General features: G+C 45.5%; 2 protein-coding genes and 1 non-coding gene across 3 annotated transcripts; 2 read left to right on the plus strand and 1 right to left on the minus strand.

The window, feature by feature from the left end:
- Positions 1-1,622: 1,622 nt before the first annotated feature.
- Positions 1,623-169,059, minus strand: RCOR1 (REST corepressor 1). Its single transcript, XM_056851418.1, has 12 exons — positions 168,827-169,059; positions 168,637-168,696; positions 98,302-98,385; positions 54,199-54,251; positions 46,578-46,739; positions 39,547-39,665; positions 29,205-29,283; positions 15,154-15,351; positions 12,844-12,921; positions 9,779-9,836; positions 7,262-7,491; positions 1,623-1,797 (listed from the first exon to the last, which is right to left on the minus strand). Exons 1-12 carry the CDS (start codon positions 169,056-169,058, stop codon positions 1,756-1,758), a joined length of 1,395 nt encoding a protein of 464 aa, XP_056707396.1. The 5' UTR covers position 169,059; the 3' UTR covers positions 1,623-1,755.
- Positions 46,814-46,885, plus strand: TRNAA-CGC (transfer RNA alanine (anticodon CGC)). Its single transcript has one exon. It is a non-coding gene; the product is annotated as a tRNA-Ala (tRNA).
- Positions 169,060-272,402: 103,343 nt separating the features above from the next.
- ANKRD9 (ankyrin repeat domain 9) lies at positions 272,403-273,360 on the plus strand. The gene has a single exon (XM_056851532.1). The coding sequence runs from the start codon at positions 272,461-272,463 to the stop codon at positions 273,346-273,348; it is 888 nt and encodes a 295-aa protein (XP_056707510.1). The 5' UTR covers positions 272,403-272,460; the 3' UTR covers positions 273,349-273,360.
- The last annotated feature ends 14,998 nt before the right edge of the window (positions 273,361-288,358 follow it).

Here is a 288,358-nt window from a genome sequence, read left to right on the forward strand (position 1 = left end):
TTGCTGAAGGCAAATTTTAATTAGAGGGATTGCAAGCTGAGATCGCACACTCACATATTTGCAAGTTATTGCCACAGGACATGATAAAGAGAACACTAAAGATGGGCCCTTTCTAACGGTTTTGTTTATTAAGCTGTAAGTTAACCTTATACTTCCCTTCAGTATCTAAAGAAGGCCCTTGGCATTGAGGTTTTGGGAGACATTTAGATTTATTCCACTTTGATTGCCACGCTAAAAACAACCAGATCGGTCAATTTAAAAAAAATATAAAATCTTAGCTCAATTTACATTGTGAATGCAAGGTGACTGATGAAAACATTTAAGAATACCACCTCAGACAAAAGGCCCTTTTGGACAAGTGATGCAGGCATCTCCCATGCTGCTGAGGCGAGGCATCTGATGTCACATAGGAGAAATCCTTGACTTTCCCCACAGCATTACCCGGTTCCTAGAAACAGTAATGACTATTTAGCCATGGCAGCCCTTCCCGAGGGACTAGGCTGCTGACTTTCCCTCAGTGCTGTGGTGTTCCTGAAGCTGTCTGTATGTTGCTGGAAGAACATCAGGAAAAGTTTCTTGGTACTGGTGGATAAAAACAGGGCTAGAGATTTTGGTTCCTCCTCTGGGCAGTCCTATGGTAAGGACTAAAAATCCCTATTCAAAATGTGTGCTGCGATGTCATGGCTGAACTCCCACTGAGGTAAGCCATCTACCAAAACAGAGAACCTGTGCAGCCACCATTCACTTCAACGGGGCATGAACCCTATATATATTTTTAAAAAGAGGCATACATGGTGTTCTTTTTTTAAAAAAAAGAGAGAGAGAGAGAGAAAGCTGAATTTTTGTCTTAATCCCCTTGATGTTCTGGTCAAAGATTCAACTGGGCTGGCATTCAGAGATTACACCGCAAGTTCAATGAATGCCATGGGGAGGGGGTGTCTGTGTGCAGATTGTTTCAAAGCAGATTACAGGCTACGCATTCCTTTTTGCACTAAATAAAAAGCCATTACAAGAATCATAACAACCATAAAAATCACAACCAATTGGTGAGCTTTCTAAAAGTAAGAGAAGACAGCCACAAGAACAGAATTGGACATGCCAGAAATCAAAATGGGCAATAGCTCTGAATCCTCGTTCCCCAACCATATTCTCCCTGTTCTGACTTCAGACTCTGCCATACCAACCTGGCACCCACACAATGCTTTTCTGGACAGAGAACTCATTTATCAAAAAGAGGGTCACCTTAGAAGTAAAGGTTACATTAGAAAATAAGCAGAAACCACACGCCATGAATATACTAACATCCTATTTGGGAGTCGCTGTTGGAAATACCCGCTGTAAGCAGGTAACTACTTGGCATGGGGAGGTGGCAAAGGAGGAAGAGGGTTGTCTGAACAAGTCCTGTACACCCGAGCGTAGATGGTTCGAAGAGCAGCCGATGCTTCAGGCAGGATGTCGGCGAAAACGGAGAACCCATCCCAGAAAATGCAGAAGCGTAAAATAGAGGCAGTGCGGAGGAGTGAGGAGAAAATTAAGGCAAATGTAGCGCAGGACCGGGGTCTGTGTGTGGGGGTGTTTGCCTTTAGTTCAAAATCTGTTCTTTCTCTCTCACTCTCGCTCTCTTTTTTGGTAATAGCTGCTTGTCCACAGAGATACGACGCAGATGGCCATCTGAGGTTTTGCTAATACCTGATATTGTGGATAACACAGTAGTCAAAACAAAAACAAAAAAATTGTTCTCGGCTACCTGAGTTTTCATGACGCAGATGCATATCTGACATCCAAGACAGGAGTAGCCTGGAAGAGAAAAGAAGAAGAGTGTACATGCGCGTAGAGGGGGCATATGGTTTCACAGTGACATGTTTTCCTATTCCCAAGATTCTTTGACCATCCCTGAGGATACAAACATACCAAACACCAAAAAAAAAAAAAAGACAAAACCATGGGAGAACTGATGGGGGATGGAATGGCTTGACACTTCCTTCTGCTCATTTATTATTATTTTATTTTTAAAAAACTCTGTTGCACTTACCTATAACTGTTGTTCATCGTGTTGTCTTCTGTGTAGGCACATGTTGGGACTAGGCAGCCCAGCCACTGGAGGATTTTTCCAGCTTTTCTTGAATGTTCTAGAAAGTTCAGGGGGAGCCCCTTCCCTTTGGAGTGCATCTGCAGCAGTTTTCCCACTCAAACGGTCAAGTGCTCAAAAGGGGGGCACGTGCCCCCTTTCCCTCCATTCTCCTGAGCAGCTGCAAGCTGAACAAACAAGTGTATTGTTACCAAGGAGAACTCACAACGAGGCAGGAGGGAGGGAATGTGCGCCTGCACAGAAGACAACTCGATGAACAACAGTTACAGGTAACTGCAACACTGTTTTCATTGTTGTTCTTCTTTGCAGTCCCACATTGGGAGATTACTGAGCTACTCACCATGGAGGTGAGGTAATGCTCTCGTTGGAAAAGAGAGCGCAGTATCGTTTTGCCGAATGACATCTCCTTTATCACATTAACATCCACAGTCATCCACAATCAACCAGTCATCAAAGTATGTGTAAATAGAGCAGCCTTAAGACCTGAGGTGTATTACGACAACCACAGTACACTTTGTGAATACCCTGAGAACTGCGGCAAGACCAAAAGGCAGCGCAGTGTACTGACAGATCCTTCCCGCATACTTGAAACGTAAGTTTTTACAGTGTTGTGGATGGATGGCCACGTGAAAATAAACATCCTGTAAATCCTGCACAATGAACCAACAATTTAATCTTAAAAATGGTAACAGAGAAGAGAAAGTCAACGTTTTGAACTTTTTAACTGCAAGCAAAAGGTTGAGATCCCTCAGGTCCAAGATCTTTTATAAACCCTAGGGGGAAAAAACTAGATTAGAAACCTCTACAAGAATCAGATGGGGGAAGCTACTCCTCTAATTATGGTCCCAGTTCCGGAAACAGATTATCAATTGCACCAGAGGGAAGTGCTACAGGAGGCAACTCATGGAATTCTAAACAATACCCTAATTTGAACAACAGATAACACTCAGGCATTCGATGTAATCTGGAGCCACTGGGCAGACAAATGGGACAGTCTGTCCAAAAAAGTAGGCCCAGATGTCCTCACAGGGGCCACTAGTCAGAAGTAGCCTTTTTGCCTCAGTGGTGCTTCTTTCAAGGACTGCTGATGCTGTTGACCCATAGATCTAGATCTATGAGATGTCCTGTGCCTCATCTGAGGCTGTGAAGGAGGGAATGATCTCTGATGAGGCTACTGTGGATGCTGCTGTGAAGGTTGGTAATTGTCATATGGCTGTTGGTAGTACTTGTAAAAGTACCTGGGGATATATGGGTTGCTAGGAGCAGTGGAAATACCAAAGGAATGGGCGGTCTGAGACAGTACATTGTCAGTCTTTGAAGAAAATAACATAGATCATTCAAAAAAGGAAGGTCCTTGACCTTTTGTCACATTTCAAGAGGAAGAGCAGTTGAGTGAAGCCATTATGGCCAAGGCCATGGCCCTAGCTGAGAAGTCTGCTGGATGCCGTCCTGTGATAATTTGCTGCTTCAACAGATGGACACAGCCTACAAGCGAAGAAGCTTGGCTAGGGGCTTTTTGTCCTCTGCGAGTAGGCCAATATGCAAAGTCATCTTTTGTCATAAAAATAGTTGATAGCCCCATAGTTAGAAATCCTCAAATTCAAAGCCAAGGAAGAATATACTTTCCTACTGACATCCGCAATCTTGTGGCCTTCCTTATCGGTTGGTGATGAGTGGGATTCCAGATGCTGCTTGGCCTGCATCTGATGGGGTGGTTTGCATGAAGAGGTAAGGACACCCATCCTGCTGCACTCTAAAAAGATTTTCAACCTTTTTAGATGATGGGGATGCTAGTGGGTTTTTCCCAAATAGCCACAGATATGTCCAAGACCCCCTCCAACATGGGGAAGGTGATGGTACCTGGCAAGTCAGAATAAATCCTGCCTAAGTTAAATCCTTAGGCTTAGGCACTGAGGTAACTTGAATGTCCAGTGACTTGGTCACACACATCATTTGTTCTGCATATCAGCGGAGGTCGTTGTTAGGCAATGCAGGATCAACATTGCCCTCTGTGTTGCCCGGGAAAGGATCCGAAGACAAACCTGAACTCTGCTCAGAATGTGAGGCTGCCTCTTCCTCCTCAGATTTAGAGAAGGTAAGCTGTTGATCTTGCGCAGGTGGAGGTGGATAGATGGCCCAGGTTGGAAAAGATTATTGGATCCCAGACTTTGAGGGATGTTTAGGTTCAGTACTAGGATATCTGGAATAATCTCCCCACTCTTGAGGAAATGGGAGACAAAAATAAAAAGGATATTGCTGCCATGGTGGAGCCAGTGCAGCATAAGCCCATGGAACTGACTGTGATGGTTCTGACGACATGGGCGGTTCAAGAGCAGCAGATGAGCTGTGGCTCAGTGGTAGAGCATCTGCTTGGCATGCAGAAGGTCTCAGGTTCAGGATCCGGCATCTTCAGTTAAAGGGATTAGGCAGATAGGAGATGTGAAAGATCCCTGCTTGAGACCATGGTGAGCTGCTGCCAGTCTGAGCAGACAAGACTGTCTTTGATGGACCAAGGGTCTGATTCAGTATAAGGCAGCTTCATGTGTTCATGGGTGACATTCCAAACCCATTTCCACTTCCTCTTCCGACAGTGATGGAACTGGGGATGGTGAGTGCAAGTACAGCATCCTCAGAGGAGGCCATTCGTCTTGTTTAGGTGTGGGGGGGGGAATGGAAATTAATCCAATCCCTTCTGTGGGGCAATATCCCAGCACTCATTTGGTGCAGGATATTCCACCTGTTTCAAGCAGCAGAGTTCAAAACAGCCAATACTATATATATGGAGGAATATGAACAGCACCCGTATTAAAATGGAAGAAAACTGTTTTTAATAAATGTCTATAAAGTCTTTTAAAATAAACATTTTCCTTTGGAGGTTTCTATAACATTTACCTCCTCTTAACTGAAACATTGTTACATCTTAAGATTGTGTGAGGCAGAGAGAGAAAGAGACAGTTGCCAGCATCAGCTGGTTACAAGCACCTGTCACCAGAAGGGAGGGGCTGATTCCAGAGAAGCACAGAGCCCTCTGTCAATCAAATTAGGCTCCAGCGTTTAATCCAACATCAGGTGCTAGATTCACAGCGATTGAAACCAAAGAGGTAGGTCTGGGAGGAAAGGCCTTGGAACTGGGCAATGTTTTTCTTGGTGCTTGGTCTTCGTCTTGGCCTTTTTGGGTTGGGGGTTCAGATGGACTCCGTGAGCAGTTCAGGGACCAAGAAAAGTGCCAAGTTGGAACCAATGTCATGCCAGATGGAACCGATGAAGGACCTGATGGCTCATCAATACGAGCGGGAGACTTTTCTGGCAACGTCTGAGTACACTCCGCCAAGGCTGATAACTTACCTGCTGGGCTTTCAAAGCAAGACAAGGCCTTTCCCCACTGACTAGCCTTTAACTAGGCTGCTCTGTCAGAGCGGAGTTTAGGGGTAAACTGAAGGCAATACTTACGATTGCTGGAGTTGTGCCCCTTGTCCAGACATAATAAACATAAAGAATACTCATCCAATCGGGTCATTTTTGTTCCACATTGGGAACATTTTTAAAACAGCGTCTTCTGCGATATGGTAAAGAGAAGGGCTGAATAGACAAATTCTTGAAGGCAAAGAGCCAAGGAAGAGCAGAGTTCACTGGAAATTCATCTTCACACAGCAATGGGAAAGCGGGAGTGCCCTTTTGGAGCACGTAACCATTTGAGTGGGAAAACGGCTGCAAATACACTCCAAAGGGAGGGGCTTCCCCCTTGAGCTTTCTAGAACTTTAAAGCAAAGCTGGAAAAATCCTCCCATGGTTGGCCTGCGTAGTCCCAATGTGGGACTGCACAGAAGACTGACAATGAATATTTGTTGGCTGCCTTTCTTCCTATGGAGCTCAGTTCATGGATTTCTCAGAAAGTTTCATACACAGAAGCTGAAGCGCCCAGCTATGATGCGACTTATCAGTGGTGTAACATTTGATAACCTAGGGTTGCCAGCTCTGAGTTGGGAAATAACTGGAGATTTTAGGGGACAGTTAGGGGACAGACCTCAGTAGGGTCTCTAGGCCTTGCTTGTTGGCCCTCCAGAGCAACTGGTAGGCTGCTATGTGAACCAGGATACTGGACTAAAGGGAAGTCTTGTACACTCCAGTGTGTACATCTTCAATGAGTATGGGATGACCTTTTTTTTGGAATAAATTCGGCAAGCCCTAATACAGAAGGCAATCCATGTAACAAATGGAGCCTTGCTGTGGCGGGTGGGGGAGGCATCCACAGACTCTTCTCCCACTATTAAGGGCAGTACATGGTGTCATAATGAGCATGTAACTAGCAAAACGGGATTGTTACAGGACTGGATATGTACTCATTTTATAGATAGGGATATACATAATCTGTGCATAAGAATGCATGAGTAATAAAAAATGTAATAAATAATTACTAAAAAAAAGAGCTCCCAAGACAAAGTTGTCTTCTAAATGCTATTATAATAAGCAGGCTGCAGGCCAGCTTTTGGAACCACCTGGCCATGTAGCTAAACAGTTTCCTGTTTAAAAAGTTAAAGGAGTTCAAAACTTCATTACCTTGCTGGCAAAGGACAACTCTTGGCTCTACTCAGTATGTGACCATTATCACACACAGTCACGTAACATAAAACTGGTTAATTTCCTATAAGCATAACTAAGTACTTAGCTAAAGAAGATTAAAAGCAGATTCCTCCATCAATAAGGAAATAACCATTCATGTTTGGATAAGTAAATAACAGGTTGGATTGAGCAATCTGCAGGTGCAAGGGTCACAAATCTTTCCTGCCTTCTCTCCAGCAGCCCTTCCTGATCCCAGGAAGGTTTGTTCCTGGGCTTGCAGGACCCCACGTGGACTATTATTTATTATATTTATTTAAAATATATCCTGCTTCTCTCCTAACCAATGGGAATCAACGTGGGTCTGCCTGGCAGTCTTCAAGCAGCAGCTGGATGAATACTCGTCAGGGATGCTCTAGGCTGATCCTGCAGGATTGAGCAGGAGGTTGGACTAGATGGCCCGTGTGGCCCCTGGAGGCTGAAATGGGGGAAAAGAAGCGTGCAAAATCACCCTCTCCTCTCTCTTGCATTAACAAAGCTACTGCAGGGAGGGGAATGTGACCAAGGACAGATCTCTGGATTCAACCTGAAGTTGGGGGGGGGGGGGAGACCTACCTCATCTTCCTCTTCAGACACTTTAATGGTAGTATCTGGTGATTTTACAGGTTTCTGGTTGTTCGTTCCGTTTGTCTCCTCTTTCCCATGCTCTGCTTCCCACTCCTGCAGGACTTCGTCTATGTTGAAGCGTCGCCGATAGTTTACAAAAAAGTTTTTCACTTGCACCACGGACTTGTTCCCAATCACATCGGAAATTGCCTGGAAGTCACGGCCGTATTTCCTGATTGCTAGAAAACGGGGAAAGGTGGTGAAGCGCGACACCCCAGCCAGGGACGCTTCAAAGATAACACAGCAGCAGAATGACACCAAGCCTGGATTTGTTTTGCCGGGACTCTTATCAGAATGAAAGGAGATGGGATGGCCTGGATCAATACAAAATTAAGCATGGGAGCAGTTTGCCCCAAGGGATCTACAATGGTGTAAATGGAACATACCAACTTCATCACAATTCTCGAACCACGGTACACAACTCAACATTTCTTTATAACCACTCTTATAACTGAAAGATTTTACTGTTTTACCTGTTTTATAGTCTGTTTTATGGGGATTTTCACCGATGCTTACTCAATGGTTGTTTTACACTGTTTTTATAAGCCCTGTTTGTTTTTAATGGCTTGCTTTGTTTTTATATTGACAAATTATTTTTATGGTATTGCTTTTATTTCTCATCTGCCTTGTGCAGGACTTTGGAAAGGCGGCATATAAACCCCCTAAATAATAAAAGCAGATTCATCATGAAAATGTTCTGCACTAAGAAAATTGGATGTTGCACAAATCATGCAAATTCAGCAAACTCTATATGGTTTGCATAATGCATTCTGCTTTTGCTCAGAGAAGATTAAAAAGAAACCTTGTGGTACACTGAAACTCTACTAATCTTCTCATTATTTCACTCCTTTATCCTACTCCTTTCTTAGAGAGCTCACATCAGCAATGCATGTTTCTCCCTTCCTCCTCCTTATTCTCATAAGCCCTCTGCAAGTGGGTTAGGTTGAGTGAGTTTGGTCAGCTCCAAGGTCACTCTTTGTTGCAGAGTGAAAAATTGAACTTGGGTCTCTCTGAGTCCTCTCTGGCTATACCACCACCCCGGCTCAGTGCGGACGCACGCCTAAAAAAAGATGCTTTGGGGGGGGGGGAGTCAAACCCCACTGAATAACATGGAACTTATTTCTCAAAGGATCTACTTAGGACTGCTCCTTCAGTCTCCTCTCCAGAAACTGAGATTTCACCAGGTTGCTGCCCATACCCTCAAGACCATCTTCACAGGTATAATGACAATACACTTGCCTTTTTTCTAAACAAAAACCAATATGGTTGGAATGTTGAACGTTCCATGTTGCATCCCTATGACCATCCCTCCAATATCTTACAAAACGACACTGCCCCAATATAGCTATGACTGCTTGCAAACCTGGCTTTATGCAACATTCGTATTTAAATTGTGGGTGGAAATGTACCGGATGGATATTAGGAAAAACTTTTTTTTACAGTAAGAGTTGTTCGACAGTGGAATCAGCTACTTAGGGAGTTGGTGAGCTCCCCCTCACTGGCAGTCTTTAGGCAGAGGCTGGACAAGCACTTGTCAGGGATGCTCCAGGCTGATCCTGCATTGAGCAGGGGATTGGACTAGATGGCCTGTATAGCCCTTTCTATCTCTATGATTCTATTTGTCGCTGGAAGTCTTCACAGAAGGGGTGGCTCATGGGTGGGTCTACCACTTCCAGCAAAACACCTTCCATCTTACTGGCTGACAAATGAAAGATGTTTGAAACTGCATGTGACATTTCACCAGTTACAGATATTCTAGATGACTCCGGTAAAACCCCTAGTTATCTAGTTCGCTTTCCTATATTGGATCATTTAATTCCCGACAAGAGATATACCTCAGTAATGTCTTATGTTTATTCCGGGTACAATACACTAAGTGAGAATCTCTGCTTCCACTTTACCCTTTTATTAAAATTGCATAATTGCATTTTTAACAATTAACTAAATTGCATTTTTAACATTAACTAAATCAACAAAATTAAACCTTCCATCATTGTTACATAGATAATTAAAGGAGAGCAATTACATGAGTCCATAAAAAGTATCTTATCCCAAAGATAAGTCGATCACAGTCAAGAAGCCCCTTCTGAGAAGAAGCTCTCAGTTAGTTCAGCTTCCCATATTTAAAGTTTTTTTAAATCATCTAACAATATCTACCTGTTGTCACTTGATAAGGGAGCACATTTTTTGTCTAATTAATTCACTTCTGTGAAGGTGGTCATTCTTGCCGCTCTCAGATGTTTCTGCAACTTGGTCTCAACATATAGTATTTATTTACATATAATATCTATTTCTGAGGGTTAGGTGGCTTCTAATTTACACCAGACCATACAACAGTGTTACTTCTTTGCTTCTTGCCCTTCTCTGAGGCTGTTCTGTTCTGGGTCTCTGGGAATTTCTCTATCATGAAGCAACAAAGGGTCACCCCTCTTTGCACCCAGTGGGAATCAATTTGGAACTCCATACCTTGTACAGCAAGAAGCTGTTCATCCGTGGTCCATCGTGCGTTAAACTTCTGCGTAACCTAAGAGCCACCAAAAACAAAAGGAATCGTCTATTTAGGCAACAGGCCTGGTCTCAAATCCCGGCCTGGCGACCGCATACAAATTAACAAATTGATTATGCTGTAAGAGGGAGAAGAGTAATTTGTTAAACAAAGCCTGCATTAATCGGTCTCAGCAAAGAGAACAGTTAAATGGCAGAATCAATTAACGATATAGCCAACTGCGTACTGGCTTCGGGAAAGGAAGGAGTGGGTGAGCGGCCAGTCAATCCAAGACGAGAGGCAGATGTCAGGATCATCCTAGTTTATCTGCTAAGTTCCAACCTGCTTATGACAACAATGGGTTACAACCTAGGAATCCCTTCTGCTAATTCAGGTGCCTTCCTCTAGTGCAGTGGTTCCCAAATGGGCAGTACCACCCCCTGGGTGGCAGTGGGATTACCTAGGGAGGCACTAAGAGGCAGCAAGGGGGTGCTAGAGGTAGGTCCCTTCAACTGTGCTGTTCACTAATTTACAATAGATCAAGCTTTGGCACCATGCTGGCAAATTTGGTAGAAACTATTAGAATTTTTTTCCAGACTTTGAAGAGCTGGTACCACTGGATCAAGTTCATCAGTTTTGCTGAATAAATTTCAACTAAAAAGTAGTAATTTGATTTTGAATAGATGTGCAATTAATTGTTACTGTTTTGAATTTTTATTGTTATTACCTTCTTTAGTGAGTTATGCAAACCTCTATTATGAATAATGCTTTTTAAAGGATACGATAGGATAGGATAGGATAGAATAGGATAGGGGGCATGGGGTTGAATTTGTGGAACGAAGGGGGTGGTGTCCTGAAAAGTTTGGGAACCACTTATCTAGTGTAAGTAGCGTGCTGCAATGGTGAAGAAGGTAAACTCTATGTTAGGGATTATTAGGAAAGGGATTGAAAATAAAACTGCCAATGTTATAATGCCTCTGTATAGATTCTATGGTGCGGGCCTCATTTGGAATGCTATACGCAGTTCTGGTTACCGAATTCTCCAAAAGGACAGTGCAAAGCTGGAAAAAGTCCAGAAAAGGGCTACCGAGATGATTAGGGGGTTGGACCACGTTCCTTATGAGGAAAGGCTGAAGATCCTGTGACTTTTCAGTTTAGAAAAAAGATGAGTAAAGGGGCCATGATAGAAGTTTATACAATTATGGATGGGATGAAAAGAGCTGACAGAGAGAACTTTTCTCCCTCCCTTAACATACTAAAACTCAAAGGCATCCAGTGAAGCTGATGGGCAGTAGATTCAGGATGGACAATAAGTCTTTACACAGAGGCACTACTTCTTTACGCAGGGAGTAATTAAGTGTGGAATTTGCTGCCAGAGGATGTAGTGATGGTCACATGCAAAGACAGCTTTAAAAGGGGATTAGATAGATTCATGGAGGATAGGTCTATCAGTGGCTCCCAGCCATGGTGACTAAAGGGAACCTCCACATTCAGAGGCAGTCAAGCTCTGAATACCAGGGCCTGGAGGCAACATCAGGGGAAGGCCTTGGCCAGAAAAACTGGTTGGCCACTGTGTTAGACAGGATGCTGGACTAGATGGACCACAGGTCTGATGCAGCAGGGCTCTTAAGTTCTTTAGGAGAGGTACCAGCTGGATATTAGGATTTTTTTTTACAGTAAGAGTTGTTTGACAGTGAAATCAGCTACCTAGGGAGGTGGTGAGCTCCCTCTCACTGGCAGTCTTTAAGCAGAGGCTGGACAAGCACTTGTCAGGGATGCTCTAGGCTGATCCTGCATTAAGCAGGGGGTTGGACTATTCAATCTTTATTTTACGATCATTTGACCAAAAGTAGAACATCTAATCAACAGCAACAAGGGGGTTGGACTAGATGGCCTGTATGACCCGAACTCTATGATTCTATGAGAGTGTTTCATCAGTTGAAGTCTCCTTGAGCCACAACAGGAAGGCAACACCACTAGTGGAATGGAGTCACCCAAACCATTTACAGAATCAGAACCACACACATTCACACATGAATCTGCCTTATATTGAATCAGACCAAAGGTCCATCAAGGTCAGTATTGTCCATTCAGACTGGCAATGGCTCTCCAAGGTTTCAGGCAGAGGCCTTTCACACTGGAGATGCTGGGGATTGAACCTGGGACCTTTGCATGCAAAGCACAGGTTCTTCTACTGAGCCACAGCTCCTCCCCACTGATATTTGGTATTCAACATTTATATTAAATGCAATATTAAACAACATTTATATTAAAAAAAAACCACTCCCAAGTGCTCAAATTGCTTTGCATACATTCTCTGTACAATACTTGAAATGGTGCATGAAGGAAGAGAACTTGTTCAAGTTCAAGCCACCAATTCTGAGAGAAGTCACCAATTAGTAGAAGACGAAGAGTTGGTTTTTATATGCTGACTTTCTCTACCACTTAAGGAAGAATCAAACCGGCTTACAATCAATCACCTTCCCTTCCCCTCCCCACAACAGACACCCTGTGAGGTAGGTGGGGCTAAGAGAGCTCTAAGAGCTGTGACTAGCCCAAGGTCACCCAGCTGGCTTCACGTGTAGGAGTGGGGAAACCAACCTGGTTCACCAGATTAGCCTCCGCCGCTCATGTGGAGGAGTGGGGAATCAAACCCGGTTCTCCAGATCAGAGCCCACCACTCCAAACCACCGCTCTTAACCACTACACCACGCTGAAATTAATTAATTAAGTACTTTAATCGATCATGCTGACGGCATCGCATTTCATAAGACATCCCATCCTTCCTCTTCTACGGATGCTACAGGGTTGCCCAATTCAGGAGCACAGTGATTATGGGGTTATAAGACTTACTCAATCATGGTTAGGTTCTTAGCAGCCGCTCTCTCTCACACAAAAAGAGTTTCACAAGCTCTTCGGGCACAATCATTGATCTTGGTGGAGCCCAGGGCCACTGGCCAGTAAGTTAGAACTTGTAAAGCTTCCTGCGCCCCCTGTCCCTTTATTGAAGATAAAAGCACAGCACTCCACTTGTAAGTAAACTTACCTCTGGCAACCGATATTCTTCAATCCCCCCTTCAAGTTTCTCTTTCAGAGCGCTGTTTGTTTGCTTGATATTTTGAATCTGAAAAGAAAGGTTTTCTATCAGCATGGATAAAAGCAACGAAAGAAAGAAAGAAAGAAAGAAAGAAAGAAAGAAAGAAAGAAAGAAAGAAAGAAAGAAAGAAAGAAAGAAAGAAAGAAAGAAAGAAAGAAAGAAAGAAAGAAAGACCTTTTCCATCAAAAAAAAAAAAAAAGCCGCCTGCAAGCTCTGATCAACAATTTTCTGTAGCACTCTTTCCTTCTGGGGGTAGGGTGGGTGGAGAAGCAAACCTGGATGTTAAATTTGTCACTACTATTCCCCACAGAGCTGAAACACTATTATTTGTAACCATAGTTGAAACAGACTCAAAATCTAACATACAAATATCATGAAATGAGCATACAATACTGATGATGTTTCCAGAAAGTATAGTAGAAACGGCATCCGCTCTGGCTTCAACTTAGACTGGACTCCTTAATGTTTTTTGCTATACTAAAAGGTAAAGGTAAGTACTGCAAGCAGAGTCATTTCTGACCCATGGGGTGACATTACATCCCAACATTTACTAGCCAGACTATGTTTACGGGGTGATTTGCCATTGCCTTCCCCAGTCATCTACACTTTACCTCCAGCAAATTGGGTACTCATTGTACCGACCTCGGAAGAATGGAAGGAGTCAACCTTGAGCCAGCTACCTGAAACAGACTTCCGTCAGGATTGAACTCAGGTTGTGAGCAGAGCTGCAGTTTACCACTCTGTATATACTACCAGCCCTTAATATTGAATTTTTGACTAAATTCTATTACCTGAACATATGAAGTTGCCTTATACTGAATCAGACACTGGTCCATCAAGGTCAGTCTTGTCTACTCAGACTGGCAGCGGCTCTCCAGGGATTCAGATTGAGGTCTCCTACCTGATCTTTTTAACTGGAGGTGTTGGAGATTAAAGATAGGACCTTCTGCATGCCAAGCAGAGTGGAAGAGCATCTGCTTGGCATGCAGAAGTTCCCTTCCTCTAAGGAGCTTAGGATTGTATACATCATTCCCTTGTACTCTGATTTATCTTTACACCCACACTTTGAGGTACATTACGCTGAGAGTGACTGGCTCAAGGTCACCCAACAAGCTTCACCACAAAGCAGGGATTTGAACCTGGATCTCCTAGATACTAGTCTGACACACTAATCACTACACTGCACTGGTATTGATCCTCAAATTGTATCACTAGTAGCGTGAATAGTTTATTCAGATCTAGAAACTGGTTCAAAAGAAAAGGAAGCAACACTATAAAATATCTGTAAGAAGAGGTTTAAGTGAAATGTGCCATCCACTCATGGTGACCCCACGAAGTTCCACTTCATGGGTTTTCAAGACAAGAGGTGGTTTGCCTTTCTCTGTACAACAACCCCAGCCCTTCCTTGCTGGTTTCCAAATACTAACTGTGGCCAACCCTACTTTGCTTCTGAGCAAATGAGATCGGGCTAGCCTGGGCTATTAGGCTGCTTCAAAAAGAGACACACTCTAATTAAAACAGAAATAATCTGATTCGTTTAAAAGAAAAAAATGTGCACATAATTACCAACATGACCAGATTAATGCTGGAAAAGAAATGCATCCTTTTTCATAACACCAACTGGGAGGGAAAACAATGGGCAACGAGGCATGCTAGGAGGGGCTTACGTCTCCCTTGGCAACACGCCTGCCACTGGGAAAGTCAATCCCACATTTGGAGAATTCCCTTGACGAGACACGTGAAGGGGAAGAGGAAATCCCCCTTCGCTGCACAAGAGCAGTATGGCAAAAACCATGGCATACCCCCCACGTGGAAGTCTGCTGCACAAGTCTGGGGTGGGATGGGGACACTGACCAAACACCAATGCAAAATAATTGCCTGATATGAATGCCCTCCAAAAACAAAACAAAAAAGAGGCAAACTCAGTCCAAAGTACATAGCTTGTAGGCTCTAATTTATGGCAGCCCACAGTAGCATCTTGGGGAAAGAGACAGGAATCTGGCGAGCCCCGCTCTGTTCCCTTCTGCACTGTAAATAGAAAGCCAAGCTGAAAAATAATTCTGTTCCAGCACACGCTGCTCAGTTGACAGCTTCTTAATCAAGTCTCATCCTGATGCAAAACATCTCGTCCAACTATAAATCCCCCAGGGAGCCACAAAATTGAGACCGATGGCAGTTCCTCTCTCATTCTCTCTTTTTTTTTTAATGTATTGGATGATTAAAAATAAGCCTCACTTTGTCACAGGAAAATACTCATACCTGTCGCTTGATGGAGACCAATTCCATATCCAGTTGTCTCAGCAAGGTGGTGGCAGCTGTTGCATTGGCAGAAACCGCCTCCACGTCCTCTTGAGATAGGAACATGCCTTTGGGAGGTTTCCTCTTGGCTCTATTCTTCGCAGCCTGGCTACTGTGCTTTTCCTTCTTTACCTGAGGGATGGTTTCGGCTGGCGGTGCCTGCAAAACAGAAACCTACCACACATAAGCCCGGGTGTTGCGTTGCGTGTAGCGGAAGAAAACTTCCTGCAATTAATCGGTCGTATTGATAGCCAGTAAAAAATTCTTGCAGGACTAAAATGGCAGTTTCCCCCCACGCCAATTAATTAATACATTGGGTTTTTTTAAAATAATAATAATAACTTATAAAAATAACTGTACGCAGAATCATTTTTAGAAGAGGATTTCCCTCTTTGCATGCACACAGGATGAAAGGGGTAACTTGCTGAGACGTGTGTGTGTGTGTGTGTGTGTGTGTTAAGTGCCGTAAAGTCGCCTCTGACTCATGGCGACCCTATGAATCAATGGCCTCCAAAATGTCCTATCTTTGACAGCCTTGCTTAGGTCTTGCAAATTGAGGGCCATGGCTTCCTTTATTGAGTCCATCCATCTCTTGTTGGGTCTTCCTCTTTTCCTGCTGCCCTCAGCTTTTCCTAACATGACTGTCTTCTCTAGTGACTGTCGCCTTCTCATAATGTGACCAAAATACAATAGCCTCAGTTTAGTCATTTTAGCTTCTAGGGTCAGAAGCTGAGTAGGGTATGATGCTGAGTCTAGGGTATGATGCTGAGACATACACAAGCATAATCTAAAAAACCCAAAGAATTATGCTTTCTCCCCTCCCCTTCAAGACTTCTGTTTTATTCACATGCAAATTTTTGCAGATTTTGGTTAATTAAAAATTCATATGCTCGGTCAACTAAGACTCCTAATTTTAAAATTAGCCACATGTACAACTTTGAAAAGGATCTGCCAGTTTCAGGTTGCAGGGGTTACATGTACGAGCCCCCACATGCCAATAGTAGCTCATACTACTCCCACAGCTGAGGCTGAGGGAGAGGGAGGGAGGGAGAGAGAGAGGGAGAGGGAGGGAGGGAGGGAGGGAGGGGGAGGGAGGGGAGAGAGAGAGGGAGGGAGGGAGAGAGAGAGAGAGAGAGAGAGAGAGAGGGAGAGAGGGAGAGAGAGAGAGAGAGAGAGAGAGAGAGAGAGAGAGGGAGGGAGGGAGAGAGAGAGAGAGAGAGAGAGAGAGAGGGAGAGAGGGAGAGAGAGAGAGAGAGAGAGAGGGAGGGAGAGAGAGAGAGAGAGAGAGAGAGAGAGAGAGAGAGAGAGAGAGAGGGAGGAGATCCCATCTTGCTGACTGCTTGGGATTCATTTGTACACTACTCCACAAGCAAAACCTGTTTCATGCAAATCAACAGATCTGAACTAGCACCACTGAAACCTGACCCAAACATCTCTAATCCAAAAAGTCAGCTCGCTTTTGAAACATTCACACTGGGGTTAAGATAAATTTTAAAAAGAGGCTCCCCCAGCATATTCTGTTTTTGCATTAAGAAGAAGAGTTGGTTTTCATATGCCGACTTTCTCTACCGCTTAAGGGAGACTCAAACTGGCTTACAATCACCTTCCCTTCCTCTCCCCACAACAGACCCCCTGTGAGGTAGGTAAGGCTGAGAGCTGTGACTAGCTCAAGGTCACCCAGCTGGATTCATCTGTAGGAGTGGGGAAACCAACCCGGTTCAGCAGATTTGCCTCTGCCGCTCACGTGGAGGAGTGGGGAATCAAACCCGGTTCTCCAGATCAAAGTCCTCCTCTCCAAACCACCGCTCTTAACCACTACACCATGCTGGGTAGTTTTCAAACTCTGGGGAATGACATCCCCTCTGAGATCATGAGTACCTAGGGAAAGGGATACGATCCTAAGGAAGGTGGGTGTCTTCTTCGCCCACTAGTCAAATATGAGATGGACTGAAAGCCTCCCCACCCCCAGCAATGGGCATTCAGGCAATCTACACTGGATTTGTGGATGGGACTGCACCCACTGTTCACCATCCCAATGCAATCTGTGTGTGTGAGGGGGGAGGTGTCCAGAAAGAGATGCTGTTTTGCTCTTAGGTTTTCCTGTTCGTGGGTTTAAGAGGGAGGTCATACATCCTGTTCTATCGGTCTTCTAATAATACCAGAGCGCAGCAGTGGGCTGTGTGTGTGTACGAACAGCACACTAGGATCTCGGTGCATTTTGCTTGTGGAACAGATGGCTGTTGATGGATCGGGGAGTCCCAGAAGGCAGTAGAAGCTTGGAAGGGCAAAACAAACGCAAAAGGTTTGAGAAACACTGTTGGAAAGCTCCCCCAATTAGGAAAAAAGAAGAAGAAAAGAGCACCCTACTCGGGCACCAGTGCTGAAAAACTCAGAGCTTTCCGTGTAATTCAAAGCTGCCTAATGATTTTGCAAAACCCAGCTTCCCAACGCCAGGACACGGAGTGTCAGTTTAATTCTGTACCAGAAACAAAAAGGAAATCCAGCTTGTTGAGTGTGTGGGTGGGAGAGAGAGAAAGAGAGAGAGTAAGTGAGAGAAAGAGAATAGAAGAGTGAAGTTTTAAGTTTGATATGCAATTTCCTACGTGTCAGCCAGAGGGGAAAAAGCAGAAACTAATTTAAAACAAAACACGAGGGGTCAGATGACTGCCGTCTAATCCTTAAAGCTCACCCAGTTTTAGATGCAGCACAGCCATAAAGAAAGATAAAGGTTTTTTTGCCCGGATATGAAACTGGCCCGGAAAGAGGTCTTTTAGGGACAAGGGATGGGATGTGGTTTTCTGAACATGAACCTGGGATATTCATTTCTGCCAAGGAATAGTCAGATTTGTCTGCAGTTATAACACAAATCTTCTATTTAAAAGAAAGGCTAAATTATATTACTCTCCTACTTTGTTAAGCACAGCAAGAGGAGTTCCAAGTATACACAGGGGAGAAGGCAAAGAGACCGGCAAAAATATTTGCACAACTGCACCATCTAGGGTTGCCAATCCCAAGGTGATACCTGGATATCTCCCAGAACTACAACTGCTCTTCAGATAACAGATATCAGTTCCCCTGCAGAAAACGTCTGCCTTGGAGGGTGTACTGTATGGCATTATACCCTGCTAAGGTCCCTTCCTTCTCGAAACCCTGCCAGCCCCAAGTTCCACCTCTAAATCTCCAGGAATGTTCCCAACCAGAGGTGGCAACCCTACTCCCATCACTATCAATTCATTTTCACAGCTGCGGGCTATAGAAAGACCGTATTGATTTCCTTAAGCCCCTTAAACAGATAACATGCACAGAGCTATGGGGACTGGTTACCTCCCCCAGACAAATCCTAAGACTACACAGGATGAAAGCTAAGTGATCACCGCAACTTGGCTGAATGAAATGGCTACCAATGAAACAGCCACATTAGCTATAGCTGCAGCACTATTTAATTTTAGTTATTTACTTTACACTCTCCCATTTTTCATCCAAACTTGGAGTGGGGAAGGGGGAGTTAGTCCCAGTTACGTACGGTGGGATAAGTAGAAAGAGATGGCTGAACAAATGAAGCAGCCTTAGACTTAATCTTGGTCACCTTTGTTTACTCAGACTGACAGTGGTTCTCTGGGGTGGGGGGCAGGCTTAGGCAGAAGTCTTTCACATCACCTTCTACCTGATCCTTTAAACTGGAGATGCCAGGAACTGAACCTGGGACCTTCTGCATTCCAAACAGATGCTCTACCACTGGGCTACAGCAGCTCCCCTACATCATCCCAACACCCCACTACCTGATTAGGAATTCTCAGCAGGTTCACCCATTTTTTCCTCTCTCCCCAACCATCCAGCCTCGCAGTTATGGTTTACCGAGCTATGTAAACTGGTGAAGCCCATAGCTAACCATAGTTTCAAGCCAGCGACTAAAAACAAGCTTCTAAATCCTAGTATCAAGCTGTTGTTTGAGAGTAAACTGTAGTTAAACGGGTTCAGGCATTAATTTACCACAAAGCAGGAAAAAAAGAGGAAATTTGTGGGAGTAAAAGGACAACCTGCAGGTTTAATTCAGAGAGAGTTGTTAAGACAGAAGCAAAGAGGGGGAAATTTCGTCAAGGTGGTGGGGCTCTGAACTTCAGCCAAATTATACAGGCCTTCTTTAGACATCTCTGGCCTACAGATCCTGTATGTGTAGCAGGGGATATCCCCCTCTTTCCAATCCTTGGCTGTATGCTCAAGGTAACACAGATAGTGTGCATGTAGGCCCAGTTTACGTTGCCCTAAAAGAGGAAGGGGAACTGCATTTTTCAAGTGACCAAAAGTGTGTTGGTTCTTGAAAGGTGTGAAAATACAATGTCCACTTGTATGAGAAAAGAGTCTCTTCTGAGCAGCAGGATGGACTCTTAGCCTCACCCCCACACGTGCGAGAAGACGGCCCAAAGTCCTCTACAAATAGGGTTGCCAACTCAAGGAGATTTAGAAGGGAACCTGGGGAGGAGAGGGTTTGGGGAGGGACCTCAGTGGAGCTCCGAAGCAACCATTTCCTCCAAGGGAACTCATCTGCGTAGTCTAGAAAGCAGTTGTAATTCTGGGAGATCTCCAGGCCCCATCTGGAGGTTGGCCGTGGTATCTACAAATGTAAAAGAGTGCAGGAGAGATCTAGGGGTTGCTACAAATAATCACTGGCTAGGAAGCTGTCAAAGATAGGACATTTTGGAGGACTTTCATTCATAGGGTCGCCATGAGTTGGAAGCGACTTGACGGCGCTTAACACACACACACAGGAAGCTAAAGACAACATTTGTGGATCCCTGGGAATATGCCTGCAACAGAAGGACTCCCACCAATACTTCAGCCAAATTATAAAGACCTCGCTCAAACATCTCTGGGCTGAGACAACTAGGAACCTAAGGAAGCTAAGATAACATTGGTGGGCTAAGACAACTAGGAAGCTAAGACAACACTTGTGGATCCCTGGCAATATGCCTGCAACAGAAGGACTCCCATCAATACGCGTCACGGCTGAGCTTTGAAGAATGTTCAGGCTCAGATGAAAGATTGTCGAACATACTGGTGGCTCCCTCATAGTTCAGGGAGCAGTTGGAGAGCCAACCAGTTTTCTCCCACGGGTCCAGAGAACACTCGAAAGATGGAGCAGCGGGTTTCCCCAGCAATTGTGGGATGAACAGATGAAAAGGATTCCAAGAGGGCAGAAAACAGCAGGGGGAAAGAGATGAAAGTAATAATCCACTCTTCTGGAAAAAACAAAAACAAAAACCATGCTTTTAACAAAACTGATTGCAACCCGAACACCACGGAGGGGATGGCATCTTCCATTTCTTCCTTTACCCATATCAATTTTTAATATGAGCTAACCAAATGATAAAGTGAGGCACTCTGAGCTCATCAAGTTTTTAATTAAAGAGGGAGAAGAGGGAGGGGGAGAGAAACCCGGCCTGAAAAATATGACAGTGAAGGAAAAATGGACACCCCTCACCCATTGATTAATCTCGCAGGATAATTTTGGACTGAATCCACCAAAGACTTCAGATACAAAGACTGATGAATACTGCAGCGGCTGCCTGCTTCATCTTTATTCGTCAGTTAAGGATGCTTACATTTGGCTAACTTACTCCGAAAAGGCCTACAAACAATTTGCTAGTTTCCAGTCTCCAAATCACCCAGTTCCTCATAACTTGGTAACTCCGAACTATCTCCGAACTACAGCCATTCTGTCTTAGAGTTAAGAGTTCCCACTATCCAATAACAGACAACGAGTCAGTGTAATGTAGTGTTAAAGCTTCAGACTAGGATCTGGGAGGCCCGGGTTTGAATCCCATGGAAGCTCTCTGGGCAGCCTTGGGCCAGTCACTCTCTCTCAGCCTAGCCTACCTCACACGGTTGTTGTGAGGACAAAACAGAAGATGGGAGAATGATGTTGTAAAAGCTCTATATAGTGGGAGATTCCAGCATTTGCCTTTGGAGGCCAGACTGGCCCTTGTAACTCTGATGTAATTGAGACAATTTCCCATATCTTATTGTGAATTTTATTGGGATGCCAGAAATAGGCTGATTTGTTGACTGGAGTTTTTAGACACTTGGGATGATTTTATTGTTAACTTTTTACTAGAGGACAAAGATGTCCAGAAGGTCGAACCAGAACCAACAGGCTGAAGTTAAATCAAAAGAGTTTCCGTCTAAACATTAGGAAAAATTTTCTAACAGAGCGGTTCCTCAGTGGAACAGGCTTCTTTGGGAGGTGGTAAGCTCTCCTTGCCTGGAGGTTTTTAAGCAGAGGGTAGATGGCCATCTGTCAGCAATGCTGATTCTATGACCTTAGGCAGATCATGAGAGGGAGGGCACCTTGGCCATCTTCTGGGCATGGAGTATGGGTCACTGGGGGTGTGGGGGGGGGAGGTAGTTGTGAATTTCCTGCATTGTGCCGGGGTTGGACGAGATGACCCTGGTGGTCCCTTCCAACTCTGTGATTCTATGTTAGTATTTCTTTCACAGTGGCAAAGTTTTGTTATATAGACAGTGGAGGGTGGGAATCTCTGGTTAGTGTAACAAAACTGCAATCTTTTTAAAGTTGCAAGTCAAATGACTGTAAATAAATTAATTAATGGGGGGAAAACTGCTGCTTTGGGACCCCACTGGGGAGAAAATTAATTACCCAGCACAGTGTGTGCACACATGCACCCACATACTGCTTTGGAGGTCGCCTATCACATAACGCATAGTGTCTGAACGCGTTGTGGCAATTCTGGGGGTAAGGTGGGTATCAGAAAACGGCACAAATTAGTTCTGTTAAAAGTATGAAAAATGAGGGCGTGCAATCCAAAGCACGCTGCTTGGCTGCAAAGACAACTTGAACTCAAACATCGCAACCATCTGTTTCCTTTTGGAAAGCACAGCAGATACAAATTAACTTTGACTTTCACTATGCATGGCTACATCCCCTGTTCTCCCCTGCACGGCAGGGAGCCAATGGCTATCAAAAGGCTTGGGGGGGGAGAGGCAGAACTGAAGTCTATGGTGCCTGCATTTGTCATAACCAAAGCCTTGTCAAAGACATTATGAACTTTAGCTAATTACATACCTATCCCATATTATCGTTTGAACAGGACAGTTGCGGTCTTCCTAATGCCAGCAGAGGTGTCATCTTTTACTGAACTACCGACATTGGCTTGGGGAGCCTCAAAACATCTGTGTGCTTCTACACAGTGCCCTCCCCTCCAACTTCCCTTCCCACACCGATTATAAAGCACGAAGCGGCCCCCTTCACATAAACACTTTATTGCAACTTCCCTCATTTTGCCATTTCATGCCGTTGCCACATGCACGTGAGCACTGGAACCACCAACCACGTGACAATCATGAGGGAAACGGCCACACAATTCGTGTCCCTGCCTACCAGGCTCCTGAAATCACCATACCATAGCTGAATAACTACTGAGAAATGAACACATGAAGCTGCCTTATACTGAATCAGACCCTTGGTCCATTGAAGTCAGTATTGTCTACTCAGACTGGCAGCAGCTCTCCAGGGTCTCAGGCAGGGGTCTTTCACGTCACCTACTTGCCCAGTCCCTTTAACTGGAGATGCTGGGGATTGAACCTGGGACCTTCTGCATGCCAAGCAGATCATAGACTCAAAGTTGGAAGGGACCACCAGGGTCATCTAGTTCGACCTCCTGCACAATGCAGGAAATTCACAATTACCTCCACACACACACACACACACACACACACACACACTCCATGCCCAGAAGATAGCCAAGGTGCCCTCCCTCTCATGATCTGCTAAGGTCATAGAATCAGCATTGCTGACAAATGGCCATCTAGCCTCTTCTTAAAAACCTCCAGGCAAGGAGAGCTTACCACCTCCCGAGGAAGCCTGTTCCACTGAGGAACCCTTCTGTTAGAAAATTCTTCCTAATATCTAGATGGAAACCCTTTTTTTTATTTAATTTCACCCCATTGGTTCTGGTCCGACCTTCTGGGGCAACAGAAAACAACTCAGCACCCTCCTCTATGTGACAGCCCATCAAGTACTTGAAGATGGTTATCATATCCCCTCTCACCCTTCTCCTCTTCAGGCCAAACATACTCAGCTCCATCAACCTTTCCTCAGAGGAATTGGTCTCCAGACCCCTCACCATCTTTGTTGCCCTCCTCTGGACACGTTCCAGCTTGTCTACATCTTTCTTAAATTGCGGTGCCCAAAACTGAACACAGTACTCTAGGTGAGGTCTAACCAGTGCAGAGTAAAGTGATACCATCTACCACTGAGCCACGGCCCCTCCGCAAGAGTCACTGCAACTCCCCAATTCTCTCTTTGTGCCCCTCACGCTACCCACACTCATCCCAAACATGAAAATAAATCAATGACTGGCCTGGTTCCATGAGCCCTGCCAGTAAGTACCCGGGCCCCTTCCTCTGCCAGCCACTGTGCCCCCCTGCCCCGCCCACCAGCCTGCCCCTCTCCCACCACTCACCCATGATGCTCCCTGTCAACTTGTGACTCCTCCCACTGCCTGCATTCCCAGCTTCACACCCCTTACATATGCCCTTCCCCTAATGGCACCAGGCAGTGCATGCAGCCGGGAATGTGGGTGACAGGACAGCTCCCAACCAAGTGGGCAGGTGGCAGCAGAAGGCCCTGCCAGAAGCCCTGGGCAGCTGCCCCACATTGGGGAATGCTGATGCCAGGCCTGACCATGGGTCCCTAGAATCATCAGGGTACCTAAAATGTTGCCCCTCTAGTCTTTGAGAGGAAAAGAAGGTGGCATGGTATAGCCTGATCTCATTCGATCTCAGAAGCTGAGATCTCAGAAGATTGGCACCTGGATGGGAGACTTAGGGCTTCGAAAGAAGGCGGCTAAGGGGAGACATGATAGAGGTCTATAAAATTATGCATGGTGTGGAGAGAGTGGACAGGGAGAAGGTTTTCTCCCTCTCTCACAATACTAGAACGCAGGGTCAACTGCTGAAGCTGGAGGGTGAGAGATTCAAAACAGAAAAAAGAAGTATTTCTTCACACAACGCATAGTTAAATTGTGGCACTCCCTGCCCCAGGATGTGGTGATGGCTGCCAACTTGGAAGGCTTTAAGAGGGGAGTGGACATGCTCATGGAGGAGTATCCATGGCTATTAGTCAAAATGTATACTAGTCATGATGCATACCTATTTTTCGGTTCTTGTAGGTTATCCGGGCTGTGTGACCGTGGTCTTGATATTTTCTTTCCTGACGTTTCGCCAGCAGCTGTGGCAGGCATCTTCAGAGGAGTAACTCTCCTTCAGTGTTACTCCTCTGAAGATGCCTGCCACAGCTGCTGGCGAAACGTCAGGAAAGAAAATATCAAGACCACGGTCACACAGCCCAGATAACCTACAAGAACCGATGAACTCTGACCGTGAAAGCCTTCGACAACATACCTATTCTCTCCAGGATCAGAGGAACATGCCTATTATATTAGGTGCTTTGGAACACAGAGAAGACAATGCTGCTGCAGTCGTCTTGTTTGTGGGCTTCCTGGAGGCACCTGGTTGGCCACTGTGTGAACAGATTCTTGGATAATGAAGAAAATTAGGTCTGGTTGTGACCATGTTTTCCTTGCTCAGAGATTCTCCATGTTGTATAAAGGATGGTGGTACATGGAAGGAGAAAGAACAAGTGCCAATGGGGCCAACCTTCAGCTGGACTTGATGGGCCTTGGTCTGATCCAGCATGGCTTTTCTTATGTTCTTATGAGACCTCTACAGGGGAAGGCAATGGCAAATCACCTCTGCTTCTCGCTTGCTTTCAAAGCCCCTTTGCTGGGGTCACCATACATCAACTGCAATTTGATGGCACTTTACGCACATGCAATCTTTGAGACCCTGTTCCCATGCCCTGATGGGGGTAAAGTTTCTTTCTCATGCCGACAGGAGGATTCTGCTCCCCACACCCACGAGGATAAAATTCCCCCTGCCCACCTTGCCTTCGGGCACATCAGGAACCAACCTATCTAGAGACAAAAATCAGGTTCGGGGATCTGAATTTCCCTTTGGGATGCCCCTACAGATGTGACTCTGTTCACATGGGGAGTTTGGTTTGCCACATCTGAGCTCCAGAAAGACTCCTTACAGCCCCTCACGGCAGGACAAATTTGAAGAGCTTAGCATTTCTTTGCTTATCTGAAACTCTGGACTCATCTTGCTGTGGTGCAACTGTGGTTTCTGTACCCTGTCGAAAAGGCCTGACGTACGAAAGCTAATCTTGGGACTAGAGGGAGAAAGTGGATGATGCAAAACCTATCCTGGGTTATACAGGGAGACAGGATTTGCTGGCATTCAGGGAGCTGCTATGTGAGAGGCTCTAGAAAAAGCATTATTGCTACACACCTCAGCTTCCCGGGTTGTAGAGTTGGCAGGGAGACAATTTTAACTGAATTTAAACTATATTAAATTTATGTTTAATTACTACTCAATGTCACACTATACTCCCAAAGTGGAAGTTTACCTCAGCAGAACTTCATTAGGTATATCAAATGAATTTATCCATCTGTCATTTAAGCAGGGTTTTGTGTGTGTGTGTGTGTGTGTGTGTGTGTGTATGTGTTTTAACTGCAAAAATAATGAAGAGGTTCTATCAAGAAGGAATGCAAAAAAAAGGCACAGAAGGAAAACATAATTCCAGAATTCAGCACTGAGATGGGGTTTTGCCAATAAAAGGCTTGATGCATAAATTTAAGCCAAACAGCATGACCTCAAACAGCCTGAGACTATATCTACATCACCTCTTCCCACCTAGCTAGGTCAGACCACACAATTATGTGTTTATTTATTTACGTCCCAGGTTCAAATCCCCATTCCGCCAGGAAGCTCGCAGGGTGACCAGGGGCCAGTCTCTCTGTCATCCTAAACTACCTCACAGGGTTGCTGTCAAGGGCAAATAGAGGAGGGGTGTACCCTGTTCACTGTCCTGAATTCCTTGGAAGAAGGGTGAAACAGCAACGGGACAGATAGACAGGTTGATATTAATTTCTATAGATATTCAAAATTTGAGGAATACCACATCTGCCACTCAAGGGTCCCTTGAGATTATTTTTGTTTATTTATAAAAACATACCTTTCCTTTCTTCAGATAGTAGCTACCACTGACTGCACTCAAACCCACACAACTCCTGCTTTCTCATTTTATAAAAGTTTCTAGTCCTAATGACAAGCAGATAAAGCTCGGAAACATGACGAGAAGACAAAAGATTAAAGTCAACCGACCAAAATGTCTGTTTCTCCTCTCCCCAAGTGACATTAGTTGTTCCACATTCAATGACACACATTTCCCCTCTGAGAGTTAGCTATGGCCTTCCAGCAACTGATGCATTTTCATCATGGCCTTGGGCAACAAACAGATGCCTTCAGTGCTGATCAGATGACAACCGTACTTGTAAAACACAGTTTGTCGAGATTTAAGGGAAGTGTCTTGATTGTCTTTTGCATCCCAGCCCGACTCCAGCTGAACTAAATGAGATCAGTGCTTACCCCCATCTTGGTACTGAGAGGAGACCAAAGTTTTATTGACCGCAATAAGCATTATTACTGGGGGAGGGGGCATTGCAACTTGCCTACTGTTACGATTTAGGGAGAATTAAACTACTGTTTGAGGGGGGCTCTGCTCTCCTAGCTTCTCCAAGGAATCTACCTATATGAGGCTGAATTCAGGCCCAGAGATCATGTTATTGCCTCATTCTCTGAATTGCCTGAAACACTAAAATAGACCAGCATTGTACATTGTTTTGGGTGTTTTGTTTGGGGTGTTTTGTTACACTAAGTGGATCAACACAATTATAAATAAATTACAGACTCTCCCTGAGGTAAACTGCAGGATCTCCCTGAGGCAACACCCTGGCATGACATCCAAACACCACCTCAGCCAGCAGGGTCAGTTCCCCCCTAAGATGAGCCACTGAGGTACCCGACAGCACTCGTATCTCTTCTCATTTTGATATGCCAGCACGCCAACGTCACAGGCAGACAGTGAAGGGTCTTTTGTGCTCTCAAGCCAAAAAAGGTTGCCTACTCTTGGCCTATAGTGTAGTCATTCCAACAGCCTGAGGGCCAAAGTAGACATGGCAGCATTCTTGTGGTCACCGTGGGAACACTGCTGCCATTTTAAAGTCATTTAAAAATGCCACAAGGACCTCATCCTAGTCAGGCCTACACCTGAGCACTCTTGTTTTCCTCACCTGTGCCTTTTCAAATGGCAAAACAGGCATAGGGGGAGGGGTGTGTGCAGCCGTTTTTTGAGGGGAGAAGAGTACCTTAGCCCGCCCCTCTGTGGGTCTCATCAGTACTGGGCCCTCACAGCCCAATCCCTTTAAAATGGTGCAGGTGTCCCCATGGAAACCACAAGGATGCCGTCTCATCTAGTTTGGCCCTGTGAAGTATTCTAGTAGCTCCAACAACTTTATAAAGCTTAAAAAATGTTGAGAACATCCATGATTCTCAACATTCAAGAAGCTAATAGAGACTTGGGGTGTCTTTGGCAGCTGGAACTGCCATATCAAACAGACTGGGCTTTGTGAAATGTATTCATCAACTTTGTGTGACCTGTGATACACCAAGCCAAGTGTAGCTCGCCTGCCGGGCATGAAAGCCTACTGAGGATATGCATAGTTAAATTGTGGAACTCCCTGCCCCAGGATGTGTTGATGGCTGCCAACTTGGAAGGCTTTAAGAGGGGAGTGGACATGTTCATGGAGGAGATGGATATTCATGGCTACTAGTAAAAATGGATACTAGTCATGATGCATAGCTGTTCTCTCCAGGATCAGAGGAGCATGCCTATTTTATTAGGTGCTGTGGAACACAGGCAGGATAACGATGCTGCAGTAGTCCTGTTTGTGGGCTTCTTAGAGGCACCTGGTTGGCCACTGTGTGAACAAACAGCTGGACTTGATGGGCCTTGGTCTGATCCACATGACTTTTCTTATGTTCTTAAGAGGGTTTAAAATGGCTCATGCTGACGGCCTGCCTAGGACTACAAGCCACAGCAAAAACGGTCAAGTTTCCAGCAGCCATAATACGTGGCTGGTGTGCTGCATTCAGGTTGGTGGGTCCCAAGATTGCACAAGGCTGATTCAGGGAGGATAGTATGTATTCAGCTGGCCCTCCAGTTTAAATCAACAAGAGTCCTGAGAATAAAAAAGAAGCTTGCCCTGGGGAAGTAAAGATGTGTTGTGTGCAGAGATGCCAATGCTGTTTAGATTTAGACTCTAAATACCAAGCAAGGGATTGATGGAATAGAAGATCCTGGGAAGCACATGATGCTGAATAGTGTGATGATTCGATCAGCTGCCATCTTAACTCAATCGTATACTTTTTCAATAAATCCCAAAGTACACTACAAAGATTAGAAGCAGTGTAGGGTATTGCTTAGCACATCAGACAAGGATCTGGGAGAGCCGAGTTCAAACACCCACACTGCCATGAAGTTACTGGGTGAACGTGAAACCAGCTACACTGTCAGCCTAACCCACCTCACAAGAAGAAGAAGAGTTGGTTTTTATATGCCGACTTTCTCTACCACTTAAAGAAGAATCAAACCAGCTTACAGTCACCTTCCCTTCCCCTCCCCACAAAAAGACACCCTGTGAAGTAGGTGGAGCTGAGAGAGTGTGACTAGCCCAAGGTCACCCAACTAGCTTCATGTGGAGGAGTGGGGAAACAAATCCAGTTCACCAGATTAGCGTCTGCCACTCATGAGGAGTGGGGAATCAAACCCGGTTCTCCAGATCAGAGTCCTCCTCTCCAAACCACTGCTCTTAACCACTATACCATGCTGGCAAGGTTGTTGTGAGGCTAAAACGGGGAAGGAGGAAACCATTTATACCACCCTGAGTTCTTTAGCTAACAGGCAGGAATGTGTAATGGGAACCAAATCCTTACATACAACAGCTAAATAAAGCATTAAGAAAACCAATAATTATTTATACAAGTTGATAGTATATTCTTAATACATTATATAACATTCTTTGGGAAAATACCTCTTTTTTGCTCTCCTTGTTTTGTTCAACCTCAATATCTATAGGGTTAGTTCCATTTGCTTCTTCCATTTCATCCTCACTAGAAAATAAAGAGGAAGGCAATGCCATATTATTTGTTCATAATTTTGTATATATCTTTGAAGCATGTACCATAAAACCCATACACACAGATAGCTTTTCAGTCAGTTTCCCCCCCACACACACACACACACATTATGACAGACACCGGTACAAAAGTAAAGGGAAATCACAAACATTTAACACAGTACATTTAAAGGAAATAGTTTTTTTTAAAAAAATTAGAAACTATTGATCTCCAATTTGAGGACACAATTCCATAAAGATTAAGTATAAAATAGCAAGATTGATACCAATAATTAAAGGGATCAGATCACCTTTCATTTTTTTTAGAAGACCTCCTTCTATGCCTTTGTTGTCCTTTTCTCAATAGGTATCACAAAGGCACCAAACCACAAAGTATGGAGAAAGCACTGTAAGAACATTCTCTCTCCCCAACCCCACACTAGCACTCAGGGCACCAAACAACGCTGAGAAGCAAAACAGACAAAAGGAAGTCCTTCATGCAATGTGCAATTAACTTGTGGAACTCACCACAGGATGGGGTTGCCATCCGCCAAGTACTAGCTGGAGATCTCCTGCTATTACAACTGGTCTCCAGCCGACAGAGATCAGTTCACCTGGAGAAAATGGCTGCTTTGGAAGGTGGACTCCATGTAGGGTTGCCAGGTCCCTCTTTGCCACCAGCGGGAGGTTTTTGGGGTGGAGCCTGAGGAGGGCAGGGTTTGGGGAGGGGAGGGATTTCAGTACCAGTTGCCAAAGTGGTCATTTTCTCCAGGTGAACTGATCTCTATCGGCTAGAGATCAGTTGTAATAGCAGGAGATCTCCAGCCTAGTACCTGGAGGTTAGAACTCAAAGCAAACCTTGTGCTATAATACTGAAGAAGTAAATAACACTGTAGCACTGATGGCTAAATAAAGATGATATATTGATACAATTGTTCTAGATACTAGTAGATGGCTCAATGCCAACCTCCACCTTATGAGGGAGTATGCTTCTGCATACAATGAGAGTCAACAGGAACAGAGGGGAGGGCTTTGGCTTCTGGGCCTCAATTTGTAGGCGTCATGGGCACCTGGGCCGGCCTATGTGGGGAACAGAAATCCAGACTAGGTTGACTAAAGACAACCTCCTCCTCCTCCAAACTTAGCAAGACTTTTGTACGTTAGGATGATACCATTGTTGTTAGTGAATTTCTGTTTACCATAGCTTGGATCCCCCCCCAATATTTACAGAATAATAACTACAAACACAACAAAAACAAACAACCATATCAATCAAATCAAGACCCCCCCCCCCAAAAAAAAAGAAGGGGGAAAAAAGAAAGAAAATAAAGTTCCCTTTTCCTTACCCATGTGTCTCCCCCTCCTTCACCCCTGTGTGACTTCCGTGATGTACTTTCTGGCTTTCTTCGTCTATCTTTGTTTACCTATGTTGTCTTTTACACAATATACTCCCTTTGCTGCTATTTTGAAGTCTATCTTTGTCTTTCTCTGTATATATACAAATGCCAATTTCCATTTATTTTCAAAATCATCATTACTTTTACCTTGCATCCCATTAGTCAATTTGGCCATCTGTGTATAATCAATATAGGAGCCCCGTGGCGCAGAGCGTTAAGCTGCAGTACTGCAGTCAAAAGCTCTGCGCACGACCTGAGTTCGATCCCAATGGAAGTTGGTTTCAGGTGGCCGGCTCAAGGTTGACTCATCCTTCCATCCTTCCGAGGTCGGTGAAATGAGTACCCAGCTCGCTGGGGGTAAAGGGAAGATGACTGGGGGAGGCGCTGGCAAACCACCCCGCAAACAAAGTCTGCCTAGAAAACGGGATGTGACGTCACCCCATGGGTCAGGAATGACCCGGTGCTTGCACACGGGACCTTTATCTATATAATCAATAATTTTTTCTCTCCAGTCTGTCTTAGATAAATCTTTATCTCTCTTCCAAGATTTAGCTATTGTTAATCTCGCTGCTGCATAACGCTCGGGGTTACCGCACTTGTATTCCCAGCAATGTATTAAGAGTTTGAAAATGTTATAAAAAATACTGTTCGCACTTTCTATGTATTCCCACCGATGTATTAAGAGTTTGAAAACGTTATAAAAAATACTGTTCGCACTTTGTTTGGCCCCTTTAGCTGTGAAGACGTCTTCCAACCATTTATAAGCCGTGGTATCCAAAAACCCTTTTAAAGCGATGTTTTTTATAACATTTTCAAACTCTTAATACATCGCTGGGAATACAAAGTGTGGTAACCCCCGCTATTGACAAATTTCTTTCTCCTCTTGTTTTACTTCTGCTTTGAATAGTTCCAGTAAACACATTTTTGGGGACTTTTTAACTTTCATATTTAATATTTTATTTGTCTCCCTTACTACACTCTTTCAAAAGTTTTGTACAATCTGACATGTCCACCAAACATGAAAGAATGTACCCCTTTGTTCTTTACATCTCCAGCACTCTCCTCCTTTTGACTTATCTATTCTTGCTACTATCACAGGTATTATAACTTCTATAGAACATTTTATACATATTTTCTCGTATACTTCCTGCAATTGTAAATTTGAATTCTTTTATCCAAAGTTGTTCCCACCTCTCTAATTCTATATTTCTCCCCAGGTCTTTAGCCCAAGAAATCATTACAGGTTTTATTCTGTTGTCTTCTAGATTGTACTCTAAATATATTTGTACAATCTAGAAATTAAACCTTTATTTCTCTTATCTGGTATGTTTTCTAATTCTGAACTTCTATTAGAGAATCCAGCTTGTTTATTTTTTATATATAGGGCGTAAAGTTGACGATATTTAAACCAGTCATTGATACCTAGTTCTTCCCTTCTTTTTAACTTCCATTGATCTGCTTCTTTAACCAAATATTCTCTATATTATCTTATTTCACTATCACTATTTGATTTCTGTCTTGATACCGCCTCCAGAGGGCGTAACCATAAAGTTTTAAACTCCACCCCTCTCTTATATCTCTTCCATATATCTAGCAAATTGGACTTTATTATATGTCGATTGAAATCTTGTACCCTTTCTTTATTGTACCATAAGTAAGCATGCCAATCAAATCTCAAATTGGTCCCTTCTAATTCTAACATTTTGTGGTTCTCTAGTTTGATCCAATCTTTCAGCCAGGTAAATCCAGCTGCTTCACAATAAAACCTTAAATCCAGTAATGCTACACCTCCTCTTTCTTTTGCATCAATCAAATTTCTATATGCAATTCTATGTTTCTTACCTGCCCAAATAAATTTCACTAGATCTTTCTTCCACCTCTGAAATTTTTTTGTGCCCTTAATAATTGGCAAATTTTGGAATAGAAACAATATTCTAGGTAATATCATCATCTTCACCACCGCAATCCTTCCCATCCAAGTTAGCTGAACTCTCTGCCATCTGTCCATACCTTGGAGAAGGATACCTCACAAAAAGCTTACTTTGCTTAAAAGCTTTGGTACAAGCTACAGCACATGCATGTGCTTCAGATAAAGTCAGCCAGCCCCAAGTCCAATTGGTTTTTAAATCTGCATGGCAACCAAATCACATTTTCCTATTAAAACCCCAATGGATTCTCCCACTTCCTTCCCCTCAGGAAAGAACCACGGTGATGGATTATATCCACCAGGCACATCCAAGCATATATTCAGCAATCTGTGGTTTGGTTTATTTTGTTTTATTTTCTGTTTCATTTCTTGGCTGGGCAAAATACATTCCATCAATATTAATAATGGGTATCAAATTGAAATTAAGTCCAATTGTGATCAAACAATTACGGATGTTGAAACATGTAAAAAATTAGTTTGTAGGGTTTTTTTAACTCAACATATTGAAATATCTATCTCATCACATTAAAACAAAGCCCATTATAAAATACAGTGGTGTTTTATACATTATGGACTAAGGAATTTTACATTAACCTATTGTTGCCATTTGCGATAGCGGCCACACAGGCAAAGTTCCTTTCCAAGATGAAAACTGCTGGGATAATGGTATTCCCAGCCTGTGTTCGTGATATGTACGTAGTTCGCCCTGAGGCATGACAGCCAACAATGGAGCCTCCACACTCACAAGCAGTATACCTTATTACTCGATGTGAGGAATTTTAACAACAGTAGATGGCTGATCTCCATCACGAGAGCTTCCTAGTGGCATCTGGCGGGTTGGAGGTGCCCCTTAGGGTGAAAACTGAAAAAGTGTGCCATCTTTACAATTGTCAGTCTTTTCTTTCATAACAGCTACGTATGAATGATGAAAAACATTGCAAGCTAGTCCCCCCACCAGCATGTTACCAAATTTGGTTCTGTCTGAGAAACAGAACACGGACTAGGAAAAGCACCAGAGATGAAGCCATCAGCCACAGACAAAAGTCCTATGAAATAACAGCTTTGTCCTTTTAACAAAAAACTTGAAGAATAGATCTTGGATCTTTTACTAGGTCTTTGCTTGGATCGATTACTATGGGTTGCAGAAGCTACTCGGCAGTGGTCTAATGCAAAGGTTTGGGCCCTACAGTGGTAATCTATCATCGTAATGATTCCTCCTCTCAATGTGGACCACCCAGTTTCTCCCCCCTCACTGTTTCTAAGGGATTCCCCATAAAGCAGAATTTCAGGGGCTCAGTGCGCTTCAGCAGGAGGGGGGGAAATCATGTTCCACAGGCTGCTCAGGATCCCACCAAACATTATTAAAGGTAACTGTGGGAGAGGGCAGCCTATTTATCCAGCATGTGTCTATTGGCCTCTTTCTTCTGCAGCATCAAAGAAACACTGAGACGAGAGCCAGTCACCAGTATAAGTCATGGTGAGAAAAATGTAGGTGCAAAGGAGATTGGAAGAGGGAAAAATTGGAACAGGCTTGATTTCGTTCCCTGGGCTCCCTATTCATTTCATTCATGTCATCAGTTAATTACCCTGTTTTTCGCCCATGTGAATTACAGAAATGACCAAATTTAAATTTAAGCAGTTTATAAATTTAAACATACAGTTTGAACAAAACGAAACAAAACGGGGATAAAAAACAGAAAGATGTATCTTGAACAGATTCTGAATCTTGTAGGGCAGCTCACACAATGGCTGTCTTTCAGAAACTAAGAATCCTTCGTCTTATGCCTTTACCCCCAGGATTTAAGCACCAACACGATCTTACACTTTCTGTGATATGCTAGTTTTCTGGGCAAATTTTGCCCAACCCTATGCTACCCTCCCTTCCCTATTGAGGAATTAAGTTCTTAAGTATCTTTTTAAAAGTACAAAATGAAGGAAGCCCTTTAACCAACCAAAGTAGCTAATCTAATCCCTGGAAGTGACTGCCTCTAACCTCAAAAGCTTGAACACCGTTTTGTGTCATTTCGTGGTTCAATATAATAAAAAATAGATCACGATGGGTAGCCATGTCTGCACCAGTAGAAAAGAGAAAGAGTTCTGAAGAAGTAGAAGCAGAACAAAAAGAGTTGGTTTTTATATGCTGACTTTCTCTACCACTTAAAGAAGAATCAAACCGGCTTACAATCACCTGCCCTTCCCCTCCCCACAACAGACACCCTGTGAGGTAGGTGGGGCTGAGAGAGTGTGACTAGCCCAAGGTTACCCAGCTGGCTTCATGTGTAAGAAACAAATCCAGTTCACCAGATTAGCCTCCGCCGCTCATGTGGAGGAGTGGGGAATCAAACCCGGTTCTCCATATCAGAGTCCACCTGGTTCTCCAGATCATAGTCTACTGCTCCAAACCACAGCTACAACACACTGGCTCTCTCTATGACTCACAAAAGCTCATACCCTACCAGAAATTTTGTTGGTCTTTAAGGTGCTTCTAGATTCTTTCTCTTTTCTACTATAACAAAAAATGGTATTTCACGGCTTTTTTTTTCTGGGTCCTCCATATCTATCACAGCCTGACAGCAAGAAATGCTGTTTCCATTTTTAGAAACAGCATTCCTCGACTACCAAACCAATAAGAAGGCCTGGCTACTGCTGACTTGTGGATCCACCTAGAGCACTATGTAGGACACCGGCAGGTAGACTGAATTCTCCACAGAAGGACCAAGGCTTCAATCCAGCAAGCTAATTTGAGTTCTTGCGCTCCACTCATTTCCAACGGAATATTAGGCCAGAGTTCAAATTAACATTCCCATCCCATCTACAGCTCTGAACTACTGTACCGGATGTGGCTGAAATGGCTTGCGCTGCATAAGAAGCGTTATGAGAGTACATATATTTATTGGATTGGCTTTTAATATACATGTAGGCTTCAGATCCAATGGAAAAGAACAGTACACTTTCCCCAACAATCCATGAAATTAAAAACATACTGCAGAAGCCGGGGTGACAGAAACCAATGTTATTTTCCCCTAATCTTGTTTAGAATTCCTTCCAGAGAGGCCTGAGTCTGCATCTGTTCATTGCAGAATATTATTTACTTTCCAACTCCAGTTTACACAAATTAAGGTGAAAATAACTTAATAACGTGTGCAGCTTATTTTGCAGAGTGAACTGGTTCCCAGGCAAGCTTAACTAATGTGTTACTTTACAAATGAGCAGTAAGGATATGCAACTGCTTTTTTAAAAAAAAGATGCTCGGTTTTTGCATCTAGAGTCAGTGTTTGCATATCTTTGCCTCTTATGAAAAGCCAGGCATCATAGACTCCTTTTTGAATTTATTTATTTTTGGCCCTGCAAGGAAAATTAATTGAGGTGCGAAACAACAAGCAACCCATATGTAGATCACCACATTTGAGGACAAGGCAGTAGTCTACGTACAACTGGCATAGACACGCATGTGAGATTATAATAAACTGCAGCAAAAAGCCTATCATTGGGGAACCCATAGGAAACGGCAGAATAGAATGCACCTAGGATGAGGACCAATCAGACATGACGAAGGCAATGGATTTCTACCATTTGTGTGTAAAGTGCTGTCAAGTTGCAGACAACTTAATGGCAAACCAGTAGGGTTCTCGAGGCAAGAGACTTAACAGAGGTGGTTGTTTGCCATTGCCTTCCTCTGCATGGCGAGTCTGGTATTCCTTGGTGATCTCCTATCCATGGGGTTGCCAGGTCCCTCTTGGCCACTGACGGGAGGTTTTTGGGACGGAGCCTGAGGAGGGTGGGGTTGGGTAGGGAAGGGACTTCAATGCCATAGAGTCCAATTGCCAAAGCTGCCATCTTCTCCAGGGGAACTGATTTCTATCAGCTGGAGATCAGTTGTAATAGCAGGAGATCTCCAGCTGGTACCTGGTGGTTGGCAACCCTACTCATCCAACTACTAACATGGGCCGACCAGGCTCAGCTTCTGAGATTTGATGAGATCAGGCTAGCCTAGGCCATCCAGTTCAGGGCAGTCTACCAGTCTATAAAGGGCGAATTGAATGTACAGCCACAATTCTGAATGCAGCTACATGGAAAAGGGAGAGATGACATCCTTCCTTTTCCCTCCTTGGTTTCCCTCCTTGATTCATAACCAGGCTCCCCCATATTTTTGTTAGCATTTTAAAGAAAGACAGCATTTTAAAGGAAGATTTCCCCCTTTAAAATGGTAACAGTGTGGGGGAGTCGAAACCTGAGCAGAGGCTGAAACGTTAAATCTTCTCTCTCCTCCATCCAGATTGGTCATAAAAAAGGGGGCTGGAAGTTTGTGCTGGGGGGGGGAGTGCTTAGTTTCGTTCCACAAATCCTTATTGCAATTCGGTTTGAACCACACCTCTCCCATTTCAAGATCTGGTATCTGAAGGAGGCGCACCTGATGTAAGTGGCAGGGTTGCCAACTCTATGTTGGGAAATTCCTGGAGATGGGGGGGGTGGAGTCTAGAGAGGGCAGGGTGGGAACTTAGCGAGGTATAATGCCATAAAGGTAGGTAAAGGTCCCCTGTGCAAGTACCAGGTCATTTCTGACCCATGGGGTGACATCACATCCCGACGTTTCCATAGAGCCCTCCAAAGCAGCCATTTTCTCCAGGGGAACTGGTTTCCGTTGTCTGGAGACCAGCCGTAATTCCGGGAGATCTACAGGCCCTGCCTGGGGGTTGGCAACAACATCTGGAAAAAGCACCTAGAAGGCCAACTTATTTCCCAGTACACCTGTTTGGGAAACAAACATCCTTTGCTTCAAGATGCATGATGATTGGGAATAAAACCCTCATACAATGATTTATTAAATTAAGCAAATGTTTCTTTCTTCAGGGACCTGCGCCGGTCTGGGTTGAGACCTGCCATGGTCCTAAGCCATCTCCAATTTAAGAGCCCCCACAACCTGGTGTAGTGGCTACGGAGCGGCAAACTTTAATCTGGAGAACTGGGTTCGATTCCCCTCCCCTCCACATGAAGCCTGCTGAGTGGTCTTGGGCCAGGCACAGTTCTCTCTGAACTCTCTCAGCCCACACAGAGGCAGGCAATGGCAAACCACCTCCGAGAGCTTCTTGCCTTGAAAACCCTACGGGGTCGCCATAGGTCAGCTGGGATTTGATGGCACTTTCCAACATCACCACAGCATTACAAAAAAAAGGAAGAGGCAATTTAGTATTTTTTTTTAATTCAGAGGCTCCTTATAACCTGCAGCCCTAAACTGTAGCTTACTTAAGCTTGTGCATAAATCCATCTCTGGACCCGCTCAAGTAAAACGGTACCATAAAACCCACAAACAGCACAAACACGAGCAATAAAAACTATGCACACATTCGACATTGCGTCCTTCCCCACCTCCCAACACTAACAGTGAAGCATGTGAAACACTCTTTAAAAAGAAAGAAAAAAAGAGACCTAACAAAACCCGCTCAGGCTTGGCTGTGACAGTTTTGAGGCGATCATGTTAAAGACAGCAAAGTGTCAATCCAACACCCTGCAAAGTCACTTATTAAATAAGGATCTGCAGCTGCCTGAGCCATACAGATCTCTACTCCAATTACCATAAGCAGGCTCTGCAGACTGTACCCCTTAAGGGCACCAGGTCTGCTTTTATCGTATCTGTATATTCAGACATTGCTTGTCTGCAGAAACTATTTTTTAAAAAGGAAGCACCAGCTGTAAAGGATCTCAGCGTCCAGAGATCATGAGCTTATTTTGATGATATATTTAATACATATGCATGCACACCCTTCCAAATTTGCACGCGCATTTTATAGGCAAAGCTCACAATTATTAAACCCAACATGTTCTAGACCTGCAGTTTCGGTGTTACTGGTGAAACGACTGCAAAGCTGGCAAAATTAACACAAAACTAACATGTGCCAGCCGGGCCCCCTTCCCGAATTATAGCAGTGGAATCACCATCTCCATAGCAACAGCCTCTCAGACTATTTCAAATCAATATTCCTGCATTGCAAGAACGGTGAATTAATGCAAAATCTAGACTCAAATATATCTTCAAAGAACCTTTCCAGGGACCAGACCTAAGGAAACGAACCCCTGGCCCCACAGAATAAGGGAAGCACAAACAGACTGCAAAACCAGTGGTTGCAACCACTTCTGAGCCTGCTTTCCATTGGGAGCTATCTTTTGCTTTCTGGTTGCCTGTCCATAGAATAAGCAATACAGAGCTGGGGAGCTGACCCCTTCCAAAAAGACCAAAACATTTCCAATCCACTGTACATGGTAGGCCTTCACCTGAAAAAAAAAAACTGCCTGATGACTGTAATGTGATATTTACTCAAAAGTATGATCTTTTATAGACTCTAACAGCCCATTCCTGAAGAAGGGGGGCAGATAGACGGTGGGCAGAGGTGGTACAGCCGCACCACCTCCACAGCGGCTTGCTGCCAGCTCAGCAAGCCAAAAAAATAAATTAGAAAGTATTTTTGGAGAAAAACCCATGGAACTCCCCACAGAGTTGCATGGGGCTATGCCTCAATTTTTATTATTGTTATTATTTTGTTTTATACCCTGCCTTCCCCTGGCCAAAATGGCTCCTTCCCAGCCCGAAAGGGGTTAGAAAGCTGCCTAAAGGCAGCTCCTTCTCAGGGAATGCCCCGGGAATGCCCCCCCCCCCCAGGATGCTGGCATGAGTGCTGGACATACGCCACCGGGAAGGCAGCGTGGGTGCAGGAGGCTCGCACTGCTGCACAGCGCCCCAGCGCCAGCATAAGTTGCCCTGCACCCGCATCCATGCCAGTTTGCACGGCGCAAGTGGCACAGACGCCGGTATAGGGGTCAAGCCGGTTGAGAAAGGCAGGCTACAAATGAAAATAAATATTTATCTGCACAACAGAAAAATTAAGCGGGCCCTAATCTCCACATTCTTAACCTCGTAAAGTCCCGCTTACACGCTTACCTTTCCTCTCGCTCTCTTTTCTGTTTCCGAGCGTGACGGTCCATGACGCTCGTTTTACTTCGTGTTTTTTTCCAGGAGTAGTAGAACTTCACCAAGCTTGCTATCGACTTGTCTGGAAGCTGAGAAACACAGAAGATTGGAGCCACTGAGACCCTTGCGCGTTCCAGTTTTGAACCAGAGAGCGACGCCTGTCTGGGAAAGGGCCACAATCCCATGGTGAGCAGATGCTGCCTGTCAACACATTGTAGCAGTGTGTTTCCCTAGCATTGCCAACCTCCAAGTGGGGCCCAGAGATCTCCTGGAATTCAAAGTAATGGCCAGATGACAGAGATCAGTTCCCCTGGAGAACATGGCTGCTTTGGAGGGTGGACTCTATGGCGTTAATATTCTGCTGAGGTGCCTCCTCCTCCCCAAACCCCACCGCCAATCCAGAGCTGGCAACCCTATGTTATCCTCAGAGGCACAAGTCAGATACAGTCTGGAATGGTCTGCAATTCTGTTTATGCCTGATCTCAGAATGAGGAGGAGAGTTGGTTTTTATATGCCGACTTTCTCTACCACTTAAGGAAGAATCAAACCGGCTTGCAATCACCTTCCCTTCCCCTCCCCACAACAGGCACCCTGTGAGGTAGGTGGGGCTGAGAGTGTGTGACTATCCCAAGGTCACCCAGCTGGTTTCATGTGCAGGAGTGGGGAAACCAACCCAGTTCACCAGATTAGTGTCTGCCGCTCATGTGGCGCAGTGGGGAATCAAACCCGGTTCTCCAGATGAGAGTCCACCGCTCCAAACAACCGCTCTTAGCCACGACACCACGCTGGCTTCTCAGTGCCAAACACGCAAATGCCCAGCAGTGCCACAACTTGGCGCCATTCCAGAAACTGGGTACAGATTAATTGCCATCTTGGATGCCTTTTCAGAAACGGTGTGGCTTTCGTGCCAACAGCCAGTGACTTCAGCCACAAAACAGGAAGCATGATTCAAAAGACAACACTTCTGAAATGCTGGACACAGCTTCCAGCTTTTGCATTTGTTTCCTTTCCCTTGGCCTTCAATGGCCAACCTCCCATTTCACAATGAAGCACCTTTTCCCCCCCGCTTTCATGTTTCCTTTGCTCTCAACACCACACTGCTTTAGTTAGGCTGCATTCTCACTTACTTAACTACTAATTACATTATCAATTGTTCTGCTTTTGCTTCTAGTCAAGCCTGCTTCAGAAAGCGCAATTTGCAATTAAGGAGCTGTCTCTCTGTTTTCGCTTCTTTGTTGTTGTTGTCGTTTAAAAAATGAAAAAGAGCGCTTACAGCCTGAAACATATTTGAATTTTGCAAACTATGTTCTTCTGCACAAAAGCCTCCTCCCTGTTATGAATACAGATTCCCATTTCGCAAACTTGCAAAAATGGATATAGGGTAAGACAGGCAACCCTGGCCTCTCTAACCCCATCTCAGCATTTATCAACTATTGGTTGCTATTATGGATGTCAGCCTACAGGTGGACCTCGGGAACTCCTGGAATTACAGCCCATCTCCAGACTATGGAGATCGGTTCTCCTGGAGAAAATGGATGCTTTGGAGGATTAACTCTGTGGCATTGTACCCCACTAAGGTCCCTGTCCTCCCCATGTTCCACCCCCAAATCTCTAGGAGTTTCCTAACCCGCATCTGGCATCCCTACGCCTCCACCCCCCGCCGGTGGTCGGGGAGACCCGGCAACCCTACTTGTTATGTTCTCAGTGGGATGGCTTCCATTTCTTCTTCCCAGTAAGCCAGAGGTACAGTTTGATACCAGCTATTCATATCTTGGGTCCAGAAAAGTAAGCAAATCATCTTAAGCAGGATGCAGAGGAAGAGGTCTTAAGGTCATGGCCTAGAAGATTTGTTCCCCCCCCCCCAACACACATACATTTGGGGGTTTGTTTTTTCAAATATCCAGTCTGATGAAGCCTTCAGAAGGACTGAAGAAGCTTACACTACATGTTGTGCTATTTTTTTGGCCTTAAAAAAAGCAATTTCTTGTGTTTGGGTAACTACTAAGTGTGTGTCATTGTTATCCTCCCCCCCCCTCCACAAACACACACACTGAAATGCATGCTTAATTTTGAAGGATAAGGGCTGCTCTAATTATCAGGTTTTATGGCTAGATTTTAACTGGTTATGCAGAGCAGTTTATTCTTTGTTGCTCAGGAAATCCATGCTGGATTGATTTTCGCAAGACGCGAATGTAAATCAAGGAGGTACGAACATCAGACTATATGTGCCTCTTTACATCATGCTTTCCTCCAAGGAAGCCAGGGCCCATCCCCCCCTCTCCAGTTTACCCTTACACCAACCCTGTAAGGCCATTTAAGCTGGCCAAGGTCATTCACTGAGCTTTGTAACAGAATGGGGATTTGAACTCGAGCCTCACTGACACCAGCTTGACAATCTGCTCACTATGCCACTCTAGCAGTAATGGGGGCAAGGAACAAAGTCAATCTCATAAAGCCAGGGTATTGGGTTTGCACTGATGTGCAACGAAAGCAGGTTTGGCGCGCCTCTTACTAAGAGCAGCAAGAGAAATTCGGCTAAACCAGAGGTGGGCAACTGCCGCCGTGCGTATCAGACAGCGGTGTCCCAATTTATTTCGCTCCACATGGCAGTGCCCTTCCTACACTTCCAAAGGAGGGGTGTAGTTGAGCTGGGATAGGCTCAAGTATCATCTGGGACTCAGAAGGGCAGGCTGGAAGCCAGTAGGACACTGGAGCGGGGGGTGCCCCCTCCTGTAAAGTTGCAATTGTTAAAATAACAATTAGAAGCATGGACCTTCTGTGAAAATGTGTGTGTAAACCCTTCCACTCTCATGTGCCCTCATGTTCCCTTGGAATCTTGCTCAAAAAGTGTTTTTCCCCCTTCTATTTCAATAACATGCATAATTTCCCCATCCATTACACCGGCATGCATCATGATATATACAACCAAACAGTCAACATCTCTTGCCATGTGCAATCCTCATATCGCTACCCCTCCCAGGACACAGGTAATGTTGAATTGGGGTGGGGGGAGTCTACTCAGGCCAAACAATCATAGAATCTTACAGTTGGAAGGGGCCATACAGGCCATCTAGTCCAACCCCCTGCTTAATGCAGGATCAGCCTAGAGCTTCCCTGGCAAGTGCTTGTCCAGCCTCTGTTTAAATACTGCCAGTGAGGTGGAGCTCAACACCTCCCTAGGTAGCTGATTCCACCGTCGAACAACTCTTACTGTAAAGAAGTCTGCCTTCCCCTGTCTTAAGTTCTCAACCCCAACTGAAATGATGCCTAAGCAAATTTTCTTCCATTCTTCTTTTGTTATCCCCATTCCTATCATACGTTCCTCAGTGTCAATATCTAGATTGTAGACTCCTCAAGGCAGGGAGCCGAGTCTTTTTTCCTACATTATTTAGCATTGATGGAGCACTACAGGAATTATCTGAAGTGACAGGTAGATACCACAGATATCCTCATGGTAGGCTTCCAACTGTCAGAAGAGTGAACTTCTGAGGAGGATTAGGAAAGCCATTTCTTCTGACAAACTTTATGAGAAACCCTAACCATGCTGACATCTTTGGAACGGTCTACCCAATTTCTTTCACTATTGGCTGCAAATCAATGGAGCGCACAGGAGATTCCAGCTTCCCATCTTGTTCCAATCTCTAAATATGCCAAGAAATCATCTGGCCGAGAAGCACGCACATTTCAGAGTCAAAGGTTCACAAATGCAAAACAAGGGCACCTTTAAATCCCACATGTACGGATAAAGATGCCACATGCGGAGTCAGATCATTAGTCTACCAAGGTCACTCTTTGTCTACTCTGCCTGGAATTGGCTCTGAGGTCTTTCGGATTACCTACTACTTGATCCTTCGAACTGGAGATGCCAGTGAGTGAACCTGGGACCATAAGATTGCAAAGCAGATGCTCTGAGCCACGCCCCCCACTCCAAAATCCAGACTTCTCTGCAACCTTCTGCCTGCCAGAAAGTTCCACTTGATGAGTACTTGAAGGCATCATCAGGAAATTCTGGTACGGTATACTTCAGCTCTTAAAATTTCTTCCTCTTCAAAATACAAATCAACGTTTACTTGTAGCGAAAAGGCAAAAGTTGGATAGGATTAAGACACAGCTCAGCAGTGGCTACCGTAGAGAAAACACTTAGGCAGGTCTACCCCATGCTGTGACAATCATTTTTTCACCCAACTGTGCTCTATATCATTGGCTGCCACGGGCAGATAATCAATACAGATGTCAGCCTAAACTTTATGGGGAAAGGTGGGGGGAGGGAAGAGAGAAGGAAGAATTCAACACAGGGCAGGAATTTTTAATTTTGGCAACAGCCCCTCATCCAGCAGCACATCTAGTTGAGTGGAAATAAAGATTAACAGTTAGAGCGGTTCCTCAGTGGAACAGCCTTCCTCAGAAGGTGGTAAACGTTCCTTTCCTGGAGGTTTTTAAGCAGAGGCGAGATGGCCACCTGTCAGCAATGCTGATTCTATTACCTTAGGCAGATTACGAGAGGGAGGGCACCTTGGCCATTTTCTGGCAATAGAGTAGGGGTCACTGGGGGTATGGGAAGGGGAGGTAGTTGAGCATGTCCTGCATTGTGCAGGGGGTTGGACTAGATGACCCTGGTGGTCCCTTCCAACTTGATGATTCTATGATCCTAGTTCCTCACTTTTAAAAAGTCAGGTGCGCAGAACTGAGAACAGCTGGGAAGAATGGAAAGGGAGCGACTTAAGACAGCAGAGCATGCCAGAAGCTCTAGCAAACCCAAATTAGTTACAGCTGTTGCTTCCGCTAATTAACCACACACAGCTTTTACAGTGACCCCCAGTCTCTGGTGGATATAAATATTAAGAAAGCTTCTGCTCTTATGAAAAGCACCTGAGAAAAAAAGCAAGTGGATGGAGATCATGGGCAAAGTCAGTGGCTTGCATTAGAGTGCTCCCTCACACAGCCAATACCAAATTATTATGGCTTAGATCAGTGGGGGCAATGGTATTACCTAGGGGGGCACTAAGAGGCAAGGGGGCAGCAGGGGGGCACTAGAGGTGGACCCCTTAAACTGTGTTGTTCACTAATTTACAATAGATCAAGCTATGGCACCATGCTGGCAAATTTGGTGGAAACTCTCAGAATTTTTTTCCAGACTTTGAAGAGCTGGTACCACTGGATCAAGTTCATCAATTCTGTTGAATACATTTCAGCTAAAAAGTTCTAATTGGATTTTTAACAAATGTGCAATTAATTGTTACTGTTTTGAAATTTTATTGTTATTATCTTCTTTAGTGAGTCATGCAAACCCCTATTTTAAATAATGCTTTTTATAGGATAGGGTAGGGGGCGCTGAGGTTGAGTTTGTGGAACCAAGGAGGCAGTGGCCCAAAACGTTTGGGAACCTCTGGCTTAGATCCTAAGCAAGGCAAGCAGAATCACGCTAGCAGTGGTTCCCAACATTTTTTTGACCAGGGACCACTAGGACTTTTTTTGTTTGGTGCAGGGACCCCAAGGTTCAAAATAAAAATTCCGAGAATTTGAAAATAATCAATAACTGTTAGTTAAACATTAAACTTAGAATAATATTTGAATATATATATTTTTATAATAGAGAACTTTTAATTGAAAATATTAATTTATTATGGGTTTATAACTTTGTTTTGCAGACCTTAATTTAGTTCTCGCGGACCCCTGGGGGTCCACGGACCCCTGGTTGGGAACCAGTGCGCTAGAGGAAGGCAACTTCTCTGCCTCTCCCTCTCACTGCAGCTTTCTGCACCCCCCCCCAAAGTTGTGCCCCTGCAGGTCAGCGGCTTGAATAACCCTGACTGGCCTTCTCTCATCAGAACTTGGTACATGGATGGGAGATTACCAAGGAAAAGTGGGATTGCTATGCAGAGGAAGACAATGGCAAACCACTTCTGCTGATCTCTTGCCCTGAAAAACCCCTGGTCCTGGGGGTCGCCATGAATCAGTTGCAGCTTGATGGCACACAATTATAATAGGTCAGCAGGACTGCAAGAACTGCGTGGGGAAGGGCCATGGCTCAGTGACAGAGCATCTGCTTGGCATCCAGAAGGTTCTAGGTTCCATCCCCAGCATGACAACCCAAAAAAAGGGGGGGGGGAAATAACAAAAAAATTCAGGGAACCTAAGGATTGAGCTGAAAACTAAAAATTCTTTAAAAGTATTATATGTATTAGGTGTACACAAATGGACAAAAACACTGGGCCTGGACTACAGGCTACATCATAGGCCTAATAGATTTTTTCACTTAGTGATGTTACAACACGTCTGGAGACATAATTTTTTTTCACACCAGTTACTTGTGTGAGCAAATTAAAATACTGAAAGACCTATGATAGGTGTTATTAATTCACATCTAGCCACACAGGATATAAGGTATACAAATTTCAGATAAAATACCTTGTACAGTGCATTTCCGGATATGTTTTTGAATAATAATGTTTTGTATAATTTGACCACTGAGGAAGGCCCCAAGAGGCCAAAACGCGTATGGTCTAGTGGTCACTTATATTTTACATATCATCAATAGTGCTGATTAATTTTGTAATAATTTATACTGGTGGTTTTAAACATGGCCTGTAGTCCAGGCCCAGTGCTTTTATCCATTTTATTGTGTACACCTAATAAATATAATACTTTTAAAAGATTTTTAGTTTTCAGCTCAACCCTTAGGTTCCCTCCATCCCCAGCATCTCTAACTAAAAGCATCAGGTGGTAGGTGACCTGAAAGACCTCTGCCTGAGACCCTGAAGAGCTACCCCCAGTCTGCACAAACAACTCTGACCTTGATAAACCAATGCTTTGACTCAGTAAAGCAGCTTCATGGGTTCAAACTGGAAATCTACAACAGGATGGGGGGAATTGGATTTCCATGCCTTTCTAAACAAATTGGCCAAACCACGGAAGAATCCAGTCTCGCATGGGCCCCTCTTGCTTTTATGCCAGGATTCCCACACCCGACATGTGTAACTGTGGCCTCCAGGATTCCTTACCATCTGTTGAATTCGGTGGAACGTTTTCCCATGGAAACTGAAAGCCTGTTCAAACAAGACCTTGTCTTCAACCGTCCATTCGTCCGGGAAAGGGGTAAAGTTAGGCAGGTCGGCCAGAGACTTCTCAATGTTATGCTTATGCCAGAAGAGCATCCCCAGGGCCTGCAGGAGAGAAGGGTGAAATGAGACTACAATCGATGTAAAGAAAAATGAGGACTGCAATGAAAAGAAGGGGAGGGGCTGTGGCTCAGTGGTACAGCGTCTGCTTCGCATGCAGAAAGTCCCAGGTTCAATCCCTGGCATCTCCAGTTAAAGGGACTAGGCAAGTAGGTGATGTGAAAGACCTCTTCCTGAGACCCTGGAGAGCCGCTGCCGGTCTGAGTAGACAATACTGACTTTGATGGACCAAGGGTCTGATTCAGTATAAGGCATCTTCATGTGTTCATGTGAAGGTAACAATGCTGATAGCTTTCATGTTTGAAGAGGGCATCCTTCTGCTCTCAAGTCTAGGCTAAGGTTGCCTCGAGAAGGTCTTAGTGGATGAATTCATGGCAGACACTCTCTGATGCACATGTGCTCTATGGAGATATATACCTCATTGCATTCTTACTAAAAAAAATAGCTTCAGTAACTGTCACAAAGAGCATGCAAGTGATCCATTAACACAACGTTGACCTCTACTCCATGTACTTGTTTGAAAGGAACCATTCGGCTGGACTACAGCTCCTCCAGCTGAAAAGAAAGAATACAATAATGGTCCACCACCAGAGGCTCCAGGAAAACTACAGTATTGATCCCTCTTTCCTACACAACACTGCTTGTATGAAGAAGAGTTGATTTTATACCCTGCTTCTTGCTACCAAAAGGAGTCTCAAATCAGTTTACAAATTCCTTCCCTCCCCCCCTTCCACAACAGGCACCTTGTGAGGTAGGTGAGGTTGAGAGAATTCAGAGAGGACTGTGATTAGCCCAAAGTCACCCAGAAGGCTGCATGTGGAGGAGTGGGGAATCCAATCTGAGTAGAACACTCACATGAATCATTAAACATGCTTTAGTAAAGGGATAGGGTCTGTGGACTGTAACACTGTCTACTGTCTGTTGCCATAAATATGTTCCTACTATTTGATTTCTACACCATTTAATGTGTCATATTTAAATGCTCTAGCTTTTTTTCAGCTCCTTGCAATCCAATCCTCATTGCACAGTTTATTGGATATCCCATTCTGTTGAGAAGGAGGAGAAGAGGAAGAAGAGGTAGTTTTTATACACCAATTTTCTGTGTCTTTAAGGAATCTCAAACCAGTTTACAACCACCTTCCCTTCCTCTCCCCACAACAGACACCTTGTGAGGTAAGAGGGGCTGAGAGAGTTCGCCACTCATGTGGAGGAGTGGGGAATCAAACCCGGTTCTCCAGATTAGAGTCCACCGCTCATGAGGAGGAGTGAGGAATCAAACCCGGTTCACCAGATTAGCCTCCACCTCTCATGAGGAGGAGTGGGGAATCAAACCCGGTTCTCCAGATTAGAGTCCACCGCTCATGTGGAGGAGTGGGGAATCAAACCCGGTTCACCAGATTAACCTCCACCGCTCATGAGGAGGAGTGGGGAATCAAACCCGGTTCTCCAGATTAGAGTCCACCGCTCTTAACCACTACACTATGCTGGCTCTCTACTTACACTACGTAATCTGCCTTGAACCTCAGTGAGAAAGGCAGATAATAAGTAACGTAAATAAATATATGCATGCACTGGAAGAAGAGGCACAAATTTGCATTTAAAAATGTATATGCCACCTTTCCAAGGAAGTTTACGAAGACACATAAGACACTCCATAGGAGTCACCAACACCTAATATGTAATTCAGTACACCTATAAGATCAAACAAAGCTCATTAAAAGCAACCAGACAGTAAATGACTGTTGGAAAAGAAATTTTGCATCCGTCACAGAAAGGCAATGAATAATTGTCGGACTTTCAGGGAAAGTTTCAGGGAAACTTGCAGAGTGTGAAAGCACACACTGAACAGCACAGGTTCTTCCTGACATCACAAGTACCTGACAGAAACAGCACATGGACTTGTACAGGGAGAAACAGACCTTCAGGGATGTGGATTGCACTCTAGAAAGGGCTTTAAAGTTCAAAGCCACCACCCGGAAATCAACCTGCAAGTAGTAGACTGACAAACAGTGCAAATTTTGTGGAGTAGGACATCTCATAGACACTGCTAATACCAAATAGAAGAACAGCTGCATTCTGCACCGGTGGAAGCTTCCAATACTTTTTCATGGGCCACCCCACATAGAACTACATTAGTCAACCCTGAAAGCTACAGAGGACTGGATTAGTACAGCAAGGTTAGAGAAATCAAGAAGGGATGAGAACCTACACACTAGGTGTAAATGAACAGACACTCCCAGTAATGGCTTTCAAAATGCAAGGCTAGATTCAGGAACATTCCTCACCTGAGCTATCATTGGTCAGGCCAATCTCAGTGCTATGGATGAGCACCAACTTCATATAGGTATTATGGTGACAGCGCTGGCCTCTGTGGTACTCCATACAAGAATTCCTGAAGGGGTGACTCAGCATCTCCAACTACATTCCACAGGCCAAATAACCAAAACAAATCATTGGAGGACCACCCTTAAGATCATGGGAGGGATGGCATCCTGGCCATCTTCTGGGCATGGAATAAGGGACACTGGGTGTGTGTGTGGGAGGTAGTTGTGAAATTCCTGCATTGTGCAGGAGGTTGGACTAGATGACCCTGGTGGTCCCTTCCAACTCTATGATTTTATGACCAGGTATTCTGAACAATCCAGATGGAATGAATCGTTGACTTCTTGGTATCAAAAGGTGCTGAATGATTTAACAAAATAGGTAGAAAAGAAGTCCCTTTACTGATCTTCAGACTTTGGGTCATTCTCCAGAATGACTAAAACTGGACTCTGTCCTGTAGTTTGGTCTGAAGATAGATTGAAAAGGGTCAAAGAACGATGCATCATGGAAAACTGCCCAAAGTTGCGCTGCCACCACATACTCAACTTCGCCAAGGAACAGGTTATAGACAGGAAGGAAGTCACCCGGATTATCATTCTCTAAGGAAGATTTAAAAAATATGGTACATCACTCCATCTCTTAACACCAATGACCCTCTTAAGTTCTTGTTGCAGTGGTCCACCAAGACAGTCAAGGATCCAATTTCCAAGTGGTGAAACATCAGCCACAATTAGCAAGCTAAAATGATCCCAGCAATTTTGGTAACTGATTTTTACCAACACTACAGGCACAACTAATATCTGTAATGTAATTAGCAAATAATGGAAGAGCAGCATTACAACATGCTACAGATGGCCCACCTTCCAGTGGCTTGGATCTCAGATTCAAAAAGTGTCACAAAACTATTCAGAAGTGCGGAGGGGTGTCAATGAGAAGAAGAGAGAAGACTCTGGGAAGCAATTTTATCAGTTGCCACAGTGAACCCCTCATTCTGTCACTGACAGAATCAACACTGGAATGCCTCAAATAGTGAGGTGGTGCAATTAAATACTATTAGATTCTGGCGTAATCATTTTACAGGAGCCCCCACGACCTTGATGCAGTAATGTACAGTTCAAATACAGCCTTTTTTTCAGAGGCTGCTGAACCCCAAACCCAGCCCTGAAAGCAAAAGTGAAACAATCCCTTGAGCATTTTGATACTCTACCAGTTCTATACGTCTATGAAGGTGGACTGACCAAAGCAGTCTACCATCCCTGTGAAAAGAAGTAGATACGTTCAAACATGCCTTTAAAAGCTGTGTGTGTATTAGGGTTACCAGGTCCCTCTTTGCCACTGGCAGGAGATTTTTGGGATGGAGCCTGAGGAGGGGAGGGTTTGGGGAGGAGAGGGACTTTAATGCCATAGAGGCCAATTGCCAAAGCGGCCATTTTCTCCAGGTGATCTCTATTGGCTGGAGATCAGTTGTAATAGCAGGAGATCTCCAGCTAGTACCTGGAGGTTGGCAACCCTAGTGTGTGTGGGTGGTCAAGTCACAGCTAACTTATGGGGACCCCCATAGGGTTTTCAAGGCAAGAGACATTCAGAGATGGTTTGCTATTGCCTGCCTCTGCATGAGATGAGAGAGTTCTGAGAGAACTGTGACTTGCCCAAGATCACCAAGCAGGCTTCATGTGGAGGAGTGGGGAATAGAACCCAGTTCTCCAGATTAGAGTCTGCCACTCTTAACCACTACACCAAGCTGGCTCTGTCTCATTAAAAGCTAGTAATTTGATTTATGTCAATGCTCCAGTCTCAATTCCACCAAATAGCAGATTACCATACTCCTTACTCAGGGCCAAAAAGTAGATCCAGCATCTGCCCTTGATCACAATCAGTGCTTATATTCCCCTCTGCTTCAAAATGATTGGGCAGCCCCTGACAACGCAGAAAACCCTCTTAAGAACTTGTGGAAAAGCAGTTAACACTGCCAAAAATCCTCAGAGCTGAAGGTTAGTGCTGTGTCCACACAAGCACCAAGTGAGGCGTAGACATGGAAAGGCCAGGCAAGTTCAACCACACTACTTTTGAGCGGTGATGCCCACAAAAAATGTGCAGAGGGATGGCATCACACCAGTAAATCCCTAACGCTATATAATCATTATCTTCTTCCTTCCACTCTAGATGCGTCAAAAGAGCCCGGCTCCCTTACGCTTGAAGTAAAGCTGGCAAAATTGCATTTCTCAAGTGACAAGTGAAATTATCGTCCCCAATCCCCCGGCTAAAAATATCACACAGCATACTCCCGTGCCAGGAGAAAGTCAGACCTGATTCTGCAAACCTGTAAAGACTATCCTCCCAACTACTGCCCATTCCAGGTTTCTCTCACCATTCAAACTGAGACTGCTAACTTGGCACTGGGGTTTCCCTCCTCCCCCATTCCCACTTTGCTATGCAAAAAAAAAAACACACCCTTTTCTTGGCACAAAGTTTTTACTTCAAAACCTACTGCCGCTCCGCGTCTGTGAATGAGCGCATCACTCCCACTGTTCTACAAGTCATTATGCTCTCATTGCTTAACATCTAGGGAGTTTTCCTTTTTGGAATTCCCTTAAACATGACTCAGTGCAAGAAAATCTTTAGACATAAAGGCAGTTCTTCAATCCTCCCAGAAGGGGTGTGCTTCACAGAGCCGTTGAAAAATGAAAGCTTAAATAATGCCATCTTCTACTTTCATCATTTTCAAGTGTTAAGCCTCTATTGTTCCAACCAGCCGTTAGTGTCAAGTTTTGCGCTTCTCCAAAAGCATCCTGCTTATATAGAATTGGGAATCGGGCATATAAGAAACACAAAGAAACCAAGAATTACCTGAGGCGCTGTTCCTGTCACAGGCATATATGGTACTTTCCATTCAACTGAGGAGACTCGGAAAAGCATGTGGCTGTACCCTTTTTGACTGAAATCTCCTGAAGTTTCTAGGTCACGGGTCGCAAAAGCGTGGCTCCCAAGCTGCATGTGGCTCTTTGAGCCCTTGAGTGTGGCTCTTTCCAGTCCCACCCAGCTGGCCGGCGGGGGTTTGAAGCGCTTCCCGCCCCTTCCACCTTCCCCGAACTTCCAAGGGCCCTCCCGGTTTCCAGCCCCGCCCCTTTCCTCTCCGGCAGGTGGTCTGGTCGGGGGGCTGTCTGGTGTCCGTCCGGGCCCGAGAGCTACCTCCACCCGGGGTCTCCTCTAGGCCGCCCCGCTTTGGCTCCCCTCTCCCTTGTTGTAAGGGCCGCCTGGTGCTGGAGCCGTCGGCGTCTGCGCACCGGCCCGCTGGGGCGTTGCCCTGCCCCGGGTCGCTCCTGGCCTCGCCTCTCAGCCCCGGCATGCTGGCCGGGAGAATGCCTTTCCGGCCCGCCCTCTTGTCGGGGCCCCCGTCGGTCGCCCCTCCCTGCTCGGCCCAGCATCGTGGCTTGGCTACGTCCACGCCGTCCTCACGCCGCGCTGCGCCGCCTGTTCCCCAGGCTCAGAGGTAAGTGGGGCACGGGGCCTGTCAGTGTCCGCCCGGGGCAGTCCTGGGTTGGGTCTTGAGGGAAGGTAGGAAGGAGCCCAGGCGGCGGCGAGGAGGAGGAGGTCTTGGATTTGCCACTCAGATGCACATTTTCCGCCTCCAGATTCTCAAAACTCTGCATGGGGGTTATTGGCCATTTATGAATGGCAGGTTTTGCACTGGATTTGCCACTCAGATGCACAACTCAACAATAAGCCCCCCTGCAGAGTTCTGAGAATGCAGATGGGGAAAATGTACAGTGTTTGTCAGTCATTGTCATGATTTAATTTTATGGATGCCTCACTTACTTTTTTCCCTCCTCAGAGGCCATGTCTACCCACTGGCTTTCTTGTCGGTAGACCTGGACTCCGAGGAGGGGAAAAAGTCCCCCTTCAGAGGCCAGGTCTACCAATTGGCTTCTATGGGCCTCCGGAGGCCAGGTCTACTGCCAAGAAAGCCAATGGGTAAACCTGGCCTCCCAATGGGACTCAGCCGGAGGCCAGGTCTACCAATAGGCTTTTATGGCTGTAGACCAGGCCTCCAGACGAGGACTCCGGACGGGGAGGGGGAAATGGCAGGGACTTACAATTTGATTTTTATCAATTAAAAAGATCATTATTAAGTATGATATCAAGTTTTATTCTGTGTACCTATAGTTTAATTAAGACTTAAAACTTTAATTAAAGTTTATTAAGTTAATAGTGTACCTACCTATTTAGTTTAAGTTTAAGAAATTTGGCTCTCAAAAGAAATCTCAATCGTTGTACTGTTGATATTTGGCTCTTTTGACTAATGAGTTTGCCGACCCCTGGACTAAAATAATCTGGCCTTGGTGGCCATGAGGGCAGAAAGGTGGGGTATACATTTTATAAATGATCACTCAATGAGCTTCTGGGGCAGAATGGGAATATGAACCCAAGTATCTCAGATACTACTCAGGCACTCTCTCAGCTATGAGGAGGAGAGAAACTGCCACGTTCTCAAGGTTTAGTAACAAGTTGCCAGAGGTAGTATTAGTAGCACATGCCTTTGTTGGCCACTTAGTAAAACTACAAAGCTTGCCTGTTTGGGCCTAGATCTGGGAGTTAGTTTTAGGCCATTATTCTACTGGTAGTCTGTGACTTTGCCTTATTCAGTCTTAAAAAGGTAAAGGTCCCCTGTGCAAGCACCAGGTCATTCCTGACCCATGGGGTGACGTCACATCCCAATGTTTCCTAGGCAGACTTAGCTTATGGGGTGGTTTGCCAGTGCCTTCCCCAGTCATCTTCCCTTTACCCCCAGCAAGCTGGTCAGTCTTAGGGATCATTAATTTATTCATAACATCTACATTATTAGCTCAATTTTTCTGGAGAGATAATGTAACTCCTCACAAATACCATTCACTAGCCATTTTTGTTGTGTGATATGTCACCCCATGGTGACTTAACAAAGCCCAATCAATCTTTATTGTTACAGTCCAAGACCAGCAAACATACAAAACTTAACCAAGCCCAAAGAGGCTATATGAGAACCTTCTCTCCCCAACCACACAAATACTAAAAAGAGAGAGACTGGGAGTATAGAAATCATATACCTATATGATTAATATGTTTAAACCCCATATTGTTTTGTTACCTGCTCCATGTTGTAGCCGTGCTTCTCTTTAGCAATGGCGATGTATTCATCCACTGAGGGGAAAAGAAAAGATAATTTGAAGATTAGACCTTGAACGAGATCTAAACAAACCATTTCCTTCCTGTGGTTAAGACCATGTCCACTTCAGTCCTGCTGTACATGGATCAGAAAAGAAATTACTACAACAGACACTGAACTCAGCACTGTAGAAAAATTCAAGCTCTATTCCACAGGTGGTGACATCTCAGAACTGACCGAAAAGCTTAGCCAAGAGAGAAGCTTGGTTCCTTGTGACGAGGAAGAACACCGAGACTTAGGGGTATAGTGCGCCTACTTTGCAAGCAGGAGATCTGAAATTAAATCCCTAGCATGTCCAACTGAAGGAACTAACAGCAGTTGGGAATGACCAAGCCAAAAAGCCTCCCCATGATAGAGTTAATTATACATCCTGTAATGCAAAAATACAGGAATTAGAGGAAGCCATTAAAATGCCATGAGGACTTGGTAGCTGCAGTGCGTATGGAGCCAATCTTCCCCAACCCAGATCCCATGCCTCTATGCTCCCCAGAGCCTTCACTAGCAATTCCTTCTACTCCCCAAGAGGAGGAAGTAGGATCTGAAATAAGTGCAGAAGGCCACCAGAGAGTAGCCATTATAGCCCCAGGGGCTCAAGTCTCCACACATCTCGCACTCCTGCCTTGGTTACCCCAGCCTTCTTACCCCCTACCCAGCAGGTAAAGGTAGTCCCCCATGCAAGCACCGGGTCATTACTGACCCAAGGGGTGATATCACACCACGATGTTTACTAGGCAGACTGTGTTTACAGGGTGGTTTGCCATCACTTTCCCCAGTTGTCTACACTTTACCCCCAGCAAGCTGGGTACTCATCTGACTGACCTCGGAAGGATGGAAGACTGAGTCAACCTTGAGACGGCTACTTGAAACCAACTTCCATTGGGATCGAACTCAGGTCGTGAGCAGAGCTTGGACAGCGGTACTGCAGCTTACCACCCTACCCCAACCTTCTCACACCCTGCCCAGAAGCACCCTGTAAATTATATTTCCTGGAATCCCAATCATTATAAAGCCATTGCAGATCAATTGGGACCCCTGACTAAAGAAACAGCGGTTGCTTGGATCACTCGAGTGCATCAATCCTACCCACGTGCTGCTGGTCCTGCATGTATACTCACGTGTTTGTGGGGGTGCGGTAACAACCTCTCTTCCCCTGAGACCTTGGAGGGCTGCTGCCAGTCACAGCAGACAATTCCAAGCTCGACACACCCACGACTTCTGCCTCAGCAGAAGGAAGCTTTGCATCTTCACGTGCTTCCCTACAACTGTGCATCTGTCATTTGCTCCGTTTGAAGGTGCCCTTTACATTTTAAAAAATTGCATGGTGGATGCTATTTTTTTTTTTTAAAGTAATGCATCTTTCTCTGGCTCTGCAGTAACGCACTGTGTGAGATGAAGACATGGAAATGCAGCGCCTGTGCGCCACGGCTGTAACTCATTCCAAAGCCAAATCAAGAAAGAAAAAATATTTGGATTTGGTTTTGCAGGTGACGAAGGAGAAAGAGCCAGCAATGCCTCTCCAGTTATGGTGTACTTTGGCTGTGGATACACAACATGCCTCCATGGGGGAGGAAGCATCCATAATTCAGTGATCTGTTGAACCCCGATTCCCAGAAGGGAAAAGGGGGGAGTCTCATTCAGGCGGGATTATATCATTACACATTTGTAACTATTCCGATAATTACAGCAAATTTTCATCTCCAAAGCACGCTTAAGAAAAATATTTTCCAACTAGCCTTATGGTACACCCACTGGAAGGCACAAGCCAAATCAGAATCAGTGATGCTGGCACTCCATGCATATGAAGTTGCCTACTGTTCAGTCAGACCACTGGTCTCTCCAGGACCAGTAGTGTCTGTTCTGACTGGCAGTGGCCCTCCAAGGTCTCAGGCAGAGGTCTTTCAGTTCACCTGCTATCTGATCCTTTTAGCTGGAGATGTTGGGGATTGAATCTAGGATCTTCTGCATGGCACTGAACCATGGCCCTCTCCCACATACCACACATCAGACAAACCCCATGTGCTACCATTTCCTGTTTACTGCTATGAGATCGGTAGACCCATCTACCAGCAGGTTAGGCTGCATTCCTAAGTATATCCAAATCACACTGCAGAATTTGGCTTTTCCACCTCATCCTAACTACTGCCTTGATGGTTGGGAAAGGCCTGAAAAGGCTGGACCCTCAGTTTTCTCTTCCATGTATTCATTGACTTCATACTCCCTCAAGAACTCTGTTCATAAAGGATCTTCAGGTTGAGTATCCCTTACCGGACATCCGATATCCAGAATGATCCGAAAACCAGACCTTTTGAGCCAGCATGCAGGCATTACTCACAGGCCCTCAGCATTGCCATTGATGGTTCAATGTACACAAAATTATTAAAAAATATTGTTTAAAATTACATTAATGATATGTGTACAAAGTATATATAAAATGTAAATGAATTTCATGTTTAGACTTGGGTCCCATCCCCAAGGTATCTCATTATGTATATGCCAGCAACGCCTCTCCAGTTACGCAAAAATCCCAAAATATTCCAAAATACGGAAAGATCCAAAATACAGACTACTTCTGGTCCCGAGCAGTCCAGATAAGGGATACTCAACCTGTACTATGTATAGGCAGACCAGGCTCCCCACCACCACCACTTAGGTACAGCACGGCTGCCATTAACTGGCTTTTAGCATGAAGCCAAGTTCACCTTCCAGATTGTATTTTAACCATTTTTATCATCTCTGAAGATCTATAAAGGAAGAGGGATTAGAAAGTTCCTCTTATAAATTAGACTCTTAACATCCTAATGTCTGCAGCAATTAAAGTCAGAGATTTTACTGTCCATTAAGGTCCTTCTCAGAGCTTACGACGTAACTCAAGAGTGCAGGAGAGATTTTTTTAAAAGGAGCATTCTCTTTCAGTAGAAAGGTTTAAGAGGCATTCGCTTGACTCCAGACTGAACTCTGCGTCAAAATAATTACTAACTGCAGCTGCATGGAGCGGCCATTGCAACATGCATAGGAGGAGGAACAGTGCAAAACCAGAAGAGCAACAAATCAGCTTTGCCAAACCGAGAGGCACATATCCAGGAGGAAAGTGGGGGCCGTGATAGATCGCTTCATTACCTTGAGAAATTATTGATAGCGGATGAGGCCGTTCTAGGGAGCCTGCTTGACATTCCATACACAAGCGCCATCCCACCCGGCTTCGTGGCTTACTGCTATTAGGTTTCATAAATAAAATGGAAATCCGTGCTTGAATCATCTTCCTTCTTTGAGAGGGAAGCAGAGGTGGGGTGGAGGGGACGTTTCGTACACCATGGATGGGTTGCTAAATATGTAGGAGACTCTGCAACCCACCGAAACACGTACCTTTCAATATGCAAGGGCATGTTTTTTTATACGGGGGGGAAGGTAGTATTTCAATATTCAATTCCTTCCACTACCTGAAGTGTGTGGTCACATAGCCCAGCAAGGACTGTACCACACACTGGTTCTAAAGATTTTCAGCTGGCTCACAGACAACCCCAACTCACAGAGCTTTGCCATTTCCAGACCAGGAGACAGAATCATAGAGGTGGGACCACCAGGGTCATAGAATCATAGAGTTGGAAGGGACCACCAGGGGCATCAAGTCCAACCCCCTGCACAATGCAGGAAATTCACAACTACCTCCCCCCTCCACACCCTTAGTGACCAGAAGATGGCCAAGATGCCCTCCCTCTCATCATCTGCCTAAGGTCACAGAATCAGCATTGCTGACAGATGGCCATCTAACCTCTTCTTAAAAACCTCCAGGGATGGAGAGCTTACCACTTCCCGAGGAAGCCTGTTCCACTGAAGAACCGCATCTAGTCTAACCCCCTGCACAATGCAGGAAATTCACAACTACCTCCCCCCCACACCCCCAGTGACCCCTACTCCATGCCCAGAAGATGGCCAAGATGCCCTCCCTCTCATCATCTGTTTTAGGTCATAGAATCTAGCCTCTTCTTTAAAACCTCCAGGGAAGGAGAGCTTACCACCTCCCAAGGAAGCCTGATCCACTGAGGAATCGCTCTGACTGTTAGAAAATTCTTCCTAATGTCTAGATGGAAACTCTTTTGATTTAATTTCAACCAGTTGGTTCTGGTCCAACCTTCTGGGGCAACAGAAAACAACTAGGCACCCTCCTCTATATGACAGCCCTTCAAGTACTTGAAGATGGTTATCATATCCCCTCTCAGTCTTCTCCTCTTCAGGCTAAACATACCCAGCTCCTTCAACCTTTTCTCACAGGACTTGGTCTCCAGACCCCTCACCATCTTGTTGCCCTCCTCTGGACACATTCCAGCTTCTCTACATATTTCTTAAATTGCGGTGCCCGAAACTGAACACAATACTCTAGGTGAGGTCTAGCCAGAGCAGAGTAAAGCGATACCATCACTTCGAGTAATCTGGACACTATACTTCTGTTGATGCAACCCAAGATCACATTTGAGATAAGGGTATATTGTTAACCGAGTCTAGCGAATAAATCCCCCAAAGTTATGAGCCCCCCAAAATAATGGAGAGTTTACCTGCCCCCACATATCTGTGCTTTGTCATTTGTGCCATAATGACAGCAAGAAGGGGTTACAGGAATCTTGCTGATGAGTTTATGAAAATTACTAGCCTGCCATATGGGAACTGGGAAAAAACAACTCCTTGAAGTTTCTCTAATCCTAGACTGTGCAAAAACACAGGTCTGTCAGAAAAGAAAGACAGCACATGATAGAGCTGCTTTGGGGTTACAATATTAATGTTCAGGGGTTTTCTTGCATTTTTGACTTTGATGCAACGTCAAAGGGGCACTTAGGAACATCTAGGGAAAAACCCTGTGTACTATGGTTGCTATGTAGTACGGGAGTACTATGTACTCCCCCATACCGATTTTAATAGCCCTGACAACAAAGCAAAAAAATGCTTTGTACAAGTAGGCCTCCTGCTTTATAAGAAAAGTGTGCAGGATTTTGTGGGTGAGCTTTGCATCTCCCCAACACTTTAGTTTCAGGCAGAGTCTGCTAGAACTCAGGCCAAATGCCTCTTACCGCTAGGGTTTAGCTGAAGACCACACAGAGATGGTTTCTGAGTACGGGTAGCTTTAGAAATCATCAAAAACTATGGTAAAATCATGGAGTTTCTGGTGACTCCTAGAGCTACCGAATGTCATTTCTTAGTTTTCCTCGGAACTGATGTCATGGTGGCCATGTTTGCACTGTCCTGATATGCTAACTGGATGCTTCTCTAAATGTTCTGATTTGGTGAAAAATAAGAAAGGTAAAAATGTGTGTGCTTTTTCAAAAGGCATTGTAGAAAGCTTCTGAGACTGAAACTCAACTATGTTCAGTTAATAGTTTTGTGTGTGTACGTGTAAGGGCCAGGCTCAGGCCAATGGGGAAAATGCCGCACATCAGGGGCTGTGAGTCATTGCCCGGGTCGCCAGTTTCTCAGTAGCCTGCAGGCAATTTCTAGTCCTCAATCACAACTTGGCTCCGCTAACCTACCCTGACCTCTTTACCAGAGCAAGGAAGAAATATAAATAAATGTCTCCATTTGAGGCTATAATGATGTCAGAAAGAAGCAGAAGGAAACCCCCTCAGTTCCCAAAACTATGCGACAGACCTCACTAGATATGGAAGGGGGAAATGAACTTTCCTCTGACTCCCTTGGAAGCCTGGTAAGGTTTTAATTGCACCACGAGGCCTAACTTCCCGCTTTTCAACTTACAGATCAGCGCTAAAACGGAGACCTTGAGTACTCTGCACTGGACTGTCAATGAGAACCAACAGAGTCACACCTGGTTTTGCGATCTTGTTTGGACCTCACTGGCTATAAAGGACCTGGTAGAAGGATTCCCAAACTTCAAACAACGAGTTATCACCCACTAATTTGTCGGCCATCGTGTTCTTCCTTCAGTCAACCGGTGATCTACAGAAGCCCAATTGTTTCGGAATGGCTGCTGAGCAGTCCACACCCGACAGTATGCCACCCCTTCCAAAAAGGTTGCTTGAGGGGATTAGTTCCGGACTAGCTGGAAGGCTGGGTGTGCACTTGAACTGATGCAGGGCACAACTTTTATTTTTATTTACTTACTTCATTTCTAATCCTCCTTTTTGCCAAAGACTCAAGGTGGATCATAAAAAAAACCCAACAACCCCAATTCAATAAAATGCACACATTAAAACCAAACTGGGAAAGGTAATAAACAGAAAAAACAACAAGAAGAGGTTTCTTAGAACACTGTCCCTTGAAGGAAAGGCCAAAAGTGTTTGGCACTTTTAAGATTAGAGGAAGGGGAAAGACAGCTAAAGGGAGCACAATAAAAGTGAGGAATAGGTAAAAATGTTCTCCCTCTCTCAGAATAATTAAGTTTGCGGTCACCCGCTGTACAAAAGAAGATTTAGTGATAACTAACTTCACACGTCGCTCATGAAACTCATTCATTAGCCGTGGACCACTGTAGAAACGCGGCAGAATTACGTGGCAGAGTGGATTGCACCTCTTCAGACTATATTTTGGGGAAATCACATTTTTAAAGCTAAAAACATCCTGCAAACAGAAAGTGAGTGTTGTAGGCAAAAAAGCTAGACCAGAATCTTTCCCCCTGATCTCTTAGTTCTCCATTAGTAGGGAGTTGGAGTTCCCCCAACACACACACGTAACATTGAATATGCTTTGTCCCAGGAGTTGTATGAACTGGTACAATCCATGTCATCTCACTTCATTCTACAAAATGTGTAGAGCTAGGAGGATCTGAAAAACCAAATGGCAAGGACTATCAGCAGATATTAGCTGTGAGAACTTAGTGGAGCCTCCACGGTAGGAAGAGGCATCTCCAAATCTCAGATGCTGGGGACAAAGAAAACAGCCAGTGTTGCGTAGTGGTCAGAGTGTTAGGCTAGTATCTGGGAGACCCAGGTTCGAATCCCTGTTTTGGTAACAGGTACAAGAGAGGCACCATCTTCCTCCATGACTAGAGCAAGGCCTAGTCTACACATATAGCAGAATGACATGATAGAATCCAGGGGAGGTAGAAATAAGGTTTACCACAAGGACTGTCAACTCTGGATTGAAAAATTCCTGGAGTTTTAGTGGCAAAGTCTGGGGAGGGGAGGCAGCTCAGTGGGGATGTGATACCATACAGGTCCACTAGGGTTAGCCACCAGCGGGAGGTTTTTGGGGTGGAGCCTGAAGAGAGCAGGGTTTGAGGAGGGGAGGGACTTCAATGGCATAGAGTCCAATTGCCAAAGTGGCCATTTTCTCCAGGTTAACTGATCTCTATCAGCTGGAGATCAACTGTAATAGCAGATTTCCAGCTATTACCTGGAGGTTGGCAATCCTAAGGTCCACCCTTTGAAGCTGCTGTTTCCTACAGGGTTCCTGCTGTTTCCTACAGAGCAGTTCCTCAGTGGAACAGGCTTATTTGGGAGGTGGTAAGCTCTCCTTCCCTGGAGGTTTTTAAGAAGAGGTTAGATGGCCATCTGTCAACAATGCTGATTCTATGACCTTAGGCAGATCATGAGAGGGAGGGCACCTTGGCCATCTTCTGGGCATGGAGTATGGGTCACTGGGGGTGTGGGGGGTAGTTGTGAATTTCCTGCATTGTGCTGGGGTTGGACTAGATGACCCTGATGGTCCCTTCCAACTCTATGATTTTATGGTTCTATGATTCATGCACTGGTCACTGGGCCCAAATGTGTGGGTCGTGAGTTGCCACCAGGACTGGCCCAGGTGAGACCTCCTCCATCAGGCAACAAGATGGGGAGGACAACCTCTCCCAGGACTGTTTTGGCCTCTCAGTGTACCTCTGCTCCCCTCCTCACAACTTTGTTTTACAGAAACCAAGGCTTGGAAGGTTTGACAAGATTGTTGTGGTAGCCTAGCAACCCACAAAATGGCCACCAAGCACTCAGTGGGCATTCTTTTCCCAAAGCTATAGATGTTATTTTGGAGTTTTAATCCTCTGATTCTCTTTTTTTTTAAGATTTCAGATTTTTCTGCAAACCTACGACTTTCTTCAGGTTATGGAGAAATTCTTTCTGTCTTTCCCTGCCTCCAATCTGTGGATTTTTTGATCCACACTCTATGGCCTGGTTCTGATGTAGATATAATAATGATACGGAATGCCAGATACAGATGCAACATTCCTGATTTCTGTTATCCTTCCACATTTTTTTTAAAGGTGGTGGTTGTATAGTACATGTGTGCACCCAATTCACATGTTGCTTCCTGCATGTGGTGCAAATGCTTTCTTCGACGAATGGTGTCAAAAATTTCCAGCATTTTCGAACGTGTGAATATGCCCACAGCGATTGTCTGAGCTCATTTGTTAGCAGCACGCTAAGGATGAACATCTTTTTTCACTCTAATCCTTTTAGCTCATTATGTTAATTATGAAAAATGGAAAGCTTAAGTAACCATCAGCAATTGAGATTAATTAAGGAATAATCAGTAATTTTTCATAAACACAAGTCCCCACTAATTTAAAAAGCTATTATACACTGCAAATTCCAGTGATAGAACTGGCTGTATAAAGACTAATTTCCAGGAGAAAACTGATTTGAAGGTGGAGAGGAGGGGACACAAAACAAAATGGAAGATAAATACTCCCTGCTTTTCCTTGGCAGCTGCTGTTTTTAAGCAGTTTTACTTCTTCCGCAGGGTGACATTTTTTTCCTGTGGTAAAGCAAGCACACAGTCTCAAGCATTTCGGTGCAGGAGCTGTTCAGAGTTCTTATAAATGGATTTTAAGGACAGTCTACCAATTCCACATTCCAATTCTTTTCTCTAACCTAAACACAAGCAGTGCGTTCATCCTCTGCTCCCACATGAACCTGCCTGTCATTTATGTTTATCAGCAGTGTGCCCTTGGAGGGGAGGTGGGCAACCTTTAGGAACAGGCCCTCTTTCACACATTTTTGGTCCATCAAAGTCAGTATTGTCTACACAGATCGGCAGTGGCTCTCCAGGGTCTCAGGCAGAGGTCTTTCACATCACCTGCTTGCCTAGTCCCTTTAACTGGAGATGCCGGGGATTGAACCTGGGACCTTCTGCATGCCAAGCAGATGCTCTACCACTGAGACACAGTCCCTCCCCATGAACCTGTCTTATACTGAATCAGACCACTGGGCCATCAAGGTCAGTACTGTCTACTCAGACTGGCAGCAGCTCTTCAGGGTCCCAGGCAGAGGTCTTTCTCTCAGCACCAATTACCCAATCATTTTAAGCTGAAGATGCCAGGGATTGAACCTGGGACTTCCTGCATGCTGTGCAGATGCTCTACCACTGAGCTACGAGCCCTCTTTGGTGGTAGCACTTCAGCTCTAGAACTCCCTCCCACAACTACGTGCTGGGTATCAAGTTTGTTTAACTTGACGCGCCAGGTGTAGGTCTCTCGCTGCACCCAGGCGTTCGGTTGATGCGCTGATTTCTCTCCTCCCCACCTTGCCTCTTGTTTCCTGTGATTGATGCTGGTTTTATTGCTGTGTCGATTTTCAAGGGATATTAAATTTTTGAAGGCGCTGCAGTTGCGCTACTGCTGGCTTCAATTGTTTCATTGATTATCATCTTGTAAACTGCCATTGTCTGGCAGTCTATAAACATGGTTTTAAATAAACAACCTGCCTTGTAGATCCTTTGTTATTGCTATGCTCTTCCCATAGATCCTTTCCAAAAGGGATGATGTGCTTGCTTGGGATGCAGCACTGTGAACTGGACCCAGCACTGAAGAGATCAGAAATGGAAACAGAAGCATAGAGCTGGAAGGGATCTCGAGGGTCATCTAGTCCAGCCCCCTGCAAGCACCATGCAAGAAATTAACAACTACCTCCCCCCACATTCCCCCAGTGACCCCTGCTCTACGCCCAGAGGAAGGCAAAAAAAAACCAAAAACCCTTCAGGATCTCTGGCCACTCTAGCCGGTCATCTAGTACAAAGCTTCTTAAACTGTGCGTTGCGAATAAATTGGCTGTTACTTGACGGCACTTTACACACACACACATATGCTATTTGCGGTTTTATCTGTATGCAAATTTATGCTGATGTGGCAAATCACCAAAGATTTCTTTTGCTGGGTAATCACCATAAAGCAATCCTATATTTGAAAAAAGATAATGTGGGGAAAAGTCTTTATATCTAGAAGAGATATTAGTTGGGGGAAAAACTAGTGCTTTAGGGAAGCCACCTGTATGGCTAACTGGGGTTGGGTCTACTTCTAGACCCATTAGTTACTGTGCAACCTGGTAACAACAGCTTAGCCACGACCAATTCCATTCAACAGAGTCCAGCCTCTGAAGCTTTAGCCCCTTTTCCGCATGTGTTTCCACTTCCCCCCCTCCACACACGCACACCACGGTCTTTAAATCTTGCTTCCTAGCCGTTCTGCTGGCTACGTACGGATTGCTGCACAAAGGACCCACACAGACCCTCTCCCCACATCATGCCATTCGGAGCAAGGGGAATCGTACAAGCTGAACCCAGAAAGCTCAAGAAATCCTACAGCAAAGCTACCCCGGCAAACTTTAATTCACCAGTACGTGACAAGGTACCGCAAGGAGGCTCTGAACACCTTGTCTGTTACGTGCCGAAATGCACTGAGAGAACAGGGTGACTCGAGGACACAGCGGCAGTTCCAAGCAGCATCCCCCGTATTAGTATGCCCGCTGCGGGTTCTAGCATTGATCAAACAACGAGAAGGCTAAGGCAGAAGCAAGCAAAAGACTTCTCGTCCCTCTCTTCCTGCCCCAAAATCCATTATCATATAGTGGACCCGGTGCCGATCTCTTGCATACAAATCTGAAAAAACCCTTCGAGCTCCGGAACGCGGATGACAGCCTAAACAAAATACCTGGAGCGGTTTTAACCTTTGCTATAAGAGAGAGAGAGAGAGAGAGAGAGAGAGAGAGAGAGAGAGAGAGAGAGAGAGAGAGAGAGAGAGAGAGAGAGAGAGAGAGAGAGAGAGAGAGAGAGAGAGAGAGAGAGAAATGAACCAGTGGTATTGCTTTGTGGGTAGCAGGTGGCTTGGCACAGAGGCCATTAGTAAAGCAATTCTGCCACCTTGTGGCATTCTTGTGCAGCTGCCGCAAGAAGACAACAAAAAAGGGATAGTCTGGTTCTGCACAATTTGGGAACTGCTGAGCTGAACCATAGTCTGCTATACCCATCCACTGTGGCCTGCTAAGAGGTTTAACCACTCCTCCATTTATAAAAGCCCAAGCAGGTTACACAACAGGGAAGACGATCAATTCTCTAAATATGCAACTGTAGTGTAGTGATTGCACAGTCTGGGATTATTTCCCAAACCAAGTTCTATTCATGATTCAACGTTTTTACATTTTAAATGAATTCGTGGTTTCAATTTCCCCCCCCCCTTAGGAGCTGCTTGAAATTGTATGAAAATAGAAAAATAATAAAAAATTTATTTTAAAAAAAAAGAAATTGTATGAAATTGGTTCTTGTAGGTTATTCGGGCTGTGTAACCGTGGTCTTGGAATTTTCTTTCCTGACGTTTCGCCAGCAACTGTGGCAGGCATCTTCAGAGTAGTAACACTGAAGGACAGTGTCTCTCAGTGTCAAGGGTGTAGAAAGAGTAATATATAGTCAGAAAGGGGTTGGGTTTGAGCTGAGTATTGTCCTGCAAAAGTATTGTCCTGTAAGTATCAAGATAATGTGCTAATGAGGGTATGGTATGTTAATATGGAACCATTGTATCCTGAAGTGATCTGTTAATGTGTGTAATCCAAAACTAATCTGTATGGCTATTGTTGAATGTTGTCTTTGTCTGGAGGTGTTTCAGGGCAGGAAACACCTCCAGACAAAGACAACATTCAACAATAGCCATACAGATTAGTTTTGGATTACACACATTAACAGATCACTTCAGGATACAATGGTTCCATATTAACATACCATACCCTCATTAGCACATTATCTTGATACTTACAGGACAATACTTTTGCAGGACAATACTCAGCTCAAACCCAACCCCTTTCTGACTATATATTACTCTTTCTACACCCTTGACACTGAGAGACACTGTCCTTCAGTGTTACTACTCTGAAGATGCCTGCCACAGTTGCTGGCGAAACGTCAGGAAAGAAAATTCCAAGACCACGGTTACACAGCCCGAATAACCTACAAGAACCAATGAACTCTGACCGTGAAAGCCTTCGACAATTGTATGAAAGTTCAGGGCAAATGGCATAATTTTTTTTAAAAGAAGATATCTTGGAAGAAAAAGATTCCAAATTGCACAAATACCTACAGCAAAAGACTCTTTAGTCTGGACTGGTAGAGCAGCAGACATGCTGGTACAGGGTTGTCATGTTCCCCCTGGGCACCAACAGGAGATGGGGGGGGGTAGTGTTGCAAGATCCAGGTTGGGAAACCTCTGGAGATTTGGGGATGGAGCCTGGGGAGGACGGGACCTCAGTGGGGTACAATGCCATATAGTCCACCCTCCAAAGCATCTATTTTCCACAGGGAAACTGATCTCTGTAAATCTGGTGACGAGCTGTAATTTCAGGGGATCTCCAGGTCCCACCTGGAGGCTGGCATCCCTATGCTGGAAGCAAGAATTAACGTCTGAGATGATACAGAGGCCAGCGTCTCACTTCTGGCGTTCAGGAACACTAGTGTGAATCAAGGATAAAGACACTGCTGACACTATAGGAAATAGCAAAAAAAAAATGCAGAAATCTTTTTGCTTGAGCACTGCAGATTAGGAGCAGAAAAAACACAGAGAAATCAGCTACCAATGTGCAGAGGGAGCATTAATGTTACTGTCGCTAGTCTCTTGGCAAATGTACCTCCGCCTTGCTCAGGACATGAAACGTGTGTTTTCCAGAAATTGGCAGCTTCACTATTGGTTTTAACGCGATGCCTCCACAACGGAAGAGCTCGCTAGATGACGTCGATGGCCCGGTTCAGTCATGGGCTTCAATCTACTGGATTTAACTGAAGCATCTGGAAGGCCTCCGAAATATTGCAACCAGCTACGAAGCTCTGGAGAGATGACAATGGGAAAGCAGTAATAGCTATTTGACTTTGCTTTCAACACAACCGCTCTCATTACCGATTTATTGTATCTCAATGCTGATTTGATTGGAGGATGTTTTTCTCAAGAATTTTTTTTTCACTTTTACTGGTAGCTGTGCAAGTTTTAGATGTGTTTCTGGTTGCTGCCAGCTATTCATTTGTTATTTGGGGGTCTCTGAAGTACTTATCAATGTTATGAGAGAAAGGTGAGGTACAGGTTCTCTGCATAAAGACAGGCTTAGAGCCATATAGTTCAAATGGTAGGATAAAAGGTAAAGGTCCCCTGTGCAAGCACCGGGTCATTACTGACCCCATGGGGTGACGTCACATCCCGACGTTTATTAGGCAGACTTTGTTTTACGGAGTGGTTTGCCAGTGCCTTCCCCAGTCATCTTCCCTTTACCCCCAGCAAGCTGGGGACTCATTTTACTGACCTCGGAAGGATGGAAGGCTGAGTCAACCTTGAGCCGGCTACCTGAAACCAACTTCCATCGGGATCGAACTCAGGTCGTGAGCAGAGCTTGGACTGCAGTACTGCAGCTTACCACTCTGCGCCACAGGGCTCTTCGGTTCACATGGTTTGTTTTTTTCCAGCACACAGGGGCTGTAATTGGACTTCTTTTGTCTTTTGAGGCTATGATCTCTTTTCTTCTGCCTCACACTGGTGCCTGAGTGGTGTAGTGGGTAAACAGCTGGATCTGTGAAGCCCAGGTTCAAATCCCACCTTGTCCACAGAAACTTGCTGGATGACCTTGGGCCAGTCTCTCTCTCCCACCCCCCACCCCCCGCCAAATCTACCTCACAGATAGGTGGGTATATAATACTTTAAAAAATAATAAAAAATAATAAAGTTCACATGGTAGCCCTTAATTATTATTTTTATTATTATTATTATAAGGTATTATATACCCACCTATCCAAAGCAACTTATAATATTATTCTCCCCTCTTTCATTTTATCCTCAAAACACCAATTCTGTGAGGTAGATTGGGGTGGGAGAGAGAGACTGGCCCAAGGTCATCCAGCAAGTTTCTGTGGACAAGGTGGGATTTGAACCTGGGCTTCACAGATCCTAGTCCAGCTGTCTAACCACTACACCACACGGGCGCCAGTGTGAGGCAGAAGAAGACAAGAGATCATAGCCTCAAAAGACAGAAGAAGTCCACTTACAGCCCCTGTGTGCTGGAAAAAACAAACCTTTCAAGTAACAGAACTTTTTGTTAAGAACAAAGAGAAGATGCACATTGCATTCTTAGGCTGGTATCTTCCTAGCCATCTTGGCATCTTCCCCCACATAAGAAAGAATGCAGTAATTAATGTGGATGCTGTTTTTAACTAGATTACAAAATAGATACTGCTGGAAGGATTCTGGTTGCAGTAAGTCCCTCAAGTAACAACGCAGGGAATTTTAAAAGCATGTGTTATGTCTGAAAGTCAGACTCCACGCCAAGTGTGGTGGGCCAACTTAACCAGCACAGACTTCTTGGAAGGCAACGTAGCGGTAAGGGTAAATCAGGACTGAACCTGGCCTGAAACTCCATGTGCCTCCACTCACCCCTGCCTGGAGTATTTTGTTCTCGTATTTCTCTCCCTTACCAGAGCATAAAGGTACAAATGGCATGAAATTAAGAAAAAAACAAAACCAATGCACAATCCACATACTACCCTTTATTAGGATCAACCAGAAGAACTCACAACAGTGTGCCAGCTTTCTAGTTCACCAGAACTCTTCCTCAGGCCAGACGTTTCAAAATCTGGAAATGGTGGGAATGGGAGGGGGGAGCTGTTTCAGGCCATGTTTTTAAGGCCTGTTCTTGCCCTCATTTCTGTTCTCAATGCTGGCAAGCAAGCAGATATAAAGTGGTACGATTGGTGTCGAGTGAATCTGGGAACAACCCAATAACTTTAGTGTGCATTTATTAAACTTGTATCTGACAAAGGGAGAAACGTGTATCTGACTACCGGCTTGTATCTCAAAAATACTGCTGGTCTCTAAGGTGCTACTGGATTCGAATCCAGCCTTTACATCCCCAGCCATTCATGCATCTCGTGAGAAACAAGCAGCACTGTCTTCTAACCATTCACCACAAAGTATCAAATGCTGGGCTCTATACATATGCAGCTGGGGGGTGGGGGGAGTAATTCAGTACCAAGAGAACTCAGCTTCTAAAACCCATATGCTTTATGCCAGAGATTCGCAAACTGTGCTCCAAGGAGCACTTGGTGCTCCGTGAAACATCTCCTAGTGCCCCATGAAGAGATTGGAAAGATTGGAAATACTACTGTCATTCGGTTTAGTATATAGGTGCTAGGTGAAAATTTAGTGCTCCATGACGAATTTCTCCCCTGAAAAGTGCTCCGTGACTCAAAAAATTTGGGAACCCCTGCTTTATGCAAATAAAGCTGTGGTCCACATATTGACTTTCTCTACCACTTAAGGAAGAACCAAACCAGCTTACAATCACCTTCCCTTCCCCTCCCCACAACAGACACCCGGGGAAGTAGGTGGGGCTGAGTGAGTATGACTTGCCCAAGGTCACCCAGCTGGCTTCGTGTGTAGGAGTGGGGAAACAAATCCAGTTCACCAGATTAGCCTCCCCCGCTCATGTGGAGGAGTGGGGAATCAAACCCGGTTCTCCAGATTAGAGTCCATCACTCCAAACCACCGCTCTTAACCACTACACCATGCTGGCTCCAAGGGGAATGTAGCTAGTTAGCAACTCAACAAATGACCTACCCTGCTGAGACTTAGAAGGACAGATGTTCTTATGGAAAGAAGAATCCGACTATACTGCAATTCCCTGCAGTGGGGGGTATACTAAGGGGGGGGGAGAGAAAACCACTTAAGCTAAGGGAAAAGTTACAAGCGCAATCCCTACCACTGCTGCAATGCCTCCCTCTTCACCAATTCAGTGATTGAAGGGATGTGGCCGCTTGCCGTCACTCATTTCCCTGAGCAAGATTGGGGGGGGGGGGTCGCTATGAGATTTTGCCCCTTTTTTCATTCTGTCACGGAGGAAAGGCAGCATGGTATAGCCCGATCTCATCAGCTCTCAGAAGCTAAGGAGGATCAGCCCTGGTTAGTACTTGGATGGGAGACCACCAAGGAATACCAGGGTTGCTATGCAGAGAAAGGCACTGGCAAACCACCTCTGTTAGTCTCTTGCCATGAAAACCCCAATAAGGGGTCGCCATAAGTTGGCTGCGACTTGACGGCATTTTATACACACACACACCAGCCAGTCACACCTACTGCACAACAAGATATAAGTTTGGGTACAAGTTTTTTTTTTAATTAAAAGCTGGGTAAAATGGTGAATATTTCCAAAATTCTGTGCCAAACGGGGTTCTTTCTGTGGAACCAAGAAATTATTTTCTACAGAGAACACAAAATCCATATGGAACTGGGGGTGGTGAAAAGAGAAACACTCTAACCGCCCAGAGTTAGCATGACATTCTCTCTTCGTTGGTAGATTGCCTGCTGCCAGACTGGCTTATTCAAAGGGAGCTACTGCTGTTACCATGCCATCAGGCACGTTTTCGCTTTGACTGGAAAAGGGAAAGAATTCAGTGTTCAAAACTTTTTTTTGTTAAAAAATGGTACTCGTACGTGAGGTTGCACTGGATTTCCACCAATTCCTCCCTCGGGATTTGGGAGAGCCCCCCAAAAGGTATGGGTACTCGGTACTAGCGAGTAGCACCACACACACACACACACACACACACACAAAGCCCTGCCTCTTTCACAAGAAAGGTATTTTTTTAACACTGTTATGCCTGAAGTCAAAGAAAACACCTCACAGTTCTCGAGGCGCACCACCGTTCTACTATGCAACACGGATGTGAAGGAGAAAAATTAAGAGACAAATTCAGCGTGGGGTTTTCTAGGGGAGAGGAGATAGAAAAGGGTTGTGGGGCAACATAAAGACTAATTGGTTTAACAATCGTAACATTGTGGGCCGCCTTGAGTTCCGCAAGGTAGAAAGGCAGCTAAGAAATGTTTTAATTAAATAGAATAAATACCAAGAGACAGAGTCCACAGACCAAGATATGGGATACCCAGGTTCAAATCCCCACTCTGCCATGGAAACTTTGCTGGGTGATCTTGTGCTAGTCACACAATCTCAGCTTAATTTACTTCACAGGGTTGCTGTAAGGATGCAATGGAGAACATGAGAACATAAGAAAGGCCATACTGGATCAGACCAAGGACCAACAAGTCCAGCAGTCTGTTCCCACAGTGGCCAACCAGGTGCCTCTAGGAAGCCCACAAACAAGACGACTGCAGCAGCACCATCCTGCCTGTGTTCCACAGCACCTGATAGAATAGGCATGCTCCTCTGATACTAGAGAGAATAGGGATGCATCATGACTAGTATCCATTTTTACTAGTAGCCATGAATACCCCTCTCCTCCATGAACATGTCCACTCCCCCTCTTAAAGTCTTCCAAGTTGGCAGCCATCACATTTTGGGGCAGGGAGTTCCACAATTTAACTATGTGTTGTGTAAAAAACTATGCATTGTGTGAAAATGGGGAATGACATGCACCATCCTGAACTCTTTGGAGGAAGGGCGAGATAAAAATATACTACTAACTGATCACCTCTCTGTGCCTGGTCTTTTATCTGCTGTGTTGTGGTTTTAAGGTTAACCTGATTTTATCTGCCATTATGTTTTATTGGAGCTGGCTGGTTTTGTATTTTGGAGACTGATGACGTGGTTACATTTGAAGAACTGCACACTGCCCCAGACACCATTAATGGAGGACTGGCATTGGAAATATTTTAAGTAAATAAATAATAATTAATGCCATAAATGGTCTTCTCTTATTTGGCGGGAGCAGGATTGCTCAGTAGAGCTCTTAGGCTGCTTTTGGAGATGGCCGTAGCTGCAGAACGAGGGAAATAAAGGATTAACGCAAGGCTTCCACCAAATAATCCTAGAAATCATTGGTTGGTAAGCATGCTGGTAATTAGCTATATCCAGTCTCGCCTTGCAGATCTCAGTTCTTAGGGCCTCCTATGGAGAGGGAAGTACTGCAGAGAAGATACCCGCTGTGTAATTAATAGGGCAAATTAGAACCAATTCACACATTACATTTTACAGGAACAGTAGCAGCCTGGCATGGAATCTCCGGGGCAGATTTTGCTGGCCAACAGACACAAACACAACATTTCAACAGGGATCCAAGTGTGTGACCCACAATCAGAAATTGGGGGGGGGGGACCACCTGATTCACTAATTATATTTTGTGGATCATGTCTAAGAGGTAGGCTTGCACGCATCATAAAGTGAGGTCCATTTTTGATTGTACACTGAAGGAAACAGGATACTAGGACCATTCAGCAGGGTTCTTAGGTTTTCTTATCAGAAAAGCTCTCTCTTCATAGAGAAAACAAAAGTTATACAAGTGTCAGCGGTGAGACCTTTTCAACCTCATCAAAAAGAAATGCCATCAAGCGTGTAGTGTCACCTTGGCAGGCAAGTAGTTGGATCCAAAAATACAGAATTGAACGCTCCTCTGCCCCCCACCCCCATTCCACCCACAGCCAGCTGCCCCAGAACAGTACTGGATGCAATGTGGAAGGAATCTGCAAAAATAAAAGTACCCCCCCTTAACCTACATGGAGGAAATCTGCAAAAATAAAAGTGCCCCCCCTTAACCTACATGCCATTTGGCCTAGAGAAGACAAGGTTCAGAGCCGTCCTTCGTTTTATTATGGTATCAGTCCACTTTGCCAAATACATAAAATGAATTTGGGAGATCTGGAAGATGAGAGCCAGTTTGGTGTTGTGGATAGAGTGTTGGGCTAGGATTTGGGAGACCCAGATTCGAATCCCCACTCTGCCATGGAAGCATAATATTTAAGGTGCCACAAGGCCCTTGGTTGTTTTGCGACAACAGATTAACAGGGCTAAGCCTCTGGAATCTACTTTACAGGGTTGCTGTAAAGATAAGGTAGGGACTGGAGGGAGCACGTGAGTGCCACCCATAACTCATTAGAAATGCCAGGGCAAAATTAACAGACATGTGAAAGTCAGGGGTATCAGAAAATTCAGGGACCCCCCCCACACACACACACACCTTGAAGAATCTCTTCCATCTAGACATTAGGAAGAATTTTCTAACAGTTAGTGCGGTTCCTCAGAGGAACAGGCTTCCTCAGGAGGTGGTAAGCTCTCCTTCCCTGGAGATTTTTAAGAAGAGGTTAGATGGCCATCTATCAGCAATGCTGATTCTATGACCTTAGGCATCTCATGAGAGGGAGGGCATCTTGGCCATCTTCTGGGCATGGATCACTGGGTCACTGGGGGTGTGGGGGGGAGGTAGTTGTGAATTTCATGCATTGTGCACGAGGTTGGACTAGATGACCCTGGTGGTCTCTTCCAACTCTATGATTCTTTTGGAATAAGTGAAATGCTTTCTCAAAAACATCCTGTTTAAATGTGACTAGTTTTCCACCCCACAAAATATGCTCTGCGCATCATACACACTAGTGAAGAGGTCAGTTTTCTCAGTGTTATAAATTTTAACATCCAGATACACTAGCAGTCCTGCCGTGACTATATGAGACCATTTCAGGTCAAATGCTTTCTTTTATTTGCTAGAAAATTGGTTTCAATTTTCTGCTTATTTTTTCGTATTTCTCCAATGGCAAAACTTCGGATAAATGCGCTAAGGTAGCACGGGTACAGCGGTATGTAGCAGGCACTTCTTTCTCTCTTATTGGGTATATTCACAGTTCTGCCTATAGAAATCTAAGTGATTTATACTTCCATAAATTCCATAAATTTAGGGAAGGGCTATGGCTCAGTGGTAGAGCATCTGCTTGGCATGCAGAAGGTCCCAGGTTCAATCCCCGGCATCTCCACTTAAAAGGGACTAGGCAAGTAGGTGATGTGAAAGACCTCTACCTGAGACCCTGGAGAGCTGCTGCCAGTCTGAGCAGACAATGCTGACTTTGATGGACCAAGGGTCTGATTCAGTATAAGAAAACTTCATGTGTTCATAAATATGCTGAATACTACAATTTCATATGCTAAATTGTAAGTTGCGTGTTTTTCTGTTGTTTAAAACACTAGAATAAGTTTTGTTTTGATAAAGAAGTATAGCACTTCTTTTATGCACCCCCAAGAATTTCTGTTTTTCAAACGTTTTTCTCCATGACTTCAAAATTCCTGGAAATTTTACATCTTTAACTATGAACAAACAAACAAAAACAAAAAGATGGCATAAAGGTGTCAGGTTATTATATATTTAAAGAGTAATCAACAAAAGAAAGATTCAATGAATATTCAACATAAAAGAACTTTAGCGGGCAACATTAGTATAAAAATACGCCCTGGATAAGGAATGAGGACGCGCTCTCACATACAGTCTTAACACATTCCAGATGTATGACCTCATGGGTTTCCAGCACATGTAACAGCATGACCTGGCCCTGCAAAATTCTTAGTGTTTACTAATCCTACCTCCCACCATAGGTTCAGAGTAACATCTTAACCAGAATTAGAACTGCTCCCCTATTACTTAACAGCTGCCTCTTCCAAACCTCGTTTGTGAACTGGAGTTGTGAATTAGCTTTATGGTTATTCTCAAGCTTTACGCAAAAGGAAAAGAAAAAACCCCACCAAACACATCCCTGACTCTGCAACTCTCCAATTATTACCCAGCTATAGCCAAAAGGCAAGCAATATCTTGGAAAGAGGGCATACTCTGAGAACTGCTCAAAGCCCTTCACATTCTCATAGAGTTAGTAACAATTGCGTATGGGCCGGCCCCAGTCGGCCACAGATAGGAGCTGTCATTGGGCTCCCAACGCTGAAGTCTTGCAGCTTTCACTGACTATCCGACCTGCCAGGACTGCTCCAGAACGCGCTTCAGGTTAAAAAACAGAGCCAAAAAGGTGCAAAATATATTTTAGTACTAGCCTGTAGAACAAACAGCCACTGGGTACCAAGAAGCTGGCCACAGCTCCCACCCCCACCTTCACAGCCCATTTTGGGATGTTTCGATAGAAGGCCCATAATTCAAGGAGGTAAAGCCATTCTTAAGAAAATTGTATCAATGCAATAATTATGAGTCATGGACTTGGAGTGGCTTCGGATGTTAGATGCACAGAGAAAAGGACGAATGCTTCAGCCCCCTAATGTCTGAACGGAAAGGTGAGGAGGGGGGAAATGGCCACTTTGGCAATTGGACTCTATGGCACTGAAGTCCCTCCCCTAATCAAACCACGCCCTCTTCAGGCTCCGCCCCAAAAACTTCCCGCCGGTGGCAAGGAGAGACCTGGCGACCCAACCTGCTCCTCGTATTTCATCACCCAAGAACCAAACCAAAAATCTATCTAGTACATTTTTCTCTCACCCTCCCTCCAAAAAGCTCAAGGCCACATAAATAATTCTCTTCTATATTTACCCCCACACAACCTCCCTGTGAGGTAGGCCATGCCTAGTGTGCAGAACCGATCCACGGTCACACAGAAAACTTAACGGCCCTGTGGGGATTTCAACTAACACTTCCCAGTCCAGCATCTTTATCACTCCGCCACTCTGCCTCTCTCAACACAATGAAATCCTATGCAATGCTTCTCCCCCAAATACCTCCATTATTTCTTACAGCATTTACAGTAGGCTTGTAAATAGTAATGTCCTTGTGATAACAGAGTCAAGAGAAAAGGCAGGGAACAAATGTTTTAATAAAATACAGTTACCTCCAGACACATCGGACAGGGAAGCAGGTTCTTTGTTTTATTTCAGACCAGTAATATGAAGGTGTATCGGAGGGCAGGCTGGTAACTTTTTCTTTCTTTAAACTAATAACTTCAATGCACTTGCAAGGGAGGAAATACCTTGCCATAAGCAAATTTCTTGCATCTAACTACTTACAAACCTCTTTTGTAATTTTTAGTTTTCGTTTCTTGAATAACTTGAGTTTCTATTTTTCCCAATCTGGGGGGTGGGGGGAGACCCTACACATTTATTCCAGTGAGATGCACAACAGCTCAGAAGAGGGCAACATTATGTTAAAAATACATATATTTATGTACAGTTAAATCAGAAACCTTCCTTTTTTTGTTTTAAAGCCTGCTCTATGTGCTTGAGGCACAAGCCAAGTAATCACTACAACAGTGTGGGGGAAAAAATCCACAAGTTCAAAACACAATGTCCATATATTTTAGAACAAAGGACAACTAAAGCATTTCATACACTGTAAACCTTACAAGTGTGACATAATAGCTAGAGAACCATACAAGGACCATGGAGACCCAGGTTCAAATTCCAGCTCTGTCGAGAAACTCGTCAGGTATCTTGGAGCCAGTCACTCTCTTTCAACCTACTCTACCTCATTGGGTTGTGGTAAAAATAAAATGTGAGCAGGGAAGAGAACCATGCATGCTGATCTGAGCTCTGTGGAAGGAGGGCAGGATAAACATGTGATAGAGCCCTAGGTCAGCATTATTATCCCCACGCTGCCCATTTGGAGATGGGAGGGAAGGAGACAAAGATAATCGCTTGCCAAAGACAACCTAGTCAATCCCCAGCACAGAAGTGACCTAAAGTGGAAGTTTCCTTGATTTTGATCGAGTTCTTAGTGACCACAGTGCATTAGATGTCACTGTACGGCTGGCACACTAAAACTTCGCATACTTAAATGCAAACAAGCTCAAAACTGCGCAGCTCGCACGTGGAAGCTGCTGTTTTGAAAAGCCCTGTTCTTGGCACGAAAGATCTGAGACAACTCGTTTGCAAAAAGGCAGATGGTAATTATATAGATGGAGTAAAAGAGCAGGCTTACCCCGCTCTCTATACATCGGCTTAGCCTCTCTCAGTGAGCGACTTGTTACCACAACTGCCGCTCTTTACTGTTAGCCTGCTTAAGGACAAAGAAAGCGGTGGCAACAGCAGCACCCAGGAAGAAAAAAATAAAATAAAATAAAAGGAGTATATATTTCTCATGCGCTTCATCCACCAGAAGCAGTGTTCCCCAAGCATGTATGATTTTGCCGGTCTCCCTTTCACGCAATCGCTTTTGCAGCGATGAGAAAAGACAGAGTTATAAATCTAGATCAGAAACCAGGCGTGCATTATGTTAGCTCATGAAGAAATGAGTCTTCGTGAATGTTTCCTTGGCTCCTGCAGCAGCTTGCTGGCACCACAGGGCGGCCAGACGAAAAGGAATCCCCTATGCTTCTGGGGAGAAAATGCAATCCACACACCAGGCCCTTTATTTTATTTTTGGTACAAACATTCGGGTTCAACTAGAGCACCTTGGAAAACATTTTTGCAAGGCCCATATCTGACAGTTCACGGCTTGCAGCTTATATGGAGCTGGCTGAAGACAAGAATCCCCTAAAAAATGCCACCCTGCCCTCCTACTTTATTTACATGTGGGATCAAGTGAGAATGCAGCAGTTGTGACCCCAAATGAACCTGTCAGAGGATCAAAGCAAACCTTACATGATCTGCACCAGATGGTATTTTTTCACTACACACACCAGTCGGGCAGAGGTTCCTCCTAAGCCAGAGGCTGAAGCATAATTTTTTTTTTCTGGTCTTGCTGGCGCTTAAAAAACACACAACAGTTTGCGCCAAACAGCACCTTGACTGTATTTAAAGAGAAACAAAAGTTTGTTTACTTCATTTATACTCTGCTTTTCTCCCCAATGGGGAACCACAGCAGGTTACATCATTCTCCTCTTCTCCATTTTATCATCACAACAACCCTGTGAGGTAGGTTAGGCTGGCAGTGTGTGACAGGCCCATGGTCACCCAGCAAGCTTCCATGGCAGGGTGGGGATTTAAATTTGGGTCTCCCGGTTGATTTTTGCATTATTCTTTCCCCCCATTTGTATCTAGAGACTGCCTTCTAGCAGTGTTCTCTTGCTCTTCAGCTATGTTTCAAGCACTCTCCCAAAATGTAAAATATTTTTCAGGGACCCTTACAACTGTTGTAACCACAGTCAGAATACATTAGATCAGCAAGGCAAAACCACATACATTTCTACAGGTCACCTGCAATTGCAAGTTTCCTGTTATTTAAAGTAATTCTTGCTTTCCCCAAAGGAGATGAATGAAAATGAACGCTTGAGGTGTAACTGTGATTGAGGTGGCAGGAACGCCCCCTTACACTTCAGTGGTGCTGCACCACATTTTTGCTGGTGCAGCATCGCTTACCTCTGTGGGGCTTCCCCCCCCTTTTAAAATTTTACTTTAAAATTGCCCCTTCCCCCCCCCTTCTGCAGAGGCTGCGAAACCTCCTTGGAGGCGCTGCGGCAGTGCCGTGGCCACACCGTCCCCGGCCATGCAGGGCTCAGCAATCAGCTGTCAGTCTTCTAGTCCAGTGGTTCTCAACCTGGGGCCATATGGCCCCCCGGGGGCACCAGGATATTCCAAGGGGGGCACAGGTGAAAACTGCGTAAATGGGGGCCCAAGGCACGAGACTAGTGGGCCACAGAGGGAAGCGAGAAGTGAAGAAAACAGAAACACATGAAAACCTAACACATGACTTTTGCAGCTGTCGCTTTTTGTACCACTGTACAACGGTAGTAGAGGCTTTGTCCTCCCTTGTATGTGAACGTTGTTGTTTATTAGTGTGCAACAGTGGTAGAGGCTTTGTCCTCCCTTGTATGTGAACATTGTTGTTTATTAGTGTGTTGTATTCCCTTTTTGTGGGGTATTTTTTGTAAATTTCAGTTTCCCAATAAGAATTGCATGTGTGCATTTTGTGTGGCTGTTTATGCTTCTTTGTTCCTTGGCTATTTACAAACAAAACATTTAAATAGCTACCTTGTAGGACAGGGGGGCCACAGGAAGGAAACAAGGTCAGAAGGGGGCCACAGTCGGAAAAAGGTTGAGAACCACTGTTTTAGTCTGTCACACAGTGGTATTCATTAAGAAATTAACAAAATGGGTAAAGAAAATAATCTTACGTATGGACTTTTCAGACATCAAACTGGATTGAAGCCAGCCAGTTTTTCAGTTCCGTGGGTTGTTCCCCCCTCTTATGTCTAGTTACTGGAGGGGTTCTCCCCATACAGTGGAGGGAACAGGAGAGAGGCAAAGGAATTTGCTACCCCCTTAAGGCTCAGCTGGTGCCTACTTCACTGTCTTTTAGGAGCCAGGCCAAAAGACATCTTTTTACCGAGGTTTTTAATTAGGGTTTTTTTCCTTGCCACCTTTTAAAAATGGTCAGGTCCTGATCTGAGGTCTGATTTACGGTCAGTTTTTATGCTGCTTATGTCCAATGTCTTGTTGTTTTATATTGTTATACTTTTTTAATTTTTAGGCGCCTCAAGCAGGAATGTAAGAAAAACGTGTGTGTAAAATGCTGTCAAGTAGTCCCAGCTGACTTATGACAACCCAGTAGGGTTTTCAAGGCAAGGGAATAACAAGAGGTGGTTTGTCATTGCCACAGAAATATTCTAAAAAAATAAATACTTATGCCATGGATATAGTTGTCCCCCTGATCTATTTCAACAGAATTTAACTACTCCCCCCCGACACACACAGCTCAGTTTCACTCACTCTTTCTAGTATCACTTTCATTACTTGTTCATTCTACATCAGATTGGCAACTGCAATAAGAACATAAGAAAAGCCATGCTGGATCAGACCAAGTCTCATCAAGTCCAGCAGTCTGTTCACATAGTGGCCAGCCAGGTGCCTAATGGAAGCCCACAAACAAGCCGACTGCAGCAGCAATATCCTGCCTGTGTTCCACAGTGCCTAATATAATAGACATGCTCCTCTGATCCTGGAGAGAATAGGTAGGCATCATGACTAGGATCCATTTTGACTAGTATCCATGAATAGCCCTCTCCTCCATGAACATGTCCACTCCCCTCTTAAAGTCTTCCAAGTTGGCAGCCATCACCACATCCTGGGGCAGGGAGTTCCACAATTTAACTACGCATTGTGTGAAGAAATATTCTTTCCACCATGTGAGAAGAGATATAAATTAGAATTGTGACATGACATGCAAACCAGGTAAATTTTATGATGAACATCGTGCCTCCTTCAGGCCTAACCCACTAGATTGTACTGAGCTCAGCATACATGGGACTTATTTGGTTTTAATCCTCAAAGACCCCTGTGAGGTCAAGCCTTCATTGGCCACTAGTTATGGTGACTAACGGGAGGGTCAAGCCTTCATTGGCCACTAGTTATGGTGACTAATGGGAGCCTCCACATCCAGATGCAGTAAACCTCTGAAGCTCAGTGGTAGGAGGCAACATCTAAGAAAGCCTCGCCCCCTACACCTTGTTGTTGGCCCTCCCGGGCACCTGCTTGGCCCCTGTGTGAAACAGGATGCTGGACTAGATGGACCCCTGGTCTGACCCAGCAGGCTGCTTCATATGGTCTTATGCTGTCTCCTGAGGAACCAGAAGAGAACCATTATTAGCTGTTTTGGTTCCTGGGCATTAATAATTGCACCGCAATTTAAGAAAGATGTAGACACACTAGAACATGTCCACAGGAGGGCAACAAAGATGGTGAGGGGTCTGGAGACCAAGTCCTATGAGGAAAGGCCAAGGAGCTGGGTATGTTTAGCCTGGAGACGACTGAGAGGTGATATGATAACCATCTTCAAGTACTCGAAGGGCTGTCATTTAGAGGAGAGGGCCAAGTTGATTTCTGTTGCTCCAGAAGGTTGAACCAGAACCAACGGGTTGAAATGAAATCAAAAGAGTTTCCATCTAGACATTAGGAAGAATTTTCTAGCAGTTAGAGAGGTTCCTCAGTGGAACAGGCTTCCTCGAGGGGTGATGACCTTCCTTCCCTGGAGGTTTTTAAGAAGAGGCTAGATGGCCATCTGTCAGCAATGATGATTCTATGATCTTAGGCAGATCATGAGAGGGAGGGCACCTTGGCCATCTTTTGGGCATGGAGCATGGGTCACTGGCTGTGTGTGTGTGGGGGGGGAGATAGTTTGGAATTTCCTGCATTGTGCAGGGGGTTGGACTAGGTGAACCTGGTGGTCCCTTCCAACTCTATGATTTTATAAAGACAGCAAGAGGCAGTGAGGAGGGGAAAGGGTGGCGACCCATGTTGAGCCACTTCTATAAACTTTCTGCACGCAGAGTGAATGGCAAACAAGCTCACACACATCAGCAAAAGTACTTCACATGCAGTGTGGCTGAAGTCACTCCCCATCTGCAAGTACAGGCAGCCAGAGCTGCGAGGAAAAAAAAGGCCCTGTGGCCACATGATACTCCTCCAAGTTACCTAACAAACACCATTTGTTTCATTAGGCAGTCTGCACAGGAGTGAAGAAAAGCCAGAGAGGTAAAGCTTCCCAGTCGCACATACCTTTTTTGCGTAGATACCACTATTCAGCCTACAGATGTCAAGGTCCAATTACACCGGACAGCATTTCCTACAACTAGATGCACATTCGACCACTTAATCTCCATTTAAAATCTTGCCTAATCTTCTGCTTCTCAGGTCACAAACGTGAAATATGTCTGACTTGTAGCCGAGGCACGTTTAATCCCAGATTTCCCCGACTGCCAGGTTCACTAAACACCATGGAAATTAGGTTACAGCCAGCCAACCTATTCATCCTTTTTTTTTTTTTTTTGCTTGTTGCAGGAAGAACATTGTTTGCATTTATAAAAAATAATGAAGATGACGAGAGGAGGTAATCCTACATACTAATTCTAGCACGGAAAATGCGTTGAGGCCACAGGTGAACTCACCTTACCCTTTGTTGACGTTTGATTCTTCCCTAGCTCATTCTATCAGCCAGCTTCCCAACCAACCTTTTCTCTTGTGCTGCCCCAACAGAAGCACCTTCCCTAGCTAAGGTCCAGGCCAGGGACATGTTTTCCAAAACAGTTGGTGTAAAAAGTGGACAGCTGAACATAAAGGAAAAGCAGCAAGTGGGTGAATGACAGAGGATTAGACACATATCCTAATTTAGCATTCTTCCTTGTCCTCTTCCCCGCCCATGCTTTTAGCAGACAGGAAGTAGACACAGTTCCCAGTCCCTCCTGGCTAAGCTTGCTGATCTGCAACTCCAACCACCAGTGTTTCTGCCCCACAGTATTTCTACAGACACCCAGAGAAGGTTGCAACAACTTTAGCTTTGTCCAGACAGGAGCCAGGGTTGGCCCTGTCTTGGTTCCAGTCAACTTCTATCACAAAGGAATGTGGGGAATTGACAGAAACAACCACTTTGCCCCTGAATGGCAGACTCAGAAGTCACACACACATTTCAACTTCAGGGCCAGTCCAAGGGTCTTTGGCACTTACGCAACTTTGTGCCCCCCCCCCCAATTTAACATACATACACAAACATAACAGAACATCAGTTGGTTCATTCCAAGGGCTGCAATCCTAAACAAGCTTGGTGGTGGAAAGCGCCAACAATTCACAGCTGACTTATGGTGACCCTGTAGGATTTTCAGTTCCGGATTACATCCCATTGACATAATGGGACTTCTGAGCGGGCATGGTAGACAGGTACAGGAGCGGGTTCTGCTCCCTCTCTACCCTGCTCCCCTGGGGCTGACTGTGACCCTCTAACTCTTCTGACACCACCACCACCCCCAGCACTGGCACCCTAGGCTTTTTATTTATTGGTCTTGTATCCCACTCTATTTCCCTGCCAAGGAATAGAGGACAGGCCAGCCATGTTCACCTTGAGGAACTTTTTTAAAAAACCCATACAGAATGGATACCGCCCATCAGAAAGTGACTCCAGATAGGCATGTTAGTCCAAAGAAAAATCCAAAACACAAAATCCATATAATATCCTTTTGTTAAGACCGAGAAAAAAATGACACAAAACCACATACAAGCCTTTCAAGCTCACCAGAACCCCTTATCAGGTTGGATGTTAAAAAGAAAACCCAATCAAATGCATATCTCACTTCTCTGCCTTGTAATGTAGTCACACAAAACTTCTAGGAAGGGGCTGTGTTGCTGTATGTGCATACAGCACCTAGCACACCATAAGGATATAAAGTGTTAAAGCACTTATATTCAGACACATCAATACTCCCAAATTTGAAGTAGGGATTGCAGATTTATAGGCTTTGTCTGTAGCTGAAGGATGTCTTGTTTATGTCTTCTCTGATTTCTGCTTCCAGTGCAGATTTTTGCTTCCAGTTACTATTTCTGGCAATGCCTCCATACCTAATATTTCTCTCCCCATCTCTTCCCTCTTTCCACAATGCTGGACTATGCGGGAGACAGGGTGGAGTATGCTGGTTTCCTCACTTTCTTAGATAGGATCATTACCAAATGTTCCAATATTAGAATGTGATGAGTAAAACAGAAGCAACAAGGGGGAAACCTATGAAAGATGCATTCGCCCTGAGACACAAATCTTTTGTACAGCAGGTTGGAGTCAAGGGAATAAGAACATAAGAAAGGCCATGCTGGATCAGACCAAAGCCCATCAAGTCCAGCAGTCTGTTCACACAGTGGCCAACCAGGTGCTTCTAGGAAGCCCACAAACAAGACAACTGCAGCAGCATTATCTTGCCTGTGTTCCACCGCACCCAAAATATTAGGAATGCTCATCTGATCCTGGAGAGGATAGGTATGCATCATGACTAGTAAATGACTAGCAAATAGAAATATCTATCAAGTACTGAGTTGCCATTAAGTTGGCTGTGACTTGATGGCACTTTACACACATACACCTTCATTCAAGGAGCTCAAACAAGTATACTCAGGGGTCCTCAACCTTTTTGACCTGGCAGAAACCTTTGGAAGTTTGAGAGGGGGTGGTAAATGCCACCTCAAAATGTCTGCCACAGGAGGCAGGACCAAACACAACACCCTTTACAAAACACTTTACAAACACTTTACAAAAGAATTGCAGAAGTGGAATAAAAAGAGACAGAGGAAAGCCCATGGGGAAGAAGGGAGAAAGAGAAGGGGGAACAAAAAGAAAGAAAACCTAAAGGGTGAATGGAACCACAAGCCTGGATTCTTACTATTAATACACCTGAGGAAAATTCCTTCATTTGAATGAGGGCAGCCAATAACAAGCCCTACTCCTTACAAAGGCGCCACCCACTTCCTGAAAAGCTAGGCAGGCCCAAGGGAAGTACTGGCAGGCACCATGTTGGGGAACCCTGGTATACATGTTACCCCTCTCAACAACCTTGAAAAATAGTTTACACTGAGGGAGGGCAGCTGTCTCAAGGTCGCCCAGCAACTTGCCTAACAGAGCGGGGATTAGGAAGCTGAGTCTCCCAGATCCTAGCCTGACCCTCAAACCACTGCACTCTACTGGCTCTCTAAGAGGAAGTATTTCTTCACACAACACACAGTTAAATTGTGGAACTCCCTGCCCCAGGATGTGGTGATGGCTGCCAACTTGGAAGGCTTTAAGAGGGGAGTGGAAATGTTCATGGAGGATAGGGGTATTCATGGCTACTAGTAAAAATGGATACTAGTCATGATGCACACCTATTCTCTGCAGCATCAGAGGAGCATGCCTAATATATTGGGTGCTGTGGAACACAGGCAGGACGGTGCTGCTGCAGTCGTCATGTTTGGGGGCTTCCTAGAGGCACCTGGTTAGCCACTGTGTGAACAGACTGCTGGACTTGATAGGCCTTGGTCTGATCCAGCATGGCTTTTCTTATGTTCTTAAGTGAAAAGGTACATACACAGAAACAAACCAATTCACAAACAGCCAGATAGATTAATCACTACGCCTTGATTTTTGGCGAAGGGAACATTCTGTTGGGACACTGCTCTTCTTCCATCTGAAACAATTTTTAATATGGTAGGCTCAGAAGCTACACCAATTATCCGCTGTACCTTATGCAGCAGGTAAGGTGTGAACTAAATTATAAATGAAGATAAGTGTATAGAAATGCAAAGGGGAGGAGGCGCGCCTTGGCTACTTCTCTTTTTCCTCAGTATATAAATGTTACTCTTAACTGATCTGCTGTGGACTTTCTACTTGAAAATTAGCAGATGTCCTCTCCACCAAGCATGACTTAACTGCAAATATTATTTTAGCACTTTAGGTATTTTCCCTCAATTGCTTAGGAAATAATATATGCTTTAGAAGCTTAGCAGAATGAAAGCAAGAGGTTAACAAAAATTGAAAATTTAGATTCAGATAGGCTCCCTCCTATTGGTCAAGCACTGGCAGGTCTTAGAAAAATGACAACTCCCATTTATCTTTCCCTCAAAAGAACCTGCAACTCAACAACAGAAATGCTGACACTGAAAATACATTTACACAAAAAATTAATACCAGCATATTAAGGATATTTTAAAACAGAGCTTCTTGGTTTCCGGCACTGCTTGCATCCTACTTCCACAATCCTATTTTCTGTCAACATGCCACATCAGAACATTTATGATAATCATAAGAATTTAAAAAATAAAAAAGGCTAGGTCCAATATGGCACAGGATACGGGCTGCTCAACTTTGACTAAGGGGACCTGGATTCAAATACTTGCTCAGCCATAAAGCTCAATAGGTTATCTTGGGCCAGTCTCTCAACCTAACTAAACTTCACAGGGTATGGCAATGATAGTGGGTGGAGAGACCAACTGTGTCTGCCAACTTGAGTGCCTTGGCAGAAGGGGGAATAAAAATATGATGAAAATTAATCTAACAAAATGCATTGTGTTTACAATTAATCTATCTATCTATTTAATTGATTTATTTATCCCTGCTTTTTCTCCCCAGTTGGGATGCAAAAAGCAGCGTAGGACATTGTTCTCCCCTCCTCCATTTTCTCACAACAACCACCATGTTAGGTAGGTGAAGCTGAGAGTCTGAGACAGGCCCAAAGTCACCCTGCGAACTTCCATGGTAGAAGCTGGGATTTGAACCCAGGTTTTCCAGGATCCTAGTCCGACACTCTATCCACTAAGCCACCCTGGCTCTCAATGACCCAGCACTATTTCATACATCACAGAAATTAAGAGAGAGAATGATAACACCCAAGCAAAAACCTTGGACGAGAAGTTGCATGTTATACTCTCATTTCTTCTTAGACGTTGGTTGAGTTACTGTGATGTCACAGAAGCCAGCAGTTCAGAGCACTGGCCCTTGTCTCAAGAAAGCAACACACTATACATGCTTCGATGTCCCTTCCCCTTGCCAAGTTCTCTGGCCTTGTAACAAATGCACTTTTTTTCAAAATAGGCTCTGGAAAATGGAATCATTCCATCACTAAAATAAGGGCATGAAGGTACTGAATAGCAAACAGCTCCTCAGAATCCATCATCATGCACCTGAAATTGAAATTAACTACATGAATAGTTATAATTAAAGCTGTTTTGCTGCTTTGCTTCCATTGGTGAAAGAAAAAACGTACATGTTAAATAAGCTGGAGAACGTGTCTTCTTCTCACTCTTTCTGTCGGAGTACAGTTATATGTTGTCAAAAATATTTTAAGTGGTAATTAAGCTCAATATTTTCCCCCTCCCCCCCAAAAAAATGCACGTGCGCAAAAAACCTCACTGCTTAGTCTCAATTCTATATATTAATTTGAACATGGTTAACAACATAGTTGGTTCAAAATTCGGTTTCTTCACACTGAAGAGGATGGGGGGGAAATCAATACTCCATCGCCATGGCAACTAGAGGCAGCCTAGGTTGGCTGGGGTTGATTTCCCTCTGTTGAATTACTTAGTCCTTCTCATAGACAGGTCTTTGCCTTTGGCCTGTGAAACTAACTTAGCCAGCTCTTCTTCACAACCATCTGCTTAGCAAGACAAAAACAGAATTCCTTTCTTCTTGGCCTGCCCTTCCACACACATACGAGATGGTTGCCTTGGTTTTTCCGCAAGGTAAAGCCATACCCTTCAACAATAAGCAAAGCTTTCCCATGGTGAGAGAAAGTTACTGAACGAAATATGTCTCATCCAATACGAATGAACACGGGTATATTTAAATTTATTCGCCCTGATATAATCAAGTCACCAATTTAAACAGAATTTGGGGGAAGGAAATCTTACAGAGATAATTAAACTTCATTTAATAATAAGCAAGGACGCTCATTATTCCTGGGTCATTTATCAAGAATTCAGAGACACCATAAAGGGGTATGAATATGTGTATCTAAAATGAGACGGTAAACAGACATTGAAGCGGATCTAGTTCAGCAACCATCCGTTACTTTCCAGATGCCCCCACAAAGCTCAACAGCAGGGCATCATCATAGCTACCTGCTTGTCACCTGGGGAATCAGTGGTATGCTGACTCTCATGTGGAGGCTCCATTTCTATCACAGCTTAAGAACCACTGACATATATATCCTGCATGAATTTGCTGCGCCCATTTTTAAAGCCATCTGTATTAGCCGCTCTGAGGCCGGCTTGATAAGAATGATAAAATAAATAAATAAATATTCATGGCAAGCATGACATTTCATGTCCATGAAACGCCCACCACAGAACTGCATTGTGTATGCTTCTAACAAATAATATTTTAAAACAATAAATACCAGATTTCATAGCTGAATCTATCCTACTTGTATCCTGCCAGTAATCATATCATAGACAGTATATTTGAGTCCCCGCCCCCCATCCACACAGTTTAGGCTGGCATACATGGGTTTTCGTATCCTGTGTTTTATTCTCACAAGGTTAGACTAAGAAAAAATTACTGGCCTCAGATCACCCAGTGCGTTTTATGATGGATGGAGATTTATACCTGCATCTCTATAATGTCTAGTCCAATACTAGTCAAAAGACTACACCACAATAGATTCAGTGTACACGGAGTTTACTTGATTGCAATTCCCATATACAGGCCTAGGCCCCCTATGTATATTAACTGGCTCAGTTACCTTTATTGGTGAATGTGGAATTGAACCTGGTCATTCCACCATCCAAGTCCAACGCTAACCACTAATTTATTTAGGTTGGGCAGGCAGTGGGAGTGGACAAATGTTTGGAGGATGGAGCTATCAATGGCTCCTAGTCAGGACAGATATCTACTGCCTCCAGTACCAAAGGCAGTATACCTCTTCATATCAGGTCGTTGGGGAGCATAGTCAGGAAGATGCAGTAGCGGTCATCCAGCTTGTGGGCTTCTTAAGGCAACTGGTTAGTCGCTGTGTGAACAGAATGCTGGACTTGATGGGCCCTTGGTCTGATCCAACATGGCTCTTCTTATGTTCATTTTCAGCATCTAGCCTGTGATTCACTTTCTCATGAGTCTTGCAAAAGCTTAAATTGAATCAGCATAAAATCTATTTCTGAAAGTGATTATACAGGGCTAAACAAACTTCTGATTTCTATGCAGATATTCCATACTTTAAAAAAAAAACAAGCACCACTTCAAAATTCAATTTTATAACACTATTCTAAACATTTGTTTAAATAGCTTTACCATCAGTTACAAATGCACATAATAAGCCACATTCATTCACAATATTTAACTCATAAAAATGTCTACCAGTTATTGTCATAAACGCATAGTAAATCTCCTTCACTCGCTCAGTAATTTTAATGAATAGTTTTATGCTGTTTATGTCCAATGGCTTATTTTAATGGCTTATAGTTTTTATATTGATATTATTTTAATTGTAAGCCGCCTCAAACAGCACTCTGATGAGGCAGCATGGAAGATCTTTAATAATTAAATCAAATTAATGTTCTTCACACTACTTGCTTAAACAACTACGTATATATTGATTTCAATTTTAATTTAACCATCTGTGCTCCTCTAGATTCAGCATAGGAAACAAATAGTGCCCAAGAACGTATGTGTTCATGCTCGTTCTCTCTTCTCTTTCTCTCAGGCAGGCAAATAGTTTCAGCAATATACAAGCTTTTGTATAGAAGGGCTGCACTGCGACCAAACATCTAACACCCTACAGGTAGCTAATGGGGTATGGCCTTCTTTGTGACAATGTCCCAGTGATGGAATACCCCACCCAGCGCCACCTGTTGAGACCTACCTCCCTATCCTTCAGTGAGTTACATCTAAACTATTTTATTATCTTGAACTTTCGGTGAGAGTTTGCTTCACGGGAGGTGCTAATGGCTGGCTACCTATTTCTCCAGCTGACTTGGTTGTTGGTTTAAATTTGTACTTATTTCAAGTCAGTGTGTTGAGGTGGTTCGAGGGTCAGAACAGGATGTGCGAAACCCTCGGCCACCTAAGGGGGTGCTGAGCTCTCTCTGGCAGTCTTCAAGCAGTAGCAGGACGAACCCTTGTCAGAGATGCTCTAGGCTGATCCTGCATTGAGCAGGGGCTGGACAAGATGGCCTATATGGACCCTTCCAACTCTAGGATTCTATTCTGTGAGTCAGGTTTGAATCCCTACTCTGCCATGAAAGCTCGCTGGGTGACCTTGGGCCGGTCACACACACTCAGATTAACCTACCTCACTTGGTTTTTGTGCAAATTAAATTGAGACAACAGCGTTGTAAGATGCTTTGGGTCCCCACTGGGGAGAAAGGCAGGGTATGTGAAGTAAACAAAGTTTTTACACCCCACCTTTACACTGCAAGGTCCTCAAGATGGTTTACAATCCAAGATAAAACAATATCTGATAGATTTAAACAAAGTGAAAAATCCCAAGTTTTAAAAAATTAAGTCAAGTTCTTATTTGTAACTGAATTTATATATTTATACCCTGTTTTTCTCCCCGACGGGGACCCCCATCAAATTACAACATTGTTCTCCCCTCTTGCATTTTATCTGAACAACCACTTTGTAAGGTGGATTCGGCTGAGAAAACAGGCCCAAGGTCACCCAGCGAGCTTCCACAGCAGAGAAGGGATTCGAACCCAGGTTTCCCAGATCCTACTCTGACACTCTCCCTGTCCCATTTTATCTCTTAATTAATGTGTGGTGTGTCAGTTACTTGCTAAAGGGGATAGTAAAAACCAATTAAGCAACTGCAGATCACATCAAAAGTTTAAATTTCAAACCTTTGTGGATAACAAGACAAAGACCATTGTTGTTTTTGAGCATGGAACCCACTTCCGGCAATGAAGAAAAATCATTGGAAGGAAGCTTGTACAAACAGGATAGGAAGCTGTGCTTACTACCAAAAAAAGCCATTTACAAAATTAGCCCCCCCTTTTTTTGCCTTGTAGTTGTTTATAGAGTGCTTTTCACGCAACGTGAAAGGATTTGAATATGCCATTCCAGAGGAACAAGATATTTACCTGCTATTTGCTCAGGGTAACCAAGGAATGCCTATTGTATTCCTCAGGGCCACAGCACTTTCCTTTGGCTAGGTACATACCAGAGCGAGCTTAGAAGAGGCTCTCTATTCAAATAATACCAACAAGGATCAAATTGAGTTGCCACCCTCACCCCTAGCTCCCATTCACACAATCGAATACTAGCAGCTGCGTTTTTCAACAGTGACCAAGTGTATATGCCACTGGAAGACACAGCCAATCCTGGCCACCTGTGAGTCTACCTGTATGATACAAAGGTTTTCAAAACATCTCGGTGGTCACATGTATATTTCCATTTTATTAAACGCACACACACCCTTTTGAGAAAATTACCGTATTTTTCGCTCCATTCGACGCACCTGACCATAAGACGCCCCCCCAGCTGGCTGTCGGGGCGGGGAAAGTCGACTTGCGCTGGAACGACGCGAGCTGGCTCTGTGCGCCCCGCCCGCCTCCCAGCCGGCTCTGTGCGCCCCCCCCCCCGCCTGGGAGGCGGGCAGGGCGCGCACAGAGCCGGCTCGCGTTGTTCCAGAGTGCCCAGCCTGCTCTGTGCGCCCCGCCCGCCGGCAGGGCGCACAGAGCCAGCTGGGCGCGCTGGAACGACGCAAGCTGGCTCTGTGCACCCCGACGGCCAACTGGGAGGCAGGCGGGGTGCACAGAGCCAGCTGGGCGCGCTGGAATGGCGCGAGCCGGCTTTCCCTGCCTTCCTCCCAGCGCGCCCAGCCGGCTCTGTGCGCACATTCACTCCATAAGACGCACAGACATTTCCCCTCATTTTTGAGGAGGAAAAAAGTGCGTCTTATGGAGCGAAAAATACGGTATACACTGAGGCTTCATTCAAAAGACAAACTAACTAACAACTATTTGCTGGTGGCATGAATGAGCTGGCTTAAGTGCCTGTAAGCTAGAAAGGCAGCTAATAAATGTTTTAAATAAATAAACAATACTAATAATAAATATCAGCCTTGTGCCTCCCTCTTCCCTTCATGAGCAGAGCTATAGCCTGATTCAATCTAAACAGAAATTGTTGCTAACATTCAAATGCTGGTCGGTACGACAATTTAGTCCTGGCTTAGAATCACGGTTCCTGGGAAAGAAACAAACCCCAATTTGTGAAAGTGCCAGACATCATCACAATAACATTGGTGTTAAAGAGAAGACTTCCTAAAGTAAGAACTCAATTGCATCTATGCATTCGCCTTAACCACAAACTGTGACTGGCTCATGACACTTGAGTAAAATCTTATACAACATATGGAAAAATCTACAGTTTAGAGGATCTTACGGCCCCAGTGGGACAACCAGGTATTTATAAAATGTTGCTAGAATGTTGCTCTCTTCTTCATTTCTGGAGCAAATCCTTGATCAGGACACTCACCCATGCATCCTATTAAAATTTCTGCTCCAAATGCTCCTAACAAGGATTTTTAAAGGAAGCAAGCCTATACCACTGGCGCTCTTAACTAAAGTGGAAATCCAGTTATTTACCATGATAAGCATACGCAGACTTCAGGAAAGCGTACATCTGTCATGAAAATTATATTACAGGAGTTCCTGATGAGGGTTTTTCCCTGGTTTGTTTAAACAGCATTGTAATTAAATGGTTTTTTAAAAATCACTGCAAACTCAGTCCCCCACGAGGCCAAAAATGTCTTACGCTGCTTCCACATGGCAAGGATTCTCTGAGTTGCTTACATGACCCTGTGAGTGCAGGGGCAGGGGCTCTGCCGATGGAGCTTCCATTCATGACAACTTTCTGGGCACTTTCCCCCCAACTTTCCCCTTCCATACATGCCCCACAACAACTCTGCATTGGCTCCAGAGGGCACGGTTGTCACAAATGCCCTGGAGATTCACCACCTGCTTTTTTTGTACTTTTCTCCACCTGTGTGCTAACTATTCTATTAGAAGTTGAAGTGCATAAGCGGCAATAGATCTTTATAGAACTATAAGCCAGCAAAATGCCTGCAATGAGTGAGGAGTGGGGAAACGATGCTGGGAAAATGGCACCCATAAGGGGCTGAGTATGGGGAAAATGACACTGATGTGGTCAAGACATGTTCTTTCCAGATGGCATGGGAATGCACCTAGATGCATACCTGACAGTGACTTGTGAGAAGTGTTTTACAGAAAAACACATGAATAATAACATCTTGTCCTACGGTTTTTTTTACTCTTTATTTCTCCAGTTTTTCTCCTTGAGGATACTTAGGCTATGCCCTTATTCCTACTTTTCACTTTGTGTTACTTTACCAGGGACCAAGGATGACAGAATCCTAAATGGATTTAGTTTTGTTTCTTCTTAAATTTTAACAAAAGGCAACTGCAGACACAGTTGTGTTCTTGTCACAGCAAGCGATCTTAACTCCAACACATTTTGGGAACATCGGCTCTACACTACTGCTGAGTTACTCAAATTAGCACATGTGCTAATTTAAAATTTCACAAGATCCCAGAAAAGTTCTGGGAACTTCTGCAAGAAAGCATAAAAAAAGGGAAGGGGCTGGATCCAAAGGTTGTATTTCCAGTAACAGTGGGTTCTTCCACTGTTGGAGAACTTCACAAAAGCAATAATTCACAGAACACAAATTTTGGATTCAGTTCACAGAATGTAAAAGAGATGGATCGTAAAAAAAACCCATGTCAAGCACACCCAGTACCATATTCTTGTTAAGTCCAAAAATTCTATCAGATTAGACGTCCTGAATCACTTTTTAAAAGGTTGCGACTATCCTGGCCTTGAAGAGGCCTGATCAGAATACATTTTAAAAGCATAGCTTATGAGCTTTCTGGATGCTATCAACAGGATGGCTTTTTTGTTCCCCAAAGGGATGCATATTTTGTGAAATCCAATTAATTTTAGAAGGTTCAGCAATTCAATTATTTGAAATATTTTCTGTTTGTGGAAAATGCCCCTTGCAGGACCTTGCAAGGAAAAGAATCCGAAGATGGAAGGAAGGTGCCTTCACTCCTCCAGATAGATATGTGGCCATATCTTCACCTTTTCTGCCATGCCACTCACCACAACTACAGGTATAGTCAAGTTGGCTTGCCTGTGCTGCTAACAAAAACCTCCACTGCTGGAATTCCAACTGATTTCATAGAATCATAGAGGAAGGGACCACCAGGATCATCTAGTCCAGTGGTTCCCAAAGTGGGCAATATCACCCCCTGGGGGGCAGTAAGATTACCTAGGGGGGCACTAAGAGGCAAGAGGGCAGCAGGGGGTGCTAGAGGGGGCCCCCTTCAACTGTGTTGTTCACTAATTTACAATAGATCAAGCTATGGCACCATGCTGGCAAATTTGGTGGAAACTATCAGAATTTTTTTCCAGACTTTGAAGAGCTGGTATCGCTGGATCAAGTTAATCAGTTTTGTTGAATAAATTTCAACTAAAAAGTTTTAATTTGATTTTGAACATATGTGCAATTAATGGTTACTGTTTTGAAATTTTATTGTTATTATCTTCTTTAATGAGTCAAAACCCCTATTTTGAATAATGCTTTTTATAGGATAGGGTAAGGGGGCGCTAGGGTTGAGTTTGTGGAACCAAGGGGGCGGTGGCTCGAAATGTTTGGGAACCACTGATCTAGTCCAACCCCCTGTACAATGCAGGAAATTCACAACAACCTCCCCCACACACATCCAGTAACCCCTACTCCATGCCCAGAAGATGGCTAAGATGCCCTCCCTCTCATGAACTGCCTAAGGTCATAGAATCTACAATGGCTATCTAGCCTCTGCTTAAAAACCTCCAGGGAAGGAGCACTTACCACCTCCTGAGGAAGCCTGTTCCACTGAGGAACCGCTCTGACTGTTAGAAAATTCTTCCTAATGTCTAGAGAGAAACTCTTTTGATTTAATTTCAACCCATTGGTTCTGGTCCGACCTTCTGGGGCAACAGAAAACAACTCGGCACCCTCCTCTATATTACAGCGCTTCAAGTACTTGAAGATGGTTATCATATCATCTCTCAGTCTTCTCCTCTTCAGGCTAAACATACACAGCTCCCTCAACCTTTCCTCATAGGACTTGGTCTCCAGACCCCTCACTATCTTTGTTGCCCTCCTCTGGACATATTTGAGCTTGTCTACATCCTTCTTAAATTGTGGTGCCCAAAACTGAACACAATACTCTAGGTGAGGTCTAACCAGAGCAGAGTAAAGGGATACCATCACTCTGAACACATTAACACACAAATGGAACGAGAGAAGATGCATAATATTTTCAGCAGCCACTGTCAGTCATCAACCATCCCCAAGCAAATAAATGTGAAAATTGGGATGCTTAAAATATTCACTGAAACCAGTGAGGGCTTCCAACATCGTTCTCTGTGCGAACATGCTGAAAAGAGGGGAAAGGTCAAAGCCTTACCCAATCTGTGTTCTTTCATTGTCTCCTTCTCCAAGCCCTTTACAAAACGTTGTTGCTAGAGTCTTTCAGATAAGCAGCAGAGGTAAGAGGAGACTGAACTGCAAGGATGCCCCAGTTGACTGGGGTCAGAACCCAACGCCAATTCCTTCTATTAAACTGCCATTGAAGTGAATGGGAGCTAAGAAACAGCAGTGGGATTTGCTTAGGAGGGGTTAGGCTGAGTCTCTGTTTTGCCAATGCACTACCAGGCTTCCCCTTCCATCACTCCAGCTTCACCCTCAAGGAGTTCAATATTTATTGCCAGCAGTTCAAACGGGCTGCTGCAGCAGCCTCTGCTTCCTTCCCCTAGAAACTGATGAGCAACAGTCCTTTGAGACAACACTGTTAAAAAACACCACCACCACAGTTTGAAGGCATCTGGTACAAGTAGTAAAGGACATATCTTTTCAAGGAAAAGAGAGAGCAAACCCCATAATCAGCGTTTGTTCTTCCTTGCGGAGCCAGTGCCACAGATTGGATCGTCAATGCACCTTTTAAAAAACCACTAGGAAAAGTGCCAATTATCCACTTTTAAATCACTCCAATATTTTTGTGATTAACAAAAGCATGGTAAGCAGTAACTAAACAGCATTAGTGCATACTTGGGAACCCATCTCTGACTAGTTACTGATGGATATCTACTCCCTCCAGTACCAGAGGCAGTATGCCTCTAGGTATCCGTTGCTGGGGAGCACAGGCAGGAGGATGCTGTTGCAGTCATCCTGCTTGTAGGCTTCCTAGGGGCAGCTGGTAAGCCACTGTGTGAACAGAGTGCTGGTCTTGATGGGCCTTTGGTCTGTTCCAGCATGGCTGTACTTATGTTCTCCTTAACACATTTCAGTGAGGAGTTTATACACACAAACTGAGCAGGGAAAGGGTGGGTTCCCCGCCCCCCATGCATGTTAACATAAGGAGTGAAAACTCCAACTCATATTGAGAACAGGAAAAAAATAGGGGGTACACTCACATATAGTCCTAAAAGGGTTTGAGAAACAAAGAACTTCAGTCACTAAAAGCTGTCTCTCTTTGGAAAGCAAGATGCGTCATTCACTTGAACGTCACACACTCAATACAAGTTATTTTAAGATAAACATGCAAGAGAACCTGTTGTAAAAACACAACAGTTTAGAAGCATGTGTAGGGTCTGCCTATGGTGGGGGAGCAAGATCATACATGCCCACCTCTGGATACCCTTATTGCAGACGTGAACATTTGAATAGGGCATGCATGAGAGAATTCCAATAGGGATAGACCTGAATTATGCAGTAATTCCCCATTTTTTAATGTAAGTTGACAATGGCTACACATGTTACACCAATGGACAGACATCTGGTGGGCTCAGAAATGAGACAAGGGCACCAAGCAAGCATGGCAATTGGTCTATCCAATTCATCCGTTTTACTGTAAAGCTCGAGCTTTGCATTCTAAAGCATTCGCCAAATTTGCCTGAATTTAACCCGGATTGCTCTATCCCTAACGAATGCCCCCGTGGCTCATGCAACTCTTTCCTATCCCATTAGGACATAAATGCAGTGCTCATCACAGCTGAATAAGGGTGTTCCCTCCCATTAATCTCTCAATGTAAAGGTTGATGCAGAATCATATTCCACGCAACTGCTGCCTAGATGCAAGCAACCCACCATAGAGTGCTATGTAATTAACACGGAGATGGATAATCACCTCCAGATTTCCTGGCTGGTGTTTATTAATTATATTAATAAGTAGATAATGATGTAAGCTTGGGTGAATTGTCAATTCCAAACACATCTGAAATTACGACTACCTAACTCTGCCTTATGAGCATATGGTAGCACATATGCTTTGCATACAGAAAAGTCCCTGATTCAGTTCCCAACATTCACAGTGCAAGAGAATCAGACAGCAGGCCAGGGGAGGAAGGAGAGAACTGCCAGAGACCTTTGAAGCCGCTTCCAGTCAGAGCGGACAGTAAAGTTGACACATGGTCTTGGATCAGAATAAAGCAGCTTCATATGTCCACCCAGCAACCTGATAGCCGAGACTAGAATGATCTTAGAATCATAGAGTTGGAAGGGACCACCAGGATCATCTAGTCCAACCCCCTGCACAATACAGGAAATTCACAACTACCTCCCCCACACACCCCAGTGACCCCTACTCCATGCCCAGAAGATGGCCAAGATGCCCCCCCCTCTCATCATCTGCCTATGGTCATAGAATCAGCATTGCTGACAGATGGCTGCTTAAAAACCTCTAGGGAAGGAGTGCTTACCACCTCTCAAGGAAGCCTGTTCCACTGAGGAACTGCTCTAACTGTTGGAAACTCTTTTGATTTAATTTCAACCCGTTGGTTCTGGTCCGACGTTCTGGGGCAACTTTTGTCAGAGTTTGGAAGCTAAGTAGGGTCAGCCACAGTAAGTACTTGAATGGGAGTACCAAGGAAGGCAGGGGTAGCTATGCAGAGAAAGGCAGGGGTAGCTGTGCACAGGAAGGCCACATCAAACCACCTCTGCTCATCTCTATCTTTAAAAACCCCATGGTCCTAGGGTGCGACTTGATGGCACACAATTATTATTATTATATGCCCACCTACTTTCCAGGATTTGAAGCATTCTTTTAGCATAACATACTGAAGTCAGGCTAGCTAGTGTGTGGCTAGGATTTATTATTTATTTTCGTATTTGTAATCTGCCCTCCCCAGCCAAGGCTGGGCTTAGAGAGGATAACAACAATTAAAAACAAGGTTCCTTGCAAGACAGAAAAGAGACCTGAAGCCATGCATTCTCTCTCTGCCGGAAGATTTCTCTCTTAGCATAAATCTACCACCCTACTTTCCTTCTATCCTATTCAGCAAGAGATTCAAATTCAAGTATTTATTGGAATGTATACCTCCAACCTCATTATTATTATTATTATTATTATTATTATTATTATTATTATTAGCCAAGAAGCAAGCATAATTTCTTTTCTCCTTTTAGCTAACTCAGTTCCAGTGCAAAAAGAGTGCCTGTATGCAGATGAGCATTTAGGTATAATTTCATTATAACTTTCAGCGTATCTTCAAGGAAGCTGTTAAGTAATATACTACAGATAGAGTAACAGCTAACCCAACAACTCTCTTCTTCGTGCATCAAAATTTTAATTGGCTGGGAATCAGGGAAACTTGAGTGTGAGCTCTTCAAAGATTCGTGGCCAGGAAGGACAATCCTTAGAGACCTCTAGCTCCTCTTCCTATGGGACCTGGAAATCTGGATAGCTGTCCACAAAGCCTTTGGGGAGGTTATGTTACTCCCAAATTGTTTTTTAAGGTATAATTAAAAAGTAGACTAGGTCACAAACTGCAGACACTCCCTGGTGAGAATGTAGGCAACTCCATTTTGACTTTGTTGAAATGGCTTGTTTAAAAAAAAATATTGAGAAAGAAAAGGAAAATTATCTAGTGACTTACACTTTGCCTCAGATATATTCTGATTCGGTGACCAGACGAGCATGCCAAGATTCTCTTTCTCCTGAGACCGCTTTGCAAGTTTAGCTGGGGGAAGAAGAAAAAAAACCCAGATGTACAGATTAAAACATAAGTAATGTTAAGTCATTCTTCAACTAAGGATTGAGGAAGGAAACTGGGGTGGTGAGCTGTTTTTCCCTGGCTTTGAGACCCTTGGAAAGCTGCTCCCAATTAGAAAAGGCAATATTAAACTCAGGAAAGACAAACTTTTATTTATTTATTTATTTATTTATTTATTTATTTATTTATTTATTTATTTGCCCCGCCCTCCCCAGCCAAAGCCAGGCTCAGAGCAGCTTGTAGTTACGGCTTGTAGGGATGCTTCATATATATCATACCTAGAGATAGGGCTATGTGTAAATTGCAAGGATTCTACCATTCACACTGGCAGTGGAGTATCCGTCCGCACAGAAGGTCTGCATACCCATCAGCCTCTGCTTTCCCTGCATTTCCCCCCACACCTCCCCACTAGAGGGCTTTTACAGCTATTCCGTTAGTGTGCAATAATGCTATAACAATCTGTGCAATAATGCTATAACAATCTATTATCACAGAACGCCCTGTTTTCAATTTTTTTAAAACTCAAAATCTCTAGCTCTTTTAAAAGTCAGCTGAAAATGTACAGGAACTAGCACACTGCGGCGACAGATTATAACATTAAAAGAAGAACGCACCATCGAGTTGCAATGGACTTACAGCGACCCTGATCCCAGGCAAGAGAGGAGCAAAGGTGGTTTTGCCAGTGCTTTGCTCCATGTACCAAAAGTTTTCCTTGGTGGTCTCCCATCCTAGTACTAACCAGGGCCAACCCTGCTTAGCTTCCAAACTCCAATAAGCTCAGTTAAACCAGGCTTTCCAGGCTGCTATAAATTAATGCTAGTGCAACAGCAATTACCAATTTTTCCAAAAAGCCCTCTGGTGGCACAGAAAGGAGAATGGCAGGTAAGGGGGGCTGATGGAAGGAAAATGATGCTGATGTGGGCAGGATTCTTTAAAAATGCACATTTGTCCTGTCTAGCTGTCCTGCCAATGCACTTGGACCATGTTCTTTCCATAAAGGTTGTACCAAACCAGGGTTTGAGAAAGAACATACCAAGGTCAGGAAAAGACTGGAAAACCTGGATCAGACGACAACGTCATGTGGATGCTCCAAAAATAAACTGCTGCAGCTTGGAAGCCAATGTGGAGAAAAGTCTGTGTGGCTACAGCCTGCCTACATGCAAAGAGCGTCTACCTCACATTTCGTTAGACCAAATGGAGATACAGTTCTCATTTTCAGACACCCTCTAGAAACCGACCATGACCAAAAATACCCTTACAATATGGTTAAATAGCAGATTTGCAGTGAAGGCTGTTATTTGATTCCCTGCAGTGTTAGCCAAGAGAAAAGAGCAAGCAGAGAGAAACGGGAAGTTGGCTGTGTTGTGTCATCATCAGTTACTTCCAGTGGCAATGCCAGTCAAATTATATATACTGTTCTAAACAAACTCTGGGCTTATTCAGGGTAAGAATGGGAGAGAGATGTGACCGTTACATTGCATATCCTTAAAAATGAAGTATGCAAATTATGCTAAACATACATAATCTCTATAGTAGTCAGTAGACAGGATGCTTATGCAGGATTTTGCAAAATAAAGGTATAGTGGTTTTGCTTTGTTTGTTTTTTAAACAGGGCTGGGACAGATATAGGAAGAAGTGGTTCAAAGTCTGAATGACAGGATGTTGTGCAGAATCCTGACCTAAATACTACCCTCCAGGTAGTGCTGGAACCATCACAAAATGGTGCCTCCCAATCCCTGCTCAGAAAGGCAGTAAAGAAGGACACCATGAACGGTGGTGTAAAAAGCCACTGAGAGTTTCAGGAGAATCAACAGAGTCTCACTCTCTCCGTCCATCACTTTGTACAGGTCATCCACCAGGGTGATCAAGGCTGTTTCTTCATCCAGTCGCTACTGCTGTACACACACGCACACGGGAGTGAAGGAACTTCTGTGTCTAGAATGAGCACACCTTTACATTCCCTTTGAGGTGGCTATTAAGAACATGAGAATGATATAAAATCCTGAAAGTTATTTTTACTTTAGTATATATTTGGGATTGCAACCACATGGGGAGGGGCTGTGGCTCAGTGGCAGAGCATCTGCTTGGTGCACAGAAGGTCCCAGGTTCAATCCCCGGCATCTCCAGTTAAAGGGACTAGGCAAGTAGGTGATGTGAAAGACCCCTGCCTGAGACCCTGGAGAGCTGCTGCCGGTCTGAGTAGACAATACTGATTTTGATGGACCAAGGGCCTGATTCAGTATTAGGCAGCTTCATGTGTTCACACTGCTTACAACATCCTTTAATCCTTCATCCAGTGTGTATGTCCTAGTAGATTGTGACCACTGAGGATGACCTTCTTGGATGAACCGTGTCTGGTCCATGTATATTATGTCACTGGATTAAACTGTGTTACTCACAGGAACTGCAATAGGTGAAAAGTGTACTGCACAGTTCATGACATGTATGGCCTAGACACCTGTTTTGTTTTTGATGTAATTTTTAGTGCACCGGAAATGTAAGTTTGCCTCACGCTGAACTTATTACAAACTCCAAACTTGAGGCGCCACAGAAAAAAGCCACCTACTTTACCTCAGGAGGCATATAGAGCAGGGCTTCTACAGCCTATGTTAACAACCACAAAGTTTTGTATGGGAGCCAGCAGACCTTCAAACAACCTAACCATAAACCATTTAGGCTTTTTGAAATGTCAAAAACAGCATTTAATTGTGCCCTGAAATGAACTGGCAGCCAACACTCTTTTTTTAGGACTGGCAAAACATGCCTTCATCTAGTGTGTATGTACTAGTAGATTACCTACGCTAAGTAACAATCACACTGCTGCATTCCAAACTGTCTTCAAGGGCAGTCCCGTATGGAGCCCATTACAGTAATCTAACCTAAGTACAAGACCAGACCACATTAGCCTAAACTGGTTATATGTGCCACAGAGGAGACCTCAGCATTCCATAGACAAGAGCTGAGCATCCAGATTTACTACCAGCACCAAACTGATCCTGCTCTCTCAGCAGGAGCGCAATCCCATTAAGATCAAGGCAACTCCTTAACTACTCAATGAAGTACATCAACAAACAGCAGCTCAGTTGTCTGGACTGAGCTTCTCATCCAAATCATTAAAGCCTCCAAGGTCTCTTCTGTCTCTGCCAGCAAAGAGAAGCAGAGCCGGGCATCATCCACATCTTCATGGCTACCGGGTCAGAAGCCAGATAATCTGGGCCCACTTCAATTTCTCTCATCGAAGAAAGCCTGGAGCTGGAGAGCCAGCAGCCCCTGAAGCGCCTTTTCTGAAAGGGGACATTTGCTACCAAGCAATAGCAATTCTTAACCGAACTGGCCAAAGGGGTGCGCAGTTTTTTGTTGTTGTTTGTTTGTTTCACAAATGACTGGTGAGATTAAGTTCTATTTTTGCTCACCCCACTGGTAAGCAAAAAAGGACATTTTTAATTTGTCGTGCAGTTTTGAGACTGCAGCACTCTGCGGCACTATTTGACATTTACTGCGTAAGGGCACTGGCCTGCATCCTGACACTTCCTCCCTGGAGGCAGAGTCACTTAAACCGGAAAAGGGCTCCTTAGGCTGAAACTTCCTCCAGCCTAAAATGGGATATCACCCACTGTTTGGTCCTTCCCTTATCTTGTAAGCAGCGTGATTACACTTCCATCCTTGCTCCCCCCACCCCAGTTTTAAAACCAAAATCTTTTGCTCTTTGTTGTGTGTGCTAAATTCTAACTGTAAAAATTGCCACCCTCACCTCCTCCCCCAAATCAAGTTTTAAAAACCCAGTGAGGACTAGAAGACTTCCCTACAAGAGGTTGAACACATGAAGCTGCCTTATACCGAATCAGACCTTTGGTCCATCAAAGTCAGTATTGTCTACTCAGACCGGCAGTGGTTCCTCAGGGTCTCAGGCAGGGGTCTTTCACATCCCCTACTTGCCTGGTTCCTTTAACTGGAGATGCCGGGGATTGAACCTGGTATCTTCTGCATGCCAAGCAGATGCTCTACCACTGAGCTACAGTCCTTCCCTGAATAAGAAACAGGACTCTTGCTATTTTGTCCTTTAGATTAAGAGAAGGGAGGCAGGCAGCTGAGAGCCTTCGACAAATTACTGCAGAAAATTAGATTCAGGCTAGAACTGCCACAAGGCCAGTTTTAAAATGGTCCAACTGTGCAATTCCCTTACATAAAGGAAACCGCTACAAAGATTAAATGCATTTTGGAACATCAAGGTAGTTATTCCCTGGATGTGTTTTTTTTAAATGGCAATCTAATTCCAGTCCTGCCCAGTTAACAACTTTGGTGTTATTTTCCTTACCCAGGGGGGAGAGGGAATGCACCATTTAAATTAGGCAAAAGTAATTTTGCTTTCTACGCAAACCTGGACCCAGCTTTGCCTACCATTTTTGCATCCTTCCTGTAAGAAACAAGATACTTAGAAATTACATGTAGCATAACCCTTCCAGTATTTTAAATCACTCATGCTTAACCAAAATTAAATCTGCTGGTGGAGTTATGGGCTTTTTTAAAACCTAGACCAGCGACCCCGGTTCCCACTTTGTGCAACATTTTGTAGAAGATCCTAGACTCCATTCAGTCCCAAACACTAGTGGACTATAATAATATCAACTGTTTGAAGAAGAGAGGCAGACCAATCCAAGAAAAACCCACATATGGAAACTAGTACAGAAGTCTGATTAATGTTTAATAGCCTGGACAATTACTTGATTACACACCCAAAGCAAACCAGGGTGGAGTCTCAGGAGAGCCGTTTACTTAAATACGAGCTAAGAACGTTCGGCAACGCTGACCATTTTTCATTCAATTCACAGATGCAGGGCAGATTACGAATGGAAAAGCTTTAAGGTTTAGTAATTCTACCCAAAATCCAAGACATATAAAACCCAAGTAACAGGGCTAAACATTTTAAGTACCTTTTCTAGTTTTATGGGCCCTACAGGAGTATCAATCTTCATGGTTCAACGCAGAGTACACTGTTTACAAATGTTTGTCACAATAGCTACATGAAGCTGTATCATTTAGAAAATCCATATCCTGCCTGTACACTTAGGAAGTGCCCTATAAGGACTATGGGAATAGAAGCTCAGGAAGTCCCCAGTTCTCCTTCCCCAGAAGTATCCAACTTTATTCCCAGTTTAAGTGCCTCTCTGTGCCTGGACCTATTTAAAAAATACAAACAGGCTATAACTGGAGGTGCCAAGGATCGAACCTAGGACCAAAGGATCTGCAGCAGCAGGGCTAGGAGAGACCTCTGCCTAAGAACATGGAAAGCAGCCGCCAGTCACAAGAGAAGCAGTTAAATGCAGCTGTAGCATCTTGCAGTGGCCAGTCTAGAAGAAGAAAGAAGTTATAGAGGCGAGGCACCGATCCCTACAGGAGCAGGTCTCAGCAACCTTTTATAATTACAGAGCTGAACAACGCCAATATTCAGAGCAACAGATTAACAATGAGCCAGTATAAGAAAGGCCATTCACGTATCAAACGATACATCTTAATATTACCGGTAAGTGACACGATACTTAATAATCTATAGAGTATCCACAGCCAAAATGCTGGTTGCTGTGAGTCCTTTATTAGGCAGCGGCACACACGAGGACTCACAAGTAGTAATAAATATACACAAGAGTAAGCTGCACAATTGCAGGGGAGGGGCTGTGGCTCAGTGATAGAGCACCTGCTTGGCATGCAGAAGGTCCCAGGTACAATTCCCGGCATCTCCAGTTAAAGGGACCAGGCAAGTAAGTGACGTGAAGGACCTCTGCCTGAGACCCTGGAGAGCTGCTGCCGGTCTGAGTAGACAATACTGACTTTGATGGACCAAGGGTCTGATGCAGTATAAGGCAGCTTCATGTGTTCACTCACATGAAGCTGTGCATGGTTTGCACTTGGAATTAAGTGCAACTGCTCCCCTCTATCATTCCCCTTTATCATTCCCCTTTCTGTAAAGCATCTCTAAGAAACCTATTAGTCCCATAAAAACCTTTGCCCGCCATTCCTTTCACACACTGGTTTCTCTACATCCCAACGACCCCTCCAATATACCTCTGAAGTTAAAGGTGGCGTTTTCTTTTATTTTCTTTTTTAAGAGCCTTATTTGGTTCTATACTATACCACCCGGCGTTTTCCAGGATGAGAAACTGCATTGAGCTGGCACTCCAAGAATTACAATGTTTACCTACTTGAAGATGCTAGTTTGGAATCCCCAGATAGTCAGCATTCTGACTAGCACCAAGGAGCACCTGCTCTTTAAAATGTGAGACTCTTCTCAGAACACCATCTTGGGTGGAAGAAAGTCTGGCAACCACCAGAAGCAGGGCCTTCTCAGTAACTGGCCCCAACAGTACGGAATCAGCTTCTCCTTGAGGCCTATTTTGCTTCTTCATTTGCTTCCTTTCAGATGCAGGTGAACACTTTTTCTATTCTAACAGACCATTCATACTGGAAACTATAGCCACAGTCAATGTTTATGAAGTGGCTGAGTTGTGGCTTAACATTTAGAAATGTTTAGAGAGTTTTAAATAGTTGTTATGGTTGTTTTCAGACTACTGTTTGGGTTTTATTACATACGTGTTTGGCTGGAATGGCAAACCACTTAGTGTTTCTGAGCTGAAGGGAAATAAGAATATTCTAAATAAAACATCAATACTGTGAAGTTGCTCAGGTATTCACACATCAAGTTGAAAACAGCATCAGCTAGTATTGTGATCTACTAGGTGCTTGATCATCCTGCTAGCCCTTGGAGGACAGCAAAAGACAGCCCCTAGTGGACTACCATATTTGCAAGTAGGTTTGCCATTAAAGGGAAATCCCCTGCCTCTGCCCTCCATGACTTGGGGAGCAGAAGATCACAGAAATTGGGGGGATTCCTAGAAAGTCACCTGGAAGCGATATCATATCTCCCAAACCTCCACCCAGAAATGACACCACAGCCTCTGTGTTGCTCTAGGAATTTCCCAATATCTATGGTCTTTCCCACAGAGACTGCAAGTGGGCATGTATGTTTGGCCAGATGGGTCAGAAGGTTGCTCAGGCCTCATATAGCCCACTGGAATGAACTACTCCTATCACATGCATTAACATTAGCCTTTGGATTGGGAACTCATTTGGCTTTATATATAAAAATATATATACAATATATATTATTTTGTTTGTTCACAGTGGGAGTTAGAGAAGTTTCTGATTGAGATTCCCTGATGAAGCTCACTGCTAAATGTGTTGGTATCTAACAGGTCAAATAAACGACTCTCCCTTGCATCTTGTTCCTTCTTTTTTCTCTCCCTCTATATTAAAATCCACATCCAGAGTAAAGCAAGCTGAAGGATTAAGAATCTGGGTTGTCGCCTCCAGAGCAACCCAATTCTCCTAGTCGCCTTTGTGAACAAGCATGGTTTCCCCATGTTCCTCATTAACAGACACAGGCCAATGCTGGCGATAAGAAACTGCTAGCTATTTTCAAGAATGACTACCCTGCAACTGAAAGAGTTTATCACATTCCCTGCCCCAACTCTAGGTGGCTTTATTGCATAAGAGGAACTGGAACAGCTGAATAAAAAGGCATCCGGCATCACCATGAGTCACCAAATGAGCTGCCTGCTAGAAGCAGGAGTGTATTTGTGCCAGGGAAAAAAATTAGTTCAAGAGAACACGCACATTCCAGGTGCTAATATCTTGCCTATCCCACTCCTTAACAGATTTTAATTACTTCAGCTATACTTCTGTACAGGCCTTTTGTACCGGCTTATCTCATTCATCCTGCGCCATGTTTTACAGTTTGCCTACCTAATAACAATTGTGTGTCTCACACCTGTTTTTTGTGAATTACTCTTTAGATTGAATGTTGTTTTTGAACCGTCATTCTTTGAACCGTCATTCTTTGAACCGTCATACCCCTGCCTTTCTGTTGCATGTATAAATCAGCATGATAGATTTACACTCTGATGCATCTGATCAAGTGAGCTCCAGCTCACAAATGCTTATGCCGGATTAAAAATATCATTCGTTTTAAGGTGCTGCTGGACTCCTATTTTATTACAGAGGACAAAAGGCAATCCTATCTGACAAGGACATTTTATGATCACCACTGGGAAAACATATATACTGGATGGAGACATTCCATCTAGTTTCCATCTAGACATTAGGAAGAATTTTCTAACAGTCAGAGTGGTTCCTCAGTGGAACAGGCTTCCTCAGGAGGTGGTAAGTGCTCCTTCCTTGGAGGTTTTTAAGCAGAAGCTAGATGGCCATCTGTCATCAATGCTGATTCTATGACCTTAGGCAGATCATGACAGGGAAGACATCTTGGCCATCTTCTGGGCATGAGGTAGGGGTCATTGGGTATGTGGGGGGCGGTAGATGTGAAATTCCTGCATTGTGCAGGGGGTTGGACTACATGACCCGGGTGGTCCCTTCCAACTCTATGATTCCCAAGAGGTCTTTCAGGCCTCTATTTAAAAGTTAACCAGGAACAAGCAGTTCTCGAGGGATTTCCTGGTGCAGCTGAACTTTGGCAGTGGTGGGGCAGCTTCTGCCATCTCCAAAGCGTACAGCATAAACAAGCAAACTCTAACCTCTCGTCTACTAGTAAAGGGCAACAAAGAAATGTTTCTCCACATTGCACTGCTGAGCTTTGGAGCAGGCTGAGGCAGTAGCATGCGCATATATGTGTGCACAAGCACATCCACCCCACTCCCCAAGTTCTCTTGCATCCAAAGATGGAACAGGAAGAGAAAGCTTAATGTGAACAAAACTATGCTTTGGCCAATAAGCCAAGCCAAAATGTGTCAACCCTGACCATGAAAGGCAATGGAACTCACTCAGCAGCTTATGGAGAGTGACATTTAAGGGGGGGGCCTGTGGCTCAGTGGTAGAGCATCTGTTTGGTATGCAGAAGGTCCCAGGTTCAATCCCCACCATTTTCAGTTAAAGGAACTGGCTAGCAGTAGGTGATGTGAAAGCCCTCTGCCTAAGACCTAGCAGCTTATGGAGAGTGACATTTAAGGGGGGCCTGTGGCTCAGTGGTAGAGCATCTGTTTGGTATGCAGAAGGTCCCAGGTTCAATCCCCACCATTTTCAGTTAAAGGAACTGGCTAGCAGTAGGTGATGTGAAAGCCCTCTGCCTAAGACCCTGGAGAGTCGCTGCCAGTCTGAGTAGACAATACTGACTTTGATGGACCAACAGTCTGATTCAGTATAAGGCAGATTCATGTGTGCTCATGTGATATTCGCAACCACCATTAACCAAAAGAGCCACGTTTACTTCCATCTCCAGCATGAGGCCTGCCCCTAAGGGAGACCAATAGATTACCTGTTCCTCTGGCAGCTGTTTCAACGTGGGAACGACCTGCCAACCACAAGCCCCACTAGGTAATGGCCTTGCTCACTTTCCTGAAATATAGGGTCTACAGGAACTGGGCACTGTTGTTACTTGGCTGATTGTGCACCAAGAATAACTAATCCGTACTACAGTTTAAACTTTACCTTACTAAGATAGTGAATACTACACAAGGAAGGTATACATATTCTACAGTTTGTGCACTGAAAATACATGCAGGTTTCTTTTAAAACTTACACAAGAGTGACCTGTCCTTCAGAATGTATCCTGATAAGACAGCTCATGTCCAGAATGGCTAGTGCATTATAAGATTGTGATCACTGGACAATAAAATAAGATACATGTGGTCTGTTGTTTTATACCTGTTTCCAATTTTCACCAAAAATGAAATTCAAAGGAAACAGAATATTTTTTTTAAAGAAAGCTTAATTTTTTATAGGTCTGCCCCTAAAATTCCACCTTAAATGTTAGTTGCCAAGTTCCAAAGAGCAAGCATGGTGTAATGGTTAAGAGTGGTAGACTCTAATTTGGAGAATCATATTTGATTCCCCACTCTTCCACATGAGCAACGAACTCTAATCTGGGTAAACTGGGTTGGTAAACTGGGTTGGTTTCCCCACTCCTATACCACAAAGCCTGTTGAGTGACCTTGGGCCAGTCACAGTTCTCTTCGAGCTCTCTCAGCCTCACCTATCTCACAAGGTGTCTGTTATGGGGAGAGGAAGGGAAAGAGATTGCAAACCGGTTTGATTCTCCTTTTAAAAAGGTAGAGAAAATCGGCACATGAAAAACCAGCTCTTCTTCTTCAAAGTCACTGAAGGTAAAACAGCCAAATATTGTCCAAGAAGAGGGAGAAGTCAGTATGGTGCAGTGATTAAGTTTTGGGACTAGGCCTGGCAAGGTCTACGTTCAAATCCCTGCTCATTGCAAAATTCATTGAATGACCTTGGGCAAGTTATTCTTGCCTACCTCACAGGGCTGCTGTGAAGACAAAATGGGACATAAGGTTTGACAGAAATGTGCTAATTTAACAATAAAGATTACCCGTTTCACAGTGTGGCTTCACATGTCCCTACTTTCGTACTGAGAAACGCTTCATTCGTGCAGTTGAGCGACCTACACTTCCAAGTTCACTCCCAATTTACCCCTCAAGGCATTTTAAAAGTAGCAGACAGACATCCATTCCCAGCTGCTAGACACTTAACGGACATACAACATTCAAGCAATGAACCGAGAACACTTAAATTCAGATTGGAAGTCACTGAACATTTGAGCACTAGAAGTATGACTTTTTAATGTAACTGAATAGGAACAGCAGAACACAGAGGCATATTACACAATACCTCACAGAGGTCTGGCTATGCACTGAAAAGGTTATGGGGAAGGGGGGGGGGGAGAAACATCTGAACTAAATCTCCGCCTGTGAACACTGTGGTGTCTGATTCTCTGTATCTTTAGAACACTGAAGCAATGCCTGCATCGATCACACATATATAGCGAATGGAGCTAAAATTCACCAGCTGCCATTTTTCAAGAAAGCATGATAACAAAGGGGCGGGGAGGAGAGACAGATCCAACACTTAGCGCAGTGACTATTAACACAAGAATCTTTCAATTGCATTTTTCTTTTCTTGTGGGAGGTGGGAATTCCCAGTCTTAATGAAAGAGCCTCCCCACAGGTATAGGTTTTTTTAAAAAAAGAACAAAATTCACTCACTGCAGCGCATACCAGGTGAAAAGTGTGAAATTACACCTCGAAACAGATACTCTGTTAGAATTTTTTTTAATTCCCTGGTATCCTTCTTGTCTCCTTGTACTGGATTTTCAAGCACAGATCAAACCTTGGTATAATCTTCAGTGGAATCCAGAACGACTTTAAAAATGACCTGACATTTATTTATGAGGAAGCTTTACCTATATAGGAGAGAGAAAGTGTACGTGCGCGAGAGAGGGAGGAGACAGTGAATTTCAAGTACAGACAGATCTGTAGCTAACAAGCAGTGGAGCTTCTCCCCCCACCCCACACACACACCCTTTTAAAATTAATTTCAGCAGTTCTTAAAGCAGCAAAATGCATGAACCACCACAACTACAGCGTCACAATCCAACAGGCCAGGTTAAATTGGAGAGGTTTTTATGGTCACACGTCCTGCAAAGCCACAAGTCTTTCAGACTGAAGATAGAAAGAAAGATATTCGCCCCAGACAACAGTTATCAGCATTTGTGGCTCTTTCATATCAGGCATTAACTCCAAAATTCCTTTTTCTGCCTCGTGCATCACCTGAAAGTCAATTTTTCAAGACACAATAAATTATAATCTAGTTGGGCCACTGTTCTCAAAATGCGACTTCATTCCCCGCAGGATTTACCATATTTCTAAGAATTCTGAGAACTGGGATAAAAGGCCCCCCTCCCGCTGCCTATTATTAACAGATTCAACACACTCAGTCACAAGAGAGCCGGGACAGAAAGCAAACTGTCCTTTTGTTAAAAGCCTGTGATACAATTTCCTTCATCAATTTATTACCAATCTGGAGTGATCCATGGCCACAAGGATGGGATTATTTCTCCTTTCAATTCAATCTCCGTTTTGTGTGATCTATTGTTCTGTCTTGACTGAATGACTTTCTAGCCTCGTGTATACCTTTCTTCTCTTCTCTCCTGGGCACAACCTGCCAAAACCTATATCCCGGCCTAAGGTTTGGGGCTGCGATGCAGAGGCAGGCAACGGCAAACCACCTCTGCTCATCTCTTGACTTGAAAACCCCATGAGGTGGAACTTCAGGGAGTCGCCATGAGTCTGTTGTGACTCAAAGGCATACTTTAAGGTTTTCCCGAGGCAGGGCCCACTGTGGCAGCTGCATGAAACATTATCTTCAGTTGGCTGTAGTAAATATTCAGTTAAAAAAATTATATCCCACCATTCTCCAAGGCGGCTGCAAAAAATGGAAGTCATTAAACAGATAAAATTATCCATATAATATAGAATCATAGAGTTGGAAGGGACTACAAGGGTCATCTAGTCCAACCCCCTGCACAATGCAGGAAATGCATAACTACCTCCCCCCCACACACACACACAGTGACACTTACTCCATGCCCAGAAGATGGCCAAGAAGATGACCCTCTCATGAACTGCCTAAGGTCATAGAATCAGCACTGCTGACAGATGGCCATCTTAGCCTCTGCTTAACTAAAGACACAACTCCTATAAAATATTGTTATTGTTAAATTCATTTATAACCCCATCATTATCACCAAGATTCAAGGCAAATTACAAAATATTGAAAAGCAATTCAATCAGAAGCCCCAGAGCAAGGAGTGGTAAACTGCAGTACTGCAGTCAAAGCTCTGCTCATGACCTGAGTTCAAACCCAACAGAAGTTGGTTTCAGGTAGCAGGCTCAAGGTTGACTCAGCCTTCCATCCTTCCGAGGTCGGTAAAATGAGTACCCAGCTTGCTGGGGGTACAGTGTAGATGACTGGGGAAGGCAATGGCAAGCCACCTCATAAACATAGTCTGCCTAGTAAATGTTGTGATATGACATCACCCCATGGGTCAGTAATGACCCAGTGCTTGCACAGGGGACTACCTTTATATTCAATCAGACAGCAAAGACCTCCTACAAACTACACAGTAGGATTACAGGAATGGAAAACAATAAAACCTTGCCTCCCCCCTGTACAAAAAGCCCTCATACAAAATTTCAGCCTCACACAGCTTATGGAACTATTACCCACATGGAAAGCTAATCCATAAGAACAGCAAACACCAAAAAGGTTCATGAACGGGGAGAGGGCCACCTTCTCTACACGGAAAACTAAGAAGCCCTGTTGTCAAATAAGGAAAGTCAAAGGCAGTCCTTCAAGGAAGTAGGCCCCAGGCCAACACGACTGTACAAACTAAGCATGAGCACCCTGAAATGAACCCAGAAACATACCAGCAGACAATGTTGCGCGCAGGCATAATGTGTGTATTCTGGCTAGCACCAACCAGACGAGTCACTGAATTTTGCGCCATTTCTAGTTTCATCCACAACATGATCTGCTCCCCATGTGACATCCAAATCAGAGCACATCACAGAGATTTTATCAGCAAAGAAACATGCAAAATTATATCATACAGCTAAATGCCAACTCCTTCATATTTTGGGACTCCAATCTCAGAAACAAGCTACCCAGAATAACCCTGTAGAAAGTGATTCAACTGGTGCAACAGTGGCAGAAAGGAGATTTTTTTGTTGCTACCAGACACCTCTCTTAACCAGCGTGGTGTAGTGGTTAAGAGCAGCAGACTCCAATCAGGATAACCGGGTTTGATTCCCTTCTCCTACACATGAAGCCTGCTTGGGCTTGTAGTCACAGTTCTCTCCAAACTCTCTCAGCCCCACCTACCTCACAAGGGGTCTATTATGGGGAGGGAAGAGAAGGTGATCGTAAGCCACTGAAGGACAGGGGGCGTCGCCCTCCAACATCGCGCCACTTGGGCGGGAAAGCTGGCACATGCGTGGAGGAGACGGCGCCCCCTATCTACCATATAGAAGCTATGAGAAATCTTTCCGGTGGCTGGCCTGCGCATGCGTAGTCCCAATGCGGGACTGCACAGAAGACCGAAGACGAACCAACTCTTCTTCTTCTCTGTAAAGACATACAGAAGGGCAAGGTGTGGGGGCAAAGAGATGTAATTATGGTACTAAATGAGAAGTTCAAGCAATCCAAGAGATCAGTGAGTTACAGCAACCTAAAGAGAATTCACCCATGTTTTGCTGTAAATCCCTCTTCACACACCATCTCTTTTCGAATGCAATGTTAGCCTTGATCTGCAAATAATGCAGCTCTGTAACTCAGCAAAACTCCCAAGACTTCACAGCAAATCCTCTGCTGATGAACAGTCTGGGTGCACATTTAGAAGGCCCGTTAAAGGCAGCGGAATGTTTCCAGAGCAAAGCCCCACAAATCAAGTTTTTTAATTAAACGAGTTCTAAATTAAGTAGCGTTAAGTCCTCCTGTACATAGCCATACCTGATAATCCCCTAAAATCTACATTAATAATGTACTTCCAACTCCTTTTCAGGAAACAAAAAAAGGGTACTGTTCAGGTTTGTAAAATACAAAAATCAGTAGCTGTTGATGGAATGTAGGAACCTCAAAAACATGAAGGAAAACAGAAGATGGAGTATTTAGCATGAACGGGTTCTTTTAAAAAAATCTATACTGGTTTAGGGGTACTGTACTGTTTTTGAAAAGGCAACATCCTGAATTTTTTTTTTAAGACAACTGGAATTTTTTTTGGGGGGGGGGGAGAGAAGATGTTAACAGAAAAAGGGAATCCCAGCAGAGATACACGATGGAACATTTCCCAGTGCTTTTTTATAATGTTCCATTTCTATATCTATTTATTATTTAGATTCTTATACGCCACTGTTCATGCAAATAGGGACTCGAAGCAGCTTACAATTTTCTCCCTCCTCCATTCTGTCCTCAAAACGACCCTGTGAGGGAGGTTAGGCTGAGAGACCTGCATCAAGTCACCCAAGTGAGCTTCCAGGGCAAAGTGATTTAACCTGAGCCTCCCAGATCCTAGCCTAACACTATGATCACTACTCCAAGAATCATTATATCAGAAAATTAACAGCAACAAACAGACACCATTGTCAATACAATATTAGGGAAGCTTAGTTGTTTGAAGCTGTAATTTTGGGTTTTCAGGGACTATTAACATACCCTCTGCCACCCTGGGAAGGGAAACTTTGAACAGCTCTCAGGAGAAATGCTGCAAACATTTATGAAGCTCAAGCCCCAAGCATTAACCTGAACACATAGATTTCTTAGCTATTTACATCAACCAAACCAAAAACGCAGTCGATCAATGCTAACACATTAATCAAGTTTCGGGACGGAACACCACAAATAAACACAACAAAATCAAACTAGAAGCAGGAAAACACATCAGGTTCATTTTCATGGGTACTCAGTACGATTTAATCAAGGATTTGTAAAACTAATTTTTGTGAACTGAAAAGGCCTTGCTGATTTTCAATACTCGGGGGGGGGGGAGTCGATTTTTGCACTGATTCATTCACTAAAAGTAAGAGCAGTAATTGGATTATGGCTACAGCCCTCCTTCTGCAAAGAGTTGGTGTAAACAACCTTTGCACGTCTCCCAATTCAGGGAATACTTTTTAGGTAGGTATTCCAAAGAGCAAGGGAGTTAACAGCCTGGATGGGAAACCACCAAGGAAGGCCAAGGGTCATTACACAGAGGCAGGCAATGGCAAACCACCTCTGAATATCTCTTGCCTTGGAAACACTACGGGGTTACCATAACTCGGCTGTAACTTGACTAGGGTTGCCAGGTCCCTCTTTGCCACTGGCAGGATGTTTGGGGGTGGAGCCTGAGGAGGGCAGGGTTGGGGAGGGAGTTCAATGCCATAGACTCCAATAGCCAAAGCGGCCATTTTCTCCAGGGGAACTATCTCTATCAGCTGGAGATCAGTTGTAATAGCAGGAGATCTTCAGCTAGTACCTGGAGGTTGGCAACCCTAAACTTGATGGCACTTTACACATACACATGTCCACATCTTAGTCCAACACTAATCACTACCCTACACTGGCTCTTCTACAGTGCCGGCTTCCAAAGGATGCTGATGTTGAGCGTCAGTGCCAACCTTTTGCGTATACCTAAAAATGGGAAATTCTGATAGCGGAAAAAACACACCGCTCTTCTAAAATGTTATATCCTATGTAGAACACTTGAACTGATATCCAAAAAATTGCACTACTATGTTAGAATGTAATTACAACAAGAAGAAATAACAGACAGGCCACTGTCTTGAACTCAATGGTAACATACACACACGCACACACACACACACACAAAACATTTGAACTGGGCAGAAAAAAAGGCCTAATCATAAATAGACCAAAAAAAAAAAAAAACAACTAAAACTTTTGGTTAACAGTTTGCACACAGGCATAAGTAGGAAAGGATAGATGCATTTCCAGTCCTTCACATTTTTCAACTGCCGCCACATCCAGGAAGTAGACACACACACACACACTCCTGCCGTAGTCCAGGCCAGAATGAGCACAATGCACTATAGCCACACTGGGTTTTCCTTTGCCTGCCTTCACTTGAGGGATCCAAAGAGCTCCCTCGCTATGCCCCATGGGTGCCATAAAAGGAGCAAATTAAAGCACTAACACTAACTGGTGGGTGACGCTGCTGTGATCACGGTTCAGTTTGCCTCAAGCAGTGTCCAGTTTAGAAACTGATGTTTTCGGCGTATGTTTGTATGTCAGTTGGGGGGGGGGGCTCAACTGAATGGGAAACCCATTCTGTAAAAATCTGAACACCAGCACGCACAGAGTGCAAACTTCAGTCCCTGGCAGCTCCAGTAGCAGGGGCTGGGGAAGACCTCTATCTGAGTTCGATGGTCTGACGCAGAGAAGACCGCTTCATACCCTTAGCTGGTCATGTTCTTCCTCCTCACCACCCTGATCCCAGGGGGCAGAAATGCCCTTTCACCAAGAGATTTAAAAGGCTGAGTTTTGTTTTTTGGGGAAAGAAAGAGACGTGGCAGAGCTGAGCAACACACCAGCGGCTGCCTCTGGAACAGAATCCATTCCACCTCATTCTACACGCTAGCAATGATCAGCCAATACACTCTGCGTGTGCTCGGATGCTGCTGTACACACTCCAGATTAGGGCAGGGGAACCTACATAAACTCCTGGCAAAGATTCTGCACCTCTCTTCATCATCCATCCTGCCCCAAAGTAATTGGGATAAATAATATAACCCATTGAACATATCGCTTCTAACTGGAGTGCTGAAAACTAGCTGGGTTGGTGGAGTTCTGACCTGGATGGCCCAATCTCATCAGATCTCAGAAGCTAAGCAGGGTCAGCCCTGGTTGGCACTTTAATGAGAGACCACCAAGGAAATCTAGGGTCGCTATGCAGAGCCAGGCAATGTCAAACCACCTCCAAACGTCTCTTGCCTCAAAAACCCTTGAGGGTTCGCCAAAAGTCAGCTAGAACTTTACAGCAAGCAAGCAGTGCATAATTTACAACTGTCAAAAGGAAAGAGTGGGAAGAAGCAGGGTTGGGAGGAAAAAGACTTGTGGACGCTCGGCCCCAGGAAGTGAGGTCTCTCCTAGCACGGGATCTGCCAATGGGTATGCCAGCTTTGTAAATCTGCAAACAGCAAGAAGCCACAGACTACTGGAAGCAGCAGGCTGCAGAACACAGTGCTAAATCTCATCGGCTACCAGCACAGCACGGTCTCTGCCCCCATTTTTTTGGGGGGGGGGTTACGACATACGTAAATAATTGTGCAAGGAAACACAGATGATTCACGTTCCCCGGAACAGGAGAGACAGACCACTCACTCCAACCCTCTGGGCTAAGTCGAGGCATTCATCCCTGCATTTGCTTCCTGGTACAGGCAGAAGTTGAAATGGGGGCAGGAGAGAAAGGTGGAAGAGCAGTTACAAAGCCACCACCTCCCCTCCCAGACCAGTCTTTTATGTCCAGGGTTGCAGCACACTGGGAGTTTCTATAGCGAATATGCCGTTCTGTTTCCTTTTTAACCTGCTTCCTGTTATACTCCACTCCTCCATAGCCTTTTTTTTTTTTTTTGCCTCTAACCCATTTCCTTCCTAGGTTTTAGGCACTCGCTAACGTTTTGTACCAATAAGGCACCCAGTTATTCAGGTTTATCCAGTACATTTTAATCCCGCCCTTCCCCACAGAAGCTCAAAGCAGCGTACATGGTTTTCCATTCCTCCTTTTATCCTTACAACCCCCCTGTGTGGTTGGTTAGGCTGAGAAAGGGTGGCTGCTGGCCTAAGGTCACCCAGCAAGCTTCAAGGCAAAGTGGGGTTTGAACACAGGTCTCTCTGACATCCTAGTCCGACACACTAACCAGTATACCAGGCCGGCAGAGCTGGAGAAATCCTGGATGCCCGTTTCCCCTGTTCTTATAAAAACTGGCTGCTAGTCACTAATGAATGTTACACAGCAGTGGGTACTAGGAAAGCTATTCTTCCAGTGCTGGTGGGGGAAATGGGGAAAGTCCCCCCCCCCATTACCACTGCACCCCTAAAGCATGACAAACAGCTGCAAACAGCTGCACTTCCTTCAAAATTCCCAGCATTTAGCCATTAGGAAGGCTGATATCTGGTTAAAAAAGGAGAGGTCACCAGTTTTGCCAGTGATTTTGGGGAAGGAATAGCCATCTCTCCCATGCACATTCAACTAGATAGATAAACATGAAGGTATATTATCTTGAGCACTTTTTTATTTGCTTATAACACATCCCTGCTTAAGTTAGCAGCTTTGGTCACAGCCCAAGGTATCAGGGAGATAAAGACCATGCCACCTTGAATCCAGGCATCTCATGCTGCCATCTAGGTACCACGTTTTTGGAATATTGTGGCAGGGGGGGGATGACAGGGCTGAGTATACTTGATATTTCTTCCTTCTTAACTATCTCTATTTGTAAAGCAGCTTAGAAAACGAACTTGTTGCTGCGAGACATCCTGAGGTTTAGAACGCATTCAACCATCGTCTTTTAAGAGGATACGTCATTTAACAGGCTGTTTACAAATTAAAAGGAATACGATACTGATTTAAACCTGACAGAAACCAAGTATTTCTGAGTTAGGCAGGTTTCACAGATTCATGTGGTGTGAATCTTAGGTATTAAAGGAAGTGAACAATCAGACATGAAAAGTACATTTGAAAAGCACAAAATAGATCACTTTCTGAAAGGAAGGAAGGAGTTAGGGAGGGGCTGTGGCTCAGTGGCAAAGTATCTTTTTGGCATGCAGAAGGTCCCAGGTTCAATCCCCGACCTCTCCAGTTAAAAGGGTCAAACAGGAGGAGATCAGACCCTGGACAGCCGCTCCCAGTCTGAGTGGACACTACTGATCTTGGTGGGCCAGTGGTCTGATACAGTATAAGGCAGTTTCATGTGTTCATGGGAGCGAGAAACATGCAGGTAACCAAGCTGAGCCATGGAAAACAAACTCAAAGCGAACCAAACAAAATATCACAAAGCAATGAGCAAGCTCTGGGTTTTCCCAGACCTTTTCTTCAGGATGGTTTAGTTGCAAGGTCTTAATCAAGAGCAGGGGTCGGCAACCCCTGGCCCCAATGCCAACGGCAGCATACCAGACTATGTTGCTTTTAGCACTTAGGGCCACATCTCACATATGAACACATGAAGCTGCCTTATTCCGAATCAGACCCTTGGTCCATCAAAGGCAGTACTCAGACAGGCAGAAGCTCTCCAGGGCCTTGGAAAGAGGCCTCTGACATCACCTACCACCTGATCCATTTCTCTATTGTCGCCACTTCCACCCCCAGCCCTCTTGTAGTACAGAGGGAATACGTTTCTCCATAGCCCGAGTGGGAAAGGGTTAACACAGTTTCTTGGGTGGTCCTAGAAGCTCCATAGCTAACGACTCTTCTGCAAGGGGGAAAAAAGGTTCCTTTTCTCGGCAAAACAAACTCACATCTGCCTTGAATAGAGGCTATTCCTGTCCACGAGAGGGGTGGATCACCAGTCTTATATCCTCCTGAGCTGGAGATCTGCCAGGACCCATGAAGGGCCACACCAAATGATTTCCCAGGCCTTAAATGGCCCCCGGGCCTGACGTTCCCCACCCCTGATCTATGTAATCAGGGTTCAAATCCCCACATTGCCATGAAGCTTGCTAGGCCACACACATATTATGCCTCACCTACCTCACCAGGTTGTTTGATAGGATAAAATGTGGACGGGCGAATCATGTATACTGACCCGAGTTCCTTGGAGAAAGGGTACTTTTAAAAAGAACAAATACTATTTCCCCTCTGCTTTCTCGTTTTAAGCATCTGAACTTTTTTCTAGGGTGTACGGAGTTAGCCAGGGTAACACTATTGCTTGAGGATAGGGAGGCTGCCATATCTCATGCAACGGCAAAATTCTGCTTTTTAGCCATTGAAAAGAGAAATGCACTCACAAGTAAGGAGGTGGATTAATGGTCTTATATTTACAGTACTTACATTGTAGATAAGGTTCGCATAATTCACTTATGACAGCTATATAGTTATCCTTAGCTTATTTATTCAATCAGAGTTTTTAGTTTTTGATATTATACAGTTTTTCTCTTTTTATAACAACTGTAATTTGTATATATGCTGGTGTTTGCCTGTAACAAAGATTGGCACTTAAAAAAAGCCTTAATCAGATCAATGATTGCTTTGAGCACCCCTTTCCCCCAGTCTAAGGATTAACACAGCTATCTGCAATCTACTTCCTGTCAGAAACCAGAAGTTGAGCCATCCAAGGTATATGAAAGCCCCGTAGGTGTATGAAAGCCCCAAGTACTGGCTTCCAGTACCTCCCCGCTCATGTATGCAGCTCCCTTGTTTAACCAGGCTCAACTTCACCATACGTGGAACCTGATCAAAGCAAGAAGCTTTTAGATGGGTTCCCCGGAGGCAAGTGCAAGCTGAGACGTGGAAACCATATTGTCCATAACCAGATAACAGTTTAATCACAGTGTTTCACCAAGGAAAAGAGACCAAGTCCGCCACGTTTCTGTGGTGGTTTCGTCAAGCATGGGCGGTGTCAATGAATGGAAGTAAGCAGGGGTGGAGAGTCTGTTTTGCTGGGGAGCTGGATAAGGTTTTCTGAGCTCTTATCTCCGAGTATCAGGTAACTGAAAAACTGTGTTTTGAAGAAATTAATCAACTAAGAGAGGGAAATTAAATTTGTTATAATATTATTATTGTAAATCATGCTGCTATTTCAGGGCTAGGTCTTTCAAGCTACCCATTGCTTTGCCCCTTAAATGCGGTGGTGGAAAATGCCGTCAAGTCATAGCTTGACTTATGGCGACCCCATAGGATTTTCAAGGCAAGAAAAGTTTGGAGGTGGCTTGCTACTGCCTGTCTCTGCATGGGCTGAGAGAGTTCTGAGAGAACTGTGACTGGTCCAAGGTCACCCAGCAGGCTTCATGTGGGGAAGTGGGGAATCGAACCCAGTTCTCCAGATTAGAGTCCGCCACACTTAACCACTACACCACGCTGGCTCTCTTTGTCCCTTAAATACCACGCAGTTTTTATTATGATGTTTTGCAGTTTTGAAATCCTGCTCTGTTGAATGGTTTGTATGCATTATACTGTTTTTAGTGCATTATTCTCTAACTTTGAACGAAGGGAGCTTTGACCCTCAAAAACTTCTACCATTAAATTCTTGTTGGGCTTTAAGTTGCTCCTGGACTCAAATCTTGTTTTTCTACTGCACACCAACGTGGCTCCCCCCCAAAAAAAACTTCTCCAACTTTATAATCCAGTTTTATGCTGTTCTTATTCACTGTTTTAATTATGTAACCTGCCATAAGCCTCAACAAGAAAGGCAAACTATAAATAAATAAAACTGTAGCCTGGCTTCTGAGTTGCCCAATTTGTTGGAACTGAATTCATTTCACAAGAGGAATGCATCGAAAGAATCCCGCACTTGAGTGGATTGGAGAAGCTGTACTTGGCTCACCACAAAGTTATTGCAAGAAAGAACCAGCCGGTTTAACTGAACTCAGAGACTTTTGTAAACCTCTGTTCACTGCTTACAACCTAGGTGTTTAGCTATAGAAATATTTATTGTGTTGTTCTGTTTGGCGGAAGGCTTTTAGCTGAAGAAATTCTGCTTTAAAATTATTTTACCTTGTAAGCTCTTCTCCTGATTTAGATGCAGAGAACCTACATGAGAATAGTTTATATGAGCAATTCGGAAGATCCAACCCACCGCTACAGCTCTGAAAGGTGAAATTCTCTGCACGCCAACTGGACTCTCACGTAGCAAAATACAAAGCCCTGCTAATACATCATGTTGCTTTGTTTCTGGGCTTGCACGTTGCCGCTATCTTTGGCCATGCCCCAATGCAGTCTGACGGCTGCTTGTCTGGGAGTCAGCTTGGAGCCCGGAGCACTAGCAGAAAACCCTGTGCTTGGAAACACAGACGTTCTCTCTGCACTAGGGCTTCTGAAGCTGTCCTTCCACTGGTTCCACAGCCATGATGCCCACAGAAGGCTCCAACCCACAGACTCAAAAACATGTGAGTTTCATAATGAAAAAATCACATGAAGGGCAGCTGGATTGATTTCTTATTTGCAAGCTCACCCTTTTGCCAAAGAGATCACATATATTCCCAGTGGGGTGCGCGTTCGTCGTTCTGATGCCCATCCCCAAGGCTATCAGAAGCTTAATTATTGCCAGATACGTATATTGACTTATCTGCTTAATTCACAACAGGCAGCAAATTTGGAGCCTAGCGGTTCTTGAGGCAGACTTATTTTTAGCCTGAGTCCTGAGCGCTGGCTACTATATGAGGGGGTATGTCAGGCTAGATAAATTGCTTTCCAGGTGGTTCTGGCTATGCCACGGGTGCACCCCTTTTGACTAGAGGGCACAGACAGATTTTTTCGATGATGCAGCTGCTTTATGAATTCCCCTGCCCTGAAAACCTGCCAGTACAGGAGCAGCTAATCAGAACTAACCGGGGGGGGACGGGGGGACGGGGACTTTTCTATTAAAAGCTGGTATTTGTTGAGTTTCAGCATTCATTTTCTTCTAGTATGTTTTATTCCCACCCTTCCTCTGAGGAGTTCATGGAACCAGACACACTTCTCCCTTCTCATGAGCCACCTTGTGAGCCAGCATGGTTAAGAGTAGTGGGTTCTAATCTGGAGAACCAAGTCTGATTCCCCACTCCTCCACATGAGCGGTGGAAGCTAATCTAGTAAAACTGGGTCGGTTTCCCCACCCCTCCACATGAAGCCAGCTGGGTGACCTTGGGCTAGTCACAGCTCTCTCAGCCCCACCTACCTCACAGGGTATCTGTGGAGGGGAAGGGAAGGTGATTGTAAGCTGGTTTGATTCTTCCTTAAGTAGTAGAGAAAGTTGGCATATAAAAACCAACTCTTCTTCTTCTCCCCCCTGGCAGCTTTTATCCTCACAACAACCCTGTGGGGTAGGTGAGGCTGGCCCAAGCTCATTGAGCAAGCTTCAGGGCAGAATGGAAGTTTAAACTTGGGTCGCTGGCCTGATGCTTTCATTACTACAATACACAGGGCTAGAAAAACCATTTGCCAGCAATGCTCAGAACTGCAACATACTTATGAGTGTACTAGAGTCTCCCTCTCCCCCCCCCCACATAGCTCTTATTGCCTGTAACACGTTAGGATACTTTCCCCATCATCATATAGTAATAAAGACTTGAATCAATTGTGGGTCCTCCATTACTTATTTCCTAGAAAAACTCCATGAGCCAAAAGAAGCGATGCCAATACCTCAGGATGCAACCTATGTATCTCATTTTTAAAACACTGGTACACACTTTGACTGCTAAGGGTAAGCCAAGCCAAGCCTCCCCCACAAAGAAAGTACATCCACCAAATTAATTCTTAACCCTCATTCAGCATCAAACTCTGTGCCTCTAGTCAAAATGCATCTAGTATATTTCTTTAAAATGGATTTGTACATACAGGTATATCAAAGAAGAAAGGAAACGGGTTTGGTATGAAGGCAACCCTTGGGGGAAGAAGAACTCACAATTAACTACTCACTATCCCTGGAGTATATTATTTACGGTAAGAAAAGCAGGACAAGCCAAAAACTAGAAGAAACTTGGCTCAGGCATAACCACAAAGCCAGGCAGAACTACATAAGAACCAGGTTGGGGGGGGGGGGGAGGATGGACACTGACCCTTACCAGACTTCTCGGATAGGACTATGCCACAGAGGAACTACTCAAAGCAGAAATTTAACCTAACAACCCTGTGAGGAAGATTAAGAGCCATGAGACCAGGTGAAACAGCTCATCTCCACAAAGATGTTGGCGTCCCAAAATGTCATTAATTCCACTTACTTCATTACCACCACAGTAGTAGCCACTTTAGAGAGCCAGAGTGGTACAGTGGTTAAAAGCAGCGGACTCTGGAGAACCAGGTTCAATTCGCCAGTCCTCCACATGAAGCCTGCTGGGTGACCTTGGCCCAGTCACAGTTCTCTCAGAACTCTCTCAGCCCACGCGGAGGCCGGCAATGGCAAATCACCTGTGAACACCTCTTGCCTCGAAAACCCTACGGGGTTGCAATAAACCAGCTGTGACTTGACTGCACTTTCCAACACCACCAGCAGCCCCTTTCAGACTTCATATCTCAGGACCCAAAATGTCTTAAGCCACTGCTAAGTAGGCCAGGCCAAACAGCCACTTTGAGTGTACCCAAAGACTAGCCCAGCGGAAATTTAATATTTCTCCCCCTGCACCCCACCTTGAATAGAAGATTCCCCTGTCCCACAGGTGACAGCATGACCCTCTTTGACAGTCCCCAGATCCAAGAGTGAAACACAAGCCTAATTAGTTGTAGGGTTTCTAGGTGGCAAGAAAATGGGTTGCTGAAGGTCACCGTGGGACAAAGTCCAAAGAGAAAGGGTTTGTCACTTTTCCTCACAAGGGTTTAATGTTAAAACAGTGGTTGTTAGAAGGGGTATTTAACCTTTTTCTCCTACACCTTTTGCAAACCGAAGGGTGCACACACACACTGCTATAGGTACTGCTCCTTTCTCTACCTCTCCCGCCCACAAGCAGATTCAGTCTTCCAAAGTCTACACCCCAAGTTCAACTTTCTAGCCGCAGGAGTACTTAGAAGAAGAAGAGCTGGTTTTTATATGCCGACTTTCTCTACCACTTAAGGGAGACTCAAACTGGCTTACAATCACTTTCCCCTCCCCACAACAGACACCCTGTGAGGTAGTTGGGGCTGAGAGAGCTCTAAGAGAGCTGTGACTAGCCCAAGGTCACCCAGCTGGCTTCACGTGTAGGAGCGGGGCAACCAATCCAGTTTCCCAGATTAGCCTCCGCCGCTCATGTGGAGGAGAGGGGGAAACGAACCCGGTTCTCCAGATCAGACTCCACCGCTCCAAACCACCGCTCTTAACCACTACACCACGCTGTACAGACACGTATAGCTCACTTTTCTCTCTGGCGGGGATGCAACATTTGTTCTCCCTCTCCTCCATTTTGTCCTCAGAGGTCCCTGTGAGGTAGGACTGGCTGAGGGAGTGAACGGCAAGGTCGGCCAGGGCAAAGTGGGGGCTCGAACGGGTCTCCCAGCTCCTAGTCCGACACTCAAACCACCACACCACGGCGGGTCTCTCTCATCTCTCTCCCTTGAGATATGAAATGTCAGGCCCAGGAGAACCGCTCGCGTTTCTTTAGGATCTCCTCCTCGCCCCGCTGGAGTTCTGCCGTCGCCTTCCCTCCTGTTCAGTTAGGGATGGCTTGAACTTCAGTAACGGATTCTGAGCACAAGAAATTAACAAATTCCAGGAACTGTCTGTATAAGAACAAAATCAATATCCCTTTTCCTGTGTCTTTTTAAATTTGCACACTTCTTTACAGAAAGGGCACGCTTCCTCTTTTCCATTTCTTGCTATCAGAAGGGGCCTCAGATCCTGGGGAGCCTCTTTAACGATACAGGAAAGAGCTACAGCCACCACAGGGGAGAGAGAATCAGCTAATATCCGTTTTTTTCCCTGCTAATGTAGTGCCAGGGGAGGCATGAGCCTGCCGAAGGATGCACTCTCAGAAATGCAAGTCTTCCTTCCAGATTTATTAATCCTGAAGAGAGATCTTCGGGTTCGTAACCTTCTATTCCCTCCCCACCCCAGCATCGCTTCACCCCATAAGCATACCTAGACAGGGAAGGGGAAACCTTGCACTTAATAATCTTTTAACTTCCCCACCCCCCTTCCAATTGGGCAGACAAAAAACAGGATGCCTTTTTTTTTTTTAACTAATTTGCGTTAAGCGACCTTGGGCATGTAGTTTAAGCAGTGGTGGGAAGCAGGCTGTATATTTTGCTGAACTCCAAGCGCAGCCATTAAGATAAAGGAGTTCTGCTGATGCACCATTCTTGTTGTGCTGCTGCTTTCTTTTTCAAGAGTCAGGAGCCAGGTCTCTGGTATATTAGGCTGCTTCTAATTATTATCGTCACACAAAGACAGAGATTTACCTGCCTGTAAAAAACCATCTTCAAGTACAAAAGCTTTTGCAAAAAAAAAAAACAGTAGTAGATAATTGGCTCTCTTCCCCCCTCCCCATAGGTTCTCCAGTACACTTTTTTCTTATTTTGTCTTTCCAAGAAATTCAAGATAATGTATATCAGAGTCGCCTATATGGCACTTGCCAACACATTTCATGGTGCCCACCAAGTGTTTTTAGCAAGTGAGAGGGACTAGATGGGGCTTTTGCCCAGCAGGGCTTCTGACTGCTTGTGTAAATTTTAAAAACCATTGCTTTGACAGCAGCTGCCAACCACAGTACAAGGATCTTCACTGGCTGAATGCAGGTAAGTGTGCGCATTTGATATGCGAGAAAAAAGTTTTACACAATATGTTCAGAACTTCTGCCTGAAAAGTTGAAGAGTTACTATTAGAATCATCTCACTCCCTGACATTTTGTGGTTGGCTCTGCCTCCTGCGGCAGCCATTTTGTGACTTGCTCCGCTTCCTACGGCAGCCATTTTGTGGTTGCACCCACCACAGTGTCAGTATTCCAAAGGGGCCCACAGCCTCAAAAAGGTTTGGGGACCCGGGGTGTACATGGTTCACACAACAATCCTGTGAGGCAGGTTAGGATAAGAAAGTGCAAATGGCCCAAATACACCCGACAAGCTTCACTGGTGGGCGGGGGTGAGAAGAGTAAATATTTGCACAGTGCCATCCTGAACACAGTTATACCCTTCTAAGCCCATTGATTTCAATGGGCTTAGAAGGGTATAACTGCTTAAGCTGGCAAAGATAAACATAGGTCAGGGTACCAAGGAGACTGCCAGATGCATACAAAAATGCCCCATGCACATAGGTTATCATCCAAAGTCCAAATTCACACTTCCCATCCCACTAGAGGCTAGGCAAGTCATCACCAGAAACAGGGTCTTTTTGTTGCTGGCTCCCTAGCTATGGAAACTCTTGCCGTGAGACTTTCAGTTGGCCCCTTTCCTCCTAACAGCCAGTGTGGTGTAGTGGTTAAGAGTGCTGGACTGGGATCTGGGAGTACCAGGTTCAAATCCCCCCTGTGCTAGGGAAGCTTGTTGGGTGACCTTGGGCTTGGCACACACTCGGCCTAACTTACCTCACAAGGTTGATGTGAGGATAAAATGGAAGAGAGGACAACGATGTACACCCAAATGGAAGAGAGGACAACGATGTACACCCCTTTCAGTGCCCACTGACAAAAGGACACGGTATAAATTAGATAATCAAACAATTCCCCCACACACCAAAAATAGTTTTGTATAGTAAATGGAAATTAAGCAGTTAGAGACACCCCAGGTTCAAATCCCCACTCAACCACAACAACACTTGTTGGGAGACCAGGAACCAGACTCTCTCTGTGTGCCTAACCAACCTCACAGTTGTTGCGAAAACAAAATGGAGAAGAGGATTGCTATACCACTGCCCTGCACTTCTTGGAGGAAGGGTGGAATTAAAATGTACATACACACATAGATATTTTAAGGTTTAGCTCTATTATTCTCTACATTTTAAAATTATGCTGGGCTGTGGGTGCTTTTAAGAACAGAAATAATGGGATATGATTTTTCAGTAAATGCCTTGGTTGTGCTGAGAATGATCGAAAAGGGGATCGGAAAGAAGAATGCCAGAATGCCAATGGCATCGCACAGACCTACAGTATACATTTGAGTACTGTACACAGTTCTGACCACCCCCATCTTGAGAGATATTGCAGACCTGAAACAGGTGCACAAAAGAGCAACCCAAATAGTCAAAAGGTTGGAAAACCTTCTCCGCAAAACAAGGCTCAAATGTTTGGGGTCAACAGGTTTAGACTGGGCGGGGGGGAGAGAGACAGGATAGAGGTTTATTGAATTAGTCATGGGATAGAGAAAAGTTCTCTGGCCCTCGCCCAAAACACTACAACTTGAAGGCAGCTAGCCAAGATAATGGACAGTAGATTCCGGACAAACAAATGAAGTGCTTTTTTTTTTGCACAATTAATTTGCAGAACTCACTGCCATGGGGTATGGTAACAGCTGCTAATTTCAACAGTTTAAAGTGGAAACAGCCCCAAAGGATCAGACCATCCATGGCTGAACAAAACCTCTCTGATGCCAGGTTTGGTGGGGGAGAGAAGAACAAGAATGACGCTTAAGACTTTGTGTCCTGCTTGTACACCTCCTAGTGGGCCATTTGGTCAGCGAGGAAACCGGAAGCTACACTGGATCTGATCTGCTGCATCCATGTTACTCTGCAGTAGCAAAATAAAACAAAAGTCCAGTGGCACCTGGACTTTTATTTTGGATATGATCCAGCAAGGTCCTCCCCATCACTGCACCACTCCAGCATGTATGGCACCTTTGTACTATACCTGTATATATTTTAATACAATGATATGATCACCTCACAGACTTTATGATCTCAATTTGCAGCCTGAAGCACTGCAATTCCTGCAGTGTATTCTAAGACTATGGGTTCCCCCTCCTTTATTCTAGTTTTGTATCTTGCATGGGCACTCAGTACCCCTACATCGAAGGTCGTTTGCTAACGAAACCATTAACATTTGAACAGAGCTCCTGGCAAGGCTCTCCATCTCCAGCCCAGCAGACTTTGTTGTCATCCTTAAACAGTGATCTGTTGTCCCACAGGGACGCAAACTTAGTTGTCACTACCAAGCTCAAGAGTTTCAAAACAAAAGAAGGTCTCTCACTTGGTGGAAAGTGCCATCAACCTATTAGCTGTGATGTACAAATTAAGACTGTTAAAAATGCAAGCCAACCTATGGTGACCCCTGTAAAGTTTTCAAGGCAAGAGACGAACAGAGGTGGTTTACCATTGCCTGCCGCTGCCTAGCGATCCCAGTCTTGGTTTCCCACCAAAGTACTAACCAGGGCCAGCCCTGCTTAGCTTCCGAGACTGAGCTAGCCTTGGCCACGATGCTTGACTAATGCAGAAATACATGTCAGAGACACCCAGACACTGCCCCCTTTTCCACAGGAGGTTGCTACTTCCCTGCAGGTTCAGAACTAGATTTTACGAGAGATGCATGATTGTCAGTGACAACGGCAGCCCCTATCTCTTTTCCCCTGTAGGGCTAAGTGAGCCGGCGGGGTCTAGCGGTCAGAGTGCTGGGCTAGGATCTGGGAGGCGTTGGTTCAGTTCCCCCACTCTGCCATGGAAACTTGCCAAGTGACCCTCGGGGCACTCACTCTCAGCCTAACCTACCTCACAGGTTGCTGTCAGGATAAGAGAGAGAAGGGGGGAAAGCCATTGTAAGCCACTTTGGGTCGCCGCTGGGAGGAGAAAAGTGGGATATAAATATATAAATAATGATGTGGGGCACAGGATACTGGCTCGGGGGAAACAATGAACCATTTCATTAACTTAAGACATTTTAAAATTGCCTTTCCACCCAACTTAGGGTCCCTAAGGCAGCAAACAATATATTTTTTTAAGGATTATTAAATACACAAATGTATAAAACAAAACACATAAGGGCGGAAGGGTCAATAAGAATCATCTCTCCTCCCTCACTTCTAGGGTTGTCAACTCCAGGTTTGGAAATACCTGGAAATTTGAGGGTGGAGCATGGGAGAGTGGGGTTTAGTAAGGGGAGGGAATTCAGTAGGGTACAATGCCATACAGTCCACCTTCCAAAGCAGCCTTTTTCTCCAAGAGCAGTGGAATAAATGTTTTTAAATAAATAAATAAGCAAGCTCCAGCCCCCACCTGGAGGTTGGAAATCCTCCTCACTGCTGCTGCTCTGGTACCTTTCAAAAGCCTGAGCACCAGTTTCAAATTTTAGAAAAAGGGAGATCTGATCAAGGATCACCCCATTCATGTGCCCTTATCAATGGCAGAAGTTTCAAGCAACACTTTTAGCTCGCGAATGGATCAATGTCCGCAGCCAGGGAACCATTTGCTTCATCAGCACCCAGAGTCACCTTGCAGGAGTATTAAGCTCTCCCGTGAAAAGCGACAAAGGTGTGACTGCATCATGACTCCCCCACGTTTGCTCAACATCACGGCAGACGAAACGTGACTCAAGGGTAACTGGCACCTTGCTCTTTGAGTGATATCCTGTAGCCACCGAGCTAACTTTGGCCTCCCTGCCTCGCATGCCTGCAGGCTGCCATCTCCCTGCTATCAGATGATACTCCGTCTCCCTTGTGCAAGCAAAAAGCGGGCCTCCTTGCAGGGGTTTGGAGAAGCAGGAGGGAAACAGAAAACCAAAAGCCGGGAATGCAAAGGGAGCAAAATACAGGAATTTGGAAAAGACTTCAAATAAGAGCTCTAGCTGAATTCTCACTTCTCACGTCACACATTGTGGTTTAATCAAACTCTGGTTAGCTGTGATGTACAAATTAGGACTGTTCAAAACAGAAGTGTTCAAAACAGAAGTGAGCTGTGGCTCACGAAAGCTCATACCCTGCCAGAAAATATTTTTGTTAGTCTTTAAGGTGCTACTGGACTCTTGCTCTTTTCTACTACTGCAGACAGACTAACACGGCTACCCACTGCAAAACACCAGGGTTTACTAGCTGGCAAATGCAAATTAGGGACTTGATCCCAGTGGGGTGATTTTTTTTACACACAAAAAACAAACAAACACTATGTTACTCACCATGCCCTGAAGCAGCATTTCTGGAGGGGTCTTGAGCTGCTGTGAGAGGCATGGAAGCTACGCTTCTTTGCACAAAAGCCCTTCTGGACACACACATTTTAGATAGGATTCAACGCAGAGTGTTTAGCTAGTTCATAAACCATACTTTGTAGAAATTGGGGTTTACTGTGATGGTTGAATTCAACCATCAGGAGCAAGCAATACTACTCTGTGGCTCCTTGGCCACAGAGATGGGCAACCTAGAAAGGACTCTCTTACTAAGGGGAGAGGTACAGTGAGGCAAGAAAATATTGAGCTTTGTCACTTACATCTAGTAGACCAACCAAAGCATGTTGTACAAACCACAGATTGTTTCAGAGGGCGGCTGTGTTGGTCTACAGTAGAAGAGCTTGACAAGGCCGCCAAGAGGGGAGCGTGGGGGAACAAAGTTCCCGGGGCCCAAGGCAGCTGGAGTAGGGTTGCCCACCTCCAGGTAACAGGTGGAGATCTCCTGCTATTACCAGTTATCTCCAGCTGATAGAGATCAGTTCACCTGGAGAAAATGGCCACTTTGGCAATTGGACTGTATGGCATTGAAGTCCCTCCCCTCCCCAAACCCCGCCCTTCTCAGGCTCCACCCCTAAAACCTCTTGCCGGGGGTAAAGAGGGACCTGGCAACTCTAAGCTGGAGGGCCCCCGAAGCCAGAGCCACGCTGCATTCAGAATACATCTCCATTTATTTCCCTTCTAATGTAGTTCTGCTAAGAAGCCACTAGAGGCTTTTGGCTCACTGTGCCTTTCTGTAAAGTTTACGAGGGGAAAAACACCTGCATATCCTGCTAAAACCAGCAACCAAGCCAGCACTGAAGGCAAGCCCAGCTCATCGCTGCGATGGTCACTGCGAGGCTGCAGCCGCCTAACTATTGTTTCCAGCAGTGTTTCCCTCTTCCTTTCCTTCTACCCAGCTCTACAGTTTTGTCTCCTTAGCCAGATCTCCCCTATTAGTGTTTTTTAGAAAATAAAATCTTTTCTATTTTCTTAATTTCTCTTCCTCTTTTCCACACCTTTCTCCTCCTTCATTCTGCTCTCTTCCTTTCATAATATGCCTTCATTTCTCTCTCCTCCCTTCTAATCCCTTTCTCAGTCTTGGTTTCAACTCCTTCTCATCCCTGACTGGCAACTTAAAATGTACTTAATAGCAGCAATCCCTTGTTAATATTATGAACAGAAGCAGAAGGGGGGAGTTAATATTTCCTCATGAGCTATCAAACTAGTAAAAGGATGCTGCTTCACCCTTTACATAAACAGTAATGAAACGTTAATCTGTTTTAGTGGTTACACACATGGAACAAAAGTTAGAACTTCTCCCACCCAATTAGATTTAATTACATTTTAAACACTACAGGCAGTGGGTTGTTGTACTGGTGGGACATCTAATATCCTTTTATAAATGCTGCTTTGCTACTGGACACATTAAGCTTCATGTTACATCACAAATGACATCTTTTTAGAAAATATGTCAGCAAAATCCATCCCAGTACTTCTCATTCTGCACCACCACATAATAAATTTGTCGCAGCTTTTGTGCTAGGTAAAGGTACAAGGGCAAGCTGAAATAGATTTCGTACTGATTTACTTACTACAGATTTGTTGCGATATGAAGTTTTTGTGAACTATAGCCCACTCTGTCAGATGTGTCCTATACGGGTACACATATGTGTGTACAAATATAAAATTAAAAAATCAAGCACATGGTTTGAACCAGAGTCATACTGGGGGGGGGGGTGCAGGTGGAATCATCATCCAAAGGCCCATGATGGTTCTTGGAAGCCCTTGAGCTAGATTTGAGTCCAGTAGCAGCTTAGAGACCAACCAGATTTTGGGGGTATAAACTTTAAAGAGTCAAATCTCCCTTAATCAGATGCCTTTGGTACCTTTCTTTTCCACAGAACTGTATATGCTGGTTTATGTCTGGCTTCTAATATTTAAACAGATCATTACAGTGTGGATGAGCAGAATGGGAGACAACCTTGGCAGCTTCTAGGCTAAAGAAATGCAAAACGTTGCAGAATCTGGCAGCTGGGGCTGGAAGCCTGAGATAAACTGTGCTTTCAACCTTTCCTTTTAAAAAGCAGTTTCTCTAGTCCTTATTGTTCTGCATCATCTATCCACCCTCAACTACTTTTAAAATCCCCCTCCCTCTCCAAAGGGATCAGACGGGCATATGTTGTTCCCTCTTTGTCCATCTTATTTACACAACAACCCTGTGAGGGAGGCTAGGGTGCATACTCTATACCACTGTGTAAATGAAGACCATATCAAAGTCAAAAGAGTAAGCAAAGGTATTGCCACATTTGCATTTGAAGGAGAAAGTGTGGTGTAGTGGTTAAGAGCGGTGGTTAGGAGCAGTGGACTCTGATCTGGAGAACCAGGTTTGATTCCCCACTCCTCCACATGAGCAGTGGACGCTAATCTAGTGAACCGGGTTGGTTTCCCCACTCTTACACAGAGTCAGCTGGGTGGCCTTGGGCTAGTTATAGCTCTTAGAGCTCTCTCAGCCCCACCTACCTCACAGGGTGTCTGTTGTGGGGAGGGGAAGGGAAGGTGATTGTAAGCCGGTTTGATTCTCCCTTAAGTGGTAGAGAACGTCAGCATATAAAAAACCAACTCTTCTTTTCTTCTTCTTCTAAAGATGAAGGTACATAGCCACAAGGGGTACATGGATAATGTGCCATGGGAGAAGCTTCAGCCTTATACATGCAAAACTATGCCTTCCCATGTTCTCCTATTCTCTTTTTTTAAAAAATACACACACATTAAAAATGGTTGGAAAAAAGTTTCTGGGCCGGTTGAAATCCTTCCACATTCTGATGATTGGCTCTGAAGTGGAGGAACCTTCCACTGCTGCGTCATTTCCCTTATACCTTTAAAATTTGATGGCACCCAACCTTACACACATGGTGTGTGTGCGTGTGTGTGTGTGCGTTAAGTGCCGTCAAGTCGCTTCCAACTCATGGCGACACATACAAATTTAAAACTTACCCTCTTACGAGGCTGCTGCAGGGATTAAGTAGAATCTATTGATTAATATCGCCCTGCAGGGGGACCCGAAAAGTGCACACCACCTCATTAAAATCTGCTTCTTCCACACATTAAGACTGTGTCTCAACAAGCAGTGAGCAACCAGCTCCTCTGTTTTCCTGGGGTGTCTCTACCTACCACTGGGGTTTTTCTCTAGCTCCTCCACCATTTTACCAGAGGCCCTTTGAGGTGGAAAAAAAATAAAGCCCTTCCTGTCTTTCAGAGTCAACAAGAGGCCCTGCAGTGACTTGCCTCAGAGCAAGGGAATCATTATGCATGCACCCCAGAAGATGTTCGAGTATAACCCAGCCAAGGAACTGGGAAGTTTTACCACCATGTGGAGCAGCCTGAGCAATTACCAAAAGGCCAGCACATGCATAACTTACATATCACTAGTTTCCCTTTAGCACTCTCTTCCCTAGGAAAGTGTGGAAACGCATTTGCAGAGGCAGCTGCAGTATATAAAGTACACCCTTTGCGAAAGAAAAAACAGACTTTATCCAGCAAAGTGACTTACTGCTACTGATTAGACAGTCCACTGGCCAAGAGACCAAGCTGTGAAGTCACAGGCTCAAATCTAGCCTCTGCCGTAAACTCATTTGGTAGATACTAAATATTATCTGGTAATTTCATGAACACCCTGACCTGGATAGCCCCAGGCTAGCCTGTTCTCCTCAGATCTCAGAAGCCAAGCAGGGCCAGCCCTGGCTAATATTTGGAAGGGAGACCTCCACGGAATACCAGGGTCGTGATGCAGAGGCAGGCAATGGCAAACCACCTCTGAACATCTCTTGCCTTGAAAACCCTATGGCAAGGGTGGGGAACCTTTTTTCCACCAAGGACCATTTGGATATTTATAACATCATTAGCAGGCCGTACAAAATTATCAACTTAAAAATTAGCCGACCAAGCCCCAAGCAGGCAACTGCCCCAGATGACCCCCACCCCATGCGGGCAAGCAGGTAAGCATCCAACCAGTGGCGCACTCGCCCACCTGGTGGCACAGGATGGTCTGTTGCACCAGCCAGGCATAGCCGTCCAGCCACACGCTGGAGTTGCTCCTTCTCCGCATGGTCGGGGCCTGATTCTACAGCCGGCTCCTGCTACCAGCGGTTGGATGCCTGCCTGCTCACGTGGGAGGGGGTCATCTGGGCAGCTGCCTGCTTGGGGCTTGGTCGGTTCCCTCTTTCCCTTCTGGTTCTTTCCCCTCTAAGTCCTGCAAAAGACACGTAGGGCGGGAAAGTACCAGATCAGGGCATTACTGGACCGGGCTTCTTCACCTACCAGCCCCGAGCGGCTTGTCACTCACTCCGTCTTGTGTTTGCTGCCCTGCCTGAATCTCTTGGGGCCCAGTTGGGGATGGCAGAGCTCAAAAGCGAGTCACTTTACGTGGCAGACACTCGGAGCCGTCTCCAGTCGTGCCTCTTGGCTAAATGTTTGACCAAATATAGCAGGCTAATTTTAAGTTGATAATTTTGTATGGCCTGTGAATGATATTATAAATATCCAAATGGCCCTTGGCAGAAAAAAGGTTCCCCACCCCTGAACTCTATCATTACCCTTTCCATTAAAAAAATGTCTCTTAGACCCACTCCCTGCCACTGCCTTCACATGCTGTTTGTCCAACTTCCCACCTATCCCTCCAATAAACGTCAATGCAAAGATTTTCTTTTTAAAAGAGCCATAATTGATTCTGCACTGAGCCTCAGGCTGAACACCCCTGGACTTGCAAAGCTGTTGTGGGTATAATCAACGTAGAAGAGCAACATTAATTGAGGAGGGCATTTATCCCAGGGTTGACATCCAAAATGGTAATATTCACATACAGAGAGAGACACACAAACAAGGAAGACAAGCCTCCACCCCCACATGCTCCACTGTCCCCCCACTCCCCAAGAATTCTTGCCTCGGGGGCCCATTCTTCTTTTCTCCATCCAGACTGCCATGGGTACAAAATACCATCTTTTCTTTGCAACTTCTAAGCATACTTGCAGCATACTTCAGGCTGCTTTTTAAAATAAGCAGGCATGCAAGTCTTCAAGGTTGAGAGCCAATGCCTGTTTGCTTAGATCAGCAAACACTGTGGTGGCCTTGCTTGGTCACCATCTCCACACAATAGGGAAGAGAAAATTTCAAAGAGATATGCCCCCACCCCGCTTCCCTTTCAGGTCATCAGCATGCCACAAATGGACAGTAAAATATACACGGGCAGTGCCCGTGAATTTGTACCTCTATTAAACTAATTTGCAAGGCGCGCTTAACCCGCTACTAAATGGTATTGGCCCTCCTCCCTGGTTGTGTTTTGTACTGTTGTATATTTATATGTTTTTATAAAATTGTTTAAATAGTTTATATACACTCTATTTTAAATGCTGTTTTAATGCTGGAGTGTTTTGATGTTCCCCACCTTGAGGATCCCCCACTTGGGTGGAAAGACGGCAAATAAATGCTTTAAATAAATTAATGATCAGCAGATATCAGGACCAATTTACACGCGCCAGGGGTTACAGAATTTACTCAAAACTTGAACACAATGCAATAAAACCAGTATAAGACGTACCATAAACTAAGCAAGACCTGCATTACAAGAATTAGAAGACAATGCAAGTAAAGGAAGACAATACATATAACCAACAGTATGATAAACTACATCCCTTTAGGAAACCATCCACCTGAAAATTATCCATTCACTGCCAGGAGTCCCATGTGCAAGTGACCCTACCTTCCCTGCATCGCTACCACAAAGCCCCTGAAGGAGCGCTGAACTGCAATGCAGAAACTACAAGCTGAGCTTTGAGTTGAGCCACCCACCCTGTGCCATGTCTCCCCAATACAGCTTTAAGAATTGCTGTAGACAGGGCTGTCCCATTTGCCATTCACAGGGTTTTCTTCCCCTCTTCCTCCTCCCTATACAGGCCTTTGCCAAATTACAGCAAAACCTTGCAGCTTTGTTATTTCTGCTATTCGGCTTGCCTGGATCAGACACGCTCACTTCTGGAGGAGAGTGAAGATTGATATTTCAGCATCTGCCTTGAAGGGGGAAAATACTTGGGGAGTCTTTAATAGACTCTTAAGAATATTGGAAATAGAACATGTACACATTCCAGGAAGCAAAGGGGTGGGCTGAGAGGGTTGAGAAATTGCATCTCCTAGAAGCAATTGTGCCTTTTCTTTGCTGAAGCTTTTTGTGCATTTGCTGCCAATAGATGTTAGATTTCAAAAGCCACTTGTAAAACACTGTTATCACTAGGGGCATAATGTACCGGTGGTCTTTTTGGTGAGTGAAAATACAACTGGTGGTTCCCAGTTACTCCATAAAGCACTGAGCATGGGTGAGTATATGAATAAATGTAACATAAACAAAAGGCAGGCCCCTGCCCCAAGAAGCATGCATCCTAAACTTTGGCAGAGGGGAAAACAAGGGGAGGAAGACAAGAAAACAAGGGGAGGAAGACAGAGGCAAAGAGCACAAATTTATGGAAACATCTGTGGCATGTGCACATTTTCAGTAAATTATTTTTAAAATTCAAGGTCCAAAGAGCAGCACCATCACAACTAAGTCTCTGAGCACATCCTCAAGACCCTTTAATGCAGAGGTGTCAAACATATGGCCCGGGGGCCGGATCTGGCCCCTTGAGAGCTGTTATCCAGCCCGTAAGCCAACTGAGGCAGCCACCACCACCCCGTCCCGATCTGAGCTGGCAAAGCATGGCCCAGCCCAACCAAGTGACATTTATGTCATATCTGGCCCTCATAACAAATGAGTTCGACACCCCTGCTTTAATATGAAGTCAGCTTCCCCTTAAAGCTCTCCTTGGTCAAGGTTTGCCCATACAATCAAGACTTCTCTGTGTGAGTGCGTAAAATGATGCAGAGGCCTCCCATTAACTAAATGGCACATGCACATTCTTTAACTCTTCGCTTTTCTTGGCAAAGTACATGGAAGCAGCAATCTGGAAAGGAGCTTTCACACAGGCTCATGTATTTTACTAAGGGGCGGGGGATTTAAACACAGTTTCAGACCCAAGTCTGCAGGTAAACAAAGGCATGGAACCTTGCAATGGAGGGAGAATAGCTGCTTGATGGGAGTGGGAAAGCTGCAGTGTAGCATCCTTCCAAGATGGTAACTAGGTGTACCACTTCAAACTGTAACTAGGAATCATATTTTTGAAAGCTACTTTATGTACAAAAAACTAAAAAGCTCCCTACATGAAGCAAGAACATTAGAAATGAAGGCTTAACCTTGCCTGTTCCCTGATATAATAGCTTCTTTTTACACCATGGAACATTCAGAACTGTGACCTCTCCTCCTACCATCAATTTGAAGGAGTATGTCCAGAGATCTACCACTTCACTCCAACGGGTAGATAGATCGGCTCTCCTTTTTCCTCTCTCCACCCCAACACAAGAATTACAGTTAGCTGTGTTCACCTTAAACAGAATACTCTCCTTGGAAGCTTGAATTCTATGCATGGAGACAGTAGCTCCTGGCAAGAAAAATAATTCTACTTTTAACAGTACGTGGGCCAGTCTTCGAGATGATGATCTGACAATTATGTGTTCTCTTTTCTGTACTTAAAAAAAGCATGTCACTGACATTGTTACTCTGTTTGCCATCTCAACACAAAGACATTTGAACCTGTGTACTGACGGAGGTTTTTAAGGAATAAGGAAGTCTATATATTTTAGGAATAAAAGATTTTTCTCTCTCTCCAAAAGTGTCAAAAGAGATTTAGGTTTTATGGATTTGCCATTTGAGATCAGCCACAGGGTATAACTGCCTCACAACACAATTTGACTTTGCCTGGAGATTATAAAACTTGATTTCGGTGCATTATACCTATAAGCTTTCTAGTCCTTCTGACAGTAGAGGAAAAACTACGAAAACATGACTAGCAAGTACACTGTAAGGTTACAGGTAGCTCCTGACATAAATCTCCCTCCTGCCCCCCCCCCCGGTTCGGATGGACAAATAGGGTCTTGGCTTTACGATTCCTTAAAACAAAACCCCAAACAACGAGAGGAAAAACCTTTTTCCCCATCCCCAAAAGGACCCTCCTCCTTCAAAAGAAATCTGCCATTACCAAGAGTTAAGCCTTCCCTCCTTTCTGTATCCCTCCTAGGGTTCCCAGGAAGATCTTGTATATGCGTGAGTGATATACGTATGGAGCCATTTCTCCTTTCCCCCCTTCCCTTTTCTCTCCTGTTAGCACATGTCTGGAACCAGGTTGGGTGAAAGAACAGCCCACTTTGTGGATAAGATTCTCAAAATCAGCCAGGCCACAGTTACAACCATTAAAGGAATCGGTCTTTAATAACTACGTAAAAATCCTAATTAACACAAATAATTAGAAAAACTCTGAAGAGAGAAGGAAACTAAACAAAATAATGGAAAGGTGTACTGCTATCTGTGCCTGTACTAACTCAGAGACCTCTACATTCTTTTCCTTTGGAATGGATGCAAGAAGGCAAGGGCTTGACAAAGGCTTGGCAGAGACTTTGGGCCTTGAACACAGACTTCACTTCTTGGCACCAAGAGCCAATCCAGGCTGACAGGTTTTTTTTTTTTTAGAAAATCTCTTTTTCTGCAGCATGGAGTATCTTTTGGGAACCAATTGTACTTCCAGGGGGCAGGCTAAAAGCTTCCCACCAAAAAAGTGCTGGTCAATCATCCCGAAGTTTGGATTACTGATTTTAGAGCTCCAGGGCTGGATAGTAAAACCAGTCCATCCTAGTCCTCTGGACAGGATGACCAAAAGGTGAGAGTTGAACCCAAAACGTTCATCCTGTTTCCCTGACGATATGTCACCATGAAACTGTCCTCCTGGACACCTGGAGTAATCGGAGGGTTTTAGTTGCCCCATATTTCCTCTACCCATGAGAGCATCAACCTTCCAGCCCCATCTAGAAGAGGACTGATCACTGTGACGGACAGGAAAAGATTCCACTCTCTTTTCGCCCTATTCAGCGAGAACTATCGTAGAATCATAGAGTTGGAAGGGACCACCAGGGTCATCTAGTCCAACCCCCTGCACAATGCAGGAAATTCACAACTACCTCCCCCTCCCACACACCCAGTGACCCCTACTCAATGCCCAGAAGATGGCCAAGATGTCCTCGCTCTCATGATCTGCCTAAGGTAATAGAATCAGCATTGCTGACAGATGGCCATCGAGCCTCTGCTTAAAAACCACAAGGGAAGGAGAGCTTACTAGGTTGCCAATCTCCAGGTTGCACCTGGAGTTCTCCCACTAGGTTGCAGAACTTCCTGTATCTGACCATCTTGTTTAGATGTTTTAGGTCCAAGATAGCCCTCCAGTCCCCATTTTTCTTGGGGACTGTAAAAAAGATGGAATATACCACGCTGCCAATTTCGGGATGAGGGACCGTTTCTATGGCTTGAATTTGGTGAAGGTGTAATATGGCATCCAGGGTTCACTGATGCTTTTCCCTGTTGAATGATTTTGGGGAATTCACAAATTTGTCTCTGGGGGGAGATGTGAATTCTATGAAATAACCTGTTGAAATCACCTGGGAGACCCATGCATCTGTGTAGGTCTTTTCCCACTTGTGGTGGAATAGTAGAAGTCTTCCCCCCCCCCCCACAGGAGGTGTCATGGCATCACTGTTTTGGGGCTTTGGAGAACTTGTCTCCCTTGTTGCCCGAAAACTGTTGTTGTCCCTGAGGGGGACGAAAAAATCTGTTTCCCCCTCTACGAAAGGAGCCTCTATTGTTGCTCCAAGCTGACTAGATTATTTCTCTTTACCAATCTAAACCAATTCTGCTGAACTGGAGTCTTAGCAACTTGGTGTGTTTTTCCCCTCAATGCTTGGTACAGAGCCAGGATTGAATTACATCAGATCAAATTCCAGTGGGGTATTGCAGAAGAACAAAAATACAGAAAGGATTCCACTGTCACCCTGACGTTTTCAAGGTGACAGGAGACTCTTCTTCTCTCAGATAAGTCCAATGCACTTCTCATTTTCAAACATCTTCCTTAAATAGCCACATGTTATGTGGAAGAGGGAAGAGAGAGAAAAAACTTAATTTTGAGAAATGTTTTCTGAATTAATCACTCCCATATTAAATTACTTAACCAGGATGAGATGAGAAGAAAATTGATTGATTTGTTTTATTGAAGAAGTTACTTGCCCTTACTAGAAGGGGATGGGGAGAGAAGAATTGACACACTGAGCCAAATGCTGCTGGACTGAGAAGGACATAACTAGGATGGAATAATTAAACTAATCAAAAAATGGTTGATTTAAATCAACAGTTCCTTAATATATTTCCTGTCCAACTGTACATGTAAATCAGTATGTATAGCAATTTAAACATAGCAGTTTGTAGCTCAACAAAACCTTCACATTATCTAGAAGGTTCTGGATCATACACCCCCTTGGTCTCTTGCACTACAGAAATTATATCTACTTAGAAACAACTGTAACATTAAGGATTGGTTTACTCTCTTTTTATACATTCAAGGATACTAAACATCACTTACTTGCAGATCAAAATGACCACAACTTTCCAGAAGCAAGAACTTAGCAAAACAGGGTTTTTTCATGATATAGAAATTAATTTATCATATTGATTGGTTGATATATTGAGCTATTGTGTCATATTTATACATTTTTGAGATCAAATGATTATTTGATCTAAAAAATCAATTTTTTGCCCTGGTTCATTAATATATACAGAAAAGCAGTACTAAATTCGTTGGCTCAGATGTAACCACAGTTTGGTGCTAAGTGAACAAGCCCCGGCTCATGCTTTTCATCCTTCATTCGGGTGATCTGAATCAATCAGCGACTTCCAATTTAGCACAAGCTACAGTTTGCCAAACAAGCAAACTATTGCTTGCACTTCCCTCTACAAAGGAGGACAGCAGCTTCAAATCCTTTCCCAATTTCCAAAGTGCAGTTTTTCTACTCAGGTTGTTGACAAGGCATCTTGGCCAACGCCCAAGCAGCCACTGAAAACTGGTTAGGACTTTTTTCTTTCAGAGTTCTCAAAAGATTCCAATATTTCCATAGGGGCGGGATTGTTTTAAACTTTCCTGAATTTTTCTCCCTAGGCCTTCTACCTGGGACTAACCTTAGCTCCAAGGGGCGGTGTGGAAGCCAACCGGCTCCAAGCACATTGCAGGAAGTCACATGACATCACAATCACCAGTCTCTGCCTGGGCCAAAAATAAATCTTTTCCACCGCAGCCTCACCGTCCTACTGCACTTCTTGGCATGCATGCAAAGAGAAGGAAATGTGCATCCCCTGCTCTCTACACATGCTCACTAGCAGCGGGCCTTCTAAAAGGGCAGCCAAATACGGGCTCGCAACCTAACAGGTGTTGTTCTTCCATCCACCTGAGAGTTTCAACTCAGGGGTCGAAACTCATTGGTTTAGATGGTGCTAAGCTCCATACATTACACAAATGTCTAAAACTGAGGGGGAGGAGAAGATTCTGCTTCAGAAGGCAGGTTATACTGGACAATGTTTGAATCCCTTCCTTCTGTATATTCATTTTACACTCTTACTCCTGGTTTTAATCCCAACGGTACTCTAATGCTACCAATCACAACACATGAACACGTGAAGCTGCCTTATACTGAACCAGACCCTCGGTCCATCCAAGTCTGTATTGTCTACTCAGACTGGCAGCAGCTCTCCAGTGTTTCAGGAAGAGGTCTTGCACATCACCTACTTGCCCAGTCCCTTAACTGGAGATGCCAGGGATTGAACATGGGACCTTCTGCATGCCAAGCAGATGCTCTACCACTGAGCCATGGCCCCTCCCCCACAAAACATCAGTATTACTTCAAAGAGAAATCGGCTGCTCTCTGGAAACTCTCATTTATTCCCAACCTTTTTTTGACCAGGGACCACTAGGACTTTTTTGTTCGGTGCAGGGACCCCAAGGTTCAAAATAAAAATTCAGAGAATTTGAAAATAAACTTTAATCATAACTGTTAGTTAAACATTAAACTTAGAATAATATTTGAATATATATTTTTATAATAGAGAACTTTTAATTGAAAATATTAATTTATTATGGGTTTATAACTTTGTTTTGCGGACCTTAATTTAGTTCTCGCGGACCCCTGGGGGTCCACAGACCCCTGGTTGGGAACCAGTGATGTACAGTAATTACTGGTAGGGAAAAATACTGTTGCTATATTATATTAGATGCTGTGGAACACAGGCAGGACAATGCTGCTGCAGTTGTCTTGTTTGTGGGCTTCCTAGAGGCACCTGGTGGGCCACTGTGCGAACAAACTGCTGGACTTGATGGACCTTGGTCTGATCCAGCATGGCCTTTCTTATGTTCTCCTCTGCAAATATTCGCAAAGACAGGAGTCATCCTGAATCACAGAATCAAGGGCACTGTCCTTTTAACACCCTTTCCCTGGGGATGCGCAGAATTGTACTATCTTCTAGCCACAACTAAATCAGATTCAAAAAAATGCATTTGAATACCCATCCCTTCTTCGCAGTTGCTTCACGCAAAGAAAGTTTTCCCCAAGGACCTGAACCACAATGCTGTGTTGATTCACCTGGGCATTGTGCAAGTTTCATGCAACATTTCCTGAGAAACAACACAGTGCAGAAAGGGCCGAGTAGGAATCAACAGTTTGGCTTTCAATACTATCTGGAAATATTTAGCGCCCTCATCCTCCTTTACTGCATAAAAATGCACTTGGTAACTCCACGCTAAGAAATCACTACCAAGCATTAGCATGAGTGGGGGGGAAATACTCTGTGCAAACCAGATTTCCTATTATTGTCTCACAAGCTGTCCGTTTAAGCACTGTTAATTCTCAAGTGCTGTACAAATAAATTGTGCACAGTCGCATTTAATGTGGTCTGTAAATCCAATCAAGTCACCCCCTCCCACTGCTAAAAGGTAAAGGTCCCCTGTGCAAGCACCAGGTCATTCCTGACCCATGGGGTGACATCACATCCCAACGTTTACTAGGCACACTTAGTTTTACAGGGTGGTTTGCCAGTGCTTTCCCCAATCATCTTCCCTTCACCCCCAGCAAGCTGGGTACCCACTGCTACATTAAACTACCAAGGTGCAAGGTTCTGTTTATCCCTTTTTTTTAAACCGCCAAGCCTTGCGATTTGGCGAAAGATCCTTCCCTACCTGTCACTAACAGATAATGATATAAAGACACCTTCTAATACTTTAAGACAACATAATACCAACACCGAGGTAGGCTTGCATAGCAACAAGTAGGGAGTTATAAACTCTCATCTTCCTACTTGCGTTTCCATGGCTACTGTCACCAACAGCGAAGTTAGCAGCCACGCACAATCAGCAAGAGGGTCCCAGGAGGGCCACATTTAATGTAGGATAAAGGTGGGGGGGAATGCCAGGAGTGGTATGAATAAAGCTATCGGGTTGGTTTTCCCCATCAGAAACTCGCCTCTGCCGGTGTCCCCCACCAGGAACTCAGAAGTAGCTTCCCACAACTGCCTACAGAATGAATGCAAAAGGCTTTCCCAAAAAAGCTCTTACCAGCACATTTCTAACGTGTGCAAAGGTCTCCAACTGGAAATGGCAATGATCAAGTCCTGAAACTGTAAGCAGACTGAACACAAAAGGGCTTGTTTGCTACGGACCTCTTTGCAGCAATTTGCTGTTGCTACTCTAAAAAATACAAAAAGGAAGGGGAAAGAGTATTTGTTCGTAACTGTTCAGTGGTGCTTGCAAGACAAGGTGCCCTGGCTTGAGTCCACTGGAAAGATGAGTCTTCTGAAATGGAAACCCTTCTCTACCTCGCTAATACTTTTGTGCAGCAGTTCCCAAACTGTGATCCACGGAGCACTCGGTGCTCCGCAAAACATCTCCTAGTGCTCCGTAAAGAGATTGGAAAGAAAAATACTACTGTCACTTGGTTTAGTATATAGGTGCTAGGTGAAAATTAGTGCTCTGTGATTAATTTCACTCCTGAAATGTGCTCCATGACTCAAAAAGTTTGGGAACCACTGTTTTAATGAGCTGAAAGTATATGTGTGTGGGGGGGGGGAGAGATATGGGTCCAAGATTTCTGGGAGAAAGGCGAACTTATAACTATTTTAAATAAATAAAAAATGCAGAGGGAAGCTGCAATTACTTGGTTTAGGAAGCAAAGGCACGTGTTCAGACGTGTATTTTGTTATTATTTCACATACTCCAGGAGCCAACCCTTGGTTTTAAGAACAGAGCCGCCACTGCTCACACAAAGCGATGCTGTACGGGTTACACTGAAACACAGAGATGCTGTCAGAAGCAGTAACCCATGGTGACAACTTTTGCTAACTGTTTACTGCGCCAATAAGCATCATTCCATTGCAAGCAGCCACAGTCCTGGTAGCAATGGAACCAGAGAGTAAAACAGTGAAAGATTCTAAACAAAGCCCTCTACATCTGAAGATGTGAGCTGTGGCTCATGAAAGCTCATACCCTGCCAGAAATTTTGTTAGTCTTTAAGGTACTACTGGACTCTTACAAATGGGGAGAGGGAGATAAAGAACTTTTGAGTGGCAAAAAAATATTTGGCAGCTCCTTTTCACTTGCAGTGGCTTCTGAAAACAAGCGCAAGAGAGAGTTGTTCTATACTGCTCACCCCACCCCAAAGGATAAAAATCCCAGATTTCTCCATCATGCTCATCAAGTAGCACACATCAAATAGGAATCAAGTTTAACATTCAGGAGTTGGCCAATTACCACCAGGGGACAAGAGTCGCATTGAATATGTATATATATCTGTGATCTGTATTTCATAGGCACATACAATACCACTACAATCATTCCACAGACTGAGCTAAGCAGAACGGTTTAGGAAAGGAATGTTTAAATAAGTTTTAGTGTATAGAAAACGTCTATATATTTTTAAATCGTATTGCTGCTTTTAAATTTTTGTCATCCACCTTGAGTCTTTACAAGAAAGACAGATCATAAATGAAGTACATAAAATGCCACAAATATTATACCTGTGTAAATGAAGTAATCCTGTTAGAATGCTACTTTTGTGTCTTCTTAAAAATAAATTGTTTACGTGATGAGCTTGTTCAGGACCTCAGATCCTCCTGGGGCTGCCTCCTGGTTGAGGCGGGGTTCAAGGCAGCATACATGGGGGTTCCATGCAGATTTCTCACTCAGTCACTGACTAGATCCAAACCTGCACCATCTTCAGACAAGCTAAACCATGCAGTGCAGATGTTAAGAGTGTCGGACTAGGACCTGGGAAACCAAGGTGGAAATCCTCATCCTGCCATGAAGCTTGGCCAACAACCTCGGCCCAGTCATATTCTCTCCGCCTCATCTACCTCACACAGTTGCCGAGAGGATAAAATGAGAGGATGGAGAGCTACATACATCCGTTCCAAGTTCCTTGGAAGAAGGGTAAAGATGTACTAGACAGATAACAAAATTGACTGGCAGTCCTTAGTGTGCTTTTCAATCCTTTATGTGCTTTTCAACTATCTACTGGTATTCATCAAGTTCCTCACCATGGATTTTCTCTTGTTGATTCACCATCTGCTTTTAGTTGAAACTTTGTTATTAAGGAATGAAGCAGACGCAACTGGAAAGAATGGGAAGAGAGATTCTGTACCTGAATGCTTCCCTTTTGTACAAGTAAAGAAAGTAATATGTGGTGAGGTTGCATAAGGGCATCAATCTTTTGGAAACAGGTTCGAAAAATTGTTTCAATTGGGTTGAGGAAACAAATTCCATTTAAGCCAGAAACCTTATTGTTGAACTATCTTCTTGAAATTCCAAGAGACCAACGGAAAGTAGCGTTACATATGTTAACCGCAGCTAGAATGGTCTGCTAGGCAGTGGAACCAGAAAACCTCCCCCTAGATACATAATTGGTTGTCAAAAATAAAAGAGGTGTAATAAAAGAGCTAACCACAAAAAAATAATGATATTAATAGTGTAGACCTGCTATGGACAAGAACTATTCAAAGAATGGAAAAGAGCCTTGAATTACTTACCGTGAAGGCTCTGCTCTGAGGTACGGAGGGCGTCTTCAGCTCGGGGTTCTTTTCCTTCTGTTGCTAGGGAAGGCAGGATTAAAAAACCTCTAGGTCTTCCTGTCCCCCGGAGGAAATGACCCCCTCCTTTCTGAGAGCCTCAGTAGTTGAAGAGCTATTTAGATGGACAGAAAGCACCTAACTAGAATGAAAAAGGAAAAACTTTCCCTGTGTAACATAGAACAAAAACACAACATGGGGTAAGTAAACCACTCCCCTAAAAAGCAGGAATTGTCCAATTTAACCAGGATTGTAATAATATAGGTATGTGATTGTTGCAGGTACCATCGGGAGGGGAAGTCACCCTCCGTACCTCAGAGCAGAAAGAGCCTTCAAGGTAAGTAATTCAAGGCTCTTCCTCGCTCTGAGGGAGGAGGGCGTCTTCAGCTCGGGACGTACCAGAGCTACCTACGTACAGGGTGGGAGAGACTAGGTATCCTGCACTTCTTGTAGTACCCTTCGGTCGAAGGAGGTACTTTCTTGTGCAAAGGAGTCCACCCGGTAGTGTCTTGTGAAGGTGGAGAGAGAGGACCAAGTTGCGGCATTACAGATTTGCTCTACTGATGCCCTGTGAAGAAGAGCCGTGGTGGTAGCAGCGCTTCTAACTGAATGGACTGTGATGTGCATAGGAGTGGGTAGTCCCGATGCCTTATAGGAATGAGAGATGCAACTCCTAATGGTCTTACTGATGGCGGCTCTAGACATCGCTTTCCCCTTGTTGGGGGCTGTTTGTGTAATGAATAGGCGCTCCAAGGTTCTGATGTGTTGAGTGCGTCTGATGTAAATTCTCAACTTTCTCTTCACATCTAATGAGTGCCACTCCTTTTCTTGTTGAGTGGTCGGTTTTGGGGAAAAGGTCGGTAATACTACCTCCTGCTCTGTGGAATCTTGTGTTGACCTTCGGTATAAATGAGGGGTCTGTGCACAGGACAACCCTATCCTTGCGAAAGATGCACAGATCGGGCCTAACGGATAGGGCCCCCAATTCGGACACCAGCCTAGTGGAGGTTATGGCTGTAAGGAACAGCACCTTCATACGAAGCCATTTTAGATTCACTACTCTCAGTGGTAGTGGTTTGAAGGGATGTTTGGTGAGAGATTTCAGAACCAGTCGAAGACTCCAGGTCGGAAAACAGTGAACGACAGCTGGGGAGGAAGATTTAACCCCCCGCAGGAACGCTTTGATGTGCAGATGTGAACTTAAGAGTATAGCCTGATACTCTAGGGACTAGAGTGGCGATGGCTGCCAGCTGGCACCGCATAGTGGAGGTCTTGCATCCTAAACGTCTCCCTTCTTGGAGGAAGGCTAAGATGTCTACTGTCTTGGGTTTCAGTGGGTCAACTGAATTTCGATCGCACCACGTTGTGAAAGCTCTCCAAGTAACCCCGTAGATCCGATGAGTGGCTGGTCATCTGGATGCCAGGATGGTGTCCGCAATGTCCGAGTTATATCCTAGATCTAGCAGTCGCCGCCTCTCAATGGCCAGATGGTCAGATGATACCACTTTGGGTCCGGATGGCAGATGGGTCCCTGAAGTAACAGGTCGTGCCTGTCCGGAAGATGCCAATGAGGGCAGAACGACATTTGGCGTAGAGCCGGATACCAAGGTCGACGTGGCCAGTCTGGAGCCACGAGAAGAACGGTGGCATTTAGCATTCGAATTTCGTCTGATTACTCTTGGAATTAGCGGTGGGGGGGAAGGCATATAGGAGTCCCTGTGGCCATCTCCTCCTCTCCCCTTTGATGAAACCTCAAGAAGAATCTGGGCAGGTGGGAGTTGGAAGAGGTCACAAAGAGATCGATTATTGGGGTCCCGTATTTGGTACAGATTTGGTGTAAGATCTTCAGGTTTAGGGCCCACTCGGCTTCTTTAATATGCTGGCGACTCAGCCAGTCCGCCTGGATATTCAGAGTGCCTTGGATGTGTTCGGCAGAAATTGACGCCAGGTGGATCTCTGCCCAGTCGAGGGCTAATGAGATTTGTCTGTGAAGGCTGGATGATCAGGAGCCCCCCTGCTTGTTTAGGTGGGCTTTCGCCGCTACAATGTCCATGCGAACAAGCAGGTGTTGTCCCTTCAACTGAGGACCAAAGTGTAGTACAGCCCTCAGGATGGCTGTGATCTCTAAAAAGTTGATGCTTTTGCCCTTCTCCTTTGGCCCCCAACGGCCCTGAGCCGGTTGATTGTGGTAGGTGGCTCCCCATCCCGTCAAGCTGGCGTCGGTAAACAGCTGGACTGGAGGGTCGTGGATAAAGGCCAGTCCCTTCGAAAGGTTGGATGGCATTGTCCACCAGTACAAGGCCAATCTGGTTTGGTGTGAGATGGTTATGGTCTTGTTTCTCTTTTGGATAATATCCAATTGGTGTGGCCGCAGTAGCCATTGGAGTGGCCTCGCGTGATAGCGCGCCCAGGGGACAGAAGGGATGCAGGCAATCATGTGTCCCTGTAGCTTGGCCAATGTCATGAGACAGCAAGTCGATGAGGAGAGAACTCGCCTCGCTTGCATGGATATGGACAAGACCTTCTTCTGGGGGAGGATGAGACGGTTGGTGATGGTGTCTATTATCACTCCCAAGTGAAGTAACCTTTGAGATGGTGTGAAGTGGCTCTTGTCCCAGTTGATCAGGAAGCCATGAGATTGGATCAGCTGAGTAACTAGCTTCGTGTGAGCAAGGCTGAGATCCTGTGACGGTGTGCAAATGAGAATGTCGTCCAGGTACGGGTGTACCTGGACCCCCTGCTTGCGCGCCTCTACCATCAAGGTCACCAGGATCTTCGTGAAGACTCTGGGCGCAGACGATAACCCGAACGGGAGGGCGCGGAATTGATAATGTTCCCCCTGACACGCGAACCTCAGGTACCTCCGATGATCTGGATTTATAGGAACATGGAGGTAGGCTTCGGTAAGATCCACCGAGGTTAAGAAGGCTTTTGGTGTCAGAGCCTCTGCAATCGATTTGAGGGTTTCCATCCTGAAACGTCTGTACCTGATGAACTTGTTGACGAACCTCAGGTTCAGGATGGCCCTCCAGTCCCCGTTCTTCTTGGGCACCGTGAAGAACACGGAGTAAACGCCTGAAAAACGTTCGGATTGCTCGACAGTCTTGATGGCTCTGATGTCCCTGAGATGACGGACTGCCGCTTGTGTGCATCGAAGTTTGTCTCCGCTGAGATGTGGTGGTCTTGCTAGAAATTTGTCTGGTGGTGGACTTCGAATTCGATTAGGTAACCCTGGTTGATAATTTGGGTCACCCAATGATCTGTGTGGGAGGTCGCCCATTGTTCCGAAAACTGTCAGCCGACCTCCCACCGATGGGCCCCCAGCGTCACTGCTTGGGGTTACGAGGGCCTCCCCCACTAGACTTGTCTCCGCCATTCTGGTAGAAGCGAGGTGGTCTAAAGGATCTTCCTCCTCTCCGAAAGGAGCCTCTGAAGGAGTTCCATGATCCTCTCCTATAGTCCCTTCTAAACCTGCTGAGTGTATGAGAGGAACGAAAGGGTTGATGTGTCAAGGACCTCTGGTCCCTCCGATAACTCTTGGGGAGTGATTTTTTCTTATCTTTTGTTTCTATAAGAATAGAATCTAATTCATTCCCGAAGAGCTTACTACCCTGGTAGGGGAAGGCCATAAGCTCAGTCTTAGAGTGATGGTTGGCCTGCCAGGGTCACAGCCAGAGGGCCCTTCTAGCTGCCAGTTGTGTGGCCATGGCGCTTGCTGACAGGGACATTGTGTCCAGGGTGGAGTCAGCTAAGAAGGTAACAGCCTTTAATAACCTAGAAGCGACTTCTAGGGCAGGGGTCTGCAAACTCATTAGTCAAAAGAGCCAAATATCAACAGTACAATGATTGAGATTTCTTTTGAGAGCCAAATTTCTTAAACTTAAACTATATAGGTAGGTACACTGTTTATTAACTTAATAAACTTTAATTAAAGTTTTAAGTCTTAATTAAACTATAGGTACACTGAATAAAACTTGATATCATACTTAATAGTGATCATATTTATTGATAAAAATTTAATTGTAAGTCCCTGCCATTTCCCCCTCCCCGTCTGGAGTCCTACCACCATAAAAGCCTATTGGTAGACCTGGCCTCCAGCTGAGTCCCATTGGGAGGCCAGGTCTACCCATTGGCTGTCTTGGCAGTAGACCTGGCCTCCTGAGGCCCTTAGAAGCCAATTGGTAGAGCTGGCCTCTGAAGGGGGACTTTTTCCCCTCCTCGGAGTCCAGGTCTACCGCCAAGAAAGCCAGTGGGTAGACATGGCCTCCCAATGGGATTCAGCCGGAGGCCAGGTCTACCAAAGGAAGCCCGCCCCGCCCAACAGCTGATAGGCGGGGGGGAGGAACCGCTGAGCCGCCCGTCCAGCAATCATGTGGCTAGAGGAGAGGGGAGGCTTTAGCCTCCCAACCATTGAGGGAAAGGGGGATCCGGCCATTCTCCACGGTGGTGGTGGGGAAGAGACAGTGAGCCCGCTCGCCCGCTTTCTCTCTCTCTCAGGCGCGCCGGCTCCACAGCCCGGCTGCCGGCGCAAGTGGGCGCAAGAGCAGGGGCTCCGAACCAAGTTCGGAGAGCCGCACTCAACGGGCCAAAGAGCCGCATGCGGCTCTGGAGCCGCAGTTTTGAGACCCCTGTTCTAGGGCGTTCCTATAGTCCTCAGGGATCAATTGCTGCAGTTTTCGGGTCCAAACGATGGCTGCCCTGGATACTAGGGCCGAAGTGATGGAGGCACTAGCCGCTAGGGCCGAAGCCTCATGAGCCCTTCTGAGGGCTAATTCAGCTTTCCTATCCAATGGGTCGCGTATGGAACCCATGCCGTCTCTTGCCACCAGATCGAAGGAGCGTAAAGCGGTAACTGGGGCCTCTACTACAGGAACCTGTAACAGCTGGGCAGATGATGAGGCTAATGAGCAGAACTTTTTAACTCCCGCTGGTAGTTGCTTGTTCCCCAGAGTTTTCTCCCACTCAGAAGTGATCATGGAGGAAAATAGTCTGGGACTGGGATGGCTTTAGAGCCCACCCTGTGCCTATGGAAAAACTCTACAGACCCTTTCAGTTTGTCAGTAGGTAGGGCCTCCTGTGCCTCAGAGAGGTCTAGGGCTGCCAGAGTCTTAGAGATCAGGTAGGGAAAGTCTTCCTGTGAAAATAGTCTTAGTTATTTTTCCTCTGAAGAGAGGGAATCTCCTTCATCTGGGGAGAACTCTCCCTCTTCTCTTTCCTCCTCATCATAGGACGCCTGAGACAGAGCCTCCTCTGTAGTTTGAAATTAAGGAGTTTTGCCATGAGATTCTAAGTGCTTCTCCTTGTCTTGGGAGCCCCTGTAGGACTGACTAGTGCCCTGAATGCAAACCGCGTACAGATGGGGCAGGGGAGACTTGCACAGCTTGCAGACCTTCTACAAACACACTGCGAATAAGATCCGTCAGCTCGGCTCTTAACGCGGCCAGCCCCCCTTCCTGTGAAGGAAACGCACTTACTTGTACGTTACCACTGGCCAAAGCACTGGGCTGGATCGTCTGCAGGGGGACGAGTGGTCCTCCCAATGAAGGAGAGGGATCCTGGGGCGCTGCAATAAGTTGGCTAGAAGCCGCGCTTTTTGTCCCGGGTGGCCGGCTAGCAGCCGCGCCCGTGCCGTCGGTACTATCTCTGGAAGGCGGGGTGCTCGCGTTTGGCGTCCGGCTAGCAGCCGCGCCTAGTTTAACTCTCTCCGCCACCGATATTGCTCTTCCTCTTCCCTTCCCTCTTGTCCTTTCTGGAAGCGCCCGTCCGCGCTCTGGAGGAGCTGCTGAACTTTCTCTTCTTTTCCCCTCCACCGTTAGAATTAGGTGCCTTTTTACGTTTCACCTCAGAAGGAGGGTGCTCGGCTAAAATATTGCCCACGAGGGCTTGGCCCGATTAATCTGCGGCTACTAGAAGCCTGGGATCTAAGTCCCTTGACGAGATGAACTCGTCCGCGGGCAACTGCGCCATTTTTTTATTTTATTTTTTGGGCAGGAAGGGGAGAAATTTGCTTACAAGGAGAGGAACCAGAAATCAAAAGACGGACAAGGGGGAAAGACGAAGACAGACTTAAGACTACTAATAAACTATCTATACTATAGAAACTAGTTGAATTCCTAAAGCTAAAATCTAAAAGCTGACAGCGGAACGCTGTCGATACTGCTTCCCAAAGCAAGGCAGGAAACTTAACTGAGGCTCTCAGAAAGGAGAGGGTCATTTCCTCCGGGGGACAGGAAGACCTGGAGGTTTTTTAATCCTGCCTTCCCTAGCAACAGAAGGAAAAGAACCCCGAGCTGAAGACGCCCTCCTCCCTCAGAGCGAGAATGTCCATTTTATAATAAGATATAATAAGCTATAGTTTTGGTTAAGTGACAAGGGGCTACAGATGCAGGGTTGTAAAGTGTGACTTTGTGATTATTTGTTTTTAGTTTATGTATATTTTACTGTTGACTGTCCATTTTTATTAATAAAACTTTAAAAAGAAAGTTGATTCAACTATGTGTTCCAGCCTCTTCCAAGCTTGATGTAACCATGAAAAGAAGAATTAGCTTCTCCGTAGCTCAGAGTTCCCATCTTCGCTTTTTCCCCTCCCTCTCTCCCCCTACTGGGCTGGAACTCTGGCTCATGTGGCTTTGCAGTTTGTCATGACTAATTATTCCCATATAACCAGGAAGGAAAGCAGCCTGTCACTTACATAACAGCATATAGGCATTTCGCTTATAGCATTCCAAGCTAGATTTTTATCTTCTATATTAGCCTACGTTACAGGCCAACTTCCTACAGAGACACACGCAAAAGATTACAAGGCAATCCTCGCTGGAAGTCCTCCTAAAAATGGTGTTTAAGTCAGGGGCCATAAAAATAAAAATAGACTGAAGCCCAAATCGATAGTGTAGGCCTAAATAGAGAGCGATGGTAAAATTATGGTGTCTAGAGACAGAAATACATGAAGGAGCAAGCACAGTAGGACAGCTCTCTCAAAATAAATCCTTGCAGGAATGACATGGAGCCCATAGGAAATTACAAACTATTCTATCCCATATGTACTCTGGACAGCAGAATTTCCACCAGCAGGCATAGCACAGGGGATGCCCTAAAGACCAGACGTGGTCTCCACATTAAGTTTCAGGGGGGTAGCTGTGTTGGTCTACAGTAGAAGAGCTAGTTTCAAGTCCAGGAGTACCTTAGAGACCAAAAAAGTATTTGGGGTATAAGCTTTTGGGAGTCACAACTCAAGAGTACCTGCCAAAGTGGGTCTCTACGGTGTTATTTGGCTCGAATCCAGCTCTTAAATTAAGTGACTCCCCGATGGCTTTCCCAAATTTTTAGAAGAAGAAGAGTTGGTTTTTATATGCCAACTTTCTCTACCATTTAAGGGAGACTCAAACCGGCTTACAATCCCTTCCCCTCCCTACAACAGACACTGTGTGAGGTAGGTGGGTCTGAGAGAGCCCTAAGAGCTGTGACTAGCCCAAGGTCACCCAGCTGGCTTCGTATGTAGGAGTAGGGAAACAAATCCAGTTTGCCAGATAAGCCTCCACCGCTCATGTGGAGGAGTGGGGAATCAAACCCGGTTCTCCAGATCAGACTCCACCGCTGCAAACCACCGCTCTTAACTACACCACCATATATTGATGCAGTTTGTTGTATTTTAAAACTTGCTCACTGTTCCACTTCGGGGGGGGGGGAATCAGCAATGACTCCATATGCATATTCTCAAAGTCCAGCAAAAGATCTAACAGACTCTTGTGCTTCAATCCTCTTGACGCTGAGCAAATACAGATGTGATCTATGCTGGGATGGGGGGCAACTGCTTGCAAACCAGTTTTTTTTCCCCAAAGGAAGAACTAGGTATGAACTGTAGGGAATTATACTCTCATGCACTTCCTGGAAAGCTAAGAGGGCCGCTGCCAACATGACTCTCAAGATGATCTTTCAGGAAGTACCCTGGTTCTTCAACTCCTCCCCCTCGCTAAAAAAAACAAAACACCAATGATTTCACAGCATCTAATCACATGGGCAGGAGCCCCGTGGCGCAGAGTGCTAAACTGCAGTACTAAAGCCAAGACTCTGCTCACAAGCTGAGTTTGATCCCAACAGAAGTCGGTTTCAGGCAGCCGGCTCAAGGTCGACTCAGCCTTCCAAGTTGTGTAAAATAAGTACCCAGCTTGCTGGGGGTAACGTGTAGACGACTGGGGAAGGCAATGGCAAACCACCCCGTAAACATAATCTGCCTAGTAAACATCGGGATGTGACGTCACCCCATGGGTCAGGAATGACCCCCTGCTTGCAAAAGGGGCTACCTTTACCCTAATCACATGGGCACTATAAAGCCCTTACAACAAGATGTCAACTTTATTATAGACCACTATCTGTGAGAGGGTCTGACCTCTGTGAGCAATCAATGCTATTAGAACAGAGCTGACTCCTTCCCAGACCAAGAGCTTCTTTATCTATTACCTGTGTATATAATACCTATTATTAGCAGTGATCAGCAATAAAGCAATACAAAGATTAACCGCTAGATGTATGAGCATAATGCAATAATATTGTTTCCACAGCACTGAGGACCAGGTTAAAGACCATCCTATTCTTACAGCAATGGGTGTTTTCGTCTGAAGAAAATTCAATATCTACACAGCACAATAATACAAAGTGACAATTAGCATAAAGTTAGAGCATCAACCTTGTAACAGCAGCTGCTAGCATCCAAAAAAATTACGCAGAAGTTATCCCCCTGGAATGCAAGTCCTCAGGACTGCTTACTCTTCCCCTCTTCCCCAACCTCCTTCAAGAGAATGGCCCTTCACAGGAACTGGCTAGCCACTGTGTGAGACAGGATGATGGACTAGATAGACCACTGGTCTGATCCAGCAGGGCTCTTCTTATGTTCTCTCCAAAATAAGCTGGTCTCCAAGGAGTACCTTGCAGATATTATAAGTAGGAAGTTTGACAAGTTCTAGTAGACCTGAAGTCACAGAAGCTTAAAAAAACTGGCTAGGGTAAAGCTTTCCATTACTTAACCCTGGCTCAGCAATGGAGAAAAATATGGGCTATGAGTAAAGACTGTGGTTACGGCTAACCAGGGTTCCATCTTAATTGCAGCAACCGTGATTAACGGTAATACTTACCTAATGTTAGTACCAAAATAATGCTTAGGAGAGAGCATGTCAACAACAGGGCATAGAGGCCTCCAGCACTGTTATTCAGTTGTTTACTGCCTCAGAATACAGAGGTTCCCTTTAGTCACTATGGCTAGTAGCCATTGATAGACCTATTAGAAAGGAAATCTAGAAGGCACATTATTGATACACACACACTATAAACATTTTTTAAGTGTGGGGAACTGACACATACTATGTGGTGGATTTCAGGGGATTCTAGAGCAGCCATAGAAAGTAAATTTAGGATACACATGAATGAACATTTCAACTCAGGTTTTCACAGGTGTACAATTCTGGAGAGTCAGTACAGAAGAATTTTTATGGTACAGCAGTAGAATAATAGAAACAGTTTGAAGGGACCTCCAGGCTCATCCGCCCAACCCCAGCCCAATGCAGGAAATTCACAACTACCTCCCCCCACACCCCCAGTGACCCCTGCTCCATGCCCAGAAGATGGCAAAAAAAACCTCCAGGATCCCTGGCCAATCTGGCCTGGAGGAAAATTGCTTCCTGACCCCAAAGCAGCAAGAGCAATTTTGTATCTTTCACACGAGGGCTATAAGAGTTAACTTTTACCATGGATTCCTCCATGGTTCCATCTTTGCCAACTGAAAAGAAGTTTTTATAACCTAGTGGCAGATGACTGGTGACATCTTTACAAATGTCACTTCAGCAAGTTCTTAAGCTTTTAAAGATGCTTGAAGTAATTTAAAGGAGTTCTGCCTGGCAGTTCTACTGTGCAACCCTCCCACCCTAAAAAAGAACCCTTTGTTTTACGTACAGACAAATGTTTCTGATCTAGGAACAGAACCTGGCCAGGAAGTAAAAATGCAACTGGGAGGACATCAGCAGGGGAAGGATTCAGTAGACCACTCCCCAACACCAATTCTCCCCTGCAAATATCCCCACATCAGCCTCATAAGTAAAAATACAAGGTTGAGAATCCCTTTCTCCTTTCTGCTTCAAAGTTTTGGGATTATTATTTTTAAAAATTATACCCTTCATCAAAGATTCTGGAGCAGTTTACATACTAATTATTAAAACTCGCCAATAATAGGAACAGCCGGCTGAAAACATCAAAGACAATACCTAGCAACTAGAACAATTAAAAAACATCAAAAACAAAAAAGACTAACCAACAGCAACCCCCCCCCCAAAAAAAAAACCAAGAGCAACAATAAACTCAACCATAAGTCTGGATACACAGAAAAGAGTTTACCTGGTGCTAAAACATAACCAGGCAAACAGCTTTGGGGGGGATCCAAAAATAAGACTTCGCCACACCAGAGGCGCTGTCTCTGGAAGCCATCCACCTAACTTGGGGGGCAGAGAGAGGCCTTTGCAGAAAATCTAAGTAGCATCGCTAAAACAGTCAGTAAACACCTTTAAAAAAACAGAACTGGATACGAGGATTATTTTCAAGCTGGTATAAGAGACAAAGTGGGTTATAGATCAAATCAAGCCTGAACTGACCCTAGAAGCTAAAATTACTGAACTGAGGCTGTCGTACTTTGGTCACATTATGAGAAGACAAAAGTCACTGGAAAAGACAATCATGCCAGGAAAAGTCGAAGGCAGCAGGAAAAGAAGAAGACCCAACAAGAGATGGATTGACTCTATAAAGGAAGCCACGGCCCTCAATTTGCAAGACCTGAGCAAGGCTGTTAAGGATGGGATGTTTCAGAGGACATTTATTCATAGGGTCGCCATGAGTTGGAAGCGACTTGACGGCACTTAACATACACACATAAGGATATGGAGTTCCTCACCCTGGAGTATCAGGAGATGTAACAGGGCCAGAACTGTGTAAGATGATTGCATCCTATACCCATTCCAGGACACCATTTTTATATAACCCCCCCACACACACACACACCATTAGTTCTCCTTGCTGCATGCACCTCCAGACTCCTCAGCATACAGCGACAGCAGAACAGTGGAGCATTTATTTGGGTGCAGGAAGGAAAAAGTCCTACCTCTGCCCTGCAAACACCGCACAAAGGATGAAAGTGGGGGAAAGCAAACCCCTCCCAATAGTCTTCCTTACACAGTTCGCCTTGATCACAGCCAAGATCTCCGAGCTAATAATAAGGTCTTAATCACAGGGATTTTCAAGCCTTACCCATGGCCAAGAAACACAAACAAACCAAGTTGAGAAGGAAAGACAGCAAGTTTCGAAACTTGACCCACAGCCCATTCCAAGGAAGAGGAACCTCCGTGCCCATTCTATTGAACTCTCAGTGGGCAGAGACCACCAGCCAAATCTTCAGCAAGCCAACTCCCAAGAGGTACATAGCTCTACAAAATGCCCGAGTTTGTCTTTATTTCTAATCACTATCTGTTCTGGAAGCCCACTAGACACAAACAGATAAATCGGTTTGCACAATGACTGGTAGGTAAGGAACAGGCCAAAGACAATGCATTGTTTCACAGAATCATAGAGTTGGAAGTGACCACCAGGGTCATCTAGACCAACCCCCTGCACAATGCAGGAAACTCACAACTACCTCCCCCACACACACCCAGTGCCCAGAAGATGGCCACTGGGGGTGTGTGGGGCACACAAATCTTTCTTCTTTCCATCATGCATTGGACCAGTTAGGCTGTGTGCTGCGGCTGCTATGGGACAGAAGCCGTTTTAATTGCTTAAGTTTGTGCATAAAAGGGTGTGTTGTAAGCTGCCTAGAGCACAGGAGGTGAGATAACAATAACAGTGTCATGTTTAAGAGGGGGGGGGAGACATAAAATGGCTCTAGAAGCACGATTCAATGCAGGGTTTATGTTTTCAGAGGGGCTCAAATTACTCCCCTCCATCCTCATTTCTGTTCCTTTGGGGGGGTATTATTCACAGGTTGGGAATTTACCTTTCAGCCAATCAAACCTTTTCCTATAGCAAACCTATATGGCAGGGTTTTTTTTCCAAGAGGGCATTTTTCTGAAGGGGCCATTGCTGTCATATAATGGAATTATTCTGGAGGGTGCTTATAGAAAGGGAACAGGAATGTAGAATATGGCACTTTTTGCATTGGTGGTAGAAAGTGCCGTGAAGTCGCGACTTGTGGTGACCCCGGAAGGTTTTCAAGGCAAGAGACATTCCGAGGTGGTTTGTCATTGCCTACCTCTGCATAGGTAACCCTGGACTTCTTTGGTGGCCTAACATCCAAGTACCAGCCAGGGCTGACCCTGCTTAGCTTCCAAGATTGGGTTAGCCTGACCCATCCAGGTCAGGATGACTGTTGTTTTGCCTTGCCTTTAATGCGTTGTCTTGTGCTTTTGCAATCTGGTTTCTGCACTGCTTGTTGCATGCCTTACTGCTTCCTGTTTGCATCCTTATCTAATCTGGTAAACTGGTCCTATGGCATTGTTGCTGGCATGCCTTGCACGGTTTGACTGCATTGTTTTTCTATTTTGTAATCTGCCTCAGCAAGAAAGGCGGATTATAAAGCAAATGAAGTGAGCAAATAAATAACAGTCCACTGGTATGATTGCCTGCGATGGATCCAAACTGCGTTCAGGATTCTTTTCTTGCTTACAGATTACAGGGAGATATAGCTAGTAAATGCTATGGACTAGTAATCTGTTAATTTCTCGCCCCCCTGGGATGGTTTATATGTAATCTGCTACTGGCAGAACCAGACCCTCCTCACTTTCTGCACCAGTAGAGGACTAAAACATCCCATATCCTACACTCAACAAGACGCTGCATACAAATGGTAAATGCTCAACAGTTATTCAGATTACCAAACCCACAGCTGAGCTGTAACCTTCATTCAGCAGTTGAAATACTCCTTAAAAGAGCTAGCAGATAAGGCACTTGATGACAAACTGCTCCCAAGAAGATAAAAGATAACACCTTTTCATTCAATTGCCTTTTTGTTTAAACAAACATGTAAACTCCTCCTCTCCACAAGTTTCCCCACAAGGGGAGAAATCTTTTAATTATCCCATACTTCCTTGTTCTTCAGCTGCACCCTCCCAGTTTTATCACGAGGGCGTGAGTGCCATGTGAAACCTTTCCAGCGGCTTGGATCTTAAATCACTGTTCCAGCCATGTAACAGCAACCCTGCCAACTGAACAGCGTTTCTATCTGCTGCGGGAAGGGAGGGCGATTTTCACTGATTCCCGCCTCCCACCTGAAAACCCCCATGTTGTCTCCCATACTGCTCCTTGGGGATCCCCTCACCCACTAGAGCACAATAGGTGGCTGCAGTGGGAAGGAGGAACTTGCCTTCCTCTCGTGCAATTCCTCTCATGCTGCTTAGGAACCCAACCCTAGCTACCATTTCTGCAGTGGTGCCTCTATGCCGCCACATGGGAATGCCCATGTGATGCAGTGGTTAGAGCAAAGGATTAAGACCTCAGAGATCCAGGCTCAGATCCCTGCTTGACATGAAACTTACTAGCCAATCTTGGGCCTATCATTTGCTTTTGGCCTAAATTATCTAACACATGGCTGTGGCAAGGGTAAAACGCAGGACAGGAAGAGTGGAATAAAAATGCACTAAACAAATCCATTTAAAAGAACTATAGAAGAATTAAACCTCTATCTCAGCTTGTGGTAACACTTATATGCCCCACAAACTTGATTTGCATGTATCCACCCCTCCCATACAGAATGTTGCCTGATGCCCCACATTGTATGATCTATTCACCCCTTTCCAGAGACATTCACAATTTTTTTTTACCATCAAGTCACAGTGGACCCATTGCGACCCTGTAGGGTTTTCAAGGCAAGAGACATTTGGAGGTGGCTTGCCATTGCCTGCCTCCGCATCATGACCCTGGTATTCCCTGGTGGTCTCCCATTCAAATACTAGCCAGGGTCAGGGCTGAGTGTGTGTAACTGGCCCAAGGTCACTCAGCAAGCTTCCATGGCAGAGTGGAGGTTTGAACCTGGGCTTCCCAGATCCTAGTCCAACACCTTAACCACTACACCATGCTGGCTCTCTCACAATACTTATGAACCCAAATATAAACCAAGGGGCACATGAGGCTCCACAAGTGAGGGGAGGGAGAACACCAGCTATAAATTGGCTCCCATAATTCGCCACAGTTACAGCTGGCTCACAAACATTTTTTTCTCCCACAGACTTTATTGTGCCGTTATGCCCCACACCATATTGCTTGACGTACGACAGTATTGTAGTTTCTTAACCAAACTGAGACAATGCACAGCGTAACATCTGCAAACTCAGGAAGAATAGGACTATGCTTCCAATCTATTTGGGAAGAATGGTGCAAACCATGGGCTTGCTTCCAATGCACAACAATTTAGGACTGTGTTCCGGAAAATGGATACCACAGGATTAAGTTTAAATGTGAACTAGAGAGCAGACTATTCGGGTCTGATTCACACATGCAAGGAAACAGGGTAGCAAAACATGCTGCCCCACTTCATACAGTAGGTAGAAGATCACTGGGCCAGTGCGGTGCAGTACTTAAGAGTGTTGGACTACGATCTGGGAGACCCGAGTTTGAATCCACACTTTACCACAAAAGCTTGGCTGGGTTATCTTGGACCAGTCACCCACTCTCAGCCTAACCTACCTCACAGGGTTGTTGTAAGGGTACAATGGAGGAGAAGAGAAGGATGTAAGCCACTTGGGGTCCCCACCGGGAGAAAAGTGGAGGTATAAACAAGGCAAATAAAGTTCTGAAATGCTTCCCCAGGATACAAACTCCCTGAAAAAAGGAATCAGGGAAAGGGTGCAGAATGCTGTGCTAGTTTTTGATAGGTGCAAGGTTTCCAATGCGGTGAGTGCACATGAGATTTTAAATAAAGGCAGGGCTGGGAGTTCTAAGTTTGTCTGATTATTGGCAATAGAGAATCTGTGAAACACAATCTTCTAGCACATATTTTTGGTTTGAGCCACACGGAAGAGTAAAATATAATTTTAGTTCATTTCGATCTTGCTCCATCCTGAGGCTCGAGGGGGGTGGGGAACACTGATAGTACAAGTCTAGCTTGCATTCCCCAAAACAGATACATTTCTCACTAACACTACAAATCCTTGTTTGTTGCCTCAGTCTCACAATGGTTCGACAAGCGTGAGAAAGGAACACAGCCGCCATATCTTTCCTTGCAACTTCCTGCTTCTTTCACTTCTGAACACATGAAGTTGCCTTATACTGAATCAGACCCTTGGCCCATCAAGGTCAGTACTGTCTACTCAGACTGGCAGCGGCTCTACAGGGTCTCAGGCAGAGGTCTTTCACATCACCTACTACCTGGTCCTTTTAACTGGCGATGCCAGGGATTGAACCTGGGATCTTCTGCAAGTCAGGCAGATATTCTACTGCTGAGTCACACCTTTCTTTGGTGTTAGTACCTCAGCTCAAGAAATCCCTCCCACAACTATGTGTACCTGGCCTTCACTTTCTGCAAGACTTTTTTCCCTTAGAGCAGAACAGGGACACTTTGTGCGTGCAATACATTACAGACTTCCAAAAATTTCAGCCACTTGACATATTTCATGCTCAGAATTTGCTATCAATTGGATTTCTTGGGCAACTCATGTAGCAAATGTCAGCTACTTCCTGCAAGAACACTCCTGAGTCCAAGGGACTCAGGTCACTTACATGAAAAGCAAAGGTTAACATTAACCCACACCAACTTGCTGAACGTATCTTGCCAAGAAAGCCTTACAGAGCTTCCAAATAAGTCATTCAAGCTCAGGTCAACCATAATTGCTTTTAGGGAAGTAAAAGAAAAGAATGCACTTCCAAAAGAGCCAGTGCGCATCAAACCAAGATCTAGGAGTTGCAGGTTCAAATTTTCACTCTATGAAAGCTCATTGGTAGGGTTGCCAACCTCCAGGTAGTATTTGGAGATCTCCTGCTATTAGAACTGATCTCCAGCTGATCTTCCTGTTGGGAGGGGGGAACCCCAAGAGTATAAATAGCTAAATAAAACAAAGCCCCCCCATCCAATAGCCTTTAGCTATTTCAGTTCATCCAGAGAAAGTTCAATATGGTTTCCTTTTATGCTCTTCTCCCTCAAGCAAATCTCCATGCTTTCAGATCCAGTGGCAAAAAAACAGCACACCATGAAAACGCTGCAGAAACAAGTGGTATAAAGCCACTAAAGAAAAAAAGGAAGAGACGGCAGGAAGTGGAAGTCAAAATACATTTTTCTTGGAACAACAGGTAATATTTCCAAGAGGAAACGAATACAAACAAGCATCAACCTCTTCAAATCGAAAAACTATTAGAGCATACCCCCCCACCCCAGCAAAGCAGCTGCTGAAGAAGAGGACAGATAACAGTGTATCTAGACAGAAGCAAGCCCCCAGGAAACCTACTGTCCAAAGGCACTGTTGGTAATCCAATTAGCAAATTTACAGTTTGGAATGAGAACCTCAGAGCAATTAAGGAAACAAGCCAGACTTGGCCTAACACAGGGATTCTCACGCAGCGTCACACAAAGCTTCTTCCTGTAGCTAGAATACTTTGAACAGCTCCAAAAGTGCTAGCCTTCATTCTTAAAGAGTTAGTATTCAACCTGAAGACCAAGCTGCAAAAAAGGGATTGCCAAGAGACCATTTTTAAAATTTCATTTATATCCCACCTTTTCCCCCAGTGGGGATCTTGAAGTAGATTACATCATTCTCTTCTCATCCCTTGTACCCTCAGAACAACCCTGTGAGGTAGGTTAGGCTGAGAGTGTGAGACTGGCTCGAGGTCACCCAGTGAGCTTCCATGGCAGAGTGGGGATTTGAACCTGGGTCTCCAAGATCCCAGCCCAACATCCTAACCACTATTCAACACTGACCCTCAACAGAATCAGCAAATAGCCAGAGTTTAGGGAAATGGTTACAAAGAGCCTCATGCTTTACTATTTGATTGGAGGAACACTTACTGGCTTACTAGCAGAGGGCTCTTATGCAGGGTTATTACAGGCTAAATCCATTGAAATAAATGGGCTTAGACTGAAGTAACTCTGCATAAGACTGCTCTGTTAGTCTGTGCATCCTTAGGGACGCCTAAGTATATTTCAGTTTAGTTCATTCAGCATGATTAGTGAAATGTACAATCCAGCCCACTATACTATTTACTTCCTTTACATCCTGCCTTTCTCCCCAGCGGGGACCCAAAAGCGGCCAACTTCAGTCTCCTCTCCTCCATTTTATCCTCACAAAAATCCCGTGAGGGACGTTAGGTGAAACGTGACTGGCCCAAGGTCACCCAGCTAATTTCCACAGCAGAGTGGGGAATCCAATCTGGATCTCCCAGATCTTGGTCCAAAACTCTAACCACACCAGCTCTCTAGAACTTATTAATGGCAGTACACTGCTCATTACCTGCGCATTGAACATCTTTGCGCTCTATTCCCCCGCAATACTATTTTTATCCTTCTAGGATCAGTTTAGGCTTGATTTGATCTATAACCCACTGATTTGGGTTTTTTTTGGCAGTCCATGGTATCCTTAACACTCTCCTCCAACACCCCATTTCAAAGGAATCTACTTTCTTCATTGTCCAGCTTTCACACTCATATTAAAGTGCAGTTAGGCAAGGGAAAATTTCCCCTTTTAGAGGACATGCAAATTCACCCTATGCTAAGCTACCTTGTGCCTTATATCAGCTTTCAGCTGCTATTTCCACTTCTTTACACCAGATATCCAAGTTAGCCCAGGTTAAAATTCTGTAGCCTGGACCCAGAGGCCACATGCATGGAGTTTCCACTGACACACACCGGGTTTGCTTCCCCATTTATCTACATGAGCAGCCGACTCTAATCTGGAGCACCAGGTTTGATTCCCCATTCCTCCACATGAGCGGTGGACTCTAATCTGGTGGACTAGGTCTGATTCCCCACTCCTCCACATGAAGCCTGCTGGGTGACCTTGGGCCAGTCACAGTTCTCTCAGAACTCTCAGCCCCACCTACCTCACAAGGTGTCTGTTGTGGGGAAACGAAGTCAATTGTAAGACGCTTTGAAACTCCTTAAGGTAAACAAAAGCAAGGTATAAAAACCAACTCTTCATCTGTGCAGATCTTTGCCACTATGACAAAAGTACTCCGGAGGCAGTTGTTATGCACCCAACCAAACCTGTTTTCTCTAAGCAAGGGAAAATGCTAGATGAGAGGAATGAAAAAGAAACACCAGAACTTTACACCCGATTTTTATTTAGGCGTTTATACCTAGTCTAACACTATAACCCCAACACCAAACTGGCTCTCCTGCGGAACTCTTTTTGCACCCCAAGCCTACACAAAGGATGATGCTTTCTATAGCCCTTCACAAGCTGGGACCCACATATTTGAAGGACTGTCTCCTTCCATATGTCCCCGTGCACCAGCTACAGTCATCAGGCAGACATCTTTCGGCTGTCTCACCACTCAGGGTGGCCCATCTGGCATTGACCAGAGCCTTGGCCTTTCCCATCGTGGCTCCAGCTCCGTGGAAGGGGCTCCCTGAAGAAGCAAAAGGGGCCCCCTCCTTGGAGATCTTTCAGAGATGTTGCAATGCATGCCTGTTTGCCAGGGCTTTGGGGGGGTGGGTGTTGAAAGGTAGGCATCTTTTAAAGGGCAGAGCAATTTGGGGCTAACTATTTTATCTTTTGGTTTTCAGACAAGCAGGTTCGAATCAGTAGACACCTGAGAGACAAAGTGCCTGGGATTCCTCCCTGGCCGATTAGATATACTGCTTCCTCACTGCTTCAAGGAGAGGTTTAAACAATATGCTTTTTTTTTTTTTAAGGGAATTGCTGACATTCAAGAACAAAAATACTTCTGGGAAAGATTCACTTGACATCCCTGACATTTGTGTGAGTTAAGCAATACCTCAGTGTCAGGGTGAACAGAGTAATTTGACAGTTCTTTCCTCCAATTAGTACAGAACTTCATTACCAGGGGGGTGGGTTGAAAATGAAACTTCAAGGATAAAAGGTGGCACATGTGCTCCCATCGACAGGAGCTCTAAAAGGGACACCTGTGTGTGAAGCAGAACTTCAAGCTCACGCTTGCAAAACAGGCTTATAGGCCTAACACCCTTCTAAAATGGGAGAGGGAAAGAAGAGAGAGACAGAATGAAGTAAAATCCCTGGTTGTATACATGCGGTCTCTTGCATTTGGGTAACAGGATTCACTGGATCAGGGCCAAATTAGTAACCTGCAAGCCAGTGGGGAAATTTCACAATTCACTCAAGTGTTTCATTTACAACCATCAGATTCTCTAACCATGCAATAAAATATTAGAATTTATTACAAGACTTAGAGAGCCAGAGTGGTGTGGTGGTTAAGGTGTCGGACTAGGACCTGGGAAACCCAGGTTCAAATCCCCACTCGTGCCATGGAAGGGTGACCTTGGGCCAGTCACACACTCTCAACCCTGGCCCTGGCTAGTATTTGGATGGAAGACCTCCAAGGAATACCAGGGTCGTGATACGGAGGCAGGCAATGGTAAACCACCTCTGAATGTTTCTTGCCTTGAAAACCCCACCAGGGGTCACCATAAGTCAGATGCGGCCTGGCGACAAAAACAACAACACAACAAGACCTCAGTTCAATTTTTTAAAAGCTTTGAAATAAGGACAGGTTTCTCGTATGTTACACCAACACATAGGATTTACTTGAACGATGTACGTATAGTCTCCAGCCTCAGAGAACTGCCCCATCTAAACCTAGGAGCATTATGGGAGCCATTTCCATATGGCCTAGTCACATGAGTCCATACTGGATGGGAGACTGGCCCGGGGAATTAACACCTGGGAACCATGTGGCGAGTAACCACATCATAGGCCCATTCTACTCAGTTCCCACTTACAGATGTTACTGATACAATAGAAATAAAGCATCTCTCATGCAACAACAAGAACAACGAGAACTGGTGTGTGGTTATGTGCCTTCATCCATAACCACACACCAATTTACAAACTCAGTTTGATTAAATGACTGGAAGCTCCCCTCACCTAAAGAGAGGACCAGGGAAGGACCAGGGTTCTCTCAAAGATTTCTGCACCCACCTTTAACGGCACAGCCCAGGCCCATAGGGAAGCCACGGAACAGTTCAGCATGTCTCAAACAGCTGTCTTTTTTGTACTATAGATATTGCCTAACCAGTTAATTGGGGCATGAGCAGACACCAACCACAACCCACTCCATCGCAATGGAGCTTACAAATTGACTGGCCCTTTGGAGGCAATAGTTGCCTTGCTGAGCCACAAATATCCCATTTTAGTTTATACTGCTAAGATGGTTCGATCACTGGTCACGCAAAACACAGCAGTGGGGAGCCAACTATTTTAGAAACAGAGTCTGCCCCTTACTTAAGAAGGATTACTTCACCCAAAAGGAGTTTCCTGCATATAAGTTAACCACAGGAATCCCCTTTGGTGTTATTTATACCATACACACACACACACTTATTTTGCCATGTGTACACAAAACCGGAAATCACCACACACGGCAAACAGATGTACGTACATTTATCACATCATCAAGTGACAAGCTGGATGCACTCAGCATCATATGCAGACATATATGGCTTGCATGCATCAGTGATAGGCCAGGGAGGTGGGAAGAAAAAAGCAGAAATATAACTATCCCGTTACGCTCAAAAATATAAAGACTCCACAAGGAAGCCCACATGTTGCTTTGTAATACAGTTTCCATCTAAGGATCGCTCTGTTTCCCGCATGACACACGGCTCAGTCGCCCTTAAAACAATGTAAGTTTTATATTTGAAAACTACTGATGGGGGTAGGGGCTTGGATAGAACAGCAACTTACTTAAGACCTCACGTGCGCCCAGACGTTTCCACATAGACCTGGGCTACAACAGTCCTAGGTGCTCTGACATAAAAGTTGTCCCTGGGAATGGCTTCCAAACAAGAATCAGGTTTCTGGGGAGTTTTGTAGTCAGAAACAAGATTTGAACGGGGCCCTTCCTGAGAGGCGATGCTTCGGTAGTACTACACAACACTCCAGTACAGTCATACACGCAGCAACTGGGAGGGGTTAGGGGAGGAAAGGAAGAGCCCTCAGGACTGAGCGGTTCAGGGTCACACTACGGAAACGATGTGCTTTTTCAAAATATATGAAGGAGCAAGTCTTCTTCTGGTGTTAAAACAAAGAGTCGAAAGACGGAGGATCCTATTAAGTTAGCCCTACGCGCGCAAGTCAGCTGTAGCGTTATAACTAGAAGACAGTTGAGAATTAAAAAAAAAAACACCACACAAACACACCACAGTATTAAATTGCAGTGACAAAGAAACAATAAGAACGCTCACATTTCAAAAGTGAGGAAGTGAGCCCCTTTAAAATAAAAAACCAGCCAGGCATGGCTCCCCCACATACAAACAGATCACACTTTTAGTTCTCTTATAGTAATATTTGGATTCCTTTGTTTGCTCAGTTTCCTCATGTACCATTTTATATTAAGCCAACCGAAAACTGAACCACAGGGAACACCGAGCACATGGAGCGGTCAGTCCCGTCTGCCCCCCCCCCACACCACAACTAGAGTAACAGTTTATTTCAATAAACCCGTCCACCCTGACCCAGAAAGGACGCACGCCTTCTATTATTGCCACTTCCAGCAGCAGCACCAGACTACCAGCCACAAGAAAAGAGAATTATAAGCCTCTCCCCGCTGACTGACGGACTCTCGCTGGTCAAATCCTGGCTTCCTGTTTTGTCACCCAGTCGACCGACAGAGTGCCCCCTGGAATGACTTTATTATTATTAATCGGTTCTCCTCCCCACCCCCACCCCCGCTACCTTTTACATTCCAGTTGCCCTAAATTTTGTCAAGAGGGCGAGAGGAAGAGGTGGGGCAACCCCAGTCCTCCCAGCACCATTCAAAAAAAAAAATCCAATTAGATAAACCAGTAATTCTTTTAAGTAATTTGATTTAGGTCAATTGCATCTAAAATAATTGATTTTGGGGACAGCAGCGGGGTGGGGAGAGAGGAGGAGTGGGAGGGAGTAGACTGGCACCGGTTTTCATAAAGGGACAGTGTCTCTCCCCCCCCCCCTCTGCCAATGTGAATATGAAAAGAGTAGCCACACCTGAAAGCAGGAGAAGGCGGGGGCGGGGGGCAAGAGAGAATAATCCTGACTCTTTTGGACTAGATGGAGTCAACCAGGTCTACTTCTCCCCCAAACACACTCATGTTGAGCGAATGGGGGGGAAAGACAGGAAAAGAATGTAGTTTTGATGAGATTTCATAGAAGGAGGTAAAACCAGAGAATCTCTCCTGCCCGCCCCCCCCCAAAGCGTGGTGGCACGTTTCCCAAACATGATGCCCTCCCCACCGCCAAACAACCCCACCCCCAGGTGTAGAAAAGGGCAAGAGTCCAGGAGCACCTGAAAGACTAACCAAAATATTTTCTGGTAGGGTATGAGCTTTCGTGAGCCACGAAAGCTCATCCCCTACCAGAAAATATTCTGGTTAGTCTTTAAGGTGCCCCTGGACTCTTGCCCTTTTCTACTACTGCAGACAGACTAACACGGCGACCCACTGTGAGCCACCCCCAGGTGGTATTCTTTTCCCAAAGTGGGGCGGGGGGAGAGATACAAAGGGGGAAAGGCGTTGAGGTCCACTTCCCCCTTCTTTAAAATTACACTTCCACTCCCCCATTGCTAAAAATACAACATAAAGGCAGGAAAGAAACTGCTCTAACCCTGCCCCACCTCGCCCCTTCAGTCTTGAGGGCCCCATTCAAAAAAAAAAAATTGCAACCCCATGCATAATTACACGGGAGTAAACTCCGTCGAACTTGGCGGGGCTTACTTCCGAGTAAACCCTCGTGGCGCTGGCCCAGCTTCTCCCAGAGGGCAGGAGAGGCTGAAACCAGAGGGCGGCGCGCGCTCTTCGGAAAGAGAAGCCCCGCAAGACAGCTAGGCGTTGCGAGCTTACATTTCTTCTTTCGAGGCGCGCGTGTTGTTTTTTTTGTTTGTTTGTTTTTAAAGCGACTTACCGGGCTCAAAGTCGGGCACGACCGCTTGATACTGGGCTCCCACTCTCATGCCGCCTCCCCCTGCAAAATAATAATAATAAAATAAAAAAAACAACGCTGGTTTTCTTTTGCCACCCTTTGCAGAGAAAAGCTTCGTGGAGTTGCAATGGTCCCCGCTCCCCCCACCCACCCCCCACCCCGCGATCCTCACCGTGCTCTTCGTCGCTGGACGACCCCGAGCTGCCTTCCTCCCAGGAGTTGTTGCTGCTGCTATTCCCATTAGGCGCCGCGGCCGCCAAACTTTTCGGGTTCCCATTGTTACTGTGCGCAGCCCCGGCGGCGGCAGAGGCGTTGCTGGAAGCGCCAGCCGCGCCGCTGGCATGATTGTTCCTGCCGCGTCTTTTCCCCGAGACCTCTGCGCCCTTCTCCAGCATGGCTGGCATGGAGAGGCTCGAAAGAAAGTCAGGGCGAAGAGAGATCAGAGCCCCAAAAAAAAAAATGTTGGGGGGGGGGGAGAAAGAGAATAATGGAAGGGCTTTTTGTATCTATAAAACTGGGAGGGGGAGAAAGAGGGGAGGGGGGGGAGAGAGAGAAAGCAGCCGGGAAGTGCCAGAGGGTTGCAAACGGCAGTCTCCAAGGGATGCCCCCCTCCCCCTGCGCAGTTGCAGTGTTTAAACCCCCTGCCACGAGCCCCAGCCTCGAACTTTGGAGCCCATCCCTCCCTTTGCTGGGGACGGAGCCTCTGTCAACCTGAGCTGCTGGGCTGCCTGCCTGCCCACGGGCCCGCCCCCCCGGAGGCCTCCCATTGGCCGCCCCCACATTTTGGGAAGCCGTCCTCCCCCCCTCGTTGGCTGCCGCCGCCTGCCCGTCAAGCCGGCCCCGGCGCTTCCGTTCGTCAGGTTAGGTGGAGGCGTCTCGCCTGCCCCTACGTGGTGGGGAGCGGGGCCATCCCGACGCCCAATGATACAGCTTGTGCCGAAGGGCTACACTGTAGCTTGCCGGGGGGAGGAGGAGGGGTCGTTTGGCCATTGCACGCTTTGCAACTCGCTCCGTGTCCCCCCCCCCGAGCGTGCAATTGCCCCGGGCAATGATACAGCTTGTGCCGAAGGGCTACACTGTAGCTTGCGGGGGGGAGGAGGAGGGGTCGTTTGGCCATTGCACGCTTTGCAACTCGCTCCGTGTCCCCCCCCCGAGCGTGCAATTGCCCCGGGCAATTGCACGCTTGGGGGGGGGACACGGAGCGAGTTGCAAAGCGGCCGGCCGGGGTAGGGAGGTGGGAGGCGAGCCTCCTTGTCCTTCCACCACCCACCCCCTACCCCCCCCCATCAGACTGAAGAGTAGCTTGGGACTATTTTACTCCGCCCCCCCTCCTCCTCGGCGGATGGTTACCGGAGGCACGCTGAACCGTTTGAATGGCATAGCCATACAAAGAAAAGAAGCAAGTCTGGAAGCCGCCAAGTCTTTCCAAGCGGGGTGGGGGTGGTTGTTTTTGCCCCCCCTCCTCCACTCGTGCGCGTGGAAAGTACGCGGGAATGGGTTTTTTCCCTTGCTCTTTCTTTCGTGCCCTTGGAAAGCGGAGCTCTGCTTTTTGCAGGAAAAAAGAGAAGGGGGGGGGAAGTCGTCTGAATGTGCTGAGGACGTTTATGCACGGGAGGTTTCGCCTTGGGGTTGCCGCTCTCTAGAAGCGCCTCTTCCCTTATCCGGATCCTCCAAACTCAACAAGAAGGCCCCGTGCCCGGTTTTGAGCGTTTGAATCCGGAAAACGCGCTCCTATTTATTCATGGAAGGTTTTGCCTTGGATTTGCCACTCTTTCGATGCACTTTCCCCCCCCCCCCCCCATCCGTATTCTCAAAACTCAACAATGAGCCGCCATGCGGAGTTTGGAGAATTCAGAGGGGGGGGGGGGGAATGTGCATCGAGAGAGTGGCAAATCCGATGCAAAACCTGCCAGGAATAAAGAGGCGAGACCTCCCATGGTAGGACGAAGCCTCTCGCTTCTCTGCCTGCTCGAAAATGGGGCAACTTCCCAGGAAACGGCGGGGAGCTCTCGTGCAAGAGAATTACGCTGCTGCTTTGTAATCCCCGAAGGAGATTTCAAATGCCTCCTTCAAGCACAGGCAGAGAGCGAGTAAGCAAAAATAAAATAAAATAAAAAAAACCCTGCCCTCTTCGTCCACCCCGGAGACCCACCAATAGGGCAAAAGGCACAGAACAGGGTCAGTGATGTCTACACATACATACAGCTATATATTTCAAGCTGTGTTTAACCGTCGTGCCAAAGTGAGCGAGTCTTGCTTTCCTCCCCGGGCCTCCGGAGGAGGAGGAGGAAGAAGAAGGGGGAGGGGAGATGGAGGCTAAGGGAGAGGACTTGTCAACATCTCACCATGTTTTCCCACGTAGGGAAGGAGGGAGAATAGACGCAGCCCTTGGGGAGTTGTGCAGGGTTGAAGTTGTGGCCATGGGGGCTCTGCCTTTGCTTTGATCTCCCAGGCCAGCTTGTTGTTTCCTTGCGGAGGAAAACCTAGCATTCCTTGGTTCTTGTAGGTTATCCGGGCTGTGTAACCGTGGTCTTGGAATTTTCTTTCCTGATGTTTCGCCAGCAACTGTGGCAGGCATCTTCAGAGTAGTAACACTGAAGGACAGTTGTCCTTCAGTGTTACTACTCTGAAGATGCCTGCCACAGTTGCTGGCGAAACGTCAGGAAAGAAAATTCCAAGACCACGGTTACACAGCCCGGATAACCTACAAGAACCAATGAACTCTGACCGTGAAAGCCTTCGACAATATCTAGCATTCCTTGTTCGGCAGCAGATTGCAAAACCTAAAAATGCAGGTGGGGATTTAAAATGCAAGAGGTGCCTGAATCACAGTGGGAAGACTCTAGCCCCCACTCCAGAAGCTGCTGCGACAGCTTGCTTCTAGGCATGTTTACTCAGAAGTAAGTCCCACGGAAGTCTTTTTTTTTTTTTAACCAATCTGGTTTTTGAAGAATTACAAGCAGTATTGCAGCCCAAAAATAATACTGAGGTGAAGTCTGTCAGTCTGCTTTAGTAACTCTGATGTTTCCTCAACTACCCTCCCTATGGATTATCAATCATTTTCACGGCTTGAGGTTTTTATATTGATAATTTCTTATTTTATTTGTAAACTGCCTGGAGCCGGACTCTGAAGAGGCAGCAGAGAAACTAAATGAAGAAATCTCAGGCCAAGCAATAAGCTTATATTTCCACTTTATATATTGAGAGCTGATGTGGCATAGAGCGTCTGACTAGGATACTGAAGACCCACGCTTGAATCCCCTCTCTTGCTAGGTGACCTTGGGTGAGTGACACACTCTGAGCCAAACCTACCTCACAGAGTTGTTGTGAAGATAGAATATTGGAGAGAATGATGTGAACTATTTGGTCCCCACAGGGGAGAAAAGCGGGGTATAAATGAAGTACATAAAAAATAAAGTTCTAACTTCTGGTTGATGGCATCTTTATTATACTGTGTACTGAGTACTGTGGCCATTCATCCATGAAAGAATCAGATTATCCCCAGGCTAATAGTTAGAACAGGGTCTCCAACCAAGTTGAGGATAAAGGCACTACTGGATTTTTATTTATTTATTCAACATGTTTACACCCTGTTTTTCTCTCCAAAGAGCACCCAAAATGGCTCCCCTCCTCCATTTTATCCTCACAACAACCCTGTGTGGTTGATTAGGCCGAGAGACTGACCCAAGGTCACTCAGCTATGTGTGCCACTACAAAATGGCTGCCATGCGGGGCTGTGCTCTATTTTTGCTCTCTGCAGGTGGTGGAATCTTCCACTGAAATATATTTACCAGCTTTTATTGAGTGTTTATGTTGGCTTTTCCAGTTCCTTTCTCTGTACACATTTTTTAAAGTAAAGTTTAAATTAAATGAAGTGTTCAGGGCATAAAAGGAAGATTTACATTTTTGAGCGGTGGGCAAGAAAACTTACCCATGTTTATCCAACTGAAATTGTGGTCTGTGGCCTTAGATACTCTGTCTTTGTAGGACTGGGAACACCAGGACTGTGTCCCTCCTGTGTCCCCTACCCAGGTGACCAGATGTGGCCTGGGAGTTGCATTTGAAAAAGTTAATTCCCAGTCCTGCAAAGGGCCAGATTTGGAACAAGACTGCAACAAGGTGTGTACGCCTTCCTTCCATGTTGTTTTCCTGGTTCAAAATGGCCCTGGGAGCTTCTGTTTGCCCCAATGGAGAAACTAACATGTAACTCATCTGTACATATGGAGCCCTCCCCCCAGTATGGTACATATAATAGCTTCCCATGGCCATTTCAGGTCTAGGGTTGCCAGGTCCCTCTTCACCACCAGCAGAAGGTTTTTGGGGTGGAGCCTGAGGAGGGTGGGGTTTGGGGAGGGGAGGGGAGGGACTTCAGTGCCATACAATCCAATTGCCAAAGCAGCCAATGTCTTCTCCAGGGGAACAACTGATCTCTATCGGCTGGAGACCAGTTGTAATAGCACCTGGAGGCTGGCAACCCTATTCAGGTCAGTTCAACAGCATGGGCCCCAACCTGGATAGCCCAACCTAGCCTGATCTTGGAAGCTAAGCAGGGGTGGCCCTGGTCAGCATTTAAATGAGAGACCACCAAGGAATATCAGGGTCATGATGCAGAGGCAGGCAATGGCAAACCACCTATGACTGTCTCTTGCCTTGAAAACCCCACAGTGTTGCCATAGGTCAGCTGTGACTTGACCGCAAAATAATAACAATAGCATGGGGGGAAGCTTACATTCCTTCTCTCAGTGCAAGAAGAGAGAGGACCTCAAAAACTGAGAAACCGCCCTTCCCTGCTTCAGAACTGCAATTGAATTAGAAGTCTGTTCAATCCTCCTGTAAGTTCCCCTTCCAGTTCCTAGAAGGTGTGATACATGTATCCAAAGCTTTGGACATTTAATTGGCCACAAAAAATGACTAGATACTTTTGCATCACTTCCCTCCTTTTTATTCAAGGGAAATAAATGCCAGGATTATGCATCTTAAAAAAAACACCAAAATAATAAAAAGTAAATGACTCCATAAAATTAGCGCATCCAGACAACTGAGTATTTTTAACTGAAAAAATATGCGGCTGTTACAAGGATGCAAATGTCTTTCTCAGAACAGATTACAGTTTTTAAATGATAGTCTATTGTCCTACCCCCTGGTTTTTTTGGAGGGCGATCAGATTACAGGCAGAGATAATATTTATTTCATTATGCTTCCTTATTCTTCAACTTGATTTTCAAGCTGGTTTACAACAAAAGTCAGAAATACAATAAAAAATCATGATTTTGTGGATTTTAAAATTATCGGTCTCCAAACAGCAAGACAAAAAGCAGATGACAAAATCCAAAGGTGTGCAGAATTTAAAATGGCAAGGATTCTGAAAATGACAGAATATACAGAGGGCAGATAATCATCACTCTATCCAGTATTGAAGTGGCTGGCTCCCATTTCAATCACAAAACCAGGCTACCCATGGACAAGGTATCAAGAGATATTCCATCCTGACTTTGTAAATTAACCAACAGCAGACTTGCTGCTAAAACAGATGAAAGGTTTGATGAGGACTGAATATTCTCCAGGAAAACAATGTTGAGAGCAGCTTATAACCAGTTAACGGTAAGGGGGGGAGTTGGAAATCTGTCTGCTCAGACTCCTGAGAGCTCATAGAATCCAAGAGTAAAAAAATGTGTGTGTGTGGGGGGGTGTCATATTGTTTCTTCCATCTCACAATTCCTAACAGGACCCTATCTTATAAATAACTTAAGATCAGTGAACATTTTATGTCAATCCAGTAATACAATATAAATCCAACACACAAATCACATTAGAAGATCCATAATAAACCTATGGAGAAGAGCTACCAAAACGATCAGGGGGCTACAGCAACTGTCCTATGAGGGCTGTTTAGCCTGGAAAGAAGGCAGTTAAGGGGAGATATGTTAGAGGTCTATAAAATTATGCATGGTATGGAGAGAGTGGACAGGGAGAAGATTTTTTCTCTAGTATCAGATGAGCATGCCTATTCTATTACGTGCTGTCGAACACAGGCAGGATAATGCTGCTGCAGTCATCTTGTTTGTGGGCTTCCTAGAAGCACCTGGTTGGACTCTGTGTGAACAGACTGCTGGACTTGATGGGCCTGGGTCTGATCCAGCAGGGCTTTTTTTATATTCTTAACAGGGAAGGGAGAGGTGGAGACCAATCCTACATTAGCAAAAAAGAAAAGGAAAAAGCCTGGAATAATTAAACCTGGAATTAACTTGGCATCAAAAGCTACATAAACTCAGCACCCAGCAAACAGATATGGGGAGGGCATTTCAAATTTGGGGCACCCCAACTGTAAAGACCCCTGTCTAATTGCCCACCTTTATATGGAGTATCGAGGTGGGACCAGTCCTGAACTCTGACTTCCAGTGCTCAGATCCATTAAAAAAAAACTGTGATCCCCAACACAGAGCTCTTTACTAATCACACGTTTATAAACCAACACACCCTTTATTTGTTAGTTACATTTATTTTCAAAATAATTGATTAATCTGAAATCAATAACACTCCCCGTTTATTTTTTCACAAATCATTGGATCTAGAGTTGTGAAGAATTCAAGAGCAAATAGTCTTACATTAATTACAGTTCTGTGTGCACATACTGTGACTATACCGTTCCATACCTGGACTTTCTAACACACCTGGACTAGTGTACAGAGCTAAGGGACTATGCAGGAAGCCTTCACCTGCAACGCCAAGTATGGAAGCCGTCCAGACACTACCTCGAACCAAGCTGTAGGGAGCCAGCCGAACTCTGCACGCGTGGCAAGCAGCAAAATGGATCCTGACAAGGAAGTGAACTGGAATCCATCTTGGATGTGGTGGCACAACTCGAGGACAGAGGACCTGTGAACTTGCTTGCTACCCCACCCCGAGCTCACCCTCAGAAACTCCACTCATCGAGACAATAGACAGCACATTGAGACGTTCTGCATGAACCATCAATGTAGCTGCCCTATCAAGATCTACCTGGCAACTCAATCAAAAGGACAATGGCGCTCCCCTGTCACTCCCAGCATTCCTTCCCTGGGATAGTCTGGGACCAGGCTAATCCCATCCCTCAAAATCCTCCTCCTCCTCTTCCCTCACCCCCTCCTATTCCTGATAGTCTGTCAATATCACAGTCACCCGATACTTGACAGCTATCAATAATCCCATCAGCCCAGCACCCTGCCTTTCTCCTCGGAACTCCCCTCCACTTGAGGAGCAATTTTAGCTTTGTGCCCCAAGACCACCTGCTTGGTGAGTTAAGCTTGCCTCAGGGCAGATTTTTACTATAAATATTGGCACCCATGCTGTAGCCATTTGCTTCTCCTTTTGGATCCATTCGAATGCCCCGTGGTTCTGCACTGCTCCTTGACTGCAAAGCGCTGGTTAGCTGAGCAGTTTCCCCCTCCCTTCATCTTCAGCCTCCCTCGCTGGGACCCTTGCAGGAAAGGTAGCTATAGAGTTCCATTGTGCTATCCCTTTAGGACTCTCTTTGTGTGTTTGCCTTGTTTTTCATTGCATTGTGTGTGTGTGATTGTACCCCCTTAATTTCCCCTTAATTTGTTTTACTTTAATTTGCTTCCCATAGCGTTTGTTCTTCTTGCTTGCTCACCCTTGCTATACACTGGAAAAAGAACCCGCTCCTATAGCCTCTCGTTAGTGCTCTAAATTTGTCTCCAATTGACTAATTCCCCGATTAAATATTGGAGACCCCCAGCATTCCCTGTAACAATACTAGCAAAACACCTGTCACTGTGAGTAATTTTTTTATATACCAGTTTACAACATCGCTCTCCCCTCTTCCATTTTACCCTCACAACAACATCCCTGTGAGGTGGGTTAGGCTGAGAGTGTGTGACTGGCCCAAGGTCACCCAGCAAGCTTCATGGCAGAGTGAGGATTCAAACCTGGGTCCCCCAGATCCCAGTCCAACCCTCTAAATAGGTTTGCCATTTCTGGGTTGGGAAATACCTGGAGATTTTGGAGGTGGGGCCTGAGGAGGGCAGGGTTTGGGAAGGAGAGGGACCTCAATGAGATATAATGCCATACAGCCCACCTTCCAAAGCAGCTATTTTCTCCAGGTCAACTGATCTCTGTTGCCTGGAGATCAGTTGTAATAGCAAGAGATCTCCAGCCACAACCTGGAGGTTGGTCTAAATAAGACAGTAGTAGGCGAAAGTAATCAAGCAATAGACAAAGATAGCAAATAACATAAACAGCAGAGCTGTCACTGTATTACAATAAATGTAAATATAAATAGGCAAACCAAGCTAGGCAACCAAGGTTACAAAGCAAAAGTAGGGAAGAAAATGTAGCGAAGAAATTCAGCAGAGGCTGACAACGAATACACAAAAGTTCATGTGAAGCATAGGGTAAAGTTCTAGTCAATTTCAATGTCTTCAGGCGACGGAGGCTCCGGAAATATTCCAGCGTTTTCGCTACAAAAAGTAGCTTCATCAGCCACGAGGGCTTAATTGTACAATTCCTAGGATAAATTAGGAGCTCCCAAACGGGCTGCTATCTGGAGAATTCATGCGCATGAATTCTTTGTCTATTGCTTGATTACTTTCGCCTACTACTGTCTTATTTAGACCAACACTACTTACAGTAGAGTGAGTTATTTGTATAACCACCTGGAGGTTGGCAACCCTACCTTGAAACCACTACACAATGCAGGTTTCTAACAAGTGGTTTAAAGAAGGGATTTTTCTTCTATTTTTCTGGCCTGATGGTTTTATTCATTGAGGGTTACCGCACTTTGTATTCCCAGCAATTTATTAAGAGTTTGAAAATGTTATAAATCGCTTTAAAAGGGTTTTTGGATACCACGGCTTATAAATGGTTGGAAGACGTCTTCACAGCTAAAGGGGCCAAACAAAGTGCAAACAGTATTTTTTATAATGTTTTCAAACTCTTAATACATCGGTGGGAATACATAGAAAGTGCAAACAGTATTTTTTTATAATGTTTTCAAACTCTTAATACATCGGTGGGAATACAAGTGCGGTAGCCCCCATTGTTAACCAGACTCTTCCCCCACCCCTGATGGTTTTGTGAGATTAGTTGCAACTTATACCGCTTTGAGGATTGTTCATACAGGTGGTGTTTTATAATAGCTTTTGTAAAATGCTGTGGTGGTTTTTTAAAAATATATAAAACACCAATTGAGACATCACATCAAGTTTGTAAAAAGTAATGCTCTTATCAACACGGGGTTCCATATTCTTAAACTGGGTTCAAATAAAACCAAATTTATTAATATGGTCGACTTACCAATCACGTGCCAATACATCAAAATTTCCAGACTCAATAGTTTTTCACCACAGAATCACAGACTGCCCGTGCATATAAAGGTGTAAGATCAATAAAAGCAACCCCTGGTCAAAATTATCATCTTAAAATTGATTAAATTGTAAAATATTCTAACAATCATTTTCTAATAACGTTCTGCGTATTTTAATAGCAACGGCGCAGAACTTGGCAGTTTGGAGCGTAAGCTGAGGGTCTTCTCCTAATAGGAGCTTCTTTGCCAAAAGCTCAGCTGACTCTTCAGGGAATTTACCAAGTAGGGGGGAAATAAGCTTTGATCTAACTTCGTGGTAGAATGGGCAACATATCAGTGCATGTTAAATTGTTTCGGTGTCCCCTGTTCCACATTGACATATCCTCTCTGATCTAGGGATCTTCTTATATTTCCCTTCTAAAACAGCCGATGGTAGGGCTCTTAAACTGGGTTGACACATGCAAGCTGCAACATCTGTGCACAGAGGTCTGTGACCCCAGAGGATACAGAGCACAAGCATCTTAACGTTGCCCGCGCAAGGAAGAGGTGACCTGGTTTGTACCTCTTGTCAAGCACATGGGATCCTGCACGGGTAAGTTCCGGCTTGTTTTTTGTACACATTGTGTTGCGTTCAAACTGAGCCGCTGCTGGGAGCGGTTTGTATCATGGAATCTGAGCTCTGAAGTCAGCCGACTTCTCCTCTGCTCCGGCAATCCGTTTCCTAGGTTAGCTCTACAGCATTCTGCAGTGCTCTAAGTCTTGCCAGCCTGGTTTATTGCAATAATTAGGCACTCCAGCAGCCATATGTTTATTAGCTAATGCTTAATATGCATTAAAATCCTGGTAGGTTTTCTGCTGCTGCCCACCTCCACCTCTGAAGTAGCAGTACTTAACCGGCAGAAATGCTGTGTTTTCTTTACACAGAAATTAGGTAATGGGGGAAAAGCTGTACCTGTGGAGTGTCTACTTGTCACATATAGGATCTTTCTAGGCAAAAATGTGGCACCACCGTAATAATTTTTGTTCGTGGGCCTCAATGGGATAGAATGCTATAGAGTCCAGCTCCCAAAGCTGCCACTTTCTCCCTTTGGGGAACGGACCTCTTTTGTCTAGAGATCGGTTGGAATTCTGGGAGACCTCCAAGCCCCACCTGTGGGATGGCAACCCAACAAACCTCATTTTTCTTTGCTTATTTTAAAACGATTTTATTTTCTCCTGCCATTTTTCACTGGAAAATGCCGCCCCCGGTCCAGACTGCTCTTACTCCTGCTGAGGGGAAGTTATAGGTATCTTCTAGTATTTAGGGCAGATTCATACATTACAAAGGGAGTCCCATGGCGGGAACTTAATTTTCCAGTGCATGGATTCATGGCATATGGGGAAAGGGGCTTAAATTCCCCACCACACACATACACCATTTCCCCAGCTTTAAATGGCTCTGGAGGTGGCTATTTGCTCAGTTGAGGAGACATTTGTGTAACACTCAGTACATTTGCCCAACAGGCAAGTAGCATTTCCGGTCAGGAAAACGGTACAAGAAAGACGACTGAAGCCTCCGCTCCCTGCCTGTTGCAATCCCAATCTGAATTGGGCCCACGTGTGCTTGGGAATTAAGTTCCCAGAACACATCTACAGTGCCATCCTATACAGAGTTAAGCCCGTTGACTTCAGTGGACACAGAAGAATGTAACTCTGCTTAGGCCTACACCACTAGTTGTCAGTCCATGCATGTACCAGGCAGATAGGGTTGCCAACTGCCAGGTAGTGGAGAGAAAATAACACCTATGCTATACCAAGGATAATGGTAAGAAACACTAGCACAAGGCTCAGAGATAAATGCAAAATCTTATATTACAAAACAATGGTGAGTACAGTGCAAATTCACCAGGTGTAGCAGTGCAAAAAAATAACAATACAAACAAACAAATATACAAACAATTTGATTCACTATGTACAATGACGAACGCTCTCCAGATTGTAGTTTGCGTTTTCGCCACTAGGGGCTTCGTCAGCGTCTTTTCCGCACAATGGGCTCATAAAGGCCCCATAGGGCTTGCCATTTGGGCTCTGCCTCCCTGGGCTGGTAACGTTTGCAATTCAAGGCGTATAATGTCAGTCCATGCATGTACCAGGCAGATAGGGTTGCCAACTGCTAGGTAGTAGCAGGAGATCTCCTGCTAATTCAACTGATCTCCAGCCGATAGAGATCAGATCACCAGGAGAAAAATGGCCGCGTTGGCCATTGAACACTATGGCATTGAAGTCCCTCCCTTCCCCAAACCCCGCCCTCCTCAGGCTCCACCCCAAAAATCTCCCGCCGGTGGCAAAGAGGGACCTGGCAACCCTACAGGCAGATTTTGTAATGTGTGAATTACTTTACAGTAGCGTCTGGAATTGCAGTCCAATATCTGTAAGGAGGGGAGAGGAGGTGCCAGGGCGATTCTGTGAAAGGTCTGCTAGAGACAGCAGTATGCTATGGAGAAATTCAACATCAGGAAGTCTTTTCCCTAATTGGAGCTGCCGTTATGGGGAGAGCTGTATCTACTGAATTTATGTGTGTTGTGCATATGATAATGTCACAGCATATCTCTTGGGGGAAAGAAATATGGGCTAACGGTAAATTCCCCTGCACCTAAGAAGGAAAACCAAGCCACTGGCTAACACTGGTGTTTCTGTCATTGTCACTCTGGTTAGGGAGCCAGCATGGTGTAACAGTTAAGAGCGGTGCTTTGGAGTGGTGGACTCTGATCTGGAGAACCGGGTTTGATTCCCCACTCCTCCACATCAGCGGCGGAGGCTAATCTGGTAAACTGGATTTTGTTTCCCCACTCCTACACATGAAGCCAGCTGGGTGACCTTGGGCAAGTTACAGCTCTGTTAGAGCGCTCTCAGCCCCACCTACCTCACAGGGTGTCTGTTGCAGGAAGGGGAAGGGAAGGTGATTGTAAGGCGGTTTGAGTCTCCCTTAAGTGGTAGAGAAAGTCAACATATAAAAACCAACTCTTTTGTTTCTTCTTCTTCTAGTTTGCCTTACATTAAAATATAAAGTAAGAACCGCTGTGGTGTAGTGGTTAGCATATCAGGCTGGGAATAGGGACATCTAGGTTCAAGTGCTTGCTTGGATACTTTGTTTATTAGAGCTAGATTTTAGTCCAGTAGCACCTTAGAGACCAGCATGATTTTCGGGGTATAAACTTTTCCAGTGTCAAAGCACCCTTCATCAGATCTTTGACCCTTAAAAGCTTATACCATGAAAGTTTTTGTTGGTCTTTAAGGTGCTTCTGGATTCAAATCTAGCTCGTCTATTGCAGACTAACACGTCTTTGTTTATTAAGTAACCTTGGTCCAGTTCAGCCTCACCTCTGCTAGAGGACTCTTCTGAAGACCTTGAGTTCTGTAGAAAAGGCGGTGGTGGTGAGGATTTGATAGACGGATGTGCATACACCCTGATTTGGATAGCCCTGGATAGCCTGATCTCATTAGATCTTAGATGCTAGGCAGGGTTGGCCCTGGTTAGTACTTGGATGGGAGACCACCAAGGAATACCAGGGTCCCTACGCAGAGGCAGGCAATGGCAAACCACCTCTGAACGTCTCTTGCCTTGAAAACCCTACTGGGTTGCCATAAGTGAGCTGTGACTGGATGGCACTTCACACACAAGATGCATGTGTGTTTAGCATCTTAGCATCTTCTAGGGCTTCAAGACAACGTAATTTTGCACAATTTATTATAATGTATATCTTTGTCAAGAGAGGTCTGAGTGCACACACAAAAAATCCTATGTGGCACTGGATTGATCTTGGAGCAGTGTTCAACCTAACACAGTTTTAAGCATTCAGAAGGCTTCTGACTGACAGTTTCAAAAATATGTATTTTCTATTAATCCAAGCAAAATACCAAGATACTGAGATGGAACACATGCCATTTCTACCGTGGGAGTGGCATTTCCTTAACCATCTGCCACCCATCTCTGTACTTTGGTGTTGTGAATAATCTTGTGTTTGTATTATGAGCTTTAGCATTTGGCAACATTTAAATAGTTTCTGCCCCTTCTTGTGGTTGCTTTGGCAATTGGACTCTATGGCATTGAAGTCCCTCCCTTCCCCAAACCCTGCCCTCCTCAGGCTCTGCCCAAAAAACCTCCCACCAATGGCAAACAGAGACCTGGCAACTTTACTGAGCACCAGTTGGACCCCCATAGATTTTTAAAAAGGCGTTCCTCACAGCTGCTGTGTGGTTGTAGGGAAAGCAAGTGGGTAGGGTTGCCAGGTCCCTCTTTGCCATCGGCGGGAGGTTTGTGGGGCAGAGCCTGAGGAGGGCGGGGTTTGGGGGAGGGGAGGGACTTCAGTGCCATAGAGTCCAATTGCCAAAGTGGCCATTTTCTCCAGGTGAACTGATTTCTATTGGCTGGAGATCAGTTGTAATAGCAGGAGATCTCCTGCCTAGTACCTGGAGGTTGGCAACCCTACAAGTGGGATCAGGGGAACTCAGACCTGACCCATTAGAAATCACATCATGTAGTTTGGGCCTGAACTGTGGAGAATGTAAAGTATGATTTAATTTAGGTTACAGAGAGCTGAGCTGTGATGTAGTGTCTTGATCTGCTCTAGCAAGTTTGGTTTCTGATTCTTAAATGCATTTTGCAGAAATCAAGCTTCTTAGTCAAACCCAACTTCTCTACCAGACCTCTTTGCTCTGCAAATTAATAAAAGAGTTAATGTTAAAGGCTAAACAATGCTGAATCTGATCTTCTGCGAAAGACCTCGGATCTAAGGTCTTGCAAACAGCAGACCTCACAGCAGAGGTCTACATTAAAAGGTACAGGTCATGGCTTGTAGCCTGCTACAGCACTCAGTGGTATATGAAGGTCTCCTTCCATGGAAGGAGGATTCCTCTGGCAGAAACAGAAAGACTACACCCTTAGCTAAGGATATAAGTGAACAATAATAAATGTTGCTTCCTTAAAGAACAAGAGCCTCCCATCCACATACACACCAAAAATTGTTGTGGATTCAATTTTGCCTTCAGCAGGACATCAACATGTTTCTGCCAACCTTTTGGGAGGGATTGTGATTCCATGGTACTGAGCATCTGCTTGGCATGAAGAATGTCCTGGGTTCTATCACCAGCATATCCACTTAAAAGGATCAGGAAGAAGATGATGTGAAAGACCTCTGCCTGAGACCCTGTAGAACCACAGCCAGTCTGAATTGACAATATTGACCTTGACTGACCAAGGGATCTGATTCAGTATAAGGCAGCTCCAGGGTTTTCCCAGACTCCATTTCCATTTCTCCCAAACATTCTTTGGTATGAGCTTTCCTGGAAATTGTTCCCAAAGTGAGTTTGGGAAAGTTTGGAAGGGAACTTGTGGATTTCTGCATCTCCCCACCGACATCTGACACCATTTCCCTTCCGGCCTTCCATCCCTTCCTTGCAGGTAGGTATTTTGAATTTTTAAAAATTATCAGTAATAGATTAAAACACTATAGTGATATACTGACTGCTGATTAAAAAATGGCAAAAAGACCAGCAGAGTCGAAAGGGTGGGGGAAAAGATGAGAAGGGAAAGCGTGAAAAATATCTGCGCGGAAGCACATTTGCCATTGCAAGTGGGTTTGCAGTCATGGCGGCAATCACAGCAGAATGAGGAATTGTCCCCGTTTGGAAGCAACCAACAACTGACACCTAGAATTTTGGTCCTTTTGAAGCATTGTGGTAGCTAATAGTCCTATCCAAATACCAAAGCATCCTTGGTTCTCGTAGGTTATCTGGGCTGTGTAACCGTGGTCTTGGAATTTTCTTTCCTGACGTTTCGCCAGCAACTGTGGCAGGCATCTTCAGAGTAGTAACACTGAAGGACAGTGTCTCTCAGTGTCAAGTGTGTAGGAAGATATAGTCAGAAAGGGGTTGGGTTTGAGCTGAGTCATTGTCCTGCAAAAGTAATGTGCTAATCATTGTCCTGTAAGTATCAAGATAATGTGCTAATGACGGTGTGGTATCCCTCTAATAGGGATCTAATAAGCATCCCTCTAATATTTTGCTTTGGTGGGTATGTAGGATTTTTATCTGAATGAATGCAAGCATTAAAGCAACTAATCTGATTTCCTGGGTTTTACCTCGAGCGTTGGCCAAGGACTGGAGGAGTTCGTGCCAAAGGGGGAAGAGTTTCTCTAAATGTCCCTCTTTTTTCATTTTTTTCAAAGGTTCCCAGGAATGTAGCATAATGAAAGGGGAAAGGCCTTGCCGTTCGCTCTCTGCAGATCTCCCTCTGGCTTCCACGCAGCGAAAGCTTTCCGGCGTTCCAATCTCTTTCAGGCTGGGAACTGGCGCCTGTAGCAGAGAGGGGGAGGCCCCTGGCATTTCCCTTCTCCCACAAGCTTTTTCCACAGAAGGTGGCAATCTGTCCCTTTTTGCAAGCATTTCAAATTTCATTGAAATTGCTCCTAACCAACAGAAGATGTAGAAGGAACATGAAAAATTTGAGAGTACCTCAATTAAGAATAATCCTTCCCCCCCAATAGAAAACTCACTTTTCTTTACATATACACATGCTTTTAACAGCAACCTAACCTACAGAAATTCCTTTCTATTTTCTCCCTAAACCAGGAAAGGCATCACCTGCTAATTTATAGTTATTTATTTTATTTTGTATATTTCTGGATGAAGATCCCTAAGGAAGTTCACAGCAGGTTAAAATGCAAACAATTTCATTATACAATCAATATAAACATAAACTGTACAATCATAGAATCATAGAGTTGGAAGGGACCACCAGGGTCATCTAGTCCAACCCCCTGCACAATGCAGGAAACCCACAACCACCTCCCCCCTACACCCCCAGTGACCCCCACTCCATGTCCAGAAGATGGCCAAGATGCCCACCCTCTCATGATCTGCCTAAGGTCATAAAATCAGCATTGCTGACAGATGGCCATCCAACCTCTTCTTAAAAACCCCCAGAGAAGGTGTGCTCACCACCTCCTGAGGAAGCCTGTTCCACTGAGGAACCGCTCTAACGGTTAGAAAATTCTTCCTAATGTCTAGACGGAAACTCTTTTGATTTAATTTCAACCCATTGGTTCTGGTCCGACCTTCTGGGGCAACAGAAAACAACTCAGCACCCTCCTCTATATGACAGCCCTTCAAGTACTTGAAGATGGTTATCATATCCCCTCTCAGCCTTCTCCTCTTCAGGCTAAACATACCCAGCTCCTTCAACCTTTCTTCATAGGACTTGATCTCCAGACCCCTCACCATCTTTGTTGCCCTCCTCTGGACACATTCCAGCTTGTCTACATCCTTCTTAAATTGTGGTGCCCAAACACAATACTCTAGGTGAGGACTAATCAGAACAGAGTAAAGCAATACCATCACTTTGCATGATCTGGACACTATACTTCTGTTGATAAATCCTAAGAACACTTTCCTGGGAATAAGTCCAATTGAGATTCAGAGCAGGTCTGCATAGGATCTTAAAGTCATAGCGTTGCCAAGCTCCAGATGGGGTCTGGAGATTTGCCAGGATTAGAACTGATCTCCGGACTGCATAGATAGCTTATTTGTTTATTGTTTATTCAAAACATTTATTCCACTTCTCCTGGAGAAATTGGCTACTTTGGAAGGTGGACTGCGTGGCATTATACGCTACTGAGGTCCCTCCCCTCCCTATACCCCACTCTCCCAGGCTCCTCCCTCAAATATCCAGGTATTTCCAAACCTGGAGTTGACAACCCTACTGGGAGGGGGAGGGATAAATTATTGGGTTTCTGCTGTTCAAAGACAAATGAACAGAGCTGGAAAAGGAGAAATGGTAGTCTTCCAAAACTGTATCAAACATATTTACACTGTAGATGTGCCACTTCAGACCTTCAGTTCTAGGCAGAACGTTTAAGGCTATATTGTCAAAAATTGCAGTTTTCAAAAAAACCAACTGCTTCTTTCCCAACCCCACTTGGTTGTAAAGTCTGCCTGCAAAAAGTCAAGAGAAGGGAAGGGGGAATGTAGATCTGTTCTTTTTGTCTCATAAATCTCACACAAAAAATCTAAAAGGACAAAATGATGGCTTGGATCCCACAAACAAGTTCTGCGTGCCTTAGATAGTCTCTGCCAGGGAGAATGCTCCCTCTTCCTCTAATACTACCATTTCCACAAGATCAATGGTTTTCAGTTGTGCAAATGGATTTATTTTTTGTCCTTGTGCAAATCGCTGTTTTAGCGAAAGAGGAAGTGCATTCCACAGCAGTGACTGTCTAGACCCCTGGAATTCATTCATAGAATCTAAACCAATTTCACTAATATGCACATTCATCCTTTGTAGCCCTTGGCTTGGATACAGATTAGCATTTCCACAGACCAAGCAGTTCCACCCACACAGTAAAATTTCCCTGCCTCCCTCCTCCCACGGTAGCCTAAAACAGCCCCCAGAGGTTGTTTCTGGGAGCACCCCCCCTCAAGAACAGAATCTTCAACCTTTTCCTTCCATATCCTGTCAAAATATCATTGATAAGCACCATGGGGCAAGGACCTCTGGTTTGCTTGTTATTCCATCAACATCCACTGTATATGGACAATAATATTTTTTACTGCCTCCACCCATAACAACAAATCCAAGGGTTGCCAGGTCCCTCTTTGCCACCGGCGGGAGGTTTTGGGGGTGGAGCCTGAGGAGGGTGGGGTTTGTGGAGGGGAGGGACTTCAATGCCAAAGAGTCCAATGGCCAAAGTGCCATTTTCTCCAGGTGAACTGATCTCTGTCGGCTGGAGATAAGTTGTAATAGCAGGAGATCTCCTGCCACCACCTGGAGGTTGGTAATCCTAAATCCAAGGCTTCAGGTCGGCCTAGGCAGCCTTCATCCAGGAACCAGAAGTTTGGCTGGTGAGGAACCAGGGCGACGGCTTTGGCTGTTGTTCCTCCAACTTTGGAACTCCCTCACTCAGGAGCTGAAAACTACTAAAGGCCATCTGGATAAACCTGCTTTTTCAGAAAGCCTTTGGATCAGACCAATAAGCAAAAATATGGCAGTATGGAAAAAGTGACTTCTTCTTTTTGCCATTGCCTGCCTCTGCGTAGCAATCTTGGACTTCCTTGGTGGTCTCCTGTTCAAGTACTAACCAGGGCTGCCACTACTTAGTTTTTGAGATCTGACGGGATTGGGCTAGCCTAGACCATCCAGGTCAGGGCATTTATTGTTTTTACTGTATTTTAACTGAGTGTTTATGGTGTTTTAATGTCTTATATTCACTTACATATTTTATGCGCCCTGACCTGGTTTGCCCAAGCTAGTCTGATCTTGTAGGATCTCAGAAGCTCAGGGGCGGCTCTGGTTAGTACTTGGCTGTGAGACCACCAAGGAAGTCCAGGGTTGCTACCTAGAGGTAGGCAATGGCAAAACCACTTCAGTTCATCTCTTGCCTTGAAAACCCTGCGACCTGATGGCACTTTCCGCCAACACATGTTTTATTATGCATTTATATATTTTATTGTGTATTGTGACTTGTGTGTTATATTGTGCTGTAAACTGTGTTGGGGACTTTTTAGCTGAAAGACAGTCTATAAGTAAACAAACTAAATAATTCCCCCCTTTTATGTTTTATTTGCTTTTATGTTGTCTTGAGTTACCAGGAGCACTGTGTAAAAGGATGCAAATATACGAACCAAATGCAGAATGCAAATTTATCAACTAAATATATCAATAAACGTCTGTGAGGGATTATCAGCAATTCTAAAAAGAGAGTGCTAACAACACAGTGGCATTAAAAAGTGGCATAATGGATGGCCACACTCATTAGCTGTGTAATTGTTTTTTTACACCTAAGACAGAAATTGCTAAATATAGCTGCCGTTCTCAGCTCTCGGAACATGAGATTCAAATGTTGTTTCCCCACCACTTATGGTATTGTTCTTTGGTTTGAGGAAATTTTTGGAATGTGTATTGTTTTCTTAGCAAAAAACCCTCACTGAGATTGCAGGGAGTTTTGCTCTCAGATTAGACATCATTTCAGGAATATCAAGGAACCACCATCCCATTTCTTGAAGCAGCAGTGGAGGCTTCTAAAAACCTCTTGGTGTAATTTATTTATTTAGAAAATTTCTAAGCCACCTGTCTCGAGAACCTGCTCCGAGGCCACTTACACAGTGAAACACAGAACATCATATTAGGCCCCTTTGGTCCTTGGATGCTCAGGAGAATGGAAGGGACATCACTATTTCAGGTAAACAAATGTATACGTTTATTATAAATCTTTAAAAATGTCTCATAAAATTATTATCAGACTTCAGGCTAACTGTAAAAACGATTTTAGAAGCTCAACCTCTTAATTAAAAGCTTGAGCAAAAAGAAATGCTTTTACCTGGTAGATACCTCAAGGGTTCCACAGACAAGAAGCCACCACAGAAAAAGCTCTGTCTCTTTTTGCCACCCGCCTCACCTTTGAAGGCAGGAGGCACAAACAGCAGGACTTTTGAGGAAGATCTTAGAAAGACTGCACAGGCAGAGGCTGTCCTTCAAGTTCCTGGCTAGGCTTTCCATTTACCTGTCCAGGGCAGGGATTTGCCTGTCTCCATCTCCAAGTTCATACTCCATTGAGGAGCAGGAGAGAAAATGACCTCTACATAAGGACAGTCTAGGAATTTCCCCTAGTTTCTGTGGTAGAGACCTTAGAGACTAGAGGAAGTAGACAAGAGCATCGCCTGGAAGTGACATCATATCCATCCCAAATGCCATCCTTCCCAGGCACTGGCCTTAAAATCTCTGGTGTTTGCTGGGACTGTGTTGGGAACCCAATTCCCACAAATGCTCCTTACACTGGCACAAGAGGCATTTATGCCAGCACCCGAGTCACGCCACCTTCCCAGCACTTTTGGGCCCCTCCCTTTGTGAATTGTTTACTCACAGCCCATTCCTGAGGTTGGGGGCTGAATGGGCTTAGGAGGCAGTGTGACCCCTACGCCGGCATCCATGCCACTTGTGCTGTGCAAACTGGCACCAACTCTGGCGAAGGGGCACTTAAGCCGGCCCTGCTGGCATTCCCAGGGCGTTCTGGGGGCAGGGCTGCCAGTAGGCAGCTTCCTAACCCCTTTCAGCCTGGGAACGCCCCCTTAAGCAATGGCGTTGCCGCGCCACCTTTCTGTTGGTGCAGCATCGCTGTTTGCTATGGGGCTTCCCCACCTTTTTCTATTTTTTTATTTTAAAAAACCGTCCGCCCCCCAAACCTCTTTGGAGGCGCTGCGGTGCCGCCATGGCCACGCCGTCCCCGCCCACTGTGGCTTTGAGGAATGGGCTGTCTGTCTGACAGAGTCAAAATCTGATGCATAGATCACATGCACACAAAAGACAAATCTTGACAGCATCTGTGGATAAAAGAGTTTGAGAACAAAATAATACTACATATGTTAGCAGATTGAAACGGTAGCTATGGTGACCACAGATAGACAAAGAGCAAACCGTTTGCGTTGAATTCAGCCGATTCTCAGTTCACAAACTATTTAATGTTGTATTCAAGTTTTGTGGAATCTAGGGTGAAATGTTAAGGCAAAAAAAATAAAAATAAATCCTTTTCCATTGTGTTCATTTATAAATGAGGCTAGTGCATTCCCAAATGTCATCCCCTGCGAATTGTGGGTTGCCTACTAGAAAGATTATATTCTGTTTTGCAAAAGGTTTTAATAAATCAATTACTCTGTTTTCACTTTTTGAAACAGCCAGGAAGAGTAACTCATGGAAAATGACAGAGTTAACAAGAACTCATTCACTCCTTGCTATTGTTTCACAGGAGGGGGTGGGGACAACGTTAAACTATGCAGCTTGGAAATACCCATGCCGTTGCTTACCTTTTGCCCCACCTTTCAGTCAGTTTTGCTCACGTTTTAATTTACTCAACATATTCACAGCCCCGTCCCAAAACACTGACCACGCAGTATTATTAAGATGGAACTACACCCTGGACTCCCTGCTCACCTGGCCCTGGAGGTAGCAGGAATGATGGGGGGGGGGGGGCAGAATCCAAAAACAAAAGCAGGGGAAATCCTTTTTCTTAGGACCAACCAAAATATCACAAAATGGGCAGATTTTGAGTTGTTTCACTGTCCTGCAGCAAAAATAAGGTGTGTCTATTTTCCACACAAAAGGAAAAGGAATTGCTTCTTTACACAACAAGTGATTAAAATTTGGAATTTGCTGCCAGAAAATGTAATGATGGCCTCAAGCATAGACAGCTTTAAAAGAGGATTAGACGGATCCACTGAGGATAGGTCTATCAGTAGGGTTGCCAACCTCCAGGTACTAGCTGGAGATCTCCCGCTATTACAACTGATCTCCAGCCGACAGAGATCAGTTTCCCTGGAGAAAATAGCCGCTTTGGCAATTGGACTCTATGGCATTGAAGTCCCTCCCCTCCCCAAACCCCGCCCTCCTCAGGCTCTGCCCCAAAAACCTCCCGCTGGTGGCAAAGAAGGACATGGCAACCCTATCTATCAGTAGCTACTAGCCATGTTGGCTAAAGGGAACCCCCACATTCAGGGGCAAAGAACCCCTGAATATCAGTGCCAGGAGACGTCGGGGAAGACCCCAACCTCTTTGCCCTTTTCTTGGCCCTCCATAGTAACTGCTGGCCCCTGTGTGAGACAGGATGCTGGACTAGATGAGCCACTGGTCTGATCCAGCTGGGCTCTTCTTATGTTCTTACGTAATGTTGTCTCTTTGTTTATTTATTTACAAAATCTGTACTCTACCTTTCTGCCCGATCAGTGGCTAACAGTTAACAGTTAATATAAGCATTATAAAAACACAGTGTGGAAACATTTAAAACCAGAACTAAAATACATACAATGTCAGCCATACCATCTCAGGTTCATTCTCCTGTTCATCTTCTAATGTGATTTATGCCATCACATGCCAGCAATGCCCTTCCACCCTGTACATTGGACAAACAGGCTAGTCCCTGTGACAAAGTTTAAATGGACAACATTCAGAAACCAGTGGGGGAACATTTTAACCTTCCAGGACATTCAGTTGCTGATTTAAGAGTAGCAGTTCTCTTACAAAGGGATTTCAAAGAGAGATTAGAAAGAGAGACTGTTGAATTACAACTAATAATGAAGCTCAAGACAATGCATATTCTTGGATTGAATAAAGGTAAAGGTCCCCTGTGCAAGCACCGGGTCATTACTGACTCATGGTGTGACGTCACATCCCGACTTTACTAGGCAGACTTTTGTTTACGGGGTGGTTTGCCAGTGCCTTCCCCAGTCATCTTCCCTTTACCCCCAGCAAGCTGGGTACTCATTTCATTGACCTCGGAAGGATGGAAGGCTGAGTCAACCTTGAGCTGGCTAGCTGAAACTGACTTCCATTGGGATTGAATAGAAACCAGGAATTTATGTCTCATTACCAATGCTGATTTCTCCACACCTACTACCCCTCCGCATACCCCACCTAATCCAATCATGACTGATAATGGAGCATTGTTCTACTTACCGTGAATGCTCATTCTCAGCTGAGGCGAAGGCGTCTTGATTCGTGGGTTATTTCCCTCCATCTTCAGGGTAGGCAGGGCTAAATTTTTATTGGCTTCCTGTCTCCCCCTGGTGGGAAATAGCCTGCAAAAACTCAGGTACAGTCTTGCCTAGCTACTAAAAACAGGAATGAAGCTCCTTGAACAACAAAGTGTCAAAAATACGAACAAACAACATCATAGACAGGAAAACTCAGCCAGGTAGGTAATGACTCAAGAGACTTTATCCTAAGCATTAACCCTTCAACTATAGTAAACATTGTATGTCCAACATATGAGGGACACATATAATTAAACTGAATAAACCGCGATCAGTGTAACCTTAAACTAGTGGTGTACGTCATAACAAACTGAGCACGGGCGGGCAAGACGCCTTCGCCTCAGCTGAGAATGAGCATTCACGGTAAGTAGAACAATGCTCCATTCTCCAACTGAGGCATCAGCGTCTTGATTCGTGGGACCTCCAAGAGCTCCCCAATGGGCGGGTAGTGCCCTCTATTCCACCACGTGCTGAAGAACCCGGCGCCCGAAGGCAGCCTGAGCAGAAGCCCACTTATCCACCCTATAGTGCTTGGTGAACGTCGTCACCGAAGCCCAGGTAGCAGCCTTACAAATTTCATCTACAGGGGCTTGACGGTCAAAGGCGGCAGAAGAGGCCGAACTCCTCAGTGAATGAGCTGTAATTCCCTCGGGAACAGGCTTTCCCGAAGAACTGTAAGCCAGGGCAATGCAGTCCTTGATTGTGCGGCTAATTGCTGAGGATGACATCCTCTTGCCCTTGTTCGGATTGGATATCCCGATAAACAAGAAATCCGTTTGACGAAAATCTTTTGTTCTGTTAATGAAGATGCGTAGTGCCCTACGCACATCCAGAGTATGCCAAGTTTTTTCTTTTGGATTTGAAGGGTTGGGACAAAAGGAGGGCAGGTTAATTTCCTGGTTCCTATGAAAAGCCGAATTGATTTTTGGCCTAAAGGTGGGGTCTGGCAGCAGGACTACCTTGTCCTTATGGAAGGTGCATAAGCCCTTAGCCATGGAAAGAGCCCTGATCTCGGAAACCCTTCTAGCCGATGAAATGGCCACTAAGAATAAAACTTTCATTCTCAGGAATTTAAGGTCTACCGAGCGGAGGGGTTCAAAAGGAGATTTTGTAAGTGAGTTAAGGACTAGATTTAAGTTCCATGAGGGGAAGCGGTGCCTAACTGGTGGTTGAATCTGAGCTACCCCTTTCAAGAAGGCCAAGACCTGAGGGTGTTTGGAAGTCGGGGTCCCTTCAAGTTCTGGAACAACGGTGGCTATGGCAGCTACCTGTCTCCTCAGGGTGGAACCAGATAATTTGAGGCGCAAACCTTCTTGTAAGAACTCGAGAATCCCCTGGGGTCCTGGATGTAATGGGTCTAACTTCTTTCTCCTTGTCCAGTGGACGAAGGCCTTCCAGGATGAATTATAAATACGCCTGGTAGATGGTTTGCGAGCTTCGGAGATGGTATTTACTACTTCGATTGAGTAGCCCCTGTCTAAGAGAGCTTTCCGCTCAAGCGCCAGGCGGTTAAGCAGAACCAATGAGGGTCTGGGTGGATCAGTGGACCCTGGCTCAGAGTTCCCCATTGAGTCGGTATTTTCCAAGGATCCTGGCATGACATTTGCCTTAAGGCTGCAAACCAGGGGCGACGCGGCCAGAAGGGAGCCACTAGGATGACCTCTGCTCTCTCCTGTCTGATCTTTCTCAGCACTTTGGCTAGGATGGGAAGGGGTGGGAACGCATAGAGTAGACCTTGGGGCCACGGGCTCAGTAGGGCATCCGTGGCTTCCGCTTCTGGTTGGTAATACCTTGAGAAGAACCTTCCTACCTTGTGGTTTTCTGCGGAGGCGAACAAGTCGATCAGAGGGTCTCCGAAGGTAGATGTAATTTGACCGAAGGCTGCATGATCCAAGGACCATTCTCCTTCGTCCGCGAAGTGCCTGCTTAGTTGATCCGCCCGCACGTTCAGAGCACCCCTGATATGTTCGGCTCGGATCGACATTAGATTGGATTGGGCCCAGGTAAAGATCTGAACCGCTTCCAAGTGTAGGGCTGATGACCTGGAGCCTCCCTGTTTGTTTATATAAGCCTTGGTCGCGGTGTTGTCCGTTCTGACTAGGACATGTAACCCTCTGACCAAGGGGGCAAAAACTCTGAGGGCTAGTTTTACTGCCCTCAACTCCAGCACATTGATGTGTAATGTTGTCTCTGTCACCGACCATCGGCCCTGTGTCGAATGTGTCAGATATGTGGCCCCCCAACCCTCTAGGCTGGCATCCGTGACTATCTGTGCTGGCTCTGCATGAATGTAAAAGGAGTGATTGGACAGGTTTCCCCTGTCCAGCCACCAGTGTAAACTCTTTCGCGTCACCGCTGAGAGGGATATGATCCTGTCTTTCTTTCGGGCAATTTCTTGTTGAAAAGGGCGAAGTTGCCATTGGAGTGGCCTGGAATGGAATCGGGCCCACGGAACCACTGACATACAAGCAACCATGTGGCCCAGTAGTTGTGCTAGTGACATGATCCTTGCTGTTCTGGAACTGGCTACGGAGGAAGCAGATTTGATTAGTTTCTGGATCCGCTCCTGGGAAAGAGAAATAGCATTGATGGAAGAGTCTATTTTCACTCCCAGGTGAATCATTGACTGGGAGGGAATTAAGGAACTTTTCTGGAAGTTTATGACGTAACCGTGTTCCTGCAAAATCTGAACCACTCTGTTTGTGTGTAAAGTAGACTGGTGATGAGATTGTGCACAGATCAGGATGTCGTCCAGGTACGGATGTACCTGGATTCCCTCCTGCCTGATAGTGGCTATGACTGCCACGAGAGTCTTCGTGAAGACTCGTGGTGCAGAGGTCAACCCAAATGGGAGGGCTCTGAACTGGTAGTGGTTGGGGCCAAAATTGAACCTGAGGAAACGTCTGTGAGATTGGTGTATTGCCAGATGTAAATATGCTTCGGTCAGGTCCACTGCTGTCATGAATGTGCCTGGGAGAAGGGAGTCTATAATTGATTTTACAGTCTCCATGCGGAAACGCCTTCGGGGCATCCTTCGATTTAAGTATTTCAGGTTGAGGATGGCCCTCCAGTCCCCGTTCTTTTTGGGGACCGTGAAGAATATTGAATATACTCCCAGGCCTTTCTCGAGAGCAGGGACCTGTTCGATGGCTCTGATGGATAAAAGATGCCTTATGGCTCTGAGAGACCTGTCCCGTGTCTGCACTTTGGAAGGCACCGGCGAACGTAGGAAGCGGTCCTTCGGGGGGGAGGAAAACTCCAGAAGGTACCCCTGAGAAATAATTTGGAAAACCCAATTGTCCGTGTCTGAACTGGCCCACCTGGAGCTGAAAAACTGCAGCCTCCCCCCGATCGGTATTAGGTCTGAGTCACTGTGGGTTAGGCTTGGGGAATTTGTCTCCCCTTTCAGCCCGGGGTTGCTGACCCTGAGACCTAGAGAATCTGCCTCCCTTCCGAAAGGATCTTGAGGAATTCCAGGAGCCTCTCCTGGTGTCACTTCTAAACCTGTTGGGTGTTCTGAACTGACGAAAGGACTGGTAAGATTGGGACTTATGCTCCCTCTTGAATTGCTTTGGCATGACACGTTTTTTGTCCTTCGTCTCTACCAATATATTATTCAGTTTGTCCCCAAAAAGTCTGCCCTGTTGAATGGGGTATGCCATCAACGTTGTTTTGGCCTTAAAATCCGCCTGCCATGTTCTGAGCCAAAGAGCTCTGCGGATTGAGGTAACCGAGGCCATGGACCTCGCTGAAAAAGACATAGAGTCAAGTGATGCATCAGCCATGAAGGTGATAGCCGACTGAACCCTTTCCAAACCCCCGATCACTCTCTGATTGTTAGGGGGAATCAGTTGGATGAGCTTCTTCACCCACAAGAATGAAGCTCGGGCAAAAATAGAGATTGCAGCACTAGCCTGAATAGCTAGAGCTGTGTTTTCATGGGATTTTTTAGCTAGGGCATCTGCTTTTTTGTCCAGTTGGTCCCTAATGGAACCCATGCCGTCCTCGGGAACCAGACCTGGATTTTGAAGGTCAGCCACTGGAGCATCTACTAGAGGAACCCTAAGAAGGTCCATAGCGTGGGGTGCAAGGGAGTACAATCTTTTGATCGACTGCGGGGTTTGTCTGTTAGCAGCAGGGTTACTCCACTCATCATGGACAGCTCTTTGAAAAAACTCAGGAAAAGGGACCAGGTTGTGCTTGGCTTTCTGACGTGGAAAGCACTCAGGCACTCCCTGCTTCAGGTTATTTTTGTCCTCTGCTATAACCGCAGATGGTTCATTTAAGTCAAGTGCCAATAGGGCCTTAGCCAAAAGGGCTTGGTAGTCATCTGCATTAAAGAGTCGCATCTGGGGTTCCTCCCCCTGAATTGCTTCTTCATCGGACTCGAATTCGCCCTCCTCTTTCTCCTCTCCGGAATCGAGGGAGGAATACTGAGAGTTAACATCCAACACCACGTCAGCACCTTGTGAGGTGTGTGCTTTCAATGCCGCTTTAGTGGGCCATTGAGCACCCGATGACCCCTCCCTAGGGTCTGCCATATCTCCCTCTCTCGAATAATTAGAAGTTGAATTAGAGGTGGGAGAGGCGACTTGCCCCTGCATAGAGAGAGACTGTATGCGCATCTGATAATCATGAAAGGCCTGCCATTGTCTCTGCAAGGCCGAATTTATCATAGCGTCCGCCTCCTCGCGAGAAAGGGAGCGGTTGCCCATGAGGGAAGGAATGGGGTCCCCGGAATTGGGCACACTAGGAGCCTGAGTTCCCGCCATCAGGAAATTGGGAGGCAGTTGGGGAGCCATACATTGCATAAAATGGCCGCCTGGGGCAGGAGGGGGGAAAAAACCGCCTGAAAACGCGCCAAAATGGCCGCCCGTATTAATAGCAAAGGCAGGGGCATTACCTGCTTCGCGAGGTGGTGTAGGCTTCGCCGCCAGAGAGGACGCCTGCACAGACGTACTCGCTACGCCCTCTGAGCCCTTCGAGCCGACGGGAGACTTCTTCCCGGCCCTCGAAAAAGCGCCGACCTTGAGCCCCTTTCTTTTGTGTTTTCCAATCTGCTGAGCCGGGGCTGCGCGCTTTAAAACCGACGCGGACTTTCGCGCCCTTTTGCCTCTGGGCTTTTCGTCCATGGCCGGTTCGGAGACTTCCTGCTCCGTGCTCCCGAAGGCCTCGCTGCTGCGGGCATTGGGAGGGTCCGAGTCCTTTTGGGCGGATTGCACTAGTCCCGTATGATAGTCTGACTCAGACAAAAGATCATCCTCCCTCTCTCTCGTGGCGTCCGCCATGTTAGGGGCCCGTTAATTAACGGGAACCAACAATGCTCCCTTCCCTGTACTAATTCTCGAAGCACGAAGGAAGGGGGGGGGGAAGGTAGACAGAAAAGACAACACAACTACAGACAATAACAAACAAGAAAAGGAGCTAAAGGTAAGTATATATATGCCAAGCAGTAAGCATAGAGTGCTTACACCCTGCTCACCCTTCCAAGGCAGGACGAAAACTGAGTTTTTGCAGGCTATTTCCCACCAGGGGGAGACAGGAAGCCAATAAAAAATTAGCCCTGCCTACCCTGAAGATGGAGGGAAATAACCCACGAATCAAGACGCTGATGCCTCAGTTGGAGAATGTCATTTACTTGTTTTTGACATTTACATTGCTATTCTAATTCACTCTTCTCTACTTAAGGATAGATGGACTCCCATTCTAGTTGTATCTGAAGAAGTGAGCTATTGGTCAGGAAAGCTCATACCCTCCCAGAAATTTTGTTAGTCTTTAAGGTGCTACTGGACTCTTGTTCTTTTCTACTAAAATACATACCGGTATGTAAAAGCACAGAACAACAGTAAATATCTCTTGCCAAAGAGATACTCCATAGCATTCAGACAACAAACCAGAGTGGGTTTTTTATCAGAAATTTTAATGATTGTGTGGTGTGATCAAACTAGGAATGGGAGAACAGCAGGTACTTCCCTTCCTCTACATAACACACCTCTGCTAAGCTGCCAGATGACCAGGAAAAAAAACCTATCCTGATTTGTTACAGTGATTAAAGAGCAGTCTCGTGCACAGAAACCAGCAGGTAAAGTTATTCATGGCATACAGACCAAAATGATCACTTTCTATACAGAGAACTGTATGCTATAGAAAAATCTGTCATTCTTGAACACACGAAGCTGCCCTATACTGAATCAGACCCTTGGTCTATCAAGATCAATACTGGTCTTTTATGTGTGGCTGTTTCACTCGCCGTCACCCCTCCAACAACTTTGGGTCTTTGTTTCCATGATGCATGCCGTTTCCTACCGTCAGAGGTCGCCTCGCTCTCCCCCTGCATTTCCCCGCGTTTTCCCCGTGTTTTGAGGGAACTGTTTTATCTAAAATTTTCAAACGCGGGCAAATAAATGCGGGGAAACGCAGGGGGAGAGCGAGGCGACCTCTGACGGTCAGAAACAGCATGCATAATCCAAACAAACAAAGACCCAAAGTCGTTGGAGGGGTGACCATGAAGGAAACAGCCATGCATAAAAGACCACTGTCCTTTATGGCAAAAGCTGGCAACAGCTCTCCACGGTCTCTCCAGGGTCTCAAGCATAAGTCTTTCACCACACCTACTCCCCGATCCTTTTAAGTGGAGATGCTGGGGATTGAATTTGGGACATTCTGCATATCAAGCAGGTGTTCTACCACTAAGCCACTGTTGTTCCCCCAATTATTCTTTGGGAATAATGTCTAGAAAAGAACCAGTGTTCTCTGGAGCAGGTCTAGGACACTGTATGGGTTGCCAGCTCCGGATTGGGAAATACCTGGAGATTTGAGGGGTGGAGCCTAAGGGGCGGGGTTTGGGGAGGGGAGGGACTTCAATGGGGTATAATGCCATAGAGTCCTCCTTCCAAAGTGGCCATTTTCTCCAGCGGAACTGATCCGTCACATGGAGATCAGTTGCACACATAGAGCTCCACCATTCTATAGTTTGGCCCTCAGTAAATCTCCTCTTGCTCTGACCTAGGGCTTTCCCACATTTTCATTCTTACTTTTAAGTTCCTGTTTCTTTTGGGGGGGGGGGTCTGTTCCGCACATGCTTTGCTCCCTCTAGTGGTCAGCTCGATATCACACAGGTTTGTGTCGCATAAAAACCTGTAGTTTAAATTTGCAGGGAGATATGCCAGACATAAACCTGTGTGATATCGAATTAACTACTAGAGGGAGCAAAACAAATGCAGAAAAGGAACCCTCTGGAAGAAACAGCAACTTACAAGCGAGGAAAATGAAAATGTGGTAAAGCACCTAGATGGGTCAAGCTAGTTTGATCTTGTCAGATCTCAGAAACTAAGCAGGGTCGGGCCTGGTTAGTACTGATAGTATTTGGTTGAGAGACCAACAAGGACATCCAGTATTGCTACACAAAGGTAGGCAATGGCTCCCACAAAATGGCTGCTGCCGAAGGCGGAGCCAGCCACAAAATGGCTGCTCAGTCTCTTGCCTTGAAAATGCCATAAGTCGGCTGTGACTTGACAGCACTTTCCACCACACCAAGCCTCCTCTTTCACCAGTGGATGGAAAGATGGGATGCTCGTGTTTGTGTATTTTGTGATGAGCTGCTAGGGAGGGCTGCATGATTAACTTTGTGAGCCATTAGCGGAGCACATTTGCCTAGGCACACACAAGCAACATTTGGCTCTAGCCTAAGCATTGTCTTCTAGCTTTAAATTTGCCAAATATTGGGTAGGATTAACAGCACATGGTTGGGAATTTCCCCAACTCAAGCAAAGAAGCAGTGTAGTAGACTCCCAGAAAAGTTCAGCGAATGCAAAGTTCTGCTTCTGACCGACTCCCCTTGGAAATGCCACACAAACCCCTTCCGTGCCTCACATACTGTTAAATTTATAACAATCAAGATTTGTAGTTGGCTGATGTTAGGGTCACTGTGGGAGTAATTACTTCAGATTTGCTATCTTTGGCATATTGACATTCTTGGTTATAAATATAACATTGTCGTCTCATTCCATTGAATGCCAATGTTGTTGTTTTTAAGTAAAAAAATCTAAATAGGGGTATGTTTGCACTAACTGGTTTCCTGGGATATATATCCTGAGAACAGCTGGTGCTGTTTGCGCCGATTCCAAGCAGGGGCCCTGACTAGTGATCTACTTCCAGATGCGGGGGAAATGTTGGCAGAACCCAGGTGGTTTTAGCAAATGGACTACAGGGACCACGGGACCTTCACTTGGGGGTGGGGCAGCAGCCCATGGCCCCTCCACCCCAAGATAGAAGAGCAAGCTCCTCATGCTGCTTGCACCTGCCACTCTAGGGCTAGCCAATCTGTGGTGTGGCTCCCACCAGTAGAACTAGCAGTAGGTGTCTGTGGTGTGCTGACATGCTTAGCTTTGTTTATTTATTTAATTCATTTATACCCTGCCTTTCTCTCCAATGGAGACCCAAAGAGGTTTACATCATTCTCCTCTCCTCCACTTTATCCTCAAAACAACCCTGTGAGGTAGGTTATCCGGATAGTGTGACTGGCCCAACGTCACTCAGAGAGCTTCCATGGGGATTCGAACCCAGGTCTCTCCAATATTAGTCCAACTCACTTAACCAGTACACCACGCTTGCTCTCAAGTGTGCACAGAGAACATAGCACAGAGTCAGGCCTGTGTCCTGCCAGCAGCTGTCCTTGTCTGCCACCATTCGAAGCAGTGATGGGAGAATAAAAAACAAAAAATTTAAAAACCCATCAACGTTGTTTGTGGTGCTACGTCACTTCTGGAGAAAACATGGAAGTGATGTAGAATAAGTCAGATCTTATAGTCCTTTCGGCTCAGCTTGTAGATTTGGCTGTCAGACTCTTCCAAGAATGCGGAGTGAACATGCAACAAGCCCACACAGATTTTGCTTTCTTTTCCATATACAGTAAACTCACACTAGATGGCTCTTTACGTCAAGCGTAGTATGGCTCCTCTCTAATGCTAGATTATCGATGTGACTTTATAAATCCTGCACAGTGAATCGGTTTGCATAGCTGTTTGAAGGCAAATCGAAAAGGCATGTGAGAACAATCAGGCAGGTGTCAAGAGAGCAAATTATTCACAAATTTACAGAGTGACGTTGTGTTTTTACCCGTAGTGTGCGCTGTGAGTCACACTGCAACTGTCATCGCTGACAAAAACTATATGGCAGCTGTCCTTTTAGAGGATGCTCTTATATTGTTCTCCTGCACTCTGTTTAGGATCTCCAAGTCCAGAGTGTATATTCCCTGTCAGTGACCTTGGGCAGTGCCATTTGGTATGGGCCCATTTCATTTCCTCCTCTGCCCACCCTGTTTTAGACTACTTGGTGTTTATTCCAGTTTCTTGCTAACTCAGGTCCTTTCTAAGATGCTGTGAAGTAGGATTGCCAGTCGGGGTAATGGGGGGTGCCAGCAGCTTATATGTTGTGAGTTCAGTTGCGGGGTGGGGGGTGGGAGCTAGGGAATGGATGTCACGTTGCTCTGGGAATTGCCAGAAACTTTATGGTTTTACCATAAGGCTTCCAGTGATTCCTAGAGTGACATTACCTCACTTCCGGGTTTTCCCAGGAAGTGATATCAGCCAATAGAGATCAATTCACCTGGAGAAAATGGCTGCTTTGGCCATTGGACTCTATGGCATTGAAGTCTCTCCCCTCCCCAAACCCCACCCTCCTCAGGCTCTGCCCCCCAAAACCTCCCACCAATGGCAAAGAGCGACCTGGCAACCCTATCACTGACTGAGGTTATAAACCTGTGTCAAGGAGGTTCAGATTGTAGACGGAGGCTTAAATGATCAAAACCTCCCCATAAGAATTTTTAAAACCCTGAGCATAGAAAAGTAACATGTCAAGGAAGAAGACTAAGGTAGAACCCTTGCCCCAAGATCTACTTTTCTGTGCAGATGGATTTTTTTCCACGAAGGAGCATTCAGTGATTCATAGCAGCGTCTACTTGCCCTGAAACGGGACCATCCAAGCACAGGTTTATCACTCGGTAGAACTAGGCCAAAAGCTATTTATAATTTATTTGATTGGCCTCTGTACTGTCTGGACACTGCTGTCAAAGCTACAGCTCCTTTGACTTAAAGTGAGAAAGATATTGAGAGAGACAAAGGGTGACATTTTGAGATCAAGAATATAATTTAGGGAGAATGGGGAATTTCCTCTCCCTCTGCGTTTCAGACCACCTGTGATTATTATTCTGCTGTATCTCTCCGTGTGAGGATGTGTGAAAGCAACTACTGCACATGCTCTTAAAATGTCCTTTTTTTGAACCTGTAAGATAAAAGAAAACATTTTTGAACTTTGCAGGTGAATTACCCCTCCTCGTTACTTTGTCTCCTCTCTTGCAAAACCCCTGAACTTGTACCCCTGTTTGAATATGGACATAGGTAGTGTTGCCAGGTCCCTCTTCACCACCGGCAGGTGATTTTGGGGGTGGAACCTGAGGAGGGCAGGGTTTGGGGAGGGGAGGGACTTCAATGCCATAGAGTCCAATTGCCAAAGCAGCCATTTTTTCCAGGGGGACTGATCTCTATCGGCTGGAGATGAGCTGTAATAGCAGGAGATCTCCAGCTAGTACCTGGCAGTTGGCAACTCTAGACATAGGAGATCTCCAGCTAGTACTCCTCCACATGAAGCCTGCTGGGGGACCTTGGGCTAGTCACAGTTCTCTCAGCCCCACCTACCTCACAAGGTACCTGTTGTGAGGAGGGGGAGGGAATGTGATTTGTAAGTCATTTTGAGAGTCCTTAAAGGCCATTTATGCAGGGGAGGTTTTGCCTTGGATTTGCCGCTCTCTAGATGCATTTTCCCCATCCGAATTCTCAAAACTCTGTATGGGGGCTTATTTTTGAGTTTTGAGAATTCGTATGGGGAAAATGTGCATCTAGAGAGCGGCAAATCCAAGGCAAAAACTCCCATGCATAAATGGCTGTAGAGAAAAATGGGGCATAAAAACCAACTCTTCTTTTTCCCAGGAGGCATCCTGTCCAGGCTCTGACCAGATTCAGAGCTGCTGATCTTCAGCAAGGTAAGCTATACCTTGCACCTTCAGATCATACCCTGGGATTAATTAGGATAGAAGTAAGTGCTTTTCCTCTGATCCTAATTAATTCCCCTGTCAGGACTCTTTTAGCTTCAAAATGGTTAAAGCCTTTAAAAAGCTTAGTGCCTCCTGTACTGGTTGGGCATCAAGAGAGGAGAGAATTAAAGTAGAGAGATTTATTGACTTCATTAATATCTTGCATTTCTCTGAAATAAGGACCAAATAGGGCTGACGTCGTTCTCTTCTTCTCCATTTATCCTCACAACAGCCCTGTGAAGTAGGTGAGGTTGAGAATGTGTGACTGGCCCAAGGTCACCCAGGAAGCTTCCATGGCGGAGTGAGAATTCAGACCTGGGTCTCCCAGATCCTAGTCAGACACTCTAACCACTATACCACGCTGTGTGCAATTTGACCTCTCCACTTGGTTTTCCTTCTCCCGTTCCCTTAAACTAGTATTTAACCTGCCCTCAACATTACAGAGAGCAATAAGCATACTAAGTTCTCATCAGGCCACTGGGAGATGAGTTCCTTTCTTTTATAAATGCACAAAATAATATTTTCCTGTGCACCCAGGAAATCCCTCGTATACACGGAAACCTCTGCCATCTGTGCAGGTGACCCTGTTTTGCCACTCTACCGATAGATAAGGTTGCCAGCTCTGGTTTGGGAAATACCTGGAGATTTTGGAGGTGGAACCTGAGGAGGGCGGAGTTTGAGGAGGGGCTTCAGTGGTATGTAATGCCACAGAGTCCACCTTCCAAAGTGTCCATTGCATACACTCTTGGTGATATGTAAGTAGAATTTTGCTATTTAATATTATATATTAGATAAATTTGAAAATATAAATTGCATATTGTAAAGCACACTATATTTTTATATGTAGAATTGGGACTGAAGAAGACTTCGAAATGATCGTATCCCATCTTTCCATCTTATTCTTCAGCATGATGATTACCATCTTGGACATCATTTGACATATAATATGGACTTCTATAAATTGTTGTATATATTGCATTAACCATTCACCTTTTGTATTTAGCACTTCAGTATTATTTGTCTTCCAGCATTTAATACAATTTGTTTTGCATTGTTGATATCAGCAATTTCCTGTACTAATTTCTAAACCTATAGTAACAGTACAGAGGTGTTTATTTATGGTTAACTCTCTCAGCCCCACCCAAGGTGTCTGTTGTGCAGAGAGGAAGGGAAGGCGATTGTAAACCACTTTGAGACTCCTTGAAAGGTAGAGAAAAGGGGGGTATAAAAACCAATTCTTCTTCTACTTTGTCTGTGGGTGGCCTAGTTTTGTTGACTGGCACAAGCCACCCAGAAGCATGAGGATTCAAGATCTCTCTCTCCGCAGGCCTTGTCTGCAAATTTTGATGGGATACATAGTTTTAATGCATTCAAGCTATATTAAAATCCCTCTAAGGTGGGTTTCTTAACTTTTTTTGTGTAATTTGCAGGTGTGTGGGTTGCAGGTGCGTGGGGGGGGGTTAAAAGACAAACAAGGACAGAAAACACAGCAGGACTAAAAATGTAGTACTTTGTCCTTTTTTGCAAGTACTCTGGTATCTGCAAAGCCCTGCCTTTATAGGAAGTTTAATGACCCACAAGGATGCATCTTCTTTAAAAAAAACTACAACAACCTATTTTCTACTTTTGTATACTGCCCAAGGCAGTTTACGATTTAAAATAATAGCTAAGATACAAAAAGAAACAGGGACAGGGAAGGAAGAGGGAAATAAGTAAAGCTAAGATACCAGCTCTTTTGTAATGTTCCACATATAGAGAAGGAAAATCAGCATTTACTAATTCACCAGTATTTCATGTAATGGTCTTCTACATTTGACACAGTGAAACTCTGGTCTCCCTTTCTCTGTTCTGCTGGCTCATCGTGCTTTGGAATTCAGATTCAGATTTATTATTAATACGGCATACGCCAGTAGAACACTTGTGTCTGCTTTGGAATTCTGTCTAGGAAAATTATTGGATCCATCCTCACAATCTGTATTACGGATATGATGCCTGCATCCCACCTGCAAGGCCTGTTCACACGTTACACAGTAGCAGACCCGAGTGTACATTTGTTGTTAAGATGCAACAGATCCCAGCTTTCGTAACTGATATACCGAAACAACGCATGCCTTTCCAAACACACATTAATACTTGTGTGTTTTAAAGAAAGGTTATGGATACAACTTAAATTGTAATAATGCGTGCAGCAGTTTGTTACTTCCAGGGACACGACAGAACACTTTAAAATACATAGCTTTTAATATTCCTTTTTTTAAAAAACGAGGGCAATAGTAACCTCCAGAATCGGGTATTCTGGTCCAGGATCACGGCTGCATTTCACTTCTACCCTGTATCGTGGCTGGCTGTTCCACCGCAGGTAATTGGACCGCAGAGAAAGTCGAGAATCTTTCATCTGCTCCTAGCCTCTCTTTTCTGCCTGTTTACATGCTCCCTCTGTGTTTCAACAGTGACTCAACTATGCCCTCATTAACTAGTGACAAGAATTTCTGCTTATCCTCTTGTGAGATAAGCAAGCTTATTACACAGGTAGGAGGCAGGATGTGAAAACAAGGGAACGGGGAAAGGAGGGAACGTTTTTTTTTTTTTTTTTGCTGTACTGTTAAAGGCCTTATTTAAACCCACAGTGGCCCCGGTTGTACATATCCCAACTGTCCTTATTTAGCAGGGTTAGACGTGCCTTAAGTAATTGTCCCCATTTGGGCCTTCGGAGAAATGCTGGGATTGTTTTTTAAAAAGTTAGGATGCACACAAGTATTCTTCAGATTTTATGCTATCCCCAGGTCTCTAAATCATGGGAGGTAGGGTATCCTAACACATCGATTCTTGTACGTGCACACTCAGCCTTTGCCCCATTGCCCTTCCATCTCACAGGTGTTACTGGGAGTACCTGTCCAACTACAGGACATTATGGGATGCATCCGAGTTGCAGCTATTGTTTAACAGGCACAAGATGCATTGTTGGCTTATACTCTTTCTTTTTACAAAAACCTATGCTTTTTCAAAGGATACTGTAATAGTTTACGAAGGCTGTGATCCTATGGGATTCCTTTCCCAGTCGACACGCACAGGCACGCATCGCAAGATACCTGTCTTCAGCAGCTGTGTAGGATAAGAAATTGCAAGAATAAATGAATACAGAGTACGGAAGGAGGCAGAGAACAGCTTTGCTCAGTGGGTACTGGGAGGATGGTGTGCTTAGCCAATGATCCTTGGTTTGAGAATAAGACTGCCACATTAGCTAGCACATGGACTAGACAGCAGGTCCCTTGGAGTGCAGCAGGTCTTACTTCCAAGTAAACATAAGAACATAAGAAAAGCCCTGCTGGGTCAGACCAAGGCCTATCAAGTCCAGCAGTGTGTTCACGCAGTGGCCAACCAGGTGCCTCTATGAAGCCCACAAACAAGACAACTGCAGCAGCATTATCCTGCCTGTGTTCCACGGCACCTGATATAACAGGCATGCTCCTCTTATCCTGGAGAGAATAGGAGAACCTGCTTAGGCTTCTACTGCAGATGTTAGGAATGCCAAAGGATCCCTACTTTTAAACTCAGGACAGTGCTGAGGGTTGCCAACAGGCCTGGAGAAAAAAATGCCCCGACCCTTTAATAGAGCTGTAATGCATGGAGCAGAGTGGTAAGCTGCAGTACTGCAGTCAAAGCTCTGCTCATTACCTGAGTTCAATCCCAACAGAAGTTGGTTTCAGGTAGCCGGTTTAAGGCTGACTCAGCCTTCCACCCTTCCAAGGACGGTCAAATCAGTACCCAGCTTGCTGGGGGTAAAGGGAAGATGACTAGGGAAGGCACTGGCAAACCACCCCGCAAACAAAGTCTGCCTCGTAAATGTGACATCACCCCATAGATCAGGAATGACCAGGTGCTTGCACAGGGGACCTTTACCTTTAATGCATGGAAATGGGCAGTTGAAGCTTCTCATGGCACAGAGGGTAAATAACAGGGACACAGTCCAAAGTGCAGGGTTGGAGCACGCAGCATTAGAACATAAGAAAAGTCCTGCTGGATCAGACCAAGGGCCCATCAAGGCCAGCAGTCTGTTCACACAGCGGACATCCAGGTGCCTCTAGGAAGCCCACAAACAAGTCAACTGCAGCTGCATTGTCCTGCCTATGTTCCACAGCACCTAATGAAATAGGCATGCTCCTCTGATCCTGGAGAGAATAGATGTGCATCATGACCAGTATCCATTTTTACTAGTAGCCATAGATAGCCCTGTCCTCCATGAACATGTCCACTCCCCTCTTAAAGCCTTCCAAGCATAGCGCTTGAGAGAACAGGACAGGGCTAATAATTGTCAGCCTGCCAGAACTGTTCCTAGTGAGTCAGAATTTTATCGTCTAGGCCAGTTAACCGGAATTGGAGGGTGCAAAGTCCTTGTGCTATTCATGCGTGCTTCATCATGCAACACAATACTGCACGGAAAGTTTCAAGTGATGGAAGAAAGTGTGCAGAAAACTCCTGTGTGGGTGCTCCATTGCTAAAGCAAATTTAGTGGCAATGAACACAGAATACAGAATCCTCACCATGTGGATGCAACCCTAGTTATGATATCTGACTGCTTGTGCTGTAAAGAACCGGGCGGGCAGGGTTGTTCATTGGCACCAAAGTAGTAGAAAACAGCAAGAGTCCAGTAGCATCTTAAAGACTAAAAAAATTTCTGGCAGGGTATGAGCTTTCATGAGCCACAGCTCACTTCTTCAGAAACAGCTATAATGTGAGTCCATCTATCCTTAAGTAGAGAAGAGAGAATTAGACACGCAATGGCAATGTAAATGTCAAAATGACATTAGCAGGTGTGATTGGATTAGGTGTGATATGCAGAGGGGTAGTAGGCGTGGAGAAATTAGCATTGGTAATGAGACAGGAATCCTGGATCTCTATTAAATCCAGGAGAATGACTAGTCTTGAGCTTCATTATTAGTTGTAATTCAGCAGTCTCTCTTTCTAATCTCCTTTTGAAATCCCATTGTAAGAGAACTGCTACTCTTAAATCAGCAACTGAATGTCCTGGAAGGTTGAAATGTCCCCCCACTGGTTTCTGAATGTTGTGGTTTCTGATGTCAGATTTATGTCCATTTAATCTTTGTTGCAGAGACTGGTCTGTTTGTCCAATGTAGAGGGTGGTGGCATAAATCACATTAGAAGATGAACAGGAGTAAGAACCAGAGATAGTACGGCTGATGTTGCTGGGCCCAGTGATGGTGTTGCTGGGATCTATACGAGAGCAAAGTTGACACCTCGGTTTGTTGCAGGCCTGGCACCAAAGTGTAATTTCAAACTCTAGCTTGATTTCTAATTATGGTTTGTTGTGACACCTAAATTTACAAACCGCAATTTGTTGAGGAACGTCATTCTGCAGGGCCACCTGGCCACAACCAAAGAAGGATGTGAGAGAATGCCCAAACAGGCTTCATGCTGATTACATATATTAGGAAGACTAACTACAGTTTGTTGCCCAAACCATAGACTAAAGAAAGAATGGGTTTCTACAATGTCTAGATGCAGCCTGAGGTGTGAGTTGTGAACCAGAAATTCTCTGATTTGATTTTTGCCTCTGCAAGCAGTATCTTCAGGCAAGTTAAAGTCAAATCTGTGATAGGGGAATAATATGAATAATGCCTGCCTTGAAGAGTGGTTATAAAGATAACTGAGGTCATATATATGAAGCACTTCGTGAGCTCTAAGATGCTATATTAAATCTGAAATTTTACTGGTGATCCTTAACAAACACTAGTGTAACTCCATTATAATGGGCATTGAGTTTTTCTGCACATGTAATTTTGTGGATTGTGGGCCCATATTGCATGGGGGGGGGTCGTTTCTGCTCATGTTTTGCTCTCTCTAGTAGTCTCTTCAATCTTTCCTAGCAGTTTCTCCAGGTTTTTTATGAGCACTTTTTAAGTACTTGGAAAACCCCTGGAAAACCATTGAAAAATCGAAGCGACCTCTCCAGGGAGCAAAACATGTGTGGCGAGGGCAAAAACATGATACAATATGGGTGCACAACCAATGGAAATAACACATGCAGGAAAACCCAAAGCCTTGTGATTACAAGCGCTCTCTGTATTCGGGAGATGCAGACCGTGGGGAGAAAACTGCTCAAATATAACCCTCCCACATCCACACCAACGTTTTAAAACCATGTTTATCACAAGACAGACTTGGATCATGTGTGCCAAATAACGTTTTTGCTTTAGTCTGGACTTCCTGGAAGTGATTCAGCCAGCTTGGCTGTCATTTGGACAGAGAACCGTCAGATTCTGCAGTGAAACCAGCACTTCCTGAACTCACAAAGGCTACCTTCTGGCAATATGTGCTGGCATGGATTAATGGTTCGTGGGTGCCCTGAAATCTTACAATGCGGCTTCCACCTATAACTGATCCTTTATCAAAATATATTGCTGCCTGAGGTATCCTTTACCAAAACGTATTGCTGCCTGAGGGAGCCAGCGTGGTGTAGTGGTTAAGAGCGGTGGTTTGGAGCGGTGGAGTCTGATCTGGAGAACCGGGTTTGATTCCCCACTCCTCCACATGAGCGGCAGAGGCTAATCTGGTGAACTGGATTTGTTTCCCCACTCCTACACATGAAGCCAGCTGGGTGACCTTGGGCTAGTCACCGTCTCTCAGCCTCACCTACCTCACAGGGTGTCTGTTGTGGGGAGGGGAAGGGAAGGTGATTGTAACCCGGTTTGAGTCTGCCTTAAGTGGTAGAGAAAGTCAGCATATAAAAACCAACCCTTCCTCTTCTTCTTCCTCTTCCTCTTCCTCCTCCTCTTCTTCTTCTTCTCTTCTTCTTCTTCTTCTTCTTCTTCTTATTATTATTATTATTATTATTATTATTAACCAACGGGTGTGGAACATACGAATAACTGCTGCCACACAAGCTACCAGGATGAAAGTCGTCACATATACAGCGTGCCCAAATAAAACCTTTACAACTTTGATTCATGAAACCTTTATAACTTTGGATCACAACAAATGTTGAATTAAAAAATGTATATTAATGAAGTTTGCTTTATTAACTAGAACATAATCCAAAAGTTTATTTTTACAATTATCCACATTCCACTTCGACACGAGCTCCCCTAGTCACCTGGAGGAGATCAAGTCGATACTCTAACATTCTCCAGGTTCCCTTAAAGAAGAAGAAGAGCTGGTTTTTTATATGCCAACTTTCTCTACCACTTAAGGGAGACTCAAACCGGCTTACAATCACCTTCCCTTCCCCTCCTCACAGCAGACACCCTATGAGGTAGGGGGGGCTGAGAGAGTGTGACTTGCCCAAGGTTACCCAGCTTGCTTCATGTGTAGGAGTGGGGAAACAAACCCAGTTCACCAGATTAGCCTCCGCCGCTCATGTGGAGGAGCGGGGAATCAAACCCGGTTCTCCAGATCAGAGTCCACCGCTCCCAACCACCACTCTTAAACACTACACCATGCTTACATCTATTGTTGCCACAGTATTAGCGATCTTCTGCTGTAGCACTGTTGCCTACGGTCACTTGAAACACTAAACATTTTTTGGTTGTAATAAACTTTCTGAGTTGCTTTGTGTGTGTTAAGCGCCGTCAAGTTGCTTCCGACTCATGGCGACCCCATGAGCCAATGTCCTCCAAAACGTCTCATTGTTACCAGCCTTAATCAGGCTGAGTTGCTTTATGATATGCAAAAAAATGCATTATATTATGTAACACCATTCAGAAGCTGTACTTATTCAAAGTTGTAAAGGTTTCATTTAGACACCTGCACATTAATCAACAGCTGTGTGTGTGTGTGTGAAGTGCCGTCAAGTCGCAGCCGACTTATGGCGACCCCTTTGGGGGTTTTCATGGCAAGAGACTAACAGAGGTGGTTTGCCAGTGCCTTCCTCTGGTATTCCTTGGTGGTCTCCCATCCAAATACTAACCAGGGCTGACCCTGCTTAGCTTCTGCGTTCTGTCGAGATCAGGCTAGCCTACCACTGAGAAAATTCAAATGTTTACATAAAGCACTCGTTCCTGCCCCACCCGCAAGGAATTCCCCTAAAAGGAATCCTCACGCACACCACTCCAGCACAGTGGCCCATCCAAATTGACCCCCAGATGGGTGTTTTTGCAGCTTAACATTACATATTGGGGGGATCTGATCAGGTACCCTAACACCAAGTATAGTTTGGGGTCTCCCAGTGAGAAGAGGAACTGAAATGTGTTAGCAGGTAATTAATCAAAAAACGGTTCTTTACCATAGTTGCCAGTAACACACTGAATCTGAACTAGAAAATTAACATTTGGAAATAATCCAGGAAGGTTCTTGATCCTTGGCATTACTGTTTCAGTTTGACAAGTATGGGAGGGGAATCATACAATCAGAGTTGGAAGGGACTACCAGGGTCATCTAGTCCAATCCCCTGCACAATGCAGGAAATCCACAACTACCTCTCCCACACACACCCAGTGACCCCTACTCCATGCCCAGAAGATGGCCAAGATGCCCTCCCTCTCATCATAGAATCAGCATTGCTGACAGATGGCCATCTAACCTCTTCTTAAAAACCTCCAGGGAAGGAGAGCTTACTACTTCCCGAGGAAGCCTGTTCCACTGAAAAACTGCTCTGTTAGAAAATTCTTCCTAATGTCTAGATGGAAACACTTTTGATTCAATTTCAACCTGTTGGTTCTAGTCCGACCTTCTGGGGCAACAGAAAACAACTTAGCACCATCCTCTATATGACAGCCCTTCAAGTACTTGAAGATAGTTATCATATCACCTCTCAGTCTTCTCCTCTTCAGGCTAAACATACCCAGCTCCTTCAACCTTTCCTCATAGGACTTGGTCTCCAGACCCCTCACAATCTTTGTTGCCCTCCTCTGGACATGTTCCAGCTTGTCTATATCTTTTTTAAATTGCGGTGCCCAAAACTGAACACAGTACTCTAGGTGAGGTCTAACCAGAGCAGAGTAGAGCAGAATTGGCAGATAATATAAATGGCTGATTTACACATTACATAAGACACAGGTTCTATCTAAGATCCCTACCCAGACATGACAGACATAAATTGCAAATTCCTGTGTGCATGGTGCCCAATTCAAATCAGAATCATGGTGTATATTGAATTGGGGAGAACCCGCAACTCACTTCTGGATTTCGCATCTGATACAGAAGGGGGTCCAAATGTGGTTTAGGTGCAGAGGTTAACAGTGTCAGGCTAGGATCTGGGAGACCCAGGCTCAAATCCCCACTCTGCCACAGAAGCTGGCTGGGTGACCTTCGGCCAGTCACACGCTGTCAGCCAGAACTACCTCATGGGGTTGTTGTTGTGAGCTCTGCTTAGCTTCTGAGAGCCGATGAGAGCAGGTTAGGCTGGGACTAACCAGGTCAGGATGGTGCTCCAATTCACGGTCATTTATCAATATTGAACACATGAAACTGCCTTCTACTGAATCAGACCCTCGGTCCATCAAAGTAAGTATTGTCCATTCAGACTGGCAGCGGCTCTCCAGGGTCTCAGGCAGGGGTCTTTCACATCACCTACTTGCCTAGTCCCTTTAACTGGAGAAGCCGGGAACTGAACCTGGGACCTTCTGCATGCTAAGCAGATGCTCTACAAACTGAACCATAGCCTCTCCCTAGGTCTGGAAACCTTGTTTTTATGGCATGACTTCAATGCACATTTGCAGCCCCCTTTCCCCTCCCCTTTCCAGCTGGAGCCATGTTGTGATGCTGAAGTACAGCTCAACCGAGAAAAAAAAAAAAGCCCTTCAAATGGCCAGAAGGGGAGCAGGAACCGCAGAGCTTTCCTCCACCATACTAAAGGCAGAACTTAGTTCTGCTCTTTCCATAGTAGCTGTGGGTGGAGAGTGTCCACAGGGATGTGCTGCCTACAGCCACCCTGCAGGGAGTTTTCCTTTAAGTCAATTTAATGGAGAAAGGCCAGGGAGGCCCACGAGTTGTGCAGACGCTCCCGTTTAAGGGAAGGGCTTCCTGCATGGGAAATATCCTCCTGTGAAAGCAGCCAAAAATAGAAAGCATATGTCCCTGATTTAAATCAAGGCTGTCAGGAAGGTAGGGTAACAGATCCCATAGCAAATGGGCTTGCCTAACTGAGAATTTGCATAGTCATTGGCACTGAAACATCTGCATCACAAAAGCTCACCGCTCTTCCTTAGGGCTGCCAGGTCACCCTTGGCTACCAGCAAGGGGTAGGGCAGGGGTGGGGAACATCAGGCCCGGGGGCCATTTAAGGCCCGTGAAATCATTTGGTCTGACCCTTTGTGGGTCCTGGCAGATCTCTAGCTCATAAAGATCTAAGATTGGTGATCCGCACCCTATTGCGGACAGGAATAGCCTCTATTCAAGGCAGATGTGTGTTTGTTTTGCTGAGAAAAGGAACCTTTCCCCCCCTTGCAGAAGAGTCGTTAGCTATGGAGCTGCTAGGACCGCCCAAGAAACTGTGTTAACCCTTTCCCACCCAGGCCATGGTCAGCTAATTTTTAAGTTGATAATTTTGTATGGCCCGCGAATGATGTTATAAATATCCAAATGTCCCTTGATGGAAAAAAGGTTCCCCACCCCTAGGGTGGGGGATAGACGTGCTAGATCCAGGTTGGGAAACTCCTGGAGATTTAGGGGTGGAGCCTTGGGAGGACAGGGACCTCAGTGGGGTACAATGCCATCACGTCCACCCTCCAAAGCACCCATTTTCTCCAGGAGAACTGATCTCCGTAGTCTGGAGATGAGTTTTAACTCTGGGGGCTCCCCAGGTCCCGCCTTAGGGTTGCCAGGTCCCTCTTCGCCACAGACGGCAGGTTTTTGGGGCAGAGCCTGAAGAGGGCAGGGTTTGGGGAGGGGAGGGACTTCAATGCCACAGAGTCCAATTGCCGAAGCGGCCATTTTCTCCAGGTGAACTGATCTCTATCGGCTGGAGATCAGTTGTAATAGCAGGAGATCTCCAGCCACCACCTGGAGATGGCAATCCTATCCCACCTGGAGGTTGGCATCTCGCCTCTTCCCCCTCCAGCATCAGTGGAGACACAGTCACCAGCGCTGAGCTAGGAGAGGTCAGACAAAAGCTGCCACCCCCTCCATTCTGACCTCCTCTAGTCCATGTGACCAAACAGTCATGGTGGAGGTAAGCCCCGCCATATACATTTCACAACGCATCAAGGGGCAAACACACCTGTCCGCTCCTGAGCTTCCTATCCCTTCTCTCTTCCTTTCAGTGCTTTCCCTCAGTTTAACACGGCTAAACCGTCCTTTTCCCACCCCCTCGCTGTCATTCACCGTGGGCAGCGTTCCATATGGAAACCTCACGAATGACAAGATCTCCCGCTGAGTCATAATCAAGTGAGAAGAACCTTGTGGAATCTCGCCAAGGCCCATCGTCGGGGTTTTGCAGGGACTTGCAAAATCATTTGTGGAGACAGAAATAAAGATGAAGCATCTAGGGTGTGCGGTGCCAAGGAACTTGCCTTCAAATTCACACCAGAGTCGGATCCCAGCATTTCCTTTCCACCGACGAGGTAGGCAAGACTAAGAGAGGACCGAGTGGTCCAAGATCACCAAGGAGTTCTCATGCCTGAGGGAGGATTTGAACCCCATCTAACTCGGCGCTCTCTAACTCAGGGGTCTGCAACGTGGTGCTTGTGGGCACCATGGCTCCTGCCGAAACCTTTTCTGGTGCCCACCAAGTGTTTTTAGGAAGTGGGCAGAAGCAGGTAGGGCTTTTGCCCAACAAGGCTTCCGATTGACTATTTGAGATTTGATTGCCTGTGCAGATTTTTAAAAATGTTGCCTTGGCAGCAGCTGCTACCACAGCAAAAAGTTGAGCTGTGGCAATCATTTTGTGGCTGGCTCTGCCTCCTGAGGCAGCCATTTGGTGGCAGCCATTTTGTTGCTGCGCCCATCACGCCGTGTTCGAATCCCAAATGCGCCTACAGGCTCAAAAAGGTTGGGGACCCCTGCTCTAGCTACTGGACAAAACTTTATTCAGACCGCTGACCCAAGATATGACCAGTGGATTGAATTCAGTTGGTGGACCACAGGGGTTGCCAACTCCAGGTTGGGAAATTCCTGGAGTTTTAGGGGGTAGAGCCTAGGGAGAGTGCGGATTGGGGAGTGGAGGGATCTCAGCGGGGTATAATGCCATAGAGTTCATCCTCTAAAGGGGCCATTTCCTCCAGGAGAACTGATCTCTGTCATCTGGAGATCAGTTGTAATTCTGGGAAATCTCCAGGCAGCACATGGAGGTTAACAAAAAACAAAGCCACTCAGGCAATTGCAACAGTAACTAGACTTTCATAAAGAGAAATTCATGAAGCTCTTACAATGTTTCCACAAACAAAAATATACCAACAAAATATTGTCGAAGGCTTTCACGGTCAGAGTTCATTGGTTCTTGTAGGTTATCCAGGCTGTGTGACCGTGGTCTTGGTATTTTCTTTCCTGACGTTTCGCCCGCAGCTGTGGCAGGCATCTTCAGAGGAGTAACACTGAAGGACAGGGTCTCTCAGTGTCAAGTGTGTAGGAAGAGTAATAGATATAGTCAGAAGGCGGTTAACCTTCAGTGTTACTCCTCTGAAGATGCCTGCCACAGCTGCTGGCGAAACGTCAGGAAAGACAATACCAAGACCACGGTCACACAGCCTGGATAACCTACAAGAACCAATATACCAACAAAGGTCACGTGTGACACACAAATACAAATATCTCCAAATGCAACCACTTAGGGCATGGTCACACAGAAAAGAACCTGTTCCATGTGGTAAAAGATAAGTATCCAGTTATTTAACACATTATACGTACATGTCCATGTCTAATATATTCTTCATGCTCCTTAACAGGACTCCGGTAGAATTTATCCTGTTTCAAGACTTTGTCTTCATCAGAAGATTCCCATGGACGTGGTACCAAACTAAACCTGTTTGACTGAGCCCGGCTCCTTCCTGGCACTGCCGTGGAAAATCACGCTTTCTAATCGTGATGCATATGGAGCCCGTGGAGGTTGGCAACCCTGTTTGCTGGACTAGATTATACTATTTATTTATAGTTTCCACTGCATTGTGCCATGTATAAAATGTTTTACATTTTGAGAATTTCTTTTATCCTTAAGTGGCTTTGGAAAATGGATCCTGCCTGAGCGAAGGACGCAGTGCTGATTCTTGGCTCGGTCGCTAAAGCCTCACAAAAGGGCAGAAACATTCCAGATTCAAACAAATCACTCTGTTGTACTTGTTTGCGAGACTGGTGGCTTTGTTTTCCCACAAGGTCATTTGTACTATATGTTGGACTGAGCTGCATTGATAAATGCCGGGACTTCTTTGACAGGATTTCTTTTTTTAAAAAAAATTCTTGTGGAAATACCAGCAGCTTTATCAAGTGGAAGTCTTTCTGGTTACAAAAAAAGAAAAGAGGGAAAGACTAGAGTAAGGCGGCGTATTGTGAATCCAGTTCATAGCTACGCCAGCTTAGTAACGGCTCTCTCTGCTGCGCCCTGGGCCTTGAAATATAAGGCGCCGTTTTGGGCTGTCACTTCAAATGCAGAACGCTCCTGCAAGAAGGAGAAGCCGCGTGGCCTTACTCAGGGCCTTTCTCCTTCTCGCTAATGGAGACTTAAGGGCAAACACCCAATTGTCAGGCACAGAAAATAATGTCGGCTTTAAAATAATGAGGAGCCCTGTGGCGCAGAGTGTTAAGCTGCAGTACTGCAGTCAAAAGTTCTGCTCACGACCTGAGTTTGATCCCGACGGAAGTCGGTTTCAGGTAGACGGCTCAAGGTCGACTCAGCCTTCCGTCCTTCCGAGGTCAGTGAAATGAGTACCCCGCTTGCTGGGGGTAAAGGGAAGACGACTGGGGAAGGCACTGGCAAACCACCCCACAAACAAAGTCTGCCTTGGAAACATCAGGATGTGACGTCACCCCATGGGTCAGGAATGACCCGGTGCTTGCACAGGGGACCTTTACCTTTTACCTTTTAAAATAATGATGAGAGGAGAGGCCAGGATTCCCCGGCTTTCCAATTATCAACCTGTCAGGCGGGAAGGTGGCTTAATGCAAAGGCAGGCACATTTTGTGGAGGAAGAATGCAGAGTGTGGAGAAAGGAAGGATTTGGGCAGGTGCTGTTTGTCATGGAGGGTGGCAGCATTGGTGGCCCACAAGTCTGCACAGTTACAGGAACTGGGCACTCCTTGGCCTCTGAGCACCCTTATGCAACCTATAAAGTTCATAGTATGAATCCCCTCCGAGTGAATGTCAGATAGTATCTGTCCCTCCATCTATCCACCTATGATAGCTAGGGTTGCCAGCTGTGGATTGTGAATTCCTGGAGATTTGGGGGGTGGAGCCTGGGGAGGGAGGAGTTTCGGAAGGGGAGAGACATCAGTGGGGTATAACTAGGGTTGACAGGTCCCTCTTCACCACCAGTAGGAGGTTTGGGGGGCAGAGCCTGAGGAGCGTTCGGTGAGGGGCTTCAATGCCATAGAGTCCAATTGCCAAAGCGGCCATTTTCTCCGGGTGATCTCTATCGGCTGGAATTTAGTTGGAATAGCAGGAGATCTCCAGCTAGTACCTGGAGGTTGGCAGCTATCTATCAGTCCTCCCACCCTCCCCTTGCTGTCCTCGCTGTCACTCAGCAGGGCGGCGGGATAAAAATGGGAGGGGAAAAGTCCAGAAGTGACATCACCGCAGTGGTGTGACACTCTAGGATCCCCCCTAATTCTATGACAAAAACATATAATGCCATCAGCACAGTATCATTCCCCCCATCCCTGTCCTCCTCCGCCTCCCACTGATTACCAACCAACTGCTCGCAACCCATATCCGTTTATGGGAATTTCTATCTATCTATTTATCTACTTTTAAAAGACATGTAATTTCACCTTTGAATACAAGACAGCCTTTCTTCTGGTGGTTTTCTGGTAAGCTTCTAGCTTGAGGACTGTTTTATGAATATCATTTTAAGTCGCTGAGTGTTGTTTTATGCTTTTTTTTTTTTTTTGCCCGGGGTTCTTTTATCTTATCATTTTAACGTTGCTGCTTTTTAATAATTTTATTCTATAGTGTTTTTACTTTGTGAACAGCTTCCAGCGGGTCTGTAAAGAAGTGACATATAAATTGTATAAATAAATAGTTACATTCTAGGCTTCGGATTTAAAAAAAAAATCTTTTAAAATATTAAGTTTCCAGAAGCTCATTTGGGGTTGGTAGGTATTTTATTGGCTGTGAAACTGCATCTTTCACAATAGCTGACATGCAAAAACGAAGCAGGTGAAATCTTTAGCAGCCCTGGCAGGAAAATCTTTTCTTGATAAATTTCTCTGTCAGTATGTTGACAAAGACAGCTATAGAAGAGACAAAGAAACAAATATGGCATCTCATTCCAGCGTACAGTTGCCTTCTTTACATACAAATGTCATCTACAAAATTTCGCCAGTTACATACAAAATTCTTCTACAATCTGTTCTTGCTGTGTGTGTATAACTGTTAATTTATAAAAGATTCACTTGATCAATATTACAGTTTCAGACAATGTTCAGTGTATCAAGAAGCGGCACGCCTCAGGGAATTCTGACTATCTAAACTGCTTTCCTCACAGTTAGGGTTGCCAACCTCCAGGTAGTAGCTGGAGATCTCCTGCTATTACAACTGACCTCCAGCCGATAGAGATCAGTTCCCCTGGAGAAAATGGCCGCTTTGGCAATTGGACTCTATGGCATTGAAGTCCCTCCCCTCCCCAAACCCCGTCTTTCTCAGGCTCCGCCCAAAAAAACTCCTGCCAGTGGTGAAGAGGGACCTGGCAATCCTACTCACCGTTCATGTTTCAAATCCCACTCTTGCCCCATTATCAGGCGGAACGCCATTTTGTACAATTAACAAAAGGGTGGCATGCAACTTTAGCCAATGCAGACAATCTTTAGAAAGATTAGCACACTGGAGGACCTACTGAAAGGTTTGGTTCTTAAGGGAAAGGGACACTAAGTCATACAGTATAGACAAGCTCACCTATCCACAATACTCTGAATCTCCTACAGAGGAGATTTGCATTTCAGCCAGTTGGCCCTGGCTGATGAAACTGCCACAATTTAATGCATTAATATTTAAGCTTTCATGGGACAGCTGACAGAGTCGCATGGAGCTTGAACACATGAAGCTGCCTTATACTGCATTCATCTGGGTAGGTCAGTATTGTCTGATCTGACTGGCAGCTACTCTCCAAGGTCTCATGGAGAGGCCTTTCACATCATGATCCACCTGATCCTTTTGACTGGAGATGCTGGGGATTGAACTTAGGACCTTCTGTACGCCAGGCAGATGCTTTGCTACTGAGCCACAGGCCTTCCACCACTGTTTCAATTCTGTATGTCACAGAGTTCATTCCAGCACGCGGCTGGACACATTTTGTGCAGCACACACACACACAAAAACCAATCAGTGCAATGGGACTTTGTGTTTGCACAGCTGGGTTTAAGAGGGAGCTAGGCTGTTTCTTAAAAAACGAACAGATCATAAAAAGATAATAAAAGGAAATAGACAGTTAATACTTTCTCTTAGTCATTTTCCTTTACTCCTTCATTCCTTCCTTTCCATGCTATTAATTTTCCCTTCCCTTCTTTTCTCCTGTTCTGTTGTTTTTCCTTCCTTATTTCCAGTTAATGTTCCAGTGAGCGTGTTCATGACTGGGGTGGAGGGGGTGGAGAAGAAAGAAGGAATACTACAGTGGCTTTTTGTGCATTGGGGAGGGGGAGTGTGTGAGGGGGGAGGAGTTTAGGCTATATCCTGGTTTGACAGGCGGTTGTTAAAGGCAGCCAAAGAAAAGCAGTAAAGCAAAGTCAGTAACTGTGGGTTGAACCATAGCAGCATCTGCAGTAAAGGAAAAATAATTCAGTGTTTGCTAAACTAGAAGACACTGTATTTTGTTCTGAGCCCTTTCCTTGATAACGTATATATACCAAAGAGTTGGTGAGACAGCCTGTGATCCCGAACACAGAGAAAACTTCACGCCGTTCCCCCAGGCGCAGCACTTCTTCAGCTTCCCGAATGAGCAGCATAAATTAGGATTTGCAAAAACAGATTGAGCTGTCCACAGCGATGGCCCTTTGGAGGACCAGAAGATAAATTAGTGAGAGTAATGCCCTGCAGAGGTTGGGACTTGCGATCATTTATATATATTACTCAGCAAAACCACTCCAAACCACCGCTCTTAACCACTACACCACGCTGGCTTTGGAAGAAAGAAGCAGCCCTTGAGATGCACCCACACGCTCAGGCCTTTTATGCAAGGACGTTTCTTCGTGGTCACCCCCCCACACACACTGCTTCGGGGAAACAAACCCAGTTCACCAGATTAGCCTCCGCCGCTCATGTGGAGGAGCGGGGAATCAAACCCGGTTCTCCAGATCAGAGTCCACCGCTCCCAACCACCACTCTTAAACACTACACCATGCTTACATCTATTGTTGCCACAGTATTAGCGATCTTCTGCTGTAGCACTGTTGCCTACGGTCACTTGAAACACTAAACATTTTTTGGTTGTAATAAACTTTCTGAGTTGCTTTGTGTGTGTTAAGCGCCGTCAAGTTGCTTCCGACTCATGGCGACCCCATGAGCCAATGTCCTCCAAAACGTCTCATTGTTACCAGCCTTAATCAGGCTGAGTTGCTTTATGATATGCAAAAAAATGCATTATATTATGTAACACCATTCAGAAGCTGTACTTATTCAAAGTTGTAAAGGTTTCATTTAGACACCTGCACATTAATCAACAGCTGTGTGTGTGTGTGTGAAGTGCCGTCAAGTCGCAGCCGACTTATGGCGACCCCTTTGGGGGTTTTCATGGCAAGAGACTAACAGAGGTGGTTTGCCAGTGCCTTCCTCTGGTATTCCTTGGTGGTCTCCCATCCAAATACTAACCAGGGCTGACCCTGCTTAGCTTCTGCGTTCTGTCGAGATCAGGCTAGCCTACCACTGAGAAAATTCAAATGTTTACATAAAGCACTCGTTCCTGCCCCACCCGCAAGGAATTCCCCTAAAAGGAATCCTCACGCACACCACTCCAGCACAGTGGCCCATCCAAATTGACCCCCAGATGGGTGTTTTTGCAGCTTAACATTACATATTGGGGGGATCTGATCAGGTACCCTAACACCAAGTATAGTTTGGGGTCTCCCAGTGAGAAGAGGAACTGAAATGTGTTAGCAGGTAATTAATCAAAAAACGGTTCTTTACCATAGTTGCCAGTAACACACTGAATCTGAACTAGAAAATTAACATTTGGAAATAATCCAGGAAGGTTCTTGATCCTTGGCATTACTGTTTCAGTTTGACAAGTATGGGAGGGGAATCATACAATCAGAGTTGGAAGGGACTACCAGGGTCATCTAGTCCAATCCCCTGCACAATGCAGGAAATCCACAACTACCTCTCCCACACACACCCAGTGACCCCTACTCCATGCCCAGAAGATGGCCAAGATGCCCTCCCTCTCATCATAGAATCAGCATTGCTGACAGATGGCCATCTAACCTCTTCTTAAAAACCTCCAGGGAAGGAGAGCTTACTACTTCCCGAGGAAGCCTGTTCCACTGAAAAACTGCTCTGTTAGAAAATTCTTCCTAATGTCTAGATGGAAACACTTTTGATTCAATTTCAACCTGTTGGTTCTAGTCCGACCTTCTGGGGCAACAGAAAACAACTTAGCACCATCCTCTATATGACAGCCCTTCAAGTACTTGAAGATAGTTATCATATCACCTCTCAGTCTTCTCCTCTTCAGGCTAAACATACCCAGCTCCTTCAACCTTTCCTCATAGGACTTGGTCTCCAGACCCCTCACAATCTTTGTTGCCCTCCTCTGGACATGTTCCAGCTTGTCTATATCTTTTTTAAATTGCGGTGCCCAAAACTGAACACAGTACTCTAGGTGAGGTCTAACCAGAGCAGAGTAGAGCAGAATTGGCAGATAATATAAATGGCTGATTTACACATTACATAAGACACAGGTTCTATCTAAGATCCCTACCCAGACATGACAGACATAAATTGCAAATTCCTGTGTGCATGGTGCCCAATTCAAATCAGAATCATGGTGTATATTGAATTGGGGAGAACCCGCAACTCACTTCTGGATTTCGCATCTGATACAGAAGGGGGTCCAAATGTGGTTTAGGTGCAGAGGTTAACAGTGTCAGGCTAGGATCTGGGAGACCCAGGCTCAAATCCCCACTCTGCCACAGAAGCTGGCTGGGTGACCTTCGGCCAGTCACACGCTGTCAGCCAGAACTACCTCATGGGGTTGTTGTTGTGAGCTCTGCTTAGCTTCTGAGAGCCGATGAGAGCAGGTTAGGCTGGGACTAACCAGGTCAGGATGGTGCTCCAATTCACGGTCATTTATCAATATTGAACACATGAAACTGCCTTCTACTGAATCAGACCCTCGGTCCATCAAAGTAAGTATTGTCCATTCAGACTGGCAGCGGCTCTCCAGGGTCTCAGGCAGGGGTCTTTCACATCACCTACTTGCCTAGTCCCTTTAACTGGAGAAGCCGGGAACTGAACCTGGGACCTTCTGCATGCTAAGCAGATGCTCTACAAACTGAACCATAGCCTCTCCCTAGGTCTGGAAACCTTGTTTTTATGGCATGACTTCAATGCACATTTGCAGCCCCCTTTCCCCTCCCCTTTCCAGCTGGAGCCATGTTGTGATGCTGAAGTACAGCTCAACCGAGAAAAAAAAAAAAGCCCTTCAAATGGCCAGAAGGGGAGCAGGAACCGCAGAGCTTTCCTCCACCATACTAAAGGCAGAACTTAGTTCTGCTCTTTCCATAGTAGCTGTGGGTGGAGAGTGTCCACAGGGATGTGCTGCCTACAGCCACCCTGCAGGGAGTTTTCCTTTAAGTCAATTTAATGGAGAAAGGCCAGGGAGGCCCACGAGTTGTGCAGACGCTCCCGTTTAAGGGAAGGGCTTCCTGCATGGGAAATATCCTCCTGTGAAAGCAGCCAAAAATAGAAAGCATATGTCCCTGATTTAAATCAAGGCTGTCAGGAAGGTAGGGTAACAGATCCCATAGCAAATGGGCTTGCCTAACTGAGAATTTGCATAGTCATTGGCACTGAAACATCTGCATCACAAAAGCTCACCGCTCTTCCTTAGGGCTGCCAGGTCACCCTTGGCTACCAGCAAGGGGTAGGGCAGGGGTGGGGAACATCAGGCCCGGGGGCCATTTAAGGCCCGTGAAATCATTTGGTCTGACCCTTTGTGGGTCCTGGCAGATCTCTAGCTCATAAAGATCTAAGATTGGTGATCCGCACCCTATTGCGGACAGGAATAGCCTCTATTCAAGGCAGATGTGTGTTTGTTTTGCTGAGAAAAGGAACCTTTCCCCCCCTTGCAGAAGAGTCGTTAGCTATGGAGCTGCTAGGACCGCCCAAGAAACTGTGTTAACCCTTTCCCACCCAGGCCATGGTCAGCTAATTTTTAAGTTGATAATTTTGTATGGCCCGCGAATGATGTTATAAATATCCAAATGTCCCTTGATGGAAAAAAGGTTCCCCACCCCTAGGGTGGGGGATAGACGTGCTAGATCCAGGTTGGGAAACTCCTGGAGATTTAGGGGTGGAGCCTTGGGAGGACAGGGACCTCAGTGGGGTACAATGCCATCACGTCCACCCTCCAAAGCACCCATTTTCTCCAGGAGAACTGATCTCCGTAGTCTGGAGATGAGTTTTAACTCTGGGGGCTCCCCAGGTCCCGCCTTAGGGTTGCCAGGTCCCTCTTCGCCACAGACGGCAGGTTTTTGGGGCAGAGCCTGAAGAGGGCAGGGTTTGGGGAGGGGAGGGACTTCAATGCCACAGAGTCCAATTGCCGAAGCGGCCATTTTCTCCAGGTGAACTGATCTCTATCGGCTGGAGATCAGTTGTAATAGCAGGAGATCTCCAGCCACCACCTGGAGATGGCAATCCTATCCCACCTGGAGGTTGGCATCTCGCCTCTTCCCCCTCCAGCATCAGTGGAGACACAGTCACCAGCGCTGAGCTAGGAGAGGTCAGACAAAAGCTGCCACCCCCTCCATTCTGACCTCCTCTAGTCCATGTGACCAAACAGTCATGGTGGAGGTAAGCCCCGCCATATACATTTCACAACGCATCAAGGGGCAAACACACCTGTCCGCTCCTGAGCGGTGCCCACCAAGTGTTTTTAGGAAGTGGGCAGAAGCAGGTAGGGCTTTTGCCCAACAAGGCTTCCGATTGACTATTTGAGATTTGATTGCCTGTGCAGATTTTTAAAAATGTTGCCTTGGCAGCAGCTGCTACCACAGCAAAAAGTTGAGCTGTGGCAATCATTTTGTGGCTGGCTCTGCCTCCTGAGGCAGCCATTTGGTGGCAGCCATTTTGTTGCTGCGCCCATCACGCCGTGTTCGAATCCCAAATGCGCCTACAGGCTCAAAAAGGTTGGGGACCCCTGCTCTAGCTACTGGACAAAACTTTATTCAGACCGCTGACCCAAGATATGACCAGTGGATTGAATTCAGTTGGTGGACCACAGGGGTTGCCAACTCCAGGTTGGGAAATTCCTGGAGTTTTAGGGGGTAGAGCCTAGGGAGAGTGCGGATTGGGGAGTGGAGGGATCTCAGCGGGGTATAATGCCATAGAGTTCATCCTCTAAAGGGGCCATTTCCTCCAGGAGAACTGATCTCTGTCATCTGGAGATCAGTTGTAATTCTGGGAAATCTCCAGGCAGCACATGGAGGTTAACAAAAAACAAAGCCACTCAGGCAATTGCAACAGTAACTAGACTTTCATAAAGAGAAATTCATGAAGCTCTTACAATGTTTCCACAAACAAAAATATACCAACAAAATATTGTCGAAGGCTTTCACGGTCAGAGTTCATTGGTTCTTGTAGGTTATCCAGGCTGTGTGACCGTGGTCTTGGTATTTTCTTTCCTGACGTTTCGCCCGCAGCTGTGGCAGGCATCTTCAGAGGAGTAACACTGAAGGACAGGGTCTCTCAGTGTCAAGTGTGTAGGAAGAGTAATAGATATAGTCAGAAGGCGGTTAACCTTCAGTGTTACTCCTCTGAAGATGCCTGCCACAGCTGCTGGCGAAACGTCAGGAAAGACAATACCAAGACCACGGTCACACAGCCTGGATAACCTACAAGAACCAATATACCAACAAAGGTCACGTGTGACACACAAATACAAATATCTCCAAATGCAACCACTTAGGGCATGGTCACACAGAAAAGAACCTGTTCCATGTGGTAAAAGATAAGTATCCAGTTATTTAACACATTATACGTACATGTCCATGTCTAATATATTCTTCATGCTCCTTAACAGGACTCCGGTAGAATTTATCCTGTTTCAAGACTTTGTCTTCATCAGAAGATTCCCATGGACGTGGTACCAAACTAAACCTGTTTGACTGAGCCCGGCTCCTTCCTGGCACTGCCGTGGAAAATCACGCTTTCTAATCGTGATGCATATGGAGCCCGTGGAGGTTGGCAACCCTGTTTGCTGGACTAGATTATACTATTTATTTATAGTTTCCACTGCATTGTGCCATGTATAAAATGTTTTACATTTTGAGAATTTCTTTTATCCTTAAGTGGCTTTGGAAAATGGATCCTGCCTGAGCGAAGGACGCAGTGCTGATTCTTGGCTCGGTCGCTAAAGCCTCACAAAAGGGCAGAAACATTCCAGATTCAAACAAATCACTCTGTTGTACTTGTTTGCGAGACTGGTGGCTTTGTTTTCCCACAAGGTCATTTGTACTATATGTTGGACTGAGCTGCATTGATAAATGCCGGGACTTCTTTGACAGGATTTCTTTTTTTAAAAAAAATTCTTGTGGAAATACCAGCAGCTTTATCAAGTGGAAGTCTTTCTGGTTACAAAAAAAGAAAAGAGGGAAAGACTAGAGTAAGGCGGCGTATTGTGAATCCAGTTCATAGCTACGCCAGCTTAGTAACGGCTCTCTCTGCTGCGCCCTGGGCCTTGAAATATAAGGCGCCGTTTTGGGCTGTCACTTCAAATGCAGAACGCTCCTGCAAGAAGGAGAAGCCGCGTGGCCTTACTCAGGGCCTTTCTCCTTCTCGCTAATGGAGACTTAAGGGCAAACACCCAATTGTCAGGCACAGAAAATAATGTCGGCTTTAAAATAATGAGGAGCCCTGTGGCGCAGAGTGTTAAGCTGCAGTACTGCAGTCAAAAGTTCTGCTCACGACCTGAGTTTGATCCCGACGGAAGTCGGTTTCAGGTAGACGGCTCAAGGTCGACTCAGCCTTCCGTCCTTCCGAGGTCAGTGAAATGAGTACCCCGCTTGCTGGGGGTAAAGGGAAGACGACTGGGGAAGGCACTGGCAAACCACCCCACAAACAAAGTCTGCCTTGGAAACATCAGGATGTGACGTCACCCCATGGGTCAGGAATGACCCGGTGCTTGCACAGGGGACCTTTACCTTTTACCTTTTAAAATAATGATGAGAGGAGAGGCCAGGATTCCCCGGCTTTCCAATTATCAACCTGTCAGGCGGGAAGGTGGCTTAATGCAAAGGCAGGCACATTTTGTGGAGGAAGAATGCAGAGTGTGGAGAAAGGAAGGATTTGGGCAGGTGCTGTTTGTCATGGAGGGTGGCAGCATTGGTGGCCCACAAGTCTGCACAGTTACAGGAACTGGGCACTCCTTGGCCTCTGAGCACCCTTATGCAACCTATAAAGTTCATAGTATGAATCCCCTCCGAGTGAATGTCAGATAGTATCTGTCCCTCCATCTATCCACCTATGATAGCTAGGGTTGCCAGCTGTGGATTGTGAATTCCTGGAGATTTGGGGGGTGGAGCCTGGGGAGGGAGGAGTTTCGGAAGGGGAGAGACATCAGTGGGGTATAACTAGGGTTGACAGGTCCCTCTTCACCACCAGTAGGAGGTTTGGGGGGCAGAGCCTGAGGAGCGTTCGGTGAGGGGCTTCAATGCCATAGAGTCCAATTGCCAAAGCGGCCATTTTCTCCGGGTGATCTCTATCGGCTGGAATTTAGTTGGAATAGCAGGAGATCTCCAGCTAGTACCTGGAGGTTGGCAGCTATCTATCAGTCCTCCCACCCTCCCCTTGCTGTCCTCGCTGTCACTCAGCAGGGCGGCGGGATAAAAATGGGAGGGGAAAAGTCCAGAAGTGACATCACCGCAGTGGTGTGACACTCTAGGATCCCCCCTAATTCTATGACAAAAACATATAATGCCATCAGCACAGTATCATTCCCCCCATCCCTGTCCTCCTCCGCCTCCCACTGATTACCAACCAACTGCTCGCAACCCATATCCGTTTATGGGAATTTCTATCTATCTATTTATCTACTTTTAAAAGACATGTAATTTCACCTTTGAATACAAGACAGCCTTTCTTCTGGTGGTTTTCTGGTAAGCTTCTAGCTTGAGGACTGTTTTATGAATATCATTTTAAGTCGCTGAGTGTTGTTTTATGCTTTTTTTTTTTTTTTGCCCGGGGTTCTTTTATCTTATCATTTTAACGTTGCTGCTTTTTAATAATTTTATTCTATAGTGTTTTTACTTTGTGAACAGCTTCCAGCGGGTCTGTAAAGAAGTGACATATAAATTGTATAAATAAATAGTTACATTCTAGGCTTCGGATTTAAAAAAAAAATCTTTTAAAATATTAAGTTTCCAGAAGCTCATTTGGGGTTGGTAGGTATTTTATTGGCTGTGAAACTGCATCTTTCACAATAGCTGACATGCAAAAACGAAGCAGGTGAAATCTTTAGCAGCCCTGGCAGGAAAATCTTTTCTTGATAAATTTCTCTGTCAGTATGTTGACAAAGACAGCTATAGAAGAGACAAAGAAACAAATATGGCATCTCATTCCAGCGTACAGTTGCCTTCTTTACATACAAATGTCATCTACAAAATTTCGCCAGTTACATACAAAATTCTACTACAATCTGTTCTTGCTGTGTGTGTATAACTGTTAATTTATAAAAGATTCACTTGATCAATATTACAGTTTCAGACAATGTTCAGTGTATCAAGAAGCGGCACGCCTCAGGGAATTCTGACTATCTAAACTGCTTTCCTCACAGTTAGGGTTGCCAACCTCCAGGTAGTAGCTGGAGATCTCCTGCTATTACAACTGACCTCCAGCCGATAGAGATCAGTTCCCCTGGAGAAAATGGCCGCTTTGGCAATTGGACTCTATGGCATTGAAGTCCCTCCCCTCCCCAAACCCCGTCTTTCTCAGGCTCCGCCCAAAAAACCTCCTGCCAGTGGTGAAGAGGGACCTGGCAATCCTACTCACAGTTCATGTTTCAAATCCCACTCTTGCCCCATTATCAGGCGGAACGCCATTTTGTACAATTAACAAAAGGGTGGCATGCAACTTTAGCCAATGCAGACAATCTTTAGAAAGATTAGCACACTGGAGGACCTACTGAAAGGTTTGGTTCTTAAGGGAAAGGGACACTAAGTCATACAGTATAGACAAGCTCACCTATCCACAAAACTCTGAATCTCCTACAGAGGAGATTTGCATTTCAGCCAGTAGGCCCTGGCTGATGAAACTGCCACAATTTAATGCATTAATATTTAAGCTTTCATGGGACAGCTGACAGAGTCGCATGGAGCTTGAACACATGAAGCTGCCTTATACTGCATTCATCTGGGTAGGTCAGTATTGTCTGATCTGACTGGCAGCTACTCTCCAAGGTCTCATGGAGAGGCCTTTCACATCATGATCCACCTGATCCTTTTGACTGGAGATGCTGGGGATTGAACTTAGGACCTTCTGTACGCCAGGCAGATGCTTTGCTACTGAGCCACAGGCCTTCCACCGCTGTTTCAATTCTGTATGTCACAGAGTTCATTCCAGCACGCGGCTGGACACATTTTGTGCAGCACACACACACACAAAAACCAATCAGTGCAATGGGACTTTGTGTTTGCACAGCTGGGTTTAAGAGGGAGCTAGGCTGTTTCTTAAAAAACGAACAGATCATAAAAAGATAATAAAAGGAAATAGACAGTTAATACTTTCTCTTAGTCATTTTCCTTTACTCCTTCATTCCTTCCTTTCCATGCTATTAATTTTCCCTTCCCTTCTTTTCTCCTGTTCTGTTGTTTTTCCTTCCTTATTTCCAGTTAATGTTCCAGTGAGCGTGTTCATGACTGGGGTGGAGGGGGTGGAGAAGAAAGAAGGAATACTACAGTGGCTTTTTGTGCATTGGGGAGGGGGAGTGTGTGAGGGGGGAGGAGTTTAGGCTATATCCTGGTTTGACAGGCGGTTGTTAAAGGCAGCCAAAGAAAAGCAGTAAAGCAAAGTCAGTAACTGTGGGTTGAACCATAGCAGCATCTGCAGTAAAGGAAAAATAATTCAGTGTTTGCTAAACTAGAAGACACTGTATTTTGTTCTGAGCCCTTTCCTTGATAACGTATATATACCAAAGAGTTGGTGAGACAGCCTGTGATCCCGAACACAGAGAAAACTTCACGCCGTTCCCCCAGGCGCAGCACTTCTTCAGCTTCCCGAATGAGCAGCATAAATTAGGATTTGCAAAAACAGATTGAGCTGTCCACAGCGATGGCCCTTTGGAGGACCAGAAGATAAATTAGTGAGAGTAATGCCCTGCAGAGGTTGGGACTTGCGATCATTTATATATATTACTCAGCAAAACCACTCCAAACCACCGCTCTTAACCACTACACCACGCTGGCTTTGGAAGAAAGAAGCAGCCCTTGAGATGCACCCACACGCTCAGGCCTTTTATGCAAGGACGTTTCTTCGTGGTCACCCCCCCACACACACTGCTTCGGGGCTTCCTTTTGGTTATGCATGTCTTTTCTGCCCGTAAGAGGTACCCTCGCTCTCCCCATGCATTTTGCCCGTGTTTTCCAGATGCTGTTTTAGCCAGAATCTGGGAAATGCGGGCAAAACGCGCAGGGAGAGCGAGGCAACCTCTGACAGGCGGAAAAGGCATGCCTAATCAAAAGGAAGTCCCGAAGCAGTCGGCGGGGGTGACCGCCGGGAAACATCCCTGCATAAAAGGCCTTTCTCTCTGCCTGTGAAATTCTTCCTGCTCTGCAGTTGCCACAGGCATGATCCCGTGAAGAGGCAGGCTGGCCGTTGAGTCATACATAGGTGTGTTTTCAGTAGGTGTGGTTGTGCATCCTGTCAGGAAGCAGTTGGTGGGGAGAGGCCTAAATCCCATCATAGACATAAATCCTGAAGGGGAGGCAAATAGTCCCATACTATTTTATGCTACTATCTTTAGGAGTATGGGCCTAGTTTTTCTAGTTCTTGCTAAAAGAGTACAAAGCTACTCTAATGTTTATTTCTGAGAGATTTGGATTTACCTGAACAAATTCCAGTGGGATAGCCGCACTGAATCCGCTGAAGCTAAAATGGCCAGGAGACTTGTGGCTCCAAAACTGCATCCACAGGGTGTTTCCCTGTTATTGCCAAAGAGGCATTCATAGGGTTGCCAGCTCCGGGTTGGGAAATACCTGGAGATTTTTAGGGCGGAGCCTGAGGAGGACACGGTTTGGGGAGGGAAGGGACTTCAACACCATAGAGTCCAATTGCCAAAGCGGCCATTTTCTCCAGGGGAACTGATCTCTATCGGCTGGAGATCAGTTGCAATAGCAGATCTCCAGCTAGTACCTGGAGGTTAGCAACCCTAGGCATTCAGGCAATCATTGCCGCTAGATTTGAGTCCAGTAGCGCCCTAGAGACCAACAAGATTTTCAGGGTATAAGCTTTTGAGAGTCAAAGCTCCCTTCATCAGTACCAGACAAAGAGAGCTTTGACTCTCAAAAGCTTATACCATGAAAATCTTGTTGGTTTCTAAGGTGCTACTGGACTCGACTCTAGCTGTCCTACTGCAGACCAACATAACTACACTCTGAAACTGGAAATTATTAATTGCTATTGAGGTATAGCCCAATAACGTTATAATGCTCTATTTCCATGATCTATTAGCTCTTCTGAATTATTAGCTTCTATTTTTCTAAAAACAACCTCTAGCCCCTTTTGTTGTGAAGCTTAATGTCTTCTTAAATAAATGGTTTCACTACCACTTCTTCTATTCAAGGGGGGCCTTACCCCCCCCTTCCATATGGAGGCAATTGCCATTTGAATGACACCAGCCAACCTCTCTGTGCTAGAATTAATTAGCCAGATTGGACAGGGATCAAGTGAACATTTAACGGGGTGAACTTCTCCCGCTATCTTGTCTACCCCCCTCTGCTTGCCATAGCGGAAATAAATGTGAGCAAAAGTGACCGGCAGATGCGCTGAACATTCCACAACGGGATCTGTGAGCCATGTGTTATGTGGATGAGATCTGAATGAGAGCCAGACTGCATGTTCATGTTTTTAAAGAGCTTTGTCCAGGTTTCCCCATGTGCAGTAGAAAAAATGGGGAAATTACTCCCACCCCCGTGCTATTTCAGAACTGGAAATGCTGGGGGGTGGGGGGAAGCAGAAGCCCTTGCTCCCTGCACAGTGGCTTTCTGAGTCCGTTTAGGCCACTGGTTCCCAACCGGGGGTCCGTGGACCCCCAGGGGTCCGCGAGAACTAAATTAAGGTCTGCGAAACAAAGTTATAAACCCATAATAAATTAATATTTTCAATTAAAAGTTCTCTATTATAAAAATATATATTCAAATATTATTCTAAGTTTAATGTTTAACTAACAGTTATGATTAAAGTTTATTTTCAAATTCTCTGAATTTTTATTTTGAACCTTGGGGTGCCTGCACCGAACAAAAAAGTCCTAGTGGTCCCTGGTCAAAAAAAGGTTGGGAAGCACTGGTTTAGGCTCTTGTTTATTTATTTTTTTAAAAGCCATTCCCTGAAGTTATTACGTGGGGAACTTGGACCAAACTACTTTAAAAACAGGAATGTGTAGTTTGGTCCTGATTCTGTCTGCAAACTGTCTCGCAACTAAGACATAGCAGCTTCTGTGGGATTCTCGTAGCTCTCTCTTAGGGCCTGGCTGGGGACCAAGCTAGAAACATAGTATTAATTCAATTCAATAACCTTTAATAGGCATAGTACAAAAGTCAGCTCATACAGATCCTCACAATCGAAAACAGATCACACAAATCCCTGATCAACAAACCAGGGCCCCTACAGAGTATACAATACAATTAAGTATGAAATATATAAAATGTACCATATTTTGGGATTAAACAAAAGGTTAAAATAAAGGATTAAAATAATCTAACCATCCAGCCAGACTGTGATATAATAAACAATGATAATCATGATCATTGACCAGTCTCTAGATAAACCACATCACAGCAGCAACTTGAAATATTAGGCAGGCTTCAATTGAATTGAATTGAATTGAAAAGTATTGCCAATGCCAAAGCCTGGGGGAGGGCCTTTGCTGAGAAGACTCTTGGGTGGGGGGGAGCCTGATACTTACCTCTTTTCCTGTCCACTGATTGTCACCTACAAATGCAGTTTTCCCACATACACCACACACTCCAACCCAGACAGTTTTTAGTTCTTTTCTTCATTCAAGCTCTGAAATCGGACATGCACCCATATTGGAGGAAACGGCTAGGGCAGGGGTTCCCTGGTGCTCCATGACGAGATTGGAAAGAAAAATACTACTGTCATTCGGTTTAGTATATATAGGTGCTAGGTGAAAATTAGTGCTCCGTGACAAATTTCTCTCCTGAAAAGTGCTCCATGACTCAAAAACCAGTTGAAGTTTCCTTTTGTGCATAGTGATACGATACAGATGTGCATTTTATGTTCTGTGAGAAGGCATCAGAGTTGCCTTCCTCCAGGTGTGGCCTGGAGATGTTCTGGAATTACAACTGATCTTCAGAATACAAAGATCAGTTCCCCAGGAGAAAAAGGCTGCTTTGGAGGGTGGACTCTATGGCATCACATCCCTGTTGAACTCCCTCCCCTTCCCAAACTCCGCCCTCCCCATGCTCCGCCTCCAAATCTCCAGGAATTTCCCAACCCAGAGTTGGCAAGCCTAGTAGGCATGCATGTTAAAACTCCCCCTTGTATCCTCTCCTGGAAAAATCAAAATAATCTCTTGAAAACCGTTCAAGAGGCTGCTGAAGGACTTGGTTGGAAGATGGGGCTCTACTAAGATTGCCCTACAAACATGCTGCTTCACAGCAAAGGTTCATCTTTTTCCACAAGTGTCCTTGGGAAATCTCTCAAGTAAGGAATGAATGCCTCTTTTCCCACCCCTAGCACACTGTCTCTAAACATGGAAATTCCTTTTTTTAGCTTTCACGACACAAGAATTTATAAGTCACCTATGCTGGCCTGTTTTTCTTTCCTAGCCTTGCTCTTGAGACGTGAAGAAGCAGGCGTTCCAGCACAATACGCTGTTCTCTGTTGGTAATGGTCCTGTCCCAAAATCTTCGGATGGATACCAGATTCACCGGTGGGGGATAAACTGCTGACCTCTGCTGGATAGACGAGGATTTGCACATATGAAACCCTGACCTCACTAATCCCAGATATTGCAGCATTGATGTGGTGGGGGGAATCACATGCGGTAAGGCAATTTGAGATGTTTTTAAATTAATTAAGTCTGCATGACACCATCTCTGCTCCACCCTAAGCCTTTTACAATCTGTATCCTGCCCTCGACATCTTTCTTTCCACCCCTCCTTTGTTTTTGTTTCAAATGTCCATCCTAAAGAAGAGTTCTGGTGTAATCGAAAGCTTGTTCACTACTCCATAGTTGGTCTTTCTGAGGGTATTGGCCTTTTGCATTCCATCCAGTTCCAGAAATTTTAAATACCCAAGAGTGTTGTCTGATTTGCGTTTATCTTGTCTGGAGTGCTTATTTTAAAGTAGACTTTTTAGAAAGTGCTCTAAAATATAACGCAAAATTATTACTTGTGTTAAGCGGATAAGGCTGCCAGCTCTAGGTTGGGAAATACCTGCAGATTTGGGGGGGTGGAGCCTGGGGAGAGCAGGGTTTGGGGAGGGGAGTAGAGTTGCCAGGTCCCTCTTTGCCACCAGTGGGAGGTTTTTGGGGGGCAGAGCCTGAGGAGGCGGGTTTGGGGAGGGGAGGGACTTCAATGCCATCGAGTCCAATTCCCAAAGTGGACATTTTCTCCAGGTGAACTGATCTCTATCGGCCGGAAATCAGTTGTAGTAGCAGGAGGTCTCCAGCTAGTTCCTGGAGGTTGGCAACCCTAGAAGGGAGAGACTAGGGTTGCCAGGTCCCCTGTCCACTGGCATGGAATGTGGGGGGTAGGGTTGCCAGATCCAGGTTGGGAAACTCCTGGAGATTTGGAGATGGAGCCTGGGGAAGACACGGACCTCAGCGGGGGCACAACGTCACAGAGTCCACCCTCCAAAGCATCCCTTTTCTCCAGGAGAACTGATCTCTGTAGTCTGGAGATGGGCTATAATTCTGGAGAATCCCCAGGTCCCACCTGGAGGCGGGAATCCCTAGGAGAGACCTATTGCAAGGACAGTTGTAATAGCAGGCGATCTCCTAAGGCAGGGCCTCCTAAGGAAAAACAGACTATTGCCATAACAGGAACAAGTTTCCCCTTCTGCCCTTTGGTAATAATAAATAAATATTTAGCACTGCTATAGCACCTTTGAGTACCCAGCTTGCTGGGGGTAAAGGGAAGATGACTGGGGAAGGCACTGGCAAACCACCCCGCAAACAAAGTCTGCCTTGGAAACGTCGGGATGTGACGTCACCCCATGGGTCAGGAATGACCCGGTGCTTGCACAGGGGACCTTTACCTTTACCTTTTATAGCACCTTTAGGGTATCCAAAGCACAAATATGATCTCTCGGCATAGAGGAGAGGGTACATCAACAATTTGATTAATGTACTATGGTTATGTCCATTGTAGATCTAGGGCAGGGGGTCCCCAACCGTTTAGAGACTGTGGGCCCCTTTGGAATTCTAACACAGTGAGGCTGGGTCCAGCCTCCAAAGCAGCTATTTCCTCCACGGGAACTGATCTCTGTAGTCTAGAGACCTGTTGTAATTCAAGAGATCTCCAGGCCCCACACAGAGGTTGATGACCCTACCTGGGCTGCCCCCCCCCCAAATCACCAGGAATTTCCCAACCTGGGATATGACTGACCCAAGGTCATTACAGTGTTGGCATTTGAGCCTGGGTCTCCTAGATACAAGTCCAATATTTGAACTACTTCATCACATTGCAACTCCAGCGAGCCAGTCAGTCACAGCCTATCCTACCTCAGGGGGTTGTTGCGAGGATAATATGGACAAAGGACAGCCATGTACGGGGCTCAGCTCCTTGGGGGACGAGTAGGATAAAAATGTACTCGGTAGATGAAAACTGAAGGAAATTATCTGTGAAGTAACAGGGTAGGAAGGACAGACGCTCCCTCATCTCACCCATTCTCCTAGCAGGGGGTGTGAAAGCTGGAATGAAGGGAACAGCTCAAAACTCCCCGTCGTGCCAATCTGCCCTTCACTTGTTAAGGGGTCCCACTGGGGGGTCTTGTCCAAGAGCATTCAGAATTGTGTTGTCTGCTCTGGAAATCTCTTGGGTAGACCTGGATATGCAGAGATAGCCCTCCAACCGCAAGGCAAGATAAGGCAGCTGCCGCAAGCAATCGATGGTGGCTTGGGTCTCACTGCAAATCTCTTTGAACAGAAGGTGTTTCCGTCACCAGAACAGGACTTCCTGGCCTCCTCCCTCCTTCCCAAATGCAGCTCCTCAAAATGCGGCTCCCAGCAAGTTGGGGTTGCCAGCTGGCCCTGGAAGGGAGACCCCATCCTTTTAACTGAGGTTTAATATGCTGAAATGGGAAATCTAAACTTTTCAGGGCATGTAACCAAAGAGCATCACCTGATAGTTGTGGCAGATCAAACTGGCAGCTAGAAGGACCTGTTTAAAAGTTGTGAACCCCAGGGTACAGTGGGAGGGGGAAATCGATTGCTCCCCTCCCAGCATGGTCTAGTGGTTAAGAGCAGTGGTTTAGAGCGGTGGACTCTAATCTGGAGAACCGGATTTGAATCCCCACTCCTCCACATGAGCGGCGGAGGCCAATCTGGTGAACTGGATTTGTTTCCCCACTCCTACACATGAAGCCAGATGGGTGACCTTGGGCTAGTCACACACTCTCAGCCCCACCTACCTCACATGGTGTCTGTTGTGGGGAGGGGAAGGGAAGGTGATTGTAAGCCGGTTTGAATCTCCCTTACAGAAAGTCGGCATATAAAAGCCAACTCTTCTTCTTCTTCCTGCATTAGCAGAAGTTTACCTCAGGATCCCAGCTCCTGTGAGCCACTGAGAGGCAGTGTTGTGTAGTGAATAGAGTGGAGTAGTAGGACCCTGGGCAATGTTGGGCTCTGCACAAACACTCAGCCTAGCCTACCTCACAGGGTTGTTGTGAGAAAATGGAGGAGGGGAGAACGATGTTCTGAGCCACTGTTAGTCTCACCTGTGGGGAGAAAAGTGGATATAAATAAATACATGCCGTAACTGTGTGCCATCTGCGGCACAAGCCCCATCTAAATGAACGTCAGAGCACCGCTGCGGCTTGAGACCTGAGAAGAACTTTCTAGAAGATTGTACCCTGTGTTAGTCAGCGGGTGGGAATAGGGTTGCCAGGTCCCTGTTCGCCACCGGCGGGAGGATTTTGGGGCGGAGCCTGAGGAGGGCGGAGTTTGGGGAGGGGAGGGACTTCAATGCCATAGAGTCCAATTGCCAAAGCGGCCATTTTCTCCAGGTGAACTAATTTCTATCAGCTGGAGATCAATTGCAACAGCAGGAGATCTCCAGCTAGTACCTGGAGTTTGGCAACCGTTGGTGGGAAGCCCTTGGGATTGTCTTCCTTTAGATATCCAAATGTCTTGAGCCTGGAGTCCTTTGTAAAGGTAAAGGTCCCCTGTGCAAGCACTGGGTCATTCCTGATCCATGGGGTGATGTCACATCCCGACATTTCCCAGGCAGACTTTGTTTACAGGGTGGCTTGCCAGTGCCTTCCCCAGTCATCTTCCCTTTACCCCCAGCAAGCTGGGTCCTCATTTTACTGACCTCGGAAGGATGGAAGACTGAGTCAACCTTGAGCCGGCTACCTGAAACCGACTTCGGTCGGGATCGAACTCAGGTCATGAGCAGAGCTTGGACTGCAGCTTAACACTCTGTACCAATTTCTGGGACCAGATAGCATAGGCAATAAACTCCCTGCAGAAACACCAGCAAATAAGCAAATAATGCATTCTGAAGCATTACACAGGAGAGAGGACATTGAATTAGATCTGACTACTCAGAACTGCAGAGCAGATAGCAAGGGGGAAATCACGCAACCTCCATTAAGTTCTTGGCATCACATCCCTGAACTTGCAGAGGACACAAGCTGAAACCTGCCCCTCTAACCTGCCCCAGATGGATGATTAGCAGGCACGTGAAGTGCCATGCTAGCCTATTTACTCCCCATCCGGAAACCAGAGCAGAATTTCTCCCTCCCCCGCCATCCATAAAATCAACCCCACAATCATGTAGCAAATGTGAGGCTTCCCCCCGCCCCTAACATCTCAATTGTTTTGCATTTTAGGATTCCGGTTTTCAATTGTCCACCAGCTGCTGTGTTCTAAATGCAGCCGGAACAAAGGCGATGCCTCCGAGCCGTATTCCGTTTGCACGCCTAGGCATTTTCCCCCTGCGCATGAATCAGAAGAGTCATCCCATCCGGCTGCTCCGAAATGCAGCTGTGTCTGGGGTGGGATGAACCAGCTGTTCCAAAGCTCCTTCAAAATGGTCAGGCACAGGCAAGAGGATACAGCTTTCCCTGGGGGAAATTGTAAGGGCAACAGGAGAAGGGTGTGTGTGTGTTTGTGAGTGTGTGTGTGCGTGCATGTTCACGCACATGCAAAACACACACACAGCTTAGCCAGAATACAGTTATCCAAGCCGGAATCTATGAATATTCCCAGGCTGCATGAACAATCTCTTTGGCTGGCACTGCCTCTTTTGAAGCAAACTGACTTGCTGATCCAGTAAGATGGGTAAAACTGGATACCTTCATGGAAACGCCCCACATTGCAGCACATCATTAAGACATTTAGCTAAGAGCTACACCTTGCTGTGGGTCTCTTGGTAGGCACCTATGGCCCCTGTTATTTTTTTTAAAGTTACTTACACATACATTTAAATGACTTCCCCTTTGTCTCTAAGAGGGGCCCTTGACAGAGGTTTATAAAAGTGAGGCATGGTGTGTGAATAAAGCAAACTGTTCCCCTTCTCTTTCCCATAATCCTAGAAATAGGAGGCACCAGATTACTCTGATGGGCAGTAGAGTCAGGACAGGAGAATACTTAGGGTTGCCATCCTCCAGGTGGAGCCTGAAGATCTCATGGAATTACAGCTGATCTTCAGGGAGGGGCCGTGGCTCAGTGATAGAGCATCTCCTTGGCATGCAGAAGGTCCCAGGTTCAATCCCCAGCATCTCCGGTTAAAGGGACCAGGCAAGTAGGTGATGTGAAAGACCTCTACCTGAGACCCTGTAGAGCTGCTGCCGGTCTTAGAAGACAATGTTGATTTGATGGACCGAGGGTCTGATTCAGTATAAGGCAACTTCATGTGTTCATGTGACAACAGAGATGAGTTCCCCTGTACAACTTGGTGTGGCCCAGCTGGCACCAAGCGTCTTGGCTCAGCCTGCAACTGGAGGCTCGCTGGGTGACCTGTGGTCCATTACACATTACATTCCCTCAGAGGGTTGTTGTTGTGAGGGTAGAGGGGAAGGGGAAATGATGAGATAAGCCATTTTGGGTCCCCATTGGGTGGGAAAGCAGAGTATAAATTTAAAAATAAAATAAGTAGAATCCACACAAATACAAGAATGCTTGCTTTCTAGACTGGGCAACCCTAGTGATCGGAGCTTCCATATGATACTAAAGCAACTTTCAATGGCCCAAGTCTGGTTTCAAAGACCTCTTATTCCCTGACATGGGGAAATAGCCTGACATGGGGTAAGGAGTTAGCCCAGGGTGCAATCCCACTCACCCTCTGCCATGCGCACTGACCGTGTGCCAGTGGACATACAGCCCCTATCTCTCATTCCCAATTTCCACATTTTTTAAGAATAGCACTGACCTAATTAACAGGGCTGTTACAAAGATGACGGAAACGTTGACTCAATGTATCCACTTACAGAACTTATCATTTTTTTGGGTACGAGAACAATGCACAATAGATGCGCGTGAAGCATTCTGAACATTTATCAAAGTGTTACTGAAATGCTGAGGTGGCCCATTGACCAGGCAGAGGAGTTCAGGAAAGGAAAAGAAAGGGTATATGTCTGGGGAAGGGGTGCGTGTGAGTCGTTCTCTGCAGGGGGGGGCGCTTCAGGGCTGCTAGAGACTTCTCCTTTCTTCTTTTGCAGGAAATTTCAGAACTGCAGGCTTCCCTCTTCCCCGGAACAGCGAAAGCGAACCTCTGAACCAGAATGTGGCAGGAGCCTTGGTGGAGGGAAGCCAGCTACTGTCTGGGGAACAAAAGCAACAAGGAGAGGAATGGGCCTTATTTTCCTTCTGTGGTTTCCCTTTTCGGATCATTCTGGAGTCAAGAACAAAAGAGCTCACTGCTGAAGCATCCGGCTAGATTGCTGATCCCACTGGGTCATAGTGCTGAGGAAGCCAACCATCTCATGCTCTCTGTGCGCTCCTGCACATGACAGCTGGATACAGATGCTGCAGGCTGCTGCAGTCTTTAGTATAGTGACCTCTCCTCCAAGATCTGATGATATCAGGCTAGCCTGGGCTATCCAGGTTGAGAAAAACAGCCTACCAGTCAAAAAAATGCACAAGATGTAGTTATGATGTGAGCCCAAACCACTTCAGAAGGTCTGACACAAACCCTGAGGTCACAGCAGTACAAGCAGGAAATTCTTAACGATGAAACTTTTAAAAAAAGGTTGAGTGGGAAATATACCTTTCTGCTTTCCTTTTAACCACCCCCTGCCTTTCAGATTTTCAAAAGCATAGAACCCCAAATTATGGCCAGCAAAGAAACAGCAGGGACACCATTTCAGGTGTAGGAGGAAGGGGAGAGTTTTTGGTGGAGGGAGAGAGCTGAATTTTTTTTTAAAGCAGTACACCTTAAGAACATTTCCTGTGGTTCTTTTCTTATTTGTTCCTCACAATAATACATATTCATATGTTACCAGCACAGGCCAAAGTCTCAACCCTGTATTTCAGCAAAAGAGGCCTTTAGCCTACATAAAGGTAAAGGTCCTCTATGCAAGCACCAGGTCATTTCTGACCCATGGGGTGACGTCACATCCCGACATTTTCTAGGCAGACTTTGTTTATGGGGTGGTTTGCCAGTGCCTTCCCCAGTCATCTTCCCTTTACCCCCAGCAAGCTGGGTCCTCATTTTACCGACCTTGGAAGGATGGAAGGCTGAGTCAACCTTGAGCCGGCTACCTGAAACCAACTTCCATTGGGATCAAACCAGCCAAACCAGAGAAAAACTGTCTAGAAGCACTCTTCATGAGAAATATGAATCATAGAATCATAGAGTTAGAAGGGACCACCAGGGTCATCTAGTCCAACCCCCTGCGCAATGCAGGAAACTCACAACTACCTCCCCCCACACCCCCAGTGACCCCTACTCCATGCCCAGAAGATGGCCAAGATGCCCTCCCTCCCATGAACTGCCCAAGGTCACAGAATCAGCATTGCTGACAGATGGCCCTCTAACCTCCTCTTAAAAACCTCCAAGGAAGGAGAGCTTACCACCTCCCAAGGAAAAATGTTTAGAATGTTTTACGGGGACCTTACAGTTATTCAGAATACTTTGCCTTGGGGACAAGGAGGAACAGGGGAAAGCTTGTTAACCCTGTGAAAAGGTTTCTTTCTTTTGGGCTTCCAGCATTGTTTTCATCCCACAGGATCTCAGTCCGCAACCTTCGGTTGGTTTAATAATCCCATCAGGGTAGTCAGAATAAAACAGGTGTATAGCGACACCTTAAAGACTGTGTGTATTGTGCATGTTAAATGCCATCAAGTTGCTTCTGACTTATGGTGACCCTATGAATTAATGACCTCCAAAACATCCCATTGGTAATAACCTTGCAGACTGAGGGCTGTGGCTTCCTTGACTGAATCAATCCATCTCATGTTGGGTCTTCCTCTTTTCCTGCTGCCTTCAACTTTTCCTAGCTTTATTGTCTTTTCCAATGAGTCTTGTCTTCTCATAATGTGACCAAAGTACAATAGCCTCAGTCTAATCATTTTAGCTTCTAAGGAGAGTTCAGGCTTGATTTGATCTAGGATCCACTGATTTGTCTTTTCTTGTTCACTTGTGAGACAACGGCTCTTTGCTCCAGGTGTGTGGCTGAAAACCAAACACCAAAGCTGTTCGGCCACTAATAGGAAAAAAAAAAATCCTGTCCCAATTTCACCCCCTCTTCCTAAGAAGGGGGTATGTGATACGGCACGAATGGGCATCCAAAGGAGATCCAATCAGTTAGTGCTCTTGGCTCCTCTATCTGCTCTGTCATCAGTGTTCCCCGAAGTCCTTCTCACTGATTACCTGCTGCTGTTAACTTAATTGTCTTTGACACTGGGAAGAGGCAGTGTGCTCTGATGTGCTGACTCACACCCTTAAAAAAAAGTAGAGCATAACTGTGCATGGCTGCATTTTCCCTGACTCTGTACTACATCCATTTCCCCCACAGAGCAGGAGGAAATAACCCAGTGGATGCTTGAGATGAATGATCCTCCTGTGCTTACGTAGCTCTCGTTCTTTTAAATAGGACCCACAGCATATGCAGCTAGATGAATGTGGTAACAATAAAAAACATCCAAACAATGACTACAGTTAACAATGTTAGTAGCTTATAATATATGCTCAAATGTGCAAAAATACCATGTAAAAAACAATAGTATATGCATACCACAAAAACTGTACATCATGGGCAGATAAACATGGTGAAGCCGAAATACAAGTCAATGAAGAGTTTAGAAGTAAACTATGTCAACTTATTTCCTAAGTTACACCAAGTAGAATACATTACAATATAATAAAACGGTCAAGTACTGGTGATATGGAAACCAAAGTCCACATAATGAAACTGAATACTGTAGAGATACTGAACATGGACGAGACCCTTATGAGGTAGAACAGACATGGAAGAAGCAACATTGAGGTAGTGTTCAATAATGTTCAATAGTGGAAAGCAACATCACTGTAGGGACAGGATGATATACCTAATGGTTTTTGTTAGGAAGATTTGGAAGAAAAAAACTCTTTGGAAGAAGGAAGAAGTGAAGATACAATTCAATAAGTGAATACTACCTGGGAACAGATGCCAGGCCTTCATATGCCCACCCTTTTGTACTAAAGTGATGATTCAGTGGAGAACTTGTTGATTCCTTGTCTCTTAAAGTTCCCGTGCTATAATTTCATGACAGAAATATTTTTAATAGTAGAACTGGGTTTGGTATGTCTTACGATCTGTGCAAATGACCAACAGGCGCATCTCTTTCTCCCACTAAAGGAAAACATTCAGGGCAGTAAAACACGCAGCTTCCAAGAGGCTGCTTATGCAGATCTCAAGATGTGAGTTTTCACATTTCTGTCTTTTAAAAAAAATGCAATGAACCTGTAGCTTCGTCTAAGATCTCAAGGGAGCTGTTGGCCATCTGGCATTCTGTGCTGGTTTGAAACCATGGACGTGGGCTTATTTGAGTAAGCAAAGCCAGCCCTGGCGAGATAACTGTGAGGGGTGAGTCCTTGGTTGCCCTGATGAAGGAATATGGCAAGTTAAAATCATGTCTTCTAAATCAGGAGGAGGAGGAGAAGAAGAAGAGTTGGTTTTTATATGCCAACTTTCTCTTACCACTTAAGGAAGAATCAAACTGCCTTACAATCACCTTCCCTCCCCCTCCCCACAACAGACACCCTGTGAGGTAGGTGAGGCTGAGAGAGCTCTAAGAGAGCTCTGACTAGCCCAAGGTCACCCAGCTGGCTTCATATTTAGGAGTGGGGGAATCAAACCCAGTTCTCCAGATTAGAGTCCACCACTCTTAACCACAACACCATGCTGGCTCTCAACAGGCCTGGGGAAGGGAGTGTCCTGTCCCTTTAACAGAGGCTTAATGTGTGGAAACAGGCAGCGGAAGCTTTTAATGGCATGGAGGTAAATAACATCACCTGGGAAAAAAAATCCTATTAAGCCTCTGTTAAAAGGACAGGACATTTTTTTCTCCAGGCAGTTGGCATCCCCATGTAGTGCTAGATAATGATTTTTGTAAAGGTATGTGCAGTTATCTTTGCAGTGAAATTCTCACCACATATAAAGTTAACTACATGAATCATTATGGAGCATCAGAGTTTGGTTTTCCTGTTAAAAATTATTCAAGATACATTTTGTCTCTCTATAACTGGAACCGTTTAACATATATACTGCACATGGTTTAAGAGTGTGGTGGACTTTGAACTCTTTTTATGCTTTCTTTTGCTCATTTAGTTTATAGTGCTCTAGGGACAGCAATCAAAAAAAAATTAAAAATCCCATGAAGTTTCAATAAAAAGATGTTTTGTAAGTCACAACAGGAAAAGTATGCCACTCCTCTCAAGCTTTCCAGCTTTTAAAATACCAAATTAAAGTTTTATAAAATAAAAAGCACACTTGTCTGTACAAGATTTGTTCTGTATTCGTATTATTGTGTGTGTGTGTTTAACACTTTCTTCAATGGGACAAGCTCCTAGGGCAGTTTACATGGTCAAAACAAAGTGAGTTCCAGATAGGGGTGCCAACTCTTGGTTTGGAATGTTTGGGGATTTGGTGGTGGAGCCTGGGGAGGGTGAGATTTGGGGAGGGGATAGGATTGCCAAGACCCTCTTTGCCACCAATGAGAGGTTTTTGTGGTGGAGTCTGAGGAGGGTGGAGTTTGGGGAGGGAAGGAACTTCAATGCCATAGAGTCCAATTGCCAAAGTGGCCTTTTTATCCAGGTGAACTGATCTCTCTCAGATGGAGATCAGTTGTAATAGCAGGCGATCTCCGGCTAGTACCTGGAGCTGCCTACTACTGAATCAGACCCTTGGTCCATCAAAGTCATTATTGTCTACTCAGGCTGGCAGCAGCTCTCCAGGGTCTCAGGTAGAGGTCTTTCACATCACCTACTTGCCTAGTCCCTTTAACAGGAGATGCCGGGGTTGAACCTGGGACTTTCTGCATGCCAAGCAGATGCTCTACCACTGAGCCACAGCCCCTTTCCACTTAAAGCACACGTTTTCTACTGCTGGCTGCCTTTGGTATTTTATTTTACGCAATATCCACTTGGGATCTTCCCCCACCCATTTTTCCGCACAGAAGCTCTTTGAGAGGTGCATGGCAGGCATAAATTCAACAGGTCCTGTCTTTTTGCAGTAAGGTACACACCCATAATGCTTGTTATACAGCTTTTTAAAAGCCTGTATTCTGGAACGGCAATCTAATTTTTAAGGCGGCTAGTTCATCTGGGAACCTTGGAAATGGGGTGACAGCAGGAAAGTAGAATGGCTGGGGATGAAGGCTGAGACTGAGGTAACTCACGCCTTCAAATTAGGCTTACCAATGTCCAGGTGAGGCCTGGAGTTCTGGAATTACAACTGATCTCCAGACTACAGAGATCAGTTCCCCCGGAGGAAATGGCAGCTTTGGAGGGCAGCCGCGGACTCTATGGCGTCAAGTCCTGCTGAGCTCCCTTCCTTTCCTGGGCTCCCACTAGGGTTGCCAATCTCCAGGTGGTGGCTGGAGATCCCTTGCTATTAAAACTGATCTCCAGGTAACAGAGGTCAGTTCACCTGGAGAAAATGACCACTTGAGAAGGCGGACTGTATGGCATTATACCACATTGAAGCCCCTCCTCTCCCCAAACCCCCCCTCCTTGGGGTCCACCTCCAAAACCTCTTGGAGCTGGCAACCCTAGCTCCCACCCTCCCAAAGCCCTGTCTGCAAATCCCCAGGAATTTCCCAAGCCATGGCTTATCTTGTTCTTCTTTTGTCTTCATGGAGAAGCTGCAACATTCCTTTCAGGGGAGAGTATGGCACACATTGCTGGTTCAGCCTAGTCAGCTTGCTACAGCCTTGGCACAAACAAGAGGGATGCCGGGGGTCCCCTTTCAGTCTCTGGCTACACAGCACTGTTCCATCCTTTGCACACTAGCTCCATTCCTGAACACTTTTTGGGGTGTTCCAGGGTAGCTTAGGGCCTGTTGGGGGGTATCCTAACACTCCTGGCTGCCACTGGTTTAGCTGCTGTGATGTTACATAAAGCGTCAGCAGCTATGGGCCAGGCGGATGTGTGCTAAGCTGTATTTTGGATTCCTTAGAACTGGAATTCCACATTAACCTTCTCAGCAGAGAATGTCAGATTTCAAGCCAAACCTCCTGCCAATTAGTCAAGTGGTTCCAGAGCTTTCTGACAGAACCAGACAGAAAAGACACTAGTGGCTCTTCAGGGTACATGAATATTTCTGTAACTCCTTCCTTTAAAAAAAAAAAGAAAAGCAAAATTCTTCTGTCTTGCTAAAGGTCGACATGATAGACAGCTTCTGCTCTCTTCTTTAAATTATCTGCAGGTACAAAAACCACTGCGAAGACGTTTTTGCATGCCTTACAACATAAAAGGGCTTGGTACCAAGAAGAACCATTCCCTAACACTGGGCAAATAAAGTTTCATTTGTGTTTAATATTAACAAAGGTTTGGGAGGCAGATGTGGTGTAAACAGGTGGCTAGGGGAACACGAGCCAACCAGAGAGCCAAAGCAGGGATCCCTTCCCCACTCCTGGCCACACAACTATTACAGAAATCTGAAACAAGCAGAGAATATTAGACATGATACAGAATGCAGATACAAGGCAGAAAGATGGTATTTCTTCAGTAGAAAATAATGCAGTCACAGCAGGAGAAGGCATACAGCAAACCAAAAATGGGACTTGTACACAATGGTACTGTTCACAGTCCCTTTCCCTTTATAAAGCGCCTTCCTGAACCAGTCTCTTATAGTTCAGCCCTATTACCTTTGTAGAACTGCCCTTCTGAACAATTGTGTTCAGGATACTTTGTAGAACAAACAACAGAAGTCCAGGACCCCTTCTGATCTCCTCAGGTAGGCTATTCCGCAAGGTGGGGGCCACCACAGAAAATGCACATGTACAGGCGGTTGTTGGGGTCGCCAGCTTCCCGCTGCCAGCGAAAGGACTCCCGCCCCCTGCTCTGGTTGCCCACTCAGCTGCCAATCAGTTGGAGAAAGTGGCGGCTTCGGAGAGTGAACTCTATGGCCTTATAGCCCTCCCAAAACCTCGTCCTCCCCAGGCTTCACCCCAAAATGTTCAGGAATTGCTCAACTGGGAGTAGGCAGCCCTAACTGCAGTCTAAAATATGCCAATGAGCTACTAATTATCTCTTCAAAATGATTCACTGATTTAACAATTCACTGATTTAATGATTCACTGAGGGGCTTTGGCTCAGTGGCAGAGCCTCTGCTTTGCATGCAGAAGGTCCCCGGTTCAATCACCGGCATCTCCAGTTAAAGGGACCAGGCAAGTAGGTGATGTGAAAGACTCCTGCCTGAGATCTTGGAGAGCCGCTGCCGCTCTGAGTAGACAATACTGACTTTGATGGACCCAGGGTCTGATTCAGTATAAGGCAGCTTCATGTGTATTTTCTTCCTAGAGTGTGTGTATTATGTGCCACCAAGTCACTTATGACATATGGCGACCCTATGAACTAATGACCTCCAAAACATCCTACAGTTAACAGCCTTGCTCAGGTCTTGCTAACTCAGAGCAGTGGCTTCCTTGACCAAGTCAATTCTTCTCATGTTGGGTCTTCCTCTTTTCCTGGAATTATTGTATTTTCTAGTAAATCTTGTCTTCTCATGATGAGACCAAAGTATGATAGGCTCAGTTTAGCCAGATTAGCTTCTAAGGAGAATTTAGGCTTGATTTTATTTAGAACACATGTATTTGTCCTTTTGGCAGTCCACAATATCCGTAAAACAATCCTCTAACACCACATTTCAGGGTTACCAACTCCAGGTGGTGGCTGGAGATCTCCTGGGATTACAGCTAATCTCCAGGTGACGGAGATCAGTTGACCTGGAGAAAATGGCCACCTTGGAAAGTGAACTCTATGGCACTGAAGTCCCTCCCCTCCCCAAACCCTGCCTACCTCAGGCTCCACTCCCAAAATCTCTGGGTATTTCCCAACTCAGAGCTGGCAACCCTACACATTTCAAATGAATCAGCTTTATTCCTGCCAACTTTCTTCATCGTCCAACTTTCACTTTCATACATAGTAATGGGGAATACCATAATATGAACTGCTTTTGTCGTCTTGATGTTCAGCTGTAATCCTGCTTTAATCTTCATCAGGAGACATTTCAAGTTTTCACTATTTGCTGCCAGTAAATACGGCTGTTAATCACCTGGGTGGTTTTTTATGGGTGGTTTTTTAAGTTTGGCACTGAGGAACTTTTAAATTGGCACATATTTAAATGACTTATCGTCTGAAAATGATCAAAGGCCTTTCTGGCAGAGAACGTGACGAGACTAGCCCATATAATCGGGGGAAGAATCCCATCATTGGAGAGCAAACAGGAAGGATTTTAGGTTTTATGCTATCTGTAGTAGCTTTAAATTGACAGACGGGGGCAACCTTTTGCTACTGAAGCATAGAGCTGGGCAAAGAAAGTACCCTTTCTGGCCAGCTCCATGGGACGGTGCATACTATGTGGTTTGACCTAATGGTATATCGCCCTGTAGTATTCTGGGGAGCTTTTCACCGTAGAGGCGCATCACTTTGTTATGCTTCTGTTTCAATCATGCTGACTGCAACATGCTTGGCACCTTGGCATCCTTTGCAAGCATTCTTTACAACACCCCTCCCACCTTCTGACTAGGATTTTGAAAAGGACTCAGATCTCCACTTCTATTCTACTAAGGGCTGCTAACCTCCAGGAACTACCTGGAGATTGCCTGCTATTACAACTGCTCTCCAGCCAATAGAGATCAATTCACCTAGAGAAAATGGCCGTTTTGGCCATTGGACTCTAAGCATTGAAGTCTCTCCCCTCCCCAAACCCCATCCTCCTCAGGCTCTGCCCCCCAAACCTCCCACCGATGGCAAAGAGGAACCTGGCAACCCTATCACTGACTGAGGTTATAAACCTGTGTCAAGGAGGTTCAGATTGTAGACCGAGGCTTAAATGATCAAAACCTCCTCATAAGAATTTTTAAAACCCTGAGCATAGAAAAGTAACATGTCAAGGAAGAAGACTAAGGTAGAACCCTTGCCCCAAGATCTACTTTTCTGTGCAGATGGATTTTTTCCCACGAAGGAGTATTCAGTGATTCATAGCAGCGTCTACATGCCCTGAAACGGGACCATCCAAACACAGGTTTATCACTCGGTGGAAATGGCCACTTTGTCAATAGGACTCTATGGCACAGAAGTCCCTCCCCTCCCCAAACCCCGCCCTCCTCAGGCCCCGCCCCAAAAACCTCCCACTGGTGGCAACGAGAGACCTGGAACCCCTAATACTACTGTGTCTGATGAAGGGGACTTTAACTCTCTAGTGCTTACACCCTGAAACCCTTATTGGTCTGTAAGGTGCCACTGGACTCGAATCTGTTTCATGTTGTAGTTGCGAGTGTGTGCAATGTCTTTTTGTGTTGTGTTTTGAGCAGTGCTCCTGTGCCTCCGTGGCCACGGTGGGCTGTTGCCATAGCAGCACACTAAAAAAATATTGTGCTGATTTGCCTGGGGTTGCCCTTCAAGCTTCTGCCCCCCACCCCATCACCCGCAAGTCCAAAATGCTATGTCTAAATGCTCCTCCGCCATGGCCAGCCCCTGTCCAGCTGGAAATAGTGACTATTGTGACAAGCCCCAAGGAAAACAAAGCTCAGAGCTTTTAAGCAGAGGTGCCTTGAGACATAAATCTGACATTTGGGAATCTGAGAAGTCACAGGTAATAGTGGAAAGAGTTTTCCAGAAGCCTGTGCAGGTTCTGCTCGGCTAGATTTGGTTCCTGGACACCTTAAATAGTTCAAGGTGAGCAGCCATTTAAATTACCATTGCTGATTTAAAAACGATTTTTATATGCATTTTAATGCAAACCTGTATTTTTCTGGCCCAGAGGATTAATCACTTATGACCGATAGATCACGATGGGTAGCTGTCACTAGCTGTAGAAAAGAGCAAGAGTCCAGTAGCACCTTAAAGACTAACAACATTTCTGGCAGGGTATGAGCTTTCGTGAGCCTGAGGGTACCTGAAGAAGAGAGCTGTGGCTCATGAAAGCTCATACCCGGCCAGAAATTTTGTTAGTTAGATCACGATGTCATAAAGGCAGCAGCCCGTAAATCAAAATCCCCCAGGCTGGATATTTGCGATATTGACAAGGCTGACAAGGTGCAGCTCGTTATCCAGTTTTGTGCAACTATGTGCTGCAACTATGTGCTGCAATTAACTTCTACGGAAGATTAATCAACATGGGCAAGCTGATGAAAGTTTGAAACGTGGACAAAATCGATGACACGTTCTTGCCATCTCCAGCCCGGGGGATTTTGATTTACAGGCTGCTCCCTTTATGACGTTTGTTCCCCGGACTGTAAATATATGCACCTTTTGGTTGCTCTTGCTTGCAATTCCATTTTGTTACTTGGAACAATCCTTTTGTAGGTTATCCGGGCTGTGTAACCGTGGTCTTGGAATTTTCTTTCCTGACGTTTCGCCAGCAACTGTGGCAGGCATCTTCAGAGTAGTAACACTGAAGGACAGTGTCTCTCAGTGTCAAGGGTGTAGGAAGAGTAATATATAGTCAGAAAGGGGTTGGGTTTGAGCTGAGTATTGTCCTGCAAAAGTAATGTGCTAATCATTGTTCTGTAAGTATCAAGATAATGTGCTAATGAGGGTATGGTATGTTAATATGGAACCATTGTATCCTGAAGTGATCTGTTAATGTGTGTAATCCAAAGCTAATCTGTATGGCTATTGTTGAATGTTGCCTTTGTTAGTCTGGAGGTTTTTAGAACAGGAAGCCAAGCCTTATTCATTCTTAAACTCTCCTCTTTTCTGTTAAAGTTGTGCTGATGTTTATGAATTTCAATGGCTTCTCTGTGCAATCTGACAAAATAGTTGGTAGAATTGTCCAGTCTTTCAGTGTCTTGGAATAAGACCCTGTGTCCTGTTTGTGTCAGTCCATGTTCAGCCACTGCTGATTTCTCAGGTTGGCCAAGTCTGCAGTATCTTTCATGTTCTTTTATCCTTGTTTGTATGCTGCGTTTTGTGGTCCCGATGTAAACTTCTCCACAGCTGCAAGGTATACGATATACTCCTGCAGAGGTGAGGGGGTCTCTTTTGTCTTTTGCTGATCGTAGCATTTGTTGTATTTTCTTGGTGGGTTTAAACACTGTTTGTAGGTTATGTTTTTTCAAAAGTTTCTCCATCCTATCAGTGACTCCTTTAATAAATGGCAAGAATACCTTTCCTATGGGAGACTGTTTTTCCTGAGTTTTCTGATTTTTGTTTGGTTTAATGGCCCTTCTGATTTCATTCTTGGAGTAGCCGTTTGCTAGCAGTGCGTGATTTAGATGATTAGTTTCTTCCTTGAGAAACTGTGGTTCACAGATCCGTCTTGCACGGTCCATTAATGTTTTGATTATTCCTCTTTTCTGTCGGGGGTGGTGGTTGGAGTTTTTGTGTAAGTAGCGATCTGTGTGAGTTGGTTTCCGGTAGACCTTGTGACCTAACTGAGAGTTTGTTTTACGGATGACAAGAGTATCAAGAAATGGGAGTTTACCCTCAATTTCCTTTTCCATGGTAAACTGAATGTTTGGATGGATATTATTAAGATGGTTTAGAAAGTCCATTAATTTTTCTTCACCATGGCTCCAAACAGTAAAAGTATCATCTACGAATCTGAACCAGACTGTAGGTTTGTAAGGTGCTGATTCTAATGCTGTCTTTTCAAAATATTCCATGTAAAAGTTTGCTATTACTGGACTGAGTGGACTTTTAGCAAACTTTTAGCAAACTAATAGCAAACTTTTACATGGAATATTTTGAAAAGACAGCATTAGAATCAGCACCTTACAAACCTACAGTCTGGTTCAGGTTCGTAGATGATACTTTTACTATTTGGAGCCATGGTGAAGAAAAATTAATGGACTTTCTAAACCATCTTAATAATATCCATCCAAACATTCAGTTTACCATGGAAAAGGAAATTGAGGGTAAACTCCCATTTCTTGATACTCTTGTCATCCGTAAAACAAACTCTCAGTTAGGTCACAAGGTCTACCGGAAACCAACTCACACAGATCGCTACTTACACAAAAACTCCAACCACCACCCCCGACAGAAAAGAGGAATAATCAAAACATTAATGGACCGTGCAAGACGGATCTGTGAACCACAGTTTCTCAAGGAAGAAACTAATCATCTAAATCACGCACTGCTAGCAAACGGCTACTCCAAGAATGAAATCAGAAGGGCCATTAAACCAAACAAAAATCAGAAAACTCAGGAAAAACAGTCTCCCATAGGAAAGGTATTCTTGCCATTTATTAAAGGAGTCACTGATAGGATGGAGAAACTTTTGAAAAAACATAACCTACAAACAGTGTTTAAACCCACCAAGAAAATACAACAAATGCTACGATCAGCAAAAGACAAAAGAGACCCCCTCACCTCTGCAGGAGTATATCGTATACCTTGCAGCTGTGGAGAAGTTTACATCGGGACCACAAAACGCAGCATACAAACAAGGATAAAAGAACATGAAAGATACTGCAGACTTGGCCAACCTGAGAAATCAGCAGTGGCTGAACATGGACTGACACAAACAGGACACAGGGTCTTATTCCAAGACACTGAAAGACTGGACAATTCTACCAACTATTTTGTCAGATTGCACAGAGAAGCCATTGAAATTCATAAACATCAGCACAACTTTAACAGAAAAGAGGAGAGTTTAAGAATGAATAAGGCTTGGCTTCCTGTTCTAAAAACCTCCAGACTAACAAAGGCAACATTCAACAATAGCCATACAGATTAGTTTTGGATTACACACATTAACAGATCACTTCAGGATACAATGGTTCCATATTAACATACCATACCCTCATTAGCACATTATCTTGATACTTACAGAACAATGATTAGCACATTACTTTTGCAGGACAATACTCAGCTCAAACCCAACCCCTTTCTGACTATATATTACTCTTCCTACACCCTTGACACTGAGAGACACTGTCCTTCAGTGTTACTACTCTGAAGATGCCTGCCACAGTTGCTGGCGAAACGTCAGGAAAGAAAATTCCAAGACCACGGTTACACAGCCCGGATAACCTACAAGAACCAATGAACTCTGACCGTGAAAGCCTTCGACAATATTTTAATCCTTTTGTAGTTCTTGTAAAGTTGAGACCTTATCAACTATTTTCTGTTCTTTGGGAAATTTATTCTTGTTAGAGACTAAGTATAAGTCTGAGATAATATTTATTTATGTTTGAGACTCGGTGTAAGTCTAAGAAAATTTATTACAAATTTAAAATTGTTGTTACTTGTCTTTATGATTTTGACACTAAATGAGCCAATCGAGCTGTGGGTTATTTAAGTCTATACTAGTTCAGTGCAGGTATTTGTTATTTATAACCTCCAGGTAGTAGCTGGAGATCTCCTGCTATTACAACTGATTTCCAGCCGAGAGAGATCAGTTCACCTGGAGAAAATGGTCACGTTGGCAATTGGACTCTATGGCATTGAAGTCCCTCCCCTCCCCAAACCCCACCCTCCTCAGGCTCCACCCCCAAAATCTCCAGGTATTTCCCTTCTGGCAACCCTATCCTCCTATGATGAAGGCAGCTATTTTCGAATGACTGCTCCCTGAAGACCCAAAGGTGAAGGAAAGCCAAGATGGGCTCTTTGCTTTGAGAAAAAGATGTTTAGGGGGAAGAAGGAAGCGGCTGCTAGGAAAAACATCAATGGGTACCATAGCTCTTATGGGTGCCATGGTAGGGATTAATGGGCAAGCAGGACAATGTATCCCCCGCCCAAAATTGTTCAACAGCTCACATTCCCTGCAATGGGAAAGCCAACTAAAAATGCACAGTCGCTCTCGTGAAATTTTTGTGTGTGACCCTGATATCTAGACTATATAATCTCTTCTGACTGTGATATTCTTTTCTTCAAGGCCTTTTGAGAGAAAAGATTATAATATAAGACTTCTAACAACAGCATGAAAAGCTGTAGCCCTGTGGGGAGAATAATGTTCCTGCGTGCCGCAGCCAATTAAGATCCGGGAAGCGCTGTAGCGGATGTCGGGCTATGACATTAATGACCTCTCTTTGAATTCACAGGGTTCGTATTATATGTACTTTCTTCTGTGGCCACATTATCTTCAATAGAGGGTTTTTCCTGTGGTGTTACTCTTTGAGCAGTAAGGGGATAATTATTTATACTGTATTTTCAGTGGCATGCAAAGTAAGAGCCTAGTCCCTATGAGGTTTACAATCTAAAGATCAGTAAAAGCGCTTGGACTTTGCAGTTAATTAACTGTTATTTTAATTTGCAATCTAACAGATTGACAGTGCAATCTAAGCAATAAATAACCACCTGGCTCCTCCTTTACGGAGGTCTGGACACCATTGCTTTCTTTTGATTAGGGTTGCCAATCTCCGGGTGGTGGTAGGAGATCTCCCGCTATTACAACTGATCTCCAGGCGACAGAGGTCAGTTCACCTGGAGAACATGGCTGCTTTAGAAAGTGGACTCTATGGCATTATACCCCATTGCAGACCCTCCCCTCTCCAAACCCCACCCTCCTCAGGCCCCGCCCCCCAAATCTCCAGGTATTTCCCAGCCCAGAGCTGGCAACCCTACCCAGTACCCATCAGGGGAAAACATATGGCCAGTAAGAAGGACACACAGTAGAGAGCCAGCATGGTGTAGTGGTTAAGAACCGTGGTTTGGAGCGGTGGATTCTGATCTGGAGAACCAGGTTTGATTCCCCACTCCTCCACATGAAGCCAGATGGGTGACCTTGGGCTAGTCACAGCTCTCTTAGAGCTTTCTCAGCCCCACCTACCTCCAGAGTGTCTGTTGTTGGGAGGAGAAGGGAAGGTGATTGTAAGCTAGTTTGATTCTTCCTTAAGTGATAAAGTCAGCATATAAAAACTCTTCTTCTTCTTCTTCTTCTTCTTCTAGAGTTGCTAACCTCCAGGTATCGGCTGGAGATCTCCTGCTATTACAACGGATCTCCAGCCGATAGAGGTCAATTCACCTGGAGAAAATGGCTGCTTTGGCAATTGGACTCTATGGCATTGAAGTCCCTCCCCAAAACCCGCCCTCCTCAGGCTCTGCCCCAAAAACTTCCTGCCGGTGGTGAAGAGAGACCTGGCAACCCTAACACACCGGCAGGTGAGGATGTGGGTGTGCTGAAAGGAAGGCATCAGTGGTTGTCCTAGTGCCGGTGAGAGGAAGAGAGGAGGCCCTGGGCATTGTCTGCCCTGGATCCCCCAAAACCTGGAACCAGCCCTGTCAAGAAGATTTGCTTACAAGGGCAGTGTGAGGATGGGAGGGATATGGGCTGATCCTTTGGTCTCCCCAGACTTTGCTTACTTATGCCAAGGTCAGGTCGCTGTCCTGGTACAATAAACTTTAATACTTGCTTAACCCTCTTGAGCAAACATCAGCGGCAAACATTCATTTGCAGCTGCTGGCCTGGTCTGTGACAGACTACATTGTCATTTTAAAAACTGCTTAATAATGGAAAACAGGATTGAGGCCAAGAGCTCTAAAGAAGCAGCCGGGATGCTTAAAAGTCTGTTCACAGAAAGAACATTAACCCCAAGGTATATATACATAACGTTTGCCTTACCGAGGCATAATTCATTGGGATTTTTTCCACAGTTCTATGGAGGTGTGGTGCCCATTACAACCCAGGCAAATTGGTGGTGGTAGAAAGTCCTGTCCAGTTGCAGCTAATTTATGGTGACCCCATGGGGTTTTCAAGGCATGAACACATGAAGCTGCCTTAGACTGAATCAGATTATCAGACCCTTGATCCATCAAAGTCAGTATTGTCTACTCAGACCGGCAGCGGCTCTCCAGGAGTGCAATCTCCAGGTCTTTCACATCACCTACTTGCCTAGTCCCTTTAACTGGAGGTGCTGGGGATTGAACCTGGGACCTTCTGCATGCCAAGCAGATGCTCTGCCACTGAGCCAAAGCCCTTCCCAAGAAGGCAAGAGATGTTCAGAGGTGGTTTGCCATTGCCTGCCTCTGCATAGTGACCTTGGTGGTCCCCCATCCAAGTACTAGTCAGGGCCACCCCTTCTAACTTCCGAGATCTGATGAGATCAAGCTAGCCTGGGCCATTCAGATGAAGGCCCAGATTAGGGTTGCCAGGCCCCTCTTCACCATCGTCGGGAGATTTGGGGGGCGGAGCCTGAGGAGGGTGGGGTTTGCAGGAGATCTCCAGCTACTACCTGGAGGTTGGCAACCCTAGCTATATCCCTTTATCACCAGAAGTTGCACTTCTACCCAGAAAGAGCAGGACTCTCCCTGTCGTGGCTCCTTGCTATGGAAGCATGACAGGCTCAAACCCTGCAGGCTTTGTGGAGGTCAGTTATGGTTGGTACTGCCCCTGCTGAAATTTAGATTGTTTGTTTAATATTTTTGACGCCTCTTATTAATGTTGAAAGCAGCCTCAAGCCCTGTAGGAAGAAAAATGGCTAACAAATATTTTAAATAAATTAATGGAACCCCTCCCCTTTTTTGACATTTGTACACAAATGCCACAGTGTATAAATAGATACATAATGCAACTCTCAATTAAAAAGGACCCCAATTTTTGAGAGAAAGCACTCCTGTTTTCCCTGCATCCCTTTCAGCTATCTTCAACCCTCTGCAGAGTTCAGAGAATCAAGCAGAAGGAGAATGATGCTACCTGCTTCTTTTGAAAAATAATCAGAAAATCTGGGGCTGTTCCCGGGCCTCTGGAGACAAGATTAATCTCGTGGTATAAATCCAGCACTCTTTGATCAGGAATGCCTGCAGGGTTACTCATGGGAGTCAAAAACCCAAACATCAAAAGGGCCAAACTACTTTATATTAATTTTATTGTATTTGTTTGTTTTGTTTTGTGTTATAAAAATTAATAAAAATTAATCATTATAAAAAGGGCCAAACTACCAGTCTGGCCAAAGTAAATCCTCAGACCACAGCCAGACAACGGGTGCTGAATTTAATTCCTTTTCAGCGGAGAAAACCAGAAGAAGCACTATCGATAGTTACTTTCTTCTTGTGGTGTTTTTTCATTTCTGCAACTGAACCTTCCATAGGCACAACACAAAGGAAAAGAGATAGAAGAAGAGTTGGTTTTTATATGCCGACTTTCTCTACCACTTAAGGGAGAATCAAACCGGCTTACAATCACCTTCCCTTCCCTTCCCCTCCCCACAACAGGCACCCTGTGAGGTAGGTGGGGCTGAGAGAGGGTGACTAGCCCAAGGTCACCCAGCTGGCTTCATGTGTAGGAGTGGGGAAACAAATCCAGTTCACCAGATTAGCCTCCGCCGCTCATGTGGAGGAGTGGGGAATCAAACCCGGTTCTCCAGATTAGAGTCCACTGCTCTTAACCACTACACCACACTGTTTATAGTGGAAACAACACTTTTTAATCTGCCGGGGTTTCACTTTCGAGTGTAAAATAGGGTTGCCAGCTCCGGGCTGGGAAATACCTGGAGATTTTAGGGGCTGAGCCTGAGGTGGGTAGGGTTTGGAGAGGGCAGGGACTTCAATACCATAGAGTCCAATTGCCAAAGCAGCCGTTTTCTTCAGGTGAACTAATCTCTATCAGTTGGAGATCAGTTGTAATAGCAGGAGATCTCCAGCCACCACCTGGAGGTTACAGAAACAAATACCTTTGTGGATATACCTTTGTGGATATAGGAATATTGCATGTGTTGGTTGTATGACATATTGGATTTTGAAAAATTGTATTTTGTATTTGTATTTTTGTAAGCTTGTAGTATGTTTAGAATTGTTGTGGTATAATATAGAATTTCTTACATTTGTATAAGAGCTTGTTTCTTCTTGGTTGTAACTATTATATACACAGAAGTGTTTATTGCTGCTAACCACCTGGAGATTGGCAACACTAGTGTAAAAGGACCATTCTCTACCAAAGGTTTTCTCTAGGTGCTCTACTGCAAACCTGATTTCCATTGCTACAACTGGAGGACATTTTATGCCTAACAAGCAGGGAAGAGCTGTCTGGATTTTGGCCACTGCCATGGAAGCTTCCTTTATTAGTAGTCTTCAAGATCCAGGGGCCATCTTTAACCTCCCAGGGGCTGTTTGAACACATGAACACGTGAAGCTGCTTTATACTGAATCAGACCCTTGGTCCATCAAAGTCAGAATTGTCTACTCAGACGGGCAGCGGGTCTCCAGGGTCTCAGGCAGGGGTCTTTCGTATCACCTACTTGCCTAGTCCCTTTAACTGGAGGTGCCCGGGATTGAACCTGGGACCTTCTGCATGCCAAGCAGATGCTCTACAACTGAGCCACAGCCCCTCCCCATGTAGACCCACTCAGTCGTTGCGGGTGACCCTGTTCCCCATCCTGCTGCTTTCCATTCCCGGTGCTTAGAGAAAATGATTCTCCCCTTGAAGGAGCAAATGCGCAGCACATGTTTTGATCCTGTGTTGATGCTAGATGGCAGTAGTGATCCAGAACGCTCTTTATCAGTTTGGGCTGATGAGCTGGTTGCAACACCCCTCTGGGGCCAAGGCCTCGCTACCATCACCAGTGGAATGAGTAGACTACTGCCTTGATCTTCCGCTTTGCACAGGGCTGCCTTTGAAGACAGTTTGCAAGTTTTAACTAGTAAGGTGATGACAGCTTGCATCTTGGTAGGCTAGAGCAAGGCAGGCAAACTCTGAGCTATGCCGGTAAAGTGACATTGCAATGGCATTGTGAGCAATGAGATTACATAAGCATAATTTCATTTCTTTGTTTAAAACATCTATAAGCCTGCCTTTCTCCTGACCATCTCAGGACCCAACTTGAAGTTTAAATTTTATGCTGCCATACCTATACCATCATATCTGCAGGACCAACCTCCAACTACTAGCTGCAGATCTCCTGCTATTACGACTGATCTCCAGCTGATAGAAATCAGTTCACCTGGAGAAAATGACCCTTTGGCAATTGGATTCAATGGCGTTGAAGTCCCTCCCCTTCCCAAACCCTGCCCTCTTCAGGCTCCGCCCGCAAAACCTCCTGCCAGAGGCGAAGAGGGACCCGGCAACCAAAAGGACTACCTCTCCCGGTAAGCTGCCCAGAGAAGCATTATGCTCTACTAGGGTTGCCAGGTCCCTCCGCTACACCTTTCCATTACCTCACCACATGAGTACCAACAAGGAGGACACACCCTGTGGATTACTGCTGGCGAGGGGGCTATGGCCTAGTAGAGCAGCATCTGCAAAGCATGCAGAAGGTCCCAGGTTCAATCCCCATCATCTTCAATTAAGAATCAGATAGTAAGTAATGTGAAAGACCTCTACCCAAGACCCTGGAGAACTGCTGCCAGTCCGAGTAGACAATATTGACCTTGATAGACCAAAGGTCTCATTCGGTATAAGGCAGCTCCATGTGTGTGCTGGAGGCTATTCCATGCTATCTGCTTGTATCTTGTGTTTGATGCCAGCACGGCATCGTGGTAAAGAGTGGTGGACTCTAATCTGGAGAACTGGGTTGCATTCCCCACTTCTCCACACGAACGTCAGGCTCTAACCTGGTGAACCGGGTTGGTTTCCCCACTCCTACACATGAAGCCTGCTGGGTGACCTTGGGCTAGTCACAGTCCTGTCAGAACTCTCTCAGCCCCACCTACCTCACAAGGTGTCTGTTGTGGGGAGAGGAAGGGAAGGAGTAAGCTGGTTTGATTCTCCTTAAAAGGTAGAGAAAGTCGGCATATCAAAACCAACTCTTCTTCTTTGGGAGAGGATAGAATTCCATAATGTCATTCCTGCCATGCGACATGGTGATTTGTTCCTTCCATGCATGTGTGTCTATTGTCAGTGAGCATCATTGTGACTGGTGGATGGTGATATAGTTTCCAGGGTTTTGTAGGGGTGGTTGTCATTATTGCTTTATTAACTGGGTTTTTACACACACACACACACACACACACACACACACACAGAGGTATTACTATGCTTTTGAAGTTGTTGCTGCAGAAGCATAGGTCCCAACTAAGCCAGCAGGATGGCCGTCCTCTTTGTTGGATCATACTAGTCTGTCTGTCTGCCCTCCTGTGGGCACTTTTGTGTGTGTGTAAAGTGCCGTCAAGTCGCAGCCGACTTATGGCGACCCCTTTTGGGGTTTTCATGGCAAGAGACTAACAGAGGTGGTTTTGCCAGTGCCTTCCTCTGCACAGCAACCCTGGTCTTCCTTGGTGGTCTCCCATCCAAATACTAACCAGGGCTGACCCTGCTTAGCTTCTGAGATCTGACGAGATCAGGCTAGCCTGGCCCATCCAGGTCAGCCTGTGGGCACTAAACAAGGGAGTAAATCCTATTGGATTTACTTCTCCCCAAGTTCAAGCTGTAAGACAAATCTTAAAACAGATTCACTATGAAGCAGGTCATGTAGAAATTGACTGGAATAACTTGTGAATAAATTTAGGTATGAATTATGGCCAATTTTGAATCCCCTCAGCTTCCATGGGGTTGAGTTGCCATGACCATTTGCTTGACAGAGCCCTGTGCTTCTGCATCCCCAGATACCCTCCGTTTGACCTCGGAAACAAGCTTCTTTGCTTTGGTGTCTTGGTTCTCTGCCCTGAGTTCTTCCCTCCATTGTGTTTTGCGTAACAATATTGCAAGAGGGCTCCCTTCGTTTGGTATTTTATTACTGTTTATGATGTGAATGAAGCGAGCGAGAGAAACATTTCCTTTTCAGGATACCTCCGAGTTTATACGTGCACAAATGCTGCCTGGAAGTTTTGATCCCTGGCCCATTACTTTTTCTCTTTTTTTTAAACAAGATTCCTTCGATTCCCCAGATGTCATTTAGGGCTCCAAATACTTTGCCAGTTCCGGAGAGACTCCAGGAAGGCCCAAATCACAAGAGCCAGGCCGGCGTCAGCTCTTTGTATGGGCCATTGTTTCCAATTCAATCCTCCCTCACAGCCTGAGTCACTGAGGAGTTTCCAAATGAATACAGTAGGAACAAGGAAACAAAGCAGGTCCCTCGGTTGATGCCAATTATCTTGGCATAGCACAGTGCGAAATGATGGCTAACACTAACCAGGCTTTGTCCTAATAAGCTCTCCTCAATGCAGAGGAGCTGATTTGCTTAAGACAAAAAGCAAAGACTAGAGCCAGTGGAGAGAGGTATTGCTGTCCTCATGGACACCTGCATTACAGTGGCTGGAAGTCCAAAGGTGCTCCAGTTATGGAACAACCTTAGACTGGTTGAATAGTAATCCCTTCTCCAGATGGGCCTTCGGAATTGTAATTCTGTGAGGGGAGCCTAGGGGCTTCTAACCCTAGAGAATTCCCAGCACTTTCCCAAGCCTGTCTTACTTGGGTATTTATACCCTGGCCTGCTTTTCTCCCCAATGAGAATCCAGAGCAGCTTACAACATTGTTCTCCCCACCTCCATTATTCCTCACAATAGCCCTGTGAAGTAGGTTAGGCTGAGAGAGCGATTGGCCGAAGGTCACCCAGGCATAGGGCTGCCAACCGCCAGGTACCAGCTGGAGATCTCCCGCTATTACAACTGATCTCCAGCTGATAGAGACCAGTTCCCCTGGAGAAAATGGCCACTTTGGCCATTGGACTCTATGGCATCGAAGTCCCTCCCCAAACCCCGTCCCCCTCAGGCTCCGCCCCCAAAACCTCCCGCTGGTGGGGAAGAGGGACCTGGCAACCCTACCCAGGCAGCTTCCATGGCAGAGTGGGGATTTGAACTTGGCTCTCCCAGATCCTAGTCTGAAACTCTAGCCACTATCCCATCCTGCTCATAATTCCAGGGGGAGCTTTGACAGTTATACTGCTATAAGCCTGATATAATTTTGAGGGTAGACATGTCTGTGTGATCTAGTCAGTACATTATATACAAACATTAGGATGAGAAAATTCCAAAGAATAACATATTTTGAGACGCCTGGACTAACAGCTGACTATTGCAAATAAAACACATCTTACAATGTGATGGAAAGCGTTGTCAGGTCGCAGCTGACTTATGGTGACCCTGTGTAGAGCAAGAGACAAACAGAGGTGGTTTGCCATTGCCTGCCTCTGGTGGTCACCCATCCAGATACGAATCAGGACCAGCCCAGCTTAGCTTCCAAGATCTGATAAGATCAGGCTAGCCTGGGCCGTCCAGGTCAGGGTATCTTACAACAGAGGTATTTAATTCTTTTTTATTTTATTTTATTTTATTATAATCTTCCCTTCAACTTGGAAGCTCAAAACAACTTACACAAAAACACACAGAGAATTACATAACACAAAATATTCAACTCTTCCAATTAGACTGTTTATAATTTTTTTAAAAATAGAGGTTTTATTGGCATGATTTCAACCTACCATAAAAAAAAAAACAATTACAATTTGCAGGGGGAGGAATAAATAAATAAATAAATAAATAAATAGGCTTATTTGCACTGGAAAAAATACACAATAGTGACTCATCTACATAGGCAACTTAAAATATAACTGAACCAATTTGTGATTTAATTGCCTCCTTACCACTGATAGAAGAAGAAAAAGAGTTGGTTTTTCTCTACCACTTAAGGGAGGCTCAAACTGGCTTACAATCACCTTCCCTTCCCCTCCCCACAACAGACACCCTTGTGAGATAGGTGGGGCTGAGAGAGCGTGACTTGCCCAAGGTCACCCAGCTGGCTTCGTGTGTAGGAGTGGGGAAACAAATCCAGTTCACCAGGTTAGCCTCCGCCGCTCATGAGGCGGAGTGGGGAATCAAACATGATAAAGGGGTGGCACTTAACAGTATTTTCCTTTCCTTTTTCACATGTAATAGGAAGTTTAAATAATGGAACTTGTAACTCCACCTGACAGAAAGAAGACATTTAGCATCAGGATATGATATTTAGTCATTTATTTATCCTTGTATGATAAGATGCAGAGGACGGAAGCTGAGAGAGTGGTTGGCCTATGGCCATTTTGTGAGAGGCCGTGTTCGAACTGTCCCTTGCCGAGCTTGAGAATAGTCAAAATCTCAGCTCAGAGGTCATAAATGCGGTATAACCGCAGCAGCCATTAGTTCACTTTCAGCTCATTGTGAAGACAGCACCTTTGGCCAGGAAAATGATCCACCTCAGTGAGGAAATTGCAAGAGATTTTTCTGACAGGAGGTAATAGTAATGGCATATCAACCGTAATATCGGTTACTGTCAGTAATGGTTGCCCGCGAAGACCGGAGGAAAAAGTTCCCCCTTCAATCTTCAAATTCAGCTGCCACTCAAAAAACACTGAGGCCTTGGGTGTCAGTCTCCATTCAGTTTGCCAATTTGTCACCTGGCAGTTTGAAAGAGTTGGCTGCCAGGAGAAGAGGAGTTATTGTCACTCGTTGCCCTAATTACAAAATCACAGAGTTGTGGTTCTGGAAGAGACTAAACATAACTGAATGCAAAGATTCGGTGGGGCCCGTTCACACAATACTTTTGCTAGGGGGAGACAGGAAACCAGGATCCTCTTCAAAATGTCCAATGAGTATGCAACAAAACATGCTTGCAAAAACAACAGCATACAAGAACACTCAGCTGGGCACAGGGATTGGACAGAATGGGGCCATGGTGTAAACATGCGATGCAGCCACACATTTGGGGAAGTTGCCTTCCTGTATGGGCATGCCAATCCTGTTGCAAATGCTTTCTATACCAGTACCATAGTGCCAAATCCTAGGATGCAGCCTAGGTAAATTGTGCTCATGTCCAAGAAGATGCCGTATCTTGAAGGCACCTTCGCTACCCCTCTGGAGTTACTGAAGGCTGGGTAGAAGCAGCCCCAAAACAAAATCCATGTAATACCTTTTATTACCCTGACCTGGGTAGCTCAGGCTAGCTTGACTTCATCAGATCTCAGAAGCTAAGCAGGGTGAGTACTTGGATGGGAAACCACCAAGAAGTAGAAGAAGAGTTGGTTTTTATATACAGATATTTTCTACCTTTTTAAAGGAAAATCAAACCTGCTTACAATCTCCTTCCCCGCCTCTCCCCACAACAGACACCTTGTGACTAGTCCAAGGTCACCCAGCTGGCTTCAAGCATAGGAGTGGGGAAACCAAGCTGGTTCACCAGATTAGAGTCCGTCACTCCTAACCACTATACAACACTGCCTCCCCAGGGTGGCTGCGCAGAGGCAGGCAACACAAACCACCTCTGAATGTCTCTTGCCTTGAAAGTCCTATGGGGTCGCCATAAGTCAGCTGTGACTTGACCCCACTTTACACACATATACACAGGACTTTAATTGGACCAACCAAATTAGCACGAAAATAAGCCTGCCTGCCTGCCTGGGACAGCTGCAGTGAAATCCTATGCAGAGTTACTCCAATCTAAGCCAATTGAAACGAATGGGCTTAGACTGGAGTAATTCTTGTTAGGACTGCACTGTTAACACATGAAGCTGCCTGGTACTGAATCAGACCCTTGGTCCATCACATGAACACATGAAGCTGCCTTCTACTGAATCAGCCTCTGGTCCATCAAAGTCAGTATTGTCTACTCCGACCGGCAGCGGCTCTCCAGGGTCTCAGCCTGAGGTCTTTCCCATCACCTACTTGCCTAGTCCCTTTAACTGATTGAACCTGGAACCTTCTGCATGCCAAGCAGATGCTCTACCACTAAGCCATGGCCCCTCCCCAAACCTCTGGTACCAAACTCCCTTTGCATTAACCCATCTGGCATCATGAGCTTTTGCACAGTGCTTTCTAGAGATGTTCTCGCCCCCTAGAAAGAATGACTTGAGGCTGTTGTTCCTGGGCAATTGATCTTTGTCACAGGACTCTCTTCAATGCCTGTATTCAAAGTCAGTATTGTCTACTCAGACGAGCAGGGGTCTTTCGTATCACCTACCTGCCTAGTCTCTTTAATTGAAGATGCCGGGGATTGAGCCTGGGACCTTCTGCACGCAAAGCAGAGGTTCTACCACTAGATGCCGGGGATTGAACCTGGGACCTTCTGCATGCAAAGCAGAGGTTCTACCACTAGATGCCGGGGATTGAACCTGGGACCTTCTGCACGCAAAGCAGAGGGTCTACCACTAGATGCCGGGGATTGAGCCTGGGACCTTCTGCACGCAAAGCAGAGGTTCTACCACTAGATGCCGGGGATTGAACCTGGGACCTTCTGCACGCAAAGCAGAGGTTCTACCACTAGATGCCGGGGATTGAACCTGGGGCCTTCTGCACGCAAAGCAGAGGTTCTACCACTGAGCCACGGCCCCTCCCATTGGCCTCCAGACCTGGTCTCACTCGCCATCCGGGTTTTTTAAAAAGCAAATGTGGATTCTTGCTTAGGGAGGGAGGGAGGGAGGGAGGGAGGGGGGGATCGTGCAAGTCGCCTACTCAGCCTCCAAGAGGCGGAAGGGAGTGCTGGAGAGCAAGCAAGAGACCTTCAAGGGCGAAAACGCACGGTCGCTTGAGCCTCCTTTCTTCCCTGTTCCAGCCAGGATTCAGCCAGGATCGAACGCACGAGAACGTTCAGCCAGGATCGAACGCACGAACGTTCTTCCCTGTTCCAGCCAGGATTCAGCCAGGATCGAACGCACGAGAACGTTCAGCCAGGATCGAACGCACGAACGTTCTTCCCTGTTTCAGACAGGATTCAGCCAGGATCGAACGCACGAGAACGTTCAGCCAGGATCGAACGCACGAACGTTCTTCCCTGTTTCAGACAGGATTCAGCCAGGATCGAACGCACGAGAACGTTCAAAGAACGTTCAGCCAGGATCGAACGCACGAACGTTCTTCCCTGTTCCAGCCAGGATTCAGCCAGGATCGAACGCACGAACGTTCTTCCCTGTTCCAGCCAGGATTCAGCCAGGATCGAACGCACGAGAACGTTCAGCCAGGATCGAACGCACGAACGTTCTTCCCTGTTTCAGACAGGATTCAGCCAGGATCGAACGCACGAGAACGTTCAGCCAGGATCGAACGCACGAACGTTCTTCCCTGTTTCAGACAGGATTCAGCCAGGATCGAACGCACGAGAACGTTCGAAGAACGTTCAGCCAGGATCGAACGCACGAACGTTCTTCCCTGTTCCAGCCAGGATTCAGCCAGGATCGAACGCACGAACGTTCTTCCCTGTTCCAGCCAGGATTCAGCCAGGATCGAACGCACGAGAACGTTCAGCCAGGATCGAACGCACGAACGTTCTTCCCTGTTTCAGCCAGGATTCAGCCAGGATCGAACGCACGAGAACGTTCAGCCAGGATCGAACGCACGAACGTTCTTCCCTGTTTCAGCCAGGATTCAGCCAGGATCGAACGCACGAACGTTCTTCCCTGTTCCAGCCAGGATTCAGCCAGGATCGAACGCACGAGAACGTTCAGCCAGGATCGAACGCACGAACGTTCTTCCCTGTTTCAGACAGGATTCAGCCAGGATCGAACGCACGAGAACGTTCAGCCAGGATCGAACGCACGAACGTTCTTCCCTGTTTCAGACAGGATTCAGCCAGGATCGAACGCACGAGAACGTTCGAAGAACGTTCAGCCAGGATCGAACGCACGAACGTTCTTCCCTGTTCCAGCCAGGATTCAGCCAGGATCGAACGCACGAACGTTCTTCCCTGTTCCAGCCAGGATTCAGCCAGGATCGAACGCACGAGAACGTTCAGCCAGGATCGAACGCACGAACGTTCTTCCCTGTTTCAGCCAGGATTCAGCCAGGATCGAACGCACGAGAACGTTCTTCCCTGTTTCAGCCAGGATTCAGCCAGGATCGAACGCACGAACGTTCTTCCCTGTTTCAGCCAGGATTCAGCCAGGATCGAACGCACGAGAACGTTCGAAGAACGTTCAGCCAGGATCGAACGCACGAACGTTCTTCCCTGTTTCAGCCAGGATCAAACGCGTTCGATCCTGGCTGAATCCTGGCTGGAACAGGGAAGAAAGGAGGCTCAAGCGACCGTGCGTTTTCGCCCAGGAGGGAGGGGAAGAGAAGGAAATGGGGTCGCCCCGGCCGAGAAACGAAACCCGGCAGCGCTCCCTTTCCAGGCTTCCCCTCCCCTCCCCCTTGGAGTCTCAGCTGCACCCAAAAAAAGCCGCTCAGGCAACTTTCTCGGAACTTCGCCTCCCGCTGACGCAGACAATCGCGGCAGGCCGGGCCCCCTCCCTCTCCCCGCAGCCAATGAGGAGCGGGGGGAGCCCCGGCGGCCGCCAATCGCCGCCCGCTGGACAGTTCCCCGGTCCTGGCCGACCTTGGCCGGGATAAAGCGCGCCGGACCCGCCAGCCGCGCTCTGGCCGCTGACCCCCGCGCTCGGCGCGCGCTCGACTCGCCTCGCCCCGCCGCTGCAGCTGCGCTCGGCGGGGAGCCCCGCGCGTCCGCAAGGGAGCCGCTCCGGAGCGGCTGCGGAGCAAATAGAGGCGGCGTTGTTTCCATTCATTGCAGCAAACAGCCGCCTACGAGGAGCCGGCTCGGGGAGGAGCCTGCCCGAGGAGGCGAGCCCACGCGTCGGAGGAAAACCCCCCGGCGGCGGCCAGGAGCCCGAGTCCCAGGCTGCGGTCCCGGCGGCGGGGAGGTGAGTCGCTCGAGGCCGGGTCCTCAAGAGCCCCGATCCGAGCGCCCTGCCCGGCAGGATCGGGGCTGTTCGAGCCCGGGCGGCCGGGCGGGGAGGCAGCCTACGAGGAGGAGAGATGGGAGGGGGTTTGGGGAAGGGCTAAGATGGAGATCCGGGAAGAGAAGGGGAAGGGGGTCGCCCGGAAGGCTCGGCGCGTCACCTTTACAAATAATAATACTAATCAATGAATCAAAAGAAGGGAGAGTCCGGACAAAAAAGGTCTGCTTGTTCCCAAGGCGAAGCGACGGAGAGTCGAGGGCTGTGAAATCGGAGCCTTCCGCTCGGCTCTCCCCTGGAATCGCCTCCTCCCCACCCACCCACCCACGGAAACCTGGCTCTTTCCTAATCGTGGCAGGGCGGTGGGTCCCTTCCACTGGGATCGGGAAGGCTTTCCAAGGGCATTGAAGCACTGCTGGTGGTAACGGAGGCTTTGGCAAGGGGGTGTGTGATGGAAAGGCTGGGGCCGGGCACCCAGGCCAGCGTGGAGAGGGGGGTGGCTGGAGCGCTCGGGGGAGAGGAGGTGTGGGGCCTGTAAAGAAGAGGGGGATGGGAAGCGCAGGTAGGTTTGGGAGGTCACGTATTCATCTGATGTCCTACAAACTGCCGAAATCCATTTAAGTCAGGTGACGACACCGAATGGGGCCCCTGTGGGTTGCGGGCTGGGGGACCCCTGTAAAAAAAAAAAGTGTTTTTAGAAAAACCAGTTGCAATTAATTGAACAATATTGGGATTACTGCTGCATATCCAGTCCACATTTGGAATCATGTTCTTTGCACCACCGGAAGGGGGTTATGAGCAGTGGTGCGGAAAATGGGATTTGTGGGATGAGCCGTCCCATCCTGGGAAGACTGGCTGCATTTTGCACTGATCCAGCCAGCCAGCAAAGCTGAGTATCTGAACTTTTGTGTCAACTGGGGCTTGGTGGAAGAGCCTCTGCTTGATATGCAGAAGGTCCCAGGCTCAATGCCCTGCAAGTCCAGTCAAAAGAGTCAGGTAGGAGATGATAGGAAAGACCTTGTGGTGTAGTGGTTAAGAGTGGTGGTTTGGAATGGTGGACTCTGATCTGGAGAACCGGGTTTGATTCCTTACTCCTCCACACGAAGCCAGCTGGATGACGGTGGGCTAGTCACACTCTCTGAGCCCCACCTACCTCACAGGGTGTCTGTTGCGGGGAGGGGAAGGTAAGGTGATTGTTAAGCCAGTTTGATTCTTCCTTAAGGGGTAGAGAAAGTCGGCATATAAAAATCAGTTACTATTCTTCAGCCTGAGACCCTGGAGAGCTGCTGCCACCAATCTGAATAAAAAGCACTGGCTTTGACGGACCAAGAGTCTGTCTGGGTAGAAGGCAGCTCCACGTGCATATAGGTGCGAACTGACTCAGTAGGGCAAGACTTCAGAAGCCTTCACCTCCAAGCGAACAGGTACAAGCAGCTAGCTTGTTTCAGTGTGTGTGTGAAAATGCTTTCACAGCATGCCTTCCCGAGCTGAGAAATTCATATTTTATCCCATAAGACAAAACGAAGAGGAAGTAGATAGCAGTGTTTGGTCATTTTGGGCGTATAGGGTGGCAGCAGGGACCGTGGTGTGCCTTGAGATTCCTGAGAAGTGCTCTCTCTAAAAAAATACCCGTCAATAGCAATGGTGGCGTCTCATTAGTTGCGGGGACAGATCCGTCAGCTCCCCTGGGAGGCTGAAAGGTGAGGTAGAAATAAAAAGGGAAGCGGTTATGCGGGGGAGGGGGGGAATATTGGAAGAGGGAAATAGATTTAACTGAGTTAAAATCTGCACAGAAATGTCCATTTTGGATTCAGTGCCGGAGGGAGGATATAACTTCCCTAGCAATAGTTTGTTACTCCAAGGGCAAACTTTCCTCCCACTTAGAGACTGCTAGCTGTTAGCAAAGCTCTCTTTTTATGACCTTGTTAAATGTTTAATCTGTTGCTCTGGAGGCCTGAATGTCCTAACCTTCCTTTGCCTGGTCCGGTGGAAGGAGAAAGGTGTCTTATTCCCCCCCTTCCCCCACACATATAAGTTGGTGACAAGTTTCTCTTCTGTTGTGTTCAGCGCAGGGGAGCGGAGAACCCCTCGGAGCATTCCTCTCATAGGGGAGACTTGTGGTTAAGGTGACGTTGACGGAGCTCCTCATAAAAAGCAAAAGACATTCCATGCAGCATTTCTAAAATACCTTCGTCCCTTATCGCATCCAAGGAGTCCTGAAGGGCAGTGGCCTCACCGCACAAAGGCCACAGTTGTTTTCTGCTGACTCAGAAGGTCGGACCACAGGTGAAATTAAATCAAAAGAGTTTCCGTCTAGACATTAGGAAGAATTTTCTAACAGCTAGAGCGGTTCCTCAGTGGAACAGGCTTCCTCGGGAGGTGGTAAGCTCTCCTTCCCTGGAGGTTTTTAAGCAGAGGCTAGACGGCCATCTGTCAGCAATGCTGTTTCTATGACCTTAGGCAGATCATGAGAGGGAGGGCACCTTGGCCATCTTCTGGGCATGGAGTAGGAGTCACTGGGGGTGAGGGAGGGGGAGATAGTTGTGAATTTCCTGCATAGGGCAGGGGGTTGGGCTAGATGACCCTGGTGGTCCCTTCCAACTCTATGATTCTATGATTCCACGTGTCTGGTAAACACTAGACAGTGAAGTTTTTTAACTTCACCTGCCTGGGGGAGGGGATGGAAGAGGGCTGGATTTGAGCTGGTCAGTCGATCAAGCTCCTCATCCCTCTTTTTGAGTGATATATATAGGAAAGAAAGGTGAATTGCTAGCATGGACTGCAAAGCAGGATTTTAGAGATACAAATGAAGAACGAAACAGAAAAATATGGACTGGGGGGTCTAGATAATAATTTTGGGGAGGCAGCATCATGTAGGAGAGCCAGCGTGGTGTAGTGGTTAAGAGCGGTAGTTTGGAGCGGTGGACTCTAATCTGGAGAACCGGGTTTGATTCCCCCACTCCTCCACATGAACGGCAGACACTAATCTGGTGAACTGGGTTGGTTTCCCCACTCCTACACATAAGGCCAGCTGGGTGACCTTGGGCTAGTCACAGCTCTCTCAGCCCCACCCACCTCACAGGATGTCTGTTGTGGGGAAGGGAAGGTGATTCTAAGCCAGTATGATTCTCCCTTAAGTGGTAGAGAAAGTCGTCATATAAAAACCAACCTTTTTCTTCTACTGCTGAAGGGAAGATGTTCCTGCCTGCCTGATTGGTGTAGTGTCCTGAATTCTAGCATAGCATGGTAGGTAGGCTGTTGGACTAGTATCCAGGAGTCACAGGTTCAAATCTCCACTCAGACATAACGTGTACTGAGTGACCCTGGGCCAGTTGCTTTTTCTCAGGCTAACCTACCACACTGGGTGGTTGTAAGGGCAAAATGGAGAAGGGGGAAACCATGCACACCACCTGAAGTTCCTTAGAGTGGGATTCAAATGTAATTGATAAATAAGTAAGGTGTTGAGGCTCAGTGGCAGAGCATCAGCTAGGCATGCAGAAGGTCCCAGGTTCAATCCTCGGCATCTCCAGTTTAAAAGGACCAGGTAGTAGGTGATGGCAAAGACTCTGCCTGAGACCTTGGAGAGCAGCTGCCAGTCTGAGTAGACAATACTGATGTTGATAAACTGAGAGTCTGACTCAGGAAGCATGGGGAGAATGAGATAACAGTAAACTACTTTGGGAGACGGAGCTGGCTTAAAGATTCCCATGGTGTAGTGGTTAAGAGCGGTGGACTCTAATCTGGAGAACTGGGTTTGGTTCCCCACTCCTCCACATGAGCGGCAGACTCTAATCTGGTGAACAGGGTTGGTTTCCCCACTCCACCTGAAGTCTGCTGGATAACCTTGGATTAGTCACAGTTCTCTCAGAACCCTCTCAGCCCCACCTACCTCACAAGGTGTCTGTTGTGGGGAGAGGAAGGGAAGAGCGGTTAGAGAATCCTTAAAGGTAGAGAATCGGGGTACAAAAACCAACTCTTCCTCTTCTTCTGTGGAACGTTGAGGAATTGGTAGAGAGGAAGAGGCTGCCACGCATGGTTGTTTGCATGGGAGAGTGAGAATGACTCAGTGGACTGAAGGGGTTTGCATTCAGGAGACCTTCTAAAAAATAGACATCTTACAGCTTTGGCAGACAATTGCTTGTGAAGATAAGTGACCCCTTTTTCCTCTTCACATTATATGGACAGTTCTTTGGGGAATGTTGTATCTGCACTGCAGAAAAAGTTACTTGATGAACATAAAATCTGGGATACTGCGGGGGGGAAAGTTAACTGTTGAGGATGTCTCATTAAAACCACTGGGGACTTTTGTTAGTCATGATGTACAAGTAAAACACACAGTGCAGGAGATTCCCCAGTTTTTACTGTATGGCAAGCATTGTCTTTGAATTTTTCTTCCAGCAGCAGCCTTGGGAAGGGGCATTTAACTCCTCTCTGCTGTTATGTAAATGCAGGTCACATTGAGGTTTTTGGGGAGCGGTTTTTCTTTTGCTCACCTTAAACTCAGGCTGTTACCGCACTAGGTATTCCCAGCGATGTATTAAGTTTGAAACTGTTATAAAAAATACTGTTCGCACTTTGTTTGGCCCCTTTAGCTGTGAAGACGTCTTCCAACCATTTTTTAGCTGTGGCATCCAAAAACCCTTTTAAAGCGATGTTTTTTATAACATTTCCAAACTCTTAATATATCGCTGGGAATACCTAGTGCGATAACAGCCACTAATGAGCAGGGTAGGAATGTAATTAATAGAGAATGTATAGCAAGCTTTTGCATAAGATGTTGGGTTGACAAGATTCCCAGAGCTTTGTCAGATAAGCTCAGGGACTGCACAGATCCTTTTCTTTCCTGAGGTTCCACAGCTTCCTTGATCTTGCCTACAGTTCCAAAGACCCTTAAAAACTCATTTTGGGGGTGACATTTGCACAGCTCTGCTTCACCTCTTAATTTATTCCCCTTAAGATGCACAATGCCCTGACCTGGATGGCCCAGGCTAGCCTGATCTCATTGCATCTTGGAAGCTAAGCAGGGTCAGCCCTGATTAGTACTTGGACAGGAGACCACCGAGGTTGCTATGCAGAAGCACCTCTGTCTCGCCATAGGTCAGCTGCAGCTTGACGGTACTGTCCATCAAGATGTACAATAGAGCTAAACTAACAGCATGTGCAGAATCTCATTTTATATTAACCAATGTATAATTTCTTAAGAAGAGGATGAGTGAGATTCAAATCCTGTAGCACCTTAAAGACAAACAAGATTTCCAGGGTATAAGTATTTGAGAGCCAAAGTTCATGCCCCGAAAATCTTGTTGGTCTACTAAGTGCTACAGGACTCTAATCTTGATCTTCTATTACAGACCAACATGGCTACCCACCAGAAACTTAAGGAGTAGCTGTTAGTCACTGAGAGCCAGCGTGGTGTAGTAGTTAATACTCTAATCTGGAACCAGGCTTGATTCCCTGTTCCTCCACATTTACAGCGGACTCTAATCCGGAAAACCAGGTTCAATTCCCCCCTCTTCCACATGCAGCCTGCTGGGTGACCTTGGGCTAGCCACAATTTTCAGAACTCTCTCAGCCCCACCTACTTCACAAGGTGCCTGTGAATGTAAGCCGCTTTGAGACTCCTTTCGGTAGAGAAAAGCAGGCTATAAAAACCAACTCTTCTTCTTGTCTTGTAAATCTATGCAAGCATTACGTGCTAGGCAAATTCATACTTCTGATCAGGCAATGGCAAATTTAGTCTGCTCCCCCTAGAGGCGACTAACTTCTGTGGATTGTGCAACTGGTGATTTGTGTGCATTTGTCTCATGAAGTGTTTGTTTATGAAGACAGATGGTGCTTTATGGGGTGAGGGGGAAAGGTGTAGGATCTTAAACAAAAGCTGCATTATGGGCTAAGCTACTCAGTCAGGACTTTGCTACAGGACCGTCCATTAATCTGCGTGTTTTGTTTGTGCTTGTCTTTTAAAGCAGTCTCGTAGTCCGCAGGTCTCCATGAAGAAGGACTTTCCCAGCCCAGGAGGAAGCAGTCCCCCTTGAAGTCCAGCCTCAGCGATGCCCTGGAACGTCAAATGGCTGAACAGCTACCGCGGCCATGACTCCGCCTCCCAGAAGCAATGCAAGAAGTCCTCCTTTGCCTTTTACCAAGCTGTGAGGGACCAGCTGCCGGTGTGGCTCTTGGAGGACATGAGGCTCATGGAGGCCTTCCACTGGCAAGAGGGCGGCAAGGTCAGCTCCTACTCTCCCTCCGAGGCCCTCCTCTACGCCCTGGTGCACGACCACCAGCCTTATGCCCAACATCTCCTCCGTAAGTTTCCCAAGAGCGCCCTGGCCATACCCAGCCTCCACTTCAGCTGCTGCCATTCCTCCGCGCCCCACCTGGCCATGGCCGTCCGCTACAACCGCGTCCACATCCTCCTAGAGATCCTCAAGGCCATCAGAGACTTCCCGGCCGGCGACCGGGCCGGCTATTTGGACCGCAGAGGGTGCAGTCGAGTGGAAGGTGGCAAAACGGCCCTTCACGTGGCCGGCGAACTGGCCAGGCCCGAATGCCTGCTTCTGTTGCTCGGCCACGGGGCCTCCCCTTGCCTGACCGACTGCGCCGGCCACACGCCCTTGGACCTCCTCTTGCAGCAAATCTGGGAGAGCCCCGCCGCAAATCTGCGCGCCAAGGTCCTCCTCCTCGACTCCCTCTTCCTCTTTGCTCCTCAGGGCTTCCGTTTCTCAATGAAGCAGCAGCTGCTGGACAACCAACAGCAGTGGCAGGACCTTTTGGGCAAGAACAGGTTCCAGTGGCTGGTTGGCCTCACCCCTTCTTCTCTCTTTGTCAAATCCATGCAAGTCTTAATTGGGACCATCGCTCCGGGCCAGTTCCCAGAGGCTCTGGATGCCTTGCCTTTACCTCACTTTCTGAAGCCTTTGGACTTGAAACTGAAAAGTTAAAAGACCTTCGGAGCCCCCCTCTCCCTATCCCCTTGCAGTTCCTGCTTGTGTGATGAAAACAGGGGCTTTGGCCTGTTGTGTGGAGAATTTTAATGTAAAAACTGTGTGGGAGAGGGGGGAAGGCACTTGTTTTAATTAGAACCTTTTTATATATAGATATAAAAAAAAGTCTCCAGCCTTGTGTTTCATTGTTAGTAATGCTGTTCGCACTGTGTTTGGCCCCTTTAGCTGTGAAGACATTTTCCAACCATTTATTAGCCGTCACATCCAAAAACCCTTTAAAAGCAATGTATAGGTATTCTCCGTTTTAGTGATGTCCATGAATACCGTGCTGGAGGAGAAGAGTGCGGTAGGGAATCATGAGAAATGATTTATTGTATAATGTTTTCCAACTTTAAAAAATGCGCTAAAAGGCTGAGTGTGGTAACCCCCAGTGTTATGGAGGCGGAGAGGAATACCAACTCTGCATGTTGAGGAGGTGGGGAGTTGTGTTCTGTGGCATTCATATCTTAACAGCTTCCTTTGGGCTTTAAAAAACAGATGAAGCATAACATAACCAGAAATACAAAGTAACCAGGATAAAGGTTCTCCTAACTATGCCTCGGCAGCCTTAATAAACCTGACTAACGGGATCATGTCAGAGTAGGGCTGCCAGCTCCATGTAGGGAAATACCTGGAGATTTGGGGGGTGGAGCCTGATGAGGGCGAGGTTTGGGGAGGGGAGGGACTTCAATGCCATTGAGTCCAATTGCCAAAGCGGCCATTTTCTCCAGGGGAACTGATCTCTCTCGCCTGAAGATCAGTTGTAATAGCGGGAGATCTCCATTCGCCACCTGGAGGTTGGCAACCCTGCCTCAGAGCTTGGAAGCTAAGCAGTGTTGGCCATGCTTAGGACTTGGATGGGAGACCACCAAGGAAGATGAGTTGCTGTGCAGAGGAAGGCAATGGTAAACCACCTCTGATCATCTCTTGAAAACCCCATGGTTCTGGGGTTGCCGTGAGTTGGTTGCCACTTGATGGCATACAATTATTATTATTATTAGCTGCACTTCATTCTTTTCAGAGTAGGATTTACGCACAAACGAAGTAAGGTATAAGTAAGCTATAACGAGGGGCCTCTAAATATTTTTAATTACTATATTTCAGTGTTAGAATAGTTGGAATAGTCCACTTTGGGAGGGGCAGGTAATGCTGTGGGGCCTTTTAAACTTGGCATAGCATAAGGCCTCAACATGCCTTTATCCAGTTCTGATCCTGTTGCACTTAAAGGGCTATTTCCAGGTGTTTTAAATAGAAAAGTCAATCTCTTCAAAAACTGGGTTGCTTTAACAGAAGAACCTATTGGTACTGCTGAAGCTTACCTTTTCTGTAATCATCTGGAAGTGAAATTGAAGCTATGATTCTATGCAACATTTAATACAGTGCAATATGCCCCCTAAAAATCTGCCTCTACTTGTCCCCATGGGCAGAGTCCTGCTATAGGTTTACTCATACCTAAGTCCCGTTCAGCTAAGATCTCTGCTTGTCCCTGCTGTTTGATTTTCTACCTGACCCCTCCTTCTAAGGAGGCTTTTGCTTCTTGGCTTTTTAGATAGTTCCTTTCTCTTACGTTGCATGAAAATTAATGGGACAGTAGTGCTGGGAAGCCTAAATAGCTCTTAGCTGGTCCATACCATACAAAACAGGCCAGTGCTACGATTGTCTTTTTAAGTAGAAACAAAATAGCCACAAATCAGGTCTGGAAAATATGGGGAAATGACAAGGAAAACAGAGGAATGTAATGGACAGGCAATTATGTTTGTTAGGATTTTAATTGTAGAAACTGAGTAAATGAATCATACAGTTGGAAGGGGCCATACAGGCCCTCTAGTCCAACCTAGAGCAACCCTGATAAGTGTTTGTCCAGCCTCTGCTTAAAAGACTGCAGGTGAGGGGGAGACCACCTCCCTAGGTAGCTGATTCCACTGTTGAACAACCCTTACTGTAAACATTTTTTCCTAATATCCAGCTGGTACCTTTCCTCTGGCAATTTAAACCCATTATTGCGAGTCCTATCCTCTGCTGCCAATAGGAACAGCATTCCAAATACTTAAAGTGAGCAATCATGTCCCCCCCCCAACCTCCTCTTCTCCAGACTAAACATTCCCAACTCCCCCAGCCTTTCCTCATACCTTGGTCTCCAGGCCCCTGATCATCCTCGTCCCTCTCCTCTGTGCCCGCTTGATTTTGTCCATGGTGTCCTTTCCAGACTAAATGCATGGAAACAACTGATGTCAACTTTATGGTGATTTCCTATAGCATCAGCCGGCTAGAAAGAAATGGAAAGAGGCCGCCTCAGTGGAGTGCTATTGTTGCATGGGTCTCATGGGCTGGCCGCAGCCTAACAGTTAGCCTCTCGAGCAGCGGTGTCTCAAAGAATGGCTAACAGGCTAACCTACTAGCTTGAAATAGGATGGGACAAGCTGAAGAACTACAAGAATGCTTTGGATGTTCTCTGTGCACATCCAGATTTCCAAGCTTCTATATGCTTAAAGGGCTTGACCAAGCCAAGTTCCCCTTCCCACTCTCCCCTCACATTAACTGACCCACCTGCTCTCACTATCCAGCGCCTCTTAGAGCATACTCAGTTCATCTTAGGCCATTTTGGGTGTGTGTGTCCCCCCCTTGAAATGAACCAAGGTCCTATTTTTTCTGCCCCAGGCATATAGCATGCTATGCCTTGTCCCTGGGCGGCCTGCGTTTGGCTGCTTTCATGAGCCCCGGGGGTGGGGAGCCATTTTTATCATGAGGAAGAATAGTTCCTTCTGAGTGCTTTAAGCTCCGCTAATTCTGTGGGGCAAAACCTGATCCAGTTCAAATCGAGACATAAAACTTAAGAAGCCAGATATGAGCATAAACCAAAATAGCGTTAAGAAACATTTTCTAAGCCATTTGCTCGGTCTGCCCTTGGGACACAGGAAAATGAGACCGGCACTTTGAACACAGGAAATGGGGTATACAAATGTTTATTTATTGTTAGTTATTCTTAGTCCTCCATTTCATTATGTAAGGAAGATAATTGCAAGACTGAGGGTTTAGAAAAGCTCTCTCTGTGTGTGTTTTCCCCTGCCTTCCTGGCAGGGATTATAAAAAAGAAGTGGTCTATCATACACCTGACATGGCCAAAAAATATACAGCTGGAAAACTGCACTTGGCTTGGTAGGTCACATGCAGGGTTGCCCACAGCATGCTTACTGGGTGGAAATGGGCAGCTCAAGCTTTTCATGGAGGTAAATAGCATCACCTGGTAAATAACATCCCCTGAAGCCTCTGTTAAAACATAAGAACATAAGAAAGGCCCTGCTGGATCAGACCAAGGCCCATCAAGTCCAGCAGTCTGTTCACACACTGGCCAACCAGGTGCCTCTAGGAAGCCACTAACAAGACGAGTGCAGCAGCACCATCCTGCCTATGTTCCACCACACCCAAAATAATAGGCATGCTCCTCTGATACTAGAGAGAATAGGTATGCAGCATGACTAGTATCCATTCAAACTAACAGCCATGAATACCCCTCTCCTCCATGAATATGTCCACTCCCCTCTTTAAGCCCTCCAAGCTGGCAGCCATCACCACATCCTGGGGCAGGGAGTTCCACAATTTAACTATGCATTGTGTGAAAAAATACTTCCTTTTATCTGTTTTGAATCTCTCACCCTCCAGCTTTAGCAGATGACCCCATGTCCTAGTATTATGGGAGAGGGAGAAAAATGTCTCCCTGTCCACTCTCTCCAAAAAGGACAGGAGATTTTTCCTCCAGGTAATTGGCAGCCCTAGTCCCAAGTTATGCAGAACTCCTTTACTCCCGTTGTATATTTACATCCCAAGTCTCCAAACAGCTGAAGAGCCACAGAAGGAGCTCAATACCGGGTTTTCTTTCTATTGACTGTCCTGAGTTCACGCAGGATGGAGCCACTTAGAATTTCTGCAGTTGCTCTTCTCACTGTTATGCAACCTGCCCAAAATAAGCTACACTTATCAAAATTATGTGTAATACAAATACTGAAGGCACAGAAAGTTGGTCTGGGATGGAATTAAGGTGGCCAGCTCCCTGGAGAAAAAATATATACTATCCCTTTAATGGCACATTTGCCCTTGACCCATGTCAATCCAGTTTCAGGCCTGGGTTTGGAACTGAGATTGCTTTAAGTTGTACTGGTGGACAATCTTTGTTTAAAGTTCGATGGGACAATCTTCCCTGTTGATATACTGTTGGACCGCTCAGTGCCCTTTGATACGGTTGACCACTCCATTCTTATCCATTAGCTTGAATATAGACTTGGTATTAAGGGCATAATCCTTCAGGGGTTTCGGTCTTTTTTGCCTGACTAGACACAAACAGCCCATTCCTGAGCTGACTGCGTGCGGAGGTGTGCTCCAATGCCTCCAACATCAGCTTGCTGTGCATAAGCTGGCAGGTGAATATTTTCACAGTACGGTGCTGAACATTTATCACCTGCTGCCTTCTGTATTTCAAACTGCGGTTAAGAGCAGTTCTACAAGGGGACCAAAGCAATTTGCAAATGCCTGCCCCTGTCCCAGTTCCCACAATGAACCCAAGTGTGAAAAACTGATATGTACAAGTAAATGTCAGATAATGATGGATCAGTCGCCATCCTTACAAACACCAGAAACCTAAAGAGAATAAAAAGCCCTTTTCACTCTAGAGGCAGATTTACAGGGTTGACAGCAGATGAGGGAAAACACAAAACACTGCAGAAAATCATTCTCAGCCAGAGCTCTCATGTAGATTTTTTGCTTATTAGTGCTCCTAAACCAAAGCCCGTCTTGAGACACTGGAAGCAGGTATTTTCTTAGCAACCAGGCATGTTTTTAAACCAAGTTTTTACGTAAGAAACTCAGTTTTAAACGGGAAAGAAAGCTGCTCTTAAACATGAATTTAAAATGGCTCAGAAAAATCCAGCAAAAAGTTTGTGCATTTTATATAAGCATGGGGAAAGAGCTTTGCTGGATCAGACCAAAGGTCATACATCCTAGCATCCTTTTGTGCCCTGTCCCCCAATTTGGCCCATCAGATGATTCTGCAAAAGCTTCTACAAGCAAAAGAAGAAGACAAGATCCTTTATCTGTTTGATCCTCGCAACTGGTGGATAGAACACATGAACATGGAAAATGTGTGTGTGTAAAGTGCCTTCAAGTCACAGCCGACTTATGGCGACCCCTTTTTGGGGTTTTCATGGCAAGAGACTAACAGAGGTGGTTTGCCAGTGCCTTCCTCTGCACAGCAACCCTGGTATTCCTTGGTGGTCTCCCATCCAAATACTAACCAGGGCTGACCCTGCTTAGCTTGCAACATCTGACGAGATCAGGTTAGCCTGGGCCACCCAGGTCAGGGCATGGAAAATAGTACAGGGATATTAATGCTTCCCAAAAGAGAAGGGAGCACAGCTATGTCAGGCTGAGGTTACTGAAAATACTTTACATAGAAAAACAAACAATCCCGGAGACAGTGGTTGAAAGGCTGTTTCTCACACTATCGATTAAAATGCTGTTTGAAGCTGCAAGGAATATCAATTTGAGCCATAATTGTGCAAAGGCGGAAGGAGGTCCCCCGGTTCAGATTTCTTCTTAGTTTAAAGCAGAACCCAAACAATCCCTTGAAAGCCTTTTATGAGTCCTAATTGGAGCTGAACCGTTAAAAACAATCCAGAATACAAATTCAGTACAAGGATGGACGGGTTGGTTTAAAATAGTGGCAGGTTGGCAGCAGCTCGCAAACGGGAATGTCTCATACATAAATCAGTATAAACAATGAAGCCAGAGTAGAAAGTTAAAGCTAGTTAAGAGCAGCCGTGGAACCAGTTTTGTGTTAAAACGGTAATGAATATAAACAGCATCACCAATCACAGAAAGGAAACGATAGTAGCAATAGGGGGAAGGACAAAAGGTAGAAACAAAACAGCTGGGGAAGTAATAATGCTTTCACCTGGCCCCTGAAGCTTGGCAGAAGCAGTGGACAGGGAATTCCAAAGGTGCCACCATGAAGAAGACCCTGCCCCGGTCGCTAGAGGCTTAGATTTATAACCAATGAAGGATTAGTACTGGACAATCCTACTCCATTCTGTATTTATTTGCTTATTTCACTCATATGCCACCTTTCTCCTCAATGTGGACACAGTGGCTTACTTCATTCTCCTTCCTTTTATCCTCACAACACCATGAGTTAGGTTAGGCTGAGAGTGTGTGCCTGGCCCAAAAGTCACCCAGTGAGCTTCCATGGCAGACCGTGGATTTGAAACTCTAACTACCCCACCACACTGGCTTTCAACACAAGAACCTTGAAAACAACTAGGCTGGATCTCAGGCCAGCATGCATGGTTGTTCCTTCCTCTGTTTTATCCTCACAACAGCCCTGTTAGGTAGGCTTTTCTTCTCACCTGGCTCTAGGGTTGCCAGGTCCCTCTTCGCCACCAGTGGGAGGTTTTTGGGGCAGAGCCTGAGGAGGGTGGGGTTTGGGGTGGGGAAGGACTTCAGTGCCATAGAGTCCAATTGCCAAAGCGGCCATTTCCTCCAGGTGATCTGATCACTATCGGCTGGAGATCAGTTGTAATAGGCCTGGCCTGACCAAGTGACATTTATATTATATCTGGCCCTTGTAACAAACTGGTTTGACACCCCTGCCATAGAGTCCATCCTTTGAAGCAACCTTTTTCTCCAGGGGAACTGGTCTCTGCACACTAGGGATCATTTGGAATTCCAGGAGATCTCCAGGCCCCAGCAGGAAGCTGCCCACCCTAATTCAACCCCAGCTAGAATCACTGAATCAGGTGTGGTCCTGCTGGCCTTTTGCACTGTGCCAACCACAGGCCTGTTTATTTGCTCTAGTACAAAACGTGAAGACAAGTCAGTTTCAACACCAAGCTGGGGGGGGGGGGTGATCAGGGCATGGTGCTATGTAGCAACCAGAGCCAAACACATGTTGGTGATCTGAGGCACCACTGAGTAGCAGAGCAATGTTTTGTTTGGAGCCCGGGGATCTTGACAACGCTACCGATTCCTTGTAATATCAGCATTCCTCTCCAGACCACACTCACACCGAGCCTTCCTGTCATTTGACAGCAGAAAGAAGCAAAACCCTACCCTTGGTAGGGTTGCCAACTTTCAGGTACTAGCTGGAGATCTCCTGCTATTACAACTGATCTCCAGCCAATAGAGATCTGTTCACCTGGAGAAAATGGCAGCTTTGGCTATTGGACTCAATGGCATTGAAGTCCCTCCCCTCCCCAAACCCGCCCTCCTCAGGCTCCACCCCAAAAACCTCCCGCTGGTGGCAAAGAGGGACCTGGCAACCCTACCCTTTGGGTCCCTGGAAGTTAAAAAATATTGGAATTCCAACTCAAGCAACGCCTGCAGAGCTGATCTCTCGGTTATAGGAGATCGTGCTCCAAAGAGGTCTAAAGCTGAACTTAGACTTTTTCCTCCTACCCTTTGTGTGGAAACTAATACGATTTCGTTGGTATCTGGGCAACTGTTTCTAAAGCCTCTGTGCCAAAGAAGGGGGCCGGGAAAGGAGTCTTTTGACTTCAGAACAAGGGGTTGCTGATTACGCTCAGGATTTCTCCCAGCGGGGGCACTGCTTCCAGTCCAGCTCTACAACGTGAGCTTGAGCGGCATTCTAATGAAGTCTGTGTGGTACAGAGCAGGGCAAGGAAGGATGAGGCCCATGTTGGAGATGAGCTGCACAGAAGCCCTGAATCCTTTTATTGGTGCTCCCCTTTGGATTGCCAACCTCCAGGTGGTGGCTGGAGATCTCCCACTGTTATAACTGATCTCCAGGCGACAGAGATCAGTTCACCTGGAACACATGAACCCATGAAGCTGCCTCCTACTGAATCAGGCCCTTGGGTCCATCAAAGTCAGTATTGTCTACTCCGACTGGCAGCGACTCTCCAGGGTCTCGGGCAGAGGTCTTTCACATCACCTACTTGCCTAGTCCCTTTAACTAGAGATGCTGGGGATTGAACCTGGGACCGTCTGCATGCCAAGCAGATGCTCTACCACCGAGCCACAGCCCCTCCCCAACAGCCCCTCCCCAATGGATGCTTTGGAAGGTAGATTCAGTGGCATTATAGGCCACTGAAGTAGGGATGCTCGCCTCCAGGAGGGACTGGGGATCCCCTGGAACTACAGCTCATCTCCAGACTATAGAGATCAGTTTCCCTGGAGAAAGTGGATGCTTTGGAGGGTGGCCTCTATGGCATTGTTCCCCACTGAGGTCCCTCCTAGGGATTCTAGCCTCTAGGTGGGACGTGGGGATCCCCCGGAATTACAGCTGATCTCCAGAATACAGAGATCAGTTCCCCTGGAGAAAATGGATGCTTTCTAGGGTGGCCCCTATGGCATTATAACCCGCTGAGGTCCCTGTCTTGCCTCCAGGCTCCATCCCTATATCTCCAGGAGTTTCCCAGCCTGCATCTGGCAACCCTACCCCCATCCCCCACTGGTGGCCAGGGGGGACCTGGCAACCCTACATTGAAGTCCCTCCCCTCCCCAAACACCGCCCTCAGGCTTCACCCCCAAAATCTCAAGGTACTTTCCAATACGGAGCTGGCAACCCTAGATCCCCTGGATGCCATATTTATGTAACTTTATTAATAAAGTCCCTCTTCGCCAGGAGGTTTTTGGGACGGAGCCTGAGGAGGGCGGGGTTTAGGGAGGGACTTCAACGCCATAGAATCCAATTACTAAAGCAGCCATTTTCTCCAGGTGAACTGATCTCTATCGGCTGGAGATCAGTTGTAATAGCAGGAAATCTCCAGCTAGTACCTGGAGGTTGGCAATCCTGCCAAGGCCTTGTAACAATCTTGTAAGGTAGGTTTTCCTAAGGGCACTCAGCAAGTTCAGGCAAGAGCTGAACTTTAGTCTTCCTGATTCATTGCCACATCAGCTTCTCTTCTGCTCCTTCCTGCAAAGCTTAAAAAAAAAACCTCTTGCTTCATAGGAAATTGGCAGTAACTGAGTTCTGACATTCAGGTCTGCAGCTGTCACATCTGGCTTACTTCTGAGAAAAAGAGACCCTGTGGATATTAAATAAGCTATGCCAGGACTTGATTCGAACTACAGGTTTGTGCTTCTGTGTAGGATGGGTTCGGTTTCTCTGCGCAGTAGGCTAGCTGAACCAAATTGGGGTTTCCAAACCCTGGGTGTATGCGAGCACAGACGGTGCCTACTTAAACAGCCTGGGTGTTTCCAGAATCAAGGTTGCTTGACACCGGCTGGCTGTCCTATTGCATACACAGGCATGATGCAAATTGGTTAGTTCCTTGTGCAATTGCTGGCTCTTCAGTTTTTAGAGGCAAAGATGACCTAGTTATGAATGAACATGAACTACATAGGGGACTAGATTCAGCTAGCTTTTCTACGGGTGAACAGGGAAGTCCTCTTTGACCACTAAAAAAGACTGTGCTGAGACTCATGGGACCTGCATGCCAAAATCCATGTGGAGTAGGGGCTGTAGTAGGGAGGGGAATTGGTTGAGATTGAATTAACATTCTGGCTGGATCCAACCCAGGATGTAAAGATATATGACCCTGCTGGGATGAGATGAGAATTTCCTGTTACTATGATTTTGCCAAGAAGACACTACTGAACTGTCTGTAGTCACAGAGCCACTGAAGAATCAAAGAACCTCACGAGTTTTAAAACTACAGCTAAAGACAGATGACTTTTAAAACAAAGAGTATTTAAGGAGGTTACAAGTAGATACTTCTTCTTGTGTAGGGGGTGGGGAGGGTATATCTGTTGTATATGTATATCGTTAGTACCAGTAAGCAGGTGTCAAGAAGTTGAGGTCTCTCAATTTCTTGGATTGCATGATTTTTTGGTTCAGGCCTGGGAGGCCTATGAATTTTGTGTTATTGGGATTTTAGACCAGCAAAATAAGTTTCCTTTTGAAAACTGCTTTTGTGGAGGGAGAAAGGTAAGCCCCAGCTGGTGCTAGTTAACCTCTCCCCTTTCTGGAATGCAAGGCCATGCATTGCCATAGTAACCAATCGGTCAGCCATCATGACAATGTCCAGGTGCAGGTAGTTCTGCAGGCTTCCTCACCTGAAAACACCTCTTAGTGAGTCAGCATTTCTGACCAAGCGATTAATTAACAGCTAATTGCTTTTGTTTTCTCAATTGGCTTCTATGAGCTCATCTTTTTGAGAAAACGTATATAAGGACAGACCAGTCCTGAGCAAACTATGCATGCTTTGGGGTGTACAGCAGGAAGGCTGTGCTGGCTGCATCACAACCCATTTGATTTTGGCCCTACGGGGAAACTCTGGTCAACTTGACCTGCTTGGAGAAACCTTTTGGACAACCTTTTGAATGCTGGAAGCATCTTTGGAAATTGGTAACTATAAACCTGATGCAAGAAACCTTTGCCAATCCTTTTGAACCAAAAAGGCTTTTGAATGTATTAGCTAGCTATGCTAAATAGTTTATTATTTTCTTGCTTAACACTTCATGACTTTTTCTTTCCTGTAAACCAGCTTGAATCTTATAAATAATTTGTTAACCTTTAAATGGCTTGTGTCTGTGATTTTGGGATTCCAAGCCTAAATTCTAAGTGCCTTTGTGTGAGTGTAAAAACCACCTACCAAAAATCTAAGACATTTTGGGAGTGTAATCTTTCCCTGGCAGCCCTCTACCTTGCAGGGTAAGCATTGCACTCAATTTTGGAGTGAGTTGGGAGAGGATTGCCCTTATCTTCCCCCTGGAGCTCAATCTTTTGAAAGGGCTGGTGGCAGCTACTCCTTGGACTTGGGGCGAAAGCCATGGAGTTCAAGGTTTTGTCTTTTGGAAAACTTTTGACCAAACCAAAGTAGCCTCCAACTGGTGGAGACAGGTTGGGGAGCTCTTTGACAGCAGGGGAAACCTGGGGAGCTTGAGTCTCAACTAAGGCTCCCAAACCCGCACAGGCCATTGGCTACTTGGGGACTGTTCCCCCCCCCCATCATGGATGGGGGGGAGTGGCCGCAGGCGGCCAGGGGGGCATATAAGCGGGGCCGGTTCACTGAGTTCTCCAGTTCTGTTCTTGTTCTGAATAAAGTGGTTGTTGTTGGAACTCCGTCTCCGACCTCGTGTGTCCTCCCCACGCGGACTTAACAATATTCATAGTATTTTGGCATTTGATAAACAGGTTCTGCAAGTTTTTGAATTGTTTCAAAATCTTGTGAAATCTGTTCGCCCCAAGTTGGCAGTGGGACAAAATCTGTTTGTCTATAAGACTGTCAATTCTGGGTTGGGAAATTCCTGGAGATTTGGGGGTGGAGTTTGGGGAGTATGGGATTTGGAGTGGGAGGAACCTCAGCATGGTATGATGCCATAGAGTCCACCTTCCAAAGCAGCCACTTCCTCCTGAGGAACTGATCTCTGTCATCTGGAGATCAGCTGTAATGCCAGGAGATCTTCAGACCTCACCTGGAAGTTGTCTGTCTGTCTGTCTATCTATCGGAACACACACCAGGGTTAGTCCTACCATTTAAACAGGGCGAGGGTAGAAGTAGTAGTAGTAGAAAAAGAAGAGTTGGTTTTTATATGCCAACTTTCTCTATCACTTCAGGAAGAATCAAACCGGCTTACAATCACCCTCCCTTCCCCTCCCCACAACAGACACCCTGTGGGGTAGGTGAGGCTGGGAGACTGTGACTAGCCCAAGGTCACCCAGCTAGCTTCATGTGTAGGAGAGGAGAAACTAATCCAGTTCACCAGATTAGCATTCGCCACTCATGTGGACTAGTGGGAAATCAAACCTGATTCTCCAGATCAGAGTCCACCACTCCAAACTACCTTTCTTAACCACTACACTGCGCTGGCTCTGGGTACCATAAATGGTAGAGAATTAAACAGACAGTTCTGTATTTTCTTACACATTTGCCATCAAGGAAAGTAGCCATTTAATTTTCTATTTCAGGCATCCAAGTGTCTTGGGCTGCCTTTGTGCACCCCAGGGAAAAATGAAGCCTCTTTAAAGCCTGAATTATCAATTTCTTCATCCAATACTTTATTTGATTTATTAAATGTATATACTGTCCTGACAATATCAATTTTCCAAAGTGGTGTGCAACTCTAAAAGAACACAAATGTGCACAGCTGTTTAAAAACTAACATCAAAATTAAAGAACTTAACCAAACGGTCTGTTATCCTTAATTCCTAAAGAAAGCTTTGATTACCAGTAGGATGGCCCTCGTAAGAAAACCATTTTATCCTTGACTGATAAAATGAAATCTAGCCATGAACCCTCCGTATGCCGGTTTTTAATGAATGACTCTATCCCTGAAGTCACATTAGGTGGCGGAATTTTTGACGGACGTTGTCAAGACTAGTTTAAATCATATTTATATGGGAAATGTATGGATTGAGGATTCTTGTGTACCATCTATGCTATATTTCTGAGAATATGCCAATAAAGGTTGATTGATTGATTGAGTAGGATGGGCGGGGGCTGTGCCACATCCTCTGCACAGAGCTATGGTTCCTAGGAACTGTGTTGATGCCCTTGGGGTTGATTTCATGGTAACATGCATGCCAGGTACTCACACAAACAGCCCTCTTTTTGGGGAACTGGGATGGGATTTTATCAGATTATGGGAGGAAAAGCAGAAACATGGTCCAAAGCTATAATCCTTTTAAACAGTACCTACTTCTCAGAGGGCAGCTAGAGAATCAGTTCAAAAATGGTGCAGAAGCTAAGGATGCCAGCCTCCAGGTGGGACCTGGGGATCACCCCAGAATTACAGCTCATCTCGAGACTACGGAGATCAGTTCCCCAGAAGAAAAATGGATGCTTTGGAGGGTGGGGCTCTATGGCATTGTACTTAAAATGCTTTTTTATGTGGGTTTTGGGGGGATTTTCCTCTCACAGTAAGCGCTACAAGTAAGCCATTTACAAAGCAGCATTTAAAGGGGTGGGGACTTGATTTGAACTTGGAGACTGCTGGTGCATAGATTCCCAACAGGAGTGGGTCCAGTCTGCAACAAACTTCAGGTAAAACTCCCATGCATAAATGACCAATTGAATGCAATTGTTTATTTACGGCCCTTGGTCAGATAAAACAAGAAACATGGAGGCATAAACGACCAATAAGTAGGGTGAGATGTCAGATCTCATCTCTATCTTTGCATTAAATGTCCAGAACAATTTCAACTGGTCTCCCTCTTTCTAGAAGCTTTAAATGGGAGTTGATTCTGTTTTCTATAGTTTCTGGCTCAGATTCTAGCTTTTAGCAATGTTTACTAAGTATGGGGCAATTTTCCTGTTTCTTTGAGACACCATGTGGCTTTCTTCATCTTGGACAATTGTTTAAACAAAAAGACCTGCCCTGTAACCAAAATAAGTTTTGTAGCTTGATCTGGAAAGTGTAGGAAACCTGTGTTTTACTCCAATACTTCAGTTATCTCTAGACATGTTTAGCTTTCAATGCCAAGCAAATGCTGATTTCCTTTGTAACAAATTTTATTTTTAATAATACTGTCCCTTTGGAGTTTTTTACATTCCGTCTCCCAGATTTTGGCTCACACTTATAAAGTTAGCTCCACAGTACTGGTGGTTGTTAGGTCTCAGAGACCTGAACATCCAAAGTGGTGGTGGTTATATCAAGGTGTTTAGACGCTTACTTGGATCCGAAAGACAGGTGTGCAGATGTGGGGTAGACATTGAGGCTAGAAATAACTACAGAGCCTTATGCTTATTTAAATGAAAAATCACAATTTGTCGCTTTCCATATTTCAAAAGCCACATGAAGAGATCTCTAGTGTGAATGGTTCAGGCCAATCTTCACATTGCACAGTCCTTGTGTTTGTTGGCAAATGACTGGAGGACTTTGTGTCCAATGTGAAATGGGAGTTTTGTGCCTTCCAGGTGAATGCTGACTCTCTTTTCTGCTTGCAACTGCAGCAATCAGGGGAAGAAGAAGAGTTGGTTTTTATACCCCACTTTATCTACCTTTGAGGCTCAAAGTGGCTTACAATCACCTTCCCCCTCCCCACAACAGGTACCTTGTGAGGTAGGGGGGGCTGAGAGAGTTCTGAGAGAACTGTGACTGGCCCAAGGTCACCTAGCAGGCTTCATGTGGAGGAGTGGGGAATCAAACTCGGTTCTCAAGATTAAAGTCCACTGCTCTTAACCACTACACCACACAGCTTCAGCCTCCCCCTGCCCCATCGTTTTTGCATCCTCCAACTGCTGCATGTAGCCACTACTTAAAGAGCCAAACCACAACAAAATTCAGGGCAAGAGAGAAACAAAGAGTAAGGATAAGAAGGCCTGTACGCACAACTGAAAATCTGCAACTTAACATTACTGACATGTTCATTAATATAGCAATAAAGTGTTGGCACTCTAAACACTGGTTGTTGCAAGTCCTTTGTTAGGAAGTGGCATACACAAGGTCTAACAACAAGAAGGAGCTGCAGCTCAGTGGAAGAGCATCTCCTTGGCATGCAGAAGGTCCTAGGTTTAATCCCGATTGAAAGGATCAGGTAGGAAGTGGTATGAAAGACCTCTGCCGGAGAGCCACTGCCAGCCATAGTAGACAATACCGAGCTTGGCAGAGCAAGGGTTTGATTCAGTATAAGGCAGGTCATTTATGCACAGGTATTTTCACTCAAGTTCTCCCCTGGTCTGACTCAGTTGGTATTATGCATGAGTTTTCCATCTATTAGAGATGACCTCACAGCCAGCCCTTGCAAATCCCAGGTCTTCCCGTTCCTGTAATAACCCGATTCTTCGATCTCTCCTGAGATCAGCCTGGGTGAAATATCTATGCATAAGCCAACGCGCGCAACAAGGGAGATAGGCTGGTAGACGTTTTTCTCACAGTAAGTACTACAGCCAATTACAAAGCAGCTTGTAAAGGGGCGGGAACGCAAATGCTTCCTAATTTTTGTTTCTGAGCAGACATTCACATAAGAAAGGGTTTTTAAATGATACGGGTTTCGTCCCTCCCGTTCCTTATAAAG

This window comes from Euleptes europaea, chromosome 6 (assembly GCF_029931775.1).
Source record: "Euleptes europaea isolate rEulEur1 chromosome 6, rEulEur1.hap1, whole genome shotgun sequence".
Classification (NCBI taxonomy): domain Eukaryota; kingdom Metazoa; phylum Chordata; class Lepidosauria; order Squamata; family Sphaerodactylidae; genus Euleptes; species Euleptes europaea.

Excerpts from the sequence above, each read along its gene's own strand:
- RCOR1 (XM_056851418.1), bottom strand. The coding sequence starts at position 169,058 with ATGCCAGCCATGCTGGAGAAGGGCGCAGAGGTCTCGGGGAAAAGACGC. Across the intron at positions 39,666-46,577 it reads TCCACCGAATTCAACAGATG|CTTCCAGACAAGTCGATAGC; the intron begins GTAAGGAATCCT and ends TGTGTTTCTCAG. Across the intron at positions 15,352-29,204 it reads ACAAGGAGAGCAAAAAAGAG|GCACCGCCAGCCGAAACCAT; the intron begins GTATTTTCCCAA and ends TCTGTTTTGCAG.
- ANKRD9 (XM_056851532.1), top strand. The coding sequence starts at position 272,461 with ATGCCCTGGAACGTCAAATGGCTGAACAGCTACCGCGGCCATGACTCC.